Source organism: Canis lupus, chromosome 37, assembly GCF_011100685.1.
Source record: "Canis lupus familiaris isolate Mischka breed German Shepherd chromosome 37, alternate assembly UU_Cfam_GSD_1.0, whole genome shotgun sequence".
Taxonomy (NCBI): domain Eukaryota; kingdom Metazoa; phylum Chordata; class Mammalia; order Carnivora; family Canidae; genus Canis; species Canis lupus.
Genome location: NC_049258.1, coordinates 15,350,087 through 15,638,444, shown reverse-complemented (window position 1 = coordinate 15,638,444; position 288,358 = coordinate 15,350,087). Strand labels below are relative to the sequence as shown.

General features: G+C 41.5%; 1 protein-coding gene and 5 long non-coding RNA genes across 20 annotated transcripts; 2 read left to right on the top strand and 4 right to left on the bottom strand.

Moving 5' to 3' along the window:
- The first annotated feature begins 86,464 nt into the window (after positions 1 to 86,464).
- LOC102156884 lies at positions 86,465 to 148,422 on the top strand. Of its 4 annotated transcripts, none has more exons than XR_005385292.1 (7): positions 86,465 to 86,533; positions 87,264 to 87,503; positions 91,568 to 91,635; positions 96,125 to 96,273; positions 98,751 to 98,852; positions 102,307 to 102,409; positions 147,403 to 148,422. It is a non-coding gene; the product is annotated as an uncharacterized LOC102156884 (long non-coding RNA). The 4 variants fall into 4 exon arrangements; XR_005385291.1 differs by having other exon boundaries at positions 87,264 to 87,781; positions 147,403 to 148,419; XR_005385290.1 differs by lacking the exons at positions 91,568 to 91,635; positions 96,125 to 96,273 and having other exon boundaries at positions 87,264 to 87,781; positions 147,403 to 148,416.
- On the bottom strand, positions 86,912 to 91,786 carry LOC119867946. The gene is made up of 2 exons (XR_005385301.1): positions 89,109 to 91,786; positions 86,912 to 87,868 (listed from the first exon to the last, which is right to left on the bottom strand). It is a non-coding gene; the product is annotated as an uncharacterized LOC119867946 (long non-coding RNA).
- LOC111094350 lies at positions 105,557 to 122,246 on the bottom strand. Of its 7 annotated transcripts, none has more exons than XR_005385298.1 (4): positions 118,936 to 122,246; positions 117,991 to 118,077; positions 110,046 to 110,142; positions 105,557 to 109,592 (listed from the first exon to the last, which is right to left on the bottom strand). It is a non-coding gene; the product is annotated as an uncharacterized LOC111094350 (long non-coding RNA). The 7 variants fall into 7 exon arrangements; XR_005385300.1 differs by having other exon boundaries at positions 105,557 to 108,412; positions 108,958 to 110,142; positions 117,995 to 118,077; XR_005385297.1 differs by having other exon boundaries at positions 117,995 to 118,077.
- Positions 143,423 to 162,614, bottom strand: LOC111094352. Its single transcript, XR_005385302.1, has 4 exons — positions 162,518 to 162,614; positions 157,341 to 157,713; positions 144,323 to 144,530; positions 143,423 to 143,945 (listed from the first exon to the last, which is right to left on the bottom strand). It is a non-coding gene; the product is annotated as an uncharacterized LOC111094352 (long non-coding RNA).
- Positions 162,615 to 164,232: 1,618 nt separating this feature from the next.
- LOC119867945 lies at positions 164,233 to 168,451 on the bottom strand. The gene is made up of 2 exons (XR_005385289.1): positions 168,342 to 168,451; positions 164,233 to 167,233 (listed from the first exon to the last, which is right to left on the bottom strand). It is a non-coding gene; the product is annotated as an uncharacterized LOC119867945 (long non-coding RNA).
- On the top strand, positions 166,881 to 262,229 carry KLF7 (Kruppel like factor 7). Of its 6 annotated transcripts, none has more exons than XM_038585552.1 (5): positions 166,881 to 167,205; positions 168,846 to 169,085; positions 214,688 to 215,318; positions 248,826 to 248,949; positions 255,975 to 262,229. In XM_038585552.1, exons 2-5 carry the CDS (start codon positions 168,984 to 168,986, stop codon positions 256,024 to 256,026), a joined length of 909 nt encoding a protein of 302 aa, XP_038441480.1. In that variant the 5' UTR covers positions 166,881 to 167,205; positions 168,846 to 168,983; the 3' UTR covers positions 256,027 to 262,229. The 6 variants fall into 6 exon arrangements, 5 of the variants coding, with proteins under 5 accessions (XP_038441480.1, XP_038441479.1, XP_038441481.1 ...); XM_038585551.1 differs by lacking the exon at positions 166,881 to 167,205 and adding an exon at positions 168,507 to 168,632; XR_005385288.1 differs by lacking the exon at positions 166,881 to 167,205 and adding an exon at positions 254,337 to 254,418 and having other exon boundaries at positions 168,509 to 169,085.
- The last annotated feature ends 26,129 nt before the right edge of the window (positions 262,230 to 288,358 follow it).

The window sequence follows — 288,358 nt, the reverse complement described above, 5'->3', positions numbered from 1 at the left end:
TAGACTATGATGACAAAAATGCCACTGATACAAGTCACACCTTCTAATCAAGTAATCTGGGGAAGGACTCCACTTGTCTGCTAGGTGCTACTGCTCTGAGGGGTGGAGGACTTGGGGTTTCTCCCAGCATAATGTTGGTCACCAGGAGCCCGGTTCACCTGGCATTAGTGGTAACTTTTCCCCTCCCTCCAGCCCTGGAGGCTGACCTAGAGATTTTTTTTAAAGAGGTACAGCTAAACTTTGTTAGAAAAAGCATGGAGATAAAAATTCACAAAATTCACATGACAAGAGCCTTCCGCTGCTCCTTGTTTCTTCCTAGGTGCCAAGCTCCGGACCTGGTGCTTTATTCATTTTCATGATCTCTCACCCTTGCAAGTCAGGTAACACAAACATCTTTAGCCTAACTTCCAATCTGTGGAGGGAGAAAGATTCTTTCCTGTGTATACTTCAGGTTAATCCTTCTCCCTACCCAAGGCCTTTCCTTGCTTTAGGGAACCACTGGTGATGGAGCTGACAGTGGGTAGGAAGGTAGGGGAGTAGGGACGCTAGCTCAGTCAGAGCCTACATATTAGGGTCCTAGGAGGCAGCGCTGAGGTCACACAACTAACTCCCCAAACAATGCGAGCCAGCTGTACAGAGTTCTGTGAGTTTCTGGCTTACATTGGAGCTCTCTGTCTGAGAAACAAATGGAGACTATAAAAGCTATACTGGTTTTGTCATGTGATGTGACTAGTGCAAGAGGGTCCTCATGTACTCTCCTCCTGGGCCACTTCTAGCCACTGGTAAGTAGAACTTCGAGGTGGTGCCTGGAAATGATCATGCGGGTAGGGTCTGCAGTCACCTGGATTTGAACTACAGCTTGACCCTTATCAAACTTGGGTGGATCATCTAACTTTTTTGAATCTCAGGAATTCCTCTGCAAATGAGGATTGAATGAGATGCATATATATACAAAGTACTTAATGTAGTGCCTGGTACTTGCTAAACATTTAGGAAAAGTTACTCATAATTATTATTCTGATCATCCGTCTGAGAGCCTGTATATAGCCTGTGCTACGTGAACTACATGCTTCTGATTATTAGCTTTGTTAATGTTGTAAATATGTGATGGTGCTGATATTTTCCTTTTATAGATATGCATTTGCAATGGTCTCATGCTTCACTTATATTTTCATTCTTATACTTTTTAATGCTTTCTTAAGATATGAATTATTAGGCAATTTCATATAAAAATAAAAATACTAAATTAAATATACATATACAATGACAATATAATACATAAGATAAATATATAAGTAAATATATGTACATGCCTAGATATACTTGCATTAGAATATGAGATTTTATCAAACTTGTCTATTATTTTTGTTGACTTCATCAAATATAATTGTTTACAGAAATTGTTAGTTTATTATAATCCTTCTTTGTGCACAGGGATGCCTGGGTGGCTCAGTTGGTTAAGTGGTCGACTGGATTTCTGCTCAGGTCATGATCTCAGGGTCGTGATATTGAGCCCTGCATGGGCCTCCACTCTCAGCAGGGAGTCTGCTTGAGATTCTCTCTCCCTTGCCTTCTGCCCCTTCCCTCGCTTGTATGTGTGCTCTCTCTCTCTCTCTCAAATAAATCTTGAAAAAAAAAATCTCTTTTGGGCACAAAAAATGGTAAACAATGTGGCAAATAAAGCTCATAATCCTTATTTATATTTATCCATGTGCTGTGCTACATATAAGTGTGTGCAAGTGTGTGTATATGTATGTAGGTGTATATATGTAAACATGTATGATGGCCACCTTAAATCAAGAAATTTAAAATATTAATTTAGTCTTAAATTTCTTGGACAAAAATAAACCAATTATACATTTTTTTATGTCATTCACATTGCAGAAAACCTATTCACTAGTAATGTAGTTAATAAAATTATTTCTGAAATTTTTCTGTATCTAGAGAAGTGGTTTCCTCCCCAAAATTTGCCATTTTGTCATCTTATTTGATTTGGTTAATTTCCAGAGCTCTCTGTCTATTGATGAGGTAACTTAAATAGGATTTGTTATCGTAGAAAGAAGACCTTTCCCTAAATTCCCTTCATGAGAAAGTTGGTGAACTATTTTCTTTGAGAACATGAATTATTTTCCTTTGGGGGACTGTTTTCTGACAAAGGGGAATTTAGCTTTTCATGCAGAACCTCCAAATTTGTTAAAAACTAGTTTAATAATCTTTGCTTCCTGTGTCAGTGTGAAAAAAGTTTTTGAGTACCATAGTTAATCCATGGTCCACTAAATGCAATGGATTGACCACTGTATCAATAAGAGGTGCACCTGGTATTTTTTGAAAAAATGTTGAGCCTACAGAAAAGTTGAAACAGTAATATAATTTGATAATCTTTACCAGATGCAATGATTTTTTTAAAAAACATTTTGCCACTTTCGTGCACACACACACACACAAACATTTATGTTCCTTGACTTGGATTTGTCTAAAGTGTTTCCTCGTGATAAGATTCAGGCTAAACACTTTTGGCAAGACTGCAGCACAGCAGACATTGCAAACCTTGTAGGTGAGATAAGAAGGTGACAATTGTCCCCTTTTATAAAAGTAATGAAGAGGGGCAGAGGTCATCCCTCAGGTCAGGTGACAGGGGGTGACTGTTGCATGTTTGGGGAAGGGCCTAGGGAGTTAGTCACTTAGGGATTTAGTGGATGAAAAGGCCAAGATAGGTCTAAGGCCATACCACTCTGAACACACCAGATCTCACCCAATCCCGGAAGCTAAGCAGGGTTAACCTGGTTGGTACTTGGATGGGAGAAAGCTGACACAGAAAGAGAGTGGCTCCTGCCAACCGGTGCATTTAAATATTCCAATATTCTTGAGTCTAATACGCATGCATCATTAGTTCATGAAACTGTCCCCCTCCTGTCTCCAAGGCAAAATCTATGATGCTGTCCCTAACATACCATTCACATCTCCTAGATTGACCTTCCGAAGGCTTGTTTTTTTCCCTTGAAGTGTATCTTTGATAGTTATTTACATCATGCATGACTTAAATAAAAAGATTTGTGGATTGGGGTAAGGGTAGGGGAGGGAATCACACTATGATTGCTCCAAGCCTTGTACTTAACTAACGTCAGCTCGAAACTTTTTTTTTTCTTATTTTAAAATCGCAGTTTTCTAGGGGCTGGAAGTGGGGGATTACTTAGGAGGAGAGTTGAGAAGAGCATCGAAGAAACCACGACTGAAATCCTTCAAGAGGAGACGAAATCAAGATGAGACTGGGGCCAAATGCCTGAAGTCGTAGGGTTTCCAGGAAATATTCTACACAATAGATTGTTCTCCTTAAAGTAAAAATTAAACAGTAAATGACAGAAAAATAAATGATCAACTTCAGACAACTTTCCAGAATTATCTAGTGATTTTTCTTATTCTAAGCTTTTGTGCCCTAGGGAATATCACCTCTGCGGCCAAGATCTTAGAAAATTGATTGCAAAAAAATAGTGACTCAACTCTGAAAAGTAATGGCAAACGGCTCTCCCATAAATACAGGGAGGGCGGAAGGCCCTGTGACTTGCTCTCACACTGTGTCTGAGTCTCCGAGCCAGATCAGAGGACACAATGGGAGCTACTAGGATTTTTTTTCCTCCAGGTGATTCCTCCGTAGGCCATGGGCACATCCATGTGACAACAATCTGGCCACCTCTGGCGGTGCTCCGGGACCCAGAATCTCCTCTCTAACAGCAGAAACATCAGAGGAGGGGGGAGACACATTAGCGAATTCACTGAAAAGATTGAGTTGCTACTTTCTGCTGTTGTCAATGGCTTCTTGAAGGTCACGGCTGAGTTCATGGGAAAAGCGGCACAATGGCTGTGAATTTATTACTGATATAATTTCCATCCCTGTCTTCCTGTAGCCCCACTGGCAGGTGGCTTCTGCAGAAGTCCTAAAGAAGTTCAGCCTCAGGATGCCCTGGTGGGGTTGGCATGATGTGAATTGAGCTACGCACCCCCCAACACCGTCCTTATCAGTAGCTGCGATAGAGCAGCATCTGCCCCCACAAAAAGTCAAGGGCAAAGGTCATCTGGCATTCCAAGGGAACTCTTCGCTGCAGGGAGCCTCCTAATTGGCTGGTATTGATCGGCAAATTGTGTCCCTGCTGTGATTAATTCTAGCCCCCCCCAAACTCCCTCAGCATGAGCGTGATAGGTCAGGGTTTGGGGCCTCTAAGCATCCTTTACAAATGGAGCTGAGGCCCGTAAAGGTGCCAGTGAAAGATTGCAGCTTGTTAACTCTCTCCCGGCCGCTAGTGCTGAGCCAGGAAGCCAGCTCCATTCAGCTTGCTTTCCCTAATAGCGGCTTAATGGGATGCTAATGTGAGGAACAGAAGTTATCAGATGGCTTGTACGATTTATGATGGATTTATTACCACTCTGAGTTCCCTCGATGTTCAGTGCATCCTTTGCCCATCCATCCCTGTTATTGGCCTTAGCAAATGGTTTCATAATTAATTAATTTTTTTCCTGAAGGGGGTTAAATTATTTTTGCCCTGCTGCTTTTCCTCCCTATGTAATTCCCTGTGGATGATCCTTCTCTGTGTGCCCATCAAAGGTGGAGTGTTCTAACTCAGGGCTGTTCTCTCTAGCCTCCTCTCTTTCCTACCTTTCCTGCCAGCCAAGGCTTATACTCTTCTTTCTAGAATAGGGGTTCTCAAACTTGATCCTTCACTGGAATCACCTGGGAGAGCTTTTGCCTCGATCCTGTTCCCGGAGAGTCTGATTTACTTGGCCTGGGGGTACTGCCTGGGGTCTTCGGAGTTTGAGAAGCTCCACAGCAGATTCTAATGTGCAAAGATGGGAACCATTGAAGGAGTATATAAATTCCTCTTAACTGCTACCTCCCCCATGATGCCTTTTTGGTGTCTATCGATGGACATGATCTCTCGCCCTTGGAATCCGTATATGTCCATACACTCTGTATATGTCCTTGGAATCTATACAGTACTTGGAAATTTCCAGTGACGGCATCCTTACGGTTTACCTGTCTGTGAACTTGTCTAATAGCCACTGTTAGACCGTGAGCTTCCTTGGGCAGGTCAGTGCCTGAATCTTCTTCCTGGTGTGATGCCTTGTACTGAGCCGGAACTCAGTAAACAGTTGCCCACCGAGTCTTACCAGTGACAGCACTCTGTGGGAAATGTGCCCCCAGGCCCCAGTCTCACACACATCTTGGCCGATATGAGGGGATTCTTCTATGAATTTGAAGATAGATTTTCCCCGCCAGTGTGTCCCTGCTGCCTTCTACCGTTCCTTCTCACTAGGGTGGCTACATGTCCTGGTTTGTGGGGACAGTCACTGTTACGCCTTCTCTCCCAGCATCATTGTGAATAGCACCTCTTTTTACTTTTTAAGGTGTTCCAGTTTGGATGACAAATTATATGGTTCCTCTACTTCTCACCCTCCTCCTGCCCTCTTTCTTCAAGTCAGCCTAGAAAAGACAAACTTCTCCGGGGCTTAGACCTTCTTTACATGGTAAGCTTAAGTAACCTTCAGAAAGGTCTGTACTGATACCGTATAATTCCATGTGTAAGAAATGATAAAACAAGCAAAACTAATCTCTAGCATTAGGAGTCAGGACAGTGGTTTTCTTTGGGGTCTTCCAGTGCTTGGAATGGGACACATAAGGGGCACTTTCCAGATGCTGGAAATATTCTGTTTCTTTAGCTGAGTGTTGGTTACACAGGTGTGCTTGTGAAAATTCATTACATGGCAACACTTATCCCATTTTCTGTATGCATGTTATACTTCCATAAGTTTTTTTTAAAGGGAAGGCTAAATTATAATTAGTGCAGAACTGCAAAAAATCAATACCTATCCTTATTAATAAATACAATCGCCTTGATTGAAGATTTCTTGTCAAGCACCAGCCAAGTGCTAAAATAGACAGAGCAGCCAAGAAACCAGGCGTCTCTCTTCTCGGAGGCATATGCTGTTCTTGTTTTATTAAGAAAATGTATGTTGCCAATCACTGACTACAATGCGGTCTTGTTTATTATATAATTCCTCCAATGACTCTATGACCTAGGTGGGTGTTTTCTCATATTACAGATGAGAAAGCTGTCACAGAGCCGATGAAAAGTGGGCTGAGTTTACATACGGGCTGAACTTACTCATAGTAAATTGAAAAATCAGCAGGATTTTCAGCTGTCTTGATGACAGAAGCAGATTAAATGTATGGCCTATCTTATTGATTGGGCAGAAATCAAGTAAGAGAGCTTAAAACAAGACAAAATTAAACTACAACTAGAACATAAACAATTTTGTGGCTTTAAGTAGAAAAGACCACAGACTCAGTAGCTAAACTGAGATTAAGATTGATAGCTTTTGTGTTTCCAGAAGGCATTATAAAATTCCAGGTACCATGAGGATCTCGGTCTAGATTAGGAGAATTTGCTGAGGGTTCAACACGAGCCCTGCCTGTGTTTGAACCCTGTTCTCCTAGCCCAGAGCAGAGGTGTGCCAGCATGGACCCTTCCCAGAGAATCCTTAATGACTGTCCCCATCTCCTTTCCATTCTACTCCCACTAAGCAAGACCAGGAGAGAAATGTCTTGCCTTTTTGGATGTCACTGATGTAGGCAAATGAAGTGAATCAATTTTCATTATTATAGGTAATATAATAGGTGAAATAAATAATATATGGAATACTGGACTAAAAATGTGGCTCAAAACACACAAAGCTGGGTAAAAACAGAAACTAGCAAAAATAGAGCATGTCAGAGAGTTATCTATTCAAACAAAAATAAAGCAGCAAAATCCTGGGGCCTCTTGTACTGTACTGAAGTGAGTTTTAGCTACTCATGCTGTGTTAACTGTTGATGAAATGTCATTGAGCTTAAAATAAAATAAGTCTGTAGTCCCAGATACCACTCTACAAGATCAAATAATGTCAGGCCACTATACCCGGTTATATGAAGAAATAACTCATAGCAATGTACCAATATGTCAAGATTTTTCATAGGAAGCAATATGAAAACTAGCTGGATGGTGTCAGGCTTGTTTAAAAGCTCATTTGCTCCCCTTCATCACTGTCCTTTCACCTTTATATGTCATATATCCTGGTCTCTTGTCGATGTGGTTGTCAAAGTACCAGCTTAATAGTGCTACTCCCTCCACAGAGATGTGTTAAATGTAAAGATGGCAAAGTTCCCTGCCGAAAGGGAAATGCAGAGAGCTAGAGCCAGCTGAAGTCATGAGATATCTGGTGACAATGAGACTGTGTCATTTTATGACACGTATCCCTGAGGTACCAATGAACTTTACACAGTTTTTTTTTTTCTCTGTTTTATTATTCTGACATCCTGAAAAAAAAAAAAAAGAGGACGAGGAAAGACATTTCCATTCTACACAAAGGGAGTTTGGGGCCCAAAGAAGTGAAGTGAATTGCTCTGGATTGCTTCAATTTTGGGGATTTCCTGGTTTCCGTAAACAACCACCAATCTGCCTGCACCTCTCCCACATGCAAGCACACACCTCTCTCCACAATCCCACCCCACTCTGTGCTCAGAGGAGCAGAGTTCACGTCTGGGATGGGAGCAGGGCTGTAGGAGGTCAATGAGAACGCCCACAGCTTCCTGCCACCTGAATTGCCTCAACCATGCAGATCATTCACAGGATCCCCACCCTGTTGCCGCCGGACGACGAGTGTTTGTTTCATTAAACTCAACCTGTCAGGCTCCTGGTGCATGGAGCCTGCTTCTCCCTCTGCCTGTGTCTCTGCCTCTCTCTCTCTCTCTCTCTATGTGACTATCATAAATAAATAAAATTTAAAAAAAAAAAAAAAAAAAAAAAAAAAAAAAAGGGGATCCCTGGGTGGCGCAGCGGTTTGGCGCCTGCCTTTGGCCCAGGGCGCGATCCTGGAGACCCGGGATCGAATCCCACATCAGGCTCCTGGTGCATGGAGCCTGCTTCTCCCTCTGCCTGTGTCTCTGCCTCTCTCTCTCTCTCTCTCTATGTGACTATCATAAATAAATAAAATTTAAAAAAAAAAAAAAAAAAAAAAAAAACTCAACCTGTTTGGGGTTCTTTTCCACATCCTGAGATTTCACATCTACAAGATCCAATTAACATCCCAAAGTCATAGGAGGCTGTCCAATGAGACGACACACTTTCCAGCTTTTGAGTCATAAGACCTGAGTTCCACTTCTACTTCTGCCCACTTGACTAAAGAGGAGACCTGTGTCTGTCTTATTCTCTCAAATGGTCAAATTGAGTAATCCCTTATGGCTTCTGATTTCTTCTCTAAAGGAGATTTTGGATAACTATTTTTTTAAAGGGCTAATTTTAAAACAGTCTAACACAGGAGTTGTCAAAGTACAGTGTAGTGTGCCTGCTGCTGATTTATGGGAATAAAGTTTTACTAGAACACAATCGTGCCCATTCATTTAAGGTTATTATTTATTTATTGCTTATGGTTGCCTTTTTGCCATGTCAGAGTTGAATAGTTGCTACACATAATAGGATGCACTATATATTAGTAGCTTAATCCTTTTTTGTTGTTGTTGTTGTTTTTTTGGTTGGTTCTTACTCCTAAATAGGTGCTACCAATTGGTCATTCTCTGATCATCCTATCCTCCCCCAGAAAGGGATTGGCTGGGATCCCTGGGTGGCGCAGCGGTTTAGCGCCTGCCTTTGGCTCAGGGCGCTATCCTGGAGACCCGGGAACGAATCCCACGTCGGGCTCCCAGTGCATGGAGCCTATCCCTCTGCCTGTGTTTCTGCCTCTCTCTCTCTCTCTCTCTCTGTGACTATCATAAATAAATAAAAAAAAAAAAAAAAAAAGAAAGGGATTGGCTACACTTTTAATAGTTGTTTCTTAGAGAGTTTGACTTCACTTTGGGAGCTTCTACATCTTCATGGTAACAGGAAATTCATCTGGAGTGGATGGAGTTTGTGTGGAGTGGGGAACAGGAGGGAGTGGGAAGCACTGTATTCCCTGCTTCTTGAGTGGGTTCAGTGGGGGGACATCACAGACATCATGCCAGCCTCGTATCTCTATGTATTTTGCTGGTCAAGGTTTCCATAATTTGATTTTTACTATTGAAATCTTAAACAGAATCAGGTTTGTTTGTTTGTTTTTTTAAAAGAAGAGTATGTGGTGTCAGGATCAGTCTAAATTTTCTCGCCAAATTTCAACATTGCTTAAAAAAAAGAAAAGGGGCCCCTGGGTGGCTCAGTCAGTTAAGCATCTGACTTTTGATTTTGACTCAGGTCATAATCTCAGGGTTGTGAGATCAACCCCCATGTTGGGCTCCAACCTGAGTAGGGAGTCTACTTGAGATTCTTTCTCACCCTCTCCCTCCCACATCTAGTCATATTCTTTCTCTTTGGGGGAAAAAAAAGAAAAGGAAAAAAGGCCATTTTTGGGGGATTACTTTGTGGGAAGGATACAGTAAAAAGAGGCCTGCTTTGGGAGGTCAGAAAATCTGGGTCCAAGTCTAACTTCATTTTGTTTTTTTTAAGAATTTATTTATTTATTTATTCATGAGACACACACACACACACACAGACACAGGCAGAGGGAGAAGCAGACTCCATGCAGGGAGCCCGACGTGAGACTCGATCCCTGGTCTCCAGGATCACACATCCTGGACTGAAGGCGGCGCTAAACCGCTGAGCCACCCAGGCTGCCCCTCATCTTGGTTTCATTCTGTTGGGCAAGTCACTTAATTTCTGAGTATCAGCTGCTTCATAAAAAAAAAATTAGGGATAATAATAACATACTTGTTTCACTGCATGGGTTTGGAGCATAAAAGATAATGCAGGTAGAAAGCTTTGTAAAATGTAAAGCCATCTATAAATGTGACCCATATATATAACAAGATCTGTTCCAGGGTATCTGATTATTTTCCTTTGGTTTATGTTTTTCTATTTATATCAGATTCACAGTTTTAATTATGTTTACATAAGGTTCTGGTATTTGACAGGATTGATCCCTAAGAAAGTGTTTTGCTAGTTTTTCTTGTTTAGAGTATCAAGACCCCGTTTTAAGGTAGTGCATCAAGCTTGAGATTTAGTGTCAATTCTAATGACTTCCCCAGAAAAGTCCTATTTCGGTTTTGGAGGGAATTATTTTAATAATAAGGTTAAGAGGTCTTGGCATCTTTACATTGAATTTTTCCATCTAGTAAAAATGTAGCTCTTCCTATTAATTATTAAAACCTCTCGATGAAGTTTTTAAAAGTTTTAATCCATTTCTCACTGAATTTGTAGGTATTTATATTTGTTGCCATTGGAATAGCTTCTTTTTCCGTTATATCATCTCTCTGGTTACTGCGAGTGCATAGGAATACTATTACTTTTCAGGTATTTCTTTTATTCCAATCCACTTTATGGCTCTTTATTAATTAAGAACACTTTTAACTAACTTACTTGGTTTTCCTAGTTATAGCCTTATGTGATTTTTGAGCATGTCAGTATTTTAATTCACCAAACCTAATCCTTTCGTTTCACAACTTACTGCCCTAGCCAGAGAATCTAAAGTGATGATACTAGAGGACAGTCTTTGTGTTTGTTTGTTCCTGATTTTGGATATTTTCAGCGTTTGCCTGTTTTTTTTTTAAAGACTTTATTTATCTACTCAAGAGAGACACAGAGAGAGGCAGAGACGTACGCAGAGGGAGAAGCAGGCTCCCCTGGGGAGCCTGGTGCCAGGGCCCTGGGATCAGGCCCTGAGCCAAAGGCAGATGCTCAACCACTGAGCCACCCAGGTGTCCTGTGTTTGCCTACTAAATATAATCTTTATTTTAAGCTGGGAGTACCTTTATCATATTCAAGCGTCCTCCTCCCAGTATATTTAATTGTTGATCATTAGGAGAAGGTGTTAGTTTTATCAAATGCAGTATCTATGAAATTATCACATGGGTCAGTTATTATTGAATCAGTGAATACTTGGTGAATTATTCTTTGGTTGGAAATCAATCTCTGTGGGCAGCAGGCTGGCTCAGCGAACAGTGGCAAATGTGTCAGCTGTGCCACTGTGAGCTTGAATACCTCGGTGCAGAGCACAGAGCACGATGCTCAAGAAAGAGGCCGACCTTGAAGCAGAGGTCGTGGGAGGGAGTCCCCCTGACTTTCTCTCCTTGGGCACATTCTCCAAAGTAGATAGCTTTGAACAATTCTTTCAGGCAGTGACAGCTGACGTCACAGTGGCTCACACTAGGGAAGAAAAGACATTAGAGGAGGCGGTGTGGAAAATGTAGAAAGAGTTCAGGACATGTCACCCCAAAATATGCGACTTTGCCATGTTGATAACTTCCAGCTGAAAACAGCAGGTGCAAGAAGAGCAACCTGACGTTACTGTTTTCTTCCTAAAAGCAGGAGGTAACATTCCCATGTGAAAGTTGCCCTCCTGTGTCAGGAGAAAGAACCACTTATGGTCAGAGATGGGGAGTCCAGGCTAAGAGAAATTCCTACAAACACACTCACCCTCCTCTATTCTCCTGCTATGTTATTATTTTTTAAAGATTTTGTTTATTTATTCATGAGAGACACTGAAAGAGCGACAGAGACATAGGCAGAGGGAGAAGCAGGCTTTCTCTGGGGAGCCTGATGCGGGACTTGATCTCAAGACCCCAGGATCATGACCTGAGCCAAAGGCTGATGCTCAACCCCTGAGCCACCCAGGCACCTGTCTCCTGCTGTATCATAGCTACTTTTGCTACTCTCCGCTCAACCTAGTGCATACGCCCGTAGGCCTAGTCACTTGGGTCTACGTCTTTCCTGTGGGGGCTCCCTTTAACAACATGTAAATAAAATATATCTACTTTTCTCCCAATAATCTCCTGTTCTCTCTTCCCAGCTGGAGACAGTAGGAGGGTGGAGGTGATTTTACTTCCCCAAGCACGGGAAGGAAACTCGGGGTGGGGGTGGGGTGGGGGGGGGTGGGACTGCTCAGGAAATATGAAGTCAGAAAGTTGTCAAAAGTGGGGCCCAGTGCACCTCTCCCTCCAAGTGAAGTTGCAGGCTGTGCTCCCCCGGCCAGGCCCGACAGCCTCTCGTCTCCCTGGTGGAGTCTGCTGGTGCCTCTGGGTTTCGGACGAAGAGTGGAATTTCCGTGCCATGGCTCTTGCATTTTAAATGCCAAGCCCCAAAATAGCCTCTAAAATGTAGACAAATGAACTGCTAACATCAGTGTCTACACCAGGTTCTTGCTGACACTCCGGCCACTTGTATGACCTTTCAACAAGGCATTTAAAAAAAAAAAAAAAAAAAAAAAGAGCAGTGTTTTCCTCTTCTCCTGGCAGCTCAGAATAGCTGTTTCCTTTCTTATAAACAAGTCATATCTCTGGGAATTTCTAAAACCTAATGTTGTCTGCTCAGAAGCCATGACTCACGCTGTTTCCTGGCAATCCTCACAAATTCACGAACACCTCTTGAGGAAAGAATCCCAGACAACGAGAGTGGTCGCAGAAAGCCTCTGATTCCTTCTTTTCAAACACAGGAAGCGGAGAGACAAAGGAAAATACCACCAAGAGTCCCTGGCCAGGGCACCCCCCACCCCCCCATTTGGCTGAGCTCACATTTGTGGCTGTCAGAGCAGGAAGGGGAAGCCCGCCTGGCCTGGAAACTTGTCCCAGCCTGTCTTCAGGTCACCTCCCACCCGGCCCCCCTGCTCAGGAATCCACCCCCTCAGCTTCCCCTTGAATCCCGGGGTAAAGCTTCTCCGAGGGGGGACTCCCCAGGGAAGTTACCAGGAGGGCACACATGGGGAATGGGGGGCTTCCTAGCTGCTTTTAGCAGGAACCCTCTGGCAAAAATATCTCCTTTCTGCACATTCTCTTCGCAGGGCTCGTCTTCCTCCACCCCCCCCCCCCCCCCCCCCCCCCCCCCGTCTCTCCAATTGTTTAGTCCCTCTGGGGCGCCCCATCATTTTCCTCACACTTCCTAAATTGTCCAGAAACAAAGCCAGACACATTTTATGTGGCCTCTGTCAATCTCAGCAGTATAAAAACCTGTGTGAGTGTGTATGAGTGTGCATGAGTGTGGTGCATATGTAAATAATAAATGCAAGGGCCTTGGCTGAAGAGACAGGGGCAGAAAGACTGAAAATGCTCTAGGTCAACAGGATGTTGCTTCAGTTCCACTCATTTCTTGACTTTATGCTGATGAAAGGACCAAGGATTGATCTGTTTATGGCCCCGGCAAATGCAGGAAGTGTCCATCACTGCGTGATCTGTGAGATAATCATGCTTAACATATAGAAAGTGTGATGGATGTGTCAGACATTTTCTCAATTGTCATGACCTAATAGTTTGGTATTTTGCAAGTAAGGAAGCAGTACTGGAGAAGTTTAGTTATTTGTTCAAGATTTTTTAAAACGTCATAGCAAAGCTGGAACTCAGATCTACCTGGAAATTAGAGTCTGGTTCTAAGCCAGTAAAATAGGATGGGAAGGGAGAGAGAGAGAAAGAGAGAGAAAAAGAGAGCGAGAGGGCAAGCATGTATGTGAGTGTGATATTGCAATTGATAATGACAAATATATATTTGGTCTTCATCCCCATTTCTGGCATAGAACTCTTCTTTTTTTGAAGTTTTTTTTTTTTTTTTAAGATTTTTGAAATTTATTTATTGAGAGACATAGAGACACAGGCAGAGGGAGAAGCAAGCTCCATGGAGGGAGCTCGGTGACTGGCTCGATCTCAGGACCCCAGGATCACACCCTGTGCTGAAAGCAGATGCTTAACCCCTGAGCCTCCCAGCTGCCCCTGGTATAGAGCTCTGAAAACCCTTAGAATTCCCTAAATGATGAGAATGAGTGGATCCAGCCTTGTGATTGTAGAGCTTGAACTTTTACTCCTCTCCCACACCTCCAGGGAGGAGAAAGGAGCTGGAGATTGAGTTCCATCTCCAATAGCCAACGATTTAATCAATCCTACCTCTGTAATGAAACCTCCATAAAAATCCAAAGGGGTGGGAGGGGGAGTTGGAGAGTTTCTGAGTTGTTGAATATATGGAGATTTAGGGAGAGTGGTGGGTTGGAGAGAGCATGGGCACTCCATGCCATCTCCCTTGTACCTTGCCATATGCATCTCTTCCATCTGGCCATTTCTGAGTTATATCCTTTTATAAGGAACCAGTAATCTAGTCAATAAAATGTTCCTCTGAGTTCTGTGATCCGCTCTAGCAAATTAATCGAACCCAATGGGTTGTTGGAACCTCCAACCTATAGCTGGTGGGTCAGAAGCACAGGTGACAATCTAGCCTCATGGTTAGCATCTAAAGTGGGGGTGCAACTTGTAGAACTGAGCCCTCATCCTGGAAGATGTGATGCTGTATCTCCGGGTACGTAGTATCAGGTTGAACTGAATTGTAGGACACCCAGCTGAGATTGGAGAGTTACTTGGTGATGTGAGAAACATCTCCACACATTGAAATTGGTGACCAGAATTAAAATGAGTATCACACTAACATAATTCACTAATTTAATTTCTTCCCCTTCTTTAGGGTAATCAAGTTATCCAAGTTTGCCTGGGACCTTTCCAGTTTTAACACTGAAAGTCTCACATCCCTAGAATTCCCTCAGGCAAACCTGGACAGTTGGTTGTTCCACTGATTGCCATCTGGAAAATTTCTGCTACCGATCACATGGATCATTAGAAGACAAAGACAATCCATTTATGACCTGAAAGAACATGGGTTATTGGGGGATACAATTGAAATCCACGTGTACTATGCAGAACCTGTCTCTAAACCTCTTACAGAGATGGTATAATTTGGGACATATAAAAGGCGTGGCATAGTTGACTAGATATATAAAGATCATAGTAGTTCATGTATCAACATTTGTGGGATGAGCACAATTGCAAATAATATAATTTTAGGTAAAACCAAATCTACGAACAGTGAAGTTTTTTATACAAAGTCCCTGTTTTCTATATAAATGTGCAATTTCTTTGAACCACACTAAATTACATATCTTGACTATTTTTTTTTTATGCCTGAACTTAGGAGTATTCACTTTTTATAAAAACTGTGTTTCTAAAAGGTACTGTGAAAAAGTAGAGTTTTGTGAATCATATTTTTCAGTGCGTTAGGGACGTCATTTTATAGAGTCCATATAGCCTGGTTGGTTTTGCAAATGTTGGTTTTAGACACACAGTTGCTATGTTAAGTGAAAGTGGAAAATACCTGTGCCAAAACACTTTGGGAACAATAAACTTCCAGGGTAACATGAAGTTGGTGGATCTGGTTCTGCCCTGATAGATCGGTTTAAATCCTCAGCAAAAAATAATTTCCCGTTTTCTCTGGAAATAGAAAGAAGCGACTTCCTTTTCTCTTATGGCTGTCTCTCTCACCCCAGTCTAAAACCTCCCTTAGTCAGACACCTGCTTCCTCTTAACTTACAAAGTTCTCTCAGCGCCTCATCTTTCTGATGTGATGTGTCTGGGCTCTGTTTTGTTTTACAGTACAGCTTTCAAAGAACATCAGGAAGTGGTTTGAGCCAGGTAGGTTCTTGATACGGTGAGGAGGTTTCTCCTGGAGTAATGGTCTGGGGGTGACCAAAGTGGCATCGGTAACAAGCAAACCCTGAAATATGATTAACCTATAGCTCAGTTCAGCTCAGCTTTCTCCAGTTACTTGATACGACCTTCGTTCTTCCATCTGGAAAGAGTAACTAAGACCTTAGATACCCTCCACAGTCGAAGAAACTTGGTTTCCAGTGGCAACAATCAAAAGGAAAAATCTGGGACAACCCCCCTTCTCATACTGCTTTCTTAAAACAGAATAGAGATCTTGGGAAATTCATGTGCACTGTAGTCACTGCCTGGTGAGAGTATCTGCTGATTTCTCTCAAGGGTCCTTCCTTGGCTCTCCTCTTCCAAACATTCTTATCATTGCTTTAAAGTTCTAGATTTGGCTTGACCCAAGCTGGGGAAGGTCATCTTTCTCTTTCACCTTTCCTTCAGGTGAAAAACAAGACTGATATTTATGGAGTTCTGTTGCTTCTTTAATGAATGACTCCTTGGGATTATTGGTTCACTGACTGGCCTCCTTCAAAAAGAGCAAGGAGAGACTGAAGAAACAGGCTGACTTCTCCAGACTCACAGGTGGCAGGATTAACATCAAGGGGATTTATGGAGGAGGCTTGAGTAGATCTCCATACCCCGCCTTAATCTTAGAAGTTTGTATAGAGGCCCTACTTGGGTTTCGTCACGTAGACCATCCAGATGGTCTCAACAACACTTTGTGCTTCAAGGCTCCATCCTTGGAATGGTTCCCACTGTGGGAGCAGGGGGCAAAATAACCATTCCAAGGACGGGGAGGTGGTAAGGAGGCTCCAATTGCCCGGGTCCGGCTCCAGGGTCAACCAGTGGTCATGTCTTCCTGATTACCTCCCCTAAAAGGAATGCAATTCCAGGAAAGAGACATTTGGAAGAATAATGTCTCAGAAGGTGGTGACTGGGCTGAATTAGCTATTGTGGTGAGAGATACTCCACATTAGGCATTTCCAGGAGGCTGGAGGTGGTGAGAAATGCTCCTATTGATTCTGTCCACAGAAGTGTGTATGTGTTGGTAAAATGCCTTTCATGGACATTCATAGGACTTAAGGATAGAGAGAAATGCTCTTCCTCTCCATTGTCAATGCTGGTTTATCGCCTCAAATGGACGTTTCAAAGTAGTGCTGAAACAAGCCAGAGAACTTGTACTTCCTTGACAATCTGAAACACTCATTGAAGAACAATTCCCTCTACTTCTTCCAATGACGCCTTTTATTTCTCTTGAGGGAACAGGAAATAATGACTATGAGTATTTCAAAGGGTGTTGGAAGAGGAAGGAGTCTTTCTGATGAGACTGTATAATGCCCTCATCTTTAGAGATGAGGAAAGTAGGCCCAGAGAAGTAAAGGAAATCAACCAAATCTCACAGTGAGTTTGCATGTGTGACTCAGGCCAAAGCTCAGTTTCCCTTTCTGATACCCTATAATTAATTACCTGGGAAAAATCTCAAGATGACGTGTTCCAAATCCTGGAACCAAATGCATCAGCCCCTCCTTTTTCCTTTTGTTCGCAGCTTACCTGTGCTTTGTTTGGTAACAGCCCTGACAGAGCTGGTTTGCCAGGCGTTCCATGGGGTCCTCAGGGAGCATTAGTCATGGGCTCTTATCTCAAGGGCCCTGATTCATTTCTAGCCATGATTGCATCAGTGTGCATGGGTGTCTCTGTGTGAGAGATGTGGGTATTTCTCCAGTCAATGTGTGTGAGTTTTCCTGAACTACAACCACCCCCATGCCCTACCTCCTCATCATACCCCATCAGCTATGGCTAAAGAATAAAGCAAAGAAAGCACACCCACTTGGGACTTCTTAGAGACTAGAGATTCAGTCCTCTTAAAGATTATAAATGCTGCCGTAGGAAACATTAAGAATTAAAATCATGATTATGTTGGGCGTTTGCTTTGCGATCCTTACTAGCATTTTGAATCAGGAGATAAAGTGAGGTTGGCATTTTAATTGGCCCCTTGCAAAAGTGGTTGGGCAGGGTACTCATGCTTGTTGGAAAAGTGCATGGAGATCTTGAGATAAAAGGTTTTATATGAGGGAAAGGTTATTGCTATTATTTTGAACTTTCAGAGTGGTTTCCTTTTTGCATATTTATGATATTAATATAATCTCAATAGAAGGCTTAATGTGCAAGTTGCTAAGCACATTGCCCAATGGAAAAAAATAAATTATACAACTACTGCAATGATAAGGCAGTTTTCAACTACGTTTAATTATCTCTTTCTTAAGTGGAAAAACTTGATGAAATCTTAAAGTATGCTGGAAAGGTTTCAAGAATGAAAGGGTTGAATTTTAAGATTTACGTTTTAGGTAAAAACCAAATAATATTCTCTCTACTGAAAAAAATAAAGGTGAGATTGAAAAGTTTCATGATTGTGTGATATATGTCATCAAAGAAATTGGGTGAAGAAATGGACAAAGCTGAAAACAGAAGTAGATACATTCTTTAAGACAGTGGGAAAGAGGCAGAGGATTTGGGGGTCTTTGGTGAAATCAATCTGATGTTGACCTAAAACCTATCTTAGCACTAGGCTTTGGGGTAGGCTATGCATCACTTAAATGGAAAAGTTGGGCACCATTTTCCCTTAAATGGTCAGAGTTGTGGCTTTGGCCTTGGAGATCATGTTTTATCAATTCTTAAGAAATGGAGATGAGGTCCACAGTGTCCCTGAGTGGAAATTTTATTGTACAAGCCATTTATTTCCCCGTAAGTCTGTTTCAGACAACCGTGTGATCTCCAGGTTTTGCTGGGTCCTCATCACCACTCATGATTCTATGCTACATTTTCCCAAGAGAAGATTCAAAATTGTCACTGTTCTCACTCTGAACAATCTCACACTTGGCTTATGATATTATCTCCTAATTCACAGAAAATGTATAATCTGTCCAGCAAGAATTCTCAATTTCTTGTTCCTCTCACTTAGAAACAGTGACAGCTACACTTTTCCCCTCCTTCCCTTCAAACTCCTCCTCTGTTCACACTCAGGCCCTTTGCGCGTGTTCTGGGCTGCAGTCAGGCCCACTCTCGTGTCTTCAGGGGGCTCACTCAATCACTCCCTTTCTAGTAGCTATTTTCAATAAATCTTAAAAAAAATTTTTTTTTGTCCTAAGCACATACACACATTCAATTCTTTCCCATCTTAAAAAAGCATTTACAACTTTCCCTTGACCCAGGATTTCCTGGGTACCAGAGTCTCCTTTCCATACACAGTCACAAGAGTAGATTATACTAATTACCTTTCCTTCCTTAGGCTTCATTTGTTACTTAGCTCAACCTTACCTTCATCTCCACCCCTCCTCAGGAAATTCTCTCACCAAGATCACCTGGCATCCTCTGAAGTCCAAATCCAACAGCCTTTTGGTTAGGCTTTGTATTCCCTGACATTCTGCGGTAGTTTCTTGGGGTCAACTCTGTGTCATTATGACTCCTCTCTTCCTCTCACATCCTACAACCTGTCTGACAGCACATTCTGTCAGCAATACTTTCAAAATCTATCTAGAATTCCACTGCTTCTCACCATCCCACTGCCACCTGGTCCAAGTTACTATCACTTCTTGCTGGGTTATTGCAATGGTTTCTTAACCGGGCTTCCAGCTCTGCCCTCACCCTCCTACAACCTGTTACCAACTGCAGCCAAAGAGTTTATTGCTTAAGTTAGATCATGCTGTTTCTCTCCTCAACACCCTCCAACGACTTCCCATCTCACACTGAGTGAAAGTCAAAATTCTTTGTAGAACACACAAGGCCCCACGTGGTCCTCCCTGGGGTACCCGTCTGCCCTCATCTTGTGCAACCTCTTCTGTCTCCCCAGAGCCAGGACTAGCATGAGGCAAGAGGGGTGCCTGGGGTGCGAAATTGAAGAAGGCTCTCACTTTCAGGATCATGTGACACCACTGACAACTTCTTAAAATCCCTCTCCTTAAAGCTCTCTTTTCCTTGGCTTGTTTTCTTTCAACTTCTAAACACTTTGCCCTTAATTCCAATACCACCTCCATCTAAACGGCATGGTATAGTTGGGGCATGGTCAGATTTTTACCGTGCAAAATCCGTGGTATGGGATTGCTCGAGTTTCTGCTTCTAGAACAGTGTGGTCATAAACAAGTTATTTAAACTTTCTAAGCCTCAATGTCTCCACCTGCCAAATTTAAATAATAATGCCTTCCCCATTTTATTGTTGTGAGAGTCAAGCAAGTCATGTAAGCATTTAGCACAATGCCTGGCATACCGCATGTGCTCAAAAAGTATTAGTTATTATAAAATTAATAATTATAATTACCTTTGGGTGCATCCTCTTAAAGCCTACTGTCCTCTCTGGTGAAAACTGAGTTTTTACAGAATAAGTGCAAAATAATTCTTGATACAAAAGCAAGTAATTTGGTCTCTAAAGGTAGAGAAGAGAATGACATATTTCACATTCCTTTCCTGTAGGAAAAATGTTGCAGGTCATGCTTTTGCCAAGAACAAAGTTAATTAAAATAATATTCCTAGAAAGAAAGAGGCCAGGCCATTAGCAAAATTTCCTCATCACATCATATGTTGAAGTCACATAATATCAACAACATATAAGGTGGAAGAGAAATTGTAATCTCTCTGTCCTCAGAGATTTATACTTGGCACATCAATGGGCTGAATCTTGGCATACATGTGGTATATATAAAGCATATAAAGGTAAGTGCTTGATGACTTAAAATTATATTTTTCTAAAACTCTACACCACTAGGAGAGAGAATTGTGTGTGTTAACAATGATTTTGTGAGTCATCCTGTGAGATGCAGCTTTAGGAAGTATACTGAGGTAACACTAGCTAAGGGCTCAGCAGGGAACCAGGCTGTCCTGTCTGGAGTCCTCTGTCCTCAGATTCCAGCAGGGCCACTCAGGGCCAGCTCCTTGATCACCCAGAGTCAGAACACCCCACTGTCATTCTTCCTCTCACTACCTTGTTTTATTATTTTTTTCCACGGCTCTATTGTCCTGAAATTATTTTGTTTACTTTTTATTTCATCTTTTAACATCTGCCCTCTTTGTAAGTTCTATGAGAACGTGGATCTTGCTGTTTCTAGAAACTGTGACAGTGCCTGACCCGTGAAGACATACTGCTTGCTGGATAAAAAAGGTTACACCTGGCTGCCAAACCACAGGTAACTTGATTCCCAGAGAAAAATTGGTGACCAACAATATGCTGTCTTCACTTATTGTGTGTTGAAGGAAATAGTAAAAATTAGTGAATCTGATAAAATCATGGTCATGTTGTGATTTCAGGATGCTGTGGAAAGAATGTAAGACTAGTTTTCCTATGAAAACTGACTCAGGCCCTCATGGCTCATTGCCTGGAATACTGCAGTTCCTATCTAGTCTCCCTATCTCCAATCTGGTCCGTTTCAGTCACCCGTACTACTTCCAGAAGGACATTAAAAAAATGCAAACCTCATTTGCCGACATTGCTGAAAATCCATCCGTGGTTCCCTATTTTTTTTTCCAAGTAAAGTAAAGGCATTTTTTTTTTTTAAACCAGGTCCTGAACAATCTCCTTCTTGCCTATCACATTTCCTAACATTTTTTTGGCTAGTTAAGAATTTAGGATGCATGTGAAATGTCCTGTAATCCCTTGAACCCATCATGGGTTTGTAGTTACCTTGCCTTTGCATACGCTCTTCCACCTGGAACATGATCTGTCCTTCAAGGTTCTGTGTGGATATCATCTTCTTGGGGCTCCCTCTCTGATTATGTCAATCATCACACATTCACTCTGTGTGCTGGACCAGGAGAGCTCCTAGAGAGTGGGACTGGAATTGCATTAGTGTCTGCTTTCTTCAGAGCCTAGGTCCAAAAACCTAGGGTGTGAACCTCCCGGAGGTCACACAGCTACAGAGGGACAGCCAGCAGTCAAAGAAGCGGTGTAGCCCTCTTTCTGCTTCCCTTCTAGTCTTACTGTCTCACATTGCTGACCTTGCTTGCCGACCCCTCATGTGTTAAAGCTCAAGGCAGGACTTAGTAAATGTTTAATGATTTCTCTTCTTCGGGATGCATCCATGGCTTCTTTGGAGACATTGCTGGTGCTCTCTTACCTGGAGTTTCTTTAACATAACTGAATGAATTTCTATTGTGACACTGCATGGGAACCTCAACCTGACCCCACTGCCCTCCTACAATTAAAAAAACCTGGGCTAGCCTCCTTTTCTTGCTCTTTCAACCCATTTTTCAAATAAGCTTGGGAAGTCTGCCCTGCTACCCTCAGAAATCTCATTATTTAAGTAATAAACTTCTTGATACTCCTCTGATCTAGTGTGGTGTCATTGGTCTTGACATGAGAACCAAATTTTGGATGGGAGTCCATCCTATGAGGGGCCAGCAATAATTTGTGCAGCAAGCAGGGTGATCACATTGTTTATATCATCTGATATTTAGTAGAGCCATCTAGCTCTCCGGGTCACTGTTGTCATCATAGATTTTTTTTCCCTCTCCTTTTATTTTCAATTTCTGTATATCTTTCAATTTAACGTATGTCTCCCATAAATGGCATATAGTTGGATCTTGGTTTTTTTTTTTGTTTTTTGTTTTTTTAACCCAATCTGATGATTCCTTTATTTTGACTGAATTATTTCATTAACATTTAAAGTTAATATAGATATGATTGGTTTTACAGCTGATATTTTGATTTCTTGTTCTCAGTGTTTATCTTTTACCATTTTCTACTCTATTATTTCTTTTTTTAAAAAAATCAATTTTACTTTTAAAACACTTTTAGAGTTATAGAAGGACTCAGAAGAGAATGGAGTTCCTGGGCCCATATCCCACTGCTAATTTCCCCTATTATTAATTCCTTCCACTAGTATGGTGTATTCATCACAGATAAAGAATCAGTATCAACATAGTAATTAAATGCCATAGTCCATTGAGATTTCCTAGTTTTTAAAAGATTGTGATAAGATATATGTATCATAAAAGTTACCATTTAGCCATTAAAAAAATGTAGTTAGTGCCTTCACTTTGCTGGGCCACCCTCACTACCACCCATCTCTAGAACTCCATCTTCCCAGGGCGAAACTCTGTACCCACTGAACACCAACTCTTCAACTCCCAACAACTCTGACAACTGCCCTTTTATTTTCTGTCTCTGCAGCTTTGTCTAACTAGCTACTTCATGTAAATGGAATCATACAATATTTGTCTTTTTGTGTCTGGCTTATTTTACTTACCATCATGTCTTCAAAGTTCATCCATGTTGTAGCATATGTCAGAATTTCCTTCCTTTATAAAGTGGAATAAGATTCCATTGTATGTTCATACTACATTTTGTTAATTCAACCATTGCTGGAGAGTTGGGTTGTTTCTACTTTTGGCTATTATTGTGAATAATGCTGCTGAGAATACAGGTATACAAATACCTGAGTCTCTGTTTTGACTCTTTGTGTATATAACCCAAATTTCCTTAGTTTGTACTTTTTAAAAAAATATTTTATTTATTTATTCATGATAGACACACACACACACAGAGGCAGAGACACAGGCAGAGGGAGAAGCAGGCTCCATGCAAGGAACCTGATGTGGGACTCGATCCCGGGTCTCCAGGATCACACCCTGAGCTGCAGGCAGCACTAAACTGCTGCGCCACCCGGGCTGCCCACCTTAGTTTGTACTTAACACTTTTTTTCTTCCAGGATCCCACCCATGATACATTGCATTTAGTTTTCATATCTCTTTAGGTTCCTCTTGACTGTGACAGTTTCTCAGACTTGCTTTATTTTTGATGATCTTGACAGTTTTGAAGAATACTGGTCAAGTATTTTGTAGGATGCCCCTCTATTGGGATTTGTCTAATGTTTTTCTCATGATTAGACCACTGTTAACGGATTTCTGGGAGGAGAACCACAGAGGTCAAGTGCCATTTTTATTACACCATATCAAGGGTATATATTATCAGCATGACTTATCATTGTTGATATTGACCTTGAACACTTGGCTGAGATAATGTTTTCCCACCATAAAGTTATCCACCTCCCCCTCCCTGCCCCAATTCCACACTGACTCTGAAAGTATGTCACTATGAGCAGTCTGCACTTAAGAAATGAAGAATTATGGTTCCCTTATTAATGGTGAAATAGATATCTACATAAAGTATTTGAAAGTCTCCTGCCAGGACATTTGTCTTTTCTTCCCATTTATTTATTCAATTGTTTTTATATTAATAAGGACTCATGGGTATCTATTTTATACTGTGGGTTACGATCCAATACTATTTTATTTATTTTTGCCAAAATTATTCCAACTTTGGCCATTGGGAACTCTTCCATTTGTCTCCTGTATCCCTTTGGCATATCCCTATCAGAATGGGTTTTAATATTTTTAGTAGTTTATTTTCTGTCTTTATAAGATGTTCCATGCTCATTTTGTGTATTTCCCGTCCCTGCCCTTGAATCAGTCATTTCTCCAAGGAAACCATTTCTTTTACTGGAAAATGGTATTAGAAACCAAGATCTGTGAGCTAAGTGTGCTCGTTACTGTTGCTTTTCATGTCTTGCAATTTGATAATATGTCATAGCAACTCTACATGCTTATTCCTTCCCATCCTCCCCAACTCTGCCAGAGATTGGCTTTGTCAATTGTTTACTTATTAGGTGACTTGACTGAACTAATCCTGTGACATCTTTCTCCCACGGTGTGCAGCCTCTAATATCCATACTTATATTGTTTGCCCCTCACTTTTGCCTTTTAGCCTGGTTACCTAAGGGTCATCTCTGGGTCTGGGTTGGCATAAGCTACTTATTGGTCACTGGTTTTACTTAGCCCTTTTAGCCAGTTAGATTTTTGCTCTTTACCTTTTGATGTGTGTGTGGCTTAGAGGCTGAATCACAGTTCAGGGAATTTGTGTTTATAGCCCCACATTCAGCCAAGGACTAGTACCTTGGAACTTCTCTGATTCCTCCCGAGAGGGCTCAGCCTTGGGTATGCCCATAATCTTCCAATTTGTCAGGGGTGAGTGTGATTTTATTTTTAAACCTGGCTTCCTAGGAGTCGTCCTTGGGTCAGAACTCCTTATTGTTCACTGTCTGGTCAGAAATCATGTTTAAGCCCCTTTTGCCAGCAAGACTTGCACCCTGGGTTGACTGTGATCACAGGAGGACTTTTTCTGGCTGCTCTTTCACAGTTCTATTGAACTTCGGGATGCTCTGCAGTCTTTCTTGTATCCCAGAGCTTTCTGATTCTTCTTAATTACTCGCTACCAAGTTCTCCAATGTTTTCAACAACATCCTTAGGCACAGTAGAGTTCTCTACTCTGTTCTAAATACACAGTCAGCCTCCTCAGGCAGAGGAGCATTTCATCCTTAGGGGTCTGCCTCGCTCCCTGCATAGGATCTCTGTGTCACTGCATCAGAGCCAGGAGCTCTATGAGTAGACACTGGTTGTGGATGGGGAGTAGTGCCAGTCCCTGGTCCTCTCAGTTTGCCCTTTCCAATGTGGCCTCTCCTACACTGCAGCCAGGGCAATTGTGATCAGGGCCCTGATATTCTCAGTGGACTGCAACTGGTGTAAAGGGAGCCACATCCTTTAGGCCATGCCTGCTAGGAAGAGAGCTTTTGCAACAGTAGGTGGGAGTGGGGGTGGGCAGATGAGGAACGCTACTGTGAACCTCCTGAGGTGAAATCATAGCTCCAGACTGTGCACTTTGGAGAGAAGAGACCCCTATCTTAGCTGTGTGCACCAGGATACAGTTTCTGTATCATGAGCCTGGGAGTGGGGACCAGGAGCAAGTCAAGGCTAAAATACCATGGGCACTTGCTGTTTGTACAAAATTTAGTAGGTTATCTTCAATAATATTTCTCCTTTTGCTCTATATTCCTAGGACAATTTCTGGAGAATTTGAAAGACACTGTTTTTATTTTTATAATTGTCACCAGGTAAGTTGTTATTTTCCTGAGAAGAGTCCAACAGAAGTCCTACCCCCACCCTATTTTAATAGCCTTTTACACCAACAATATGTTCCCTACCATGAATATGAGAGATAGCTTTTCAGTGTTGTGTGGCTGATGCTTTGGATTGCCTGGTGGGGAGTTGGGGCTTGAGAATCAATGAGAATGGAAGAGCCTAGGGGAGGACCCAGGAAAGAGCTGGCAGAGCCATTGGTGAGGAACGGGTGCTGCAGACACCCAGGTTTTACTCTCATCAGTGGCCTCTGACTGTAATTCAGGTTGATGATTATCACCCTGGTCTTACTACATTTATTCCAGCCTTCCGGGGATCCCGATATAGCCATCTGATGTTTCCTCAGGCATCTGAACTAATATCAGCATCAAGTAGCATCTGTTCACTGTGAGGAGAGAAAATGCACTTTAATTGCAGCAGGAGGAATTTGGGCTAAATGTGAGGAGATAGCCCCTGATCAAAAGTGTCAGCCTGAGAGGTCTTTTTCAAGTGTAAATCAGATCACGCCACTCTCCTGCTTCAAGCTCTCCAATGGCTGCCCAGTGCAATTAGAATAAAGTCCAATCTCCTAACCAAGACCTACATTTCATTTCACTATCTGTCATTCACCATGCTCCAATCACTCGAGCTTTCTTTCTGTCCTTCAAATCCATCAGGCCTGTTCCTGCCCCAGGACCCTTGCATTAGCTAGTGTGGGGGATGCCCTTGTTCAGATTTCTATATGGCTAACTGTTAGCAACAGTCTCAATTCCAAGGTTACCTCCTTAAGGGGGCCTTTCTGGGCCACAGTATCTAAGGTAGGTCTCCTTACTCCCAGTCTTCATTGTTCTCATTATTATTCATTATTTGTTATTAACCTGCCTTCACTATCCCTGTCTCCCCCAGAGTGTAACTTCTAAGAGGCAAGGATTGTGATTTTCTTATGTTGTTTGTCTGCTCTCTTCTAAGTACCTAGAAAATAGTGCTTGTCATCCAGTGGGGATTTAATCAATCCAAAGGAAAAATGAAAAATAAAAACATAACATGGAATGAATGTCCACAGTCATCTTTTTAGGTCTTAAAGAAGAGAATAAGATACTCTTTTGGTGAGGTGTCTCAGCAGCAGAGGCATCGATGAGATTATATGTTGAGGTCTGGCAATTTGGGGATTCATTTTACTAGTAGAAGAGTGCTTTACAGAAAGTGGCAGACACTGTCCAGGGGAATGAATCTTCCAAATAAGAACAAATCAAAATATATTCAGTTGTCTAGATCCTGATTTGACCCCTGCTTGAATAATTTCATGTACACCTGTGCCCAATTTTGGTTACAACACCCAGAGACAGGCACGGCAAGAATGACAGCACCACTGGGGAGCTCATATACTTGTAACTGCAGTAATAGCTTTGAAGGTGATGACTCGTAAAAGACACTGAAACCCCCTAAAATGCTGGCTTTGCCGATTTAAACAAATCCTGGCTCTTCTCTATTTCATCAATCAAATGAATGTCCTCTCCTCCACCACAATGATTAAACCATGTATTTGGTTCCAAGATGTATTTTCTATATCAATTATTGTGCCGAGAAATTCTTTCATCTTAGATTTAGAAACTAATCTTCTTATGAGAAATACAGGAAAATAACCTCAGTTTTAACAGGTCTAGGACTCTGAAATCTGCATTATAGAAGGGTACGGAAACATGGTATTTGATCAAGGGAAGTGAGGGAGAATTACATAGGCTCTGTCTAATAAATAATGAACCAGATACATTCCATACATGAAATATTGTGTCCCTGATCTGTTTGCTCACCAAACTCTTAGCAAAGATTACATGGAAAGAATAGTGATCACACATTTCCTTTGAAGTGATGACTAAGAGTACAGAAAAACAAACAAACAAACAAAAAAAACCCCATGGTGCTCTGAATAGGGCACAGAAGCCAGATTTTCAGATATGCCCTCCCACTCCCCACTGACCCCCAAATCCTGAACTGAAAAACACGAGTTCTCCGGAGCCCATGCTGCTAATAGTGTCAGAAGTTGATGCAGGAAAAATCTGCATTTCAAAAGTTCTTTTATCTTGACAATTTTCAAACATACAAAATAGTTGAAAGGATGGTACAGTTGTTTACCCATATACCTGACCATCTAGATTCAAAAATTGCTAATATTTTACTGATCATTTGAATGTAATATTTCATATTTAAGTATTTCAGGACGCATCTCCTAAAAAATACTCTTCAGTATAATCACATTTAGGACCATCAGCAGTATTCTGTAATGCTGTCTAATACATAAATGCAGGTTTCCCCAATAATCCTTAAAATATCTTTTATAGCTGTTATTTTTCAAACCAGGACTTGTTCAAGGGGGTGTATTGCCTTTGGGGTTTCTAGTCTTTTTAAATCTTCAACAGCTTCGTCCCCGGTTTTTTTTTTTTTTTGTTTCTTTGTTTAATGATATCATACTTTTTTTTTTTTTTTTTTAATTTTTATTTATTTATGATAGTCACACAGAGAGAGAGAGAGAGGCAGAGACATAGGCAGAGGGAGAAGCAGGCTCCATGCACCGGGAGCCCGACGTGGGATTCGATCCTGGGTCTCCAGGATCGTGCCCTGGGCCAAAGGCAGGCGCTAAACCGCTGCGCCACCCAGGGATCCCAATGATATCATACTTTTTTAAGAGACTAAGCCAGTTATTTTGTAGAACTTCCCACAATCAGGAACCCGGATTTTTCTTACCGTGTATTGTGGCATTACCAGACTTTCCTTCTATTTTCAGTATTTCTTATAAATTGTAAATTAAGTCAAAGGCTTGGTTCAACTTGGGTTAAATATTTTTGTCAAGAATTCTTCAAAAGTGATGCTCCATGCTCCATGCTCCATAGTGCATCCTATCAGGAGGTGTGTGAGGCTAGAATGTTCTACTATCAGTGATGCTAATTTTTAGAGTCTTTTAACTACATTGTTTCCATTAGAAAATAGCTTCTATTTTGGACAGTAGAGAGCTATTTTGTACTAAAATTAAGATGATTTGCAGCCTGCAATATAGTTGCAGGCAACAGTTTACAGGAATAGTCTAAAATGGTGACTCATTATTCGTTATTCTATCACTGAGGTGGGGAGCTACAACTGGATGCCAAAGGGACTTGAGAAATAGTTGGAGTCAGGCTACCTCTCCCCAGGAGGATGAACAAACCCCCATGTGGCCCAGATCTTGGTGGTAACTTTAGGGAAGTAGATTTTGGGGTCTAGGTGACATCAGGCAAAGGGCTTAGGATGTTGATGGTAGAATTTAGCCACCATCTCTCACTGCTTTTCCCCTACATTTATTTTAGGCAGGAATTAAATAGCCCACGTGGAAATTCTGGCCCTGGCGCTTGTGCTGCTGTTATTTCAAGTGCAACGACTTTACATTTATCTATTTGATTTAAAAAATTGGTCCCTGCTTTAAAAAGCCTCAGGGCACAAGAACAGTAAAATTGTCCAATAAAATACTTAAATCAATCGACAGCACCATGCTTAAAAACACAGTGTATCACAAAGCGACATAAATGCCATACCCAGTATGAGATTCCCTTTGGCTACACAAATTTTTAATGGCACGTTTTACACTGGATTTGAAACATGTATAAACCTGGGTTTAGTTGAACCAATAAAGGCATGATAGAAAAGCATGTCTTTCCCCTGATTTAGATGGGCCGGGTGGTGAGCTAGAAACACACTCAGACTGGTCATTAGGGCTAACTTTCATCTCCTGTTTGCTGTGCGCCAGGCACTGGGCTAAGAGACTTTCATTCCATGCAATGTTTCATGATGATAACAAAACTGTAAAGTAGCTAGGACTGTTATCCCCATTTTACAGGTCAGAAAGCCAAGGCACAACCAAGTTAGGCAATCCTTCCAATGTCACACTAGCTGTTTTATGATAAAATTGGTATTTGAACTTCGACACTTTGGTTCTGAAGCCTGTGTTTTTAATTTTTAAATTTCTACCCTAAAATGACTACATCCACTCATTCACTCACTTATTTAATGAATTGTGTGTGTGTGTGTGTGTGTATTCTACTGAAATGTACAGGCATTTCATTTTGTTGGACTCTGGAATACAGTCAAAATCTAAACACATGAGGCTCCTCAATTTAGCTGACTCCCACCTGGACTGATCTAAAATATTAAGGGTCTTGGATTTGTAGATAAAACCTGTTGAGGAGGCCACATGTCACCAGGTTATATAATTGTTGGTGGAGGCATTTCAGGCTAGGAAATCTATTCATTCTGACCATTAGATGGACGCTGGGATATTGACATTAACTGGCATGTTGGAGATGTATTAAAATCAATCACTGTGTAGACAGTATACCAGTATAAGAATGGGCTCAAAAGCCGATGCTGTAGAAAAGGAGTGAGAGGGAGGCTCAAGAGGCAAAGGATTTTACTTGAAAGGTATCTCCCATAAGAATTGCTCATATTTGTTGCGTTTTTTTCTCAATAACACAAACTAAACATAGTAAGAAAACACTCCACTTTAACTGAACCCATTGATGTTCCTATTTTGGATAGAAGGATTTTTATGAAGAGATGAAGTGGTTTATTTCAGAGAGGTGCTGTTTCAACAATAACAGTGGAAACAGGAGAAACTGCCTTTCATTTGTGCAGTCTAGTTGAAAGCTTATCAAATTTATAAAAGGACAAAGGTCATGAGGTGGAAACACACTTGAATTAAAAAAAAAAACGCCAAAAAAAAAAAAAAAACAAAAAAAACGCCAATGAAACATCACTTTTCATTGGGGCTTTACGGCTTTTAAATCATCTTCAGATATTTTATCAAAAATGCCTGATGTAAAAACAAATGCCTGATGTGCATCTCCTCATCCTCATTGGATTCTCTCATCCTCACTCTTTCCCAGTTGCATATTATGAAGGAGCTGCCCCCCTGAAACAGAGGGATTTTACGTGGGGCTTCAGAGTTTTACCAATTGTCGTCAACCTGCCACACGCCTGGAGACTCTGGCTCTTTGAACCATTTCCAGACCTGGATGAAATACTGTGCTAAAGGGCATAGGAAAAAAAAAAAGGGCATAGGAGTAGACTTTCTGAGTGCTTTCAAAGGGTGAGGGTGGTCAGATGAGACAGTCTGGAAGTGTGGGGCAGTGAGTTCTGTAGTGGGTAAATATTGGCCAGTGTTCCATCCTTCCTTGAAGAGTTGCTTCAAGGTACTGTTTCTCCATGTAAGACGGTTTGTGTGTGTGTTCCTGTGGGTGTTCCTGCCAAGTGATTTGTGGTGCCCCTTTGTGGGTTCACATGAAGCAGTGGTCAATGGGGCAATTCATTAACTTTTCATTTTTTTTTCCCCATTCTTTTTGTCTCTTTTCCCTTTGCCCTCACTTTCAATGCCCTGGAATTGTACCTTCCAAATAAAGCACCAGTACTTAATCCCTGCCTCAGGCTCTATATTTAAGGAAACTGGGTCTCAAATGTATATTTTATTTCAGTCTCTTCACTACTTTGAAGCAAGGAAGAATGTTATTGTTAGTCATACTTTAAAGATAAGAAAACTGAGGCTCAAAGATGTGAAGTGATTAAACTGAAATTGCATTTATTCATTTGTTCATGAATTCATTATTCATTTAGTAGACACTTCTCTCAGATACCTTCTATGTGCCTTCATGGAACTTAAAATTTGAATTAGGAGGGACAGATGGTCTTCAAGTAGCATAAATATCTGCTAAAGTAATGAATTAATGAACAATTGAGATTCCTATTTTCCCCATTATAACTAGTTGGGTTAAAAAATATATCAAATTTAAAATTTTTCCCTCCCCACAACCTTTTTTCGTGGGGTGCCATTGTTTTATTGTTGTTCTATACAAAGTATGCTTAAGCTACCCATTGATATGGTAGCTTAATCATTTGTGGGAGGCCAAATGATTAGTGGACTCCAGGCACTTTTAGGAACAGAGGGAACAACAGATACAAAGACAATGAGGTATAAATAAGCCTAGGTGACTTCAAGAACTAGGGTAAGGAGTAGAGTGTGAGAGGGACAGAGGTGGGAGATGGAGGTCAGAGGGATGGGCAAATGTCCGATAATGCAGAAGCTTGAATATCATGGTAATGATTTTATTATAAGGGCAATGGGGAGCCACAGAAGGATTTTAAGCGATATAATTAACATAATTAACATGATTGCTACATTGTGATCCTAAGCTAAGGTCAGGTCTTTTGATACCTGGACCTAAATATTCTATACAAAGCAGGTGTCAGAGTTGGGGCTAGTACCTAAGCTCTGAGGCGCCCACTCCTGTGATGGAGTGAACTCAGCTTGGTAATGGTGGCTCATAATATCAGGCTCTCAGATGATATAACAACATGGAATCACATCCACTTAAGCTGGCCTTTGTTGTTTCATCTCTAGATTGGGGATGACGTAACCTCTCGTCCGGTGAGCAGGGGCAGGGGCAAGGGCAGAGACTCATGGGCCTCCAGGACCAGGGATCATGTAGCCTGGGATTGCTGAGAATCGCCAGTGGTTTCCGTCAGTAGGAGTACTCCAGCTGTCAGCTAGACAGTGTCTGTCTATTCATTTAATAAGTGAAAATTGTGATATTGCCTTGTCTAGTGCAAGAGGATGGGGTGGTTATGTGCAGTGACAAGGGAAAGGTCAGCAGGGGTTTTACCTTGTTTTCAGCATCATCCAGAAAAGTGACAGGGCAAGAAGGCTTCATACAACCTGATTAGTAGTTTTGTTTTGTTTTTGTTTGTTGTGTTTGCATGAAGAGGATGATGGATTTTCCCACACAGGAGGTCTTTGTAAAGGGTTCTAGGACCTTAATAAAGGGCAATAAGGGCAAATATGGGGGTCACTGTTGTGAAGAGAGCTCAGGACTGGCTCACAAGCTCAAAGCTTTGCTCCCCCCCCCCCCACCTAGTTTCCAATCTTGTAAAAGAGAACTGCAGTCTGGGGACATGGCTCCTCTTTGCCCTGGGGTGCCTCCCACCAGGGCATGTGGACCAGGCAGTCCTCAAGGTCTTCCAAAGTTCACGTACCTTGTGTCTTTGCACCCGGATGCATGAACCCTCAGCACAGACAGCTCCTCCATCCCTGGCCTGTCCTTTCTTTGAGCCCTGCAGATCCCAGTTCCATAAGTTGCCTTAAGGACATCAGAGACTGTCCCTCTCCTGCTGACCACTAAATGAGATTTTGATGTTAGTAATGTGTAATCATGTGCTCCCTTCCTTCTCCCAAAAGGAGTGGGGGAGGGAAAAGTTACAGAACAGGGATGGGGTGGGGTTGACCTGTGATCAAGTGGGCGGGGGAAGGGAGAGAGGAGTTTTACTCCGTGGAGCCTGATGAAGCCAGGGAAATGGAGAAGACTCAACAGGAAGCAGGTAAACAACAGTGTTTGTGCATCACAGAATCGCACCTTCTCGGAGTCCACTATTTCACCAGCCTGCTCCCTCCGCCCCCCCCCCCCAAGCCTGGCGCCTCTTAGCAATTCCCCAGCTGTCAGCTCCCTACCTGCCTGGCTCTGGCTGCTCGGCTCAGAGCTGCTCCCCTGGGCCTCTGGCTGGCTTGTCAGTGGGCTGCGTCAGCATCACACCACACTGTCTCCCGTTGGCCCGGTGATCAACGCCTGACGGCCGGCCCTCTCTCTCCTCTCAGCTGGGGCCAATGGGAGTCAGGGGAAGGTTTTGGTTACAAATGAAAATAAAATAAATAAGTCATACTCCTGCACTCAGGAGTCTGGGAGAAACATCTTCATGGCCTCGTAAATCTTTCCTTTTAAATTTGTCCTTCTCCTTCTAGATGCCCCTCCCAACCTCCTGCCTGTACTTGGCTGCCCCTCACAGTGCAGGGAATACAAATTGAGAGGCTTGGACTTAGGCTCCATGTCGGGAACTAACCCCATCCCAAAGGCATTTGTGGTGTGTGTGTGTGTGTGTGTGTGTGTGTGTGTGTGTGAAGGGAGGAGCCAGCTACGTAGAACAAGTGACAGCTTGTACCCACTCCTACTCTTTGACCTTTGTGACAAGTCACCTAGCCCCCTCCCCTGGCTAACTACCTCCAAAGTTCTTGGCTTCTTTATTTCTTCCCACTGTGTGTGTGTGTGTGTGTGGGGGGGGGGGGGGGTTCGGATGATTAAATACAATGCCCTATTTTAAGAAGCCTGGAAGTTTTTCTTAAATGTGTATTAGACTAAAATTTATTAAAGCTCATCAACTACACATTTTTTGTGTAAGACCTTGACCTCTGTTTAAAGACACATGCTTAAGGCAGGGGGTGCTATTAATCACATATACCTGAATGTGAAAAACAGTTCCCGAAAGTTTGACCTTGGAATGTCAGGGGAGAGAGCCAGAACTCCTAAGGGCACCAGGGAGGATGAGATGGGCAAGTGGCTGAGGGGTGGAAGCTGGAGAAAGTCTTAGGTTACTTTGCTAGTTTGCCTCGGGTTGTCCAGGGCCTTCTATAAAGAGGATTTGCTCTGTTCGCTAGCAGGGCTGTCCTCTGGGTGGATGGGGTGGTAGCTGGAGGGAAGCATGGGCAGAGGGGCCATGAAATTAGAAAGGTTTTCTTCACCTTCTTGTGAGAGAGCAACTGCTTGGCAAATCAATACTCCACTGAGGGATCCCCTTTGTCTTAAAACATCTTTTCATTTTAGGCTAGTGTGAGCAATCCTCTTTGGCCACTGCTACCCCATACTCTTCTTCCTACCTCACTCCCATCCATAATGCATGAAGTGAATGGAGATCATCTATCCACTAACTGTGGCCAGAGGAGGTCACCTTGTCAGTATCCTGGGCTGTCAGTTCTGGGTTGAGGAGGAATTCGTACCTGATGTGTTACCTTATGGGGTTATGAAGGAGGAAGACACTTTGGAAGGGTTAAATTTAGGGACAAGTTGCTCAACTTTCCCCTGATGGGAACAGTAGAGGCCCCGCATAGCAATGGGGCTGCCCCTCTGAGGGATATCAAGATGGAGCCATGGTGGTTCAAGAGGACAGGCAGCCAGGATGTCTGCTGCCACTTAAATTATAACCAGGAAGATTTCACTGTGTTCAGAGGCCCATATATCTCCATCTCTCTGAGCTTTTCTTTCTGCTTCCCCTGCATAGTTGCCATGCTCAGGTGACAGTGAGGTTTTCATAGACTATACTTTTGATGAGTGGAGTGATTTCCAGATTGGGTTGGGGGCCAGATGGAATAGCTGTCATTACAGAGACTCTGGACACCTTGTAGAGGTGGATTTGCTACAAAGCTAGTGAAGTTTAAGCTTTAGGGTCTCTCATTTGCATGGACTCTGCCTATGGCTCTGAGGTTGGCCAATGAATGTTAACACTGGGAGCATTGTCTTCCCTTGGAAGGAAATGGAAGAGGCTTAAGTAGGTCCCATATATTTGGAACATGTTCAAGAAGTGGGAGACATGGGCTTTCAGCCTACGTTTATCCTTGACCCCACAGACTCTTTGTTCTGTGTAGAGGGACGGAAGCAAAGGGACGAGGGGCAGAATGTAGCCCTGTTAAGTGCAGATTCCATCTTGACTGGGCTAAAAGTGATTCCAATAGTATTCCAATAAGATGCCTAAGATTGGAAGTACATGTGTGTACAAGGAGTAAAAACATTCCAAATGTGCCCAGCCAGAAGCAAGTTTGTGGAAAACTCTTCCAAATCCTTTATCTCATATGTATGATAGAAACCTGATAAAGTTTCCCCCAATTTGGCAACCAGCCTAATAGTTTACATGATAATATTGAGAATGAGGTCTGGAGCTGAAAATTTTTTCTACACTCTGAATAATAAAAGGCAAATTTTAATTTGCCACTTTAGAGGGAAAATGGAATTATCCTTCTGTTTTCTCTATAGGAAAAATATGACAAAATCACTGTCATGTGAAGAAGCCCTCAAAGAACAAGTAGCCCAAAATGTAGAGGAAAAGTGTTATAGGAACAATTCAGAAAGTTAAATAATGAAAATATTACTGGGGCCCCTGGGTAGTGCAGCGGGTTGAGCATCCAGCTCTTGGTTTTGGCTCAGGTCATGATCTCAGGGTCATGAGTTTGAGCCCTGGATCAGCCTCTGTGCTCAACAAAGCATCTGCTTGAGCCTTCTCATCTTTTTCCTATGCCCCTCCCCTTCAAATAATAAATAAATAAATCTGAAAAAATACTACTGTGGGGGGGGGGGTACTTGTTATATATGTGGTGTTTGTCCTGTCTTTAAAATGAGCTTTTATAATTTCCTCATTCTAAATTTATATTCTTTTCTATTTGTAAAGAATAGCAATTTTATATTTGTGCTTTAGCATTTTTTTTTTTCTCAAAGGGTCTTCCAAGTTTTATAAACTTCAGGCACCACAAAACCTGTACCAATCTCTGAAGTCTTAATTTTTTTGGGGTAATGGTATTCAATGTCCCTCAGGGCAGAAGGGAAAGAGGGAACTACTGTAACCACTTCATGTCCTCAGTGGCTTGGGCTCTGTAGGCTGAGCTCAATTTTAAAAATGCTTATGAGATTTGAGATGTTTACCCATCTTGCAAAGTCATATGATCTTGAATAATCCACTGAACATCTCGGGCTTTGGATTCTGCATCTATAAAGTGAGAGGGTCAGACAAAATGCTTTCTAGTTTGGTCCCCAGCACCAGTGTCTTGTGCTTTTCCCCCTGAAAACTGGACTCACTATTAACGACCAGAGGTGGCGGGACACTCCAATATAAGCTGAGACTGTTGGTAGCAATAACTAGACCCCAGATAATATCTCCCCTAAACAGCATCCAATCCAACAACTTCTTCAGATAGCTCTACCTCAATAAAGGGGCAACATGCAATTTACACAACATACATGCTTTTGCAAAGTCATATTTTTCTGATTCGGAGCGCATAGTGGATATACTCAAGAGTTAGCTTAAGAGAGAGAATCTATCATGAAATCTCATTAGTAAATGTAAGAAAATGTGACTTTATAAAAGGATTCTTCAAGTGGATTCCATCTACGCAAAGAAATTCACACCTCATATATAATTTCTTAAAATTCATATATTCAGATTTATGTTATGTGAAACCACATTAGCAACAGGCAAAAGTGACAAGTAGGAGAGCCAGCTCTGATCTTAGAATGGGGACAATGGGATAAGATGGGGAGATCTGAGGTCTGGAAGTTGAATGTATGGGTCGAATAGGGCCCTGGTAGGGCCCAAATGTCTGGGTGATACCAAACTGAATGATAGCTCTTGGAATGTGTCTCAGGTGCCACACTTATGCCTATTTTGGCTACACCACCCTCTAGCATGGGAAATAGTGCCAAGACAACTCCATGCGTTACTATAAATGGGCCTGTTCATGCATATTGTGTATAATATGTTCAGAACCTACAGCATTCACATATGTGCCTAACTAGAAGATCCACCCAGTAATGCAGCCAAAAGGCCTCTGCCCAAAGGACTTATGATCTCTCAGCTCTAACAAACAAATAAAACTCCCCGACTCCTTGCAATTGTTCATTTCCCCCGCTTCTTTTGCTATCATTTGGAAATGATACGCACTACCCCTCCACCCCCACCGCCACGCCCCCAGCTCACGTTAAAATACACACTAGCTGGGTGCACACATTATTCCGAGGCAATAATGGATCTGAGTATACATTTATTCATTCTGCTGTGTCATTGTCTCCCTGGATCAATATCTGGTGTGGGAAGTGCTAACTTGGAGCTGAAGCTCCTTCCTCCTTCGTCTTGCAGAAGAGCAGGGTCTCTGGACTGGGGCAAACACCTGCGCATTCACCATTTCTCATTTCCTCCTGTTTCCATCTTCCTTCATCAGCTGAGGCTGTTTTTAAGGATAGATTTAAGAATGGAGGACTTAGATCTTAATTTTTCTTCTTTCTTCCTTGTACAAAATTTCATTTTAAAATAAGGAAATAAGGGGCACCTGGGTGGCTCCATGGTTGAGCATCTGCCTCCGGCTCAGGGCGTGATCCTGGGGTCTGGGATCAAGTCCCACATCGGCTCCTCGCAGGGAGCCTGCTTCTCCCTCTGCCTGTGTCTCTGCCTCTCTCTGTGTGTCTCTCATGAATAAATAAAATCTTTTTAAAAAATGAGGAAATAGAGACTCTTGGGTGCTTAACCAGTTAAGTGTCCGCCTTCCGCTCAGGTAAGGATCCCAGGGTCAGGGGTCCAGCCCCTCGTGGTGGGGCTCCCTGCTCAGAGGACAGTCTGCTTCTCCCTCCCCTTCTGCCCCTCCTTCCCACTCATATACTCTCTCTCTCTCTCATAAATAAATAAATAAATAAATAAATAAATAAATAAATAAATAAATAAAATGAGGAAATAATCTTATTTGAACTCTCATCCCTTAGCCCAGGCACTGTCCTATAGGGTTAAAGTACATGGATCTGGGGAAAGATTGTGTTCCAGCAGTTCCAGTCTGTGTGTCCTTGGGCAAGTCGACCAAACTTTTTAGACCATAGTTTCACAATTTGGAAAATAGGGATTAAAAATGTACTTCTCTGAGGAATTGTGGGATTAGATGACATAATGCATGTCAAGGTCTTAGCATGGCCCTGACAGATAAGCAGTTAATTCTCAAGGAGTGTTAGTCTGGATTACTGTGCTCATGCCTCCTTTACATTCTGTACAATCCTGGATGGGCTTTCTCTTTCTTTTCTTTTCTTTTTTTCTCTTTCTTTCTTTCTTTCTTTCTTTCTTTCTTTCTTTCTTTCTTTCTTTCTTTCTTTCTTTTTCTTTCTTTCTCTTCTTTTTTTTCTTTTTTGTTGGTTAAGGCTTCCGCAGAAGGGGCAAGAGACTGGCTTAGATTTCTAATATTAGCTCTTTGGCATTGTATTGTGTATTTTTCATTTTCTTTCTTTCCTTTTGAGTTCTCTCTTCTGGACCATCATCTTCACCTCCTTACCTTCCATACTTTGATTGTGAGTTCTCAGTAGTTGATAGTGCATTTATGTCTTATCCCCAGCTCCTGACTTTGGGATATGTCTAATAAATGTCTTTTAAGTAATTTCCTTTCTATATTCTGATCTGATTCTTGTCTTGCTATATCTTTTTTTTTTTATTAGAGTCCTACATCCTGAACATTTGCTTGTTTTGGCAATAGAGTCTATGTTTATTAGATATTCTATTAAGACTTTGTCCTAAAACATTTCCCAAAATACATATGACTTGCAGGACACTAGCTGAGTGGGAGATACCGGGTGAAAAGATGTTTGTGGTTGCCTATATCCCCTTTGGTACTTTGTGAGAAGTGGACATTTATAAAGAATTGTCTGGTGAGGGGGGAAATGATGATTTGAGAGTTGGAGGGGACCCTCAACAGAGGGTCTTGTGTGATCTTTTGTATCTATGTACCTTTGTACCTGCAGAGATGATTTCTAGGGAATCTGTTTCTGACCCAACTTCCCTGCCTGGCCCCCTCCATCTGTCAGCCACGGCCTCCCTTTTTTCAAGCCACTCTTCTCTAACCTCCTAAATATTTGTAGGCAAGGCTCAACTTTGGTCACCAAGATTAGGTGCCAATTTCAACCACACTTTTTTTCTACTTCTTCCCTTCCTTCTAATGTCCAACAATGTGGTGCCCCTCCCCTAACCTTTTCCCATTAGTATTTGCCCCCTAAAAACGTAATTTTTCACTAGCCTCTCCACGAAGGTGGGTCATGGTAAATTCAGCCATTTTAAGCTAACCTCTAGAATTAAGAGTGATTGGGAAGCACTGATCTACAGTAGTGATTCCTTTTTCCTCCAAATTTAAATTAATGTTTATTTAAAAATATTTTTCATTTACAAAAAGTTTTAGTGTAGAGTTTCTATATACTCTTCATCCAGTTTCACTGTTGACATTGTATAGTACGCATGCTGGCTCAAAATGAAGGACCAGCACTGGTATATTACACTGCTATTAGTTAAATTGCATACTTTGTGTAAATGTGCTCAGTTTTCCTCCAATTGTGTCATTTCTGTTTCAGAATCCCATCCAGGATACCATATTACATTATTCATCATATCTCCTTAGTGTCTCCTGTTTTTTGACAGTTTCTCTTGTATTTAATGACCTTGGCAGTTTTGAGGAGTACTGGTCAAATATTTTGTAGAATGTTACTCAACTAAAAAAAATAACAATTTCATTGAAAGACAGATCACTACCACAGAGTTCACCCAGTAAAGTATACATTTTTTAGTATAGTTACAGATGTTCACAACTATTACCACAGTCAGTTTTAGAATATTTTCATCATCTCAAAAAGAAACCTTTCCTATCACCTGTCCATATCCCCATCCTCCCTCATCCTAAGCAACCACTAATCTACTTTTTATCACTAAGGATTTGCCTATTCTGGACATTTCATATAAATGGAATCATATAATGTATGGTCTTCTGCAATTGGCTTCTTCCATTTAGCATAATGTTTTCCAGGTTCACCCATGTTATAGACTCTGTCAATACTTCACTTTTTCATGGTCAAATAATATGCCTTTGTTTGACTATACCGTACTTTATTTATTCATTCATTGGTTGAAGGACATTTGGGATGTTTTTACCTTTTGGCTATTATGAATCATGCTACTATAAAAGTTCATGAACAAATTTTTTGTGGACATATATTTCATTTCTCTTAGGTATATACCTAAGAGTAGAATTGCTGGGTCATATGGTTACTCTATATTTAATCATTTGAGAAAGTGCCAGACTGTTTTCTAAAGTGGCGTTTTAAATTCCTACTGGCAGAGTATGAGGGTTCCAATTTATCCATATCCTCACTAACATTTGTTATAAGCTAGCTTTTTGATTGTGGCCACCCTAGTGGGTGTGAAATGGTGTCTTCTTGTGGTTTTGTTTTATATTTCTCTGAGGATTAATGGTGTTGAGTATCTTTTCATGTGCTTATTGAACATTTGAACATCCTCTTTGGAGAAATATCTATTCAAACTCTTTGCCTCTGATTTTAAAATTGGGTTGTCTTTTTCTTAATGAATTATAAGAGTTCTTTATATATTCAGGATACAATTTCCTTATCAGATACATGGTTTGCAAATATTTTCTTCCATTCTGTGGGTTGTCTTTTCACCATCTTGATTATGTTCTTTGAGGCACAGCTATTCTAAATTTGAAGTCTAATTTACCTATTTGTTTCTTTTCTTGCTCATGCTTTTATTATCTATCTTGGAATCCATGACCAAATCCCAAGTCATGCAGATTTGCTCCTATATTTTCTTCTAAAATATTATTATTTTCATTTTTACATTTAGGCCTTTGTCCCATTTTGTGTTAATTTTTTGTATATGATATAAGGTAAGGATACTATGGTATTTTTCTGCATGTGACTATTCATTTGTTGAGAAGACTACTCTTTTCCCATTAAATGGTCTTGGCACCCTTTTCAAAAGTCAGTTGGTCAGAGACACGGGGGTTTATTTCTGGACTCTTACTTTTATTTTTTAATTTTTAAATAATTAGGTTTTTTTTTCTTTTTTCTTTTTTTTTTCTTTTGAGAGGGAGAGAGAGAGAGAAGGGGGGTAGTAGGAAAGGGAGAGGGAGAGAAAGAATCCAAATTATTCTCTATGTCCAGTGTAGATCTCCAGGTGGGACTTGATCTAATGATGCCAAGATCATGACCCAAGCTGAAATCAAGAATTGGATGGTTTAACTGACTGAGCCACCAAGGCACCCCTGAACTCTCACTTGCATCTCATTGATCTCTATGTCTATCTATATGCCAGTATCACACTGTTTTGATTACTGTTGCTTTGTAATAAGTCTTGAAATTGGAGAGTGTGGGTCCTCCAAATTTTTTATTTTTTGAGGTAGATTTGACTACTCTGATCCCTTCCAATTCTCTGTGAATCTTAGGATCAGTCTGTTAATTTCTATGAGAAGGATATATGGGAGTTTGTTGGTATATAAGTTACATTGAAAATATAGATCAATTTGGGGTATATTTCTATCTTAACCATATTAAGTCTCCCTATTCATGAATATGGAATGGTTTCCCACTTATTGAGATCTTCACTATCTTATAATAATGTTGTGTAGTTTTCAGGTTATAAGTTTTTCACTTCTTTTGTTATTTTTATTCTTAAATATTTTTTTTTCGAGAGAAGAGAAGAAAGGGCAAGATATTTGTATAGCCTTTGTTATATTAAGCTTGGTTTTTAAAATTCCTGATTCTTTGCGTTTGTTCTTTTGAATCTTTTGAAGAATTACCATCTGAAACTTTCCTTAGCCCCAAATAGTTTTGTTCCCACCCACCTCCTTTGTGCTGTTACTGGCAAATATATTACTTTTCTATATGTTGTAGGCTTGCCAGTGTACTACATGAATATTATTTTATGCAATTGAGTTTAAAATCAGTTGAGAGAAGAAAGGATAAAGAAATATGCATATACGGTATTTTTTAAAAAGATTTTATTTATTCATCCATGAATGACACAGAGAGAAAGGCAGAGACATAGGCAGAGGGAGAAGCAGGCTCCATGCAGGGAGCCCGACATGGGATTTGATCCCAGGACCCTAGGATCATGCCCCCAGCTGAAGGCAGATGCCCAACTGCTGAGCCACCTAGGTGTACCTGTATGGTATCTTTTAGAATTACATAATAATTTTTACCAGCCCTCTTTATTTTCTAGCATGGATTTGAATGACTGTTTTGGGCCCTTTGCTTTCAGCCTAAAAAATGTCCTTCGGGGGATACCTGGGTGGCTCAGTGGTTGAGTATCTGCCTTTGGCTCAGAGCATGATCCTGGAATCCCAGGATAGAGTCCCATATCGGGCTCCCTGCATGGAGCCTGCTTCTCTCCCTGCCTGTGTCTCTGCCTCTCTCTCTCTGTGTCTCTCATGAATGGATAAATAAAATCTTTAAAAAAAATGTCCTTTAGTATTTTTTGTAAGACAAGTTTGCTAGCAACAGTATCTTTGTTTTTGTTTATCTAGGTCTTTATTTTGCCTTTGTTTTTGAAGGGGTGTTTTGCTGGGTATAGGGTTTTTGTTTGAAAGGTTTTTATTTGAATACTCTGAATATGTTAGCCTACTGCCTTCTGACCTCTCAGAAACGTTTTGAGAACTCAACTCTTCATCTTTTTGGAGTTTCCTTATATATTATGTGTCATTTTTCTTTTTCTAATTTCAAGATTTGTCTTTAGCTTTTAGCATTTTTACTATTTGTGGATCTCTTTGTGTTTATCCTAGGAGTTAATTGTGGTTTCTGGATGTGTATAGATTACATATTTTTTCTGCTCCTTTTCTCTACTCCGCTTCTGGGACTCCTATTATGCTTATGTTGTTGCAGTTAATGGTATCCCACATTTCTCTGACATTCTGTTCATTTTTTTCTTTGTTTTTTTTAAAATTTTCTTCAGATTGCATAAACTCTATCCATCCATCCTTAAGTTAGCTCATTCTTCTGCCAGTTCAAATCTGCTATTGAGCCCCTCTAGTGAATTCTTTATTTCAGTTATTATGCTTATCAACTCAAGAATTTTCATTTGTTTCTTTTTAAAAAAATAATTTCTATCTTTTATTGATATTCTCTATTTGATGCAATATTATCAGTCTACTTTTACCTATTTAACCACAGTTTTCTTGTTTTTTGAGCATATTTATAATAGCTACTTTGAAATCTTTTTATATCCAACACCTGGTTACTCTCAGTCCATTTCTGTGCCTGTTTTGTATGAAGCACTTAAGGATATACTTTATTGTTTATTTGCATATATTATAATTTTTTGTTAGAAAGCGGGTGTTTTAGATAATGTATTGTACAATTCTAAGTGCTAGTCTCTCCAGGCATTGTTATTTTTATTTGTTTGTTAACTTGTTTGGTGATTGGCTGAATTATTTTAGTGAGATCTCTTCCCCCCCACCATCTGACCCCTCCTACAGTGTCAATGCTGCTCTTTTAGGGGTGCAGTGCTTACCGTCATTCTGGGATGACTGGTTTTGGTGGGGCTCTCCTTGACTCTTTTCCTGACTACACTTAGCTATTAAATTCAATTAATTGCTGGCTGATTGCTCTGTTGTTTTCAACAATGCCCTGAGGCATAAATCGCTTCACAGACTAATCCAATCAAATTCAGGTTCCTTTGAAGGGAAAATTCTGAGGTCAGGTGTTTGCAATTTGTTCTTACCCCAGAGGGTAAGATGTCTCTTTCACTTGGTTCTCTACAGTAAACTAGCTGTCCTGCAGTTTACTCTATGTCTCCAATGACTCTATCAATCTTCTCCCAACTACCTTTCTCCATAACTTCCACTATTTTGAGAGCAGCCTTAGGTTTAAATTTCTTCACACTCTATTGCAAATGTCTGCTTCTTTGGGGAAAGATTTGGAGCTCTATGTTCTATGGTCTTCTACATCTCCCAGGCAAAATCTGTGAGCCACAGTTCTGGTGGTCGAGGCAGGGACCATGGTGTGCTCCTTTCTGAGGGATAACCCTGCTTTATATGCTGAATACTTGATGGAAGGGAAGGGCAGCAGCCCCAAATCTCCTCAGCTTGCCTCTCTTGGTATGGAACCGAGCCAGAGAAACATGACTGGGGACACATGATTCTGAGCAGCACTGTGACCAAGGTAGAGCCCCTATGCCATGAGTTGGGGCTGGGTAGAAGAAGGATACCCATAACTCTTGGCCATATTCACCTGGTATTTAGCTTTATCAACAGTGGCTGAGGGAAGGTGAGAAATGCCACAGTCCTGCCTGTCTCAGGGAAACAGTCTCTGACTGATAGCTGGAAGGAGGAGGAGTCCTGTGTTCTTGACCATAGCAGTCTGGAGTGGAGTCTACCTTACTGGGCTGGGATATGGGAGGAATGATGTGGGTCTTGGTTCAAATACTCTTATCTCTTATAGTTCTTACAGAGTATTATTGTATCTTTATGAATGAATTTTTCTTCCTTTGCTATATACCAATAGAAACATTTCCCCAAACTTTAAATCATGTTCTTAAAAATAACTTTAACCAGTTTTGCCGGAGGAGTAGGTCTATAGAGCTCTTCACACTGTCATGCCTAAAGTGGAATTCCTTAACTTTAGGGAGTGATTATCAGTAGGAGAGCATATCAGAATGCCCTGTTCAGCAACAGGGAGAGTAACTTGTGCATGAACCATGAGTATCAGTGTGACATTTCCCATGGCTGTGTTGGGATGGAAAGAAGGCTAAATATGACTGAGGTTCTTTCCTGCAATCAGGAAGGTGCTTGCAGAGAGAAACAGATATGCTGCCTATGCAGTAAATGCCCTTTGATCCCAAGTAGATGAAGAATATAGTTTTTTTTTTTTTTTTTTTTTTTTTTTAGTTAAGGTTATGTATTAAGAGTGCAGCTTCTATGATCAGACTGCCTGGATTTTTCTTCTTGGCTTTATCTCTTCTTTGCTGTCTGACTTTAGGTAAGATACTTAACCTTCTGTACTTCTGTAAAATGGGATAATATAATAGTTTCCACTTTAATAAATGTCAGCCATCATGCAGGTCATACACCTTGTGGGCTTTTGAGTTTTGCTAGATAAATGGAATTGTCTAATGATAAACATGGAATATCAGTTTTCAAAGAAATAATTAATAATGTATTCAATTATGATCAGTATAGTTAAGTGTTTCTGGGGGTGATTCAGAAAGCACTTAGGCATTTTACAGGAACCCAACATCATGCCTCTGAAAGGAAGAGGTGAGGGAGATGGATGGAATCCAATGTGGCCCAGTGACATCCCCCAGAAGTTAATTTTGTAATGATCCCTTAAAATCTACTTAGCTTACTTACTCTTTCTCTTTTCTAAAACAAGATGACAAGTGTATGAAGGAAAAAAAAAACCTCTATTGTTTGGATGCTTTGTATATGGCATTTTGCTGTGTTATAAACACAACAACAGGTGTCGGAGCATTTCCTGAGCAGTTAGATTAGATGAACTATAAGGTGTCCTCCCATCCTGAGAGCATGTGATGCTTTGTATCAGCATCACCAATACTTCTCCCTCCCAAGTCTCATCACTGTGCTGCCAAGAAGCAGCCCCACAGAGCCACTTTAGTGAAATAAAGCTTACTCTTACTCCTTCTGTGATCATTATAAATTCATCATTTCCAGCTGCTCCTGAACTCATTTCTACCTTTCTTTTTTGTGCTTTACAAATTGTGTAGCTTGGGGGTGGAAAGGGGATAACTTTAGTAAGGAAGCTATTGCCAAAAACATAAAATGAAAGAACCACTTTTCTTTGTTTCAAATCCACCATCTCAGAGGATTTCTTTCTTTCTTTTAAATTACATTTCCTAATTAGGTCATGCCACTGGAGGTGACCTACATTTCAGAAGCCAACAAGCAACAACAGAGAAGCAGGGAAATGGGTGGGAGACAAAAAAGCATGGCTTCAAAATGGCTTCAAGTGCAGATTTTTCTTATGCGATTTACTTGTGATGGAAGTTTCCATAAATTTGATCTTTAAGTGAGAGATATGGAATATGAGCTATTGTTGGCTCAATGCAAAATTCTGAAAGCTTATCTATTAGGGTACATAGTATTGAGATAAAATTGTTGGACATGGTAAAGGGTGCAGAGAAACATAAGAAATGATACCTGCCCTTGAAAAGTTTGCAACCGGGTTGAGAAGTAAAGATTTTCCCAAGAAGAGTTAAGAAATATGTGCTAGTATATGATAACGAGTTGTATTATTTATCTAATGCTGCTGAAAAAATTGCCCCATCACCTAGTGGCCTAAAATAATAGGTATTTATTATCTCACATAGTTTCCATGGCTTTGGAATTCAGAAGTAGATTAGGTAGGTGGTTCTGGTTCAAGGACTCTTACAAGGTTACAGTCAAGATCTCAGCCAGGGCTACAGTCATCTGAAGGTTTGACTAGGGTTAGAGGATATGGTTCCAAGTTGGCTCACTTTCATAAATGGGGAGTTGGTGATGACTGTTACCATGTGTACTTCTCCCTACGGTTTCCTGAACGTTCTAATGACATGGCACTTGGCTTCTCCAAAGACTGAATGGTCCAAGAGAGCAAGGCAGATGCTGCAGTCTTTTATGACCCAGCCTGAGAACTCACACATCATTTCCATCATATGCTATTGGAATGATTAGCCCTCTCAGTATGGGAGGGAGCTACACATACATATACCACGAGGTGGGCAGCACTATGGGGAGGCTGGCTACCACAGGCCAAATGATTTGCTTAGAATTTAGGAGCTATGGAAGTTGAGAAGAGAGGGTGACCATGAATAGGAGTGGTGGAATAGTTTGTTAGGGTTGCCATAATAGATTACTATAAATTGGGTGATTTAAAACAGTTGAAGTTTATTCTCTCATAGTTCTGGAGACTAGATGTCTAAAGTCAAGGTGTTGCGATGTTCACTCTGAAAGCTCTAGGGGAGAAACCTTGTTTGCCTCTTTCCTGGATTCTGATGAATGCATCTCTGTGTTCATCTTCACATGGCAGTCCACTCTTGGTGTGTCTCTATGTCTTCACATGACATTCTTTTAAGGATATCAGGCATCGGATTTAGTGCCCATCCCATTAATATCATTTTATCCTAACTAGTTACATCTGCGAAGACCTTATTTCCAAATAAGGTCATTCACAGGTACCAAGGGCTAGAACTTTGACATATATTTTTGGAGAACACAATTCAACCCACAAAAAGTGATCAGGAAAAGGAGTCATGAGGAAACCGGATGGGACTGTCATGTGTAGTTAAGATTTGGATGGAAAAAAAATAACATTCTAGGTGAATGAGATGTAATTGCAAAAGAAGATGAAAGAAGAGAAGGGGAAGAGAAAGATAAGAAACCATGAATTTTATTCAATAAAATCAAACACAAGTAGGTCAGTCTGACTAGCAAGGAGTAGTTTGTTTGTTTCGTTTTGTTTTAGATAGGCTTCCAATGCAGCGCTTCAACTCATGACCCTGAGATGGAGATCTGAGGCCAGATCAAAAGTCGGATGCTTAACTGACTGAGCCACCCAGGCACTCCTAGAAAGGAGTTTTTACCTGAGGAAAGTGGTGGGACTTTAGTTTGAAAAATTAGGCTATGAATATATTGTGGAAGGTCTTACAAGATATGCTAAGAAATTTGAACTTTACCTTGCAGGCAATGATGATTTAAGGTTTTTCTTTTTTTCTCTCCCTTTCCTCCATTTTCTTTCTTTCTTTCTGTCTCTTTCTTCTTTTTCTTTCTTTCTTTCTTTCTTTCTTTCTTTCTTCTTTCTTTCTTTCTTTCTTTCTTTCTTTCTTTCTTTCTTTCTTTCTTTTTCCGTTCTTTCTTTTTTCTTCCTTCCTTCCTTCTTTTCTTTTTTCTTCCTTCTCTTTCAGAAAACTGTAACTGCACTTATTTATTTTTATTATATTTATTGAGAAAAAGACCTACACATATAGAAGTGCATAAATTACAATAAATGTTTTTTAATGCACACATATGCACACATACACATTCATGTAAATATTTCCATGATTAAACTATAGAACAATTATGGCATTCCAGAAAGTGCCCTTTGTGATTCTACCTAAGTTACTATTATGTCCACCACTGTAGTCTGTTATTAAATTTCATATAAATGGAATCATCCTGTATAGACACTTTTATGTCTAGTTTCTTTTGCTCATTGTTGCCTGTGAGGATTATCCACATTGTTGTGTATAGCAGTAGTTGGCTCTTTCTATTGTTGTATAGTAACCCATTGTATGAACACATCACATTTTATTTATATTTTCTACTACTGATGAACACATTTAAGACTTTTTTTTCACTTAAGACTATTTAAAGTGTGGAATGGGGGCACCTGGGTGGCTCATTGGTTGAGTGTCTGCCTTGGGCTCAGATAGTGATCTTGAAGTCCTAGGATGGAGTTCTGCACTGGGCTTCCCGCAGGGAGCCTCCTTCTCCCTCTGCTGATATCTCTGCCTCTGTGTATCTCTCATGAATAAATAAATGGGAAAAAAAAAGTATGGAATAGCTCAATGAAAAGCTTTTTGTGGCTCATATTGTTGGATAAATGAATACACTGCAGGTCAGCTGAATTGATAGAAGAGAGTCTCTAAAACTTTAGGGTACACAGGTATCACATGGGGATATTGAAAATTCAGATCCCTGAGAGCCAACGCCAGATATTTTAAGATACAAGTCTGGGGTCTGGGAATTCTGCATTTTTAATAAACTCACTTGGTGATTTTCTCAGAGGTGATCTTCAGGCTACCCTTTGAGAAATACTGAGGGAGAATTTGGGATATAAGAGACAGGAATTGCACAAATTATTAATTTTTTAACTGATATGTCTCAGTGATCACCTGAACTAGGATGCTGGACTTGGGAATGGAAAGGAAGGGAGGGCTATGAGATGGAAAAGACAGAAGGAAGACTCAACAGGCATTGTTGACAGACTGCCAGTGAGGAACGCGGGAAACAGATGAGTCTAAAATGACTCTGAAGTGTCATGCCAGGATGACTGAAAAAGAGGTGACATCATTTACAGAAATAGGAAAGTCAAGTTAAAGAACTTATTTTGTGGAGCTGATCGGTTCAGGGCAGCTCTGTTGTTTGAGTACATGATGTAGACCTGTGATGACATTTGGATGGTCGTTGAAGGTCACTCTTATTTTCTGATTAGACTGCTACCCTCTTGTTGAGCTTCATGGTAGTCAAGACTCTGAAACTATAGTTTTTAGTGGTACTCCTCCAAGTTCTTTTGGTCTTCTCTCTGCTGCTAACCAAACCAATCCAGAAAAGAAACCAGATATAATTTTGCTCCAAAGTTTATAGGCAGACTCAAGCATTCTTTTGGTATTTGTTAGAAAACGTTCTGAGTATCCCTGTAACTTAAAAATTCAAAGATTTAAAATTTTTGTTAAAATGTAAATTAGGTATATCTAGTTGTTCTTTCATGATCTTGCTTTTATTTCCAGTTATCCCATGGAACCCCTGGTTGCACATATTCCTTCACATACAGGGTTGAGAGCCCCCCTCTCCTACCAATCTTCTCTTCTTCTTGAGGATATATGAAGCCAATTCCATTAGTCTTTCTGTGTGGGTCCAATTTCCCAAACCTTTAATCATTTTTTGTTCCTCTCATCTGGAAATATGTGATTACATGCTTGACTAAGAGAAGCATTTGTTTTCGCAATACTGCATTGGCATTACTAGAAGTGCTAGAGGAATGTAATCTACAGGGGTAGCTCACTTTCACCATGGATATGTTCCCTAAAACGTGTGGATGTAAAATCACCTTTTTGGGGTGAAATTGAATGGTACTTTCACCTTTGCTCAAATTACAGTCTCAGCAATACTTTTATTTATTTATTTCTTATTGACCTTCTCTGAGCTCTAACTTCCAACACTTTAATTGTGAAGTATGTTCCTCTTTTTAAATTGTTAATGGTCATAACTATCCTTCTGCTCCTACAAAAACATGATAAAAATATGTATTAAAATTGCTTTTTTACATGATGTAGCAATTATCACTTCTTCAAAACTTGGATTTATCTAATTGGGAATTTGTAAAGTCACTTTAAGTCAAAGAAAGGGAAAATACCAGAGGGTCAAAACTCTGGCAAGTCTGGGTAGCAGCTAGAGGTCATACTAAGAATGACCCAACTTTTTCATAACTCAGGAGATTTGTATGCCCTACCCCATCTCTTATGGAAGGCAGGACTCAATCCTCCTGGTGGAGTTGGGCAGGGCTTATACAAGGAGATGGGAAGGAGGGCACAGCAATCAAGGCTGGCCTTCATGTTCACAGAATCACTTAAGTTTGTGAATGGTCAAAGCAATGTACAGGCATCTTTATCCTGCTCCTCTGAGTGTTTGAAGAAAGATAAGGGCAATTTCACTTGGCACAGTATTTGTAGCCCAGAGAGTTTAAATTAGTAGTGAAGATGACATTACAAATAAGTAATAGGGTTAGAAGAAGAACTAAAGATTACAGATCTAGTGTGTTCTTGCCAGAAACCAGAGGGTCACAATCATGGTAATGTCAGGCTTGATAAAGATATTTCTCATCAGCACAGCATGGATGCATGCCAGAGTCTTGTCTTTCCCCGAAACCATCAGCATTTCTTGCCTCCACTTAGAGAAAGCATTACATACCCATTTTTCAGGAAAGTAAGATAATTTATAGAGGATACAGAGACAACAGAGCCAGAATTGGGAATGACATTCAGTTCTCCTGCCTATTCCTGCTGGATGACAGGGTATTTATCTATCGCCTCTTCTGGTTGTCCATTTTTATACCAGCGTTTGCCCCCAAATCCCAATTTCAGCATTGGCTTTGTTTGCCCATTTGTGAATTCCCCTGTCTTGCTCACCAGAGATTCTCGGTTCCATGTAGAGCAACAGTCTGGGTGAAGACGGCAGAGCTCCATGTTCCCCAAGTGGAATTGGACCATAATACATCAGCTTTGGTACATTTCTTGAAGAAAGTTTATGCCAAGTAAAAAGGCTGAACTTCTTAATTCTGGCAGCAGAATGAGAATTTTGCTTTTATAACATGCTCTCAAATCCGAGTCATGCTCAGAGGTAGTTGCAGAGTGTGTTTTTTCCCAACCAGGTCGTTTTGCCAAAAGCCAGCAAAGGCTCTTCTAGAGAGTGAGGCTGTCTACACTTTTGGCAAACAGTTCATCTAACTAGAACCATGGACATCCCCTCCCAGGAATCCCTGGCTGTGTGTGACTCGGTGATGGCTAAGCTGAATAAACACACACTAGAGGACTTTTGGCTCAGAGACACCATGGGCTTTCCCTTTCTTTGAGTGGCAATCTTTTGTTTACCACACAGCATGAGAAGATGAGGGCTCTGCTCGTGATTGTGAATGCCTATTTCCTTGAATCTCCCCAAAATACAGAGGGCTCTGCTCTCTTGCTCCCCTACTTGAATCCTATGCAGCACCTTGCGTCAGCTTTTTTGGGAGAGAGCTATCATAGTTGTATTTTTATTATTACTTTTTAAGTAATATTTTTTATTGAAGTCTAACTTACAGAAAAGTGCAGAAATTCTGAGTGTATAGCTGGATGAATTTTCACAAAGTGAAACCAGATTATATAAGCAGCCCACAGATGAAGAAATAAAATATATCAGGCTCTCAAGAAGACTCCTCATTACCCACCTACCCACCTCTTTCCCCCATGGGTAACTGCTATCCTGACCTCCAACACCATAGATTATTTTTGCTTCTTTTAAAACCTTACAGAAATGATTTAAATCCTGTTCCTCACATGTGTGGCTTCTTTTGCCCAATATAGGAGTGACATTCATTCATGTTGTGAGGCTAATAATAGTTCATGCACTGTAATTTCTACTTAGTATTCCATTGTCTGTATACAGCACAATTTATTTACCTAGTTCACTGTGCATGGGTATTTTGGTGATTTTAGCTTAGGATTTTAGCTCTCTCTTTAATATGCCTCTGTCTGTGCACACAGGGTGTCCACAGCTGTCACATAAATGTGTGGGCATAAAAAAAAATAAAAAAAATAAAAAAAAAATAAATGTGTGGGCATAATGTGTGACCTCATTCTTTGTAGAAATATAGCAGCCAGAGAGCATTGACTTATCAGAGCTTATACCTGATATCAAATATTCTGCTTTCAGATATACTCACTGTCCCATAAGTATACTTGAACTCATCAAATCAGTCATGCCAAGTTTCGGTTTGGAGAAAATGGTTTCTGAAGATATAAGACATATAAATATACTCATTACAAAAACCTGCTCTTGTACATGGATATTTTGGTGCTTTGTGATTTTCAGCTGTGCATTAAGTATGTATATTTAGAAAAAGGTTGAATTGCATATAATCCAAGTTACTCATATAGAATTTTAACACAGCATACTTTTGGATGGCTGACATAGGAAACATTTTTACCTAAACTATGCTTTTTACCGATCTTAGTTGGGGTCATCTTGCTAAAGCATATTCTCTTTATTACACATTACTTATTTTATAAGATTAAGCGTTTGCTTACAAAAGTGAAGAGAAGCTTTTTTTTTTTTTTGGAAAGAGCACAACTAGATATAATGTATGTGACTAGTTGTATGTTTATCTAACAAGAGATTTTTACCTTTCATATTTTCAGCCATTAGGAATGAAAAGAATAGTTCATCTTCTTCTCAGTATATGTAAAAATAAAAATATTAAAGTTTTAAACTAGATTAATAACTACTTTTTCCTGACCCAGCTTAACTCCTAAAGAGTCTTCAATTATGTTAGCCAGTATCATGTAAGTAGCTGTGATAAATTATCCTATATGCCAACTGGAAGATGAACGTAATTCTTCCCAGGACAAAATGAGGCAAGCAGTGAAATTACCAAGAATACGTTTCTCCCTAAAATTACAAGCACTTTAATGGATTCAAATATGTGAACAAACATTTGGAGAATAGTTGTGTGTATTTGTTTTGAGTAAAAGCGTGTTTACAAGAGTCACCAATGAACTACTAATGTAGTAATTAATTTACTATGCAGCTCTAGTTGGGAAAATGGTTTGAAATTGTAAAAATGTCTTATAAAGAATGATTTAATTTAACGATTTAACATCGAGTATTATCCTCTTTAAACTCAAATTTATGGAAAATCCTTCTGTGTTGTCAACACGTGCCTAGCATGGTAATTTAGCAAGGAAAGGAACAACTTCAAGGGAGAGCCAGACCCCTCCACTTGGGAGGGAAAGGTAGAAGGACACCACTCTTTGTCACTGTGTCCCCCTTTGCTTTCGTAAGCATTGTCCTCACCCATCTATCCCCACCTCTTACAAGAAACTGAAAAGGTGGCTGGAGGAATGCAGGCGTATGTGCACATAACTGTCTTCCACCTGGGCCCCAGGGGAATTATGGGAAAGGGCATTTATTTATTTTATTTTTTTATTTTCAATTTTTTTGGAAAGGGCCATTTATGAGTGTGTTTTCATTTGTGTCAATGACCAGCTCTTATGCTGAACATTCTAGTGGAAAAATCCTGATATACTTCCATTTTCTTGGATTAGTCAAATAATTGGCCATGTGCAGCATGAGTTCCCTCCACCACTGACCATGACCTTGGACAAGTCATTTAGTTGGCTTGATTCTAGAAATGGAGATAACCACTCCTCCCTTCATTGCCTTGTGAAGCTCAAACAAAATAATATCACTGGAAAGCTCTTTATAAGAGTAAATCATTATAATTTTTATTATACTTGAGTGAAAAGTAGACTTTTTTCCCCTAGCTTGAATTGTGCTAACTCTTCTGGCTCATTTGTCTCAGGTCCTTCATTCAGTTTGTGGAGTGTCAATTTAGCCTATTTGTATTATGATATTTTGCCTGTTTTTGGAATGGTAAAGATTGTGTTTTCTATGGATTATACACGGTTCTTATCCAGGCACTGTGGAAGAGCTTCATGTATTTTTAAATAAACAATAACAAAAAAATTACTATTTTAATGAGCCAACACATGGTCTTTATGTGCCTACTATGGATTCAGCTTTGTAACTTTTTTTTTTTTTCTTTTTTAGAAACAACAACAAAATAAGAGAAAGGCTTCACAGTTTTGCTTCTATAAAGTATAATAGGAATTTCACCTGGCTTCCAGCCAAAGGATGTAGTTAGGTGAAAATTAAGAGTAAAATAGCTAGTCTGTGTTTGATGCCATTCAGGTTCTCTTCTGTGGCTCCAAAAAGGTGTATGTGGGAGCAAGGAGAAGGACTTTGTTGGACTTGTCAATGTTTTCTCCCTGAGGTTTCCATGTGTCTCATGTGATTCCCATATGATTCCAGCTGATTATTCTAGGAGAACCTGCCCAGCTATGTTTAGAGGCCTGGCTTGGAAGGATCTATATTAGCTGGAAGCTCATGCTTTCAGCTTGGGTAGCAACAATTGCTGTTGGGATGTGACTGTGGTTTGCTGTTCCCCCTCACATCCGGCAAGAGTAGAGTCTTGCACCACTTACAAGGCTTCTCAGGACAGGAGCACAGGTCAACTGCTAACCTATTTAAAAAAGTCATTAATATCATCCACCTGGTTGTTCTGAGGATTCAGTGAGATAACACTTATCAAGCAATTTGTGCACTGTCTAGCTAAGGTTAGCTTAAGTTATTGCTCCTGGCCTCTCGTCTTTGCCTGTTAAGTCCAAGTTCCAGCACCCTCCTCAAGTAGCACCAGCCTTTCTTCTGAAGCTGCGGAGGACTGGTCCCACTGGGGTGTCACAGGAGAGGGATAAGGCACCGCCTCATCCCCACCAACTTTGCACGATCCCCATATTTTGTCTTATTTCTGCTCATCCAGACTCATCTTCTATCTCTATCAACGGATTCATTTTTGTGAGCAGATGGTAGTTTCCAAGAGGCATGAGCATAATCTCCTATAGAAACCAGCAGCCCCATTCTTTGAAGGGATGGCTGAGAGCATAGTATAAAAATAAACAACAACAATTACAGTCATTATAGCAATAAATATTGGTCAGCCTGGGTTGGTTTTCTTTCTTGTACATATGGCAAGGGGAAGTGAGTGAAAGAAAGAAGACAAAGCTTTGCTTGGACCTCTCCTATGTGGGTAACCAGGGGATCCTTTCTCAATTGAAAGGAGCAATGCTACTTGATCCTGGGTGAGACCCAATGTGACAGTAACATGCCCCCAAATTCATAAATGTTGGAGAAAGTTGACAGCTGGTATTTTAAGGGAAGCTGATTTAGTGGCTAATTTTATTTATCTTGCTTCCTTTGCCAAGATCAGCTGCTTCTTTGCCCTGTGCCATTAAGTCCCAGGGGGTCCATAGGCAGCGATTTACAAATCTTCCCTTCCCGTGGCTAGGGTTCTCTCTACCACCATGGATTTTTCATAGACAAAATAGAGAATCTAGAAGCCATACAACCAGAGCCATCTTTAATGTTTCATCAAAAGCTGTCCTACATGAGTATTTATTTATATTTAGCCCTGAGTGAAAGGTCCCAGGAGGCTGCAGCCTGAGCAGATTTGGTTCAATATCTGTAAAGGAGTTTAAATAGGCTTACCAAAGAAGAAATCTTCCTACATGAAGACAAAAAGTGAAGCTTGTTTCTGGTTGACCTTGGGACAAAGACAGGCTAGAAACCACTCAACAGTCAATAACAAAGCCGAGCAGCATGTATGCATGTCTTTGTGAGTGTGGCCATGTGTAAACTGAGTGAGAGGTAGAGTTAAGGAAGCAATATCCTCAGGCAGTCTCCATGATTATATTAGATTGATAGGAGGAAGTACTGTTTCATTTTAAGAGTGGATTTTAAAAATCAACATTTCAGGGATACCTGGAGGGTTCAGTTGGTTAAGCGACCAACTATTGGTTTTGGCTCAGGTCATGATCTCACAGTCATGAGAGAGCCCTGAGTTGGGCTCCATACTCAGTACAGAGTCTGCTGGTCCCTCCCCCCACCCCTGTTTGCAGACGCTCTCTCAAATAAATAAATTAATAAAATATATTTTTTAAAATTAACATTTCAACAATTTTTGACAATCTGGTTCAAATGAAATAATAATAGATAAATATGAAAATGATATTGTTAGAGACTAGCCGTTGCATAATGGATATCCTGCTCTACAGTATTTATGAATAATGCACCATTATCTATTATCTTTAAATCTATCCAGGATTAACAGCTTTGCAGATTATTTAGCACCTAAGATTTAAGGGATAAAATATATATATATATATATATATAGTGATAATCAATGATAACCAATTCATTAAAAACAAACATGTAGCCAACGTTAGTTAAATACTTAGAGAGTGTCCTTATTCTCCGATGGTGCTGGTTTATTTCTGAAACTGGTGCTGCCACGCTGGCATTTTAGGATGATGCCTTCATAATCTATGTCAATGTTGGGGGAAAAGAAAAAGAAAGAAGGAAAAAAGAAAAAAAAAAAAAAAACCTCCAGATCTAAGCAGGGGAAAAAATGAAAAACCTTCTCCAGGAGTTTCAATCTAAAGGAACAGAGCTTTCTATTGTCCTTGGGGTTTTGCTGCTGCATCTCCTGGTGCTGTGGGCTGGACAGTGATTGGTTTCCTTTGATAAAAAGTGCTACAGAAAAAGAACAGCTGAGTCAGAGAAGGCTACCAGGCTGTGTGACCCAGCAGTGCCGGCTTGGGGGCAGCGCTGGAGAAGTACAAAGGAAGAGAAGCCGCTGCCTCTGGTTCCTGCTGTACTGAGGGAAAGCAGCTGGCCTGCAAAAGGTGGCTTTCTGCTGCTCTCACGTTTGGAATGATGGCTACTTCTCTCCATTGCAAGATGCAGGGCAGGGTAGAAAAGGGTCTAGCTTAGCTTGGTGACAGGGTGGGAGTCAGGAGAGATCCCCCATCCCCAAATCCTGTCCTAGGCCTCTTTGTCCTTGTGTGCTTCTTCTCAAGGGGACACTACACCCTAATTTCAATGGTCGTTCTGTCTTCCTCCCCTTCCACCTTTCCCTCCCTCTCTCTTTCTCTGTAATGCTGTGCTTTTGGCAAATATAACAAATACACAATCCGTTTGCAGCCAGAACGCACAGTTTATGTGCATGTTGATTGTTTCTGAGGAGAGGATTGAAACCTCAGCCTCTCAGTGCCCTTGAGCAAGAAGCTGAGCAAGTGGTGTGTTTCCACATTACATATTGTCGCAATAGCTAATTTCTGAGTTGCAGGATATTGTCATAATACTGGATTCTGGGGCTACAGTTTAATTCACTCTCCTTCATAAGCATCGCACACACTGTTCTGACCGAGTCGCAGCTTTTTGTTTAGACCGATAGCTGGTTTCATAGGGGTTAGAAGCTTGTGTTTGAGAAATGTGTTTTGCATTGATTAAAATTTCTTAAAGGACATGCTGCAATTGAATGACAGGCTATTTTTAAATTATTTACAAGCTCGACATTTTACTCAAAGCAAATTGTCAACTAAATCTAGTTATCATTTTATCTGCTGGACCCATTCCCCTTGAGCATACCAACCACGAAAAAGATTATCTCCTCAATTTATTGCTTTAGCAATTCAGTGACATCTTCTTGGCACCCCCTCCTAGTACTAAATGGTGATAGAGAGGCATTGATGAGTTTGGGGGACATTTGTTTCCAGAAGTCCCCCAAACCAATTTTTTCAATTGCATTATTGAAGAAGGTCATGATACAAGAGCTTTTTTCTGGATTTAAATTTTAGCATATTTCACACTACTATAGAAAAATTAGAGATTGCTTTTCCACTTACTTACCTTTCCCCTGTGTTGTTAAGACTAAAAGTTGACAGTCTTTCCTTTGTACTTTTTTATTGGGTTCATATTGCTTTTATTGTATCATGAATACAGTTCCAAGCTCTTCATCTCACTGCTTTTGCACTTTCATTCCCTCTGCTGAGGACTTTGTTCCCACTGATTTTTGCTTGGCTCTGTCTTTATTTAGTTCAAGTGTCAGCTCCTCTGGGGATCTTCCTAGACCACCCTATCTAAAGTCCCCATGCCTTTTCAGTGGCTACCATTACCACATTACCTACTTTGTGTCATTCATCACTATCGAAAATACTCCTATTTATTAATTTACATGATTGGTTTATTTCTCTCAGCAGAAAGTAAGCTCCATGAGAGCAAGGATCTCATTTTCTCTTTTATTACTATTTCCTAATACCTATAACAGCTCCTAGGATATATGAGGTACTCAATAAATACTTGTCACACAAATAAAGGATAAGTGTATGATTGTAACCAGGAGACCAAGCTACATTTTTGTCTGTACTTATGGTTTTCTGCACGACTCTGGACCAATCACTTTCCCTTTGGACCAACTGATTTTCTGCAAGCCTGTAAAACTCTAGATGTCAGGACCAAACATATCTTAAAGTTAATGCAGTCATTCTGTTGATGAGGAAGTGGAAGCCCAGAGAGGTCGAATCACTCAGCTACTAAGTGGCAAACATGGGGTTTCCTTAGAGAAATGGTTCTCAACTAGGGTGGTTTAGTCCTCCAAGGGCTTCTGGCAATGTCTGTGGACATTTTGGATGTTGTAATTCAGGAAGAAGGGAATGGTGTGTTACTAGTAATTAGTGGGTAGAGGCCAGAGATGCTGTTAACCATCTTTGAAGACATATGACAATCTTTCCCAACAAGAGTTATCCAGCCCTAATGTCAACAGTACTGACATTGAGAAACTCTGATATATGCAGCAGTAATGCAACTTCTCCTTTCTAATTGAGGATGAATGAAAGTCCATACAGAATTGGGTTTTTCAGGATTTCCTAATTTAGGGTTGTCAGTTGGCATTTTTTTTTTGCACCTAAATTTTTGAAAAATTAAAAACAAAAATAGCTTTACTATTTTTTGATTATAGAAATAGTACATGCTTATTGTAAAAGAATTCAGGCAAAACACAAAGGTATTAAAAAGAAAGAGAAAATCGTCTATAATTCTAACACTTGGAGATAGACATAGGAACATATTGGTGTATACTTTTCAAGACTTCTTTTCTATGCATACATACATGCAGTTACACACACTTTTGAAAGAAGTGGAATAAAATATTTAATATCTGTATTTTGTAATTTGCTTTATCCACTTAACAATATTTTGTGGGCGTCTTATAAATATATAACTATGAAGCTACACTGTAATTCCTAAAGATTTCATAATGCTTTGCTCTATGCATGATCCAGTCTCCTATTGATGAGTTTTTGCTGTTTTAATGTTATAAACAAACTTCCAGTGAATATCCTGTTCATTCATTCTTTGTTCATACTCAATTATTTCCTTAAGATAAATTAGTAGAGAGAGATTGCTGGGGCAAAGGAAGTGGGATACATGTTGCCAAGTTGCTTGCCTGAAGGTTTGCCCAATCACCAAGGGGAAGCAAATAATTAGAAATCTCCGTATGCTAGAATTCTCCATGTCACTTCACTTTCAGATGAGAGATGCGATTCACAGGCAAAAAAATATTAGGCTTTTAATTTTTTTGTTTTACACCCTAGTATCAGAAAAATGTATTTCTGTCTCCTACACTCATTTAAATTTGACTCCAGAAAAAGATGTTTCAGAGAAAGGAAAGGAGCATTCACTGAGTTCTTCTATATGCCGTGCCCTATAAACTAGGAATTCTCATTCTTCCAACAACCTGAGTGCTTGCAGATGGGAACACTGAGAGTCATATACTCTCCCTCAAGATCACAAACCTTATACCTGACAGAATCAGAATTTGAATGTAGTCCTTGCCTTTAAAAAATTTATAGTCTACTGTAAGGCAAAATGTTCCAGGGACACTTTATTTCATCAGTGTCATGTTTGATAAGATTCATATTCAAATTTTGATCTTAAGGATCCTAAGATTTTTTACCTATAAAGAAATAATCAGCTATATTCAGGATATTGTATTTACCAAAGCAAGAAAGTAGATTAATATGTATATCTGAAAAATACTTTCAATAAATAATGTTGAAAATGAGAGATGTCTGATCTCTCTTTAGTAACCAAAAAATTAATCAGTTAATTGAAGTTGGTACTTGATAAATCTCTTGTTTGAAAAGACCTCAGGATGCTTGCCTACCATCAACATGCAAGACATACTGCTCAAGTCAATAACTATGACATAAATATAATTTCTTTTAGAAAGCTGAGAAGCCAAGAAGAAAATCTTTGAGAGAGTATTAGAGAGTTTTCTGGTCTAAACGTTTTCTTATGTCCTTTTATTCCCCCTCATCAGAATTCTTAAGTCTTCTCCTTAAGCCTATGTACTCTGGTTAAGCTATGCTAGGGTCTTCACAAAAAGGAAAATTGGTAAGGCTCAGGCAAAGAAAGTGCAGACAATTAGTTTCAGAATGAGATTTGCAAGATGGGAGAAAACCCATCTGAGGAAAAAAAAAATCTTTCCAAGGCATTTGTGGTTCAAAACTCTCTGCTTTATCCCATGAATGCCCTTCCGGGTAATTTATTAGGAAATACTCAAAGCTGTAGAAGCGTATATTCATTCATTACCACACTGCTTTAGATAGTAAGCAGAAATAGTAAATGGTCATCACTAGAGGTTAGACATAAACCATGATGTACAATACAATGGAATAATATGCAGCAATTAAAAGAATCTACTCTGGATATGAGTCTTTTGTTAAATGTATTACTGTAAATATCTTCTGTGGTTTTCTTTTTCACTCTCTTAATGGTGCTTTTTGATAAACAGAAATTTTATATACTATATAACTTGTATCATAATTTGTAACTTGTTTTACTTTATACTTAATGCTTTTTGTATTTTGTTTATGAAATTGTTTTCCTCCTCATGGTCATTATGCTATTATTCTTTATTTTCTTAAAACAAATTTTTAAAAGATTTTATTTATTTATTCATGAGAGAGAGAGAGACAGAGAGAGAGAGGCAGAGATACAGGCAGAGAGAGAAGCAGGCTCCATGCAGGGAGCCCCACGTGGGACTCGATCCAGGGTCTCCAGGATCATGCCCTGGGCCAAATGCAGCGTTAAACTGCTAAGCCACCTGGGCTGCCCTTCTTACAATTTTTTAAATTGTTTTACTTTTCACATTGATATGGTGTGAGATAGGGATTAAATGTATTTTTTTCCCATATGAATATCCTTTTGGCCCAGCATGGTTTACTGTAAAGACATTTTCTTCTCACTGTTCATCACTTTTGACTTTATCACAAATCAAGTGATTGTATATGTGTGGAATTTCTATACCTTTACATTGGTCTGTCTATTCTTATGCTATTAATACATTGTCTTAATTTACTGAAGTTTTAAAATTGGCAGAACACTTGAACAGTCTTCATAAAAGAGGATACCAATGTTAGATAGATTTACTAAAAAGTGCTCAACTTAATTAATAGTTAGGGAAAATATATATTACAACCATAATGAGATACTTCTGCTTATCTACTGGAATGGTTAGAATAAAAACCAAGACTGACAAACAATACCAGGTGCTGATGAGGATGTGGAACAACTGGAACTCTCATATACTTCTGAATATACATTGGTGCACTCTTTTTAGGAAGGTGTTTGGCAGTATCTTCCAAGCTGACTGTATATGTGTCTTATCACTTAGCAATTCCAGGCCTAGACCTATACTCAATAGAAATGCTTACATGCATATACTAAAAGATATATATAAGAGTGTGCATAGCAATTGTATTAATCATAGCACCCCCCCCAACCAAACATCCATCAGTAATAATGTTATATATCCCATCAATGAAAATTACAAACTGTTACTATGTACAAATCATATATGAATCTTATAAGGAAAATGTTAAAAGGAAGTGGACACCAAAGAGCACACACTCCATAATTCCATTGGCATAAAGTAGGCAAATAGGCAAAACTAATGCATGATATAGAAGTTAGGTCAGTGGCCAGGGGCTAGAAACAGGGAGAAAACATGAGCGGGGATTCTTTGGTGCTAGTAATGTTCTATTTCTTGATTTTGGTGCTCGTTACTGGGAGAATGTTCACCTTGTAAAAAGTCTTTGAGTTTAATACTTATAATTTGTGCTCTTCTCTTAATGTATATTACATCTTTAATGTATATTAAATTCAATAAATATTTATTTTAAAATAAATCAGTTATTTATATATTGTTGAGTACAAATAATGAAAGGCTTTATTTAGTGCCCCCCAAATAATACCACATATTCTTCATGAACATATGCATAAATGTATATATATTTTTGGGGAGGATATTAGGGGTTCAATATATGCTGGCTCTCTAGAACCAAAGCAATTTTACTCGATATCACAATTTTTCTGGCATCAGTGTTGTAATCAAATTGGAGATGAGATCACTGAGTCTATCCAAGTTTCCTAAAAGAGGGACTCTTAACAACAGGGGTTATCAGGAAGGTACTGTTTTTGTAGCACTAAATTGAGTTGAAATAATAAGTTGACCAAGAACTGAAGCATCCTTGAATACCAGTTGACTGTGAATAATCTCAAATATTGTTTACAATACTTTAACACTAGCTGTCAACTTTAACAACAAAACAAAACCACCCACATTTAAAGCCAAATATTCAAAAGGGCCTCTACAGAGAGAACCTACAAAATTCTAAAAAATGCTTTTTTTATATAGGTAACTAGGGAAAATACAATCATATTAATTTTCAGGTACTTTGGGGGGCTAGACACTAAACATGGGGCCAGCATATACTTAAGAACTCCCTAAATCTTGGCTATTTCTTCTATTGATAAGATACAGACAATGAAAATTTCCTATAAAAAATGTGGCAGGCAGGACAATCAATTGAGAAGGGGTCTTTTTGTGTCTTTCTGTAGCTTTAGAAGGTAGGAGGAAAGCTATGCCGTGTAACTCTTTAGATAGGCTTTGGAGAACAACAAAGCCAGACATCCTAGTGAATGAAGTCTGCTGTGGAAGTCCAGGTAAGGCCACAGTTGAGCACCTTCCCACATTTAGATGGCTTCTTTTCTTAGAGGAATTTTGGGGCCAATCTGGGAGATCTGGCAGCAGAGGAGAAATGGAATCCAAGAGCAATAAGAGAAGCCCTTTAATACCCGGCAGAGAGAGGTCAAAGGGGCCTTTAGCTCATCTGTAATTTCTTTTGTTTGATTTGTGGAGGAGAATATAGCCAATGCTGTCACTGGAGTAATTAATAAATAAATCCCTCTGTTAGTGTAAGGGTTTGGAGTTGGTTCTTTAGTCTAGGATGGTGGAGGCTTTGGCCTAAATGTCCATATTGGAGAAAGGGCCGTCTTGTGTAATGGAACCAGAGACCTGCAGAGGGTAGAGTGTCTTAGAGCTCATGAGTTCTCACCCCAAGCCCTCTGTTAGAGTCACCTGAAGGACTTTTACAATGTTGAAACTGAATCTCCGGGACGAGGGCTGGACATTAGCATTTTTCAAATGCCCTCAAGCATTCTGATACCTCATCTGTTCAGTCCATTGACCTTCATTTCTCTGGGACTCTGTGGCATTCCAACTGTGATGCTTCACTATTTGCTTTATGGTTTTGCAAAGATCTTGTTTGAAGGCAGGGTTCCATTTCTAAAGGCTCAAATATTAAGGACTACTATTGCAGTCTCATCGGCTTCCAGACATTCCTCTCGCTTTACCTGAATTTGTCAGGTTGATCATTTGGTTGCAATCTGGTGAAGAGGTGGAAGTATGTAACAGCTGTCCCAGGACTCTCTAGAAGCAGATGCTGAGCTAGACTTTCTGGAACAACATGCTCATTGGATCTAGTACCTGTGAAGGGTAGGAACTGGAAGGAGGACCTGGCAGAGGAAGAAGCCAAGCCATGATGCACGTCCTGAAAGGCCTTGGCCAGTGTGGCCAGAAGAGCTGCTGTGAATGCTGCCCATTGGAGCCATGCCCAGTGGGCACCTCCTTCAACAAAGGCTGTGGGCCATCGGGAAAGAGTGTGATCTTGGGTAAGGAGGGTCTCTGTAGCTAAGACAGACCCTGAATAGCTGGAGGAGGACTATGGCAGTCATTCCTCCCCTCAGAACCTCCCTTGAAGGGGAAGCTGGGCGGCAGGGCCATGGGTCTAGGAGATGGGTATGTAAATTCAGGAGTGGACTGATTTCTCTCTGATTCAGGAAGAGGGACAGTGCCAGTATCCCAAGGCAGGTTCATGGCACTGGGACCTGGGAAAGGCTCCTGAAGCAGCAGGGAAAAGTGACCCAAGTTAGAGAAGAAACAGCATACCTGTCTTCTTCTTGGGACAATTCAGGCAGTAGATGTCCTTCTCACAGATTCTTCTTGATGATAGAGTGAGAATTTTATGCCTGAGGTAGGGTTAGATAACATTCCAGAGAATACCCTTGACGTCTTGACCTTTGTCTGTTACCTCTGTCTCTAGAAACAGACTGACTGCCTTCAGAATAAAGGAATTTCAATTATTGTGAATCAGATTTCGCTGCGTGTACTGATGACCTCACACATACCACCTTCTAATCTGGGTATTTTTGTGTACGGTCCCACGTGCCTGTGTTCTCGTCTTCATCAGTTCATTATGAAAATTACCCTTTGAGTGACTTTCTTTTCATTATTCAACGTACCCACTTGTTTATTTAAAAACTAGATGGAGAGGACATCTTTTTCTGAACTAAAAGTGATGGAATTCCTAGAATTTTGTTACTAACGTGGCAAATCATGTTCTCATTGTGTTTAAAAGATACACAGTTATTAATGCTTTAATTATACTTGTAAAATAAATCTGTATGAGCAAGACTGCCTTTAGCTATGTTCTTAATTTTAAGAGATACAGCACAGCCCCTCTATAGTGGTTAAGTAGATTAGATCTAAAGCGGTGAACTAATACTGAGGTAATTGGTGGTTTCTATCAAGCTCCTATGACAAACATAGATTAGAAGGAGTAAACACACATTGTCTTCTACTATGAACCACAAAGTTCAACAACACATTTCTTTTTTTTTTTTAACAACACATTTCTACAACAAACTTTAATTTGTGTGGTTTCCCATAATGAACATTTATAGTTTTAAGGCTACAGGATAATAGTTCTGAGAACTATCGAAACACATGTTTGAATATCATAAGAAATCTCTTTGCAGTGAAAAACAGGCCTAGAAACCGGTTTAAGATAAAGGATAGACACTGCATTGATGCAGCTTAAGTAGGGTAACTGGTATGTAAATATTCCATAGTAATTTTCCCAACCATTTATCAAGATGTAATTTCTAACTGAAAGATTTGTCTATTCAAACACCTGTGTTGATTGTCTCCCAAACGTTCAAGGTTTCTCATTAATCTGCTCACTGAAGCTTGTAACTTCTGGCTTCAGTTGTAATTTCTATCCAGAGGTATGTTAAAGGAAAACAGAATATGAAGACTATGATGCCTATTAATTTTTACTGCCACACTAACAAGACATTGAGTTTTGAATAAGTTATCTGTTATGCATATTTTTATTTTGGCACAAGCATCAGGGCCTGTGGCAGTGGCCTCAAGGAGGACTGGATGCTAAGAAAGCTGTGTGGGTGGATGGGCATCCCCCAAACTGACAGATACCCTTAAAACTGACAGGCACCCTCAAAGCCAACCATCATCCAAATTTCTGATCAGCCAGTGTAAAGGGTGGGCCAAGAGCAGAGGTAGACAGGTGGTGGCATAAAATGATGGAGGGAAGGACTTTCTTAGAGCTATTTAAGGTGTCACTGGGCTGCCCTACTCCTCTGGCCTCCCAATTACATACAGTGAGCAGTATGAAAGGCCTGAGCATTAGGAATTCCATCCCTGCCATGTGGGAACAAGATAGGGAGGCATGTGGATGCACACAATGGGCCACAATATGACTTTTTCAGACCCTGCACCTGTTGTCAGCATGTGGAGATGCTGCCCAGATGTGGTTTCAGAATTTTGAGGTGAACATTCGGTTCTACAAATTCAACATCACAGGAGCCGTGCCAACTACTCTGGTCGACCATGAATCTGACCACTTCAGCCTCAGTGGGGAAAAGCCTCTGAAGAGACATGGGTGTAGAGTAGTGTCTGGTGGAAAAGCCCATCGTTGTAGTAGCTATTTTTAAGGATATCTGAGATGAAGGCAAAGGTGGTAGGTTCTAGGGAGGTAGCACTCTGGACAACCCGCTGCTGGACAACTGGTAGACTTCAGAGGGAGCTGCATCAAGGGAAGGGGCTGGACAGCTGAAACTGGTGCTTACTCACCATGTCACCTCACTACCCAAACTTCTTGAGGGTAAGGCCTTCAAGTCCCCTGCTTCCTATTCACATCCTTTTGTTGAAATAGTTTCCTTGTGAGGCTGGCCCTTTAACATCTTTTTCGACACTAACGCTGAGTAAACAAAACAGGGCATGAGAAGCCTCCTTTGGACCTTGAGGAATCTATTTAATTTGTGATAGTTGGCATTTTTGTTTGTGGGAGGAATAAAAACACAACAAGTCCTAGAAAATAACTACTTCATCACATCTTATAATTTATTCCACCAGGAGATTGGAAGCATGCCTCCAAATTTCCCTAGCACAATCTTGGAGGATTTAGTGGTTTATAGTAGTAAAACTGAAGCCAGTGGAAAATTTCAACATGCAAGAATTATAGTATTGGGTCCTTTAAAATGATGACATGTGCACGCATAGCCCCCAGCATTCCTGAATGCCTGGAAATCCTGATCAGGAATCTGAAAAGCAGGAAGTCAGGATCTACTGCATCGATTGTGTTCCAAGGTATTTATGCAGTGTGTGCTTTACTACCAGAAGATGGTTTGCTTAGACAGCGTGCTCAGTCTTTTCATTCCCTGAAAGAATTTCCTCTTAACTGTTGCTTCAGAGAAGTCCAGCCCTAAATCATAAAATAACATATAGGAGGTTGATGGCTTGGGTTCTTTTCAAAAATTAGGTAGATTGTGTAGAATGTGATAATAACGCATTGCTGCTTTTGTAAAATAGCTAAAGGGAAAGAACCCGTCTTTTTTGTTGTTGTTCCTTCTTCCTCTCTCCTTTCTTCCTTTCTTCCTTTCTTTGTTGTCTAAACAATCATAACTAAGACTAACACTTTAGAAGAGCCTCTATCTTTAGATATCCTTTTTCTTTTTTTTAAGATATCTATTCTTGATCTCAGATGTCAACCAGATACATCTTATTTGGACATCTTATTTTTAAGTGTCTTGAAATCTGGAAACAGGTGTTGGATAGGAAGCTAGGAAGGTGCTAATTTTCAATGCCTGGACTTGCTGTTCTGATCATCTCCATGCTACAATATGTGGCCTAATGCTTTCCCTTCATCCATATCCTGGCTTGGAATCACTCTCCCCCATGGAACCCATTTTCATTTAGGATCCATTCCCTTTTCTTCCTTTAAAACCCATAGTTCCCATTCCTGTGGGGATCTAAGTGCAGGTGGGGAGAGGTAGAAACAAGAGGGTTTATAGGATGGACACTAGGTTGGACTTGAGGAAAAGGCTGAGGAGTCAGTAGAAGGTAGAAGGGTGGAATGACCATTAATCCAAATCACATTTATTTGGGGGAGGGGAGCAGAAACTGGTGGTGCTAGAAGGATCCCAAATCAAACTGAGCTAGCAATCAGTTAATTGAAGTCCCTCAGCAGAAGATGGCATTCTGGTATTGGTACCAGGGGTGCTTGGCAATGGGTATCTCCTTATTCAAACTCTATACCCAGACCATCAGCAAATACTATAGGTTCTACCTCTCAAAGCTATTTAAAAATCTGATATTCTCTCCACCTCTGCCACTAACACCTGGTTGGAGCTATCAGCCTCTCTCACTTGGATTATTAAAATACCTAACTAGTTTCCTTGCTTTTGCCTTTGCCACTCTGACTTCTCAGTCTCAATCTCGCAGCCAGATTCATCCGGTTAAAACTTACATCAGCTTTTATCACCCCTCAATGGCTCAAAGTAAAAGACAAAATCCTTACCAGGGCTGACAGGACCCTATACTGCTCCCTTCCTCTCGTCTCTCTTACATCATATCCTCCTTTTCTCTCCCGCCCACCTTCTGTCCTGATGCAATCATCTGTCTATTGTTTTCCTTTTCATTCCAGTCATCCTCCCACCTCAGAACTTCACTCTTTTCTTTGGTTGGGGCACCTTTCCCCTAGAGAGCGGCCTGGACCATTCCTCCAACTCCTTCAGATATTTGCTTCTCAGGTTACTTTCCTGGGGAGTCTTCCCTGACCACAGCTTTAAACATGGCAGCCCTGACTCTGGCTTGCTCTGTCCCTCTTCCCTGATGTACTTTTCTCCATAGCACTTACCATTGTCCTATGTACTATATATTTTATTTTTTTTGTTTATTTTCTGTTTTATTTTTTTCCAGCAGAGTATAAGCATGTTTGCCTTCTAGTCTATCCCCAGAACTTAGAACAGTGCATAGCATATAGCGAGCACTTCATATATACGTTGAATGAATGAATGAGTTTATTATATAGGCTGCCAGGAAATGATAAGGGGATCAGGACCACTCAGACAATGTTAGCAAGAGTCAATGGGATTGACAGGTTCCCAGTTCAGGGCGTCAAAAATAGGTTTTTGGGAAAAGAAATGCAAATAAGATAGTCCATGTCTCTCACGTGATGATAATGGAGGAGGCATGAATAGGGTGTTATTATTGGTCAGAGAATCATCAATGCCTGTGGTTAAATAGGTTGAACATAGCCAGCTGCTGGCATTTCAGGACTTTAGTCCTTCTGGAGTCTCTGTAACACTTATTGTTTTATCCATCCATCCATCCATCCATCCATCCATCCAACCCTCTATCCATCCAGTCTTAAGACAGTTATTCATCCAGTGTCTTTCCAAATCCACCTTTGCACTGCTCAGATTTTCTGGGCATCTCTCCTGTAGAACTCTCTCCTGTATCTCTTTGTGAGCAGGAACCCCACATCGACAAATCTTAAATCCTCCCATTTCTAATGTAATGCCTCGAATGAGTGAACCTTGGATTAGAGATAGTTTCTTGTTCTTTTTCTTTGTAACTCAAGCAAAAGAATAATGAGAATGGATAAATTAATAAATCAACGATTTCAGAATTTTTAAAGTTGGAATTCAAATCTTTCTAATTGGTACTGAATACTCTCCTGGTGCTGCCCATCGGCCTTGGGTAATTCAATGTGTGTGCTCTAAGTGAGATGTCTGAGCTCCCCTGATCAAGTCCTTTTGTTTGGGACCTTGGTAAACCCGAAGCTGGTCCTGACACTGGAAAAGAGGCTTTGTTCCTAGTTATTTTATTTTTTTAAAAAGATTTTCTTTATTTATTCATGAAAGACACACAGAGAGAAAGGCAGAGATGTAGGCAGAGGGAGAAGCAGGCTCCAGGCAGGGAGCCTGATGTGGGACTCGATCCTGAGACTGCGGATCACGCCCTGAGCCAGGGGGAGATGCTCCACCGCTGAGCCACCCAGGCATCCCTGTTCCTAGTTCTTTATTCCAGTAACTGCTAGGGTGTTTTTGTCCATCCTATTGACTACTTTTCTCTTTCTTCCATATTCTACTTGCTATTAAGTAACTCAAGGCTTTTCACATAATAAGGCTCTTAAAATGGGTGTGTTAATGCTCCTCTAAACAGATTTTCATTCCCTATTATCTGTCTGAGTCTCCTTAGGCTGCAATAACAATGCGCCACACAGACTGGGTGGGTTAACAACAAAAATTTGTCTCAGTTCCGAGGGCTGGAAATCTGAGATCAGGGTACCAACAAGGTCAGGTTCCAGTGAGAGCTGGCTTGTGGCTGGCCTGCCACCTTCTTGCTATGTCCTCACATGGAGGTACATGCAGGTGGGGTGAAGGAGCCCTCTCTCTCCCACTTCTTATAAGGCCACTGGTCCCATTGGATTAGGATTTCACCCTTATGACTTTATTTAACCTTAATAACCTCCCTAAGGGTCCTACCTCCAAACACAGTCACAGCGGTGTTAGGGCTTCAACACAGGAATTTGAGGAGGGAAACAATTCAGTTCATAGCATTGCCCTAATTCAAGATACACAGTACCAGGTATCGATGGAGACAATTTTGTTGTAACTTTAATTTGATCATAACTCCAAGCTGTGTTTATGCCCAGTCTTTATATTTTCTTCCTCACTTGCATGCACTTCAGTTCACCACTTAAATCAACTTCAGGGAATGTGATTTATAGATTAGTTTTGCTTTGCCCCAATTGTGAAGTTTTTACTTTACTCTAAATCTGGTTTCTTTTGTTGTTGTTAAAAAACAGGTCAGTATGGAATCCTCTGTCCCCATTAAACATTTTGTACATGCTGTCCCATCTGGGCCTCATTTCCTCTGTCTTATCTGTAGGTACACAGACATACTACCCTCTCTCTCTGAACATGGCTGCTTTCTTCTAGTCATTCAGGTTTCTGTTTAAGAGATTCAGGGGTGCCTGGGTATCTCGGTCAGTTGAGCATCCGACTCTTGATTTTTGACTCAGGTCATGATCTCAGGGTTGTGAGATCCTCCGTGCACAGCGCGGAGTCTGCTTGAGATTTTCTCTCCCTCTCCCTCCCCCTTCCCCTTCCCCACACTCTCTTATTCTTTCTCTCTAAATAAATAAATAAAATCTAAAAAAAAAAAAAAAAGGTTCAGAGTGGTCTGTGCCAGCCACCATGCCCACAGAAGTCAATAATGTCACATCACCTATTTCATTTCCTTTCTAACTTCTAAGATATCCACTGTTTTTTCAGATGTACAAACTGAGGCTGGAGAATTCAAGGGATTTTCCATGTTGTTCAGTTTCTGAGCAGAAGACTGCAGGCCCCAGAGGCCAAGGGTGGGGCTCAAATGTGTCTGAAGGTTAACTTAACCTATTTCGAAATGCGTCTCACTGAGGTCCTGGTCCCTCCTTCAGGAACAGAAGGACAACAGTCATTCGTCTTTTATTGCTTCAGAGTCTTTACAAAGTGTCCTCCTTTCCCTTCTTTTCTCTGTCTTTATTGCCTTGATAAAACCTTTCTGGCAGAGTGAGGGAATGCACTGGGGAGGGGTGAGGGAGCATTCTACCAGGTGTGAGGTAGCTGGACATAGCAAATAAAATACAGAAGCACAGCTAGTTTTGAATTTTAGATAAACAAATATTTAAGGGTATGTTCCATGCAATGTTTGTGACGTATATATGCTAACGTATTACTTATGTTTTATTTGAAGTTCAAATTTAACTGGACATCCTGCATTTTATCTGGCAGCCCTAGCCAGATGGCTATGCTACAACTACATGTATCCTGTGAATAATGGTTATAAGCCTCTTGTGAGTATGCTTAGAAAAGGAAACAAACAATAAAATCACTTTGAACTCGGTTGTTATATTGACTTTAGTGACATTTTGATGTTCTTTGACAATAAAAACAACAACACAAATATTCCCAAACGAATATGTATTTTGCTTTGGAAACCTTGACTTATGCTTGTCCATATCAGCTCAGTTCCTTTGATTTTCTGTGAATTCCTAATTTTCTGTGAATTAATAATATCAAGCACCAAAGAACTGGCAAATTATATGGGCTCCTCATGCTAAACTCATGTCTGGGTGAATATGGACACCCTATTTAGCCTCTCTCTCTCTCTCTTTTTTAAAAGATTTATTTATTTGAGAGAGAGAGAGAGCATACGTGTGCATGTGCGCAGTGGGGGTGGGGAGAGGGAGAGAGAGAATCTTAAGCAGATTCCACGTGGAAGTTGGAGCCTGATGCAGGGCTTCATCACATGACCCTGAGACCACGACCTGAGCCAAAACCAAGAGTTGGAGGCCCAACTGACTGCACCATGCAGTGCCCCAGCCTCTTTTCTGCCTCAGTTTCTCCATCTGCAAAATGGAGATAATAGTAGCACCTATCTTATAAGGAGTGAGGAAAAGTATGTGAAAGTTGCTAGATCAGTCCTTGCCCTGTAGTAGACACTCCGTTTTTCTTGCCCACCACTGCATTAGTATTAGCTCCCCTTTTGTTGGCCACCACTCCATTCCCAAGGATGGACAGCATCACTCCCCAGACCACTGCAAATACTAGGCTACAGAAACAGCAACTGTGTCTCGAAAAATTTTTGATTTTTACTCCTTCCTAGGCGCCAGCAGAGCCATACTCCCTGTTGCAACCCCTACTGGTAATTAATCGATTGATTGATCTGTTTATTCAAGCATTCATTTAACAGGCTTTTACTGAGGACCTAATATGCCAGGCACAGGGCTCTGGGAGCTGGGGATGCCTGGCAAAGAGATCAAGGTTGCTGTTTTCCCACGAGAATGGCTCATATGTCATGGTGGGGTCGGGGAGTTAATGATTAGATAAGCAAGAAAACATATTATTATATTATATTATATTATATTATATTATATTATATTATATTATATTATTAATATCTTACATGGAGCAACCCATTAGGGAAAATGTTGTGAAACTGAGCATTGGATTTGGTTACCTTGGAGATCATTGGTAACCTTGATAACAACTCTTAATCCCTGGAGAGTTGTTCAACAGAATGGGAGGAGGAGGAAGCTGAGAAAGGAACTTTGCTAAAAAAGCAAGCAGGAAAAAATAGGCAGCAAGTAAAAGGGGTAATGGAATTCAGAGGCTTTTTGCCTTTTAGCAGGAGCGCTTCAGCATGTTTGTAAGCTGAAGGAAGTACCAAGTAACTGATGATGCAGAGGGCAGAGGATGAGGCTGGCAGCGAGGGTGTGACGGGGGCAAGTGGGTGTGACGGGGGCAAGCGACGGCAGTGGGCGGAGGATTGGGTCTCCTGCGACACCCAGGATGTGGCCTCACTGCAGGAAAGCTGGGGGGCTGGGGCCTGGGTCTATGCAGCCAGGGGAGCGGTGGTGCAGGGAGCTTAGTTAATTTGCCAGACGGAGAACGTAGTATTCTTTTCTGCTTTCTCAGTGAAATAAGACACAAAATAGTGTCTTTCATTTCTCCTATCAATAATTATTGATTACTGATAAATTAAAAATAGTAGATGAGAAATGACTGCTTCCTCACTGCTAACAGGCTGGTGGCAAGCACCCCCAATCAGCTTGGGTACGGGCTGTTGTCTGCCCCCCTCCCTGTGCTCGGGGGATTGAGACTCTGACTTATTTTAATTGCTTCACAGACAGCCCTTTCAGCTCCCTGTGCCGCTCCCAGGACGAAGTGCCAGTATTTGATGTTTTTCACCCACCACGTGTTTCTCTCCATTGAGATAAACTTCTTCCAGGAGAAGCTGCCCATCTTGACAAGTCTGTCTCGCGTCTGTGCTCCACTGCACAGCCAGGCCCGAGAGTGACGGCAACTGACAAAATCTCTGAACTTGTCCCATTGGATTTGTCTAATGGGCCTTCCCCTGACATAGATGAAAAAGTCATTGACAGAAACAGACCATTTACCATGAACCTGGGCAGAGGTATAAGCAGCGACAGATGAAATAGGGCTCAAAATAAAGCCGGGAAATTCAGGACGCAGATGATGGGCCCAGGGAGATCTCTGCTTTCAAATGCCAAGACGAAATGAATGATAGTGAGTTTTGTAGCCCCAGGTCTGGCTGGTTGGTGAGAAAGCCAGGCCCCAACCCCTCCCTCTCCCCCCTCTGCACCAGAGAGAGGCTGCTAAGTGCTAACTTGAGGGTCAGGCCTGGCACTCCAGGCCCGAGGGGCTGAGTTCTCTTTGCCAGCGTAGCAAGACGAAGAAAAAAGTACCACATAAAATCTTGCAGCCATTTAGAAATTCTAGTCTGTTGGCAAAAGTCGTGTTGAAGAAAGTGTTCCATGCGGAAGAGTCACATCTTAGGAGCGATATTTTTAGGTTCTATAATCAACACGTAACGTGAACATCATATAAACTCCGTAGTAGCCTTGGAAAGGCCTTGTATCACCCATAAAACATACAACCCTGTATTCAAATTTCTATCCACACTGAAATTTGAAAATCACTGCACTAGATTAAAGGTAAAAACTGAAGGGAAATCTGTGTGCAGATGTCTGGCCTTCAGACCTTTCTGCCTCTAAGGCGACTATCAAATCTCTAGCTTTGAACGAGCTCTGGGTGGAGAATGTCAAGTGTCCTTGTTGGGCCATGGGCTGTAGGTTATGCGCTTTAATATTTAGCCTTGACAACCTTTATAGATGGTAAAAGATGTGTTTGTTATTGTGAGGGTTATGGAATGGTGGCAATGCATCAAATCCAGGTTAGGGCTGAAGTCAGAGGGCTGATTAATGCTGAAATAATACCACCCCACTCTGTTTTCTTTAAGAAGGATCTTTGGATAATCCTGTGGCTATGGAAAGGCAAGGGCCTGGTCTCTAAATGATGAATGTTGGTTCCCTGAAGAGTTAAAATTGCTTTATTTTTTTTTTAATGTTTTTAATTGAAGTAGAGTTGGCACACAATGGTATCTTAATTTCAGGTGTACAACACAGTGATTTGATGCGTCTGTATGTTGTGCTGTGCTCCCCACAAGTGTCGCTCCCATCTGTCACCATACACTGCTGTTACAATACTGTTAACTGTGTTCCCTATGCTTAAAATTGCTTTATTAAGGCAATTTCTTTTTTTTTTTTTAAGATTTAATTTATTTATTCATGAGAGACACAGAGGGAGGGGCAGAGACACAGGCAGAGGAAGAAGCAGATTCCCTGTGGGGAGCCTGATTTGGAACTCGATCCCAGGACCCCAGGATCACAACCTGAGTGGAAGGCAGACACTCAACCACTGAGCCACCCAGGTGCTCCTATTAGGGCAATTTCTTAAATTAAAAACTTAAAAAAAAAAAAAAAACCAACACAACCCAGGGTAAGAAGGTCCTATGCGTCCTATGCCAAAAGATAGTGAATTGGTTTTCAAAAGGGAACAGAAGGACATCTTGGTAGCAGCCCAACTTCGGAGCCTGGAGGAGAGAAGAATGGCAGGATCGAGGAGGGCTGAAGAGTCACCTCAGCAACATGTTGGGCCACAGACCGGGAGGGAGAGGCCTCACAGGGCTGATGTACTCGGCCATAGAGATATCAGGCCTGTGCTTCCATTTTCCTTTTCTGGCTTTTGAAACTCCCTTGATCTTCTCAACACCTCCACAGTATCTACCACCTGGTACAGCCCAAATGTGGCAGGAAAATTCTGCCACAGGCCAGAACCCAAGTTGGGGTGGCCAAAGGGGAGGGCTGCTTCACCTTCCCCAAAGCACCCTTCTCCCAAGGCTGGAAGCAACGTGGCATTAAGGATAGATGGTTGTTGCAGGCCCAAGGAGGTGATCGATAACCAAACCGTCAGAGAAGTCCAAGGTGGAACGGAGGTGAGAAGTTAGGAGCCAGGCAGTAGAGAGGACCCAGTTGCAGGACCCAGGGCGAGGGTGGACGGAGACAAAGCCCTTTCTCTCAAACATGCTAAAGCTGGGGTTGTAGGCTCAAAGGCCTTGGGTGCCGGCCTGTAGCATAAAGGATCGAAGGACCTAGTGTAAACTTTGGGTTGAACTCCGTCTACTGCCATTAAACCTCACACCTGCCAAGTGGCCTTGGCCTTTAAAAGACTGTGGGGATGAGTCAAAAAGAAACAAACTACTTTCTTGGGCGTCTGCCTACCCCAGGCTTCTGGGCTGCGACCCCCTGGGGCGGGGGTGGGGGTAACCCTCCACAGGGGAAGGGCTGCTTTACCCTGACGCCAGTGGGCTCCTGCCTGTTGTGTTTCCACGAGCAGTCCTGGGAACTGGCACAGCCGGTTCCCTCCCTCAAGAGGGGCTTCAGGGCCCCGGACCTGTGACTCGCATCCCAAGTGTCCAGAGTAGCATCTCTGCCTGCCCCACGGACACAGCGCACAGGGGAGCAGAAGTCGAGCCTGTGTCTAGCGTGTCGGGGCTTACAACAGGCCTTGCACTCCTGCCTCTGCGAGGAGCTCCCCTCTACCTCGGTCGGGGTCCTCTGAAAGCAGAATTTCAGCCAATGCCTGGGTGTACATCGTGATTTGGGGTCCGATCCCAGGAGACCGGAGTGAGGAGTGGGGAGACCCAGGCAGGGAAGGGGGGAGAACCGGCACGCGGGTGCCTGACCCAGGTCTGGGCTGCAGGTGTGCAGAAAGGGGCGGGGGCATCGCGCCATTGGCTCTGGTGTCTTGGTAGTTGAGGCTGGGGCAAGGGAGCAGGAGCCCTCTGCTGCTCTGGGTTGCCCTGTGTGAGGCTCCCCCAGCTTCAGGGAAGGCCCCGAGGCAGGGAAGCCTTGTGTTGGGGAGGAGGGAGCTTGAGGTGGGCCTCTCTCAGAGTGGGTCTGAATTGAGGGGTGGGGGTGCGGGGCAGGGCATCCAGACCACCTGCCACCATCTCTAATGCCCAAGACCAGGACCCATCATTCTTGGGGTGCACGAAGATCTGGGCTCCACTGACCTGACCTGCACTCAGACCTCTTCTGCGAGGTCTCTGGCGCTACGTCACAGAAGCCAGGGATGTCTGTCCTGGGCTGGGGCTTCTTCCTTGGCTTCCTTGCCCTTACTCTCGGTTTTCCACGCTTGGTGTATGGGAAGAGCCAGTGTGTAGCAGCAACTCAAGAAATTAGTCCCTTTTTCTGTTTCCTCCTTCACCTCTATTGACCTTTTCCTCATAAAACATGGTGGTGTCTGTCAGGTCTGAGTCCTTCAGATGCCTCTCTTCTTTCTCTCCACTCCCCTGGTTTCAGCTCTTGCCTCCCTGTCTGACCTCCATCAGAACACCTCAGGGGGCGTCTCTGCTTCCAGCTCTGGCCCTCCACTCTGCACCCACCTCTGATTCATCCAGCTATTGTTACGTTCAAGTTCGGGAGCCTCACCTCTTCTGGTGTGGAATCTTCAACAGAACATTCCTCTCTGGTTGTCTCCCCTTGCCTCAGTTCCACCTACCTGTGAGGGACTTTGCCTTCTACCTGCCCCTCGTGTCCCCCTCCCTCTGCCCGGTAGCTCCCTGCCCCCACAGAGAAAGAAAACACTGACGCTCTATTTCTGTTCATGCTGCTGTCAATTGATGTCTACATGTGTTCCAGCCCCTGGAACCATGTGTGATTCCTCAGCCCCTCTAGAAAGGGCAGTCCACCTGGTGTTCATAGGTCGCAGTGGGGGTCCCACGTAGGTAGTGGCGTGACTGCCTGAAAGGGCAGAACCAGAAGTGAATGGTTAGGTTTGCTAGGGCTTCACAGTGGGGCCTATGGAGTCAGGTCGCCAGATCTAGAAGGGTCGGTAGAGATTGGCTTGTAAGACCAGTCAGGTTACTAGTGAACAAAACAAAGCCTAGAGAGACAGAGAGCATTGACAAAGGTCACTGGCCAGTGCATGCGAAAGTGAGACCTCAAGGGACGGTGCTAGCACTGCCTTCCTTCCCAGAGCCCTTCCCACAATGACACGATTACATGGAGAGCCTGTGCCAGGGGCTTTTTAAGTTCAAGGAACAAACTACAGAAGTCAGACAAGAAAGGAAAGTTATTTCATATAAATGAAAAGTTTAGAGGTGTCTGGCTTCAGGGGACATTTGAACCAGGAGCTTAACTATGTCAACAAAGAAAGGTGGATGCGATGCCCTTATGAGCTTAGCCTAGATCGCGTAACCCCTGGAATCCTATGAGAGATACAGAGAGAAATAAGGGCTATTGGAAGGGGAAGAGAAGATGCTGGATGCTTAACAGGGCCAACACGAAAATCACTGGAGAACCCAACAGGGGCAGAGAAGTATGTGATCTGAAGTCTAAATGATCCAAGGTCATAGCCAGACTATGTCCATTTCAGTAAAATGAGGGTGGAGATCTGGTCTCGGGGTTGAAGCTGAAGGGATTACGAAGGCCAAGAGGGAGCCCTGGGACTTTTGTTTGAAATCTGGCCTTGCGTCATTAATACTTGGGCCCTGAACATTCTTCCTGTCTGTTCAGAGAGGGCAGGGCTGCATTCTTGGGTTTGACCTGGGATTCCCACTGAGGAAGCTGGTGTGTGGGTGATTCTGCTGTTTTCTGGGTGTGTTTCTAAGGCGAGGAGGAAGAACGCTGCTGAGCGAGGAATAGACCATCCCTCTGGACAGCTGTCTTCCCAAGAGAGGTGGCCAGGGCTCAGGACCCCGGTCCCGGCCCCTGTCCCTCCCAGCCAGTAAGATTCAACATTCTGCTTGTTCTTCATTCACGGGGCCGGAGCATCTTCCTCTCCCTCTTCTCACCACTGCCAACCAACCCCTGGCTCAGGTGGGAGTTGCTGGTGCCTGGGCCACCGTCGGAGTCTGCACGCTGGTCTCTCAGCTTTGCTTCTCACCTGCCCCAGCACAACCTGTGTCGAACTCACCTCTGACACTAGTTTTATTATAATGTCATTCCCCTGCTGCTTTTAGGACCAGATCTAAGCCCCCTAATCTGGCTCCCATAGCACCTCCTCTGAGACCCTTTTGCTGTGGCCATCATCAGTCCCACCTCCAAACCCCAGAGCACTGAGCGTCTGTCCCACGTGGTTGGAACTGACCAGCTTTTCCTGCCTTCTATCATCAATTATGGTTTATGTGTCTGTGTTTCCTCACTCTGATTCCGCAATCCTGGAGGACAGAGATTTGCATGTCTGACTCTTGCCCAGGGGACAGCTCTGTGCCCTGTTCATAGGGGGTAAACAAATAGCATTAGTTCACTGGGGTTAGACTTTTTGGTATGAAATCTTGGTCGGTTAAGGCTTTCTTGCCATAATATTTTAAAATCTCTAGAAATGTAGGTTTGAATTATGAGCTAAGAAGAGGATAAATGGGAGATATTTTCCTACTCCTTTCTTACAATTACTTTTCCTTGTCTGCTTGAGTCTGTACCAGCATCAGTATCTACCTCTGACTTAACTCACCAGGAGATGCTCTTAAACCTAGCAAGGTACATTTGCAGAATTCAAATGGGCATATGAATTCAGAGACCAAATGTCTCATACCTCCAGCATGCAGGCTCAGAGGAGGATGTCAAGAACACAGTAATAGCACCACACACACGCACTCACACAGCAAGCATTTAGGATGCCAACCATTTAAAATGGGAGTTTTGAAACACTAACAAATGACATAGGAATATTCTTTGTGGACTCTTATCCATCTTATCCATTTCACTCTTCTATAGTGATGAGGCCAAAAGTCACTGCCCGAGAGGTCTCAGCATCCCTGTCCTGGAAATGGGTGGATGTTGACTTCTCTAGCGGGGATAAGTTTCAAATGGTGCGGGCACATGCTTTGGGAACTGGGAAAAGAGCCTCCTTAAAGTGACTTTTGGTTGGGGCAATGGCAGAAAGGCTGCTGATGGGATCTGGGAGGACCTGGGGGGAAAACAGGACTCAATGGAGCCACGTATAAACCTGACACTTGGAGTCTTCCTGCAACTTGTGTTGGTCAAAGGCTGAATCCCCACTTATGTTCCAAACAAATGGAATCTCATTCTATGACCAAAGGAGACTGCTCAGATATGGTGTTGATACAGAGGCAGCCACGTCGAAGCCACCTTCGTGCCAAGGGATGAGCCACCAACGGGAGGGAATCTGCTGGTGGGAACCAAGAGATAAAGGGCAAGGGGTTGAGCCCCCCGAATATTATTCCTGCTGCCCTCCTTCCTTCACCAGCAAAACAACTGACTGAAAAATTAGTTCTTAAAAAACACCTTCTTTCCTGTTACTACTCCCTGAAGTGCCGTGGAATTATTTGGTCTCACCTCGGTGGGTGGGTGGAGTGGTGGTGCCTGCGGTGAGCAGACAGCAGGGGCGGGGGCAGGTCCTGAGTCTTCCTGTATCAGGGGCAGGGACTGTGTTTACCAAAGTGTTTATGCAGGTAGAGACGAACATCCTTGGTCCTGAGCCACAAAAATCATAATGGTCAATATGGATCGAATTGTGTGCTCTCCAAATTCTTTATGTTGCAGTCCTAGCCCCTAGGACCTCAAAATGTTACTACATTTGGAAATAGGGCCCTTGCAAGGGTAATTAAGGTAAAATGAGGTCGTATGGGTGGGCCCTAACCCACTGGGACTCGTCTTTGTATAAGAAGAGGAGATAGGAACCAGACCCCCACAGAGGGAAGACAGGAGAAGGCAGCCAGCTACAAGCCCGGGAGGAGCCTCAGGAGAAACCACCTCTGCTGACACCTCGATCTTGGACTTCTGGCTTCCAAAACTGTGAGAAAATACATTTCTGTTGTTTAGGCCACGTGGTCTGTGGTGACAGCCTGAGCAGGTTAACATAATTGTTGGAGGAGCAGAGGGAGACTTAAAATGGGGATTTTAATGGAATGCCCAAGTTCTGGGCAGCCCTGAGTTTTACGATGAATGAACACAGGAAGGAGCGCATTCATTCGTTGAGCACATACCTTCACTTCGTACGTACCCTGAGAGGACGGCATATCACAGCAGGAAGAAGCCCTTCCTTCCACTGTCCCCAGTGGAGAAAACAAAGCATCCCATGGAGGCTTAATAACCTCTGGCCACCAGCCGCTGGCGCCCTGTCTCTGGGAGGCAAGGATAAATCTGGTGACCCACTGATGACTCAACTCGGAGCAGCGATCACTGGAATTAAATAACTATTGTCTTTCCATATTTCCCCCAGACCTAAGCTTGCAGAACCAATGTCATCCCGGAGCTTTACGTTCTCAGCCTCTACAGAAGCCCTCGTTCAAACGGTGACTGTTCCAAATAGATAAAATATTTAGTGTCTTCTTCTGGCCCCTCTCAGCAATGTGTAAGGCCCTGGTCGGCCTCACGCATGGAGTATGGACAGGCCACTCGCCCACTTAGCAGCTCTTGGAGTCGGCTTGCAAAGGGCTCTGGCAGGTGGTGCGGTGCAGGGGTGGGCCTGCAGTCTGTCCCCGGAGACCCAGCGAGTGTCTCCGGCTAAAGTGCCATCTCGCAGCCTTGAGAAGCCCAAGCTCCCCGAACACCCCCCCTTCTTCAGCTTATTTCTCCCTCCTGACTCATGTCTGCTGCCTCATTTGAGTTACTGTGCAAACGTTTAGCCAAGGAGCCACACCAGGCCCTGCGTTTATTTATGACCGCCCCAGGAGTTTACAGCCCAGCACTGAGGCAGCCTTCTGCACAGAGCCTTCTGGTCAAATGAGGACAAAGTGAACCACGCCTTCCACTCTTGGCAGTGAAGCTAGTCCGTTAGAATGCTGCGTGCTGGACACCGGAGCCTCCCCTCCACTGGGCCATTCTTCTTTGGCCCCCAGTGACCCCAAAGGCGTGGAGCCATGAATTAGAAGAAAGAAGCGCAGAATAGTGCATAGGGACTAGGGTGCCGGAGGACGGGAGGGCTTCTATTTGTTCCCTTGTCTGGGCTTCCTGCAGGATGTTGCTGGTGCATTCTCCTAGTTCTAAGGCAAAAGTGCTTTGCCATTATGCAGGGAGTCTTCTAGAAAACACTCTCAAAGAGAGGCAAACAACGATGCGGTTGGTCCAAGACACACATGTCTGTGTGCATACACATGCATGCACACCTGGGAAAGAACCAAAGGATGGAGCTAGAGCTGCCATCGTAGAGGAATGACCATGATGAAATCTGCCTCACTGGGGTGATCTGAACACTAATGTGGCGGTTGCAAGTGTTGTCACTTGAAAAGACTCAAGGTGTACTTACAGCCAGCCAGAAAATCTGCATTTGCTCTATGTAAGCTCCCCTATTTAGCCTCACGGGGGACACAGAAACTCCCCACAGGAGGAGTTTATAATCTAAGGCGGGGAGGTTACAATTCAACACTAAACAACTCTGATTATTCCAGACCGAAGAATGGTATGAACAGTCAGTGCTGTGGGGAGGCTTTGGTGACCAGGTGAGTGAGACCCTTCTGGAAGTTCTGCTGCTTTGCTGTTACTCTGTTTGCTTAATAAAACCTATGCCTAGTGTTGATGCAGTTAGACCTACTGTGTGCAAAGCCGCAGAGAGGGGTCTGGCGAGACAGCAGCCGCTGTGACAGGACCATCCACCGGCCTGTGCGCAGAGGCCCGCCTGGCTGTAGAAGGGCCAGACGCTACCAGCTGTGCACTTCCGGGGTGGTCAGAAGGAGAAAGCAAACAAAATAATGGGCGTGATGGGGCTTGGAGCACTCCAAGTGCTTTGCGGCCATTTGAACACAAGAGGGTCAACAACCTTCCATTTCCTTCCTATACGTTAGTGCTCAGCAAATATTTGGATGTCGATGGGGAGGGTTTTCAAGGAATCCCTCTGGGGTGGGGATGGAGAAAGCTTCTTTAGAAGATAAATATTTATAGCTAAAATAAAAGAGCGAGAGGAAAAGGAAATAGACTCTAGACTTCCCATAGATATTTTCTTTGCTCTTGGCCATTTCCTTTTGGGGACATTTCTTCCTGTCCCATCCTCTTGGGCTCCGGCCCTCCACCTGCTCCTCTTGTCTTGTCTCTCAGGAAACTGCCGCCCCTGCCCTCCATTCGCAGCTGTCCTCGGGAGCTTGGGGGCCTCGCTCCCCCTGCTTCAGTGAGGCCCAAGGGCCTCTTCTCCATCCCGTCCTCAGCTTCCCGCCCAGCGCTGTCTGTGGGGTTTCCAAGAGCCTTCCTGACACTTATGCTTCCACAGCGTGGATGACAAGGGCTTCCTGGCTCCCCCTGCTTCCCACCCCTCCTCCTGGGCCTCACCGGCCTCCCCTGCCGCTCCTGCTCTGCGGCCTGCGGCCTGCGGCCTTTGGGACGCCTGGCCATCGGGGCAGTCGGTTGGGAGGCCACACGACGTGCATGGAACACAGGCCCCTGGGCCGCTGCCGTGTGAACTGCCTGCGTGTACATCAGGGATCCTCCATTTGTGAAGGATCCTTTTTTGGGGAAGGAGCGGGGGGAAGGGGAGGAGACAAAGGATGACAAAGGGAGAAAGGTGGACAGCTCAGAGCTGCACCTCTTTATTGTTCGTTTCCAAGCGGGATGGCAAAGGCCTGTCAAGTCCACAGGGGCTATGTCTGGCATGAGTCAGCAACCAGTGCAATTTACTGCCAGTTGATTAAATTAGCATTTGTTATAAGCCAGGGGGTGGGGGTGGGGGTGCCGTGTGCAGGGATAGATGGAGAAGGAAGAAAATCTTCTTCATGCCTTTTGAATTATTTATGGCCTGGAACTTTACATGCTAAAACCTAACCAGACTTGATAGAGAGCCTGAGAAGGATTCTCTCTCCCCTTAAAGCCACAGAGCACTTGCTTTTGGTCTCCTTGGAGGACGAGGGGGGCGCTAACAATGACAGACTCTGGTGGAGCAAGCGGGACTCTGCATTTTGCTGTGACCTTGAAAGCAGCGCTGCTGCGGGAAAGCCCCCTCCCAGGCACAGGGAGCCCCGGCTTTCTCGGCCACCTTTCGAGCAATGGACACGGATGTGTGATGCATTGCACCCTGACTTGGCCGAGTGGGGGCTTGGGGTGACTGTCAGATGGGTGGACAAAGGATAAGTCTCTTCAATTCACCTCTGGCTTCCAGCCAGATGGGAGAGCAACAAAGACTGGGGGCCCCTGCCCCCCACCCCCTCCTCCCTCCCAGTCTCACCCCCTTTACCGCCTCACAGCCCATTATTTGGATAGAGTCTGCTGACTTGCTCTCGCATTTGGGGAAATCATGTGTAATTGTTTAGGGTGTAAAAACGAAGTGATTCAATCTCAGAAAGGGGCCCTCCTTCTGGGAGATGTGTGCCCACGGAAGAGCGCAGACTCTGGGCTGGGTGTGTGTGCAAGGGGCTGGGCAGGGGGGGTGTGTATGTAAGACACCTGGATGGGCTGGGGGTCAGGGTGGCCTGGCGAGCGTCCTTTGTCCTTGGCTCTTCTGACTGCGGGAAGCAGCGCCCCCCCCCCCCCCCCCCCCCCCCCCCGCCCCCGCCAGCCCAGAGGAGCCGCCTCTGCTCCTAGTCGAGATCTGAAGCTTTTGTCTGCAAGCCCCAGCAACAAGGCAAACTCTTGGGGTGCCCCAGCCTCATCATCTGCCTCCAAGACCTGCTGCAGGATAGGGCTCCTCTTCGCCTGAACTGCTGCCTCTGGACCACACTGTAATCCAAGCTTTGCCCCCAGAGGCATCTCTCTCTCTCTCTCTCTCTCTCTCTCCCTCTCTCTCTCTCTCTCTCTCTCTCTCTTTCACACAAGAAGAAAGGATCAAGGGGAGAGTGGCTGAGTGAGGCAGGACAAAAGCAGCGAGGCAGAGAAGACGGACGGAAGTCAGACAAAGAGTGGGGACATGTGCTTTGGCAAAAAAGCAAGCAACGCAATCCTTTCCTTGGCTCATCACTGCTAGCTCAGTTTACCCATTAAATAAATAAATAAATAAATAAATAAATAAATAAATAAATAAATAAATATTTATAAAATAAACCGAGTCCAAGGCTGACCTTTTAGTAAGAACTGGAGTCATTCCTTCCAGTTGCCAGAATAAGTCTTACATTTCTACCTGTGTATAAGTGAAACAAAGCAGGTGGTGTCTTTTGCAGTCCTGGGACACGCAAAATGAGCTACAAATTTCTAATGGAGAACAGAAAGGATTTGAGTGTCAACCTCCAGCATGGGGGTCCCCTCTGCCCCATCCCGGTACCAGAAGAGGTCCACGTACCTCAGGCCATGGGGGAAGGGCATGATTCCTACAGCCCAGATACCACCATGCGATACCCACTTGTCCCCTAGCTACACCAAGAAGCAAATTGAGGTCATTTTCATAATTTAGGCAAAACCTCCCTTTCCACAAGAATTACTGAGATATTTCAGGCAAATGCAGATTTCAGAAAAAAAAAAATTTAAAAGGCAGAATTTGAGTTTGGGAGCTCATTAAAAAGCAGTGAGACTTCCTGTATTGCACCAATTATAAACAATTTGGAGGAAAGAGAGGTTGCTTTCTCTCTTTTAAAGAAATTATCTGGAAAATTACCCAGGTCTTTGCTTCCTCTTTTCAGATGATATCTGGACAGGCTATGTTAAATATAATAACCTCATTAGGACAGGTTTAGATGATAAAACCAGGAGAGGAAACTGAGAAGCCCAAACTCTGTCCTCAGGCTTGCCTCCAGCTAGCCTTGCCTCTGATAAACCGGTGCATTTCCCCAGGCACTAGCATCTTTTCTTTTTTCCCCACTGAATTGGAGCCAACCCCCTTTGCCACTTGTCTACTTTATAGGAATGCTCTAAAAATTAATATTCGCTGTGAAACCAGGAGAACCTCAAAGGAATGATCCTATCTCAACACGAAACATTATCTGTTTTGTTTTGCCTGTCACTCTGAGTTGGCATTGATATATTGTTCAGAATCTTTCTAAAAATCTCCTTTCTTTTTCTGACCCTCGTGACCAGTAATGATGGGAAACAGTGTACTGGAATAAATCCAAGAAAGAAATATTTTTGCCTGTCCATCAACTCAGCCAATTGGGTTTAAAGTGACTATGATCATTTTAAGTGGTTCAATGAATGTGTAAGCTAGGTACTATCGGAGGAGCGTCAGTGGCTGCCAATCTTATCCTTTTCTTGCCCAGTTTTTTTAAGCGTTAAAACTGTTTGGAGAGGAGGATGGAGATTTGTGTCTTTGGGATTTGGGGGGAGGGAGGTGAGTCATGCTGAGGAGCTATGTGATTTTACTTAGTCAATGTTTCTAGCATCTGTCCTCACCCTTTCCATCCCTAATACCCTACTCTGATTCAAGCTCTGATTATTTCTTACCTCAGCGTGTGAAGCAGCCTTGGAACTGGCCCTCTCTTGATTACAGTGTGATCTGCTAAGCAATTCTCCACACTGCTACGAAGGGGTCCTTCCAGAAAAGTAAGCTTTGCCATGTTGGTGGCTCCATTGCCCAGACTACAATCCAGGGTCCCCCAGGGGAGGGACTTCCATGGTCTGTGGACACTTTAGTTACCTGTGTCTCCAGTTTCAGCCCCTGCCATCCCCTGCCTTGCACATTCTTGTTCAAAAAGCTAACTGCATATGCTTTCCGACAGGGATGGTGCTATTGTTTACCTTTGGGCCTCTGCTCTTGCCATCCTCTCTGCTAGGAGTATCTCAGAGCAAGCAGACAAAAACAAACAACAAACAAACAAGGAGCACACTTAGCTCCTTATTCATCCTTCAGGACTCGGATCGTGTGGCACGTACCCTGCCCGCCTTTCTCCCCTGCCCTGTGTTCTCCTCCAGGGTACGCCTGTCTTCTGAATACCCCCCAACCCCCGACCCTGGGCCAGGCTGTAGCATCAGGCTGGAGCGTAAGGTTGCATGGTCTAGATTATAGATGCATGTCTACCCACTGAACAGTGAGCACTCTGAGGAGAGGAACCTTGTCTTTTTCATCTCTGTATCTTGAGCCATACCTGGCTCAAGAAGAGATCTGGTAAATAGCTAAATACACCCTTGTTAAGTGGCTTCTATGCATAAGGCACTGTGTTAAGTGTTGGGAGATAGTTTCCAATGCTAGGCTGTTCAAAGAGAAAGACTGGTAACTATATCAATGCATATTTTAGTGAATTCTTCATTTTCCTTTGAATGAATGATCCGGAGTTATGCAAATAATTAGCAGTTGGGGGGAACCCTGTGTCAACAGCGGGCCATCTGGCAGTGTGAAGTCATAGCAGGTTGCTTCTCTTTGCTGCCACCACTCTGGGGCCTGGGGCTTTCTTGTGGCTGTGGCCTTGGGTATAGAGACCTCCCCCTTCTCTGGAGTTCTCTGCCTTGTATTCTGTTGCCATGGCAACAACCCACTTTCATTCTGGACTTCCTGCATGGGAGAGGGGAACCATTTACTACCATGGCATAAATGAGGAGGGGTTATTTAAGAAAGAAGTCGACAAGGTTAATCATCAACACATTATACTAGTGCCATAAAGTCTGATTTAGTGGTAGGATAGCTTGTTAGGTATTTGTGGGCAGTACTGAAAAATAGATTAGCTATCCAGATATGAGATTTGGGGTTCCCTTTGTTTAAATATCTGCCTATGTGCCTGTTGTGGTTCTATTTTTAATGAGAAAAATATTTTTGTTCTCTAAGTATATGGAAGATCTGTTTTCAGTAATTCAGTGTATTAAAGAAGAGAGCAAAATTTCTAGAAGGAAGGCTGAGTGCTCTTGCAGGGTGTGGAGTGCTGGGATAAAGCAAGATACTAACACCTGTCCAGCACTGTCATAAGTCTATTCAAATCTGTTAAGGGATTATGTGGAAACATAGTAATATATCATTTAAATACTTTATTTGGAATAGAGCCACCTTTGAAAAAAAGAAATTGTTAGATGACTTGCTTTCTAAACACCGTTATGTATTCAGGCCTGCAAATGCAGGTATTTATTGCAGAGCCTGGTTCACTGTTTGGTGACTACATAAGTCTGATACAGAGACTTCATGTGCTCTGAGCAAGATGTCTTAGCCTGGCACAGTGAGCCCAGTCTTGCTGTATCTCAGCATTTCTCTCCTTTTCTCCTGGGAAAAATTGAGATTCTCTTTCTAGTTCAAGTGCAAGCTTACCCCTGGCCTAGGCTGAGTTCCTTTTGACTTTTACCAAAGCAGCTTCTCTTTTCTGGTTTCCAGCTTTTACTCCAAACACAGATGGAGACCTCTGGTTTACTAAAGGGGCAGGTCTCTGCTGAGCTTCGCAGAACTATGTAGTTCTCTGTCTCTTGCCTCCTTCTGATGCCTGGATGTTTGGGTTCCATTTCGATCAGATATGCCCTGCAACTCCGGCCCATTTGTCTTCTCTTGGAGGAGCCAGACAAGATTCTCATTTATTCACTTGCAATCAGCTACTGCCATCACACAGAGACACACAGCGTGCGTGAGCATTATTACACCAGGGGCATCATATGCTCAGGCATGGGCCAGGGAGGGGTGGAGTCTTGGCTGGCAGGCTTATCTGTGACAGAAGTGATCAGTAGACAGTTTTTCTGTCAAAAACAAAGGTGATACTTCGCCTACTAGGCATCATTCTCTGTGGCTGCCCTGAGTGGGTTGCCATATTTAGTTCCTTACAACTCAATAGGTAGCCACAGCCAACTAGATTGGGGGGCACCTAATGGACAGATCCAGTTGGATTTTCTGAAGAATCCCAGGTGAGGTAGTGACCAATGTGAGGTTGCAGTAGTCAAAGTGGGCCGTGTCGATGTAACGGAGTAGGAGGAACTAGGATTAAGTAGAAGCTGTTGGGTACAAATGGGCAACACAGAGCACACAGAAAGAATAAAATGGTTAGTGGCTGAAGAAGATGAGTAGACACAATAGAGGGGAAAGAGAAATACTAAGAGAGTCAAAGAGATATGGAAAGAGAAGAGTGGAAGGAAAAAGGTAGAGGGAGAGAAGGAGAGGGAGAAGGAAGTGAGGAGAAAGGCAGAGGAAGGAGGGAGAGAGGGAGAATCCTTAATCTGGGTTCCATTCCATTTGGGTTTTCATAGACCAGTACTTGGAGGAACATTCCTTGGACCCTGCCCATGTTGGTTCAAATAATGGCTCCTTACTTGCTAGCTTTGTAACCTTGGGCAAGGCATGTAATCTTTTTTTCCTCCTCTGTACAATGGGCACGAGTATAGTATCCACCTCAAAGGGATGTTGTGAGGAAGAAATAAATTAACATGTGTAAAGCACTTACCAGGGTGCCTGGCCCACTACTTAAGTGTGATCTATTTATTACAAACGCTCTTGGTTTCAACTGAAAATTTCTTTTTACCAGCTCATATGGCTCCTGACAGCAGTCACCCCTCGCCCCCAACCTGAGTTGAACATATTTGTGGATGTCTGCTCCTTATAATCGAAAACAGCTTAACTGTAGTACCTTAGGGTACTTTTCAAGTTTTGAATGTTCAAAAAGTCATATTTTCTTTTGACTTCTAGAAATTTAGGATAAAAGGAGAGAGTGTGTGCCTTGTGGGACCAGAAATAGGCAGAGTGAAAGTGAAGGCTTTCAAAGTGTGTCCATTGTCAAGACAAGACATCTCTAATTTGGGCAGACAGAGTGGAGGGGTTACACCTTCCCTTCCTCTGAGGTTACTTCTTGAGGCCAAATGCCACATGGACAATTTGTCTACTTCTGTATTGAGTAACCATGCTGTTTTTGCTTCCCTCCATCCTATTGTCTCATTTGGACCCTAAAGCTTGTAGCCTTCACACTACTCACCTTGTGTGATATTGTTCCAAGTGTCTTTACAGATGCTGGCAATGAAGTACCATTTTCAAACACTGAGAACAAAGCCCACGGAGGTTTCCCCTCAGTGGCTAACACTATTCCAGAAATCTAGTTTGTCCTTTGGACCTGAGGAGAGGAGACCCCCAATCTGAGAGAGTACTGAGAGCCTTTGCTTGCCTTTCTGGCATGCCAGTGGTATCAGTTTGCTAAGGCTGCTTGTTTAAAGTACCGTAGACTGGGGGGTGGGAGTGGGGGCTTACCAGAAATTTATTGTCTCAGAATTCTGAGTAGAAGTCTACAATCAAGATGTCACTTCCTTGGTCCATGAGGCTGTGACGGAGTCTGTGCTTGCCTGGCTCCCAGCTTCCGGTGGTTTGCCGACGATCTTCAGTGTTCCTTGGCTTCCGTTCCATCACCCTGTTCTCTGCCTTCATTTTCACATGGTGATCTCCCTGGGTGTGTGTGTCTCTGTGTCCTCTTTTTATAAGACACTAGTCATATTGAATTAAGGCCCACCCTGATGGCCTCATTTAACTCAATTACCTCTGTAAAGACCCTATCTCTAAATTAGGTTGCATTCTGAGGTACCGGGGTTAGGACTCCAACATAACTTATTTTGTTGACACAATGCAACCCATAACACTGATAAATCTGAGGAGTGGGTGCTGAAATGGTTCGTGAGGTTGACAGGTTGGTGATTGGGCGTAATACTGGTTTGCTGATAATGGGGTACTTGTGAAGCCCGCCCGGTGACTCTAGCAATTGTAAATCATACCCTCGTTGCTTAACACTCTCTTGGCATTTTAATTTCATACTCTCTTGGTTTTTCTATACTGGCTTTCTTCCTTAGAATCCTCACCTGGACTCCTATGTATTGTTTGGCCCCAAGTCCTGAACTTTGACCCTTTTTCTCCGTCAACATCCTTGGGAATCTCATCCAGTTCTGTGGCTTTAAATACTATCATTAGGGTAATTTCTTTCAACTTCATACTTTTATTTCTTAAGCCCTGGTCCATCTTCTGAAATCCTCACTCATATATTTAGTTATATATATATATTATCTTGTAGTCATATTCCCTTAGATGTTTAAGAGGTATCTCAAACTTTTAATGTCCAGCACTGAAATCTTGATATTCTCCCATAAATATATTCCTTCCTTTGTGTTCTCAATCTTGGTAAATGGCACCTCTGTCTAATCAAGTCCTAGGGATACATCTCAGCCCCTTGCTTTCCCCCTCCTTTTGATCCAGTCGCAAATCTGTAGATTGTTACTTTGACATCTCTCCAGCACCTGTTTATCTTTCATTCCTATGGCCTCCATGGTGCTCCAGGTCTCCACATCTCTCACCTGCGTGACTGCAGTAGCCTCCAAAATGATTCCCCTCCCTTTTCTCTTGTTAGCCTACTCTTCCAGGTGGTTCAGACTCACATAGTTTAGATCCTGTTCCTTCTTTGGTTTAAATTCTCCACAGGCTCCTCATTGCACTGAGAAGAAAATATAAGCTCTTTACTCTGACCAAGCAGCCCACAATGGTTGGGCCTTTGCCCACCAGTGTCCCACCCCTTGGATAAAATCCTCCAAGTCCATTCCTTCCTGAGGGCTCTCACTAGCTGTGCCCCCTTTCTAGAGAGCTCTTCTTCCAGATATTCAGTTGACTTTACTCATTTACAAGTCATTTATGTCTCAGCTCAACTTCACCTTCCCAGAAAGGGCCTCTCTGATCACTCAGCATAAAGCAGACACTGTCCCCCTTCGCCACTTATTTCCTGCTTAATTTTAATTCTAGAATTTATCACTGGCTGCTATCTTTTTATTCATTCACTGCCTGTCTCCTCCCATTAGAATAGAAGCTGCATAACACTAGGTACATTGTCCTACTTACCCATTTTACATCCTTAGGGCCTGAAGCAGTGCCTTGCACAATTTAAGCATCAGTGTGAATTTGATGAATGAATGAACAGTGATTCTGGGCAAGAAAGGTGAAAAGAACCTACAGTTAAGTGTGTACTGTGTGTCAGGCATGGCTTAAGCCTTTACTGCCAGGATTGATTTTGATCCTCATGAAATCCTTTAAATTAGGTGTTCTTTCCATTTGACAGATGAGGAAAATGAGGCTTTGAGAGACTAAATAAGGAGACTGATCCAACAGCTCATAAATTATAGAGCTGAAGTTCTAACTGGTTTCCATATACTTTCTACTATGACATAAGCTGGAGGTGATAGGTACATAATATAACCAATGTTTTAGAAATAAAAGTGTAAGCAGGTGATTGAAAAGTATTAAGAACAATGTTTGGTTCTGGGTCAACTAAAGAAGATACTTTTTTGACCTAATCTCTCTATTACTAGAAACTTTAATTGAAGGATTAAAGATTTCCACAGTAGAAGGTGTGCTTAGGGCAGATAATCTGAAATAGAAGTTTTGAATTTTAATGAAAGGGAACTTACTAAAAGGGGGGAAAAAAGCTAGTGGGATATTTTTGTTATTATACTGTTTTGGGATTCAGGACCAAGAGGCATATTGTAAGTCATGATTGGTGGTGGTGGTAGGGGTGGGGTGGAGGGAACTTGAACAGTTTTCCCAGATGCTCTGTGCCTAATACAGTGCTACCTAGGCACAGCGCTGTGGTGGGTGCTCAAGAATATTTGTTGAGTGAATAAATGGGGAGAATGAAGATACTTTTTCCCTCCTCTCATGTGCTCATCACAATGGCAAAGGTGGAGATGGGGAAACTTCATGTGGCTAAGTGACTGAAAACAAGTTAAGAGACTTCACCAGGGTGTAGGTACGTCTCTGTGTTCAAAGTGTGTGAATGTTCTCCTCCTCCTTCCTAGTGTCCATTCCCTACTACCTGCACGTTCATTTATTCCTCTTATGCCTGTGAGGGAGTAAATACATGGTGTGTTACTTTCTAAAGATTACCAACTCTCTCCTATTATACTCTAATGACCCAGCATCCATCTTTTGTTGATTGTGGTTATGTTTTGGGAAAGCATGATTTAATCCATGATGCAGTGCATTCTTGGTGATAATGAGCTATGAAGAATGGGGTCCTAGTGTAATTTATTTCAGTAAATTTCAAATTACTGTATAGAAATACCAGGAATAATCTCATGAATAAAAGAAATAAAGGAAGAATTTATGGGATCTTTACATTCTCTAAGGAAATAATTCAAGTACCAGAAGAAGAAACTAAATTTAGGTAATCAAAAACCAAGGTGTTTAAAGAAGAGCTGTTGTTTGCAAGATCTGAAGTAAGCACGTGGAATGCAGTACAAAATGGGAAAGGTGCCAGCTTACAGGGAGCCAGTAGCATGAAGAAACAACTGTTTGCAGATAAAATTATCCAGGTCAAAACAAAGTAGGTGATTCAATTTACAAAGGACATAAAAAACAGTAGGAAAAGATCCTTTATATACCTAGCAGAAAAGCACCAGGGGAAGCTCTACCTCTTGACTAGATGTGGAGATGTCAGGGTAGATGACACCAAAGAGGTGTTTTAATGGAAAGTTGTGCTAACATTGGGATTGTAGGCCACGTTCCCCAGCAGCAGACTCTGCAGTGGATATTTACATGCAGGTGATTTGGGGGGAGTGCTGTGGGAATAGCCCCTGCTGTGGAGGGGGTAGGATTGAGCTGTGATGCATCTGTAACAGAGGCCTCAGTGGGTCCCACCTGGAGCTCTGGAGCTGGAATGGGCCTTCAGAGATGTTCCAAATTGAGGCATGGGGCTTGGGGCCTTTGTACTCCTATATTGTCCAATTAATTAGATATGTGTTGTCCCCGGAGGAGGCATATCCTAAAGCAAGGCAGCTCCCTTCTGTAATTCCTGGAGAGGGACTCAGCTGTGAGCTACCAACAGCTAACCCTTTTGGCATCTGGAGGAAGGGACGGCTAAGTCTTGAAGGAGTAGGGCCTCCACAGCACCATAGATGTCTTACATATGATGAAATCCCAATCCTTTGGCATACCCTTTAAGTTGGATGACCATATAATTTATTGTGTGACCCAGGACACTTTTGAGAGTGAAAGGGGGCCCTATCAATAATTACTCAGGGACAAGGGTCAAACCAGGATGGTTCTTGGCAAACTAGAATGGATGTTCATCTTACCTGTAAGGCTCCTGATAACAGGATTGCCTCTTACCTTCACTCTTTCTAAAGTCCACTCCACTTTGCCTTCCATTAGGTGCTAGACCAAATGAAGCCATGTCTCAGGCGAGGGCTCTTGCATTCATCACTTCCTTCCACCTATTTTTTAAGGCTGTCCCTCCCTCTTATACTCTTCATAGCTCAACTTAAAATTTTCCCATTCAGAGAGGCCTTCTCATTTGTTTTCCATCATCGTACCTGTTTATTTTATTCACAATCCTAACTACAATCTGAAATTATAGTCACTAGATCTTAAGCTCCATAAGGATGTGATTATGCTATCTTGTATACCAAAGTACCCACAGTGATTAGCCCAATGCTGGTTCATACATGTTTGGTACTCAATAAATACAAAGAAGTAAATGAAGGAAGAGCCTGGGACATTGTTCTGAAACAAAACTTGTGTGTGTGTGTGTGTGTGTGTGTGTGTTCAATAAAATGCCCGAAGATCAGCAAAGGACAAACACATCACCTACACTGGGAATTGTAGATGTGACTGCTGACCCTGAAAATGTGGACATAGAGGGATGCAAAACATTAAACAATCAATTTGCAAACACCTAGAGGATCACAGGCTGCTGGATAATAACCAGCAGTTTAGCGATGAGGAGATATTGTCAGAACAATCTAATTTCCTTTTAAGACAGAGGGACTTTCATCAAAAGCATTTATTAAGTGTCTGCACACAGCTAGGAGAAGCCTGTCGGAGGTGGAGGGGCTTGTATTCATCTGTGAAGCAACAGATTTAATATGTGTCTTGACTTCAGCTAAAATCTGATTTTACTTCTGTGATAATTTCCTTTCATAGGCCAAGCAAATATGAGTTACTTATGGTAGGAAGTGTAGCAGAAAGTTACAGGGTTAAGCCCAGAATAATTACTAAAGCCTTTCAAAGTTGAAAAAAACCTTAATGATTATAGGTGAAGTCATTTTAAAGGTGAGAAAGGGTAGCCTTTGGCTCAGGTCCCCTGAGGTTGACTTTTCAGTGCTCTACCTCTTAACACCTGTCTGTCCCAGAAAACAGAATTGCACTCAGATTAGCAGGTGATTTGTTCTAGGTGCATTTGGAATAGTTACCAAATGCCCTCCTCTGAGAAAGGGTCCACATGACTTACTGGAAGCACAAACTTTAATATTGATTCACACACAAGCACCATGGTCAGGATTGCAGGGTAAAAGTAATACCCTTATAGGGATCAAAAGTCACAAGGATGCTCCCAGATACCAGTGTTAGGTGTTATAACCTTGACTTTTAGATACAGACAACATTTTGGGCCAAGCTGACACAGACTCATCCTAGTATCCAGCCATATAGACCTTGCATATGTGTGAATCAAATACAGAGCAGCTGAAAAATTCCACAACAAGAAACACATACAAAATATTAAATGTAAGGTCCTGGGAGATGGGACCCTTAAACATAGTTTAGGAGTATCATGTCCCATCTATTAGAATGGGAAGGCTACCAGGAAGGTCTTGTCAGCCAATGGGAAGTCCACATCAGAGAAGTCACTAGCAGTACCACGAAACTGGCCTTTGAGCAGCACGCTACCCTAGAAAGACTGAAGAGCAGGAAGGATCCTTACCCTGAGAAACCTCATTTTGGAGAATGTTGAAAAAAAATGCCTCACATCCGTCCACAGGGGAATAAGGTGGTGGCAGCCTGGTGAACTGAAGAACCCATGTAGAGTACCAATGATAGGAGGTCAAATGGGATTTAACATTCCTTCATGTACTCAACATTTGTAAGAATTTATTTGTGGGTGGGCACTGTAGTGGGTGCTGGGATACAGTGTATGCAAGATGGAGGCCATCTTTATTTTCATGGAACTTAGAGTTTCTGGAGAGTCTATACAGACTCACCTGAGGGGTCATTATATTTTGGGGCCTGTGGAGAATTATGGAATTTGAAGAATAACTGAACCAATTAGAACAGGGATTAAGAAGGATGGGGGCAGCTGGTATTAAGTCATCCAACTATCCAGTGACATAAGGCTGCTTACATAGAAAGCTTAGAAAATAATTTCATAATCTATTTTATGTTTCATAAATATATGGGTGTATTGCTGTCCCAAAGAGGGCACAGGGCATTTGAATGTTTGCCAAATTCAATGGTTGCAGTAAGGTTCTTGTCCTCTGTATCAGTCTGGAGCATTCAACACCATAGACTAGAAGCTCCTTCCTGTCTATTCTGTCCTCTGGATTTTGCTGACACCATATGTCCTTCCTCATTTGCCCCTTCCTTTACTGGCTGTTCATTCTCAATCTGTTCTGCTTCTCATCTTCTCAGCTGAAATGTGGGTGTGTCCCAGGGCTCTATCCTCGGGCACACATTTTTCTAATCACTGTTCTCATGTGACCTTGTCTAGTCCAAGGTTTCTGGCATCTGCATGCCAGTGACCACCAACTGACTCCTCCGGTGCTGACCCCTCCCCCAAAACTCCCCTCCCTAGGATTTCAGGCCTATGTGGTGTTTCACGCGTGCGGTGTCTCCCTGCCCTAATGGACAGACATCCTAGAATCAAGCGGCCCAGCCCTGTCCCTCCCCCAATGTCTTTCATCTTGGTTCATCCAGTGACTGAACAAAGATCTGGACCTCACCTTAGATTCCTCTCTGTCCTTTAACTCCTGCATACAACTCATCTCAAGTCCTGTTACTTCTTCCCCTTAACCATAATTCTCTTCATCTCCATTAAGATAACCCTGGCCAAGTTAAATTATTGCAGGAGTCCCTTAACTGTTTCTCTTCTTCCACTTTTGGCCCTTGATGACAATTCTAAGTCTGTCAGCCAGAGGGGTTCATATAAACACTGATCAGATTTTGTTACTCTCTTGTTTTAAAAAAGTGATGATAGCTTGCTTAGTGGATTTGACATAAAATCCAAATTATTTTCCTGGCTTAAAAGCCCTATGTGTTCTATATCCCTTCCCCTCCATGCTAAATGCTTCTTCAATAAGGAAGGCTTCCCTGGCCATGAAGCTAAAGTAACACCCAGTTACTCTTTATCATATGCCCTTTTAGATGGTCTCTATATTACCTACTACTAGTTGATGTTTTTATTATTTATTTTCTCACATATTTATTTGTGGTTTGTCTTCACCCATTGGAATGCAAACTCTAAGAGAGCAGAGACATTGCCTCCCCAGGACCTGGAACAATACCTGTTATACGGCAGAAGTTCAATCAATATCTGCAGAATAAATAAATGAATATGAATGCCTGAAGGGTACTATTATGCCATCCTGTCATGCTGTGCCTCTGCCTGAATTGAGTAAGTGTATCAGTTGGCTCTTGCTGTGTTACAAGTCTTCCCAAAAGTTAACAACTTACCATAACAAGCATTTACTACTGCTCTCAAGTCTGTGGGTCAGCTGGACAGTGCTACTAACTTGGGCCAGGTTCGGTTGATCTTGATTAGGCTTACGTGGATCTGTAGTTGGCCAAGGGCAGGTTGGCCAAGGACAGGTTGGCCAAGGGCTTCTTGGTCTAGGAAGGACTCACTCAGAAGCCTGGTAGTTCTTTGGCTGTCAGTGAGGGTAGCAGGAAGACTGGGCCATACGTCTCTTTCATCCAGCAGTGCAGCTTGCTCACATGATAATCATGGGTCCAGGAGGAAGAGCCAAAGTGCTCAATGCCTCTGGAGCCCGAGGCTGAGAACTGGCACACCATCACTTCCATCAGAATCCGTTGGTCACAGTGAGTCACAAGGGCAGCCCAGATTTAAAGGGTGGGGAGATTAACTCCGTTTATTGAAGGAAGGAAATGCAAAATCACACGCAAAGGCGTGGCTTCAGGGGGAGGATAAAGAATTGGGGGCATTTTTGCAATCAATCTACGATATTAAGGAGGACATCAAGAGTGGCCGTTGCATAGAGCCGTATTCACCTTTCCACACATGTGCATAAAGTGCATGTATAAGGCCCAGAAATGCCTTTCCATCAGTCCATAGGCAGAGGGTTGGTCACAAGATCCAGCCTGTCCTTGGTCACATAGCTGTGGTGACAAGAATGGCAGGAATGGGCCCCTGGGCATGCTGCTGAACACACAAATGTGCAGACTCATCTGTGGCCGAGGGGAGCTGCAGAACTCTGGTCCTTCCTGATTCTCCTTTACTGTCACTGAGCCAGCCCCTAATTCCATACTGCATTCGGAGCAGGGCCTAGGAAGGTGCTGATGCAGGAGGCAGCAAGCAACTGGGCTACGTGCAGTGCCAGATGGCTCTCAACTTGCACACATCTGATGGAAAACAGTGTTAAATCAAAAAGTGCTTCTTCTTTTTTTTTTTTTTTTGGATAAAACTCAAATGACTCAGAATGAAAAGGCCTTGACACAGCCACCTTGAGGGAACTCCTTAAAAAGTGAGGAAACCAGTACACTCAGCGTTGTCCACGCCTTCCCAGCATGGCAGCATATGTGCATCCTGAGAAATTCAAGGCTAAAGCAAGAAGAGAAAATGTTTGTTCCAACAGATACGTTCTTTCTCAAAAAAACGCATACGTTGTCCTGAGTATAGAAGTTATTCACAACACCTAGATGCTCTGGAACTTGCCAACAAATCACAGAATTCAGAATCTAACTCCGAGTATTAACAACTTGCTCTGGGTCCCTTACTCAGTGGAAAAGAGCTCTCCTGTCCTGGCTCCCTATCTTCTCTCACCTTCCCCACTTGCCAGCTCAGGTTTAAGTTCTTTTTCCCCACTTAGATGCAGACGATTGTGTTTGATTTGAACATATTGATTCTGAGCAGGTGAGAGTGGACATAGCAATTCAGCTGGACAAATATTTAGATCAGTGAAATGTCCTTTGGAATCACTAGAGCCAAATGTTTCCTTTTCCCAACCATTTCACTCAGCTACTTACCTCCCCAGCATAAAAGATTCAAATTCTTTCTAAATTTCATCTATTAAGAAAATACTTCTAGGCTATAGCTACATGATATCTCCACTGGGAGCCTTGTTCTTCTCCATACTCTGAGCAAATCGAATCTGAAACAGATTAAAATGACTCAGCAGCAGGACTTGGGTCTCTGCGTCTAGTTACTTGTTCAGTTCACTAATCTTCAGGGCCCTCTTGCAACACAACACAGAAAGAAAGAAGGAAAGAAAGAGAAAAAAGAAAGAAAGAAAGAAAAGAAAGAAAGAAAGAAAGGAAAGAAAGAAAGAAAGAAAGAAAGAAAGAAAAAGAAAGAAGAAAGAAAGAAAGAAAGAGCCAATGAGTCCATTCTACTGTATTTGAAACTCTTCTTGCTTCCCACAGACACATTCCTAAAGGCACCCGTCATGGATGAAGAGCTCCACTGGGGTCAGAGTTGGATCCCACTAGACCGTTTGGGGCATGTGGGTGAAGCAGCAGAAACGCAGTGTTCTTATAGCCTCTCCTTCATGATTCATGGCTCTCCACCCTGAGCCTTGGGACATGCCCAAATTTACCACAGAAAGAAACAGACTGTGGGCCTGGAGGGGCAGGGAGGAAACCAGAGGCATGTCTGGGATGATTAGGCACATGAAAAGAACACTATGGGAAGCTTTGCTTGTCCTCCTCTCTGGCTAGGGATGCATAAGTGCAATAGACAATATTGGAATGTGGTGGATGGCAAGGCTCACATTGGATTCTTGTGTTATAGTAAAGGCTTCCTGCCATCTTCGCTGGAGCAAGGGAAGGCTTTGGGTAGCAGGGGTGGCTTTCATGATAGAATGAAGGGGCCAGTGTGGGCATAGTGGTTATGAACCTCTTCCTTTTTCTCTGCAGGCGGAGAGCCCACTTCTCTGAAACAATGGAAGCTCATGTGCTTGATGGTCCCCAAGTAACTGACCTCTGATCACAAGGACAGAACCAGCAGGATTCGTTCTGGTAGATTAGATATCTCCTGACATTCTTAAAAAGGAACTAGTGTATTTGGTACACTGGCATAGTGAAAAGATCCCCAAGCTTTACCAGCCCTCGAGCAAGAATATGTTCCCATTATGTTTGGTGCTCACATCTCCACCAACTCCATAAAAGTTTGCAAAGCCCTTCTCCATCCTCTGCACACTTTCACCGAAGTGTATTCCTGAGAGTGCCTAAGGAGTATTCTCAGGGGCCCACACATCTTCCTGAGCCTCTGACCTGCGGTGTTGAGCGGAGCCACCGCTCTCTCAGCCTTGGTGACCCGGATGGCCTCTGGCCCAGCACCCACCACTCTTCAACCGCAAAGGCCTTGACAACTTGGCAGCTTTTGGCAACAAAGAGGAGAGCCCTTCTTCCTCTGTGATATGTTCCCAACAGGGGATCCTACGGCAGGGTTGCTTATGCCCTAGTCTATGATAGGGTTTGATAAGAGAGTCCTTTATTTTACACATTTACTCCTTTCTCCATGGCATGTGCACGTGGAACAGCTGGGATGGGAGCACTCACATACCTGGCCACCAGCTTGAGTCAGAACCATGTCTTCCCTCTGATTTTTAGGACCTGTTGCCAAGTCCGGTTTATATTCTAAGGCTCTTCACGGCGTGGCCTTTCTTAGGTGCCCTGCCTTCCCTCCATGCCAGCTGCCTCTGGAGTCCTTCCCCTCCCCCTCCTTCCCACTCCGTCTACTATGGCCATGTGTTTGGATCCCGATGATACACAGAAATCACATGATCCATTGAGGTCCCCTTAGGCCCCAGGTAAATCAGTTGAAGTTAATACAGCAGGGATGAGGATTTTTGCCTGGCTTCCTGGGCCAGCCACATGCAGACCTTGGTCCAGTGCAGTGGACACTTTTGTAATTGCTCCCATTTCTGTCTGCTGCTTTGTCAGTGGCTTCCTGGTAAATGAGTCTCTGCACTCACAGGGCTACCACAGTTGGCTCCATCAGGGTATCAGCCACATGGCATGTCCCATGGGGCAAGAATTGTGTTGTCCATGGGATGCAGCACAGGGTTTGGAAAGCCAGAGGGGCAGCTGAGGGTCAAGCACCAGTGAGATCTTGTTTAAACAGGAGTTAAAGAGAATGGCCTAAAAAGGGCTATGGATCCAGGGGTCTAGAAATGGTGCTGTGATCAAGCAAATTGTGTTTGAGGATGATTGTCCTAAGTACCTACAGTTGTCTACTACTCACCTGTGCAGGCCAGACTATGCTCGCTCTGCCGATGGGCCAGGCTGACTTTGAGGACCAGGCAGGCATCACATGCTCCAGATAGGAATTAACCAATGGCTAGAGCCCCTCCTTGGGCTTGAGGGATTATTTATAAGCATAAAGAGAGCCAAAGACTACAATTCCTTTATAGTATTGGGCTTAATAGTGCAACTAACAGTATTCTAACTGGATTGGAAATTGAGAATTTTCCTTTTTTTTTTTTTTAAAGATTTATTTACTTATTCATGAGAGACACACAGAGAGAGGCAGAGACACAGGCAGAGCAAGAAGCAGGCTCCCTTCAGGAAGCATGATGTGGGACTTGATCCCAGGACCCCAGGATCACGCCCTGAGTCAAAAGCAGATGCTCAACCACTTAGCCACTCAGGTGTCCTAGGAAATTGAGAATTTTCTATGCAGTTTAGGTTCTTTTGAATTCCAGCTGCATACACAGTAGACCCCCCAACCACCATAAGTGGGAGTATATGACAGCCTGGGTATTCTGTTATTGAAGCAAAGGTAATCATATCTTAGTTTACTCCAGTCCCCTTTTCACAGAGATGATTGCTTTGTATTGTTTTCTTTTTCCACTGTTGTCCAAGAGGGTCTCTGATACCTCCTTAGTGTCACCCTCAGCTTTTCTCACACTGTGTGTGACACACAGTCACTTAGGGGAATGTGATGGGGGCAGTTCTTGTGTTTCAGGAGATGAGGAGTGACTTGGGTGGCCTGTGAATAATAAGCTGAAGGTCATTATCTGTGTTGCTAGCTCCTAGCTGAGCAGCAGTATCACAACTAACCTATCAATCAATCATTTAGTCATTTAATTAGAACCTACTGTGTGCCCATCATTTTCCTTGGCCTTGTGGACCATTAGACATGGTGCCTATCCTTGGATTGCTTACATACTAGTTGAAGACACAAAAGTTACACCCGTGAAACAATTAGCAATCCCCTAAGTGCTCAACAGCTCAACAACCCTGAACAGAGAAGAGGGAGAGCTCAGGGTAGTTAGGAATGAGAGAGTATTTTCAGAAAGGGATGGAATGAGAGATAGAAATAACCTGATTCTCAACATTTCTTGTGCCTCTCCATCCAAAAGGGAGAAGCTGAGATGCTATTGCACTTATGACAGGCCAGCATTGGGTACCAGCGGTACTGATACGGTCACTAAGGGGTCCCGGGTGCCAACCCTGGGTTCAGGAAGGGAAATCAAGGTGTCTGGGTACTTGCATGACTTTGAGAGTGAGCACCTCCTTATAGGGGTACTCTAGGTGCCCCTAACTCCACCTGGTCCTAGCATTCGACTTGTCCTATCATTCTGATGCGTATGCTCTCACTCTGTTTCATTCCCTAGCCCCATGTTCTCTGTATTTCTCCTTTTATTCATGTTATTTTTCTCTCTCCTGGTTGTTTCTCTCCATTCTGCCTCTTCTGTTCTTTTCCTTCCCCTTTCTGCCGGTCTGTCTCTAGTAGCTTCCCAGTGCCCCTCAGTGATGGGCTCCAAACGTTTCTAGATTCTAAAGTAGGCTGGTGTTCAGAGGTCATGGGGCAGGTGCAAGCAATGGCTGTGACCTGTGTCAGCATTGTTATTTTAAATACTGTGATAACAATAATACTGTTACATATCAGAACCTGTAAGTCTTTGGATCTGGTTTCTAAGAAGGCCTAAGTTCTTTCTCTGTAAGAACTCCTATGTAAAGGAGTAAGATGACTTAAGTTTCATTGAAAAATTAACTTTAATGAAAGAGATTAATAAATTTTATATTCTTGGCCAACTAATGCTTCCAAATATCTTCCCTTTGGAACATAAGCTCCTTGTTTATCTACCTGGTTCTCGACTGACCCCTCTCACTTTATCTCCAGCACCTAGAACAGGTGGTACACAGTAAGTGCATAATACATATTTGTCAAATAAATGAATGTGGAGTTTTAGGATTTGAAGGGGTGTTTTAAAATGAGGGGGAGATGGAGGTATGATTAGTCCCAGGAACGAGGCAAAATTATTTTAAATATTGGAGATGAAGTTTGAAATGGAAGTTATGCTATAGCTTAATATCCTCCACTTCTGAAATAATAATTGGTGTATAAACTTGGTCTCCTCATGTAACCACTATAGGCCTTAGTGCCTTCTTGATTTTGATTTTGAATCTATTGTCTTTCTCCCATTTCCATCTCCACTTGGTGCCTGGACGACTCTTTGAGCAGAGCCTCGGAGAACCAAACAGTGTATGGACAGCATCAGTCAAGCAAAGACTTGCTTATGAATTTTGGGAATAGAAGTTAATTTTCTCCTGCAAGTTTTCACAGTGTAAGCTTGTGTTTTCTCAGTTTTATTCTGTATTACTATTGGTTACAAACATTGACTACACAGGTCATTCCTTTGGTTCCTGCACTTCTGCTTTTGTAGGCATGATGCCTTGTTAAATAATGTTAATCAGCTGAGGAGGTATAGATTAGGTGGCCTGAGAATCAAAGTCTGTGAGGCCTACAACGAAGAAGGTAGCCTCAGCCCCACCCCACATTCTCTGGGCCCCTCTGGGTAAAGTGCCAGGCACTTGCTTGACATAGTTTGGGTATTCAATAGAAGTATTCGGGTATTCAAGAAGGAGGAAGCTGATTTTGTATAAAGCGCTAGGATATCACATCTTAACAATCTTGGAAGTTTTTACTCTGCCCCTCATGTTTTGCTCACTGTTATTCAACATTTTTCTTTTTCCACTTGGTCAATTCCTTCCCTTCCATTTTGGCAGTTGCACTGACTTACTTTTCTGAGCCAGAAATGGTGAGAGGGATGGTGGCAGCGAAGACACAGAGAGGGGGATGTGGGAGGCTATTCTCTGACATGAAATAAAACGTAAATGTAGCTGTGAGACTGCTTCAACTGTGAGTGTGAGCGGTGGTAGCACCAGGTGATCGCTTGAGACATTTTAGAAGATCCCCATCTTTTAGAATGGGTATTGCAAATTGGCAGCCCGAGGGCCAAATTCAGCCACAAACATAATGGTTTAGCTAGCAGAGCATTTGGAAATGTTTTTGCTAGGTACAGCCTAGGAGATGACCCACTCCCTGTTGTCTTGTCCTGGGCAAGTAACATGCTTATGCAAACTGCCTGTCCCCTCTCTAGGGTTTGCTTTAACAATTTACACTCAGATGTCAGTTGAAGCTCCTTTATGGTGATTCTCCCACCGAAAGAAGACGTACAGCAACTCATAACCAGCTCCCTTGTCCTTACTGCCCAGAGCAGTTTAGGCCGTCATCACAAAGCTTGATGACCATGTCTGTAGACCGTCACCGCAAAAATCAGCCTTCTGATTGACTACTAGAAATTGCCTGACTCCATGTTTCAGAACCTCTCCTACTTTTTCCTGCCATGCTAGATATGTGACAAGCCAACCTCTTTCTGTGTCAGTCTTTGCCGTGTCGAGCTCTGTTGGAAGCCTCTGGGAGTTCAGTGTGCAAAGGAGATAAGCCAGGGGCATGATGCTTGCTTAACAGTTCTCTCTGTAGTGTCCTTGTATTCTTAGCTCCTTTTTTCTTGCCCATTTCCTTGGTCTTTTATCATAAATTCCCTGTGTTGTTTCTATACCACTCTTGGCAGGATAGCCCACTGTATTCCTTTATTAGCTCAACTTTGAAAGGAAAAGGATGCCAGGGTATCATTTGATGGTTTTTCTCTGCTAGCTTTTGGGCACTCAGATTTACTGGATCATCACATTTTAATACCTTTGCATCCCATCCGTTTGCCCCTCCCAGAAGCTCTTCGCCTTTTCCAGTCCTTACTTCATCACATTACAATGTTCCATATCTACTCTGGTGTCAGAAATGGGCCTCCCCTCCCCTATGTCACACCACTTCCTTTCAACTCCTCTGTGAGAATGTGGAACCCCAACCACTGGGAAGTTTCCATGGAGGGCCATTTGATTCTCTCTTAAGGATATCACAGAAGGGATTTCTACAGTCACTGAGGGTAGGTTTTAAGACCACCTCAGTCTGTTCCAGCTCTTAAAAAAATTATTTTAATGCAATAAGTTTATTGGGGGAGTATTCTAGGGATCAACATTGTCAAGGAAATAATAGAACAGGATTGAGTAGAGAGGGATGTTGAACTCCATTGCTGTTACAGCATTTTTCTGCCATTTTTTAAATAGGGCACTCTGAGGCTGGAACATATTTTCAGAGCTGTCTCAAATCAGGTAAGGGAGCCAGGTCTTTATCCCCCACATGGACCAGTAAATTGATGTAGGATGCCCTCAGGAAGGGGGCATGACTGTGGCCCTATTCTAGCCTTTAGATTCTGAAAATGTGTTCCAGGATGTGTTTGGCTACTTGTACAAAGGGGTCTGCATATATTCCCAAAGTGCACACCCAAAGCCCTTAGGATCTGGTGCCTCACTAAAGTTTTCTGTGATTATTGCCTTGAAAATATTGTCTGTTGATGACACTGGTAAGCACATTTATTAGTGATGGGGTATTTGTCTCAGCTAGAAGCAGGGGCTGGGGGTGGTGGTGGTGGTGGTGGCAGGAGACAAAGGGAAACAACACGCCAGCAGGTAAGACTGGACTCCAGAGGGGATGACAGGGACTGGGGGTGGAGTATGAAGAAGGAGGCCTCACCTTACAATACACCTCTCAGAATGGAACCTGCTCAATTTTTAATTTTCTGCCTTAGGCATGAAACATGCTTTGTTTTATCTTTAGCTTCTGCTAGAGGGGGTCTGAGTATTTTCTCAGCTTACCTTTTCCAGTGTCTCAGGCTCTTCACTCTGGGGGGCCTTGCTTGTGGTTTTAACCTTTTATCTTTCTTTGTGATGGTTGTTTTGAGTTTACAACTAATCAAATATTCCATGGGCACCCTGGGGTTTGACCGGTCAGTAAGGAGCCAGAGACAATTCAAAGCCTATTTCCCACTTTCCAGACTCACTGAGCGATTTGAGGAAAGGAGGGAGCTCCTAACACATGGAGTGTGAATTGTGTGCATAAGCAACTTGAAACCCAGGCAACCTTCCGCTCAGGATTTCCCGTTAATCAGCTGGGTTTTCTGGCATAGCAATGAGCAAATGGCATTAATGAGGTAGGCACAGATGATGGCACAGGGGCTTGGACACTTAGTAGGAACTGGGCTTAGCAAGGTAGAGAAACAATATGTGAAGGGGGTTATTTTATCCTCTGTCTCTCTCTCTCTTTTTTGTTTTACAGTAGCAACTTTTTGGCTGATTAAAGTACTTTTCCTGGTTCCAAGAGGGAAGTGTCTTTTGTACTACACACTAGAATGTCAGTTCTCATTACTAAGCCCTAGCTGTTCAAATGCTGTCTGAATCTCCCCAAGGCCTCCTTGGGGAGGCTGTAGGCAGAAATTTCAAGGAGCTTATGCCAATTATTTTCTTTCTATCTACATATTGATGGCTGACCCACAGTAATCATGTGAGTCAGGTGTTATGAATACAGTTTCCTTTATTTCATTCATGGCTTTTAAGACAGACAGATAAGATTTTTTTTTTTTTTAAAGACTCTTTTTCCCTCAGGTTCTTGCAACTGCCATTTTGTTTTCTACTTGAGAATGACACGGCAGATCAGAGAGAGAGTGACCCGTTTTATTTTGTTTTGTTTTTTTCAATTATTTGGGCCTTTTCCACACTGATTACCAGAGTTAGTAGAGGATGCATAAGATAAACATATTCTGAGGCCTCAGTAGTGGGAGCAGGTGTAGAGCTCTGGGGTTCATTGTTTAAAAAGTCTATAATTTAGGATCCTTTTATTAAGTAGTAGATATTAACCTGGCAACTCATAGGGGAGAAAACAATTAATTGAAGGATATGTAGTAGTCATTTATTAAGAGCCAAAGCTGAAGACCAAGTATCAGAAAGTATGGGCACCTGAGAATTTAAGTAGCAGAAAGTGAGTACACTGTTCTTCTCATCTTAGGAGTCGTTATGTGCAGCATCTAAATCATTGTTTCCTTGTTAAGAAAACCAAATGTGGGCTTTGATTTTTTTTTCATACTGTCATTAGACTGTATATCATAAAATATTTTGAATTAAAAAAATATTGTCACTTTCTCTTTAGGGAAGTGACAATATTTTGGGTCATCTTGAGTTTACGTCCTTGTTCTGTTCACGATTAAAATTTCCAGAACAATCTGAGTTGACTCAATTTGGGCCCATGCCAACCACTAGATAAGCGTGAAGAACCTTAACTGATAGTCTTTCTGAAATCACTCTCACAACAAGGGGAACATGCATGCTTGGACAGGCTAAGTCAGCAGATGCCCATCATAAGCTGAGAGGTCCCAGATTGCTCTAGCAAGGAATGTCCAATGCCCCAATCTTACACTGACTCTTGTCATTATTACAAAGTGACAGGAGAGTGTGCTATGATCTGAATGTTTGTGTCTACCTGCAAATTCATATGCTGAAACCCTAATCCCCAAGGTGATGGGGTAAGTTGTTGGGGAAATAATTAGGGGTAGATGAGGTCATGAGGGTAGGGGCCTCGTGATGAGATTAATGCCCTTATAAAATGAGGGTCAGAAATGTACGTGCTCTCTTTCTCTTTCTTTCTCCCCCTCTCTCTCCCTTCACTGTGTACACATCAAGGAAAGGCTAAGGGGAAACATAATGAGAAGGTGGCCATCTGAAAAACAGGAAGGGGGCTCTCAACAAACACTGAATCTGCTAATGCCTTCATCTTGGATTCCCCAACCTTCTTGGAAGAGTCCTCAGACTCTCCTAGAACTGTAAGAAAAAGATATTTGTTGTTTAAGCCACCCGTCTATGGTATTTTGTTATAGCAGGCCGAACTACGATAGAACCTTTTTCTCCTTTTCTCAAAGAAGCCAGATGGACTTCACGTTGCCTCTTTTGGAAGGAAGAGGAACCACAGTCATCCATCTCCACAGGTTCCATCCTAGCAGAGAGGAGAAGCTAGGGTACATGGTTGGCTCAGACTCTATCTTCCTAGGCTCTGAAGATTTTTCTTGAGTGGTTGGAAATGCTGGAAGGGTGGGTGATGACTCTCCCAAATTCCTGCCTCCCAGTCATCCTCTTCAGCTGATCAGACAGGCTTCTATCAAGTCTTAGCAGGCCTCATGTGTATTATTTATTTGATTAAAAAAAATTGTGTCATTTGCTTTTAAGGAGCCTCTGGGAATGAGCATAATTAAGCATAGATTAAAATGTCTGAAAGATTGAAAACCACCATAATGATATAGTGAAAAGAATGCAAGAAGCTTAAAAACATCCCCACATTGTCATTCCATCAAAGCATCCCAATTTACAATGATACCCTAGAAACCAAGCCTCACTGGAAAAGATCAAACTGGGATTTCAGCTGTTGAACACGGACAGAGATTCTAATAATTTGGGAAGATTAATTCGGAAAAGAAATCATCAGTACCATCGATGGAAGCTAAAGGGCATCAGTTGGCTTCAAAGGAGAAGAAGGAAGAGAAGAAAGAAGAAAAAGGGAAGAGAAGGAGAAGGAGGAAAAGGAGAAGGAGGAGGAGGAAGAAGAGAAGGTCCCATTGAGACACCATAACAAACACCGCAGGGGATAAGCAGGGGATTGTGCACCTTGTCTGAACACTTGCTTTGAGCCAGGCGATGTTCTAGGTGAGTAAGGGGGGCACACTGTGGAGTGCAGGAAGATATGAAACAATTTAGATATTTACACATCCTGAGATGCTCTCTGAAGGAAACACAGAGTGTGTAAGACACAAAACTCAAGGTGGGTGGTAGGGCTTCTCTTCGCCATGGTGATTTTGAGTTGGGTGAAGAAAAGAAAGTAGCCCTGTGAAGATTGGGGAGGGGTTTTCCCTGCAGAGGGAGTAGAGATCACAAAGGCCAGGAGGAATCCAGGCAGGATGACGGCTAGGTTATCCTTCCTGGAGCCTCTCGGGGAGGGGAGCAGGAATGTGTATGTCAGGGTGGGGCACACAGTGACCGACATGGAGAACAGTCACCCAGCACCCTCTCCGGAGGGCTACTTTTAGCTACCTCTACTAGTCAGCTGCTTCAGGCTGGAAGTAATAGGAAGCCTAACTAGGGGTAGATTAATTATAGAAATCTAAAAGTTTTTTTTTTTTTTTAATCAAACAATCTGAAAATTGGCAACTCCGTCAGCACAGCAACTCAATGATATCATCAAGTTCCTGGGACTTTTCTTTTCATGTTTTTTCCTTACGATGTCATTCTCTCCTGGCTGCAGGGTAGATGGTAAGCTCCGTGTCCTCGCAGAGCAGCAGACCAAGCAGGAAAGAGATTGCATCCTCTGAAGGCTGCTGAAACAGGGCTGACTAGATGTCAGCATCCCTAGACTAAGAAGGACCAGAGGGTGTGAGCTCAGGCATGGCCCTATCTGCGCCCAACACAGAAGCTGTGCCCCAGGTTAGCCCAGATCGTCTTAGGAGAGAAAACTCATGGAATAACTGAAGGGGGAGTGGGGGGTGTCCCAGGGGAGCCTGTTGTCGCAAGCCCACGTGGAGGAACAGGACTGTGATCTCGGCTGAGCTTTGAGGGGGCAGGAGGAGAGGGCTGCGGAGTGCTAGAGGGGACACAGCAGTGCCTCTACCTTGGAGTGAAAGATGGAGAGCGGGCAGTGCAAGCAGAAGACACTAGTGTGCACAGGATAGAGGTGCACAGTGCAAGCTGGAGGGAGCAGGGGCAGGCTCTGGGCTGACTCCTAGCCTTTGCCCCGTACCCCATCATCTAGGAAATGGGGGTGATAGTGGTAACGTCCGCCCGTAGGGGCTTAGGATGAGTAGCCACTTAGTTCCTTTGAAAGCACACCGAGCAATCTCGGCACACAGCAATCGGTAAGCAAAGGATGGCTCTGGATTTACTGTTATTCTCTGCCACTCACCTCTTCTGGGGTCAGATCATCCTGCATTTATTTGTAGAGCGGACATCTGCTTTACAGACCACAAGGCATCTTCACTTGTGCTCCCTCATGGGCTCCTCTTTACAGCACCTTGGGGCCCTAAGCCTGGAAAACCTTGAGGCGGTGGCAGGGCTGTAGCACTCAAGAGCCTTGAGAGGGGCTGCCCTCTGCTCCTTTCAGGAGCCGCTCCCCCCAGGGGGGCATGTGGAGGAGAGCACTCGGTATGCCTGGGCTCGAGCTGCTCAATGCAGCAGCAGCATTTTTTTTTTTTTCTGTTCATGAGGTCAGGAGCGTTCTTGGCATCGCCTTAGCTGCTCCTCAGTGTGCCCGGGAGGCTGGGGTGGGGCGTAGGGGGTGGAGGGGAGAGAGGTGTGAATGGAGAAGCACGACCTTTTCATTTCTTTCCTCACCAGCGGCAGCATTCACTGCCTCCAGAATCTGGGCATCTGTGGGAGAGCTGAACTCTGTTTTATGAGACGATCTTTTTTTCTTTTTCCCCCTTCTTCTTCTTCTTTTTTTTCTTTTTTTTTCTTTTCCCATCAACACTTGTCAGGGATTCAAGGCAAAAAGCCTGGCAAAGGCCTGTGCTTCTGCACCAGCTCAGGCAAAAGATGGGTCTAAACAGGGAACAGAGAGAGGCATTGTTCCAAACACTGCAGAGTGGGAAAAGTAGGTCAGGGAAGAAAATGCAGGTTTGACAGAGCTGGGAATTGAACTTGTCACCTCAGAGCTCATTGGTGTAGAAAGTGAACAGCCAGCAAGGGACCGGGGAGTAACTGCAGTCTGCTGCCAGGCTAGGGGCAGACACACGCTGTGAACAGCCGCCTGCGTGATGGTCATTGCCTCCTTCCAGGGCCAAACGCTGCCATCCTCCCTCCTGCCCCACACTCAAAACCCCTACCCTGGGAAACTCAACCAAGTGATGATTCTAGACGGGAAGAGCAGCTGAGACTGTCTCTGGAGAGAGTGCCAGGCGGCAGCTTCCCAGCCACCAGCTGCATTTGCAGGACTGGGAATTGAGACAACCCCCCTCCACCCCCAGACGAGGCTCTAATTACAATCAACATCACCTTCTAGGAAACTTCTGGGTGGATGGCTACCAGCAGAGAAAAGCTTTCTCCTCACTACCCTCCGGTTGGTACTGGAGCCAGGGGTTCTGGCTGTAGCCTGGGAAGAGGAAAAAATACCTCAATCAACATGCCCAAACCTTGGTAATCCTCCTACTTTCTCCCAGAGTCAAGGTATTGAGCTATTTTGGATGAAGGGTGCTTTCTCCTTGACTCTTATATCACTGCATTTGGAAATATCTCCAATTTCTTGCTCTGGACATGCTTTTTTTTTTTTTTTTTTTTTTAGAGGGAGAGAGAGCACGAGTGGGGTGAGGGAGGGGCAGAGGCAGAGGGAGAAGCAGGCTCCCCAGTGAGCAGGGAGCCCAGTGAGGGGCTCAATCCCAGGACCCTAAGATCATGACCAGAGCTGAAAGCAGACACTCAACCGATTAAGCCAGCCAGGCGCCTCTGGACACAGCTTTTGCCTCATAAACGCCCCCTCCTCCTTGTGGGTCTCAGACACCTTTCTGTAGCAATAAGAGTGGCTTAGGATCGGTCTCAGACCGCCTGCTACACATTGGCACCAAGAAATGCAAGTTCACTGGATATTCCAACGGACACTTGGATCTGAAAGAAACGTGTAGCTACAGACCACAAACCTCTGTGGCCACCACTCATTCCCAGACTTTTTGTTGTAATTAATGACTTGTTTTCCCTCTCTGTGAAGTGGGGATAGCAGTGGGAATAACACCACTTATTTAAAATGGGAAGACTGTTAGACAGGATCTAAACACTCAGATTCCATTTCTGCCAGCTATTCATCTAGTGACTTTAGGCTATTTGTTGAAATTTATCACCTCAGGTTTCTCAGCTATAAAATGGGAATGATATAATTTATAACAGAGTTGTAAGGTTTCAACCAAACATAAATGAATTTCACATGTGAAAGCACCTTTCCCAGCCTTGGTGCCTAGAGGATGCTTAATCCAATGTTTGCTTCCTTCTTTCCCCATTGTTGATAATACTGAATTTCTGGAGGATGTGTTTGAAGTTAGATATACTGAAGACTAGTTTTTAAAAAAGGGAACAGGGGTGCCTGGGGGGCTCAGTCAGTTAAGCATCTGCCTTTGGCTCAGGTCATGATCCTGGGGTCCTGGGATCAGCCCCGCATCAGGCTCCTTGCTCAGTGGGGAACCTGCTTCTCCCTCTCCCTCTGCTCTTCCCCTTGCTTGTGCTCTCCGGTACTCTCTCTCTGTTGAATAAATAAATAAAATCTTAAAAAAGTAAATTAAAAAATGGAACAGAGAACAGGATATGTCTTGACATCCAGACCTGTGGTGTTCAATAGCATAGCCACTTGCTGCACGTGACCATTTAAATTTAAAATAATTAAAATGAAAATGAAAAACCACAGGTCCTCAGTCACACTAGCCACAGTTCAAGTGTTCAATGGCTACATGTGGCTAGTGGCTGCCATATTGGACAATGCAAATGAAGAACATTTCCATCATTGCAGAAAGTTCTGTTGGACAATGTTGAAAGAATTCTTATAGAAATTACTTTGGCAGCCCGGGTGGCTCAGCGGTTTAGTGCCGCCTCCGGCCCAGGGTGTGATCCTAGAGACCTGAGATGGAGTCCCACGTCGGGCTCCCTGCATGGAGCCTGCTTCTCCCTCTGTCTCTGCCTCAACCTCTCTGTGTCTCTCATGAATAAATAATTTTTAAAAATCTTAAAAAAAAAGAAATTACTTGATCATAATGTTCTTTACCAAAAGAACAAGTTTCTTAAGGCAAAACCTAGATGTATTTTTGCCTTGGAGTATATAATCTTCTTTCAGTGGCATATCCTTTAAGACCCACAGTATTTCTTTCTTTAAAAAATTTTTTTTCATCATGATAAGGGTATTCTTTAATCCCTACCCCCTCTCCCCCACTCCCCTACCCACCTCCCCTCTGATAACCATCAGTCTGTTCTCTATGGTAAAGAGTCTGTTTCTTGCTGTTCCTCTTTCTTTTTTCCTTTGCTTATTTGTTTTGTTTCTTAAATTCCACACCGGAGTGAAATCATGTGGTATTTGTCTTTCTCTGGCTTATTTTGCTTGGTAGCTTCATCAATGTTGTTGCAAATGACAAGATTTCATTCTTTTTTAGGACTGAATAATTTTCCATTGTGGATATATAGATAGATAGATATAGATATAGATATATAATTCTATATCTATATATATCACCTCTTCTTTATCCATTCATCAATCTGTAGACCCTTGGGCTGAGTTTGGTTATTGTAAATAATGCTGCAGTAAATGTAGGGGTGCTTGTATCCCTTTGAATTAGTGGTTTTGTATTTTTGGGTAAATACCAGGTAGTGTGATTACTGGATCATAGAGAGGTTCTAGTTTTAACTTTAGGTTCTAATTTTAACTTCCTCAGTTTTAACTGAGGAACCCCCATGCTGTTTCCCACAGTGGCTGCACCAGTTTGCACTCCCACCAACAGTCACAAGTGTTCCTTTCTCTCCACATCCTCACCAACACCTGTTGCTTCTTGTATTTTTGATTTTAGCCCTTCAGAACAGGTGTGAGGTGATACTTCACTGTGGTTTTGATTTGCATATCCCTGTGATGAGTGACATGGAGCATCTTTTCAGTTGTCTGTTGGCCATCTCCTCCCGCCAAGCTCATCAGACAGAAAGATGTAGAAGAAGGAAAATGGAGCTTTCATAATGTGCTTCCCTATATGGCTTTGTGCCTGGGAAGTGAGGGAGAAATGCCACCACACTCTAATTGTACTGTGGGGCAGAAGAGGTGACTTTAAAGCAGATAAGAATCCTAATTCTTCGGCCTTCCAAGAGCTGACTCAGAAAGGAGGATTTTGGGGCCCAGGGTGAAAGAGGTTGTTGTTGCCGATGTGATAATGTGAATAAGGAAGTTGGAAAAAAAGAATAAAACAAAATTAGTGTGAAACTAGGAAGAGGGATATTTTGTAAACTCTAAGCTGCTTTGGCCTCTGGCTATCCGTATTAGTATAAAAACTTTTTGGTGGTCATTTTCCACCCCAAGGACCCAAGTGCCCCAAGGACCTGTGACTTCAAGTTTCCATATGACACCCCTTCCCTTGAGGCGGTGAGCATGAGTTATCCAACTGCTCTCACTTTCTGTGATCCAAATAGAGCAGAAGAAGTTTCCTGGAGGGATTAAAATGCACACCTGAATGACTCTAGCCAGCTCCAGCCTGGAGAGAAGCAGGAGTCAGGGTGATGGGGGTGGGGAAGCATGAAATAAGTCAAGGTTAATTCAGCATGTGAGGGAAGTTTGAATTATTCATTTTCTGACCCTGTACCAGGGACTTCTTCCTGCAGTCTGTTACAGTCTCTTTTGGGGCACTCTAGTCACACAGATTTCTCAGCCACCTTTAACAACCATGCCTTGTCTTCTAGTGTTCAGCAAAGGGATGGCCAACCCAGGGCTCTGGTGCCCCTAGCAGTCTGGAAGCTGCCTTTTAGGGGCCCGAGGATGTGGCCTGGCTGGAGGGAGGCAGGGGCAGCCACTTAGCACTTGGTTCCCATTTGGGCTGAGCGGTCAGCAAGGGTAAGAAGGGAGATTAAAAGCAAGAAGTGAGAAAAGCATCTGAGTGTTCGGAGGAGGGTGGGAAGGAGGAGGAGGTTTCATGGAAGATGTGTGATTTGGTTTCCTTACGTCACCGGAGCTCTTTTGTCTTTCCATGACATTTCCAGTGGGAAGTTCAGCCAAAGGAGAGACAAAATCCAGCCGAAGCTTTACTGACTGAAGCAAGCAGGGACCATCAGGGACAGTGGCGATGGCCCCTCAGAGCCGTGGGCCTTGGCTAGCCAGTTCTTGCCCCCAGGGGCTCTTTCTCACGTCTTGCTGTTCCTCAAAGTATGCGTCACAAAATATGCCAAGTGGTTCCAGGATCTCCGAGGTGCTTTGGCTGGCATTTTATTTAACTTGTGACATTTTTGCCTGTTCCTCTTCGAGTGGGCGTCACTACCACCCAAGCCTGCAGTTGTCGCTGAATATAAAATCCTGTCCAGTTATCCCTTGGTTCTGATCGTGCCCCCGGGGCCCCCGCTCCCAACCTGGCTGCGAGAGCTCAGTGTGGATGAGGCACCCATGCAAGGCTCCAGACCGGCCTTTCAGGAGCAGAAACTGAGGAAGGTCCACGAGCAGACTGCACTCGGGAGCTCCAGATTGGAACCTCTTCTCTCTGGTTGAGCCTAACTCCAAAGCCATTTAAAATAGAGATCACAGGCTCAAATGCCTCCAGGGTCCAGGCAGAAGGAAGTGGGTCAAGGAAATGAGTGAAGCGGGGTTGAGAGGACAGCGGTAGGGAGTGGTGAGGACTGCGGTAACTTGCAGAGCATAAGGTGGGTGGACGTAGGAGGAAACCGGCGGGCTGGTCATACAGGAAGGCCAGGCCAACATTTTCCGACTTGCCAGTGTTTTGTGAAGTCTTCAGATTTTAAAATGCTGGCCCAAAGTCAGGCCAAGCAAAAATCATCCTTGGGCCAGATTCAGCCAGTGGGACGCCAGTGTGCAAACCACGATTTGGACTCATGTGTGACAAGGCTGCTTCAAGTACACCGATTTGCACAAATTATTTGTTTCATGGCTCCTGAAAGCTCCCCTAAAGGGCACTGGTATCAGATAAGGCCAAGGAGTGAGCACCATATTCCTCTTCATGTGAAGCTGTTTTGCTAAGTGGCTTTTCCCAGCCCTCAGCTGTAGAGCTCCCTACCCTGTTCCAAGCATGGCCTGGTCCTTCTTGGGGACTGGAAATTGTGCTCTCGCTCCTCTTCCAGCTAATTGCTTTAATGCATCCTGAATGTATCTACGCTGCCGCCCCTAGCCACTGGGTCATCACTTATTCACAGGCCTAAAGTCCCTTAAGCAGCCTCCCGCTGGCCCTCACGCGGCAGGGGATTAATGTAGTCTGGTTGGTGAGTCAAAAAGAAAGATGACATCATTTTCATGTCAGGAATGAGGATGTGTGTTTGTGTATGTAAGGGTTATGGAGCGCGAAGAGAGGAAAACCAAGGCTACTTCTCTTATAAACTGGCACGGAGCTCCCTCCACCCCCTTCTTTTGCTTTCAATCCAATCTGGCTTCTCCCAAGTGAGTTATTAATATGGGACACAGCCTGGCTTCCTCCCTTCTGTCTCCTCATATAAATCCAACTAATTAATTTAGTTTAACAAGAGGAATCTTTCTCTATCTCTTCCAATCTTCGTCGTTCAGCTTAGATTCTCTTAACTCAAACACACAACACACAACTTTAATAACCACACCTAGACCCTTATCTGTATCATCATGAGATCCACTGTCACAAACTGGGGGGATAGGAATCTTACAATAAAGGGACTTTAGAATGAGAAGATGGGTCAGCTATCAGGTAAAGGCTGGAATTCACATTCTGTCTGGTCCAATGAATGAAAGGAAAATGGAAAGAATCGTGCATGTGCTGGAAATCCAACAATCTGAAGAGATGTACAAATGGGTTTTGGAAAGCTCCACTACATTGAGTTTATTCAATACCGTAGAACAGCGGCATAGGAAGGCCTCCTCCCAAACAATTAGTTAAATCGTGTGTCTCTTTCTGTGTATGAATGGAAAACCCTACCCAAATATGCTATTTATTGCCAGTCTAGAAAATTACCCCCTCCCTCTGCCCACCCCTCCAAAACCTGAAACAATCAGGGCTGTGTTGGTTTCAGCATTGCTCTGTTTTATGTAATGGAGGCAGCACCCACAAGCTGAATAAGGTAAGGGACATTCAGGTCAGAGGGCAGAGGTGAGGGCAAAGCAAGAGTAAATGGGAGCTCTCCTGTTCTCATCCAAGGCAGAAAGGTGTGGGACGGATTTCCCATGTGAATGAGGACTGGTGGAACTTCCCAGATCATTCCTTAGAGCTCCTTTAATTCTTTCCTTGGTGCTGCTAGGGATTTTCTTTCTTTGTGGAAAGTGTCAATGCTTGTCTTTCAAAAGCCAAAAAAAAAAGTAAAAAAAAAAAAAATAGAGGATTTGCAAAAACAAGCGCCATGCTGCCCATTTGCACGCTGGTGCAGAGAGAGGAGTCAGGAACTGCTAATGAATGTACCAGCTGTGTGTGGAAAATCAGCCAAGCTTGGGCTTTGGGCTTTCATTTCTCTGCGGAGATCCTTATTCTAGACTGCCCGTGAGAAACATGAGCATGGCTTCAAGCACAACCCGAATAAAGAGCAAAGGTAATGAAGGTGAGGCTATCCTGGAATATTAGCTGAAAATGAACCCTTGTCTTGAGGAAAAGCAGCTCTAATTCTGTTACTCCTTTCGGATTTGGTAACAATTTAAATACAGGCAAAATCTTTCTCTTTTTAGGACCCGAGACTTTTTAATTCCACTTTCTTAGATTTGAGGACTGGAAAACTTGGTTACTTTTTTTAGGTATGTTTCTCTGTCTCTCTCTTCTCTGTCTCTCTGTCTCTGTCTCTTTTCCTCCCTCTCTTCCTCATTCCCCATCCTCCTTCCCTATATCTTCCCTGTCTTCTTATCCCTCCATTTCTTTTTTTTCTCTTCCTCCTCTTTTTTTTCTCTAGACTTATTGAGGTGTAATTGACAAGATTATAATATATTGAAGGTGTGCAACATGATGATTTGCTATACATATACATTGTGAAGCAATTCCCACCATTGAGTTAATTGACACATCCATCACCTTACATATTTACCTTTCTTTTAGAAAGCACTCTTAAATTCTACTCTCTTAGCAAATTTCAATTACACAATACAGTCTTATCAACTGTAATCATCATGTTATACATTAGATCTTCAGACCTATTCCTTTTAGAACTGAAGGTTTGTGCCCTTTCACCAGCCTCTCCCTAGGTCATTCCTCACATGGTACTAGCCCACCCCAGGCCTTGGCAACCACAATTCTACTCTCTCTGTTTCTACGAGTTCAATTTTTTAAAATTTTTCATTCTTTTTATGTTCTACAACTGAATGATACCATGTAGTATTTGTTTTTCTCTGTCTGGCTTATTACACTTAGCATAATGCCCTCCAGTTTCATCCATGGCACAAATGACAAAATTTCCTTTTTTTTAAACCGCTGAATAATATTCAATTGTATATATATGTTTCATACTCTTTTTCCATTCATAGGTCGACTGACACTTGGGCTGTTTCTACACCTTGGCTATTGTGAATAGTGCTGCAGCTGACATGGGAGCAGAGATCTCTTTGAGATAGTGATTCTGTTTCCTTTTGAGATATACCCAGACATGGAATTGCTGAATCATATGGTAGTTTTATTTTGAATTTCTTGAGGAACTCCATACTGCTTTCCATAGTGGCTGCACCAGTTTGCATTCCTACCAGCAGTGTGCCAGCATCTCCTTTCTCTATGTCTTTGATTTGCTTTTCCCTGATGATCATAGTGAAGTTAAACACCTTTTAATGTACCTGTTGGCTATTTTCATGTCTTTTTTGGAAAAATGTCTTCTCAGATCCTTTGCCTTTTTTTTAATGGGTTGTTGGTGGTTTTGTTTTATTTTGTTTAGTTTTGCCATTGAATTGTATGAGTTTCTTACATATTCTGGATATATATATTTTTGGATATATATATTTTGGATATTACCCCTTATCTATTGGATATGTGGTTTGCAAATATTCCCTCCCATTCCATAGGTTATCTTTCCCTTTGCTGACAGTTTCTTTTGCTGCACGGAAACTTTTCAGTTTGATAGAGTACCACATATTTATTTTTGCTTTGGTTGCCTTTGCTTTGGTTTCAAATCCAAACAAATATTGGCCAAGATCAATGTCATGGAGTTTACCAATTGTTTTATTCTAAGAGTTTTATGGTTTAAGGTCTTACATTCAAGTCCATTTCGAGTTGATTTTTGTGTATGGTGGAAGATGGGGGTTTAGTTTCATTTATTCTTCCTTTTTAATTTGCAAATGGCATACCTACTTTTTGATTGGAGTGGATCAAAATCCTACTGTGTATGAACTTAGGGTTGACGCAATCTTGAGTATGTCCATAGTCGTATGCATCTGTGGAATGAAAAATATAATTCATCCCTTGTGGAGATCTCCTGCACATTCATTTCTATAATAATGCTAGCCACTGTTTATTGAGCACTTAGTATGCGCAAGGCACTGTACTAAGAGCTTTGCATATACTTTTTCATTTAGTGCAATTACTAAAACTAGGAAGAAGTGGAACATCTCCTTTCTGCATTCCAGTAATCTTTTTTATAAAAAAGATTTTATTTATTTATTTATTCATGAGAGAGGCACAGACATAAGCAGGGGGAGAAGCAGGTCCCTCGAAAGGAGCCTGGTGCAGGACTTGATCCTGGGATTCCGGGATCACGCCCTGAGCTGAAGGCAGATGCTCAACAGCTGAGCCACCCAGGCATCCTTCTGCATTCCAGTAATTCTTTATTAATGGCTTTCTTCATAGACAGGATTTATGCCACAGTGCCCAGCCTAAACCTGCATGGTGACTGTTGCTGAGGACAAAATTGTTTTAGCGTGTAAATATTATTCTTATTCTAGAGAAGAGGTGGAAAGAATATTTTTCAAAGCAGTGAGCCCATGTCCATTTTGGGAAGTTTGCTCACAAGGGACTTGGATGCCTCAAAGTGGATTAACTTATTTACTCCCAAAATTTAGTCTTTGGCAAGGTACTCGATCCATTGTGCTCTAATTTCCTCATTTGTACAATGAGATTGAACTGGTATAGATAAGGGGCTTAGCACAGTGCATGGCAGACTGTAAACATCCAATGAGTGTTAGCTATTATCCTCATTGTCATTATTAAATAATCACAGCAACATGCTTATGATGGTATTTTTAGACCCATTTTACAGATGGGGAAACTAAGGCAAAAAGGACTTAAAAACTCACCCAAGGTGATACAGCCAGTCAGTTATTGGAGGCAATAATTCTCATCCCACGTCACTCTCATTACAGCTAAAATTCGATGTTGCCACTCATTATAGGAATACAATTTCTTCCTCCTATAGGAAATGTGAGCTGTGAAACAAGCACAGAATGTCCTGAAGAGTGGACACACGTCACATGAGAAGCATTTTCGATCCCTCTGGTAGAGAGGGAGTGCTTAATTACCATGTGCCACTGCTGTTAACCTCTGCAAATAAGTCTAATTATCGCAGATTAATGAACAGAGCTTAGGCACATCTAAAGGGGCTTTGCTGAGGGGTTTTCATTTCTGCATTTCATTATCTCCATAAACGCTGTTGTTCCCCATGCACACGGTTATGGAACTTTTATTATTTTTTTAGCTGCGCTCTGTGGAATACCAACAACAGTGCCTGCGAAATAGCTCAGGGCAGGGATGGCTTTCCAGGAAATCTTCAGGAAGCCTGCAAGTTGGGTGGCTGCTGCTTCGCTGTTTACTGACGCATCATGCCACATTGGTTCATAGGGAATAAAGCTTAGACGGTTGCCAAGGAAACAGGCTGAGATTTTTGAAATATCTGAAACCATGGTGAAATTTCCAGGAAAAATCAATGTCTTAGTCAAGAGTCAGGTTAAGCCTTCTCTGCATCAGGGTGAGTAGCGACAATGCAAATACAGCTTGAAAGATTCATTCCTGTGTGCACCATGACTTAAAACCGCACGTTCCATGTTGTGATTCTCAGAGAATGTTTTCTACGAATAGAAGTAACCATGTTGGCAGGCCTCATATTGGGAAGTGGCCATCATGCTGGTCCTTAGAGCAGGGCTGAGCCTGGCAGCCGCCTCTGAATGTGCCTGTGAGCACAGACAGGCCCTGGTGAGGACCTTGGGAATCCCAATGTCATATCGTGGCAAGAAAGCAAGCTGGCAGTTAGCCAAGGGCCTCAGCCATGCAGAGGCTGGGACCTAAGGAAGGTCTTGGGCACAATCCACCAGACATGTATCATTAATAAATGATTAGATTTGCAAATCTTGTCAGTAGAGATTGCTATCACAGAATTAATGAAATAAATAATGAAACATTTCCAGTGTTTCTGGCTGGCTTTCAGAGCAGAGTAGATCTCTGCCTTTGTTGCAATTTATGGCTGTCTCTTTGATCAACTCCTGGGGAGTTCAAGGAACGATTTTCCTGCTTCCAACACCCGCCTTCGGCTTTTAGGTTTGCCTTTTTTTTTTTTTTAAACTTGACTTTTCATATCATTTTGTACTTCAAACACAAAGGTTCCCCAGGATAATTTCAGATAAAGAAACCCAACAGGGTGAATAATCTGCAGTGAAGAAAATCTGAATCGCACTTGAAGAAACAACCCATTTGACACTGGGTTAGGAATGGGGTAGGGGAGGGATTTTGCTTACAAACGAACACAAAAAAGTTCACAATTTTATTTGAATGTCTCCATTTTGCACTGTCTAAAGCCGAGAGCATTTCCTGATCCAGAAGCAAGCTAAGATGCCACCCAGTGTGGATTACCCAGCAGGCAGACAAAGCATATGTTCAGGACATTAGCCGTGCCAGGGTAGCTCACATTTCTTTTGTTAAAAAAGAAAAAAAACAGATATTTCATATCCCCAAAAAAGTATCAAAATAGCCATGAAGAAATCAGATCCTTGTTGGGTTTCTTTATACTTGTTTTCTGACTCAGTGCCATTTTGATGTGAATTCCCGTTCCGGATTAGGAGGGGATGGAGCCCCAACACTCATTCACTGTATGGGACCTTTAAAGGGCTTCCTGGGATGGAATTTCATCCTTGACTCATAGAGGTCATAAGGCGATACAGCCATTATCCCTACCTTTGACACTTTGGGTAATCTTTTAGAGATGCATACTATATTACCCTAATATTGATACTATAAATAGATTTTCAGTTTTCTCCCTCTGCAAACCCACCCAGCACATTAATGGGCACATACACTCACTGTTTCTTGGAAATCATAGTGAGTCCAAAGGTTGGGGTTCTGATGGATTGCTTGCTCCTGGACTTAACTTCTTGAGAGCTGCCATTGTGTTCTTTTTTAGTTTTTGCTATTGGGAAAGTTACAATGGAACAAAGTTCAGATCTATCCAATTTTTAACGATTCAATTTAAGATATACCTATGAGTATCTTTATCTTTTCTAGTGTCATCCTGTAGCATGGTAATTCCATTGGCAAAACCCACTGGATGTTTCCTGTCTACATGGTTTAGATAATTTCTTTTGTAATCAGATACCTTCCCTGTAGAGAAAACTTTGAAAAATTAGTGGGTTGTTCAGCTAAGGAAATAAAATTAATACTAAAATTACAAGGATCAGAACAAAGCAAGCAAGAAAAACTCCCCTTTGGGCTCATAAAGGGGGTGTAAGGGCCTGCCTATAGGGGGATAAGTATTTTTATGCTATAGTTTTATGATACCTCTTTTGACATATCTCCCACAGTTGGCCAGTTGTTTAATGGGAGTATAGATACAGTTGGTTCCACTCTGCAAGATGAAAATGAGATTTTATTGTTATCAAAATATTTCTGCATTTCTTTGATTCTAAGATGCAGCATTTTTTCATAATTTCATATGATTTCTGACATCAGGAGGCGTATCAAAATCATCATCAGCCTGGCCACAATTGTGATGTGGCTGTCAATACTATGTACATGGCCATTAATATTTTCAGAATGGGTGCCAGCTATTGCAAAGGAAGTCCTGGAGGCAATAAGAAGCATTGCATCACTGACATGGTGTTGGGTGGAAAAACGTGGACATTGATGACACTGGGTCAGAAATAAAACCACAGCTTGCAAAACTGTGATTGGCAAAGCAGACAAATTATACAAACCATGATATGCACAGCAAACCAAGCTTAAAGTATTTTAACACCAGCTTGTTCTGACCCATTCACACCAAGATAAGATCACTGGCTTCCAGCACCTCATCTTATTGCAAAAATTCTGACCTATTCCCTCTCACTTACTACCTTCTGCCCCAACTACCCTATGATTACTGTGGACTTCCCTGACTCCCCTTTTGAAAGCACTGCTAAGACTCTATCAAGATGGTACTTTCTCTTGCTCAGCAAGTTTAATAAACCCAGTTTTGTGTGATCAGCAATGTTCCATGGTGGTCTTGGTACAGAGCTCTGATAATTCAAAAAGAGATTCAGTAGAATCAGGCTCTAATGCTGCAAAGTTTTAGTACTACATTAAAGTATTTATTTAACTTACATTTCCCCTTTAACATATGTACAATAGTGATATATGATAAAATACATATCTAATAAGTTTAAAAGAACTTTGAAATGGTATAAAATGAAAAACTGCAAAAAAGTGTTGTATTATAATTTATTGGCACCAATTTTTCTTTTTTAGTGGCACATAAAATAATGGTGTACTGTACAATGGATGACACTTTGCATTTGATGATATATGGTAATAAAAGCTGGCTAACTTTTACTGGACATTTCTCATGAGCCATGCACTGTGCTAAGTGCTCTACCTGCATGGACTCATTTAATTCTCAGAGCATTGCTAGGAAGTAGGTCATATGATTATCCTCATTTTCTAGATATATAAACTGAGGTATGGAGATGGTCCATGGCTACCTTGAAATAGCTAGCTAATAGCTGGAGGAGTTAGGGCTCAGGTCCAGATAATGTGCTTTTGCTGGACTAGGATACATGGGGAGAAATGGGGCACACAGCACTATTTTCTTAAAACTGGCAGAAAGCATTAATTAAGATGATAGTACTTGCACAAGGCATGTACTAAATTTTAGGATTTGGGCTTTTAAGGGTAATACATTAACCAGTTCTATAGTGCTCCTGGAAGTGAAATTGTTTCCCTTGGGTATTTCAGAAAAGGCGCATTCAGAACCTAAAATATTTGCCAGTTTATTTCTTCCAAAAAAGAGAGTTCCTTGGTGTTCAAAGCCATATATCAGGGTTAAAAAACAAGCAACCAAATAAAAACAAACCTAGCACTAGGGTCATCCATTTAAGTCACTGCTTGACAGCTGTTCTGGGAATGGCTGTTGCCACGGGTTACTGCAGAGCACTCAGCATCTCAGCCTTACCCATCACTTCTAGCCTGGGCTCTTGTGTCTCTGGAGAGATGACCCTTCCCTCCTTTCCCCACCCCCACCTTGGTGGTTTATATTAAAGATTGTTTTTTTCCTTTGAAAGAGAAATGAAATAATAATATGCTGAAAATTCCCTAGATGTTGCCTAGGGTATTCTCTGTCTTTGATGCTTTTGTTGCCCTGTTTTTCCTTGTAGATCACAGCATCAGCACTGCTTTTTCTATAAACCTCAACACAGGGTTCCAACCTGCTGCCTTCTGCAGGTGGAGCTACAATCAGGCATTGTGTATCAATGAATGTACCATCCTATATGTCACTCAATTAATATGTTCTTAATTGGATTCTTCAAATAGTTGGCCATGACAGTGTGTTTTCAGGACTTTTGTTGTCTTTGTTCTTGTTTTCCTTTTTTTCCCCTTTCAAATCCACCCCTCTTATCCTGTCAATGCATTCACATATCCTTTGGACCAAGAGATTTGACCAAGACGCACTGAATTCCCTCCTACCTCCTACTTCCTATTCTTTACACACCGAAGGTTTCAGAAATCCATTAAAATGCCATTTCATACTTACTTTTCTGCTTTAGGAAAGGGGGGAATTAAGGCAGGACATCTTATTTAGGTAGTGCTATTTACTGGAAATATGTATGCAAAATACCAGCATTACATAGCACCTACTAGTCTAATTATATTCAATGTTAATGGCCACGAAAAGCCTTCAAAATCTTGAAACATATTTGTCCTCTATTAACATACAAAAAAGATAATTTGTGGGAAGTACTTCAAGATTCTTGCAAGAAATTTAGGATACTAACATTCCTTTGTTTCAGGTATTGGATGATGTTTAAGAACCATAGCTTCCACCGATGCTTTGGGTCAAATCAAGCCTCGTTAAATATGCCGTAGGCTTCTCTGACATTTTATAAAAAGGAATTTGCTACCCATTACACTTTTTTTCCTTTGCCTTTTCTTCCCATCACCTGCTCCCCCACCATTACTTTCTAGTCAACACATGCCCCTTTTCTATGGTTTGCTTATAGATTATTAAGAAAAAAGATGTAAACTCACAGGGAGGATTAAGGTAGACACAGCTGGTGTCAACGAAAACAGAGAGAGATGAAAGAGTATTGAGTCCGTCTGAATGGACAGCCCATGGGGTTTTCTTGTGACTCATCCTTGACCTTTACCCTCCCAAATCATGCCTGAGGCAAGTAAACAGCTTTTCAAAGCAGACTACCTTCTGGGACACTTCGTACATTTTCATTTTAATCTCTTTGCAAAGTGGTCAAAAATAAATGTCCCTATGAAGAGAAGTACTACTGACAAAAGTTGAATTTGAAATGACACGGAATCACTCTGCTACCTATCACACAGAGAGTCCTAAACTGCTTAGCGGTTTATTCCAAATGAAAAGGAAAGGAAATAGTCTTCAATGAGTGTTTTAAACATCTCCATATGATTCAAAATAGTTACATGGGCCTTTGAAAATATTGCCTGGAGGCATTATGGGTGATTTAAGTTTTTCTTTGTATTTTGCAGATTATCTATAATGAGTAGGCATTACTTCTTATAATCCACAAAAAGACTTTCAACAGAAATGGAATTACAGTACAGATTTTTAAAATATGAAAATACCACCCAATGAGTTATTTTTTTATAAATGACGGGAATCAAGAAAACCATTTAATAATGTAGATAAAGTGTCATATGCTGAATATGTATTTTCTGGTATACAAGGGGAGCTAAAGGTGGACTGAAATATTTCTAAGTAACCAGGTAAATATTATCTTCCAGATCAAACAGCTACTCTGCCTTTGTGTATCAGCCCAAATAGAAAAGAAGAAATGTTTCTATCTATCATTGTCATTAGATGCACTTAGCTGTATGAAAGGAAACATAACACCCTCAAATTATTTAACTTATAAGATCTCACTGATGCTGCTTGATAAAAAATGGGGCTTCTGCCCACCAGAGAGATGTGTGGACAGAGGTCTACAATCATCCCTTCATCTCACTTCCAGTGATTCTTTTTTTTTTTTTTTTTTCTTTTTTGTGTGTCTGACAGTACCACTTGATTTGGGTCCCAATGTGTTAAATATTGAAAATGTGCGTAAGGTGGTTAGCTAGCTCTCAGGGTCAATTCAGAGAGACAAGGAAATGGTCCTGTTCTTATGTTGTGGGAAAATGACTTCAAACAATCATGTATCCAGTGAAGTACATATTGGAAATGGAAAACATACTCAAAGAAAACAATAAAAACTTAACTTGAGGTAAAGCAAACTGTTGAGAAATCTAATAGAGAAATGTGTTCCAAGTGCTAGTTACACTAAATCCTAAACATCTAGATTTTTACAGACTCGCAAATCAAATTGCTTTATGGTTAGAGGAGCATTTAATACAGTGTGACCAGTTTAAAGTTAACATTTTGTATTCAGGATGATTAATGACACCATATTGTATTTCAATTACTACAAGATACTTCTCTGTAATAAACGATGGCAATAATATTCACATTAAGTCAATAAAAAGCATCTTCAAAGTGTGATGTATAAGTGCCATTATTATAGTATAAGTTGATCACTTCATACAATGAATTATCAACAGTGTAACAGGAAATCTCTATACCAAAGCATATATTTTCATCTCAGTGCACAGGGATTTTGGCAGAGCACTCTCATTAGTATTAATAGTAGTCAAATGAAAGTATTCGCACACAATAACAAGGGGACTATTCCTTCTTTCCCCTAGCTTTCCTATACTCTATTCTCTATGAACTGCATTTTTGTAGGTTCAAGGATGAGAAACCAACTTCTCAAAGCATTTCCAAGTCCAAAGGGAAATAGATGAGACAAGTGGCTTCATGATTTATGCTCCAGAAAACCAATAGTTGGGGAAAACAAATCCCAAATAACAGGTGTTTCTTTTCCTAGAGGTCTGTCCACTTTAGGGAGAAAGTTTGAGCACCAGGAAACTTGGAGACTCTTCTGATGGATAAATCCCTTGGGGGTCATGGCTTTTTAAGTTGTTTTGAATGGTGCCTGGTTACAGAAGTGACAGATGAGATGGCCTAGGGAGCTCAGGAAAGCAAGCACAAGGGAGAGGGTAGGAAGGTGGGTGCTTTCTTACCACCTCTTCCTGCCCTCTTGTCCCTCCCCACATGGTTTCAGCCAGGTTGGTCATCAGGAAAGAATGACTGAGGGGAGGAATCCTTAGGGTGGTGCAGGGATGGGTCCAAGGCCACTGATCTGACTTCACAGCACTTCTAATTTGGAGCTGTGCCCTGTCTAGAGTGACGGCTGCAGAAAGGAGTGAAAATCAGATGAAGGAACAAGGCACCAATGTGCGGAGATAGTGGTATTTGTCGGTAAAGCTGTCTCCTGCATGCTTGGATAGACATGTAATTGTCTGGTTGCACTTCCATAATAGTCATGCACAAATATGATCTGCATACTAAAGAGAGGACAGCATGATTTCCTTGTCTGCTTAGGTTATTTTTAAAAATTAGTTTTTTAAACAAAATTCTCTCTTGCAGACCTCATGATACCATAGGTCCAGGTAATTGCTAGTGATATAGTGGAATCAAACAATTTTTAAAAAATAACTTTAGATATAATTCCTAACTTAGTCATTAGGAAAAAACTGAGTAACTCGCATGAATGAACAGCATCAGAATAAGAAGCCCTGTTTACTCAAATATAACCTGAAGTCATCAAAGAAGAATTCCAAAGTAGACACCATTGAGAGCAATGAAAATGCCCATAAAGCAGCGATATGAGATGAATAGACTCCAGAATATAGTTAAATTAGATCTATATCAAATCAAAATTTTCTTAGAAACCTGGGTTTGCTGCACACCAATGGCTTGCCATATGACTTCTTTTACAGTCAGAAAGAGCAGGATTCCTATATTCAAATCCTGTATCTACCTATAGCCGTGGTTTGCAAGTTGTAAGTAAGTTACAAGATAACAATGAAAATATCATTAACTTTTTGGGACCTCAGATTCCTCATTTTGCCATAGAGTTGGTGCCCATTGCCCAAGATTCAGTCTTCCAGCTATGTGGAGGTCCTCAAATACTTTCTAACTTCATACTTCCTGAGTGTTCTCTTTTGTAATTCTGAATTGTCCCCCAAAATTCGAAAAAAAATGTTGTTTTGTTTGTTTATAAAATGGTGTCAAAATTCATATGATGGAAAAGCCAGATCTGAACTGACATGAGATTATTTACTGGCTCTATTTAATCCTCTATTTAGTGTGATCTGCTGTAGAAATATTAATGCACTACAATTAATATAATTGGCATATCTAAAATAGAAAATTCTGAATTCTGGAATGCATCTCTGGCTAAAGGGTTCAGATAGGGGACTCTAGGTTTATATAATGATGGTGAAGATGATAGTTCTAACAGTTTTGCTTCTCATTAGCTAGCTTCTTTCTCCTGGTTATGCTAATTGGTTCGGGGCATCTTTATCTCCCAGAGACTTCCCTATATTGTTCCTTTGCTGCCACTGTGACACAGTTTCTGAGAAGAACCTACGAACACTTACTCCTGGTTCCTGGTACTGCTCCTAGTTTTGATTTTGCCCACCCTTTGGTGCTCTGAGCCAACTGTCAGTGCCTTCTGGGAATGAGAAATTTGGCTTTATACTTGTCAAATGGATCAGGACAAAGATTTTGTTGTTCAATTTGGCTGGGAAAAACAGATGGCTTGCTTAGTAAGGATGGAAGGACATGGAGGGTTAGGACAATTCATCTCCTTATAAAATAGAATCCATTCACATACTGGTACCTTATTTATTTCTTATCTGTTATGATTCATTGTATACAAAAAAGGTTCCATTCAAACAATATGCTTTGTGGTATGAATTCCATGATCAAAAACAGGAGTACTATGGGAGGCCCATCGATGTTGTTTAGGATGGGGTTCTCTCTTTCTGGTCCCTCAACATGTGCAGTGGACTATGGTTTGTTCCTTGGTCTCTGCTCCATTAGAAGATTCTACATTTACCCACTGACATATGGCCATAGTCCAAGAAACCTTTTCCCTGTCTCCAGGGAGCTGCCTTGAGCATCTGGTGGAAAAGCCTTCCTCTGTCTTGAAGAAGGGCTTCTTCCTGAAATATTTAAGGTTGGCTGCACCTCAGTTACTACCAAGCAAGCATCAAAGATACTGAAATATTCTCAGTCCTTTCTGGGTCCAAGGTTAAATGTTTAAAGGCATTTTCTTTCAAACTTTATCACCCTATCTCCCATGTAAGATATATATATTTCGGATTGCTTCCAAAAGAAATTAACGACTGAAAAGTCAAAAGGCATTGTTCTAAGGCAATTTCACATGTAAGGTGGTCCCTTAGCTTGGAACTGAAAGTCATTCTCATTTAATTACACAAATAGGACAAAAATACATGAAAGAAGAAGTTCAAGTTGCCAATATGTATTTTACAACATAAATGACATGGGAAATAGGTGTCAACTACAAGGTTTGATGGAGAAAGGACACTCCTTTGGGTTGAATTATCAAGAAGATGTTTATGAAGGATACCGGAGTTAAAGCAGACCTTAACATTTGTGTATATTAGAAGGATGGAGATGGGATGGAGATGAAGGGGAAAAGAATGATAAGGCCTCTGAACGGTAATGGAAGGCAGCTATGCTCACCACTATACCACCAACGCTTCTGAACGGTAATGAAATGTATGGGAAGGTAACTCAGGGTCTGATAGTAAAAGGCCCTGAATGAGAGAGTATTTGTCTTATATGCTGGGAATCTCGCTTCAGTTTGGGAACAGAAGATGCCCTTGCTGTTGTTGCCTTTTTAAGTAAGAGCAATTTGAAATAGGTGTATTGAGTGAAATAAAGAGGGAAGAAATTGGTTATGCAAAACAGTTAAAAAAATAACATAAGCACTTTGCACAAATTATCTTGATCATTATAGCAACCCTGGAGGTAGTTACTTATTGTTATCACTGATTTTCAGAGGAGGCTTGGAAATGTTAAGTAACTTGTCCAAGGTCACACAGCTAGCAAGTGGCTGGTCCAGAATTTGAACTTAGATTTGTTTGCCTTCAGAGTTGAATTCTTATCTACTTTCCAATAAACCAATGAGTGTGATAATTCAGTTGTTAAGTTACAATGACCTTTATTGAAATGATAGCAGTGAGGATGGAAATGAAAGTTGGAGGTGAGAGATAATGTAAAGGAAGTATCCACAGACCTAGTGACTACGTGAGTGGCAAAGTGAGGATAGGCAGATTTGGTTTCGATGCTTTAAGCCTGGATGTTTAGGAGAATTATGGTAATATCGGTGGAAAAAGGAAGTTAGGAGGAAGCCTTGGCTGAGAGAGACAGATGATGAATTATTAACAAAGCTGCATTCAACACTGGCCTGCAGTTCTTTCTTTTCCTATCTTACTCCTCTATCTTATCCCTACAATCTCTCCTTTTTATTACCAGCATCAGTGGAAGGCAATAGGATGCTTGCTTTAGTCTTGTGCAGAGTCCTATAAGATAAGGCTTATATAACATGTGAGGGTGGGGTGAGGGCAAGGGGGGGGGAATTAGTATTTAATGAGGCTCCTCAACAGAATTTATTCTCAGTCCTCAGGATTTATTGTAAGTAGATTTCACTGTAAAAATACTATTATACTTACTTTGCACTATTCTCTCAGTAATGGCACTGGGCCCACAGTGCAGTTATAGGACCAAATCACAGTAGGCATTTAAAATTCATGATCTTGCTGCTGTATGGCAGAACAATATAAATTGAAAGGCACAGCCTGGATACCATCTTGTGGTCTTTATAAGGGGAAAATTAGTGGCACTTTGATTCACGAAAGGCTTATGACAGGCCTGGGCCTGTGGTGGCACTAATATAGCCATCACTGGAATGCCAAGAGGTGGCCTGCTGTGTTAACAGCTGTCATTTTGTGCCAAACTCACATAACTAAAAGGTTATGGGCCAATAAAAAAAAAAAAAAAAAAAAAAAAAAAAAAAGATGCTGCTCTTATCCTTTGGTTATGAGATGCAAGAGCAAGCACTTTGGAAGGCAAGCTACCTTGTTTCCTGCTAAAATATGCCTGTCACCGTGGCCAGTTTCTATGGTGAAAGACATTTTGTAAACATGTCCATGTCGGCATTTCTTTGTCTATTTGGTGAGCCTTGCTGAAGTTTGGACCTCAGAGCTGAGTCCTGGGTCCTGGGGGAAACTGACTTAAGATGGAGATACTTTACCATTTCAGTTAGGATGGTGGCCTGTATGGGGGCCCAGGTGACTCTGAGAGTCAGAATAGCACAAAACCTCTGATATCCAGTGTCAGAAAGACCTGGTTCTGCCACTTGGCAGTATTTCATTTGGTGCAAGTCACATAGCTAGTCTGAACCTGGCTAGATAGATGCAACTAGATAGTTGCCATATCTATATAATGGAATTAAATTCTATTTTTGTTGTGTTGTTTGAAAGATCAGAAATTACATATACTAGATGCTTTAAAATAATAACAAACTTGAGTTCTTAGTCTGCCAGGCTCCATGCTAGACAGTTCAATATGCATTATAGCATTTGATTCTCCTAATTGCCCAAGGAGGTAAATCGTAGTTTTATTTCCTATTTGACAGTTAACGAAACTGAGTCTTATGGAAATGATTTCTTGAAGTGATTTCCCCAGCTAGTAATTGGAAAAATAAGGATTTAAATTCTAATCTGTTGACCCAAGTTTCTGTATTACTAAAGACTAAGTTGTGTTAGTCAAATGGCAGTCATGTTTATGATTTAGATGCTGCCTCACAGAACATAGTATATATTATACTAAATTATACATATATATATATACATATATATACACAATTCTATAGGGTCCAGTATATATTTATATATTATATATGTATAATATAGTATAAAGTATATTATATAGTATCATTCTACTATGAAGAATTATAGATAAGTATATGTCATCTGTTACCTGTTTCCACGTAGGCTTAATTGAATTTTTGTCATACTCCAAAATTGTAGCTCCAGAGCCTGAATATTTATTTATTTAAATAGTCATAGTTATTGGGAAGAGAAAGTGGTTTAGTATTTAGAGAAGTGGGAGTGGGTATTGTGATTCCTCTTTCTTTTTGCTTTCCACTGACACAAACTTATGTGTTTTATCTCAACCATAGAAGTTCTACATTGGGATTAGTCATCAGAAAAAAGCAAATAATGGCCTCCTAGAAAATGTTTCAAGGAATCAATTAAAGTACAAAATAGTCTTGTTAATCTCCCTTTTGAGGCTATGCTGGTGCCAACACAATGATCCTTGGTGTTGAAGATCATTATACAACCAGTGGTACACAAAACACAAGGCATCTTTAATATCCAATATGCCATCACCAGAGAGAAAACTTAATTTCCCTTCAATATAAACAGTTGTAGGATGTTTTTGTACTTTTTCCACCCTTGTTTCTAGTGATTATAGTGTTTATAGAATGTTTGGGTAACCTCTAAGAATTTACTCTTCCATGAAAATGCACTTCATGTTTTAATGCTTATAGTTCTGAATCAACACAATTTAGACCTTGATGCTTCTTTGAAATAGGTGATCAGATGGCTGAAGTCAAGATGGGGTTCTGTATCTATGAGTACTCTCCAACATTCAAGTTCTAAGGGTATTTTCTTAAAGGAATTTGGGTACTTATTCTGACTCCTATTGTAGCATTCAGTTTTGTACTATGCCTTATGACAGCCCTGTGGGACAGACACTGTATTTTCCCATGTTATAGATGAGGAAACTGAATTTCAGAGAAATTGAGGTCACCAATTTGACAGGCATGTGCCAAAACTGGACTTCAAATGTAGTCTTGGAATTCCAAAGCACAAGTCATTGAATCCTATAGCATCTTTTGAAGGTTTTCATTTCAGGCTTGATTAAGTATTGGCTCTACTCACAGGCAGTGGGATGCTTCTGGGGAACAAGGTGTGATAATTATTGAGCAAAGTACTGAGGTTGAGAAGGGGCTCTGGCTACTTTGACTTAAGGTTTGATTTTGTTGTACAGCGATGTAAACTTCTGCTGTATAGCTATTTACTTTCATTGTGTCTTATTCTTATAAAGAAATACCTCATAGGATTGGTGTAAAGATTAAATAAGTTAATAGTTAAATAATATTTAAGGACAAAAGACATACTTTTTAGAAGGTAATGATCATTATTCTACCAAATGGTAAGATCACTGTGCTGTTCCTTGCTATAACTATAGCATCTAGAGAGTCATCTGGCACATAGTAGATACTCAAGATATTTTAATTATTATAGATGATTAAATTAATGAATGCATATGGGAACTATAAGATATTATATCCAGTCCTGGGAGCCAAGAATGGTTTAGATTTTGTTAGCTCAGTCCTCTAATCAGCATCATTTGGCAACAAAAATACAAAGAATAAGAGTACTACGGTATTTAGGAGCTGAAGTGACCAAGTTAGATCATCTACTCTACTTCACTGGAAATGAGGAACCTGAGGTTCCCAGAAGTAAGGTGACATTGTGTGAGGTTATTCAGTGAACTAACAGAGTTGGTATGAGAACCTAGGTTATTTAACTTTCCAAGGGCTTCACAAACCTGGGGGAAATATACCAGAAATGATTTGAACTGTTTTTTAAAAACAAAAAATCTTTTTTTAAAAAAATTACCTTTTCATAGTTTTCCTCAGAAGGAGGGAAAGACAGTGGAAAAAAGAAGAACCATCTCCTTTTTGAAGCTATCAGTTAATATGGAAGGGAATCTCCATAATGTTTGTGATATAAATCTGCATTTCAATTCTGGCTCCTAGCTTTGGATTTGGACATGGGTTGGGATCTCAACTTTGTAATTTGTAATCTCTGTGACCTTGGACAAATCACTTAACTTCTATGAGCGTGAGCATATCTCACCTATGGGGTTATCATGCAGACTTAAAAAGTTGTCATGAGGAAGGTTAAATGAGATGATGAGACTAGAGCACTTAGTACAGGGCATAGCACAGAGTAAGTTCTAAATAAGCGGTAGCCATTATTGTAGATCATGTTGATTTTTTTCTACGAATGTCTCACTTAACTATTTCTTGTGAGGTTACCACCCTAGTATAGTTCCTGGATCTATTGGTCCGATACTTTTTTGTTTGTTTCCTCTTCACACCCTACTAAATAGTCTCCTAGCTTTGTTAATATTACTCTCCAAAATTGTCCTTTGGTCTTGATGTTTTATTTCTACATAAAATTTAGTCCTTCTGATTTGTTTTTAAAAATCCTCGTCATAAAGCCTCCCTTTGTCTCTCTTACCCCTCCTTACTGCTCCTTTCAAAGTGTTACTTTCCCATTGGACCATCTCTGCTCTGTCCGTGGTCCTGACTTCTCAGGTTCACATTCTTGGCTTCCCCCTTCCTTTAGGCTATCCAAATCCTCCTTATGTTTCAAGGAACAGCTGCAGTGCCAGCTTTTCCAAGAAACCCTCTCTGATTATTCCAGTCCTCATTGTGTTACTATTTTGAGTTCTGACAGTGCTTTTGAAACCTGTTAGGATAGTGCTTGATTTTCACTGCAATGGGTGTCCATTAACTGTGACTGGAAGTAAATTAATGTAAAGTTGTAAGTGCAATATTACATTTGATGGTTGTATGTGATCAAGAACTACACCAAATATATTATTTTAATACCAATCTATCATATTGATGTAACAATATCTTAATTATACAAAGCAACAGTATATATCTGTGTGAATTTCTGTGAAATAGGTACAGATGAAGGCCTGATGTTAATTTCCTAAAAGGAGACCAAGCTATTTAAAAGAGTATAATTTTCTTATTAAAATATGCGTGTAAGGGAGCAAAAATGCACTAAGATGTCTTTGGTAGCATTGTTTAAGATATCAAAACATTGAAAACACTCTAAATATATGTTAATAAAGCTTGAAGTTATGATACATGTATACACAGAATACCATGCACTTACTGAAAAGAACAAAACAGATATATTGACAAGGAATGATATCCTTGGGACATTAATTATAAACAGCAAGCTGTAGACTGGTACATATGACTAAATTTTGGTAAAACAAACACATATTTCAAATATATTTTATCTTCCTTTATGGATAAAAAAAACCTAGATACACAATAAACTATTAATGGTGCTTATCTTTGAGAAGTTACATATTGAAACTGGATTGGGGAACTTGAAGAATAGTTACTATGTTTTTAAAGTATCCATACAACAGATAAAAATCTAAGGTTTCTATGTCATGAGTTTAGACCAAAGCACAAGCCAATTATAACAGGTATTTAAAATTTCATATAAAACTTTGCATTTGTTTTCTAATAATATTAAGGGCATTTAAGATATATATAAGATACATAAGATATATTAATATCTTATATAATATATATTATTATATTATATATAATATATATTATATATTAAGATATATATATAAAGTAGATGACTAGAATAATTGATTTTTCTCAATATAAATTTTCTCCTAGAAATAAGTGTTATTCATATCACCTTCTTTTAACCTTAGAACTGCCTTCAAAGTTGACATTACTCTTCTCAAAAACCAATATTCAGTGAACTCAAATTTCAGGAACCCATTAAAGTAGTCGGGGAAGATGATATTTAAAAAATATATCACATCCTCAATGATTTTTGAGCTGACCAGTTAGGATGGATGCTGACTGGTATGCCAGACTGGCTGAACACCATCCCTGGCCATAGCTTTGTGAATTGGCAGAAGGTAATCTCTTGAATTAGTTTTTTTACTTTTGTCTTCTTGTGTTTGATCTCTCCTTTTTCCCACCCAATCCAGAATCAGGGGTCATTTTGAAGAAGAGTATTCACAGGTAAGGTGGAAATTACAGTGGTTACAGGTAAGGTGGAAATTACAGCGGTTACAGGTATGGTTTAGTCAAGATGATACAAGGCATGATCAGGACAATGACAGAGTAGAAAGAGTGTGAGGTTTGGAGCAGACAGATCTGAGTTTGAATCCTGGTTCACTCATTTTGTGGTTGTGTGGACTAGGGCAAGACAGGTAATCTCTCTGAATTGCTATTTTTTATGTGTAAAATGAGGATGTTGATTTGTACTTTATAGAGGCCTTGTTAAGGAAAAGTGTGACAACCTGTGATGTGTCTGGGGGCATACTTAGTATTCATAAATGTTAGTAATTCCTTATCTCTTCTCTTCTCCCCAGTCCTCCCTCACATATGGCCTTAATTTACTCTAAGAATGTAAGGTTCGGGTTATTTGAGCATCTGCCGATAAATCTACTTTTTCTCCTGCTGTGTACTACTTATCTGAGTTATTGCTCAGAGTCAGTTGTAGTGATGAGTGAGGTACAGGTGTTTATTAGTACAGGTGTTTGGATGCATAATTATCAAACAATCCAGAGTACAGACTACACCAACACAGCAATGTAGCCATAAATACACAGGGGTTCACATGGGTCAGTTTCACCTCTTCTAACTCAATCAGAAACTCCTTGAGGGCATAAGTCAATTATTATCCTACAGCTACAAAAATGCCTTGCACAACTAGCACATTTACCAATTATTTGTTGAGTGGCTGACTGGCGCAGGGGTAACAGGGTCTCTTTAGGTGTGGACAAAGCAGTTTTCAAACTGGTGAACAGGGCTTGAGAAGAAATAAGGCTCAAATCTGACTGTTGGAGCTTAATTATACTTTATAAGCAAACACATCTACACCTACATCATTGTAAATTGGAGAAAATCTTCCATCTGTAGCTATTCTTCATTTTTTCATTGGCTTTGCAGCAGCTCATTAGTGTAATGGAGATGCCTTAAGGCAAGCTTCGATAGTCTTAGAGCACAGACAGACATCCCTGAGCTCAGAAAAGTACCTGGACAGGCCCTGAAAGCATGAGGGAAAGCTTTGGAGAAGGCAATTGAGAAACCTCCCGGCGAGACATTGTCTGCAGATCACTGGCCCGATATCACATAAAGGCCCCATCTGAGCCATTACAGCCTATTGTGTCAATGTGTTTTCTGGGAGGCTGTCATCCATAGATCACAGTCGGCACCGAAGGTAATGCCTCCACAGGAACTGTTACTATTTCCCATTGGTGAATTCTATTAGAGGTCCGTGGGTTACTGCCACTGGAGTTCATATTAACTCGGTCAAAGGGATGGTGATTGATTCTGTGGAATTTTGTGAATACACACAAAATACATTTCATACTGTCATCTGGGTTTTGTATTGCACTTCCATGATCCCTGCTACATGGTAAATCCAATATCATCTACTCCAATTGCTACAGAGAAAAAAACAAATTTCCCATGCCATTTTAAAGCTAAAATACCTGCCCATTTCTTTTCTTCTCCAGTCAGAAAAGATTTAGACCTGACTATAAACCACTGACTTCTCTCCTGACTTAACAACTTGATCTGATGGAGAGGGCATTTATAGAATGTCCATAGTGTGCCAAGAAATAGCAGTGGGTACTACAGGATGATGTCAGAAAATTAATACAGCAGGTTTGTGCCCCCAGGGAATTTATGGGATAGTTAGATGGAAGACACTTATAAAATGATTGAAGAATATATGAAACAAATAACAGGAAGTACCAGATGAATACATATTGTATCACAAACAGGGCAATAAACATATTCTTGAGAAGATGAGTAGGTACTGGATCTTGTGAAGCACTGAAACAAAAAAATAGCTATTGATAGGGGTCCCTATGGTAAATAGTAATTTTTATAGTCTAAATTATTGATATTAAAATTTATAAGGTTTGTGAAACTCTCTGTTCCTTGAAGTAGTTTACATACTTTGGACTCCGGGCCAGGAAAAATACCAAGTTTAGGAGTAATCTTAGAAAGTTCCCTAGGTAAATTGAATTTTAGATGAGAAGCTGAATGTGAAGGACATGAATTGGTAGCGATTTGAGAGAGGACCCACCTTCCCACATGCTCAAAGCAGAAAACAAGATAGCAGGTCTCCCTTTTCTTCCTGAATGGATATTGCTCAATGCAGGGAGAGCTAGTACTAAAATGCTCATGTTATATGTGATGGCATTTTGTCACTGATGTGTGAGTCCTTTCTTCCACAAGCCTTCCTGATCTGCATTCTGACACATTCTTTCTTTTTAAAAAATATTTTATTTATTTATTTTATTTGAGAGAGAGTATGTGCATGAGCGGAGGAGGGTAGAGGAAGAGGGAGAGAAGCTCAATCAGACCCTGCACGGAGTGCAGAACCAGATAAGGGGCTTGATGTCACCACCCTGAGATCATGAGCTGAGCTGAAACTGAGAGAGAGCTAGATGCTTAACTGATTGAGCCACCCGATGCCCTGCATTCCGACATATTTTATGTTCAGTGCCTTGACAGCCTGAAACCTTGTGTGTACATATAGATCCTTGGTGGTCCTCTGAGCCCACATCTGGACTCCTAGAGGAGAAATAGGTACTCGCAGGGAATTCTGGGTTACTGTGAACAGTGGCCCATAGTATGAATAGAAGGGCCCAAGGATCTCATTTATTATGGAAATTCTATTGGTTGTGTGACACTCTCCCAACCCCCGCAAAGGATCTTCAAAAACAGCAATAATGATGGAAACTTCATTAGATTGAGATCTCCATTTGGAACATGGAGTGATGACCTGGATGGATAAACACCTACAATGTCCCTTGAGTTTGTGCCTCCCTCTAGTTCTCAAACTCTTCTGGTTGCTTGAGTTCTCTTTGCCAGAGAAAGAGACACACACAGAAAGAAAGAGGATAGGTAGACGGTAAGTAGGTGATAGGTAGGTGATAAGTGAATGGTAAACAGGTAGATAGGTAGATAGATAGCAACAGCTTTTAGGTTTGTCTAATTTTCATCTCTCCTTTGTCTAACCCATTTTATTTTATTTTATTTTATTATTTTTATAAAGACTTATTTATGTATTCATGAGAGACACACACACACACAGAGAAAGAGAGAGAGAGAGAGAGAGAGAGAGAAAGGGAGAGGCAGAGACATGGGCAGAGGGAGAAGCAGGCTCCTCACAGGGAGCCTGATGCAGGACCTGATCCTGGATTCCAGGATCATGATGTGAGTCGAAGGCAGGAGCCCAACCACTGAGCCTCCCAGGTGTCCCCGTCTAACCCATTTTAAAGTCAGCTGGAATGCAGCTGTCCTCAAGTTCAAAACCACCGCATTATCCCTCCAGTCAAGAATTCTCTATGGTTTACATTAATGGGCCCAAGTTCTTCTAACTCCAAGGTCCCCAACAAACTCCCTCTCAGTGCAACTAAACCCCTCTCTCTATCCCTTTCTTTAATCACCAACATTTTCCCTTCCTTTGTGCTCTGTGCTGCCTCCTAAGGAAAGTTGCTTCCTTTCTCTTCTGTTGTTTTCTGTGAGGTATCTCACTGCTCAAAAACCCATCCACTTCTTCCTTCCAAGCCACATCCTTTGAGGTACAGGTTTTTTAGCTTATAAATTGGGTGTGGTTTAAAGAACTACCTTGGCTCCACGGTGTGATGGTTGTGCAGTCCAGTGAGGCAGGCTCATGGAGGACTGAGGAATACTTGTGCAGGAGTCCCAGACTTGGCAAGCATAGAGTCCAATATGCAAACACCCCCTGTGCAGGGAGCTAGCATTAACTGAATGCAGACATTAGTTCTACAGCGCTGACAAGGAGTAGAGCATTCCTGCCTCAGGCAAGATGAAAAGCTGAGAACCATGAGTGGAGGAACAATTTAGGCTTGAAAATTACAGAGAAATCTGAGGTTCAAGCCCCAGGCAGAAAAAAAAATTCCCAACAAGCAGTTCTGAGGTCACAGGGTAAGGGGTCACATAGTTGAGAGTTCAGAGGCAGGAGGAAGTTAGCCAGAGTCCCTGAGAGCTTATGGCATCCTTCAGTGGTGGTGGTGGGGCCGGGGAGTGGGGTGTGGCAGGTATGTGGTGTGAGAGGACCCACTTCCTCCCTCCCTAAGGCAGTGGCAAAGAACACAATAATGGGAGGCTCTTTCTCACTTACTTGGCCTCTGGGGACTGGAGTGCTCCCTTGACAAAGACAACATTTTTGTCCAGGGCAGGTAAGCATTTATAATAGGCAGTATTACATCTACCTGTATATCCCTCAGGGAGCTTAGCTGTACGAGAGTAAGGGCAGGTTTTGTTCACCAAGTCCACATAGCCTAGCTAGCTGCTGGCCCCATTTCTAGGTAGTGTATAGCTGCTGAGCGTGTAAGGTTGTTGAGAAATTAAATGAAATAATACATGGAAAGATGCAATTGGCTCATTGTTTGTATCCCCTCAAAATTTATACATTGGAACCCAACCTCCCTACCCCCACCCACACACACAGTGTGTTGGTATTTGGAGATGGGACCTATGGGAGGTAATTAGGTTTGGAAGAGGTCATAGGGCTAGAGCTCCCACAAGGGGATTAGTGCCCTTATAAAGGGAAGGAGAGACCAGATCTCCCCTTAGTCATGTCTTTCTCCCTCCCTCCCTCCCTCCCTCCCTCCCTCCCTCTCTCTTTTTCTTTCCCTCTCTCTCTCTCTCTCTCCCTCTCCCTCTCCCTCTCCCTCTCCTTCTCCCTCCTTCTCTCCCTGGCTATGTGAGGATACAGTAAAAAGGCAGCTGTCTACAAACCAGGGAGCAAGCTCTCACCAGATACCAGATCTGCTATCACTGTTATAGCAGTGTGAACTAAGTCCAGAGGGCTTAGCCAAAAGTGAATCATATATTGAAAGGCTGGTTTAATGATACTAATTAATTGATGAACAGATCTAACTTGAAATGCTGCATCCATATCTCAACAAGGGGTAACACTCCTGCTATAACATGATATATGTATTCCTGAAAAAACAAAAAAACCCTTGTGTTCTGCAATCCCACACCAAAAATAGCAGCACTTCTGGGAAAAATAATATTGAGGACCAATTAACACTGAGAAAACATTGTGAGCAGAGTACTGATAAAAAAAAATTGTTTCAATTAAATTCTGGTATTTTTAGAAATCAAAGCCATGCCGATTTCTAAATAAGTATATATACTATGGTATTATATATAAGACTTGAAAACACAGGTAGCTTGATAAAAGGGATGTTAAAGGATGGAGACAAGGGCAAAATACAAAAAGATGGGGGGAAACTGTAAATAATCACCTCTCAGACAGAACGGGGTGAACGGAACAATGCTGTATTCCTCTGTGACTTGCCGCGTTGAGCTAGGCTAATGTGCTTTACATCCAGCTGCCATTGCTGTAGGACACAAAGCATGAATGTGCTGGCAGAAAAATCTGTGTGAACCGATGTGTCATTTATGTTAACACAGTTCCCTTATTTTCCAATCATAGATTAGCTCTTTTACATTCTGGGAACATGTTTAGAAGTAAAACAGACTAGATTTTGTATTCTGAATAAAGACGATCTGGAGAATTATTCCTCTTGAATTTCCTGAGTTTTCCATTCAGGAAGGTTTATGATGACTTATAGAAGTCTTCAGTGTGGCTTACACAGTATTCTTCAGGATTTTGAATTGGTGTGTTCAACATTCAAATATTCGGAGGTTTTTAATAAAAATGTGGATGTGCTGCTCCTTATTCCCATGTGGCAATAATTTGGTGGCCACTTATGTTACCAGCATGATCCTATCTATAGGCATTGGGGTTGGCAAGACTGGTTATACTTTTCATTTGCCAGGGCTCTGCTCTTATGTATGTGTATTCATAAGTTGGATATTTGTAGTTTAGGGAATGCCTGCATTTTATTTATATCCACAGTCCTTTTGTGGACTTATTACCCTAAAATGCATACTCTTCAATTTAAAAGTGACCCAGATCCATACTAAACAGGTCACAGGTAAGTGAGATAAATGAATCCCAGAAATAGAATAAGAAATAATGAGTTTTATGGGCAAATCAAACATTACCCTCCTAATTATCACAGCTAGATACTTAAGGAAGATCTGTTGATCACTTTTGAATAGTGAGTATTTTAGTGCATTCTTCTAAATTTAATTTGATTTGATTGCTGTGGTTCTTGTGGAAAGACAAGTGTATATAATGTCAATGTAATTTTATTAGCTGCCTCCCACATAATTGCTTTAAAATAAGATAATTTTTCATTGCTACACCTTGAGGTTCTATTATTATTATAACAAACATAAACAGAACATAAAACCTTTAATTTCTGTGTGACAACTATCTATTATTTTCACTGTCGATCTTATTATTGAGATGAAATCAATATATATTTACATATTAAGTCTTTATTTTTTCAAATAAGATGATGAATACTTCTTTATGTTGATCTAGAAAATAAAACTGGTACCAGGCTACTCCTCAATATAATTCTTATGTTTAGAATGTTTTACTTTGGAATTTGGCATTTCCTTACATCTAATTCCCATGGTATGTAATCACTTCCCCACGTACACTCCAATGAAGTGAATAATTAAGAGCTTTGTTCCTGTGTTTGACCATGGAAGGTTTGTATTATGTATAAGCTTTATTTAAAACAACTCCTATTCCTTGACTTGCATTTAATGAATGTGTGTTCACTGCCTCAAATTCACCCTGTCCTGTTCCAACAATGATTGACAGACAGCCTTGATATAAGACCAGCAAGTTCAAGGCAGATTGTTCAAAAAACGGCCACCATTCCCTATCAGGATGTGAATGGTCTACAGACGATATATAAGCACAGTCTTAGTTAAAGCTTTTCAAACAAAGAGGGGGAATAGAGAGATTATAGGTTCTCTTCTCCTTATGAATTTACTTGGTTAAAAGATTATTGACAACAAACATGAGCAATCATCTAGCATGAGATAATTAAGAAAACTAACTGAATTTTTACAAGTCATTGTTAATTTTATATCCTACTAGACCTAGAAGCTCAATTTATTGTTCTTTTTGGTGTTATTGCTAATAATTATGTTTTCAGGGTCAGAAATAGTCAATGCATTTTTTTCCCTGTCCTTCTACCACTTAAGTGTTATACAGATAAAGCTTTCTTGGATTTTAGTTGTTGATTTTCTAGTCAAAGACCTTGTGATTTTCTACCTCCCTGTTTTTCTGGTATCATGGTATATTTTCATGGAAAGTAAAGTGATGTCAGAAACAGAAGATCAGGGGTATGTCCTAGAGAAGAATCTCTCTTACCTCCTATGCGTCACCTACTGTATCTACTGCTGTTTCTGTCTCAGACCATCTTTACAAATGCTTCTTTTTTAGCTTTTATTTCCAAGTTCTTAAGTCATACAAAACTACACAAATTCCACTTCCTCCAAATAGGTGCTTATTTTTCATTTTGGAAAGCTCCAAATTGTCATGGTTCTGAACCAGAATTTCTATTCTCACCTTTGGTAATTTTATTCATGATTATTAAATAAGTTACTGAATAGATACATTAATTGCTTCTATTTTTACCTGCAAAGACATTTTAAAAACTCATTTTCAAGAAATTTCCAGTTAGGAAGAAAGCTTGTAAGAGTGCACAGCATGCTGCCCTACTACTGCCAGTCTTCATGGCCCTGGGGATGCGGCAGATATTGTCAATGACCGTGAAGTAACAGTGAGCTCCAGGCTTCTGACACGCTACCTTCTTTGGAAAGAGCACTTGGATTGGGGGTTACAAGAGCTGTCCTGACCTTTATAGTATAAATATTTAGTCCTCCATCTCTTACTACAAATGGTTTGAGACTACTTACAATGATATTGCAACAATAATAAAGCCATAAATGGAAGTAATAAGCCAGGATAAACGAAAGGAGAACCAGAAATGTGCCAAGCCTAGAGTCACCAGAACTGCTGCTGTTGAGCCTGTAGCTAGGACAGGGTTATAGTCCAGAGTCTGCTTCTAGCACACTGGTGACCTTGAGCAAGATGCTGCATCTCTCTAGGCTGTGACTTCTTCAATTAGAAAGCACAGGGATTACATTATTAGATGATTTCTGAAATATCATCCATCTTTAAAATTCCAGGTTTCTACGATATGGGGCTTTCATGAATCATTCAGCTGAATATAAAGAAAAAATATGATTTTAGGGCTGAGGGAGTATCTAAGTCTAGCCAGTTGTCTTGGAGATGGGGCTACTGTTGATCATGATATAACAGTGCAAGAGAATGCAGAAAAGACCAGCCTATTTCCACTGAGGGGGAGGGGGCAGGGCTTCATGTTTTTATTTCCGTAGGGATAGTATATGCAGTTAAGTACAATATCTGGTCCCAAAGTACAGTATCTCCTGCTATAGTCTTCTCCGCCAAGTCTTCTTTCAACTTTGGACACAACCAATTTTTCAGATTTATTCATTCATTCACTTAGATATGAATCTTATTTATTTTTTAAGGAAAATTACTTTATAGTTTTTATACAATATATATTTTTATAGCACAAAGATATTTTAAGTAATACAGAAGAGTAGAGGCAGAAAGTTAAAACAAACAAAACAGCAAAGGAAAACCAAACCAAATCCTACAACTCAGAAATCATAATCACTGATAGTTCAGGTAAAGCTACCTTGAGAGAATGGGTAAATAGAAATATTTTTATAATACTGGGTCATATTATACTTACTATTTTAAACACTTGCAATTGATTCTAATTTAATTCAAATTTAATACAAATAAATATAAACTGAAGTGAAACAAAAGGAATTATTGAGTTTTAAATAAATGCTTGCTCCCTACCTGTTTTGAGAGGATGAATTTTACCCATTTGTCCCACGCATTTCTGTTCACTTACAAGGAGGTACAGAGACCAAAACATTTAATGCTAAGCTCAGTCTCATAACTTTATCATTTATCATTTTCTTCACTTGTGATGGTTGAGTACAACATATGTCTATACCTTAGAGCATAATTCCAGTTGAACTTGAGTATTTGGACCAATGGTTCCATGGAGATAGGCATTGCCTAGCTGAAAGAAAAGAAAAAAGTCCGTATGTTTGCATTTAATGGCTAATCTGCAGGGAATTTCTAGAGAGATGATGCTGTGGCCCTGAGCATAAGTAGTACATGGCATGCACTTCTTCACACACACTAAAGTACTTATTATTTTTTTTTAACTGAAGAGGGGCAGGATGGCCAAATAGATGTGTGGAAGGGAGCCTAAGGATCTGGACCCCCATTCCTACACTACAGACAAAAATTCAGTGGTTTCCAAAGCATAGAGAAGGCAGGCTAATCCACAAAAAGAGAACACATGTTAAACTCGTCCTTTCCAAATCTCTATTTTTGGTGTATGCTTTCAATGTACCTAATATATGACTATAGTCGTACAAATACATCACTTACAAAGAAATGAATAAAAAGATGTACTTTGGGGGTGCATGCTTAAAATTTTCTTAGAAATAGGAGTGCCAGTCATGACGTTGAGACCCTGCATTAGATGGACGTGGAGTCAGCCTCTGTATCTCCATTCGTATACTGCAGCTCCTCTCCCACCTCTTTCTGCCACCTCCCTTCCAGAGAAGTTGGGAGGTCTAGAGAGAACTCTGTTGCCCTAAAGAGGAAAAATTCCACAAACATTCTGCATTAACTGGGGTAATTTAATTCAGATTAAAAATTGTTTTATAGCACTGATTTTAGCTTGTATGTTAACGGTCTCCACTTCCTATGTTTAATTCATGTTTGTGGGCATTCTCCCAAATATATATTCTGAATTAAATTAAAAACCAAAAAAAGAAAAATGTCTGGAAGAAGCTTTTGACTGTACCTGATAGATTCATGTTAAATCCCTGTGTCTTAATATATGACTGAAGGGGAATAATATAAGTGGAATTGGAATTTCTCCCATGTAGCTCATTTATAAGAGTACCTCGGCTGCTAAGAATCTGCCTCTTGTTGGCCATTAGAACACTTACTGGAATATTTATTAGTTATTAACACAGAAAGTGTGTTTGCATGTGTGTGTGCACATGTTGAAAGAAACGTAGCTCTCTAGCTGCTTATTGTTTGGGCTAGTTTAGATTGTAATATGTTATAAGTGATTTATAGATAACTAGATCCAAGAGGGAACAGAGCTGAGACTCAGGAGTAGAGGGTGATGGGCTGAAGGGTGCAGAAGCACTGCCTAATGGAGATTGTATTTCTGGGATTCAGAGATCAATCTCCTATAAATCCAGGCTGCAGAGCCATTTATGCCTAACACTGTGGCTGGACCAGTCTGCCAGGACTGCCATACAAAGCACCACAGACTGGGTGGCTTAGACATCAGAAATTTATTTTCTCACAATTGTGGAAGCTGGAGGCCTGAGATCAAGGTGTCAGTAGGGTTGCTTTCTTCTGAGGCCTCTCTCCTAAGCTTGTAGATGGCCACCTTCTTCCTATGTCTGCACATAGCCTTTACTCTGTGGGTACCTGTGTCCTAATCTCCTCTTTTTATAAGGACATATATAAGGATACCGGTCATATAGGAGTAGAGTTCACCCTAGTGACTTTGTTTTATCTCTCATTTTACCTTTTTAAAGGCCATATCTCTAAATATGGTCATTCTGAAACATTGGGAGTTAAGATCTCAACATATGTACTTTAGGGAGCCATGATTCAACCCACAAATAGTGGCATTCCCCACGGTGATGGCTGGACAGTCATTTCAATAGCATTCCAGGTAAGTTACAGGCAAATGCACACTGCATGGTAGCTGTCTTTGCCCTGGACTATCTTTACTCACTATTGTGGAATGCTTTATTGTGTAGCTATTAAATAGTTTGTTGCTTTCCATGCCAGAAGTGGCTGTATTCCAGATATGAATGAAATGTTTCCTGTGCTTTTTCTGTAATGAGAGATGGTGAGAAAAGAAATTGGGGACATTAGCACTGTCAATTACTTTTATAAGGTCTTCAGGAGTGCAAGTTTTAATCTTATTTGTAGGTTTCATTTTCATGGGAAGAATGTGATTTATAAATCAACATAAATTTGGTTTATTTTCTCCTGATTCAATTCCACTTGAAGGGACCTGAACTTGAATTCTTCAGAAAATAGAGAAGAGGATCAAAATGCAATTGGTTTGCGAAGCTGCCACACAAGATTCTCTTGTTAGCATTTGCAGTATTTTCCTTGGCTGACCAAGCACTTTTCTCCCTGGAAAGTAAACAGCAAACAGCTATTTATGAAATGGGTCAGAGTGAATATATTTGGTCAGGTGGAGGATAAATAGATCATAGATTGACTAAAATAGTTCTAAACTAAACAGAACAAAACAAATCTCTGAGCCACACAAATCCAACCTGAAGGATTTCAAAGGCAAAATAAACAAAACATCTAATATATTCATGATTATATGATTCTTATTTCTATTAAAGGTACATTTCCTAAAGCTTTATTCTGATAATGATAGATGACCAGAGCGCCAACCAACCAACCAAAACCCATAAGCCTGACAGAATTTTTTGCAAACTATGATATCTCATGATATCATAGGCCAGAGAAGTGGTCTAGAGATTCTGAAGCCCTCAAAATCATAGAGAATAGAATGATTCCTGCCTTAAGAGATAGGAAAATATAAGAGATTATAACCAAGTCTGATATTCCAGATAATGATGAGTATTCTTTTAATAACCAGGAAAGAATATGAGGAACTATATGGACAGAATACAAAGACTAGTAAAATACTCAACTTGTAAAGCAAAATGAACAAAAGTTATCACCTTCACCAAAAATGAAACAAAATAAATCAGACAGTAAGAAAATTAACTAATTTGTTAGATATTGACTTCCAAAGACTTTTGGATTTTTTCCCATTTTATTTCAAGTAAATTAGTCCCTCATCAAAACCCAATAGCATTATAACTGTCAATGGGGATCATAGAATTCTAGATTTCAGTGGGAAGTCAGAGATATTCCTTCCTTGAAACTCCCTTGGTTTTGATGATATTATTCTAACTTGGCTTTTCTTCCACCTTTCTGGTTCATTTTTCTTAGTCTTTTATGCAAACTCTTCATTCTCTGACCATCCTCAGATACTGGTGGTTTTGTCCTTTGTGTTTTTCTCACTATGTCTGGGTGATCTTACTCACTCCTGTGTCTCCAGCTGCCATCTTTGTGCCGATGACTCCCAGGGTACATCTCTCTTTTGCATCCCAATTCACAAATTCAGGTTCTGCTGTCCCTCTCCACCCACCTTGATATTACAAATACTTTATGTTCAAACCTAAACATCCCGGAATGAAGCCTTCACTGTCTCCAGTTATGATAGCCAGCTGACAGGATGATCCCAACCTTTTGGTTTTTATGCCCTGTTGTATACCTTCCCTCATTAGATAGGGCTGACCCATGTAACCAAAACAACATTGTAGAAATGATGATGTGTGCCTTTCAAAGCTTAGTCATAAAATTGTGACTTCTTTATTGTTCTCTCAAATCATTTGCTCTAGGGAAAGCCTGTCGCTATGTCATGAGGACACTCAACCCTATGGAATGGACCGTGCAGCATGGAAGATGCCTTCTACCAACAACCAGCACAAACTCATTGGGCATCTGACTGAGCAAAACTGGAAGCAAATCTCCGGCCCCAGTCAAGCCTTCAGATAACTGCAGCCCCAGCCAACATCTTGGCAGACACCTCACAAGAGACCCTGAATCAGAACCATCTAGCTAAGCCACTCCTGAACATTGTACTATAGAAACAGTGTAAAATAATAAATGTTTACTGTTGTTTGGACCACTAGGTTTGGCAGTCATGCAGCAGATGTATAACCAATATTCCAACAAAATCTAAAACTCTGGTGTTTCCTTCCTCAGACATGTCCATCACAGTCTAATTTCAACAAATCATGCAGGGAATAATGAGGATCTGTTTCAAGATAGTGGTAATAGATGTGGCAAGAGATGAATGGACTAAATAGACATTAAGGAAGCATTTGACAGACCTGGTGACAGGAGTGGGGAGTAAGAGAGTGACAGAAGTTTAGGATAAGAGGCTTGTTTACTTGGTTTTATGTTTTGCTGAGCTCAGTTCCAAAAGGAATGAAACAAAAATTCAGCCAAATAACCTTTAATGAGTTAGGACTTCTTTCATCAATCAGTGTGTACAATTTCTTCACAGAATCAGATTTTAAATATTGTGATTGAAAAGAGAAAATGGTAAGAGGAGGTTACTTTTATGGTAGATCAACAATAGTCTTTTTTGCTTTCATATTTCTGTTTATACTCTTGAAATTTCCTTTATATGCATTAGCTCATTTGCTGTTTACAACAATATTATGTATTAGCTCAGCCAGTGTTTATGCAAATATAAGCAGTGAGAAAAAAGTGAGATAATGTGCCAGTTAGTGCATTTTTTATTGAAATTGTGACAGAAGACTCAACTCAAATGGGCTTAAGCTAAAAAGAGATTTTATTGCTGAATTTGTAGGAATAGGTACAGCTTCAGATCAGTGAGATTCAGTCCTCAATGAAGCCAGCCACTAGCATCTATTTTTTTTTTTTTTTTTGGCTCTGTTTTATTACTTCCTCTGGACTGGCTCCTTCTTAGGCTCTATATGGTGTGGTTCAGTGGTTTAGGCTCCCAACACTCAGATTGGTAGAGCTAGAACAAATCTCTTCTGTTCACTTCTGTTAAAGCCCTGAAGGTCACTGTGATTAGCTGTTTACCCCTGAATCATCCACACAATCCAGGGAAATATGAAATGCTGATGGGCCAGGCTTAGTGCACATGCTTCATTCCTAGGGACAAGAAGGGATTGACCCTATCCTGAAGCTCAGAGGAAAACCAGAGTAGGGTTACCAAAGCAGGCAACTCAGGATGCTAGACCAGAAACCAGTAACTTCCAATAGTAATATTGTATGTAAAAGCAGGGAACATGTACCCAATGCACAGTCATTACCAGGAAAAAAGTTGTTAGGTCTAAGCATGAAAATTGAAGTGAAGAATGTACCTAAATAAAGCTAGAACCCAAAGAGCCTGAGTGTTAGATTGATTTGTGCCACTTTTACCCAGCCACTGCTAAGGTGAGTGGTTAGCTGTCTCCCACATTGCACATAGTGGATGTCTGCCCTCGAGTCTCCAGCCCCCTCCACCTTCTCATTTCATGGCTGGGCTGAGTCATCCCATATTCTAAATGCTGACGGTGGAGGTCATGGCCATGCCCATATATTATCTCTGAGCCTCCTATGACTGCAAAGATCCCTGAGACTTGCAGAACAGAACCAAACTTGGAGGTGAGGAGGGAGTTGGCTCCAGTGAATCAAGCAGCAAACTGGAGAGAAGGGACACCTTGACCCAAGGCAGTAAATTGGAATGGATGGCTGAGCAACGGACAGATCCTGTGTCCTTCATAGTGTGGAGACCACTTTCAGCTTGGAGTCCTGCGGAAGGGAAACTTTGCCTCTAACCCCACAGCAGGGAGCACAGTGTCAAGTGGGGACATTGCAGCAGAGTTGCGGCAAAAATTCTGAAGTACTGTGGGAAAATATGTTTCTAAGGAGGGGCCAAAGTGATTCGCCTAAACAAAGTGCTGGGAAAATGTGAGTAAGAGGTAGATGAGGCAGTCAAGGCATGATCACTTAGTCATAGCATCATAAGAATTCTACTCAGAGTCCTTAAAAGGTTGTCCGGTAAATTCTCTGACTCAGGTGGGTCAGCTTTGAAACCATACTGAATACCCAGGCTTGTATACTTGGATGCCTGTTTAAAGGCATTTGGAAAGAAAGATCTCTAGTTTGGAAATGTATTCTTACACTGAAGTACACTTTCAACGGAAAATTGTTTCTTACATATTACTATACTCCATTTTCTGTCTTTGAAGAGACTTAAGTAATTTGAATCTAGGAAGTGAGTTGAAGGACCAATTTCTCATGACTATTTGACCTCGCATTTTGTCATCTTGCTTTTCAGTGCCATAATTTTTACATCTATAAATCAGAAATGATAAGTAACCTCCCTTATAGGAACATAATGAAGATGAGAAGATATAATATTAAAAATATATTGAGCCAGAAATAAAAAGCTTTATTTAAGCAAGCCTATTATTATAATAATCTGAATTACTACTAACAATGATAGTTGTAATATGTCTATTTGCAGAAAAAAAGTGAAAAGAGTAATTTCTGGTTTGGGTAAAGATATGTACTTGAATTAAGAAAAGAAAAGACGGGGGATCCCTGGGTGGCGCAGCGATTTGGCGCCTGCCTTCGGCCCAGGGCGCGATCCTGGAGACCCGGGATCGAATCCCACGTCGGGCCCCCGGTGCATGGAGCCTGCTTCTCCCTCTGCCTGTGTCTCTGCTCCTCTCTCTCTCTCTGTGGCTATCATAAATAAATAAAAATTAAAAAATATATATATAAGAAAAGAAAAGATGAGTAGTGACATTTGGCTATCACTTGATTTTCCATTTGTTACAGAAAACAATTGAGAATTTCTATCTTTGTGAGAGAGTGAATTGTACAAAAAATAAGTACTATTTTGTATTTGAGGCCAAAACTGGAAATCAGTACGACTTCAAGTTTTTTTCATTAATTTTCATACCTTTCTACAATAGCCCCCAGATATGTTAAAATCAATCTTTTACTTTCTAATTTGGGGGCATTTTTTGGTGTGGATGGTCATCAATCTCGAAGGGAATACTACCCATTTTTTAAATAAGAATTAATAGTGATTTCTAGGTGGGAGCATGCAATCATATATCATATCCATGAGCTTTAAGGTTTTCCCAGCAGGGATGCTCAATAGAAGTCTGGCAGCTTTTGTAGTCGCCAGCAATTCCATGGTTACTGTCCGAAGCAGAAAGGGCACATCATCAAATTCTTCCTTCAAATGCGATCTTGTCTTCCTGGAATTTGTAATATTTTTCTAATACGAATAGGGAATATTTTTTGAGAGTGCACAGTCATGTTAAAGTCAATACTCTGGAGAAATACTTTCAATTAAAATTCAGAAGGTTTAAGAATCCAGGCTAGAAAGGATTTCCCTGACCTACAAAACCTAATAAGATTTTTCCTTTCCATTTTCTCCCTCCTCGTCCCCTCTAAGTGTGTGGAGCCGTCCTGCTTTCTTACCTGGTGGCCCCATTTAGCGCTGCCCTCTAGACATTTAAGTCAGAAAATGGCTTTAAAGAATGTTTTGAGAAAACTTGACATACTGATCTACTCTCAAACTCAATGAAATTTTTTTTTAAGCTGGAAAAGAGAAAGAAACCACAAAAACAAAGCAATAATGATATCTTTTAGTTAAGTAAGAGAAATCTGACTAGGAGACAAAGAGGTAGAATTTGTGGTGATTGAGGGAATTAAAATAAGAAATACTGAGAAAGCAGGGATTTTTAAGCCTGAAGGGAGGGCAGGTTGCAGGTGTAGGAGTGGAACAGGGTGGATCCTTGTTAGAGTGGCCCTGTCTTCTGTGGGGCCAGGGGCCAACCTTTAATCTCTCTTGGTCTTAGCTACAAAGTGGGATCTGAATGGTAGCTTACCGCAGAATTTCTTAGTAGTGTTGCAGATAGTATGTATGTATACAGTACTTTAGGGTTTCAGTACATAAGTATTCACTCATTTGAGTTATTACTATAAAAAATTAAATTCCTGAATGTGAGGGAGAAAAATATTTTTTTTTTTCTGTGAATGTGTTCTTCTTAGGAGTATAGCTATTCCACTGAAAATAATAAAACATGAGTGTCCATTGGAGATCATTCTTACTCAAAGTCAAGGTGAAGGTGGGAGAAATGCCCAGGGCAAACATGAAGAGGCGCTGGCCGTGTTCTGCATAGTGCTGAGAGGGAGCGCCTCCTTAAATTTCGCTTGTGAGGTGCCTCTCCTGCCTCACCTGAGCCCCTGTCTTGTTCAGAGAATGTCCTGCCTTGGGACGCCTGGGTGGTTCAGTGGTTGAGCAGTTGAATATCTGCTTTCGGCTCAGCCTAATCCCAGGATCCAGAATCAAGCCCCACATCAGGCTCCCTGCGAGGAGCCTGCTTCTCCCTCTGCCTGTGTCTCTGCCTCTCTCTCTCTCCTTCTCTCTCTCTGTCTCTCTGTCTCTCATGAATAAATTAAAAAAATAAAAAAAAAGAGGACATCCTGCCTGGCTCATTGGCAACTACCTTGTTTCTCCCTAGCAGTTGCCTTCCTACTTAAAATATCTGGAGTCATGACTGCCACTTGTTGTCAGACTTCTTTAGCTCCCCAAAGAATCCCAAAAGAGATCATTACAGGGCGCAGCATGTGAAAGGGAAGAGAAGTGCATTTAAGACTGTAAATTGTAACTGCAGAGATGATCTCATGTGTAGTCGTCAAAGAAGTACACTGAGGGACTTACTAAAATTTCCACTGTTGAGGGTAACAAGTCATGACCTCATTCTCTCACACCAGGACCTTGGTATAAACACTAAGAATAGCAAGTAGGATCTTTTTTATTGGCTTGTCAAGAACAACATTGAAGGATGGAAGACACCAGTCACCTTTGAGAACTAGAAACAAGGGGCGGGGTGGGGGGGTTGAAGGCCATTGGTGGACAGCCTCCAGTGTACTTATTTTTCTTAGGCATTATTTTCAAAATGTCTGTAAAGGTATGATACGTTCACTCTCCAATCCCTTCAACCACTTTCTCAATCTAAATCATTTGTGAACATAACCTGATAATAACTAGTTCTTTTACTCTGGATTGCTGTCTAATTTGGTAAAATCATATAACGCCAGCTATTTGAGAATGGTAAAATATATTAGGAATGTGTTTGTCTAAGCCAAGGAAAACCTCACTGCAAGGACTTTTAGCAAAGGTGATGCTCTTCCTCATGTAACAGATATGAAGAGTCAGGCAGTTCCTAATGTTGGTTCAACTTCTTAGCTCTCTTGGTCTTTCTCTCTTAATCCCAATAAGGCTGAGCAGCTCCAGCTATGGAAGCAAAATATAAAGCAGAAAGGAAGGGCAGTGGAAGGACAGCACATTGTGGCTGTCCTCTCTTGTGAGGAAAGCAAAAACACCCCCAAACCAATACTCCTCCCATGTTATGAATTGAATTGTGTCACCCCACCCCTCCAAGAATATATTGGGATATTAACTCCCAGTATCCTAGAATGTGATCTTATTTGGAAATAGGATTTGTAGAGGTAATCAAGTTCAAATGGAGTCACTGGTGCAGGTAGTAACCCACTATGACTGGTATCTTTATGAAAAGGGGAAATTTGGATGCAGAAATACGCAGACAGGGGAACATCATGTGAATGGGATGCGGTCACCTACATGTCAAGGGGAGATGCCGGGAGCAGATCCTCCCTTCATAGCCCTCGGAAGGAATTGATCTTACACATACCTTGATTTCAGACTTCTAGCCTCCAGAGCTGTGAGACAACACACTTCTGTTATTTAAATCATCCCTTGTGGCACTTTGTTAAGGCAGCCCTAGCAAACTCATACAGCCCATGAAACTTCCATTTACACCTCTCTTGCCAGAACTGTGCCTTTGGCCACCCCTAACTACAAGGAGCAATTATGCAGGTGGCTGAACATATTCTAATGGAAGCATTAGGTCTCTGGCAAATTTAAAAAGGAGTTCTCTGGATAACCAAGTGCATTTTTCACAGGGGAGAGGGTGTTTGTACTTGGTAAGTGGTGCTAGGATGGGTAGCTCTCCCTCTAACACTGCTCAGAGATTTAGAGCAAAACTTTGGAGATTGAGTTGTGCAGTGGAAAGAAAGCAAGAGGTCTGGATACTAGCAGTGATGTTGTCACTACTTGCTATATGGTTTCACAAAAGTTGCTTTAACCTCTAAGCCTCGACTTTCTTATCTGACAAATGGGAATAATAAGCTAGGCTCTGAACATTTTAAGACTAACTACATCATAGAACCGCTGTGAGGACCAAGTAGAATCGCTGAGATGAAAATATATTTGAATGTATGATTGTCTATTCAGATATGAAAAGATGATTAAAGAGGAGATAGTTCAGATTCCGAGTCTTGGAAATGAAGGAAAGTTGGAGTAAAATAGGCTTCCCTTAGAAGTTCAGGGAAGTAAAAGGCGAATGGGAGTTCCAAGTCTAAATCTTATCAACAAGAAGGCACAAACTGGTAAAGTGGAAGTGCCATCACAGGAGATAAGCCCATGATCTCAGAGTAAACAGGAGGCAGGTGGGTGGATGTGGCCAGAGGGAAATGGGTGTAGGCTTAAAAAGTCATTTATAATAAGTTCGGAAAAAGAGAGGACATGAGCTCTTGGCCTATAACAATGCTTCTCAGGCTTTGTGTGTATACAGATCACATGGGCATTTTGTTAACATACATATTGCAATTCAGTAGGTCTGGGGTGTGGTTTGCCAATGTGCAGTCCTAACAAGCCTCAACTATGTCAGTGTTACTGGGCCACAAGGATCAAGCCTTTATTTTATTATATTTTTGAAAGATTATGTTTATTTACTGATTTGAGAGAGAGAGAGAGAGGGAGCGAGCAGGGGGAGGAGCAGAGGGAAAAGCTGAGCACAGAGACCAACTGGTGGCTCAAACTCAGGACCCTGAGATCATGATCTGAGCTGAAATCAATAATCAGATGCTTAACTGACTGAGCCACCCAAGCCCAGGACCACACTTTTAGTAGCAAGGTCTATGTCACTGAAAGGGAAGCTGAACCCAAGAGGAGTAGGACACTTTCAAAATTGAAACTCTGACAATATATTGATGAATGACTCTACTGAGGAAAATACATAAAAAATCTAAAGATTTTGCTCTGTCAATAAGCTAAGCTTCTAAAAGAATGTGTAAAAGTTGGAAGGAGAGACATATAACTGGGGACAATTACAAATAGTGTAGACTTCTTTAGAAGGCATTAGAACAGAGTGAGCTATGTTATTGAATTTATAAAGCAATGTTAGGGGTACCCAAGAGGTAGATCTATGGCCAAGAATAATTTTTTTCTTAGTTACATGGGTATTCTTATTACGATCTAATTGGGGACCCACCAAAATCCTCTCCTGGGTCAGATTATATTTTGATTCTTTTTTCTAAAAAGATTTATTTATTTATTTTAGAGGTTTGGGGGGCTGAGGGGGGAGAGAGTCTCAAGCAGCCTCTGTACTTAGCATGGAGCCCAACTCAGAGTTCGATCTCACAACCAGAGCCAAAACCAAGAGTTGGATGCCCAATTGCACCACCCAGGCACCCCAGATTATATTTTAATTCTTGACCTCATTTCTTAGCAAAATTCTAGAATTAATTATTAAACTAATGATTTCCATGGTCCCCAGAAGGGAAGCCACTATCCCCAGAAACCAGCATCTGTGCCCCACAATGGAGATAGGCCAAAACAATACAATATCCCTGTTTGAGGGATAACTTAGCCAGAGGCAAAGGGGTTGTGGACATGGCATATCTAAACAAAGCAGCCAGTGACAGTATCCTCATAGATAAGATGACAAGGTATAGAATGTGTGATAAATAGTCCATTGACTTTTTTTTTTTTAAGATTTTATCATTTGAGAGAGAGCATGCATTAGCAGGGGAGAGGGGCAGAGGGAGACAGAGAAGCAGATCCCCACTGAGCAGGGAGCCCAATGCAGGACTTGATCCCAGGACGCTGGGATCATTCATTACCTGAGCCAAAGGCAGATTCTTAACCAACCGAGCCACCCAGGCACCTGTCCATTGGCCTTATAGTTCCCCCTAATGTAGGCTCAACTTGGAGGATAATATTTAAATGAGTTCAGCATTTTACTATTGTCTGTATAAATTGCCTCAGAGCTTTGAGGGGGCAAAGCATACAGTAGTGACTAAGCATGTAGGCTTTGGATTCAGATGATGCCTAGAAGCTGTGTGGTCCACAGCTTAACCAGTCTGTGTCTCAGTTTTTAAATATGTATAACAGGTATATGATTAGTGTCTAACTCAGAGGGTTGTTGTGAGCATGATAGAACACATGCAAACACGCAGAACAGTGCCTGATACCTAGGAGTCTTTATATACGTTAGCTGTTATTATTAGGCCTTTTCAATTTGTAGGTGATGTGTAAATGTAGGTACTATACTACAAAATCAGGTGCCTAAAAAAATTTTTGACACAAAGGAAATTGAGCTGAAAGTAGCAAAATTTCCCAGTGAATAACCATCTACCATTAGCATTTTACTATGTTTGCTTACATATCTGTCTACAAATCATCTTAAGTAGTTCAAAAGGTATTACAATTTTTTTCTGTTATATTGTATTTAACTCATAGGCTATTTAGTAGTATGTTTCTTAATTGTCAAATACATGGGGACTCTACAGTTATCTTTTGTTGTTCATTTCTGGCTTAAATCCCACTGTGGTGAGATAGTCTATTCTGTATAGTTTTCACTCTTTGGAATTTGCTGAGACTTGTATATGGCACAAAACATGGTCTGTTTTGGTATATTTTCTGCATGCAGTTGAAAATATGTTTTCTATAAGCATTAAGTGCCAGGTTCTATATTTGCTAATTAAGTAGACATCTTTGTGCTCACATCTTTGTGCTCACATCTTTGTGCTTACTGATTTTTGTTTGTTCTATCAGTTACCAGAAAAAAATTAAAACTCTATCAGTATGATTGTAGATTTTTTTTTTTACTTCTCCTCTACTTCTTCCAGTTTACTTTATCATTTTGAGTCTGTATTAATAGATCTAGAAGAGTTATATCTTTTAGTGGACTATTGTATTATAAAATATCTTTCTATGTCTGCTTTATTTACTAACCTAAAATCTGATTTGTTGAATATTCTTAGAGCTAATACAACCTTGTTTTAATTAAATTTTCATGATTTATCTTTTTCTTCCTTTCATTCTCAACCATTCCCCCCATGTTTAATAAGCATCTTTTATAAATAGCATCCATTTCTGACAAAAGAACTTAAAACTGTCAATATTAGGTCATTTTCAAACTACAAAAATGGAAAATTCATTATACTTGAGGATTTTTTCCATTATACTTGAATTTTGTTTTAGTTAGACACTGTCTTTTAATTGGATATTTTAGTCTATTTGTAATAATTGAAATTACTGAAAATTTGGGGTTTAAATACCATCTGATTATTCATTTTCTATTTTTACTACTTATCTTATTTCTCTTTGTCTCCTTTCCTAGATTAGTCATTTTATTTCGTCTCTTTCATTAGCATGTTACTTAAAATTCTTAAATTATTTTTTTTAGATTACCTTAGAAATTATAACATTTCTCTTTGGTTTGTAAAGTCTAAAATACATTAGAACTTTTTCTATATTCTGGGACAATACAAGGGTATTAGACTATTTTAACTCCATTTACTTCCCTATTTTCATGCTTTTTAAATTTCACGTAATTTAAAACCTCATAGACTTTATTATTGTTTTATATAATCATTTACATTCCTCCCTCCCCCCATCCATCATCATAACTTCATCTGATACCTTATCTTTCCTTGTAATGAAGAGTTGTCCTTATTATTACTTCAGAGTAGATCTGACCCCAACAATTTTTTGGAGGAAATTTCCATTGAGTATAGAAATCTAAATTGGCAGTTATTTTCTTGAAGCACTTTGAATACGTCATTCCATTGCCTTTTCCTTTCAATGCTTCTGTTGAGAGCGAAGAATGGAGTCTTATCTTTGTACTCCTGAAAGAAAAGCGCTCCTACCTAAATACTTTTCAGATTTTGTCTTTGGTAGTCAGCAGTTTTTCTGTGAATCAGTTAGTGATAGTTTAGTTGTATTTATCCATCTTGAGGAGGGTAAACTGGTTACTGAGTCCACCAATTCAAATGCTGATCTCATCCTGAAATACCTTCACAGACACATTCAGAAAAAGCGATTAGCCAAATATCTGGGCACAATGTGATCCAGTCAAGTTGAAATATAAAATTAGCCATCACAAACCCTTCCATTAAATTTTTATTTGCAATCATTGTGATTTTTAGTTCCAGAATTTCGCTTTTTGTTATAGTCTCCAATTCTAGGCTGCAATTCTCACTCTTGTCATTTAATTTCTTGATTATGTTAATGACAGTTGTTTCAAAGTACATGTCTAATAATGACAATATCTAGATTTCTTATGGGCCTGTTTTTTTTTTATGGGTCTGTTCTTATTAAATTTTTAAAATCTTGATTTTGAGGAATTTTAATCTTTTTATGTTTTTAAATGAGTGATGGACATTGAGGAAAAAAAAATATAGAGTGAGGGACGCCTGGGTGGCTCAGTTGCTGAGCATCTGCCTTCGGCCCAGGGTGTGATCCTGGAGTCTCAGGATTGAGTCCTGCATTGGGCTCCCTGCATGAGGCCTGCTTCTCTCTCTGCCTATATCTCTGCCTCTCTGTGTGTGTCTCTCGTGAATAATAAGTAAAGTCTTAAAAAAATTATAGAGTTCAAGTTCTGGATTATCCTTTACAGAGAGGATTTATTTTTCTCTTCTGAAGGCAACTTGATAAGGGATAGATCACTCCAATCAGGTATTATTATAGCTCAAAGTCAGACTTTAGTCCTGGTAAGGAATAGTCTTTTTCTGTCCCTTACATTTCCCTTCAACCTTTTGGCCAACTGTAAACCCTAATATTTATACCTCCAATCTTTTGGATTTACCAAAGCCTTTGCTCACCTTCCTTTTCATTACATTTTCTGATCAGCTTCATAGCTCAACTTTTTGTTAGGTAATTACTGCAGTGGGATAAAACCATGCTGATTTAGGGGCTTATCTCTTTGGTTTCCTTTCTTTTCAGGACCTAGGCTTGGGGAGTCCTTGCTCCATTGTTATTTCTCCAATACCTTCATCATGTAATTTTTATATTTTGTCTAGATTTCCTAGTTGTTCTTGGATGAAGGGGGGCCACTCATCCAATACCAGCTAGTATACCCTTGCTGGAAGCCACATCACTCAATGGTATTTTTAAAGCTCTTCCTAATAGACAGCCAGGGCTGGGAATATTGAGTTTAAGAGTGCTCTGTGCCAGAAGTGATGTTGAGTCTCACTTTCATTTAGATTTTAATTTTAGCCCAATGATTCCTTATTTTCTTGTCAGCTCATTAATGCTTATGTCCTAGAATTTTGGTTATTTTTACATAGAGAAAGTCTGTCCCAATAATCTAGTCTGCCATATTACACATATTATTTTTATTTATATCTCTATTCATTTAACATGTCAGCTTTAGATATGATAAGAATCATATCCTGTCCATTCTTTTTTTTTTTTTTTTTTTTATATCTTGTCCATTCTTATCCTCCGAGACCCCAGCCTAGTGTTTGACAAAACAAGTGCTCAATAATCGTTGAGTAAATGAAATTGCAGGGCTTTAAATAAGACTACGTGGGCATCTTAATGGAGCCACCAGAATTTAAAAATATGAAGCTCAGTTTTGCCACTTTATAAACCAAATAATTAACTTCATAGAGGTAAGACTCTGTGCTAGGGGTATGGGTTCACATGAGGCAAATTTACAAGGAAATAATTTATAAGTAACAACATAGCTTGATCAGTGTTTAATAGGAGACACAGCTGGAATGATAATGGATCCCTATGATGTTTCTACTTCTCTCATCCTTTAGTACTTGACTTCTGTCTTTAGTTAGTGCTAATAGTTTTCTGTATTATCATTCTCATGTTTTATTGTCTTTATTCATACTTCCTTTTTGATAATAGAAGGAATAATAAAGTATTAAATAAATAAAAATAGATCTACATGGTTATAAAAGGCAATCTCATATAAATAAGTCCACTCAGAAGACCAAATTACAGGTCAGAAGTTGCTATGGTAAAGACAAAAGAGAAGGAGGAAATTCAGGGTTGCCAAATACTTTCAAATTGCTTAGCATAGATCTCTTTCTGTTCTAAGTGATCTTTAAAGGCCATTTAGCATCAGGGCATTCTTTATTCCAGGTCAGAGTGAAAGAAACTTAAATTTAACAAATTCTTGTTCTTTAGCTTTCCTTTTGCTAAAGTTGTTGCTAGTTCCCAGAAAAGTCTGTTATTACGACACTTTGTGAACTATTACAATACTCAAAATTAGTCTCTCTTAAAATGTAACAAATGTAATAGCTGCTGTTTCCTGATAGATTGGGAAGTACTTTATTTTAAAAAATATATTTTCTCTGGGGCACCTGGAAGGCTCATTGGTTGAGCATCCAACTCTTAGTTTTGGCTCAGGTCATGGTCTCAGGGTCCCACGTGGGACTGAGCCCTGAGTCAGACTCCGCACTCAGCATGGAGCCTGCTTGTCCCTCTCCCTCTGCTCCTTCCCACTGCTTGTGTGTGCTCTCTCTCTCTCTCTCTCTCTCTCTCTATCTCAAGTAAATAAATTATATATATATATATATATATAAAGATTTTATTTATCTCCAAATCACTCTGTGAAGTGGGTTCTTTGACAATATGTCTCATGTACTTTATATAGATTTTGGTAATTTTAATTACAGACATCTATGCTAAGGGCCTTAGATCTTCTATTTTCTTTTAACCACATTTGACTTCATTTGAAGTGATGCTATTTCCTTCTATTTAGGTTAACCTAATAGAAGCTAACACAAACAATACAGCATCTAAACAATATTGGAGAAAGAGGAATATTATTTTTAAATTTTACTAAAAATATTTCATGTGAACTCTTTAAAGTTGGGTTTTAAAAAGTTTATGTGTGCTTTAACAGATATTAGATTCTATACCAGGTGATCAGACAAATGTTCTCTAGAAATTTATCATCTCAAAAGGGCACTGATGCACATGAACATGTGGAAAGGACAAGAACACTTGGGATCAGTTTAACACAGACAAACCTCAAAACTCAAGAATCAGTATTGCAGAAAAAGAAAGGACAGATTAATGTGTGGCATGAAGAGAGCTGGGTGGAATTTCACATTGGGACACGTTGGGTGGAGGGAGTGAACCTCTTGGACTTAGGATACGTTTTGGCCTTCATCAGTGGGATTGCCCTTCCTTCCCAAGTCATGACCAACACTGAAGCAAAGCAGAAGAGCATGTTGTATATCGGACCCAGCTACGAAGAGGCCAAGAGGAAATGACTGTAAAACATGACCACGTTTGCTTAGAACGGTCTGGTCTGTGAGTATTGCAGAACAGTAGGAGAGCTGAGAGCTGGCAAAGGGTCATGAAGCTGTGGTGGACACTGAAGCATGCACCTCTCCCCCACCCCTATATTTAGATTGCATTAAGTGGAAGGCCAGGACATTCGCCTTGCTCACTCTTGAGAAGAGCAGTAACCAGTATTAAAAACTGTGACTCAGCGAACTCTTCTAACCATTCAAATGAACATCCTTCTGGTAAAGAAAATTCAGTGAAATTCAAATGAGCAACCAGTCAGCAAAAAACTGCTGCTGACACTATTAATCTTCTCAACTACCCAGATCTATCATACACATAAAAACTCATCATTGGGCACTTGTGGAATAGGTATCTCTCACTTATAGGAATGGTCACTGTCAGCAAAGTTTGTGGCACAGAGACTTTCTATCAAATCAATCCTATTCTCCCATTGATTTCCATTATAGAATCTGAGATGAATTCTGCTGTTAAATCCCATTAAGCATGTTCTGAACCTTTTGGAAATGGCATGTTTAAAAGAAAATGACAATATCCTGATAAAACATTTACAGTGATATTTAATATATTAATATTCAACATGTCACAACAACAAAATAGGACGAAATATAACACAATTCTACAAATTGTACCTTACATGCTACAAAGGGTAATAATCCCTAAAAACACTAGCAACTTAATTTCTCACTAGCTTCATAACTGTCTTGGCATTTCTATCATTACATAGCCAAAGGTATTCTTTTTAATATTTAAAAATCTTCTCTCCTCTTCTGCTAGCCTATTTCCCAAAATCTTTGTCCAGAACCCCCTGAGAGCTTGTGAGGCTATTCTTAGACAGGGAAAATGAGCCTGGTAGGCTCAGTCACAGTGATTTATCCCAGTGCCTGCTGGGATTTCCCCATCTTTGGAGCAACTGGGCATCTCTTGGAAGGAATGTTGCAGAAGGAAGCAGTGGGTTCTGTGAGGGTGGGACAAGATACTCCTAATGCTTTTTCAAACTTTTGAGATATACTACGACTAACATTAGTAATGTGTCTTTGTTTACACTTCTGTTCTCAACATATACATTGTGCAAAATGTTAAATGATCAAATGTTTTTGCATCATGTATGATGAATGAATGTTTTGCATAATATATGTTGAATAACGGATTGAATTTAGATGATTTTGTTCTTCATTAGAAGATACTGACACTTTCTTTTTAAAGATTTAATTTATTTATTCATGAGAGACAGAGAGAGGCAGAGACATAGGCAGAGGGAGAAGAGAAGCAGGCTTCCTGCATGGAGCCTGATGTGGGACTCGATCCCAGGACCCCAGGATCACAACCCGAGCCAAAGACAGATGCTCAACCACTGAGCCAACCAGGTATCCCAAAACTGACACCTCTAAGTGCTGGTAGCTCAAGCTGGGAAAGTGGCTAGAGATGTCAATCTCCATCGGAGTTACGTGCTGTAGGTCATAATAACATTCAATGTCCAACTTGAAGGTCTGGGCAGGACATTCCTGACAGTAAACTTTTAAAGAAATTTTTGATTTCCTTACCTTTATCATTATGGTAAATCAATTTTTGTTAAGCAATAGATTATGTCAGAGCACCATGCCCATCATCTGCAATGAAACTTAGGTCCCCTCTTCATCCTGTTTGTATGACCCAATACAATGAAGAGTTCAACATTCAGGGTTGACTTTAAAACATTTCATTAAAAAAAAAAATTGTTCTTATTAAACTAAAACATACCCAAAGAATTCTGAAAAGCCAACAGCAAGATTGGCATGTTTTCTGGAGATCAGCAAACTACCTGCCAAGAGTTTTTGGTTAATTCATGAAGACCAAGATTTATTTATTTCCTTCCTTTTTCCCCTCCCTCCTTCCCTGTTCCTCTCCCTCCTTTCCTCCCTCCCTATCTTTCTTTCCTTTTATTTTTTTTCTTTCTTTCTCTCTTTTTCTTTCTTTCATCCATCATGCCCAGAAACCTCAACATGTCAGAGTCTCAATATCAAACACACCCAGGGAGCCAGACCCTTGCTAACTATACTCACAAAAAATACAATTATAACTAAAATGTCTTTGTATTGACAAAACAACCAAAACTGTCACAATGAGCACCAGGCTCCTGTGGTTGTAGCCAGTACATTCTTTCCCTGCAGGCAGAACAAGTGGGAAACCAAATTATGAGTAGAAAGTGAGTACAGAATGAAAACAACTATCCTTGAGGAATATTTTATCCAGGACATGAGAGTTCTGATGAAGGTGCCATTTTTTTTTCAAAAATGAAACAACTCTCTGGTTATATGTACATATGTACATCATTCATCGTATGACACCTATGGCTCTACATACTTTTTCTTCCATATTCAAACCGTGTCTCTCAGTCTTCTTTACTAACCTCCACTCTCTCTGACATGTTTGTTTTCTGTGGTATCATCAAAGCATGTTCCCTAAGTTCAGTTTCTTTCACCGTAGTGAGATTGTGAAGGGAAGCAAAAGTCAGAGGTAGATAAAAATATTTGTTAATGATATGGCCACCTATAAATTAGTATCCCGTTCAAGTATCTTTTTTTATTTTTAAATAGGTTCTGTTTTATAAAATATTTTATTTGTTTACTCATGAGACACACACACACACACACACACACACACACACACACACAGAGAGAGAGGCAGAGACACAGGTGGAGGGAAAAGCAGGCTCCATGCAGGGAGCCTGATGTGGGTCTCCAGGGTCTCCAGGATCACACCCTGGACCCAAGGCAGGCGCCAAACTGCTGAGCCACCCAGGGACCCCCTCAAGCATCTTTTAAACACTAGATTCCCCTTCTCCACTCTCCGTGGTGGTAAACATTTATAATCCAATGCAAATAAATTCAGTTCTATTGCAAACTGAAATTGCAATCTTGCAAAAGGTGTAAGGTTTCATGATATCAATGAAAGTGAACTTGGTAAAGAAACTGACAAATGAGGGTCTATGGAGTTAAACAAGCAGTGCAGGTAAAATCAACAGAGACGATGACTATATTGATGCTTCAGAAGAAGAGAAGAGAATACTTTGAATATCAAAAAATTAAATGAGACTCCATGGAAAACTGATGACGTTCTCAAACATTTTTACAAAATGACTCTCTTTTTGATTATGGCATAAAAGTCAAATATGAAATAAAGCATGTTGTTAGGTGCTTCACATTTGGTAAAAACAAACAAACAAAAAACACCCAACCCCCCCCCCAAAAAAATTCCAATTAAGCCAACAATAATCTTCTTGATTTATTGTTTATTCATTCCATAATTACACATAATTGTACTTACAACATAAATCTTGTTCCATAAAAGATAGACTAAATGCATTTTAACGACATTGACTTTTATTTTCAAGTAAAGCCCAGTTTTCACCAATTGCTCTGAAATTTGGTCTCTGCTTTAAGTAGATTTATTTTAAGGAGGTTTTACCAGTGCTAATCACACAGTGCTAATAAGGACTTCCTGTACTAATGAATCAGACTTTTCTAGTAGAAACACTCTGATGTCTTGGTTGTGTCTATTTACATATTACATTTTCATAAAATGCTGTTCATAAAATAGTTTCATTTCTTAGTTTTGGTGGCATGGGGAGGGGGCGGTTAACATGATTTACTCTTTGGTGTTTCCTGGTTAACATTATTTACTCTTTGGTGTTTCCTATAGGATAACTTCTAAAGGGTGATATTATTAAAAATAGTATAAGTGTCTCATAAGATAATATATGCGGAGGACACAGACTTTGGAGTCATCTTGGATTCAGACCTATATTTGAATCTGCTTCTGCCACTTAACAGACATATGATAATGGGTAAATTGTGTTCTCTCTCTGAACTTTGATACCTTCATCTGTGAAAATGGAGTCATGATAGCTCTGTCACAAGACTGTGGTGAAGACCAGATGAGAACATCTATAAAATGCCAGGTATAGAGAAGGCATTCAATATATGGTGCTTAGAGCCGTGCTGTTTATTTTTGGTTTGTGTGACTGCCGAAGTTTCCGGTGATCTTAATTTGTTGATTATTTTGTACATTCAGGTTCTTTGTGTGTGTTTTGCAATGTGAACAAACGTAGGGTCTCTAGGCTATAAAAAGTAGCTAAGTATGACTGATATTGATAATGGGCCTTTAGAAGTGCCTCACTGCATAAATTTCTTAGCATGAATTCTAAAATATTCTACAAAACTTTGAAAAAAGTCATAATGAGATCTTCAGGATTTATATTGTAAGATTTTGGTTAAGTTCTTCTGGAAGTTGGATGACTGATATTACATGGACAAAAACCTCAAAGGAAGCCCCCCCTTCTCTACACCCAAGCATTTTTGTAAACAAATCTTGACTTAAAACAAGAAACTTGGGCAGCCTAGGTGGCTCAGCGGTTTAGCACTGCCTTTAGGCCAGGGCCTGATCCCGGAGACCCAGGATAGAGTCCCCCGTCCAGCTCCCTGCATGGAGCCTGCTTCTCCCTCTGCCTGTGTCTCTGCCTCTGTGTGTGTGTGTCTCTTATGAATAAATAAATATATATATAAAAACAAAAACAAAACCCAAGAAACTTAAAAGTTTTTCACTACACCGAGACCCCCATGCAAAGCAGTCTTGAAAGTCAGACGTTCCTACATTTGAGCCCCTCCTCAGCTGCTTCCTAGTTGTAGGACCTTGACCAACCCAATATTTCTAAGCTTGCATACCGTCATCCATAAAGTTGGATATAACAAAAGTCCCTGCCTCACGTTGTTGTGAGGATGAAATGAGACACTGTATATAATAAAAGCCCACTGTATGGGCTTATGTGCCCACACAGCCTGGTACACTCAAAGTGTTTAACTAGTTCACTATTATCTGTAAAATCTTCAAACCCAAGTTAACAAAAATGTCATATTTCGCTCAAAAATAGCAATGGTGTAACACAAAAAAACAGAAATCAAGTTCACTTGAGTTCACACATCAAATTATATGCTTTGGCTTTGCCTAGTGTTTTGCCTCTTGAGTTCCCTATGTCTCAGTTCCTTTACTTCCTCTGTTCACTCAAGAACTTGCAGAACATGAAGACTCCTAACTCTGGGAAACGAACTAGGGGTGGTGGAAGGGGAGGAGGGTGGGGGGTGGGGGTGAATGGGTGACGGGCACTGAGGGGGGCACTTGACGGGATGAGCACTGGGTGTTATTTTGTATGTTGGCAATTTGAACACCAATAAAGAATAAATTTATTATTTAAAAAAAAAAAAAAGAACTTGCGCTTTCCCAAGGCCTCTTCCGTATCCCCCCACACGCGAGAAACACATTTGTAATACTTATTACAAATTGGCAAGAGGCTTCTCTCTCTCTCCTCTTTCTCCAAGAATCTGGTATGTCCCCCCATGGGTCTGATTAGTTCAGATATATTATTTAGTTGACTCAGTTATCACCGGGAGATGATAATGGCTCAACATTTAGTATCCACCTAATAGCCCCATATGCTATGGCAGGTGAGTTACAGACGTTACTTGCAGTCCTCATAACCACCCCGCAAGGCAGAGCCCACTCTCTCTGTTTCTGAGGCGGTAATTAGAAGGTCTGGGCCCCTGAGCTCAAAGCCACACCAGTAAGCGACCAGTAAGCAGCAGCACCAGCGACCCTAAGGATCAAGTTAAGGCATTAGTTGGGATGTGATGGCCCTAAGCGGTTTCCTACTTCTGGGAAAGGCCCACCTGGCCTTTCAAAGAGAGGCCTCCTCATCCTGGTGCAAACACACGCGTGTGGTAGCCGGATGTCCCCTGATTCAGGTACGACGTTTAACTTTGTCATGTCATTCATCCCCTAGCACCACAGATGTGTCTACATAACACTAAACATCTCCGCACGTCCCGTGCACATAAACGCCAGCCAACGTGCCAGCTGCACTCCCACAGTGGACGCTGTAGGTCTGACCCACAGAATTCCAGACGTCGCCAAGTAGAGAAACTGGGCTCTCCCCAGACCCAGTAATTCCTGTTTAATTTCCCCGGGCGAAGTACTGAATTTCGAATCGTGCTCCTTCTAGAAAGCAGAATTTCGCAAATATCACGAGGCGGAGTCCCACAGAGTCAGGAGCGGGAAGCCGAGGAGGGCGATTAGGGTGGATGTCGCTGCTCTCGCGACGACGGGCACAGGGAAGTCTCTCATCGGACTCTGCAGTCCTTCCAGCAATGGAAGCTCAGCGCACGGCGCATTTGGGGGAACCCTGAACGACACTAACCGCGTAAGGTCAAGCAAACAACGGGCGGGCCCTTAAAAAAAAAAAAAAAGTGCGTTGTGGAGGGTTTTCATCTGAGGTAAAAAAAAATTAGGTGCGTTGTGGAGGGTTTTCATCTGAGGTAAGAGCGGGTCTACTCCGACGTGCGGGCTCCGGAGTCCGGGTCCGCCTCTCGCCTCCCCACGGCTCGGCGGACACCTCTCTCCGGAGGCCACTTGGGGGGCCTCGGGCTGGCGCCCCCCTCAGCCGCGCGCCCCGCCCCCCCAGGCGCCTTCCTTCCCTCAGAGCCGCACTCGGGCGGACGCCCCCCTCGGAGCGCCTCCAACGGGCGAGCGGCCCCCGCAGGGCGGGGGGGGCGGGGCGGGGGCGGCGCGCACCGGGCGCGGGGGGCGGGGCGGGGAGGGGCGGGGAGCGCGCCGCGCGGGGGCGGGGGCGGGGGCGGGCGCAGGTCGCTCTCCGGGCGCCGCTCCCCTTTGTTCGGCTCCATTGTGTGCCCCTTCCTCCTCAGGCGCCTCTTCCGGCGCCCCGTGCGCAATTTGTGAAGGGGCTTTGGGTGCGTTTTTCTTTTCCTTTTTCTTTTTTGTCTCTCCCCCCCACCCCGCTCATCTCTTGGTCCGCGAGGCCTCCCGGGCACGCCTCTCCTCGCGGCGCCCCGCCGCGGCCCCCGAGCGCGGCCGAGGGAAGCGGGAGCGCCCCTCCCCCGACGGCGGCCCCGCCGCGCTCGCGCCCCGCGCCTCCTCCAGGAGGCAGCCTAACCCCGCTTCCCGACCCTCGACCCTCCCGCCGGGCCGCGCCCCCGCCCCTCCGAGGGGCGCAGCCTCCGGGGCTCCGGGCGCCGGAGCGAGGCCCGGAGGCCGGCGCGCCGCCCCAGCCCGGCCGCCTCGGCGTCCCGGGAGCCGGCGCGAGCGTCGCCGCGGCCCTCCCCGTCCCTCGCGCTCGCGCTCCCGCTCCCCGGCCGCCGCGCGGCCGCCTCAGCCCCCTTATATAGCCCTCTAAAAATAGCTCGCCTCGCACCGCCTTGTAAGGCAGCAGGGAGATCCGCGGCCGGCCAATCGGCGCTCGCCGCCAGGGCCAAGCCCCGCCCCGGGCCCCGCTCCGCGCTCCCCATTGGTCCTCAGTGACTTCATGAGCCCCCTGTTTACCTTACATGGTCACACGCGGCCTAATGGACGCCCTCCTCCGAGATCCCACGGCTGCGCGGAGAGCCGGGCGGAGCGGGGGGAGTTTGGGGAGGGGGAAGAGCAGGAGGAGGAGAAAAGGAGGGGGGGAGAGACTACAAACTAGCAAGGATGGGGTGGGGGGTGGGGAGGGAAGGGAAGGGGGGGGAGAGAGAAGCGATCGCGAGAAAAAAAAAATGCAACCTCCCAAAATAAAGAGCAAAGATTGCATTAGGAGCGAACAGCGCTGCAGAAATAGATGGCAGCTTCGTGTCAGTGAGTTTGCATCCCCCTTCCTGATCCACGAGCTGGAGTGATTAGAGCCCTGGAAGGGAATTGTTACTCCCGTGGAGAAGTCCCCTTTTCCTGGCAGCCGTCTGCACTTGTACACGCTGGATGCCTCTCTCCATCCACCCCACTCACTCTCTCCTCTCTCACCTCCTCTCTTCCTCTCTCCTGCATTGATTTTTTTTTTTTTTTCCTTTTTAGTTGACTGAAACAAAACAAAACAAAAGGGCCACTGGATGTCTGCCTTCTTGGGGGGTGAGCCAGACAGACTGACAAACAAACAGACCCAACTGTGTTCGGGGGAGGGTTTCTCCTCCCGTTTTGCCCGGCAGCAGCAGCATGGACGTGTTGGCTAGTTATAGTATATTCCAGGAGCTACAACTTGTCCACGACACCGGCTACTTCTCAGCTTTGCCATCCCTGGAGGAGACCTGGCAGCAGGTGAATGATTTAAATTACTTGTGTAAATCGTGTGGTGGCGGCGGAGACGCAGGGGCTGCGTTGGTGTGGGCTCGGGGGTTGAAAAAAATTTTTGTTTTGTTTTTTGTTTTGTTTGTTTGTTTTATTATTCTTTTCTCTCTCTCTTCCCCCCCCCCCCCCGCTTTTTTTTTTTTTTTTTTTTTTTTTGGCTGTTTGTTGTTTAAAATGTTTTCGGAAACAGTCATCTGCGCTTACCTCTCCACCCACCCTCTAACCCCTTAGTGTGCTGAGCTGAGCAGCCGGTGTGAGCTGCCTGCGTTTCAGTCACCAACACACATCCTTGCGCACACGTTGTCGGGCTCACTGTCCCCAGCACAGACCTGCGTAACTTCTGGGGTTCGGAGGACCCGGGTGGGAAGGTGGTCTGGGGCTTTATGAGCCACTGATGACAGGGTACTGCGTCCCTACAGGCTCCAGTTCTACCTACTGGTACCTTAAATCAGCTCCAGTTCTTTTCAACTGGTGCTTGGCGACCGTCAGATGGGGGGTCAGGAGGTAGGAGCCTAGCAGAGTGTTTCCCCAGTAATCAGCGAGTGTCAATAAAAGATAGAAACTTGATTTTTGAGACGACAAGGTGGGCAGAAGGGAGAGGAGCCCCGTGACAAAAGATACTCAAGGATGTCTAGGAGGAGGACGGGAAGATGCATCTGTCTCGGGGCTGACCATGCATTGTGGATTTCCCCCAGTGCAATGCCTCTCTGTATGTGTCCTTGTTTTTCTTTTCTTTTTTTTTCTGTTTGGGGTCCCTCCCTGGTTAGAAGGCACTGCCTCTGACAAAGGGTGGTGTGCGCTTCCACGCCTCTGACTTTGTCTTAGAGGACTAGTTAAGAAACTCCTATGATGCTGAAGGGCACTGATGCCAAGTTGGCTAGGCGTCCCACTGAGGGCAAAGTGGGTCTGGTGACAAGTTCACTGGGCTTTGTGAAGTGGAATAAAGAAAGTGCTGGTCAGTGGAAAGTGCTAGATCTGCTGCGGAAACCAGTCGTTTTCTCAGCGAGGATTAGGAGCTGCCGAAGGGACACCCTGCAGGAAAGATGGTGGGTGGGGGGCGGGGGGGGGGTATGGGTATTCTTTAAAAATGCTCCAGTGTGCAGCATGGAACGTCCAAGAAGACAGTCTGGATTTGCACATCGGAAGTGTGAACTCGCACAGTCCATCTTGAAGAAACCAGCCTGCCCTTGGGGAGGACTGCGAGAGGCTTGGTGTGTGGCTGCTCATGTAACTTCGTTCAGTGACAGCAGCTTGTTAAGGCTAATGAACGGCTGAATTTCTTCTGCCGGGATCCAAAGCGGGATTTGCCAGCTTGAGGCTGGGATGTAACAGTTGCTGCTCTAGCGAGTGAGGTTTGGCGTTGGGCAGAGGGAGCAGAGTGGCAAAGCTGAGCCTCTGACTGTACCTTTGTTACTAGTTGCTGTTCTGCCCTGATCAGAGGCGGCGAGCTGTCCTCCAGGTGCTGTGGCCTCTGCTGTCTGTGTGTCCACCATCGGCTGCTGCCCAGGGATGCTGGCACAGACCCTCCACTTTGTCTCTGAGTGCACACATAGTTCACGCGGTTTTAGCGGAAGGCATTTCTTCCTTCGGTGCATCCTTTCCCCCATCCCTGATGAGACTGTCTCGTGAAGGGTCTCCCTAGATCTTTTCCTCCTTTTATTTCACACGTGCTAATGGAGTCAAAATGTGGCCAGCATTTCATTCTCCGAAATAGCTTTCATTTCACATTGTCAGCCCATTGGTGTCAAACCGGTTGCGTATTAACAACTGTCTAGACAGGTTAGGGTAGGGAATCTGTTGATTTAGTCAGCCTGCCCAAGGCAGCCCTTGTTTGTGACTAACTGTTAAGCAGTGTTGGAGGGAAGAAAGTTGGCTTTATTTGTTGCAGCGTTCCCTCCTGATGAATCACACAACTTTGTTTTGGTTCAAGTTTTCACAGTAGTAAAGCCTGCTTTTAGGGAAGGCCTCTCCAGAGGAAACCTGCTTTTCTAGATCTGGTTAGACCATCCAGGAGAGAGTCTGGATCTGTAAAGAAACATCACTGGTTTGGTAATTAGGGGATGTATTAGATCTATTGTTTCCTCCGAAGTGAAGCCTTCTGTGCTTTTCCTTCCCCCTCCTCTCCTTCCCCCTCTCTACTTGCCTCCCTCAAGGAACCTCTATCTTAGTTTCTATCTGCAGGCCAAGGAATCTAACCCCCTCTCCCCCCACACACACCTCCCTCCTTACTTCTTGCCTTAACCCTCTCCAACTGGCAACTACTCTTACCTTAAAACCCTTTGCCAAGTTATTTGAGAGGTGTGCTCACAGTCCATACCGAAACATAACTTGTGGGGAAGCACTCCTAAATAAGATATCACTCCAAGGAGCTTTCTGCTCCGGGCTCCGTAGTCACAACTGCTCGCAAAAGGTGACTGTGACTCTTAAGTTCATGCTGATGACAAAACCTCCAACCTCCATCTCTTCCTTCCTCCCGCTCCTGACCCTCCCCGGCCCCCCCACCCCCCATTGCTGCTTCTGAGTGTAAGGAGGGGGGATGGTTATAGACAACTGTTGGGGCCAGATCAACCATCAGATGGTGAAATTTTGAGACTCCTTTGCTCAAAATGGCTTAAGAAGATTGCCACAAAGAACCCCAGGCAGGAGGAAGTTTCCTGATGCTCTGGGGTAATCAGATTTTAGAGGTCAGATGAGGAGCAATTATTAGATGTTCTCTGAAAGTGAACAGTGTACCTGGCCTTGAGGAGCAAAATACAGAGATTCCAATAATCTGATTTGGTTTGTAGAGAAAGGATAGCTTGGATGATAAACCCAAGAACATCTGTGCATTTGAAAATTAAGGATGGACTCTTTGGGGATTTTATTTTAAACTGTAGTCTGGGGTAACTGTCCTCCTTAATAGTCAGTGATCTTGGGAGGGTCCTCCTGTCACGGGGGGGAGGGGTGCCATTTTGACATTGGGCAATGATGTCTTTAGCAACATACAGCTCCAACTCTGAAAAGCATTGCCGATGTAATTTTAAAATCCAGATGGACATCCTACATTAACAGCTCTCCATTCCTGGGCTCTGACTGCATACTTAAGCACTTGGCCAAAGTAACATCATCTCGGCCTGTCATGTAACTGTAAATTACACTGTGCTTATGTGGTCTATTATTTTATGGAATTCAGCTGACGCACAACTCTTAAGGCTACCAGCCTTAAGTTCTTTGGAAACTTGCAGGAAATTTTCCAAGAGCTGTCTGAGCATAAGTAGAAAAAAGTCAAAGGTAGGACAGAAGCCGGAGTAGCTTATAGGGTACCACTTGATGACGGATAAAGGGAAACACATTCATGAGTTTTGTTGCCAGTTCTAGAAATCATGATTTTTCTGGGCCCCTTCCTGACTTGGAAAATAAAAAGGGTTTGATATGATACTCTTGGTTATTTTTCTCCAAGAAGCTACAAAGAATTTGGATAGATTTTGTATACCTAGCCTGCTGTTTCACGGGTGGAGGTCAAGTAATGAAGTTCTAAGTCTTATTTGCATTTAGCTTTGCTTCATGCCATTGAGGAGCATGGTATGTTTACTTGAAAACTCTTATGGAATTATGCTTGTTGTTAATGCTGATTCATAATTGGCAGATGGGGTCAGTTTCAGGCCTCCTTTTTGCTCAGAGAAAATTTTCCACTGCTACTGGAAACAAATAAATAAATCATAGAACATTCCTCCCTCCTCCCCCACTCCCCCATTGTTTTAAACTAATGGCATACTTGGCTACTGTACCAACTAAAGTGTCCCCATAACACTGCAATTTCATCTTTGTTTCAGGCACCCTGGAACGCTTTTTACAAGGGCCTTTGATATGAGGCATCTCTAGGGGACAACCTACAAAAATGGTTGCCTTCCAAGAACAGCCTCATGATACAAGGGATGGGATTTGTTCTGTGAGCTACACTGCTTCTTCCTCTTTATGGTGATCTTGCCTTTGCACTGCCTTCTACAGGCCTGAGCAGCCAGGTGCTGTCTCAGCCAGAAAGACAAAGCAAACTATAGGGTCCCTGCATCTGCAGGTTTGCCTCTGTCCCCAATTTGCAGAAAACCTTGTCATGAATTAGAATTTCTTGGCAACAGCACCACCCAGGGAAATTTGGAGACACAAAGGAGCCTTGCTAACCACACTGAGAGGATAAAATAGCTGGCTTTTTTTTTTTTTTTTGTATGTTATTTGTGTGCTCTTCAGTTACCAGAATTTTTTTTTTTATTTGAAACAGTGACTTGGTAGATGAAAAAAAAAATGAAAACTGTCCCGTTATTCAGATTTTCTATGTAAGGATGCAATCACTAAATACATGTAGCTTTACAAATGAAAGCACATGTGAATGCAATCAATCACACACTTAGCCTTTCTTTAATAGACTCGTTTCCATGTTCTTTTTAATAGCTACATCTTTGTGTAGATTTAGGGGCTCACAAACATGATCATTCGGTCTACCTGTTTGCAGTTTGGTATTTTAAAGTGAGTGGCTGTTACACTGCAGATGTTTTTACTACATCTGTCTCTCGTGGGGGGATAAAAGAAGTGGTGACTTCTTTGTTCTCTGTGAAACTCCCACCCCCCACTCCCTACCCTGAGGAGAATAGGATGTTGGGGTCCAATCCAGTTAAAGGGCAGGGCAGAAGATGCACTGTGACAGCCTCACCCTGAAATGATTTATGTATGGGTATGTCAGAGACCTTCCGTGTTCAGATGTGGGCTCTTCCTCCCTTCCAGCCCATTCTAAATATAAATGCCAGTGGGGGCTATTTGCCTCTCCACTTAAATGGTAAGAGTTTAGAGAGGGTCCTAATGGGCCTTTTAGTAGCCACTCTTATAAATCTTTAGATTCTTTTCCCTTTAGAGAATTCTTGTTTTTAACTTTTTGAGTACAAGAAGGCATTGCAGTATTCTTTAATCACTCTGTGCCCATTGCGTAAAGGATACAGTTTACTCTGGCCAGCCCCAACTGGAATTGCTGATGCCCCGTCTCTGCAGTTTGTAGTAGTGTGCAAGGGTTGCTTTTGTGTGTGTGTGTGTGTGTCTGTGTGTTTTCTCCTCACCTATTCTGGACCCTGTGACTGGCCAACGCAGAGAACGTCTCTGTGATTCTGGTTGCACTCAGTATATCAGTTAGCATGTATGTTGGAATTGGGATTTGCTGAAAGTTTAGGACAGCTCCCCAGTTTAACCTGAGTGGTGCCAGAAGAGTGAGGGGTGGAGAGTTAGTCTCTCTACAAATAAACCCCTTTGTTTTCCTGAATCATCTGAATGCTTACTTAGCATAAACAAGTAGAAATGTTTTAACCCAAACTGCTGAATCTTAACAAGTACAGTGATTAGGAAGCTCTACAACTGCTAATGGTTTAAAGTCGGTGGAACAATTTTCAGTATCTAATCATTAATGTTACATGTAACATGGGCAAGTGAAGAAACACTCCTGCATCCTGTTCTGTTTTGTGCTTACCCAGGAACATCCACCTGAGAAACCCTCCTTTTTCAATTTAGTTTAAGAGTTCCCAAAATAAATGAAGTATCGCCATTACCAGGACATGCGTTTACCTAAAAATGATCATGATCTTGTTTGCCTTTATCCGCAAGCTGCTGATTTGGAGAATTATTTCTACTGCCTTGAGTCCTTTTTGTTTTCCTCACTTGGTATTTTGGCGTGATGGAGAATTTGCTAAGTGTCTTGCTAAGTGTGTTGTGTCCATTTCTCCCTCCATTAGAGCAGCTTCCAGCAGCCCTCTCCACCACGTGTGGTATCTTGATATTAGAGCCAAGGGTCAGCAGCAGCCGTGGAATATGGGTCTAGTGGCAGCCTGTTTGAGCTGCAAGTGACTTCTGATTTCATAGCGATACCATTCCTGATTGAGCTGGTAGATGCGGTCGGTCACACCTTGTGAGATTTCCTTTGTTTATATTAAAATGTGGAAAATACTTCACAGTAAATACTTCATTCCTTAATTCTGGTTATGTGCAAAAATACTCTTTGGGTGATGCAGATACGGATTTTGCCCTTGACTCCAGTAGGGGAGAGTAATAAGCATGTTCAAAATTAAGTGATACAGAATCAGAGTGTAATTGCCAAAAAAAAAGAAAAAAAATGTAAGTCCTGTGATTTTTGAACACTGATCTGTGCCTGCCTGGACTTACCCACTTTGCCACAACCTTGTTTATAAAACATGCTTGAGATTTACTAAGTCTCTTTGCTCTTTTAGCCAATGGCATGTTGGGGCTGGTGGCCCTTTTGGGGCAGATGAATATACAGTGTGAATACACATGTCCATAATGGCCAGGAAGCAGCATCCATGTCTGTGTCATTCGGAAATGATTAGAGATAATTAAAATAATTAATGTAGAGCCACATGTGATATCTATTTCTGAATATGGGTTTATTGACATTTCCTGAGGGTCATATTGAAAGTCAGGCCTCAGGCCTTGTACTAAACTTAGGAACATAGAATCTTGGAATTTCAAATCCTGAAAAGGGTCTTGGTTTCTTCAGTTCTAAAACGCTGGTGTTTGACCAAGCGGTTGTTAAAGCAGATGAAACACTGAAACCTCCAAGGTCATATAGCTGTTGTTAACACTGATGGTTTTTCCAGGGCTCAGGACTCTTTTGGATGCCCACATCAGTTTACTTGCTTTTTGTTACACTGAGTATACTTTTTCATTTCTCATTCTTACCTCCTCTCTCTTTCCCTCCTTCCCCTTAAAGGGAACAAGAACCCTCCCCCCCCCCTTTTTTTTTACTTAAAACACTCCTAGTACATGGGATTTTGGAATTGTCCAAGACTTAAACCAAGCTATTGAATATCTTGGTGAAGGTTTATGAGTATGATTTAATCCCTTTTCAACTTGTATAATAATTTGTGGTAACCTGGAAAATGTACACTATCCTGAAAAAAACAAAAGCCCCCAATTACAACTCTAGTTTTATTTCGATAAGGTCTGTCACTTAAATAATAACAAGTGGAGTGGGAGTAAGGAGGGTGCATGACATATACAGTAGGGGGTTGAGATGGATCATAGAACTGGGGTTCTATGTTAGAAAGCATTAAATGTGAAATGGCTTTGTCTCTGACACCTTGCCAACCAAGGGACTGCATCAAAGTGTAACAGCAATCATGTGCCAATTCAGGAAAAAAATATTTTGAAATTTAAAAAAATTTCTGGAGCAGGTTGTATGGGCAGTAAGGTTGTAATATTTTACAAATTTAAATTAAAAAAAAGCTACATATTGAGATAAGCAGTTGGGAAGAAAGTTAACTTCTGTGAGCTTTTCAAAATGTCCTTTTGGTGCTGGTGGATGAAGTGGGCCTAAGTCCAGTGTGCCTCTGAGAAGGGAAATGTAGGGTGCTCTTCACCCCTTTGCCTGGTGATTTTTGTCCTTCTTTACCCAATCTTGGGGAGTTATCATGGAGAGAATTCTCTGTGGGAACTCATTTCACTGTCTGTTTCACCTCTATGATCTTAGAAGTTGCAGTTTCCTCTCCAAATGGAGATGTCTTTATATCCTCAAAGGTGTATCCTGCATCTCCAAATCCAGATGTTTGCCAGAATTTCAGGCCCCATTTTGTATTAAAAATGTGGGACTGACAATAAAGGCTTTGGGGTTGTCCCATGGTCACCTTGGCTAAATATGTCCCAAAGCTTGAACTCAACAACTTCTTTCCTCTTTTCTGGCTGCCCAGTTTCTTTTATCGAGATGACCTTTCTTCTTGTGATCTAGGTTTGAAGCTCTAGTCGTCTTTGGCTCCTCTTTTCTCTTGCACCCAGTCAGGTAGAAAATCCCACTGATTTGGCCCATGCAGTACTTCACCATGGCCTTCAACTTCTGGCTCCCTCTGCCATTCCCCAGGGCAGCCCCTGACACCTCCCCTGGACTGACCTTCTACCTCCATCACTGTGTTTTCAAGCTGTTGATGTCTCCCTGTTGCACATAGAATGAGACCAAAGTTCTAAGAGTCAGGACGTTCTAAGATGTTCCAACACTCCGCCTGGGTAATAGTCACAGTTCCCTCTTTTATGTGCAGTAAATGCCATCTAAATTGGATCACTGTGCTTTTCCTGCTTCTGTCTTTATTTCTGTCATTTTCTTCAGCCTTTCCTTCTTCTTCCCTCTTCTCCTCTGATCCTGTTTGTCCAAATTCTACCCATCTTTTAACTTTCAGATGGTTGCCACATCTTCCAGGAAATGCCTTTCCCTTCTCTTGGCTGATAGTAATTGCTACTATTTCCACACTCTTGTGTAGACTTTTTAATTTTTCATGATGCTTTTTAGTTTTGTCTTATAGTACAGCTTTCCTTTCTTCCTTTCTTTCTTTTTCTTTTCTGTTGACTTGTTTTTCCAGTTAGGTTATTTGGTTTAGAGCAAAATCAATGCCTTGGTTATAATTTTGATAATCAACTTTAAATATGTAACCTTTCAGTCTCATAGAGAGCCTTGTACACAGTAGGCATTCAATAGATAGGTAGGGATTATGATATGATGGTGAGTTTTGACTATGTCTGCAGCAATGATTCCCATGGCTGTACCCTAGACCAATCAAATAAGTATCCCTTTAGGTGGAATCCAGGCATCAGTGTTTTTTAAAGCTTCTAGGTGATTTCAATATTCAGCCAAGGCTTTGAGCCATTAAGCTATGGAGAGTTAATATCAGATATATCAGAGTTGCAAGTGCCTGCTGCTTATATGGAAATATCTGCTTTCCAGTGTAAGTTGGAGTCTAAGTGTAACAGAGATTTAGAATAAAGCAGGACGGTGCTGGTGGATGCACTTCGTCCAGCTCATTGGTTAATAGCGACAGCCCAAGCGTTGTTTCATCCTTCTTGTTTTGCTTTCCCTCGCCTTAAAGTGTCAAATGCAGTCCCATTTGGCCCACATTCCTGTGACCCACTAGAGGTTTGCTTAACCTGGTCAAATTCCATTTCTGGTACCTTTGTGGTGTTGGGCATTCAACTGCAGCCATGCCGTGCTTCAAATGATTCATTCTCGGCAGGCCCTCGACCATGAGTTTCCACTTACCTCAGCCTGCTCTGTGGTTTTAAAGGGATGGATGCATGCATGAACATCTGTTGGATGATGCCAGATAGGCATTAAGTAGCAGCTCTCCATATTTCTTACTGACCTCACTGTTTGGAAGTAGACTCTGTTTATAAAGGGTTTCAAAGGACCCATGTTTCTAGTAAGCGAAGTGAAAATAAACTGTGGAAGAATTGCCACTGAGGACATTCAGGCAAGGAGGCTGCCTCCTTGTCCGTAGAAGGCTTAGCTCTTGTGGTAATGACCGTGGCATGTGGTGATCTTCACAAAGAAGCCTTAGAAATGCCTCTATATCACACTGTGATGTTTGCAAAAATGTATGTACTGTAGCTACATCCTTTTATCTATAAACTGTCTTTGATGGGGGTATGGTTGGCAAGAAAGAACATCATGAGAGGAGCTCAGAGCTTAGGGTTGAAGGATGCCTTTTGGAAAGCTCAACCCAGCTGTGAAAACGGCAATTAGCTGTGGAGCAATTGCTGTGCAAGGGAGTGCCTGTGTGCTCCTGACCCTGCTCGCAGGCTCACCTTCCGGAGCTCAGTTAGCAGGAATTCAATGGAGTGGTCCTAGTGCTGGCTCTTATTTTTGGAGAGGCGGCAAATTTGTCAGCGTACAAAGGAGTGGAAATAGATTCCCCCCACCACATACCTTTTGTGCTTTTGGTGTTTGTTCAGATGGCCACTGTAGACCCTGTTAATGGAGCACAGTTCCTGCCTATGGTGGGAGAAGGTGTCTGCTGTGAGGAGGCCCTAGGTAGAGCTGACTCTCCTGTGAGCCACCCGATATGGCGCTAAATGGCAAAGTGAGTCGCTGGCTTCGCTTCTATGTTCTAAGATTGTTCAGCCCTTACCTGTGCATTTGCCTCTCTACTTGAGGGTTCTTGCTTTTTTTTTAGTTTGGACCAAGAGATCATTTCCTCCGTGATGGGAATTTTCCTATTTGCTTGGGAGAGTCTAACAAGCATCTCTATTAAGCATTTGTTCAGAAGGGCTCAGGGTGTTTTGCTCATGGTCTCTTGTCATTAGCACATTCTTTCTGTAACTAAGGACCAGGCAGCTATTACAGAATTTCCCATTCGGAGGTGAGAAAATTGAAGCAGGGGAAGATTAAGCAAGTTGTCTTCTCATAGCTGCAAAGCAAATGAGTTGCAAAACTAGTGGTGGAACACACTTTCCTCTTCCCTCTTTCCACTTGGTGACTCTTCCTGTCTTTGTAATAAGCATTATAATAATATCTAACATATATCAAATACTCCCTGAAGATGATCTCATTTGAACACCTCATATGCAGCATTTCATTTAATCCTCCCAACCCTGTGAGATACAGATTCCACATATCTCAATTTTACAGATGGAGACATTGAGGTTGGAGAAGTATTAAATGGCTTGAAAGTCACACAGCTTGAAAGTGATTGAGCCAGGATCCAAACCCAGGCAGTCTGTTCAACACTCTGAATTTTTAATATTTTTACTGATGGTTGGTGAGATAGGAGACACAAGGGCAGAAGCTAAAGGTCATCGCCTGGCAACTATGGACCTGTATAGATTTGAACAATCCTCTGGTCTGTCTTCTTCCTAGGGCTTGGTTCTCTCATCTGTGAAAAGACTGGACTATGCTGTATCTCCTTCAGGTCACAGTGTTTGGTGGTAGTCAAATTACATGGAGGTTTTGGAATAAGGGAGAGCTAAAACCTTGAGACAGTCAGTGTCTCTAGCCTCATTTTATCATTTGTGGAATTGAGTTAATAATGCCGACATAAGGGCAGGCATGTTAGATCTCTGGCCCAACGTTTGGCATTTAGCATCCACTTAACAAATGCTTGTTCCTTCTCCATTTTCAGCTATCTTGCCTTTCTTCAATAGCAGTGCAAAGCGGCACAATGCTCTTTTTATAAATGGTATTACTGATCTGTGACACCAGGGATCCTGGAGTGTCTAAGAAGATGACTGATGGAAGACAGGGCAAGAGAGAGGTCTGGGCATTGGGCATGGTATCCTTTATTCATCCTAAAGAGGAAGCTCTTATGAAGTCACTTGTACTTAGAACTGGGGAAAGCCTAGCAATACCCATTGTCCTCTGAAACTGGGCCTATGTGACATGTTGGAATTTGGCTGGCCTGCTCATACACATTTCCAACCCATTCCCCTTTCCTTCTTTCCAGTCTTATGACTTACTTCTCTTAAGTTTTTCCAGCATGTGGTTATTTTTTTTTAAGAGCCAGAATTAGGCATATATAACATAATACAGTGCTGGTTACTACACCTGCCATTTCTGCCTTACCTGATGACTGAGCTTACAGCAGCTTATGAGAGTGAATCAGGTTTTATGAGATCTATAAATATCTCAGATAGGATTTTTATTTCATTTTCCTCCTTCAAATAAGACATAATGGAAGCACTCACATATACAAGGAATATTCTTTCTGTGATAAAGTAGGGCGTTTTTGAATTGGCCTCTGAAAAGCAATAATTTGATGTGGTTGTTCGTGTTGGGTGTTTTATGGGGGAGGGGGAGAATCATGCATATGCCGCTATAAAACTCCAAGATCATTTCCTCATATTGAGGGTTTAGCCCAGCACCTATGGAGAGATTTATTTCAGAAATGCCAGCCCTGTGAGCAGACTCCTTCTGAGGAGTGTGTATATTTGTGTTTTCTTAGATGCGTAGAAACCAGGGACGAAGGGTCCCCGTGGCTGGCAGGAGGGGGCTCCCTGAATGAACATTTCCAGTTCTTGTCTAGCCTGCTTCAAGCTATCCCGAGGGAAAGTGTCTTCATCCTTCTCCCCACTTCATAGATTTCCTGGGAAGACTTCACTTAACATATCAATGAGATCTTTTTCCTGGAATTTCACTTTAAAAAAAATCCTAAACTTAACACTATTAAAAAACAAAAACAAAAACAAAAACATACATTAACCAGTATCAGGAATGGAAAGGATTTTTCTTCTATTGCTCTTGAGAAGTATCTAGAAGGAAACTTGAACATGTAACTTTAAAAAAATTGTATTTAAAAACCAAGCTGTCAGGGCTCTAAGTACCCCCCCGCTTTTTCTGCCTGGAAAATGGAAGACAGGAACTCCATCTGCCAAATCTAATCCAGGGCCATTGTGACAAATTTAACTACAGGTGTAACTATCTGACTCTGACTACTTAACTTTTTTTTCTGTTTTGTTTTGATTTTACAACCTTTCTCTACATACATCTTCCCCAGTTCTCTTTGTGTTTAACTAGATGGTAATTTGTTCTCCATGTGAACTTAGTATACCTGAACCAAAGACATGCAGAGGACTTTTGCTTTAATATCATTTATTTTTTTCTGTTTAGTATCGTCTCAGTGTATAATGTAATCCTACCATTTTGGTGCTCATCATCAAATGATGTGACTCTTTCCTTATGGGTAGAGCTTACCTTAGGGTAGAACTAGGAAAAGTTAGATTATCAGAGACACAGGAAGCTCCTCGGCTGAACTGGCTTGAAGAGGTGTTTTATTTGGCCAGCATACATAATTCAATTTTCTTTTTAATTTGAATGTTTTTAGATAGATTATGCAGTTGTCAGTTAACCTTGTCCCATTATTTCTACCTAACTTCATTTTTGATCTCTAACCTGGTGAGCATGCATTTGAATTTATGACCCCTTGACTGGCAGCTCTCTAACACACTTGCCCCTTGAAAATGCTATGATTTGGGAACAACCTTTATTTCTCCACCCATTCTCAAACTGGATTGCTTTCTACTCTAACCCAGAATTCATTTTTATTGAATCTTAAATTTCTCTGCCTTGTTGAATGTCTTTGTTTGGAATTCTGTTTTATAGAGGAGCTTCCAAATTGCATCTGAATTTCTCCTAGTCATCCAGGTTCTGTTGTAGATCTTCAAAATCTGGGATGGAAAAGACCATCTGGTTTACCCCTCTTCCTGCCTGGGCTGAGCAGTTGCTCCAGAGCATGTTCATTCCTTATTGGTATTTGCAACATTTTCCAATTTGGAAACTGAGTTTCCTGTGCATGCAGCCTCTTTTTGGTCTAAGTGAGAGCAAAATGGGACAATACCAAACAAAAAATATTTTCTGGTCAGATAGACCTTATTACCAAATGGCTGCTATTGTCAGGGTTTCTTTTGTAATTCTTAACTGGTCAGTGGTGGGAAAAACTCCTTTTTGGGGAAGAAAAACACATAAATTGTGAAGTTTCTTAGTCTGACATAGAGGCATGTTGTACAGAATCCCATTAACAGCTTTAATTGCTAATTTTTGTTGAGGTGGATTTTATATGATTTGTTTCACTGACGAAGTGATGCTTTCTGTGTGAAGAACTCCAGGGCATTATAATAAAGTACTTTCCTGAGATTCAAGTAATTTGCTTTTTTCCTACTCTTGGCATGCAAATACTGCCAGCAAGCACTTGGCCTCCATTTTCTAATGCTTTCAGAATGCTGTTCCACATTAGAGGTATTTAAAAAAATTTATTATTTTATATTGGCTCCCTTATATTACTAGGGATATCACTTAGGTTGGCCAGATGGTGAATTTCAGAGTCATTCTTTTCTATTTCAAAAACCCATTCCTTTGAAATACTTGATGTTGGGGGTTCCTCCTTCTCTTCTCCAATCTCCAATTCCTTTTCCTTTATTTTCTTTTTAAAAGCTTCTGAATGCTAAGTAAAGGTCCAGGGTCATCATCTTGTTAACATACATATTAATTACTTTTAAACTTATAACTACTTATTTTACTTTGTGAATTAGCTACCATTAAAATATTTCTGAAAACATATTTCAAGGAAGGAAAGAAGGCAAGGAAGGAAGGAAAAAAGGAAGGAAGGAATAAAAGAAGGAAGGAAGGAAAGAAGGAAGGAAAGTAGGAAGGAAGGAAGGGCAAGGCAGACATTATGTGGACTTAAAATGTCCTTACACAGTATTCTTATTGAAAGAGAAGCAGAATGCAAAAAAATCTTTGTCTCCCTACCCAAGTTGTGTCTGACTACTTTTTCTTCTTGCTTTTGCATCTTGCGTCTCTTCTTTATGCTCCCTATTCATAGAGACTAGAATTTTACAAATATTAGAGTTTGAAGACCATTGAATGCCTTGCTGCAATCCCTCTTCCTCCTCCTCAATTTGCAGATAAACTGCTGAAGCCTTAGAGATCATTATTTAAGTCCAAGCCAGTATTGGACCTTCAAGAATTGTGATCTCCTTTTCAATAGTTTAAATGCATTCTCATGTTAACACAATGCATGGTGCAGCATGGCTCAAGGTAATGCCTCTTAAAGAGTGGGCTGCAATTCTCAAGCTTTAAGAGTATGGTGTTAAATAATAACAAACGACCATGGGAGGCAGTATTTTCCCCTTTTCTTCTTTTTTAATCCTTGTGATTAAATCAAGGAGAAAGACTCAGCTTTGTGTTAATATGTCTCCAACACCTTTTCTTCCTTCCTTCTCCATCTTCTCTTTTTACTTTTTTGCTTTCTCATTTTCTCTCTTCCCTTCTCCTCCTTTTCCTCCTCCTCCTCCCCCGCCTCCTCTTCCTCTTCTTCTCATAAAGAGAGATCTCAGACCCAGAGCTTTTGGTAGGCAAACATCCAGCTAAAAGTTAGTATCAGGTTGGTTTTGTTGTTTTTAATTTTATGGTTATCTTTTATGGATGGACATTTATAGGAAAAGTATTTTAAAATGTATGCATCCTTAATACATAATGCCTAAGGCAATTAAAAAAGAAAATGATAGGGAAACGATTGTACAAATGGAATGCTGATTTGGTAAAAATACATAAAGGTGGAATGAAAATGAAGTTTGGGAAATACTAGTGTGATAGAATGTTTAAGGGATTTGGAGTGAGAAAACCTGGAATTTTATCCTGACTTTGTAAATATAAACTACGACAAATTGTTAAACTGCATTTTCCCATCTGCAATGTGGGGATTATAACAGGATTGTCATAATCAAATGATATATGGATGTGAAACTGACTTATAAACTCTCACATGCTATACATACAATGTTAATGTTTTCTATTCTGTGGTAGGAAAGGCTTTTGTTTAAAGCCTTAAACTAGCACTTCTTGTTGACTTTCTTCCTCATGATTTCTGTTCAGTTTTCTGAGCAGAAATATAGTAGCTTATTTGTTCAAATAGGGCTTTTATGTGTGCCTTACTCATAGTACTTGGAAAAACTTTTCCTACTGGTTGTCTAAAAGTAGGGACATAAAACTCTGATTTCTTTGTGTGTGTGTTAGCCTTTACAAAAAATTTTGAAAAAATAAACTTATTTTATAGTTATAGCATGTCAAAATTTCTGGATAGAAAACATATTTGGCTTAATTTTTTTAGATACATTTAAAAAATTAAAGTATCTTACCATGTATGAAATAGTTGTGTGTGTATCTGTGTTAGTACCCAGGGATGAAGGAAGTTTGGGGTTTGTGTAGAAGTGAGAATTCTGGAGACAGTTTGCTTCTGAAAGTGGAAATCTGTGTGGTTAAAATGACTCATTAACAATGTACTGTCACATGTTGTTAGATGTAAGAAAATGGGGACTTACCTGGATAGGAAGTCCTAGACTTACCATACATAGCCTCTTAGCTTGACTTCCAGGGAAACCCAGTTTACGTCACATAAGGATTGGAGCGACAGAGCACCATGTGTGCTGTCTGGGACATGAACTCTTATCTCAACCTAGGGCAACCCTAGTAGGACGTAATCGTAGATAAGAAGGGAGGTTGATCTCTCTGACAGGACCACACTGACTCAGGTCAGGATACTCAGGTCTCCATGCCACTTAAGACAGACACCATATTTGATGAGGACTTAGGAGGCTAGGGTATCAGGTCCAAAGGTCTACTCTCATACTGCCTTACCTGGAACACTGGTGAAAATGAAGGCACTTCTGGATCTCTGTGAGGGGCTACCAGAGTTTAGTTCATCTCTCTTTTGGGGTTGAGTGACTCTGTCTTTCTATATTCATTAGAAGCGGAAGTTTGCACCTGGGATGGCCCTGGGGGAACAGCTAGTGTGGTGGCTTGGCATGGATCTCTCTTGCTCTGTCTGCTGGGTCAGACACAGCTCTCCCCTCACTGTAGGTAGAGTGGAATGAGGTCCCTGAAGCTCACAGCTTCCAGTTTGCTCTGGCTCCAGATTCTCAAGGAAAAGTGGAGATGAAGAGGGACAGGAGTGTCAGCCTCTCAACCCACTTCTGTAGGGATTTATCAGGACATCCCTTTTTGTCTCAACCTCTAATGTGAGAAATTTGATTCTGGGGTCAGGAATGTGACAAAACACTTGAGTATGCAGTTGGGTTTTTGCCATCAGTGTGATTTGCAGGGAAGTATGGCCATAAAATGCCTGAGATCATGAAGTGGATGGACTCCCCATCTGGAGAGCCATACCTTTCTCTGCAAAATTAAATATTTATGTATTTTTAAGATTTAGTTTTGATTTTTAAAAAGAGGATAGAAACATACTCGACTCCTAAAAGAAAAATAACACAAAATGCTTTGAATCTAGTGGTAGCATTCCCAAGTTCACAACAAATAGTTTGATTGGAAAACGTTGTTTTATCCCTTAAAGAAAATCAAACCAGTCCTAAAACATTTCAAGAGCCAGCTGATCTGCAGCACTGGCCAGTGGACACCATGCAAACAGCAGAGGCCAGGGACTGATGTTGGCCTTCAGCACATTATGTTTCCAGGAACTTGGTTATTGTTGCTTCTTCCTTCTCTACCTGCTTTAGGGTTCCTCTGCTGTGGCTTTTCCCATCAAGCACTAACTTATTTTCTGTCTTTAAAAATACTTTTTATTTTGAAATAATTATAGACTCAGCAGTAAGTTACAAAAATGCTAGAGTCCCTTCACCTTCCACCCAGCTTACCTCAATGGCAACGTCTTATACAGTTATCCAGTGATGGCTTGGTTTCTTTTGAGACACTTCCTCTGAGGAAATGGGGTGGGTATGGGGGGAGGAAATGCCTAGTAAAGTAGGGGGTGGAAGGAGCTATGGTTGAGGGTAGGGAGGCAAGCTAGAAGGAATTTAGTCCTCCCCCACCTCAGTCTCTTTGCAATTGGGGTCTCATGGCTTTTAAAATGAAAAGCCAATTATCTTCTGTGTAAATGAGAAAAAAGAGAATGAAAATGTCTATTATACTCACTGATATACTTAGCATTTCAAATAAAAGGATATATATAAGTACTTGTTGACAGTTTGGGGGAAGGAAGAGAAGGTGTTGGGGAGTGAGGAAAGGGAAATTTTTACTTTTTATACCCTTTCTGTTCCATTTAAATGTTTTTGCTTTCACGTATGTTCATTACTTTTTGGTTTTTTAAAGAGCAATCCAGGTGATGGAATAATGGGCCACTTATGTTTTCCTCGTTATATGTTACTCTTTTAAAAGTCTTACATGTTACTTTAAAAATTACCAAGCTTCTTGGGAGAATCAATAATTTGGACTGTTAACAACTGTCTATAATTCTAGCACAATTGCTGTTCTTTTAGTGCAGCCAGTAAATGAAGACCACTTCTCCCCTCCCTAACGTTAACGTATTTGAGAAAATAGATACAAGAACCAGAGAGATAGAGGTTATATATCAGGTTTATCATTGATAAAGGTGGATTTAGACCCAGTTAGTTGGGAAGGGCCATTTCATTCCGGCTTCCTAGTCTTGCCTCCACCTCTTGCTAGTTTAGGGGCCGACCCATCCAGGAAAGTGTATGATCCACAAAATAGCAGGATTCCCCAGGTCTACTTGTCCCCAAGGTGCTTTCCCCATGGCAGGGGATAGAGTCAAGTCCTCCAGGGAGGGGTCAGGGTGAAGAGAGATGAGTGAGCACTGTCCTATTTCTCTTCTTGGTTTAGGAGTGAATGCAGAGACAATCTTCCTTTCCTTGAGGATGTGTTAGATGCGGAAAGCCAGTGGGATAGGATGAACTCAGTCTCGGCCTTCAAGAATAGATCCTCTGAAGAGAAGAAGAATTCCCATTAAAGGCAGGAGCGCACGAGACGGAGCGGGGTTACGGAGGAGGGAGCCAGGAATTAGATGTAGAGGACGGTTCCAAGATGATCTCTTATCACTTCTGTTGTCTCATCTCTTTCCATGACTTCCTCTCTTCCCTCCTTCCCTTCCCTTCCCTTCCCATCCCATCCCATTCCTTCCACCTCTTTTTCCACCCATTATCACGAAATACTTACTTTCCTGAGCAAGAGTGAATAAAGGAAGTAAAAGGAAGTTTGGAAGTTTTGCTTCCAGGATATTCTGGGAGATATTTATTTCTGGGAGAGAAGGGCCCTCAGGGAAACAAAATTCAAGGGAAAGCCTTCGCCCTACTCAGAAAGAAGTCTGAGGGGGAAGGAGCACGGGCCTCCAGAGGAGGGGAGGAAAAGAGCCTCACAAAGCAAGGGGGAGGACTCAGGGTGCAGGAAAGAAGACAAGGTGAAGCAGTGATGGTGTTACATTGGTCTGTCTGACTTGAGGGAAGGGATCAAGGGTCCCCTGTCCTTGGCCCTGGTACTTAAGGAACACCTGCCAGAGAGAGACTGGGAGTAGTCAGGGAAGAGAAGTAACCCAAGGTCTGTTTGCTTCTAGTGGGTTTGAATTTCACCAACCTCACCAAATTGTTAAACTGCATTTTCCCATCTGCAATGTGGGGATTATAACCGGATTGTCATAATCAAATGATATATGGATGTTGAAACCTGACTTTATAAACTCTCCACATGCTATAACATACAAATGTTATGTTTTCTATTATGTGGTAGGAAAGGCTTTTTGTTTAAAGCCTTTAAACTAGCACTTCTTGTTGACCCCTTTCTTCCTCAGGATATTCTGTTCAGTTTTCTGAGCCGAAATATAGTAGCTTATTTGTTCAAATAGGGCTTTTATGTGTGCCTTACTCATAGTACTGGAAAAACTTTTCCTACTGGTTGTCTAAAAGTAGGGACATAAAACTCTGATTTCTTTGTGTGTGTGTTAGCCTTTACAAAAAATTTTGAAAAAATAAACTTATTTTATAGTTATAGCATGTCAAAATTTCTGGATAGAAAACATATTTGGCTTAATTTTTTTAGATACATTTAAAAAATTAAAGTATCTTACCATGTATGAAATAGTTGTGTGTGTATCTGTGTTAGTACCCAGGGATGAAGGAAGTTTGGGTGGTTTGTGTAGAAGTGAGAATTCTGGAGACAGTTTGCTTCTGAAAGTGGAAATCTGTGTGGTTAAAATGACTCATTAACAATGTACTGTCACATGTTGTTAGATGTAAGAAAATGGGGACTTACCTGGATAGGAAGTCCTAGACTTACCATACATAGCCTCTTAGCTTGACTTCCAGGGAAACCCAGTTTACGTCACATAAGGATTGGAGCGACAGAGCACCATGTGTGCTGTCTGGGACATGAACTCTTATCTCAACCTAGGGCAACCCTAGTAGGACGTAATCGTAGATAAGAAGGGAGGTTGATCTCTCTGACAGGACCACACTGACTCAGGTCAGGATACTCAGGTCTCCATGCCACTTAAGACAGACACCATATTTGATGAGGACTTAGGAGGCTAGGGTATCAGGTCCAAAGGTCTACTCTCATACTGCCTTACCTGGAACACTGGTTGAAAATGAAGGCACTTCTGGATCTCTGTGAGGGGCTACCAGAGTTTAGTTCATCTCTCTTTTGGGGTTGAGTGACTCTGTCTTTCTATATTCATTAGAAGCGGAAGTTTGCACCTGGGATGGCCCTGGGGGAACAGCTAGTGTGGTGGCTTGGCATGGATCTCTCTTGCTCTGTCTGCTGGGTCAGACACAGCTCTCCCCTCACTGTAGGTAGAGTGGAATGAGGTCCCTGAAGCTCACAGCTTCCAGTTTGCTCTGGCTCCAGATTCTCAAGGAAAAGTGGAGATGAAGAGGGACAGGAGTGTCAGCCTCTCAACCCACTTCTGTAGGGATTTATCAGGACATCCCTTTTTGTCTCAACCTCTAATGTGAGAAATTTGATTCTGGGGTCAGGAATGTGACAAAACACTTGAGTATGCAGTTGGGTTTTTGCCATCAGTGTGATTTGCAGGGAAGTATGGCCATAAAATGCCTGAGATCATGAAGTGGATGGACTCCCCATCTGGAGAGCCATACCTTTCTCTGCAAAATTAAATATTTATGTATTTTTAAGATTTAGTTTTGATTTTTAAAAAGAGGATAGAAACATACTCGACTCCTAAAAGAAAAATAACACAAAATGCTTTGAATCTAGTGGTAGCATTCCCAAGTTCACAACAAATAGTTTGATTGGAAAACGTTGTTTTATCCCTTAAAGAAAATCAAACCAGTCCTAAAACATTTCAAGAGCCAGCTGATCTGCAGCACTGGCCAGTGGACACCATGCAAACAGCAGAGGCCAGGGACTGATGTTGGCCTTCAGCACATTATGTTTCCAGGAACTTGGTTATTGTTGCTTCTTCCTTCTCTACCTGCTTTAGGGTTCCTCTGCTGTGGCTTTTCCCCATCAAGCACTAACTTATTTTCTGTCTTTAAAAATACTTTTTATTTTGAAATAATTATAGACTCAGCAGTAAGTTACAAAAATGCTAGAGTCCCTTCACCTTCCACCCAGCTTACCTCAATGGCAACGTCTTATACAGTTATCCAGTGATGGCTTGGTTTCTTTGAGACACTTCCTCTGAGGAAATGGGGGTGGGTATGGGGGGAGGAAATGCCTAGTAAAGTAGGGGGTGGAAGGAGCTATGGTTGAGGGTAGGGAGGCAAGCTAGAAGGAATTTAGTCCTCCCCCACCTCAGTCTCTTTGCAATTGGGGTCTCATGGCTTTTTAAAATGAAAAGCCAATTATCTTCTGTGTAAATGAGAAAAAGAGAATGAAAATGTCTATTATACTCACTGATATACTTAGCATTTCAAATAAAAGGATATATATAAGTACTTGTTGACAGTTTGGGGGAAGGAAGAGAAGGTGTTGGGGAGTGAGGAAAGGGAAATTTTTACTTTTTATACCCTTTCTGTTCCATTTAAATGTTTTTGCTTTCACGTATGTTCATTACTTTTTGGTTTTTTAAAGAGCAATCCAGGTGATGGAATAATGGGCCACTTATGTTTTCCTCGTTATATGTTACTCTTTTAAAAGTCTTACATGTTACTTTAAAAATTACCAAGCTTCTTGGGAGAATCAATAATTTGGACTGTTAACAACTGTCTATAATTCTAGCACAATTGCTGTTCTTTTAGTGCAGCCAGTAAATGAAGACCACTTCTCCCCTCCCTAACGTTAACGTATTTGAGAAAATAGATACAAGAACCAGAGGAGATAGAGGTTAATATCAGGTTATCATTGATAAAGGTGGATTTAGACCCAGTTAGTTGGGAAGGGCCATTTCATTCCGGCTTCCTAGTCTTGCCTCCACCTCTGCTAGTTTAGGGGCCGACCCATCCAGGAAAGTGTATGATCCACAAAATAGCAGGATTCCCAGGTCTACTTGTCCCCAAGGTGTTTCCCAGGCAGGGGATAGAGTCAAGTCCTCCAGGGAGGGGTCAGGGTGAAGAGAGATGGTGAGAAATGGCCTATTGTCTAGAGGGCGCGGAGAGGAGAGGGAGGAGGAGAGAGAGGGAGGAGAGGAGAGGAGGGAGGGAGAGGGAGGAGAGGAGCGGGAAGAGAAAGAAGGGCGGCAGGAAGAGAACGGGAGGAGAGAGAAGAGGAGAAGAGAAAGGAAGAAGGACGAGAAAAGAGAGAATAGGGGAGAGTACGAGGGAGGAAGGAGGGGCTGATAGCTGACGGATAGGCGGGAGAGGAGCGGGAGATTATAGAGGGTATGAGTAGAGCCGCTACGTATCTCCTGCTCGTTCGTCTATCTTTTGTTCTCCTTACCGCTTCCCTTCCCCTTGCCCTCCCCTTCCCTTCCCTTCCCTTCCCATCCCATCCCATTCCTTCCACCTCTTTTTCCACCCATTATCACGAAATACTTACTTTCCTGAGCAAGAGTGAATAAAGGAAGTAAAAGGAAGTTTGGAAGTTTTGCTTCCAGGATATTCTGGGAGATATTTATTTCTGGGAGAGAAGGGCCCTCAGGGAAACAAAATTCAAGGGAAAGCCTTCGCCCTACTCAGAAAGAAGTCTGAGGGGGAAGGAGCACCGGGCCTCCAGAGGAGGGGAGAAAAGAGCCTCACAAAGCAAGGGGGAGGACTCAGGGTGCAGGAAAGAAGACAAGGTGAAGCAGTGATGGTGTTACATTGGTCTGTCTGACTTGAGGGAAGGGATCAAGGGTCCCCTGTCCTTGGCCCTGGTACTTAAGGAACACCTGCCAGAGAGAGACTGGGAGTAGTCAGGGAAGAGAAGTAACCCAAGGTCTGTTTGCTTCTAGTGGGTTTTGAATTTCACCAACCTCACCTGTAAGTAAAAATGGAAAGAGTTTGAGGACTATAGACCAGCAGCCTTAATGGAAGAGTGATGTAGGTGGAGAGAATAGAACAGAAGACTCTCATGTCTCTAAAACATTCTGGTTATGGGGACTCCTTTGTCCTTTATATGTCCACCTGTCCACCTACCTCTTCTTGGCTACTTCACATCAGAATAGAACTCACTCCTAGTTCCCGAAGTCAACTGGCCCTTGCTGATCAGAGTATGTCATTCATCAACAAGAGATGAAGACATTAAGATAATCATACTGATACATAATAAACTATTGAGATTATTAAGAAGGAAGTAGAGTGCTTAATTTTGTAGCTATGATTCATTGCTCTGTGATTTATTTTTTTTTTTTTTTGTGGGGGGAATTCTGTTTCTTTAGGAGTTTCTCAGTGGTGCCTTGTTTATGAATAGTTGTTAGTTGCTCATCTTATGAGAGGGAGTGAAGTCAAGTATGACCTTTGTTGCCATCTTGATGACATCACTTTCCTGGTGCTCTTTAATTAATTCATTCAATTTCTCCCTCTCTCCTTCCCTTCCTATTTTTTGAGGGCTTTCTATATGCTAAGCACTGAGCTAGGTGCTGAGGATGCAGTAGTGACTCAGGTAGACACTGTCCCTGCTCTTGTGGAGTTTAGAGTCTAGCAGTGGACCCAGAAGATAAATGCATGTAGAAGTATGCATTGCCATGGGGATATAAGGAAAAAGACAGAATGCCAAGAGAGAATATTTCTTTTGTGATTTTCCCAGTCACATCTGAAATAGTTAAGGAATTTTCTTGTTCATGTCACAGTTCTTTTATATACTTCCCCAAAATGTTCTCAAAATGTTTTCCTGGAAGTTTACAGTTACCACTCAAAAGGAATTTAAAATGGAACAGACATTTGGGGTTGACAAAACTTAGAACCTTTAGAAGTTTTATTTCATTTATTACTAATCTCTTGGGTTTGTAACCTCCCTGCTGTGTTTGTGCCTGGAGTTTTTAGTCTTGCAAAGTAAAGGAGTCATCACATTCCATATTCTATTGATATTGTTGGCATTGTATTACTGTATTTTGTTTGCAACCTTAACTTCTTTTGTAATAGATTTATGTTATTCCTTACATTGAAAAGAAAATGAGGGAAGTAAAGTAAAGGAAAAGTTAAAAGTCTTCTCCATGTCACAGCAAATCGCAGCAGACAAGACATTTTGACTATGCATGTCAGTGAAGGCCTTTATGATACCTTACTGCACATCCTTTGTAACAAAGTCTGAATACGTAAACCCAGGAGGTGGTTTATGGTCATCAGTTGGTGCTAGTTTTAAAAAATATAGATATGACGAGCATTTCTGCCCCAGGCAAGTTGCCATTGTCCCCTGTTGAGTGATGTGAATAGTATCAATAGATGCATCAAGCTGTATTTGTCTGATTCTGACGTGATATGTAGTTAAAGGGAAAAAACCTTTCTGACAAGTGTGATACTACTTTAACAGCAAATAGATTGAATTGATGTAGGTATGATTTGCACAGGGGATGTTTAACCTACTATCTAGAATTGGAGAAGCTGAAGGCAATAATGACTTTACAAAGATAAGACGTTTGCTTGATCTGCATGATTGAAGGAAGGATTTGGGGATGAAGATGTGTCTGAAAATTTAGTTTACCTTTAATGTCTGCCAATTTGTAGCCTTGTAATGCCAGTTACTGTCACTGTTGAGGGATGATGGCAGGATAAAGGAGAGACTAAGACACTAAGACGTATATCATATGAAGGGAAAGATGAAATGAACTCCTCTCTGGTCAATGGGTGTGCACAAGATTTGTTGGTGGCACTGACTTGGTTCTAGAGGTAGTGGGATTGAGTCATTTGACTGTGAGTGGGAAGTGGTGACCCAGCTGGGTAAGAGTCCTAGACAAATCAGAGGGGACACAAGGATAGAGTTGGTGGTTTCATTTCCATTCAGGTATAACAATAGCTTTGTATTTTCTTTTAATGGAAATACTTAAAATGTTTATTTTGGTACTTGTAGGTAACCCAGGAAGACTGAGTGAAAAATTAGCAACAATGGGATGCTTTAAAATTGGAGACTGCAGATGAAAGACTGTCACATCTGAATGTTGTATTTAAAATTTTGTGTTAGGTTAGCCCCCTGGCATACCTTTTGGAAATCTATAGCATACAGAAACTCTGCCTTGCAGACCTTGCTCTGTCCAGCTGTACTTTCTTTCACTATAACTCCTCCACCAAGGGCAAGATTTCTATGGGAGGCTGTCAACACCAGGTTCATCTGTTGAGCTTACATGGCAGCTGCCTCCCCAGAGTTAAGACTTTAATGAAGCATCCTTTCCCTCGGAGCCAGCCTGCTTCTCCCTGCCTTCTTTCTCCACCCAGGCAGAGAGCAAAGCCTTCTCTTATGATATTGCAAAGTTAATAATGCTGCTCTATTGATTTTGTGAGCCTCTCAGTCACTGGGGAATGTGTGGGGGATGGGGCCAGCACTCACAGCGCGCTTCCTCCAACTCTTTTTCCAGCCCTGGAGCTTTTGTTTTGAATCTGGAAGCTTCCAACCAGGGCTGGATTTCCAAAGGTCAAATGTGCCTGCACATTTTGTCCTTAATGAGTTAGCTCTGCCCTGAAGCCCTCACTGAACTCGCCAGTGTTCAACCTGAGCAGTAGGAGCAGTAGCTTCATAACCAGATCCAATTGCTGACACTCCACCCTTGAGAAGTGCCTCAAGGAGCCACAGAGGGTTATTGGCCAGGAGAATGTGGTCATAAATGCATGTCTACAGGAATGGGTGAGGTTTCCTCTTTGCTTAGAAAGCCAGAAAAACATCAACAGAGAGAGACTACAAAGGAGAAAAACATCCAGGCACTGAACCTTTGGTCCTTTCACCACCAAAACATTTGATGATTTTTAATGAGGGAATTTTACCTTTTTTTTTTTTTAAAGATTTTATTTATTTCTTCATGAGAGACAGACACAGGGAGAGAGAGAGAGAGGCAGAGGGAGAAGCAGACTCCATGCAGGGAGCCTGACATGGGACTCGATCCTGGGATTCCAGGATCATGCTCTGGGCCAAAGGCAGATGCTCAACCGCTGAGCCACCCAGGTGTCCCCACCTTTTTTTTTTTTTTTTAAAGAGGGGGGGTATATTTTTAAATCATCTCCTTTCCTCTTTTGGTCTTTCTTCTCTTCCACGTTTTCTTGTCCTCTTCTCCTGTTGCTTTAAACCTGGTGTGCACCGATTAACTGATTTGTAAGGAACTTATGTTTTTTTCATATGATGAGAATTTCTTAACTTTTTGCCTTGGCTACCAGGAGACTCAAGGCTGACTTTAATTTAATTTAATTCTGGGCTTGATTCAGCAGCTTTTTTTTTTTTTTAATCTAAGATTTTTTGGGGGGCGAGTAGTAATAGTTATTTCTGTCTTCTTTTGTTCTTATTTTAAAGAGTATTACATGTGTCCTTTAAATTAGGAGTATAAATCTGAAAAGGAAAATGCCTCAGGTGATTGTTTAAAGCATTTAGGTTCAGGAATATTACGTGGCAACATTAATATGACCACTGGGCCTCACTACTGTCTTTTGAGCTCTAATCTTTCCCTGAACTACCACTGAACATCTAGAGAAACAGCCACTGCTGTTCATAAGTATAAAGGCTGAGGTCAGAGCAAATGGAGGTGTGGGTGGGAGGCTCTGAGGCCAGAGCATTATCAGCCAAAAATAGTTGGCATTTTCTAGGCCCTGGAGATTCGTTTCTTGCTGCCCTATAACATGTACCCCATGCATCAGAACCTCTAGGCTTCTCATCCTTTTCCAAATACATAGGGGTGCTTTCATGTGTCTGCACTATTGCTCGTGTCATATGCTCTTTCTAGAATGCCATTGCTCCCTTTCTCCACTTGACAAAAGCTCACTCATTTTGCAGTCTCCTCAACTGTGATTTCTTTACATGGCCTTCCCTGACTTCTCCAAGAGAATGAATTCTTCCTTCTTTATGTTGCCATAATGCTTTGCTTACTCTTTTTATTAGTCACACATTTGTACCTTGTTATCTTTAATCATATGCATTTCTGTCCCTCTTTCCCTACTATAACGTGGGCACATTGTAGGCAGATATTGAACCATAGGGTTCCCTGAAGTCTCTAGCAAAGTATCTGGTATAAAGTAGAAGCTCAGTAAATAATTGTTAAATTAATGTAAAGGAAATACAAGATATAGTACATCCCCCTGAAAGGCCAGCAAAGTTCAAATGGTTGTAACCTGCTTATCCTAGCAGAGTTCTTTTTCTCTGGTCATTATCCTTTTGGGTAAATCTATCAGTCTGATCCAGTCACTCCAGAGAAGAGTATGTAGAGATAATAGTGCCTCTTAATTAAGATTTTAAAAAATCATTTAAGAAGTATTCATTGAGCAGCTGATTATGCCAAACACTGTGCTTTAGCCCAAGGGAAGTTTAAAACTTGGTGCCAGACCTCCAGGCTCTTGTAGATTTGTCATAATTCTTACTGTCTTCTGCGTGACATTTCATGGTGCCGCCTCTGCAGATTTCCATTCTTGTGACAAGATTCTTGTTAAGAGCAGGGATCTAGGCTGAGTGGTGCTGGGCAAGAGTAGCTGAGCAGAAGACTACTGGGTTTCTCCTTAAATAAAGATTTTCAGGAAAACGATGGCAAGTGTTTACACAGTCCCCACAGTCCTATTCCTTGACTATTTTGCTAATGGATGTGATCCCCTGGGTCGCCGTAGGTGTTTGAGTTTGTGAATCCTGACCTAGATTTATCAGGAAGGGCATTGTTAACTTCTGGAGTAAAGCATCTGTAGAAATGCCACTTGTCTACCTCAGCACCTCAAGGACAACCATGTGGCCTTGTATCACAGGAGACTGGCAGAAACTGCAGTCCAGAGTCTAAAATTGAGGTACTTAGAGTCCTGGTACTCCTAAAGGCCAAGGGATCAGAATAGAAAATCCCACCTTCCTCATGCCTTGCTTCCCTTAGGCAGGCAAGATTTGATCATGAGAAGCCAAAGACCAAAGGGAAGCTGACTTGAGAAGGCCAAAGCTGATTATAGAGGAGGAGCTGGTAAAAGTCCTCCCGACTTTGATCTATATTCTCTCCATGACACTGCATTGCCTTTAACGTTATATATCCATAAAAAGTCCCAAAGTTGAAGGATTATGATATCCTAGATTGATTAGGCAAGGAATCCTATACAACACTAATTAACTTGATTTTTAAACAAAGATGGTCTTCTACCACCATATGTTTCTGAATCACAGTAATGTTCTTCACCCACTGGCCCTCTACTTTTCTAGTTTGTTACTATCAGATGATTATAAACAAAACCACTTTAAAAGTAATGTTTAGGTTTCATGTAGGGAATAGGGCCAAGAGTCAGTTTTGCCCTTGAGCTGATCTGCTGCCCAAAGTTTGATGGATTCTCTTGGTTAGAGGTATGTAACCTGATAAGAGGCATTGGCATCCAGGATTTTTATACAGGAATGAGATGCTTGCTGTTCATCTATTTTCCATTGCTGCTATTTTTTCCCCTCTTCTTGCAGCGTCTATTCCTTCCATGTCCTTTTTAAAGCTGCATTTTCTATTTGACTATTTAACAAAAGAGAAGAGTGATTGATAATACATACTGGTGGTGTTTAAAATGGGCCAGGAAGCACAATTCCAAAGGGCACTGGTGGGACAAATGTTGAATCTGATTTACTCAAATTTGTATTTTTATATTTATTACAATTAGGACTTTTTTTTTTAGTGTTGGATAGTAGGTTCAAATTCCTCTTTAAAGAATGTATTACCTCTAGTTTTCATATATTTGACATTATCCAATAAACAAGTAAAATTAGATCCTCAGTAAACAGTTATGATAAGTTTTCTCAGTTTGGATCTTAAAAAAATGATACCAGTTTCATTTCTTTCTATCTCAACAGTGACACTCGATATGGACAAGTTGGAATGATTGAAATCCTATTTACTTTAAAAAAAACTTTTGTTAGATTTTGTTTAATTATTCATGAGAGACACAGAGAGGCAGAGACATAGAGGGAGAAGCAGGCTTCTCACAGGGAGCCTGACATGGGACTTGATCCCAGGACCTAGTATTATGCCCTGAGCCAAAGGCAGACACTCAACCTCCAAGCCACCCAAGTGTCCCAAAATCCTATTTACTTTTAACAATCCAAGCAAGATATGGAGCAGTTAGAAAAACCTCAGGAATCTTTTAATAAAAGTTGGCATCAAAACCAAGACTCCTCTTGCAGTCTCATTGGGAGAAATTACACAGAGATATGTAGTTGGAAAGCTTGTGATAAAAGTGTTGTGTTTCCAGGTTGGAAAGATCCTGAACTTTTGTAAGGAATCCTATTCCTTCAAGGTGTTACTGAGGGATGTTAGTTTGTCAAATTTCTAGAATGTTTTGAGACCCTGGTAGAAGGTTTAGAATTTGACCAGAAGAAGCCAGAAAGTAGCCAAGAAACTTGGTTCTGTTTCTGGTCTTATTGATAGTATGGCTATAGAACTGTGGAAAACTGCTTTTGTTTCCTAGGTTGGGCTCGCCATAAATAGGATGGGGATTTTAATCCATGCTGCCTAGATGGTCTCACAGGGGGACTCCGAGGTTCCCTGATCAATATTGATAAGCATTTTCAGAAGCTGTTCACAAAGGAATTCTCCGTAAAAAGTATGTATCATTTCATGTGGATTGGGTTGGAAAAATCGCCGTTTCATCTGGCTGCCGTAGTTATGACTCTGTTCCCAATTCTGTCAGCCTGTTTTCTAGAGAAAATGGAAGGTTTCTATAGATTTCTGATTCAGTGGATCGTGGGTTGAGAGCTCAGACTGTGCTTTTAAGAATAGCACAGATAAAGCACCCCTACCTTAGCGAAAGTGATCCTTTCATTCACATAGTTGTTTGTACATCCTGATAGTGTGGATGTCATTTTCATTTTCATTTTCCAAAAAGCACATTCAAGAACTCAAGTTATTGACGATCCAGCCAAATACGACCAAATTTTATGGCAATCCCAGATAGAGATGCAACATCAAAATATCTTCTTAATTAAGGCAGTGGCTCTGCTGGGGCCCAGATTCTAGGATTCTCAGTAGAGAAAACATGTTTTCTTTATAGGGGAGTTTTATTAGCAGCAATGTTCCGGTATGTGGTTCAGGTTAATTAATGATGTAGTCACACTGGTGTCTTGCCATGAGTTTTATTCCAGCAAGTAGGGCACTAGGAAATTGTATTGGCATAGCCTGTCATGCCAAAAAGGAATCCTTAATTTGGACCAACTCAGTGTTTAGAATGTGTCTGGGTGAGTTCTGTCAACAAGGTAGTTTAAGAATTTTTAATATAGATATTGCTTCAGCTGAGAATTCATTCACCATAATCTATTAAGTAACAAGTCCATTGGTTTCAATGAATATACGCTGTTCTAAAATATTTTGTTGACTGAGATGATTGAGACCTCAAAGGCACAGACCACCCATAAGCTCTGGGTAGAGTTGACCCTTATTGTGTGAGGAGATTTGTACCAAGAACCACCTTTTCCTCATGAGAGTTTTTATTAATTTTGAATTATGGTGGTGTTTTAAAACTTAATTTATGTTTTGCATATGTAGGAACCTTCCTTAGAGGTTGAAACAACAAAGCAACTGGATTGGAAATTAGATTTTCCCCCTTATGCTGCTAATGTAGTTCTTGTTCCTTTGGGATTTCCCCTTTGCATGGGCTGATGATTTCTTTGAAACTGTATGGAAATTGGTTCAGACAGGAACAAAGGGGAGAGGGGATGGCAGTGATGATTCAAATTAGTGTCTCTTCTTCAATGAGGGTCTGGTGTGTCTGAAAGTGTGTGTCATCCGATATCAGCTGAGCCACCTGAGGTTAAGCAAAAGCAAGGGGCTCGAGTCACTGGAATCCAAACTGCAGGGCCCAGCACTTAATTTTTCCCTGTCAAGATGGGTTGAATTGTTAATTTGAAATCTACAACATTGTAGTGTGGCTCAGAAATGGGCCAAGCACAGTTTTACTTTTCTTTCCATGATGGAAAACCTTCTCTTCGTTTCTCCCTCATCTTTGTCCAGCCAGCATGTGAAAGATTCCTATTGCCTAACATAATGAACAAGAAACGGAATAGCTTTGTGGCTCTGGGAACAACGATAGGTTTAGAGAAAGGCATTCGGAAATACATGAAAAAGAATCTACATTTCATTGTCAGTGACACACGCGTGCGTGCACACACACAAACCCTGTACAGCTATATTCAACATTTTCACCCTTAGCTCTTGCCTAGTTCAAACACCATACCCTCTTAATTGGATTTTGGCTCACTTCCAGGTTCAGTGTATGAGGGCTCTGTATCTGTGAAATAATGATCCTGAAATAAATAGCACCTCTCAGTAGAGATATCTTTTTATGTAAAATTCTTAAAGGGAATGGAGAGGAATGAAATCTTTCTGCGTTTAGGAATTTATGGGAAAGTCACCAGAATGGGCCCAAACAAGAATTTCTGGCGACCTCATCTATGTAAGTGGCGTGTGGCACTATTTAGGGTGACAGAAAACACAAGTTCTTGATGACTGTTAGATTTGAATGAACTTCTTCATTTAAGGACTGATGATAGTAAGGATGCCAACATTGGAGACCAAACTGATGTGACCCTCACATGCTTTGGAGACCAGGGGCCAGAGTTACCTTTCTCAGGGAGGTCCTTTTAGGTGATGGAAATGGGAATACATGATATAAAGTGGACTAAGCCTCTACCTTTAATCTATTCTATCAAAGCACCAGTTAATAAGCACCTGGTGTGGAGGCCAGGCAAGGGGTGGGTTTTGTTCATCCGAGCAAGAGTGAAATTCAGAACACACGATGCAACATGGACTGCTAGGAAGAAATATTCTTTTGGCATCTGTTTGAAATGGGCAGATTTAAGGACCCAAGACTGATCTCTTTGTCTTGAAGAGAGGCTCCATTTTACTCCCATTTGATGAATGTGTATCAGTGAGTACCTTCTCAGTGCTAAAAGCTGAACTGAGGAGTAGAAGTGATGATGAAGCCCTAGACCTAATAAAGTAGACATTTTAAGATAGATTTGGGATAGACCATCTAATCTTCCCTAGAATTCCAACACTGGATTAATGGCTTTGTTGGTCACTTGTTTATTCATTCAACTAGTAAGTTTTGGGTGTCTTTTCCAGGTACTGTACTCTAGGTGCTAGAGCTTCATTGACACATGAGACTAAGTCTCTACTCTCTTGGAACTTCCATCCCAGTGGAGAAGGGTAGACCATAAACATGCAAACAGATAATTTACATCTTTTGAGAACTTGGAAAATACTGAAAAGCAAATAAAAAAAGGTAGTATGTTGGAGAACAAATGTGGCATTTGGGCTACTTTATGTAGGCAGATCAAAGAAGGACACTGAGAAAGGTGTGAACCTGGTATGTTTGTGTGAACAGGAGAAGGGTAAGAGATGAGGAAAACAAGGCCAGATCCTATAGGAGCCAATGTGCCATGGCAAGGAAGTACCCATGATGGCAGGCCATATAAGGATTGTCAGCAAGTAGTTCGAGCTGGAAGGGGGCCTGTGAGTGTGTGGTTCACTCATTTTGTGGAGAAGGAAGTGAATGCCCTGTTCGGGTTCAGTAGTTTAGTTAGTGGGGAGAGTAGAGACAGTGTGGGGAAAGTGGGGATCGAACCTGATTTCTAGGTCAGGTTCTTTTCATCAATAAAGAATGAGAGTTGAAAATTGCATCTTACCCACTTGCCTTTATTGCTTTCTCTTTCTGGTGGTTTCTGGAGGTCAGAGGAGAAAAAAGGAAGTGCCAGAAGAGAGAAAGACACTCTCTTAGGTGAGGAAATGGTTTTTACTTGCTACCCAGGTACATATTCCCAGGGCTGCCCTATAGCCTTTTATGAACCTAAGTGTATCACTCGGTTGAGAATACTAGATGTATTCCAGACAGTAAACATTTAAAGATTTATCTTCTCAAGTGAAAAACACTGAGGAGACAAGTATCACCTATAGTTAAAATCTTAAAATACTGATGAATCCTACAAGAAATGTTGGTAGCCTTTTATGAACCTAAATGTATCTCTCGGTTGAGAATGCTAGATGTATCCCAGACAGTAAACATTTAAAGATTTATCTTCTCAAATGAAAAACATTGAGGAGACAAGTATCACCTATAGTTAAAATCTTAAAATACTGATGAATCCTACAAGAAATGTTGGTAGTAAATGCATACCCATTGTTTCCGATGTTCTTTGTTCTAAGAAGGAAGGATTTTAGGCTTTCATCAAACCCTTGTACTCCTCCCTGCCCAGGATTGTGATCACTGTTGACTTTTGACTGACTTGTTTGGGAGTTGCTTCCTTCCTTCCTTCCTTCCTTCCTTCCTTCCTTCCTTCCTTCCTTCCTTCATTCATTCATTCATTCATTCATTTGACAAATGCTTGAGACAAGGCCACAATTCAGGGACTGTTCCAGGTGTCCTAGGAGCTTCCCTTCTAGTGAAGTCTACATTTAGATGCTGGTGAGGTTGATATCCATGGGGAACCAGATAATTAATTCCTCAGCATCCTGTCCAAGGCCCACTTTCTTCCAGGGTCTCCAACCTTCTTCCTCTCACCACCTGACTGGGCAGCAGAGCCATGTGCCCATTGCTTTGAGCCTCTTCTGAGTGAGCTATTCTCATGTTTGGTCTCTACCCTGCCACTATGATTTCACAGCATCATAGAACTCCAGTCTTGTGGGTTCCTTAGAAGTTCAGTCCTTTCACGTGGGAGAAGAGAAAACTGAGCCCTCAGTGAGGCATGTCACCCAGCCAGAGTCCTCTGCTTACTTAACCTGTTATATGCAACAGGTTTATCTTACTTTGATAATCATTTGGTATTTTTTTCCCTTTCTATGTCATTGTTACATTTGATTATATTTACTATCTTCTTGGAAGTGCAATGAAATAACACTAGTTAGGTAACAGCTACAACAGATGTAGTGTGGGTTTCAGGTGCTGTTATAAGCACTTGACGTATGTCAAGTGATTGGACTCTCATCCACTCCTGTGTGTCAGGTGAGGAAACTGAAGCACAGAGGGGTTAAGTGACTTGCCCCACAGGGATGTAAGCTAGTAAGTAGTGTAACCTAATTTTGCACCCAGGCAGTCTGGCTATAGGGCCAGTACTCTGAACTCCCCATCTTCTACCTTTTCATATGCACAGGACACTCAATTTCCTTACCCGGGTTGAGAAAAGCACAGGGGCACATACACTGTCACCTTAAATATTTTGGGAAGTTACTTCTTAGGATCTCAAATTAAGTAAATGTTCAACCATCCATGGCAGGAAAAGCAGTTTAGGGTTGGTTTCATTATATTTTGGACTGCCATTTTACATAATCTGAGGAGTAGAGTAAACATCCCTCCTAGTGCTTGCTCCCACGTTGTCTTTACCATTCCACAATGGAAGTTCCTGAAAACTCTCTTGGAATTGAAAATATCCTCCATGACACCAGCCACTAAATTGTATCCATCATGAGGGCCCCCATGGGATTTGAACCTGTTGTTCTTGGGAAAGTCAAGCTTCAAGTGTGTGTGTGTGTGTGTGTGTGTGTGTGAAAGAGAATATGTGTGAGAGTGTGTTTGTATGTGAGAGAGTACACATGCACACATGCATTATCTGTACTTTGTACACATGTGCAACTGTGCTCTGGTATAAAAGAAGCAGTCATATATGTATTCTTATGGGGGGTTAGGGGAAAAGTATATTTAATTAATCCAACTGAGAAGGATATAGCATTGTTCCAGAAGGGAGTCAATGAAATGAGTTTTGATTTAAAAAAAACCTCCCAGTAGCCTGAGTCAGCCTGTGCGAGTGATTTGGGAGAGGCAGGGGAGATGATGTAATGGGTTCGGCATGTTCCCATCTTGGCCACCAGTGCAAAGGGGCCCAGGGAGTTTGGGGAGGGTGTGTGCATGTGTGTGCAAAGTTAACAGGAGCGGGCGGGGTTGAGTAAGAGTGGGTTGTAAAACAGGATTAATAACCCCTTGTCAGACCTTTCCCTGTTACTGTGTTTTTCAGTAATTTTGGTTTGAATGAAGGCTCTCTAGCCAATTAATGTTTATTTGTTTCCTTTGGCAAGACCCGTTGGGGGAAGGGGTGAGATTGGTGAGTTTAAAATTTTTGTTTTGTTTTTGTGTTTTGGAAGAAGAGGCAAGTAATGTGAGTTTGGGTTTTCAATGAAGGCTCCCCTACCCCCCCACCCCACCCCCTTAAGAGGCAGGAGGCAAGACATGACCAGCTGGTGCCTTGAACTGACACAGGTGCAGAGGCTGTGGGGGGTGGGGAGCCAAGAATAATTACAGGTTTCTGAAGCATCAGGCCCTGCCTGACACAAGCGCTCATCGAGAAAACTGCTCTTTATGGAAAATTAATGGTGAAGCTGAAAAACTGTCAGGGCCATTGTTGTTCTTAGGAAGCCATCACTTCTCAGAGGGGAGGCCTTCTCCCAAGGCCTTGAGCTCTCAGGAGTTGTGGGATTAGCAGGCCTCCCTTCCTGAGCAAGGACTGCTTGGCACTCTCATATACGATGATAGGTTTTTCCTTTAGGAGTGCCTCTTCTGTATTTTTTTCTTTCTGAAACTGATTGGCAGCTCCAGTCTAGGTCTTTGCTCCAGTGTAGGACGATTTTTTCATTGACTATTAAGTTACTAATTTCATTTTGTCCATGAAAGGGTAATGGCTTTTCAGGGACATCTCATGAAACATTTTCAAGCTGTAAAGTAACAAAGTGAGGTTTCCTCCATTGTGTGTCGAGCTAAGTAGAGGCTTGATTTGATAGCAGGTGGACCAGACACTGCTCCTGTACAGCTGGATCACTTAATTTTGAGGATCACAGATATTCTAAAGGGGGAAATGCTTTTCCAAGTTGTTGGACATGCGGGGGACCCCGGTGACTTCCTTCAAGGAGCGTGAGACCTGGGCCCCAGCTCTGCGTGGGTTCTGTGAATATAGAACTCACCTTAACATTTAATTTGGAATGGGGTTGTTTTGGGGATTTCTTTTATGTGCTGCAAGTAAGGAACCCTTGGAAGATGAAAGGGGTATTCGAGGCCACTTGTTTCAAAGACAGCACCCACTCCCAGGCCTTTCATCTTCTCTCCTTCCTACCTCCACACTCGGCTCCCCAAGGAAAAATATACAAACAAATATTTTCTTTGTATGTTGAAAATAGTTCAGAGAGGAGAGATGCTGAATAGGTTTTGGTAGAAGTTTCCCAACTTTCTTGTTTGTTTAGAATTCAATTAATTTTCACAGCATTGTCTCAAAATTTACAGACTACAAGAGGGAAATATTTAATTTGGTTTCATCTCCAGCAACCAGTTGATGTGAGAAACAGAGGGAAAGAATGTGATCTGACGTTGGTTACAGTCCCACAGTTATTTTGTGGAGTTCAGCAGTTCTGGCAGTAATGTGTAATGCTCTTGCACCTCTGGGGTGTGCTATTGATGTGGGTTTGGGTGTTCTGTTTTTTTTTTTAGCTTAATAGCTAAAACATGCGGGAAGAGATTTTCACTTATACTGTGTAATTACTTACCTGTATTTTCTAAACAAAATCATTTTCTCCTAACCTTTTACCCTAATCTTTCCTGGCAATGGAAGTAAAAAAAAAAAAAAAAAAAAAAAAGAGTATTCGTTTAAAACCAATCATTTTTTGAGTCATATGTGGTTGATTCTTGTTACTGGCTCTGCGCAGTCTCTGCCATGGGTTAGACTTTATATTATATTCTCTTCCTCAAACCCACTTTGAAATGGGGAAACCCAGGAAGATGGGCAATAAGGCTCAACTACTTGGTGTCTGAGGTTCTCCCATGGGCTTAACTGAACTTACTAATCATAACCATGATGCTTCTTACCTCTCCTCTCACTCCTGAGAAGAATGGTACCAGAACTCTCTGACCATGCTGTTTGCTTCCTTTCCCATCTTTCAACTCTGACCTAATTTTAAAAGACGAGAAATGTGTCAGAGCCATTACGTGTCATCTTTAAAGGGAAAAAAAAAATCACAAAATTCCCATAAATATCAATCTTTGCAATCCTACAGAGTTGGTTTCAGGAGTCAGAGGAATAAAGATTTTGCTAAAAAGTGTGCATTATACACATATCTAATTAGGAATTAGAAAAAAATGAGTATTTTGGAAGATCATTTTTAAAAGGAAGCTCAGGTTACCCTATTATCAGTAACTGTTTTGTGTCACTTTGTATTTCCATTCTGGGATGTGTGTGAAGATTTCAAAGTATAAAAAAGTAATTAAGCTTTGGGCCAATCCCAGGGGAAAAGTAAGGGATTCATCTCCCTGTTTCTGTACTTCATGCTCTTTGGGGACAGTGGCACCATGGTTAATGGCACGTGATAAAACCACACATAATAAATGTCAGGAAGTAGCTCCCATGGGCAGCCAAGTGCAATCACCTGCGTGTGCAATTACCTGCGTGAGCATTGTTTCTGGGAACTAGAGTTCACCCCTTCTTTGCTATAAGCATCATCACCATCATATCATCATCACCATCATCATCATCAGGTCCAGGTCTAATCTCAGAAGAACATGATTTTGCAAGTTTCTATAACATGGAAAACTGTATTTCCTCTTGTTTTTGCATTTATATCCTTCCCCAATTTGCTTTATCTCTTTGCTGTTTTAACTCTTGGATCTTTTAAGTGAATGAAATAGGTAGAATGATTGGGATTAAGGGTACCTGACTAAAGGGATCACAAATGACTGATAATTGACTATAAACATGGGCAGTAGTAGGTGGCATTTCATTTCATTGACTCTATATTATTCTAGAAAAAAAATCATTCACAAAATGAAATATCTTTTTTTTTTCTTTATTGTTTTTGGTTCACCATCTTGAGTACCAAAGACCCAAAGATTCCAAATAATTAATCATAAGACACAGTAATGAGTGATGGCAAAAATATTGGACCAATGGCTTTGTCTTATGTTCAAATCAAAAGACACAGAAATGAAAAATTATTTATGTTCTAAATAAAAAGGGATGGTTTATAAAGGGATGGCACTGAGGAGACTGGACTCGAATGTGTCCAACTGAACATGAATATAGCTATGGTGGTGGTTTTGGATGGGAGTTGTGAGGTGATTTTAGCTCATTCTTTCAGAAAGTTCTAACTCTTACAACTTCACACCACTTTAAACACTTCGGTATCTTTGCCATCTGAGATAATAGAGGTAGAAGTTTTGTTCTAAAATATTATTTTTATTGTTTGAGTACCCATGTTGTATAAGGAATATATCATTGCTTTTAAGAAGATTGTCATTATTTTTAAGAATTAATGTATTAAGTTTTTTCTTCTTATTGAGAAATAATTGGCATACATCACTATGTAAGTTTAAGGCATCCAGCATGATGTTTTGACTACGTATATTGTGAAATGATGACCACAATAGGTTCACCCAACATCCGTCTTCTCATATAGATACAAAAAAAAAAAAAGAAAGAAAGAAAGAAAGAAGTTTGTCCTATGATGAGAACCCTTGAGATTTACTCTCTTAACAACTTTTCTTTTATCACACAGCAGTGTTAGCTGTAGTCATCATGTTGTACATTACATCCTTAGTGCTTATGTATTTTATAACTGGAAGTTTGTACCTTTTGACCACCTTTTCCAATATCCTCTCCCCCTACCCTTGCCCCTGCCTCTGGTAACCACAAGTTTGATTTTTTTTTTTAATATTCCACATATAAGTATAAGGTCATACAGCATATTTCTTTCTCTGACTTATTTTGCTAAGCATAATTCTTTCAATGTCCACCCATGTTGTCACAAATGGTAGGATTTCCTTGTTTTTTTAATGGCTGAATAATATTCCATTGTATATATATTCTTCAACTTCTCTATCCATTCATCCAGTATTGGACACTTAAGTTGTTTCTGTATCTCGGCTATTGTAAATAATGCTGCTAAGAACATGGGGGTGCTGATATCTTTTTGACTTAGTGTTTTCGTTTCCTTTGGATATATTCCCAGAAATGGAATTGCTGGATCATATGGTAGTTCTATTTTTAATTTTTTGAGGCTCCTCCATACTGTTTTTTTATAGTGGCTGCACCAGTTTACAATCCAACAGTGCACAAGGGTTCCCTTTTCTCTGCATCCATGCCAGCATTTGTTATCTCTTGTCTTTTTGATGATGGCCATTCTAGAAAGAAACATAGGAGTAAAGCTCCTTGACAGGGGACTTGGTAATGATTTTTTTTTGATATGATACCTAGAGCAGAAACAAAAAAATAAAAAATAAACAAGTGGGACTATATCAAACTAAAAGGCTTCTGCACAGCAAAAGAAATAAACAATATTGTAAGAAGAAAATTTGCAGAATGGGGAAAAATATTTGCTAACCATGTATTTAATAAGGAGCTAATCTCCTAGACACATAAAGAACTCCTACAACTCAAAAGCAAGAAAACATAACCCAGTTGAAAAATGAGCAAAGGACCTGAATAGCTGAACAGGTACATGAAAAGATGCTCAACCTCACTAGTCATTAGGAAAATGCAAACTAAAACCATAGATTATAATCTTAATAAATCAGGCATACCACCAATCTATGGACTCATAGATTCATTTTGGAGATACTGTTTAATTGTCCAGGATGGAGGAGGTGTGTCTTTCAACACTTGGCAGTCATCATATTTTCTTAACTGCATTTTTTTTTCTAGACCAAACTCCTGAAGTAGATAGACTGTATGTTGAACTTTGAATGAAACAATGATTAGTGGGAGGGAAGATGAAAGATTGTGTGAAGCATATGAACACAAGAGAAAGTAAAGAGCGGAAAGAATGGGTAAAGGAAACCTTTAGGGGAGGGCTGTAGGGGAAATGGCAAAAATGACTGGAGATGTTTGTAGTCTTAAATGGCAAATTTCATGTAATTTATTATGAGAGAAGGACAGGTTTAATGAAAACCATTTGTAACCTTGGCATCATCATGCCCATATATGGCCAAATTTCTTATGTATTTCTTGAACACATGAAAGCAACAACCTCTTGCCAACATTGGGGAGATTTTGGTGATCTTAATTTGTGCTACAAGACTTTGGTTATCCTGTTCTCTGTCAATTTCTGCCTCTGGAATCTGTCACAGAAGAGTAGGTATGGCAGTAGTAGGTTTGATTTTTTTTCTTTTTTAACTAGGTCTTGGATTATCACTTTTAATAAGCATGCTTCAACAAGTAATAAGAACAGCATGGAGAGAGTATTGAAAAAGATTCTAGGATGATCATTTCAACAACAATTTCAGGTGATATTTCTTAGGAAACTAGGAAAAGAAGCCACATGTTTTAAAATTGAAATGTTGGAGAGTCTTCACAAAGCTCATCTGTACCTCATAATGAGTAAGAAAATCACTTTGCACTTGGGCATTTTCCTTCTCATTGCTGACTGTAATGGATTTTTGAAGGGGTGGTGGTTGGTCCAATGACTCAAGTCTTAAGTTGTGTTGATAGGTCAGGTTGAGGGAAGCCTCATATCACCAAAGGTGAAATTTTGGCAAGGCACAATTTATGTAATTAAATTGACATCTGCTGACTCCGCGTTGGAGTTTGCTGGCTAGTGTCATTGGGACAGAGCAAATCTTTGGTTCTAGTAGATAAACAAATATTTGAACTCTATACTCAAATCTCCAATATGGAGACACTCCTAGTGTCTAATGGCTAATGGCTGTTTTTTTCCCTCTCTCTTTCTCAAAATTATTTGGACTTATAGAAAAGTTGCAAAAATTGTACATAGAGTTCGTGTCTATACATAGCCAGGTTTCTTCTAATGTTACATGATCATAGTACAATAATCAGAACCAGAAAATTGATACTGATACAGAGCCATTAACTAATCTGTACACTTTATTTGAATTAAATGATTTTCCCCGTCAGTGTCTTTTTTTTCCTCTTCAAAACCCATTGTATTCAGTTATCATATCTCAGACTCTTCCAATCTGGGACAGCTTCTGAATCTTCTCTTTTTCTTCATGATCTTGATATATACTTTTTAAAGATTTATTTATTTTTAAAGAGAGAGAAGGTACACAAGTGGGATGGGCAGAGGGAGAAGGAGAGAGAATCTCAAGCAGACTCCACACTGAGCACAGAGCCCAATGCCAGGCTTGATATCATGACCATGAGATCACGACCTGAGCCAAAACCAAGAGTTGGATGCTTAACCAACTACACCACCCTGATGTCCCCACGATCTTGGTATTTTTAAAGAATACTAGCCAGTTATTTTATAAAATAACCCTCCATTTGGATTGTTCTGATGTTTTCTCATGATTACATTGAGGTTATGTATTTTGGGCAGAAATAGTGTAGAATAATTTTGTGCCCTTTTCAGCCTGTCATACCAGGGTACATGATATCAATATGTCTTATTACTGGTGTTGCTAATTTTGATCATATATTAAAAGTGGTGCATACCAGGCTTCCCCACTATAAAATTATTGTTTTTGTCTTTGCAGTTAACTAGTATCTTGTTGGAGGATACTTTGAGACTAGGTAAATATCTTGTTTCTCATTATACTTTCATGTCTAATTTTAGCATCCATTGTGATTCTGGCCTATAGTCATTATTACTTTTTTGTTTGCCTAATTGCAATTTTCTATTTTATTTTTTTTTAATTTTTATTTATTTACGATAGTCACACACAGAGAGAGAGAGAGAGGGAGAGGCAGAGACACAGGCAGAGGGAGAAGCAGGCTCCATGCACCGGGAGCCCGACGTGGGATTCGATCCCGGGTCTCCAGGATTGGCCCTGAGCCAAAGGCAGACGCCAAACCACTGTGCCACCCAGGGATCCCCTAATTGCAATTTTCTATTTCCATCATCCCTTCTATTTTTATTAATTATAATTTTACTATAAAGAGAAGCTAATCCTCTCCATTTGTTTATTGATTCAACTATTTATATCACTTTGGATTCATAGATATTAATTTTATTCCATGTATTAAAATCCATTATCACTATTCACTCTGTTGCTCATATTGTCCAGAGTTGGTCATTAAGGGCTCCTTCAAATTGGCTCCTGAATCTTTTTGACATATCTCTGTTACTTTATAAACACTTCCTAACCTTCTAGTACCATGAGATAGTCTAGACTCATCTTTTATTTTCTTTGCCTCAGACTTTGAATCACCTATTTCTCCAAGGTGCTCTGGTTTCCCTTTATTGGATAATGATATTTAGAAACCAAGATCTGTATATTAGGTGTGCTCACTGCTACCACAGTGTCTTTCTTTTGTAGACTCTTCCTAAAGACAGAGCTAGGACATGTATGTATATATACTCATAGACATGCATACATATTTATTTCTATATATACCTCTCTGTGTGTATGTATTAATATCTAGAGTAAATACCTCAAATTCCAGTTAAACATTATAGGCATTTCTTAAGGGAGTCCTTGTAATCATTAAAGAAAAACATTGGAGATAAACCTTCTCTTTGGCTTAGAAATAATCTAACATTAAAATTCTCTTCATTCGTGCCCAGTGGTTTAGCACTGCCTTAACCCCGGGATGTGATCCTGGAGACCCAGGATCGAGTCCCACGTTGGGCTCCCTGCATGGAGCCTGCTTCTCCCTCTGCCTGTGTCTCTACCTCTCTCTCTCTCTCACTGTATCTCTCATGAATAAATAAATAAAATCTTAAAAAAAATTCTCTTCATTCTTGACATTTTAATTTCTAGCACTTCTGATGAGTTTCTAATTAACAAAATTTTCTCCTCTATCTAAGCAGAATTTACAAGAAGTAAATTTTGTCTTTTTCTCAAGACAAAAACCATTCCAAAATGATTTCTAATTCTCAGATGGAATAAGAATGCCCCGTATTAGGGTTGCAAGTGATAGCTGGTCTTAAGTGGTCCAGCATTTTCCACATTTTAGTAGATATGTCTCTATCTTTAGATCATTAGTGTGACCTGTGTACTCCTGGGATTTAAACTAGGGCATACTGGGTAGGTTATTTTTTAACCTTCCCAGAAAAGTATGTAAATGTGTTTAGAATCTCTCTGTTTCCCAGAACTCTGAATATGAAGAGATCTGAGCTTCTTAACGATCACAACAATTTCTCAGTAGCTTTCAAATCTTTGAGCTAGAAAGTATGTAAGAAGACATGACACACAAAAAACTCGATCAAAAGACTGCGGTGGCTTGGTTGTGAAATAGTCCTTGCGTGTGAGGTAGGGAACTGCCTCAAGGACAACTAATAACCTATGATTCAGCTGACTTTTACCTGAAACATATCTGGTCTCGATGATCTGGTTCTGCCCTTTGGGCAAAGCTAAAGAAGCATTATAGTTGTGTTCCAGAAAACGTGTATTAGTGGTCATTTCTAAGATTTCTAGCCTCAGCATCACCCAGGTAGGGCCTCAGGAGATGACTTTTGTGGAATGGAGGAGTTAGAATAATCAAAGTACTAGTATAAAGTTGATTTTTGTCTTTGTTTGATAGACATCATGTACCTATTGAGTGCCAGGTACTGTGCCTGGTAGGTGAGGGTGTTGAAAGGGAAGAGGACCTTTAAGGGAGGTTTTAGGAATAAGATGTCAAAATTTAGAAGTGAATTGACTTTAGCTAAAAATGAGGGCTTCAATATTGGAAATAAGTAAATGATACTTTCTAGAAATGAGATGGAAAAAGGAAAAGGAACATTTTTGAGACATGGAATTTAGAAAGAGGTACCTGAGGATAATGTAAACTTCTAAACCTGAGATGGTGATAGTGTTGGTTTCAGATATAGAGTGGTGGGAAGCTACTCAGCCAGAGCTATTATTTAATCAATACGTAAAATACTTGATGATTGCCTTATATTATAGAGAGTAGACTTCATTGTCCCCTAAGAACTTATCAACACACTTTATATTATATTATTTGGTATCACTTTGCTTTGTAAATTCATGTCACTTTTAGCTTGTAATTATTTATTCTGCACCTTCATCACATGGATCTATTAATATCTTCTTCCAACACACAGAACACTTGCACCTTGCTGTGAACACAGTGGTTGAACAAAAAAGTGTGACATGAGTGTTGAATGAAGATTAGAATCATTCATTAGTTTATACTATTAAAAGTCAAGTGAAACCCAAAGTTGATTCATATTTAAAACTCATTAATTCATTAATAGAGTTTTACCATAAGGCTGATTAAAAACCGATTTTTTGGACTTAACTGTGATGATCATTTCATTTAATAATGTATACAAATATGGAATCATTATGTTGTTTGAAACTAATAAAGTGTTATATGTCAGTTATGCCTCAATAAAAACAGTACTAACAACAACAACAAAAAATAAGCAGAAGACACAAGACTACTGTATAACCAGTGGGAGAATATAAATAATTTAAAGATTTTGAAGGTTAAAGTACATAAGTTGGTATTGGATACTTCAGCAAATAGAAAAGAAAACTTTGGAGGTAGAATTTGAGTTACTCAGAGAGTAGGAATGGAATGAGACAAGCAGGGTAGGAGGAGTTGGGCCCTAGGTGTCTTAAGGATACAGATGATGTTTGGCAGCCATGAAGGACAGGCTGACAGAGAATCCCAAAGGCAGTGACCATCAATGGATTAAATACTAACCCTAGGTAGGCAGCTAGAACCTTGTCAAAATAGTGAGCATGGCATAGCTATTTCATGCAGTCTAAGAAAAACAGGTAAAATGCTGACATATGCACATATTAGAGAAGCACAATCTACCTAAAATCTAGACAAAGAGCTCATGGTTCTATGATTCTATATCTGGGAAAATGTAAACCCTACCAATAGTGCATCTCTATTAGAAATTTATGGGAGAATGAATAGGATAGGAAAGAAAAACAAAAACAAAAACAATATTTTGAAGTGTCACCAAAATAAAATCCTTAATAGATACAACACAACTAGGTGTATCATTAAAATATATTCTTAACAGAATAAAAGCCTAAGATCCAAACATTGGTGAAAATCAAAGATGCCTCTACAGAGGCAATAAATTAGGACCTCGTCTCACTTAAAATTTGCCAGTAATGTTTCTTTGCCATTAGTGTTTCTTTGTTAAAGTCTCGAAGCCAGAGCAAATAGAGCTGAGGGTGCCAGTTAGCACCATGGTTTTTATACAAGATTCTGGAAAAGTAGAATTTTTAAGTGAGGAGAGCTTTTCGAGTACAAACTTAAATATTCACTTTTGCCATAAGAGCGCTTCCACCATCTTATGAAGAGCACCATGGAAGAAGATTTGTTGTGACTCCAGAACTTTTCAGTTTTCTTTACTTCTTTACCAGGTGAAAGCTTTATGTTGAAATATATTGGGTCCTATCTCTAGCAAGTCAAATAGCTGTGTTTGAACTTATTTTTATCACATAGTTAGAGATGCTAAACCATTGTATTCAGACTTAGGCTCCTTGCCACAAAATAGGTAGCAATTGTATTTTGAATAACTTACTGTAAACAATGGGAGTTTTGTCTTGTAAGCAAAGGTTTTGTGAGAGGCATTCTTTAGAACAGTACCCATTCCTGCTGGTTAGCAAATGCAAGGCCAGGCTTGCTGTTGGTTGATTGCAACTGAGGTCACCTCTCAGTTTGGACGGGTATGATCTGATCTTCGGAGCAAGTTGGAAAATTGACTTATTTTTGCAAGTTGCCCAAGTCTGTTTGAAAAATGGAGTTCGACTATGGGAAGTCTTGTTTCAGTGTGAAAACTTTGTCTGATTCTATTTGCTTCTTGCTTACATGAGAACTCCTAAGGGTGCTTGGAGACTTTTACCTGCTGACTTGGGTTGTGGGGCAGAGATCATTTTAACATTGAACATTATCTCCGGGATCTTGATGGTGCGAGATAGTCCTTCTGGGCCTCTAGTTCCCCTTCATTATACTTGCATGATTTGACCCTTATGAACCCTTCAGAAATTACTCGGGGAGTAAATAACAAGGTCAGACCTTCCACCAAGAAAAGTTCAGATTCCAGCCACAAAACCGTTCTGTGTGTCTTCCTGCTCAGCCTGTCAACATGTGGCCTCATGGTGTTCTTCGCCTCTGATGGCTGTTTCTCTCCCTCCCTCCTTCCCCTCTGCAGACATGCCTTGAATTGGAACGCTACCTACAGACGGAGCCTAGGAGGATCTCGGAGACCTTCGGGGAGGACTTGGACTGTTTCCTCCATGCTTCTCCTCCCCCGTGCATTGAGGAAAGCTTCCGGCGCTTGGACCCGCTGCTGCTCCCGGTGGAAGCCACCATCTGCGAGAAGAGCTCGGCAGTGGACATTCTGCTCTCTCGGGACAAGTTGCTATCTGAGACCTGCCTCAGCCTCCAGCCAACCAGCTCTTCTCTAGACAGCTACACAGCCGTCAACCAGGCCCAGCTCAACGCAGTGACCTCATTAACGCCCCCGTCGTCCCCTGAGCTCAGCCGCCATCTGGTCAAAACCTCACAGACTCTCTCAGCCGTGGATGGCACGGTGACGTTGAAACTGGTGGCCAAGAAGGCTGCGCTCGGCTCAGTCAAGGTGGGAGGGGTGGCAACGGCAGCAGCGGCCGTGGCGGCAGCTGGGACAGTTAAGAGCGGACAGAGCGACAGTGAGCAAGGAGGGGTGGGGGCCGAGGCGTGCCCCGAAAACAAGAAGAGGGTTCACCGCTGTCAGTTTAACGGGTGCCGGAAAGTTTATACAAAAAGCTCCCACCTAAAGGCCCACCAGAGGACTCACACAGGTAGTGGTACAAGTTGGCCGCACGTGGTTTCTTCTGCTTCTCCTCCTCTTCCTCTTCTTCCTCCTCTTCCTCCTCTTCCTTCTCCTCCTCCTTCTCCTCCTCCCTCTCCTTCTCCTCCTCTAGCCTCTCAGTGGGAAGGGCTCCCGTGTCCCAAGGAGGGGCGTCGTGCTCACCTGGAGTGGTAGCCAGGCGGGAGGGCCGGGCCAGGGCGGCGGAGTGTCGCTCGCTGGCCGCGCCATCCTTTCGGGCCCAAGGAGCACCCCAGGGCAGAATCACACAGTTCCGAGGACGCCTGAATGGGCTCCGGCGGCGTGACTCACCGCCATACACCCTGCACGTGCTTGTCACCTCCCTGACACGTTTCATCGTTTTAGGAGCGTAGCTCTGCAGTTTTGAGCAACACTGGAGTCTGAGGAGGCACATTTGAAAGACTCCACGGCTAAACAAGGTAGTCGGGGTGTCCCTATTCACTCTTTTCCCAGCATCCCTGATTTTTCATCAAAGTCACCAACAGCAGGAGGGTTTCAGAGTTCATTAGATGTGATCATTCTATAATTAATTGGCATCTCCTCTTTTGCATTGTTCTCTGGCGCGTGCTTTATGGAGAGATGGCGGAATTGCTTTTTAATGAGCCTGTTACTGGGAAGTTGCTAAAGTGATTACATTGCTATGTGTGTGGTAGAGGGGAGTGGGCACCGACAGGGGCTGTATGTTTTACTCAGGACTTCTGCAGTGATTCCCAGGCACCATATTGATCTTTGGAGCAGTGGGATGATTTGGAAGAGCGGGGCTTACAGAGCAAAGAGTGAGATTGGCATTTTCCTTGAAACTGGTCTTCGTTCTGTGCTCTGAGGTGCAAGCTTAGGGCTGGTGTTTCTTCCTCGTGTTAGCATCCTAGGAGCCATTACTGTCATTGGCGGGTTTTAAATGAGTCCCTACTGTCTCGCCTGTGTGGTTTTGCATACCGCTTGCACAGGACCGCTGAAGAGGGAAAAGCTCCAAAAGTATAGCAGAGTGAGAGTGCAACTGGAGAGAAATGGGTGATTGGATTTGAGCCAGGAGATGTGGCTGCTGAGAGTCCTTTTTGGTCTCACAGCTTGTCTTCCTGGTGCTTTGTGGGGAGTTTCGGTCTGTGCCACCAAGGAAATGTGCAGAGCAGATTTCATTGGCTGGAAAATCAGAAAGACCCGGGTTCTAGTTCTCACTGTGCCACTAACTAGCTCTGTGACCTTGAGAGTGTCCCTTTCCCTCATTGGGCCTCATTGTCCATATCTCTCCAACCGACTGGCTTTCCCATCCAGTGCTCTGCAGTGTCAGGGGCATGAAATATCTGTGTGCAGTACAGAAGCACTTTCCTGAAGTAAGATGTGTACTGTGTGTCTAAAAGAAATCACCATTTTGAACCTCAAAGTCAGTCCCAAGGGAGGATGAGAACATACTGCTTCTTTGCTACACAGGACTTCGTCATGTACTCCTCCAGTTCCACATTTAACTTCCTATGTAACTCTTGGCTCATGGGAAGGTCTGCTAACATGACTTGTGAACCTGGTGGCTCAGGTTGCAGAGTCCCGTGTAGGGTTTCCCAAGAGTTTGAGTCTGAGTGCTCTACTCCACAGACAATGCTTCCTGCTCGAGTCAGCTTCTTTTCCTTTATGATATTGTCCTGCAGGTCATTTTTTATTTATATATCTTTCTTTCTCAAGTCACTGAGGAAAGTCATGACAAGACATTGCAGTGCTCCCAGGCTTTGATGGTGACTCACTTCCTATTCTCCCCAGGAAACCAGAGAAAGCGGAATGAAGCAAGAATGCTTTGTTGAGGGCGTGGAAGTCGTGATTATGGACACGTTTCTGAATTATTGACATGAAGACAGGCCACATCCTGTCTTGTATGAAGACTGGACAGCTCTGGGGAAGCGAGATTCTATGTTTTCAATGGGAAGTCCAGAGCATTTTTCTTCTTTTCTTATCCCCTTTTCCCAACAGATGTGTCAGAAGGAAACCCCTTTAGGAGTGGTGCTTATTCAGTGCTTTGTTTTTTGGGCATTGTCTACTCAGAGTGATTATCAAGGTGGAGCTCATTATGTTCCCCAGCACCTGCAACCACTTGCCGTACGGTGGACTGATGTGTTAAGACTCCTCCCCATGGGTAATTTACTCAAGGAGGCACCCTACATTATTGAAAGGCAGTGTTGCAGAGTGGTTAAGAGGGAGGGAGGGCTTTGTAGTAGGTGGACAAGGATCTGAGTTCTGGGTCTACTGCTTCTTAGATTTGTGATCTGGTTAGGTGACTTATCTTCCCTGAGTCTCAGCTTAGTCATTTATAAAATATGGGGATAATTTTATCTTCAACCTAGATTGTTTTGAAAATTAAATGTGTAGATATATGTAAAATACTTGGCAGATCGTAAGAGCTCATTGAAGACCGTAGTGGAGTTGGTTGTACTTACTACGATTGCTGCTGATATTGATTAATGATGACTGCGTGAAAAAAACAGCTCTATAGAAAGTAGAAATAAGGCAGTAACCAAAATTAAATACCATCGAAAGCAAAAAGCTTTTTCCTCACTCTGTGTGGGGGTTATGATACTCATGGACACCAGTTATAGAAAGTGCATCTGGATGTGCAGGCATTGGCTCATTGAAGGTGGCAGCACTGTGGATTTTGGCTTTACTAAGACAATACAGAAAGCGATCTCCTTGCATCCTCCAGAAGTATTTTGCCTGTGAAACCCTCCTCAGAGATGATAAGCATGGAAGGAAAAGTAGGTGCTATAAGAAAGAGAAACAGGAGGGGACCTAGAGGTGAGGATGGAGGATGGGGAGAGGGAATATGAATTAATTTGGATTAAATGGATGAGAATCAGAAGTATTTATTTGGAATTGGTGTGAATGGGGCACATGGGGAACTGAAAACAAAGGTGATAATTTATGTGGTGTGGATGAACTAAGAATAATGAAAAAAAGCATGAAGGATAGAATCAAATTAAGTGCAAACATATAAAAGCAATGGACTAGTAAAAGCTTGAGGGCAAAGGTATATGGCGATGGGAATTCTGGTTGGGGGTGTGGCTGATATAAGTGAGTGAGGGGCAGAGATGCCAACTAAATGTTGAAATGGAGTTTAAAAAAATGGGCTCTGGTTGGATCCGGGCAAGCTATTTTTAACACAGAGCTCCCTTTAATTTAGTGGAAATATTTCTTTATTTTTGAGTTGGGGGAGTGTTTGAGGAGAGAGAAAAAAAAAAAAGAAGAAGATGAGAAAACCATTGGGTAAAAAGAGGGAAAATATTGGCATTCTTTTCTCTAGAGTCATATATGCTATATCTTTTCTATATGGTAATATGTTGAAAAGGAGACACAGTTGCAAAAATGAAATAAAATAAAATGTGTGGGTCTCCCTCTATGCATAAGAAAGACAATACATTCTTGGTAACATGGATTTGCTTGCACTGAAGAATTTTTAAAATGTTATTCATTTAATCTTTATATAGATAGAATTTACTGAGCTGGAAAAGATATGCCTTTTTTTCCCCCCTTCTGTGGCTGTTCTTTTGAGGATGCTGAATCCTTCAAACTTTTTGCCCTGGAGGATGTTAGGCAATGAGGTGATTTTTTTTTTTTAAGGTAGCAGATGTTCAAGTTGGTAGCTAGGGCACAAATACTGTTTGCCCAAGGAGGTGAAGTTAGGGATGGGGGAACCGAGGGAGGGGCAAGACAAGGCAGGGACTGGGACAAAGGGAATATTGTGAAGTCGCAGGATCTTAGTGAAAGGAAGCATATAAAAATGGACATATGGTTTATTCATTGCGAAGAGCACTTAGTGCTGGCATGTGTGTAAAAATGTCCTTTAGCAGCCAAACCATTACAGACCTTTCTCTCTCACTCTGTTTTCTGGTCTTTGTGTAGCATAGTTTTCTTGTTCAATAATTCAGTCATTACGGTCACAGATTTATTTATCTTCTTGGAGTCAGCTAAATAATTCTTATATTTTGATACAAAGGAAATTTTCACTTTCAATTTTTAAAAAAATCACTTTACTATGCTCATGTTCAGCAAAAGTGAATTTATTGAAATGTTAGTAGTTTCTACACAAAAAGAGAAAGAAGTGTTTTCCACATTTCTTCTTGATCATTTCTAAGAAGGAAAAAAAGCCTATGATTGAAGTGGTGCTTTGTGTTAATTGAGCAAACTTTTCTAATACAGAAATTCATATAAAACGTGTCCACATTTATACTTTTGAGAGTGAGTCATGTTGGTAGAGTCAGGACAAAGGCCAGAAATGAAATCTTTGGTCGTTTATCACAGAGGGGGAAAAGAGGCCATCTTCTCGCATGTTCCACTTGGAGGACTCTTTCAATGGACGGGTGTTGCTTTCACGTAATCCATGGGTCTATCTGATAAGCACATTCTGGATTTTGCACCAACGAATGTAAATGGGTGCTTTTTAGGTGGAAAAATCACACAATTGGGCAATTTACTTAACAATTTATGTCTGCTGTGGGGCAGGTCTTGAGGTGGCACCATTTTTCAGTCTAACTTGGATTTAGGGAAATTGTTTTCAGATAAAAAGGAAGCTAAAAATAACAGAAACAAAGATGAGTGTCATATTTAAAAGGCAAACAAAAGTGTTTATTTTATACGTATAATGAAAGTTCTCTAAAATTTGAAATATCATCTATTTATTCAACAAAGAAAGCAGTTGCTGTGTGCCAGGCATTGTTCTAAGTCTTTTACAAATATTAACCTTTTTAATCCTTGTGTTAATCTAATGACGTAGGTACTATTCTTATTTTATAGGTGAAGGAATGAGGCCCAGAGAGGTCAAGTGACTTGCCCAATGTCACACAGCTCCGAGGAGGCTGGGCCAGGATTCAAACCAAATAGTATTGCTCAAGTCCAAGCTCTTAACTTCTGTGCTGATGAACAATGAGAAAAGAAATCAAGTAGATATTTTTCTTAATAACTCATTATTAAGAGGAAATGAGAAACATAGTTTAAATACAAATTGACAATGAAAACTACTCTGAGTGTCTTCTAAATAGAATAAAGTTGGGAAGGTCCTTAAACATACTGCCTCATCAAGTGACTAAGAACCAGAACAAGGAAATTACAAAGGAATGGTCTTCCGTTCCTAGGCCCATTATTGTTACCATTATAGTTACTGTTATTATGGTCATTACTATTAAACCATTTTTTTAACCTTAGGATTAAAGCGAGACTTTCTTGTAACAGTCCCCAATTCTCTCATTAAAATGACAAACGCTAATGCTCCATTTCTATGAAATTAGGGCAAGCATGATAACGTATGGGGGAAACTGAGAATCAGCAGTGTAGAAATGCTTTAGCCCAGGTTGTATGACCTGCTGTTGGCAGAATTAAAATTTGACCCAGGCCTCCTGTCCCTTGGGTTTGCATCCTATTCAATAGATCATCATCTTCTTCATTTTGTTTGTTCTGTTAGTCACTTCCTGAATGGGTCATCAGTGCCCCTAGATGTCAGGCGCTGCACCACTGAGTAAGCAGGACCTGGGAAAGGCATAGTCCTTCCAAGAAAGAGTGCAGAGGGAGACAGAGCACTGAATGAGAGTCGGAGCACCTAGCAGAAGTCAAAAGCAGTGAGGACAATTCAAAAAAAGTTGCCTTTCTCTTTTTGGACAGAGTGTTTATTCGTGCTATTCATCGTTTCAAATGATGCCCATGTGATAATACACTAATTTATCTAAATAGAAGCCCTAATTCAAGGTCAGGCATATCAGCAGGATAAAATTAAATACCTCAGTCTGGAACTGTAGGGGGCCCATCGACCACTTTCAACCTCCTCAGCCCCATAGATAAGAATTCTTTGAATTTATACAATAGCAACTGAAATAGGGCAATTTTAAGGCATTAAAGGGCCTTTAATATGCTGAGACACATGGCTGCTAATGAAGTTTATCCATGTGTTGAGGCAGAAACTCATTAAAGCCCTATTATGGGATGGAAACTAGAATAAGGGTTAACTGTTCAGTTCACAAGGTGGAGAGAGTTTAATAGAAGGGTGTAATAGTTTGGTTTAGCATATTCAAGAGCTTAAGAGAAAGAGTTTGAAAAGAACGGGTGTGAATGAGATGATGGAAAACAATTGATGGGAGAATTTTATGATTCAAGAAATTCTTAGAGCTTCACCACATGATAATTTAGCAATATGTTAGCTCTTAACGTTTATGAAGATAAATTTCAGTAAACATATATTGGATGGAATGGCATAAACTCAGCATATACACAGCAAGCACATTTATTTTATTATTAGAATATGGTAATAAATGTAGGCTTCATGGGATGCCTATTCCAGATGTCCTTTTAATGGATAATTGGTAGTCATGAAGTAAATAAGCATGTTAAAATAAGAATGGAAGGAGAAGAAAAAAAAGAATGAAATTAATAAGCATTTCATCATAAACATATTTCTTGAACACCCATCATACTACACACTTTTCTTCCCCCTATCTCGGAGGGCCCTGCTTTTTGATGCAAAAACCTGAAAATGGTTTTATGAAGTTGCTATATTTGGAACCTGATCTCAAAAGAGAAAAGAACATGGATTGGGGGTGAGAGGTTGGAATGAGGGAAGAGAAAAGAGGAATCTCATTTCAGAAAAGTCTGTGGAAGTAATAGAATTTTATAAATTCTAAGATTTAAAGGTTAGGCCAGCTCTGTTTGATGGAGAAGAGAAAAAGAAGGTCATGAGTCGTTTGCGCAAATGAAGGAGAGACATTGGAAAGGCCAAGTGTGAACTTAAGAAAAAAACTGTTCTCTCTAATAAATAGATAATGTACAGAAGCTGTTTCTATTATAATAAGCATGTTAAGACTGTGATGATCATGGTTATCCTGTACACTTTATGCTGGGAAGTTTGGGGCAATTAAGTGGAGCTTTGAAAAGAGTACAGGCTAAGTGATATTATAGGAATTAGCTGGGAGTAGACAATACTTACATCATATGTCTCCTGAAGTTAAAACAATAATGGAGTGATTCTGTTTGAGTCAGACAAAAAAGGAGTTTAAGAAAGTTGTGTTTAATAAAAACAAAACAAAGCAAAACTTTTTTAAAAAAAACTTTGGAATCATCCTTTTTAAAAGGTTAGTTAAAATATTAGGAGAGATGGAAATATATTTGTAATATGATTTTCTTTGAAAAATATCCAGCTTGAGTTTAGTAGAAATTATAGTTGAAACCTCAAAAATGAATCAAGAAAGCACAAGCATTTCATGTAAGGAAGCCAGTTCCAATAAGCAAATAGGACTCTTTGGGAACCCAGCCTACTGTGGGCATCTATGGTGTGGGACTCAAAGCTCTGCTAGGTGACTCAGGTATTAAAAGATGAGAGCCTTGCTCTTTCCAACCAGGCAATGTCTATTTGTCCCCACCCTGAGGAAGGTGAACTGGATGGCCCTGAGCAACCTGTTTCCCAAAATCTCAGTTCCTTCTTCATGCCCCACCTAAGAACCTTACACCTGATGCTCGCCTACACTGGGTCACTTCCTGCCTTTGAAGCCTTCCTTTATTATCTTTTTTTGCATCAGAATGAAATTTCTTATTGTTATTATTTTTTATATTGAATTATGGGTGGCTGTTAGTGGAATTTTAGGCATATTCAAGCAAGTAGGGAGGCAAGATGGGGGTATGTTGGAAGCTGGGGCAGCATTTCCCACCTTCACTCCCTCCCCTCTCCTGTTCTGCTACTGGATTTTCTATACATTTTTCTAAGAGGAACTTCTTTTCAACCACTTTCAAAAGTTGTACATTAGTTCTTAAGCTAAATATTAGTAGAATGAAGGCTGTTCAAAGTAATAAAAAATTAGTGACTTTTTATTGTCCTGGTTATTTGGCGAACCAATGGCAGAGTTATTCCCCCTTCCTGCAGTATCTCCATGTGTAGTTGCCAATGTTAGAATCTGACTAGCTTATATAATGGAGGTCAGCCCACTTAAATTATTTAAGAGCGTCTGCAGTGAGAATAAGCTTTTCATGGTTTGTCCCATATTTCTGTTCACCTTTCCTTCTCCTTCACCATCTGTGCTGATTGAGGTAGGAGAGTCAGGGACTGTCCCAGGACTGGACATCCCTAAGCTTTTAGGGATGGAAGACCAGGGCACCCCATTACTAGTTCCTTACAGAGCCTAGGTCTAGCCTTGTCCTAAACTAGTCCTAGTTGGCTCATTCCCCTCTGGTCCCTGCTTTTTATTTTGGACCCTGTATCTTTTCCTGACTTCCCTTCAGAAGTTACCTGCATTCAGGTTAGACCCCTTTTATTTTGTTTGCAAAATAAAATGCATTTATAATTTAAAACTCATTTGATATTGTAAACCACTCACCCAGTTTCATAAAATATACAGGCAGGCTTCTTTTGTTGTTTCTGCCGTCAGAATGCACCTTTTCGTTACTATAATTGACATTGAATGTATGGAATTCAGTAATGTAAAACAGTGGTACACATATTGTTTTCGGGCAAAGTACAACTTTTTAGAATTCCAACTTTGTTGGGATAGAATAGCTTTCAACTGTTTCGCTTAGGTTAGCTGAAGTTGGTAGAAGCCATCAATCCTTTTGTTTTGGGGAAGGAAGCCAGAAACCATCTTCATCTGAGAAAGTCTTCTCCCTTCATGGTAGATTGTTACCCAGCTAAGTGTGTTATGGTATATGATGTCTTCCTGTGGAGCCCTTGCTATTTTCATATCAGGGAAATTCTGTGAGAAGGACTATAAATTGTTCCCCAGTTGAAGGCACTGTTTAGTGAGAGAACTTCTAGGAGTTTAATGGATGCCCTAAAAAATGTAGAATTATATAATCTCTGCCCTGATGAACAGAACCCACAAAAAGGCTTGAAGGGTACATATTCTAGTATCCGAGAGGAGCAAGATGCAGGAGGAATATCTGAGAATAGCTGTGCAGGAGTCATTTTTAAAAGTTTTCTGTCTTCATTGGGTGTGTTTATGTGGTTTAATGTCATCTCACTGGAATTCATTCCTGGGATTATGAACTTACTGTGTTTGAATCCCCTTACTGTGGGGCACATGCACTCTTTCCTTATACTCAGGTTCTGCCGTAGAAAGGAAATAATGATCATACTGAATTCTCAATTGGTCACGAGCTTGTTGAAGCCAGTATTGGTATTTTAAAAAGAACAACAAAAGATACATCTCCCTTCTCTGATATAGGTAATAAGACATTTTATGTTCCTAGCATTCAGGAGAGAGTGTCAGAAAATCAATATGAATAAATTCAAGTACACAGAGGATTCATCCTCTTCTGAAATGTAGCATATGGTGAAATGACTGTATGCATTATTAAATATTTTTTGCTTCACCCACATGTAAATATTAGCATATAGAAAAGGTACCACAGGCTACTTACAAATTTAGGCAGAAGGCGATTTGCTGGCTTTTTTGTTTTTTTCATTCTTTGTTGTTGTTGTTGTTTAGTGTCTCAAGGCTTACAGCTAATCTAAATTTGAAACTAAATACTGTCATTATGGAAGATTTTTTTCTGAGTTCTTCCAATTTCTCTGGGGACAAAATAATGGCCGCTCGAAGCAGTGGAGAAACAGTAATTAGGGCAAATAGTAATACTGTGCATGATTGAGGAAAATGTGAGGAAGGGAGGGAGAAAACGCAACAGACAGACTTGTACAGCCTGTTACTAGGAAACCACATCAGCATTAAATACAGTGTGCTAATTGGCTATCCTGTTTCTGCCTGGGTACCAGCCTGGGCCTGCTACACAGCTGTTTCTGCTCTTTCTGGTTGCTAGGTAACTGCATCAATTTTTTTCCCCCTTCTTTGTATTCTGGAGGCTAATTGGCTACTTCTGCTCCTGGTGTTGCTGCTGGGTACCAGTCTGGGCCTGCTGCTCTGCTGTTTTCCAAAGGGATTTAAAGGGGGGAGGGGAGGAAAAAGGAAAAGGAAGATATGCTGGCAATTAATGGAGCATAAGTGCAAATTCTACACAATGTCTGGCACCTGCGTCCCCTCATCCTGCTTTCTCAACTAAATCCTTTAGCTATGAAAACACATTCGAATCTTGGAGTCTTTCTTTTCTCTGCATACCTTTTGAATATAACTTAAAAGAAACAAGACATTTGAAGACTACTTAAATGATGGATTTAGTCTTCTTAAGAAAGAACTGGCAAATTGCTACACATTTATGTTTGATAGGGGCGCTAATAGTATTTTCACAAACATTGAAATTACTAACTTAATAACAAAGCGGCATCTTTAGCATCTTAAAGGTAGTGCCACTTTATCTCTTAAATGGACCAAATTCTTTTGTAGCCATTCTTCTTGAAATCATACAGAGTTTAAAGTAAGAAATAAAATGGACTAAAAGCAATTATTGGGTTTTCCCAACTGTTTTATTCATTAAAGAAGGAGTAAACGGAGACTTCTAGTCCCGTGACTTTTCATTATGGATTTCATTTCTCTGATATGCCCAGCACATGTCTCAAATGCTTTTTGGTGGCACATTGCTTTACACAGAAGAGATGGATGTTTTGCACACCTTATATAGCAAATGATCAAATGTGGTGCAAGATAAACCTAAAATCAGTTTTGCGATTTTAAAAAAATGTAATTACTTTCTATCTGTTGTGTCTCCTATTGAAGTAGACGTTTTCCATTTCTCACTGGAAGTGTGGGGAGGAAGATTCTTCAGAAGTGAAGTGATGCTTCATGGAGGTTTCACTTTAAATGGTTGAGAAGGGGTATGCAAATTGAGGCCCCTTGAAGAGGCAACTTCATTGCCCTGCAGAGGAACTATTTTATTCAGAAAACCCGGAGCACGTTGTATGACTGTGCTCAGAAATAGTTAGCAAAGGCAACTCTTACTTGACACTGATGGCCCGTACTGGTTCTCCATACTAATGAGATCTACAACCCCCTTTCGAAAATGAAGCAGGAAGAGTTCTATTCAGAGCAACAAGCCCTGCCACTATCAGATGGGATCAGGCTCTGTGGAATCATTTCTGCTTAGAGCATCCTTAAAATAGGTGTAGAAGACCTCAAAGTAGGCTAGGATGATGGAGAGAATTTTGTAATGTTCCATAGACCTTCCACCAGCTAACCAGTGATAGCATTCATATTGCAAAAGAAAATCTGATCCTCAGAGGATGACAACAGAGCAGACAAAATACTATTTCTGCTACCAGTTATTAATCACTCAGAAGTATTTTCCCATTAAAGGACTCAGCCATTTGATTATGGGAGCCATCAGATGTCAGACATTCCTCCATTGCTTGACAAGTTTTATACTCTGACCTCGGGGGGGAGTGGTTTTGGTTGTTTGAGTGTTTAGTCTTTGTTGATGACAGATTGTTAGAGTAACAACTTTCCATGTATGTTATGGATCATTCCTAGCCAACTGAAGCAGGATCTGAAGTGAAAAGGCCAAGGAGTCCTGGTGTTTGTCTTTTCCACCACTCTTCACCCATCCATTGGGTGTGGTTACGTATCTACACTGTGGCTCTGGTAAGACCCAAGAAACACGGGTTTTCAAAGGCCGAAGTAGTTAGTCATGGGTAGCCCCAGCCTTGAATGAACACCAGTTCTCACTTCTGAGCTTCCTCTCTTCGTGCTCTTCTGGGTGGGTGATCTTTGTTCTTTGGATGAAAGCAGTCTTGGGACAGCAGGCATGCTTTGGGGGTTGAGAAAAGGAAGTATTCCCCCTAGCTGCTTCAACCTCTCGATTCTCCTCAGTCACCTGCTTTGCTAATTCTCATCTCCACATAGCACTGCTACCTCTTCTATAAGGTAAATCAGTTGATAAGCCTAGAAAAGAGGAATCTGATGGCCACTGTCTGCCCAGCAGGGCTGCTGCTAACCCATATCATGCCTTTGTGTGAATCAGGAGCAGGTGTCCCTTCTATGGGGCAGATGCTACCCTGTGCTGGAGGAGTGGTGCTGGAGTCCGTCCTCAGCCCTCCAGCTGGACACCCTGTGCCCACAACCTCACATGGCTCCCTGCTCACCACGGGAGCTGATCCACTCCAGCGGGCCTTCCCTGACCCTTGAAGAACTTGTGAGGCTAATGAGGTTCCAGGAGGAACATGAAAGTCGCATGACTGTTTGGGGGGGGAGGGGGTCCTGAGGCCTCCTCTCCACGGCTAAAGAGGCCATTATATGTGAGAGCAAACCTTTTAGCCCAGCCATTCTCCCCAATGTGAGATCATTAGTTGCCTAATGCAGTGATTCTCAACTTGGGCTGATTTTGCCCCTCAGGGGATGTTTGGCAATGTCTGGAGACAGTTTTGGTTGTCCATCTTGGAGGGGGTATTGCTACTGGCATCTGGTAAATGGAGGTCAGTGATGCTGCTGAATATCCTGCAGTGCACGGGACAGACCCTGCCACAAAGAATCCTTGCACCCTGAATGTCAGTGGTGCCAAGGTTGAGAAACCTAGCTTCGCACAACCTTAGCTGGCCTTTGCTTCTTCTCTTTGTGTTACTCTGCAGCACTTGCAAAATATTTCCTCATCCTTTTGAGACCGCCCACCAGGTCTTGGTTCCCTTTTATGGTCTTTTAGATGTTGACTAAGTATAAATATTGTATAATTTATTATTTTGTCAGGACTTAGATGTGCTGGTTTCCCCTCTTATGACCATGAGGGAAATCTCTCCACCTCTGTCAGGTGCTTAGCTTTCTAGATGTCACATTTGTGATTGGAACTCTTTGCAAGCGACATCCCCCTCATCCCCACCCCACCCTCCTTGCTGAAGGCTCCTGACCTGTAATAATTTGAGATTTTGCTGAGGCAGGGATTTGAATCACATGAGCTGCCAGCCTGGTGTGTGGGAGGGAGGCTTTCGCCAAGTGGGCTCAGCCGACTGGGCACTAACGATCATCCTCTACCTATCCTCTGCCATACAGCAACCTGACTGAATTACAACGGTTTTTGCCTTGTGGTCAAAAAGAAGGTTGATTGTTAGAGCAGAAGTAAGTGTTTTTATTCAGAAAAGAGAACTTTTATTAGGAAAACTGTGCTGCTGCATTTGTATGTGCCACTGCAGTGCCTTTGCTATCATTCACGATTCCGGTTCCCACCAACACCATGTGGAAAGTACTGTAAAGCATTTTGAGTTCTCAGGGAGAAAGGTGTCATCGAAAGTGAAGAGATTTAAATGGCATTATCTAATGGACACATACTTTATGCTTACATTTTGTCAGGAGATGTGAATTATGCATTGGCCCTCTCAGCTACATTCACATGCATAGAAAATAACATTGTCAGACGTGTCATCCCCAGATACAATGGACAATATGCTATTATAATTGTATGGCATTGTCCTTGCTGTTTGGAGATAATACTGCTGACATGATTCCTCTCACACATGTGAATGTGGCTGTAGGGAGTACGTGACATCTGTGTCTTTCACACAGATTAGTTTATCCCTTGCCTCTTGGAGGGATTGCGATTAGTGAGCTGCCCTCCTGGGGTCATGGTAAGTGCCATGTTTTGGATCACAGTTGTTATCAGACCTTAGTTTTAGGCCCAATAGGGAATTAGGAATATTTAGCTTGATGACCTGAAGAGGCAGTGGTTATTTAGACCACTCCCCAGAGCAGATGGGCTAAAGAAGGGGTAGGCTGAGGCATTCCTACTCAGATTGGCTTTGGAAATGAGAAGGCAATTGGGTACCAAACCTGGGAATGGCTACCTCCATATTACTGCTTTGTCCAAGTAAATAGGCGCAATACTATCACTTGTATTAATCTTTACAGTTTACCAAGTGCTTTCACATACCTTGTGTCATTTCACCGTCACTCACCTGTGGGATAAATATTCTCATTGCTCCCATTTTATAGATGAGGAAGTAGACTCAGAGGATAATCTTTTACAGGTTTCTGTGCTGAGCTGTGGAGCCTACCTTATGTTGTTTATCCTTTAGATGCCTGTGTGTGTGTGTGTGTGTGTGTGTGTGTGTGTGTGTGTGTCTGTGTGCTTGCCTGCCTAAATTACAGCAGGATATAAATGAATTGAGGTGTATTATTATAGTTCAGCAAAATAAATGGCCTAATATTTGCCATTCTACTTATTTCACACATATGCTAAGTAACACATGTGTTATTATCTTACTTGTCCAATGTGACACAAATTTAGAAGAGCTAAGAAAACAGAACGATATAATGTATAGGAATATCATATCTTCCTATATCCTGTCTATTTTGATTAGACTTAAAAATCCTGATCTTAGTTGCTTTTTCCATTTTAAAAAAGAAAGCTGGTTTTGAAGATGCATATATATATTGGTGTATTGGTTCTGAAAGTGATATCTCAGTACCAGTGAGTTTGCATATTGTAGAAAATTTGTGGAGAGAAATCGTAGACAGAAATTCCCCTGAACCCTTAAAAGAATGCATCTTAGCCATCCTCATTTATTCCTAAACTGGAAAATCCAAATGGTGGTGCCTTCGGGAAGTTGGAACAAGCTATGAATGGATGGATCATGGTGTACAAGTTGCCCACTGCGGTCTTCGGTATACCAGAACTCTGGTAGGGGAGTGTGAACAAACAATTCGTGCTTTTATTTTAGTTTGTATGATAAATATGGAGTTAAAGATAATCTTGCTTTATCCCTTTTTCACCCCACTTTTTGGAGGATATTAATGGATGTATCAGATGTGTTATGGAGCAGAATACTTGGTCTATACAGGAATTATAAATTCCCTAAGGGGCAAAGACCCCAAACTCACTCAGGTTTAGATTCTGCTCCATGTGCAGCAGTCTGTCCTCTATATTTACAACAGCTCAGTAAGGAAGAATAGCTGGTTCTACCATAAGGATCTACAGGAAACTCCAAGCAACGGGTACTTGCATTGTCTTCCAGAGATCTGCAGAAAGAAAAGGTTTTAACATCGAGACACAAATCCCTGGAAGGTAGAAGGAACATTTAACCCCTGTGGGCTCCATTTTTCAAAGATTGTTTACCTATAGATATTTATTTTTTTGGTCTGATCCTGTGTTCCTGTATATCTTTGTGCTTTTGAATTTACTTCCTTCTTTTATTTATTTACCTGCCAAAGGAATAACCTTTATAAATTGTTATGGTTGGCAGGGCCCCCGATCCCCATTTGATATTTGCCCTTTGCTTGCCTGGTTTGCTGCTGGGCGTGTAGAAGGCGTGCTAACCCACCTGCGTGACTTCCTGTCACCGTGCTCAGGTCTCCACATTTTTCTGTGGTCTTCTTTGGTGTCCATCTTCTCCACAAAGAATGTTTAATAAGCAGAGGCAGGGACTGGAAAGAATCTTTTCAGCTAAGGAAACCTTTCATACTTCCTTCCCACTATTGTCATTGCTCGAGCTGGAAAGACCCTAGGCACAAAGCTTATGGGATCAATTACCACCAGCTCACTGTTAACCATTTTTTTTTTTACTCTGTTGTGGGAAGAATAAAGCAATAATTAAAATTAACTGAACAGCTTTTGCTCTATTGAGGCGTTAAATCTTTGTGTAAACACAATCACATTGTGCAAACATAGGTCTTTTCAGCTGGCTGATTTAGACAGTGAAGCCACTGAAGTTTTGAGGTCTCTGGGTCAAGGGCCCCATTTTGACACGGTTTGAAAGGTCACCTGCTCATTTGTGTCTCTGCTGCACCGCACAGAGTGCCCTGAGCGGGTGTGATCTCCTGCCCGCCGCCGCAGCACAAAGAGGAGCGGCTGGCATTTGGCAGATCGTGCAGAAAACTACGCAAAGTGCGACTCTGGTGCCCAGGGCGGGTGGCGAGAGCTTGCGAGCCCCTGGAGCCCAGGCACTGAGACAGCTCGAATGTGGAGAAAACAGCAGTTATAAAATATAAATGTGTTTATTATTACACTGGGCCCATGCTATATAATTTTACACACACTCATATCTGTGATTTACGGCCCCAGCTCCATACGGAAAAGTGTGCTAATTTACCCAAATTGATAGAGAGGCCTCTGAAGATGATCAAATTAGAAGCAACAGTTTAACCGAGAAAGAAGGGCCTCCTAAAACAACAACAACAACAACAGAGTGGCTGCTGTGTCAGAGGCATCTTTGATAAGCAGAGCTTCACTTTAATTATTCATGATAATGATTGCCCTGGAAGGAGGGCGCCTCCCAAGTCCCCACAGCACCGTGAACACCAGACTACCCTGCCCGGCTCTCAGCGAGCTTTGTCGCGCTTTCTCCTGAGGGAGGTGAGCGGGCTAAGGGTTGGGAGGTTCTTACACACCTGTGGCCCTTTTCTAGGGAGCAGGTGTCAAGGGTGCTGCCCCAGAAAAGGAGGGAGGCCCAGTGGTCCCAGCCCTGGTTTGGGGCACTCCCTGTACTTATCAGGCAGCTTGCCCGTGCTGTACCCGTGGAAGGGTGCTGCCCCAGCAAAGGAGGGAGGCCCAGTGGTCCCAGCCCTGGTTTGGGGCACTTCCTGTACTTATCAGGCAGCTTGCCTGTGCTGTACCCGTGGCCGTGTCCTGAATCCTCCCAAGGAGGGAGGAGAAGCTGTAAACCTGGAAGAGCCCAGGGGTACCCAGCTATAGGTGCTGACCTGACTTCTGAGTCTGGTCTGCCTGCAAAGCCAGGTCCCCTGCAGTATTCTGGAATTTCCTAGGAAAGAAGCCAGGAAGAGGCCCCGGGAGCACAGACCCCACCCTGCTTCCACTGCCGCCCATCCCATTTGTTGTGCTTTCAGCTCATTTCCTGGTCCTTACAGCAATTACCCTCAGCATTTCCGACAGCTTTCCAAAGTGTTTTAGTCTTGGCAGAATCTTGAGTTACTTGTTCTGGGGGCTCCTCAGAAGGAATGCACTATGGAACAGTATGTGTTAGTTCCCGGGTACGCTGGAGCATCCATGACTCGTGCCCTTGCAGGGAAACTTCATGCAGACAGCCTACTGCCAGTCCAGGAGAACTGGATGGGCCATTTTTACCAGATGGGCACTTGCCAGCCTATGGAAGCCGAATGACCACCCAGTCTTCATAGCAGAACCCCGGGACACATCCCTGACACATACCCTTTCCTTCCCCTCTTATTCAGTCAATACCCATATCTTATTGGCACTACTTTCAAAGTATGGTTTGTATTTGTCCACTTTTCTGCGTCTCTGCTGCGAGGGACAATGCCATCCGTGTTTCAGCCACTGTCTTCTGTCTGCCAGTCTGTGTAGAGCCTTCTCAAGGGTCCTCCCACATCCGCTCATTTCCCTCTGCAGCCCATTCCCCTTTTTGTACCTAGAGTGATATTTTGAGAATTCACATCTGATCGTGTTATGCCTCTGCTTAAAAGTTCACAACAGCCACCATTGTTCTTAGGATAGAGTCCAAATTCTTAAATGTGGCCTATAAGATCAGTGTCCAATAGAAATAGATAATGCAAGCCATGTGTATACTTACATATACGTTTTCTGAGTTTTATTTTCATTAGTTTATTCATTAATTTACTTATTAATTGGTGTACTGATGAATTAATACTAGACTTTAACTCAGTATATCCAAACTTATCATTTCAACATGAAATCAATATAAACAATCGTTAATGAGCAATTTTACATCCTACTTTCCAGACTAAGTCTTTGAAGTTCAGTGTTTATTTTACATTTAAAGCACATGTCAATTCAGATTGTTCACATTTCAAGTGCTCAGGAGGTACATGCAGCTGGTAGCCACCACATTGGACCATGCACATCTTTTTTTTTTTTAAGAGAAAGAAAGAGAGTGAGCATGCATGTATAAGCAGCATGGAGGTGGGGTAGAGGGAGAGAGAGAGAGAGAGAGAATCCCATGCAGGCTCCACTCCCAGCACAGGGCCCAATGTGGGGCTCAGTTTCATGACCCTGAGATCATGACCTAAGCTGAAATTAAGAGTTGGATGCTTAACTGAGCCACCTAGGCACTCCTGGAACACATATTTAAGCCCTTGTGGTGTGGTCCTGTTTGATTCTCCAGCCACGATGTGACTTCTGTCCCATCTGGGCTTGGTGTGGGAGAGGATATGGAAGAGGGGTTGAGAAACTCACCCCTGCTAAAGAGTTGGAGGAAATAGCCCAACAGTGGGCTGACTTCATTTTACATGTCTGTTCTGCAGGGATCTCAGGCAGTCAGAGGTATGGGTTAAGAATGAAGCCCTTGCTTTGCTATTGCCCTTGGGGGGTTTCCATTTTTGGTTTATCTAGGGCTAAGTCAGGCTGAACAGATGTTTTTTGAGAAAGTAAAGGGATTTAAATGGAGAAAACACTGGTAAAGCTGCTATGTTATATTCTCTTCTGAGGGAAAATAGCCTGCCTATCCCACATAGAGGTCCTGTAGTGAGCAGCACTGCTCTGTGAGCTGAAGATGGGCCTGGGGGAGTGGGTGTGAGTTGTAGTTCACACCCCTGGCTTTCGTCTCAATAGATTACTTATTCACTTTTAAAAAGTTAAAACTGTAAAAGGCGAAAGATTTAATAGTGAAAGGGAATATAAGGGAAGGGAGAAAAAATGTGTGGGAAATATCAGAAAGGGAGACAGAACATAAAGACTCCTAACTCTGGGAAACGAACTAGGGGTGGTGGAAGGGGAGGAGGGCGGGGGGGTGGGGGTGAATGGGTGACGGGCACTGAGGGGGCACTTGACGGGATGAGCACTGGGTGTTATTCTGTATGTTGGTAAATTGAACACCAATAAAAAATAAATTTATTTTAAAAAAAGTTAAAACAGCTATTATATGGGTGCATCTAAATATTTCTGACATTCTTTCCAGTTGAAAGATTTGCTTTATCAGAAAATATTTCCAAAGGGAATGTAAACATTTATTCTATTTTAATTGCTGGCATTTCAGTAAGAGTCAGAGTGAGGTAGTGGTTAAGCCTGTGGACTGAAGATAAGCTGCCTGAGTTTAAATCTTGACTGTACCACTTACAAGGTGGAGAACTTGGTGAGTGGCTTTATTTCCCTGACCTCAGTTTTCTCATCTGTAGTGTGGGGAGAATGTGTCTCACAGGGCTGTTGAGAGGATTAAAGAAAAGAATATATATAAAAGCCTTTAGTTTCCTGTAGTGCCTGGAACATATGGAGAGCTCGCTATATATTGCCCCAAGATTTGTAAAACACTATCATTAATTGTAGATAGCTGAATGGGGCCACGCTCTTGGCTCAGGATGTCCATTCAAGGTACTTTCTCTTAAAAGATACATTTATTGTCTAGTTTTGTGTATAACATTTTGTGTCTTTCTCTCACACTTAGTTATCTACTCTACATATACCTCTGTAAGGAAGGACACTATAGACATCTCATTACAGTTTGATTCTGCTGTCTATATCTCCAGTAGGAAAAGCCCAGCATATTTTAGTGCATGATGTGTATACCATATTTTATTGGTACACAGTATCTGGGCTTCCTTTCTATATGTGGCATTGGGTTTGTACTGTTTGGTCTAAACCCTTTGGCTTTCTAATCAATGACCTGTTGCTGGTTGAAGCATTGGGGCTTGGGGTATTGAATTAAATGAAAGACCAGCCCCAGGAAGTGGTCTGCTCCTAAGACCGTAACACTGATCTCTAATCATTTTAGTAAAAAACAGTGACTGTTGGCCCTTTATTCACTAGGAAAGTATGTCCAGGCACTAGGTGTTGATATGAGCCACCTTGCATAAAGGGGGATTTTTGTTTGGAATATTTTAATAACCACCTTGCCTGTAAGTGCTTACACAGATAATCATCTCTCTTCAGACTTCACAATAGTCCTAAGAGGCCAACATCAAAGAAGGGGTTAGCTCCACTTTGCAGAGGAGGAAAGTGAGACTCAGAGAGTATGTAACTCTCCTAAAATCACATAGTAAGTAGGAAGAACTAGGACTAGAACCAGCTCTCTTGACTGTGAGTCGTGTGTGTGTGTGTGTGTGTTCTCTACTAAAGTGTATGTGCACACAGGCGACACCGTTTACAGGAGCTCTGAGTAAAAGAACTATGACTGAGATGTGAAATAATGTTTATACTGTAAGTTGGGGCCATTTAGGCATGCATTGTTTTCATTCATCAGTTTCTGTTACCTTTGAATTATTAAGAACATTAGAGGAAGCTATCTATAACAGGGATGCAAGCTAGCAGAGGCTTTAAAAAGATATGATGTTTTTTCTACTCCACATAAAAATCCAGAATCTCAAACAGCTGTGCCCTGAGAAGATGTCAGAATCCCAGACTCCTTCTATCCTGTTTTCCCCTCATCCTTAGGGTTTCTGTTCTTCAGGAATTGCCTGTGTTCACACAATTCAAGATGGCTGCCACTAGGCCTGCTTTCCAGGAACCTACTTTTCATGCAGCTATTTTGAAAGGGGGAAGGGGAGAGGATGTCCCAACCTTTTAAAGTACAGCTTGAAATTGCACTTGTCACTTCCACTCACATCTCATCAGCCAGAACTTAGTCATATGTCAACACACTACTGCAAAGGAGCTGGGAAACAGTCTTAATTTGGGGTGGCAATGAGCCCAACTAAAATTTGGGGGTTCTCTTACAGAAAAAGGGAGAATGCATACAGAAAGTCATCTGGCAGTTGCACTATGCTCTTAGTCTGAAGAATAGTTTCCTTTTAGCCTGTAATGTAGACATTTGAACATGAAACACTTGACTTCTGAAATTCTAAATGTATAACATGGTAAAGGAGAAATTTTAGTATATTCTACTTTGTGGCACATTGCAAAATCAAAATAACTGCACGAAAACTAGGTTCCTGTGGAATGCCAGAAGTTCTGAATGGAAACTTAATTTACATTTTGCATTTCATGAGAACAGTGCATTACTGGAACAATATGAAGTGAATGGGAAGTTAATAACAAGAGATCAAGCTTATAGGATCAAAATAACCATGTCTTAAAATTTCTTGGACTTTTTTCCCCCTCGAAGTATAAAGTCACATTGCCTTGACACTTTTGTCCCAGGATGAAAATTAAGTAGAAGAATAAAGAGAATGTATTTTGTAGCTGTGGGTTTAGCACAGACAAAATTAAGGCTGTTTAAGGTTAGAGGTATACAGGCTGACAGATTGTGTGGGGGTGTTTCTATATATGTGGGTGTCAATATGTTTGTGCTGAATTGTTTGCAGATTTGGGGGGGATGTCATGTGTGTGTATGTTAATGTAGATTCCATGGGTGGCTTCAATCATTGTGTTTTCTTCCTAATTATTCATATTATGAAGCAGCAGAAAGAGGATGTAGGAGGATCTAGATTACTGTGTTTAAAGAAGGTTTGAAGAAGGACTCATAACATATGTATGTGTTCGTTCAGTCAAGTGCATCAGGGGTCTTTGACATGTTTTCGGCATTCTGAGTCTTGGAAATACTACTGTGAATAAATCTGATCTCTGCCCCTGAAAGAAGCATTTGGTTTTGTGAGGCGATAACAGGAAAAAATGACTGAAGCAGTATAAGACTCTTCTATAGGAAGTTATAGGAATAGAGAGGAAGGAACACTCAACTACCAGAGTTGATCTAGAATCACTTCTCAGAGGATATGCTTTTTAAAGTACTAGTGCCACATATTGGGCCAGGCTCTGAGGATACAAATATGCAGAGGCATGGGCTCTGACCTCAAGGCAGTCTCCTGGAGGGAATACCTGGTCTTCGAGGCCCCACAGGGTCTGGCTCTTACCACCTCTCCAGTCGTTCTTGAAATTCCTCCTTATATACTCATCCTTTACCTCAACTATGATAAACCACTGTCACTCATCTCTGAGTCTTTGCACATGCTGTGGCTTCATGCATACAAACAGGTGGGACTTCTTCACCTGGGAACTCCTCTAATGCAGAGATCCTTTGCTATTAGCTTTCATCTCCAGCATTGTCACTGCTCAGTACATATTAGACTAATAATTAATGTAGATTAACTCCAACTTGTCACCTTAAAGAGGCTGTATTTTCACCATTAGTGAATGAGACCAGAAGTCTAGACATTTGACTTTGCCTGCTCACCCAATGGACAGAGATGAAGTATTTCAGAGTTAATGCATGTTAGGGCTTTTGAATCTGGAAGGCAAGGTGGTAACAAAGCTTTCTGTACTGTTAATTTTTGATTGATCACCCGTCTGTTAATTAGCAAGCATCATATGGAGTACATACAATGTGCCTGAGCCTGTGCTAGACATTGTGGGTGATGACAAAGAAGCAACTGAGAATCATCTAGCCCTGTGCTTGGACACACATTGTTTTAATTACATTTATTGAACTGGTGGTATTAGGTGTCCCAGTGTTAAAAGCACTTTCTATGTCATATGGGTGGGGAAAGCAGGGCAAGGGATCAAGGCATAGGAAATTAAATATCTCACAGGACATAGTAAATAAGTAGCCAAAGAGTGCAAACTCTGACAAGACTGTAGATTTCTAAACAGGAGGAACACTTTAGGATGGGATGACATGTGGAAGATAGATACATTCTAGTAGAGGACATTCTAGTAAGTGGGACAGGCTGTGGAGGGCAGCTTCAGGATGCTGGAGAGAGAGGGGCTTAGGTAAGGAGGAGTGGGTAGGTTAGGGTAGAAAAATAAGTGAGGTAGTTTTGTGAACATTTCTTTTAAGTATATAGGCAGTGGTATGTGAAGAGCATCTGTCTTAGGTTATTATTTGTCAAAATAAGACACTTAAATTTTTCCTTTGAGTTACCCTTTTCTTACACTTCATAGTTGGGTATGGTACATATTTAGGTTGCTTTAGCTAATGAGTAAATTCAGTCTCTAAAAAACAGTGTTTGATCATCTTGGAAGAGAGTTATGCAGACAAATTGATGTTTTAAAGCTTGGCTGATTTAATATTTGCCTCTAAAAATCTCTAGAGAATTAGATCTATTCAACTTGAATAGTAGCTGGTCCAGGGGAGGGCCCATCTCTTTATCATTTCTATGTAAATTATCCGATTTGGTTTTCTTGAAGATTGATAAAGTTACCTTTTTTTTTTTTTTTAAAGGGTACAGGGCAAATTGCCTATAAAATAATCATATGCGTGGGTCACTTTCTCTCCGCCATCTGCATTTATATAATCAAGGAATAACCAAATTAGCTGTAGCTTAATAAGAACAAATTCAGGATGCTGAAGCCAATCATGTGATAGCTTCCAAAATTATATCTGAGATGGTTTTTGGATTATCCACTCCTGTGGGTTTTCTATACCATCGATGCATCTCTTTTCATATTTATCAAACATGTAGCAGAAAGTTAACTTTCATCCTAATAGTAAATGATTTGCATTTATATTTTCTAGTTTTTAGTTAGTGAAAAGTTCAGTATGCTTAGGACAATAGATTAGGCATCATCAACTACTGTGATATGTGCCAATCAATGACAACCATGGGTCCAGGGTCTGGTGAGGTTTGTTTCAGCCTCTCTTACTCACCCACCTATACTATATTTCCATGCACCCCCTGTTTCCATGACTAATCTCACACTGCCCTCAGATTTACTAATCTCACACTGCCCTCAGGCCCCCTCCAGTCCTCTCCAAGAGGTATCAGGTAATGCTACCTTCCCTCAAAGCTGTTTACTCTGCATTTGTTCTTTTCCTTACTACTACCCCTCTCCCCATGCAGAACAGTTTCTTGTGATACACACTTGAAGCCATACACCTGAGTTGCTAAATTCAGCAATGAATTGGATCTTTGAGGGAAGGGTTCTTGTTCTGTGTTGGTTTACTTCTGAAGGGTGCCCATCTGCATTAGAGATGTCACTTTCTGAGTGGCTTTTTGATAACTTCCGATATTAACTAAGCTTGGAACATCTATGGAGCTAAGGTAACATTTCTTTCTCTTCATTCTTAAAATTAAATTTTTAAAAGTATTTCAAAAATTAGTAGTTTGGTCATTGTGGTAGTCATAGGCTGTGCCTGCATACATCCTCTGCAATATGGCTATCTTTACATTTGAATGCAAAAAAGTAAAAATTGGCTATGAATTTAAAATTAATATTTTGAAATAATCAAGTTTCTATCTAAATACAGTAAATTGAATTGTGGGAAAGTGGCTTACAGAATAATAACTTGAGTATTCAGTAGAAGAAGTGTCCTATAAATGGATTTTCAACCATTTCACATGGTGTTGTCATTGTCATCTTAACAGGAAAAAAGATGAATGTTTTAACAACTATTTTCTTCATATTTAGCTTATTTCTAGCTTTTAACTTTATCCTAACTTTGGTAATTACCAAAATATACTTAAGTTTCCAAATTGACATTAAATTTTCTTTGGCTTTATCTCTGAAAAAGCTGATAAAATAATTTTTAAAAGTTAATCTTGAGGGGTGCCTGGATGGCTCAATTGGTTGAGCATCTGACTCTTGGTTTCTGTTCAGGTCATGATCTCAGGGTCATGGGTCTAAGCCCCACACTGGGCTCTGTGCTGCGTGAAGAGGCTGCTTGAGGTTCTCTCTCTCCCTCTCCCTGTGTTCTTCTCCCAGTTTGCATGCACATGCACATGGTCTCTAAATAAGTAAATAAGCAAAATCTTTTTTAAAAATTAAAAAAGTATTAATCTTGAATAGCAACAACAAAGACAAGGATAAAACCAAAATAAGAAAAAAAAAAAGAAAGAATTAACCTCCATGCCAGAAAAGCATGTAGTTTCCCTACATGATCATGCTTATCTATTTCACAACTTGAGAACATATAACTTTAGGTATGAGTGTTGGAGTCTAAATTTATAAGTGAGTTTACAGTCTTTTGAGAATTCCAATAATACCTATCCTACGATTTGTGGGATGTTGTTTTGGAGGGAGAGTATGAGTTATACCTCACTTAGCCCCCTAAAAATATTAGAACAATGTATGCATTTTTAATTAAATAAATATTCAGTTTGACTTTGAGAATATTATGAGACCCCTTGGCATAGGAGAAACATGCTGTGGTTTCTGAAACACATGCATTGGGATCACAGGCTGCATGTTGAAAAAACTCCAGTTGCCAACAGCTATACTTAATCCAACATCTGAAGTAGTTGCCAGTTTTCATGACCAATCCAGTCTTTCTCCGACATTTCAAATAAATTTACCAAAAACTTAACACCTCACTTCCAAAGAAACTTCTTGGAAGAAGTTAATAATCATTAAAAATGGAAGCTGGCCCCCAAAGATTTGCTTAATCTTGTGTATTTCCTGGCTGTGCTTCACAAGGTAAGGTAGATCTGAGAAGTGATGCTTGGGGTCTATAAATCTTGTGGAGAAACCTTTCCATCCTTGCCCTGCAAACAGACCTGACACAGCCTCTGTGCCCATAACCTTCTCTGGCCTTCGAATGCCTGCACACTGTCTTCCAATATCACCATCATCATGATAACACCTTTCATGCATTTGGAACTTTGTAATTGACCAATCACTTCATTATGCTAGATTCCATTGAATCTTCATAACTAAAAGGGAAGTAGGACAGATTTTTTTCTATTCCTTCCCCACACAGTTAAAAACAATAAATCTGAAAGAAGTTTACTGACTCTTCAAAACCACATTGCTATTAGGCAGCAAAGGTGAAACAGGAAGAATCTGACTTTTGATGGCTAGTCCTTTTTTTTTTTTTTTTTTTTTTTGATAATGAGCCCATTTTTCTCCAAGAGAGCAATGATTCAGATTCATTGAGGCATCTAGGGATGGCTGCCCTAGTGTTCCTACAGAGTTTTAGGGAATCCCTCCTCTACATGTCATGCACATGCCTTTATCAAACATGTGGGCCTTGTGTAGTTTATATACATACATGGGGCTTCACCGCGGGGGAACTCCTCTACTACAGAGACCTTTGCTTTTAGCTTTATCTCCAGCAGTGTCATTGCTTGGTACAGATTTGAGCCGACAATTAATGTAGATTGAATCCAACTTGTCAGGCTGAGAAGGCTGTATTTTCATTCTCAGTGGATGAGACCAGAAGTCTAGGTATTTGACTTTGCCTGCTCAGCCGTGGACGGAGATGAGATGTTTTGGAGTTAATGCATGTTAGGGTTCATGGATCTGAAAGGCAAGGTGGTAACAAGCTTTTTGGGCTGGGCATGGGGAAAAGTTTACACTTGAGGTGATGATGGGATTTCCCCGGAGAAAATATATTTTAAAACAGTGCTGTTTAAAATAGAAAGCAAGTTGTATATGTAATTTAGAATTCTCTAGTAGCCACATTTTTTAAAAAGTGAAAAGGAATAGGTAAAATTAATTTTAATAATATTTTACCTAAATTAATATATCCAAATTATAATCATTTCAATGTCAGGTCAAGGTGAAAAAATTAATGAGATAAGCTTACATTCTTTTTTTAAACAAAGTCTGAAACCCAGTGTGTATTATGTACTTATGGTATATTTAAATCCATATGCTGAATTTTCAGTGGTTAAATTTAAATGTAGTCCTACCAAAACAAGAGTATAAAATATCCTTTATAATGTTTCAGTTTTTATTTTAATTAAAAATAAATTAGAAGTTCAGTTCTTTAGTCACTTTGGCCACATTTCAAATGCTCATAGCCACATGTGGCTAGTGGCTACTATCCTAGACACCACAGATGTCAGTAGTTTTGGGATTATGTCAAAATTCTTTCCCACCCCTCTCCATATTCTGAAGTAGGAGCTATTTCTTATTGAGGGTATAGTTTAACTTTTATTTATTTATTTATTTATTTTTTAATTTTTTATTTATTTATGATAGTCACACAGAGACAGAGAGAGAGAGGCAGAGACACAGGCAGAAGGAGAAGCAGGCTCCATGCACCGGGAGCCCGACGTGGGATTCGATCCCGGGTCTCCAGGATCACGCCCTGGGGCAAAGGCAGGCGCCAAACCGCTGCGCCACCCAGGGATCCCCTAGTTTAACTTTTAGAATATACATTTTAAGCAGCCATTTTAGGTGGTGATCCAGGCTGTAAAGTTTTAACCTGACGTAGGCCAGTTATTTTATTAGTTGTTTTATGAATAAAAGAAAAGAGGAGAAGTGTGTGCTCTGTGCAATGACTGCTGCTTTATGCAAATTCAGCCACTCAGGTGTCCCAGTACCTTGAAGGTTTGGGGTAAGCAAGTAATGGATGAATGAAAAAAAAAATCAATGTGTAACATAAATAAATGTGTATTTTGTTTTATGTAGTTGTTGTAAAAGCTCCTGAAGTTCTGGAAAAGAAAGCCTTTGTCTTGTTTTCCAACAATCACCTATCTCAAATGCCTTGAAAAAAGAAAATATTGAAGGTTCAGCTGGAATCCAAGAGAGCTCTGAGCCAGTTTTCCAAAGCAGTTAATAACTTGGGGTGTTTTTTACTTGCAATTCATATACCCTGAGAAGGGATGGCCAAGCTGTGGAGTGCTGTTTACTGCTTACTCTTTTTCCAGTGTTAAGAAAGCTTAGCGACATTTTCTCTCTCTCAGTGTCTTTATTCCCCAGGTGGCTTATATTCTCTAGTGCTACTGAGTGTGATGTGAAAGCAATTGCTGGGTTTCCTCTAGATGTACTCAGTGGCAATACAAACCCATTATGAAGCGTTCTTCCTCCTATCCTTTTTACTTTTTCATTTCCTGATCTGCAAAATTTCAGGTTCCTAATCCAAGTCCTAAGGAGACCAGGACTTTGACAAGCCCAAATAATAAAAATCCAGTAACATTTTTTTAAACGTAAGAAGCAATAGACAAAATTAGTTTTAACTGAAATCTGGGCATGTCAAGGTCCTAGTCTCTCTAGGAATTGGATTAGGAACTTGAAAATTTGCAGATCAGGAAACAAAAGCAGAAAATTTGCATTAACGATGTATATTTTCAAGACACTTTTAAACCTGGAATGCACAATTCTGACACCTTCATATTTTATTCTACGACCTATATCTTAAAGGCAAATTTATGGTGCGGTACATTTGACGTATCACTCATGCTCTTCCAAACACATATTCAGTGAGAACCTTTATAAATGAGTTCCATAAAATGACGCACTTGGTTTCCCAGAGGGGACGTTGCTCAGGAGACTGTGGTCCCAAGTGTGAGCTGAATATTACAGGAAGATTTTGAGGCAATGCCTTTCTTTAGGCTGCGGAAGATCACGAAGAAGTGGAAGTGATCTTTGATGGTGAAGGTATATTTAATCCATCGTAGTTCCATACTTCATTCCCTGGAGTAGAGGATTGGCCAGCAAATGAACATTTTCTACTCTTAAGCCAGTTCAATTCATAGAAAGCCAGGGGCCGAAATCACACAAGCTGCCCTACCCTCTGTGTCACTTGATTCTCTGTTACGAACCAGGATGCTTTATTCATTCACTGCATTGAGCCAGGCCCTGCTTTAGTGCCTTCAGTATTATAGCAAACAAAACCGATGCCTGCACAAAACTTACATTCTGGTAGGGGAAGCAAACAATAATACAAAAACAATATGTAGTCTAATTTCAAAGTGATTAAGTGTTATGGAGAAGGGGATAGAATCTGCTGTCTTATGGAGGATGGTTGAGGGTAGGGCTCTCTGAGGAGGAGACATTCTTGAGTAGGGACCTGAATAAGGTGAGAGAGCAAGGGTTAGTATGTGCAAAGGCCCCGAGAATGGGGGTAGGAGATGAGATCAGAAGACTCTACACTACGGGGCTGCTGAGGCTTTTGACTTGGATTCTGAGAATGACAGGAAGCTACTGCAACATTCACACTGTGATTTCTTCCTAACCTTGTTTGGGTCATGAACTTCTTTGGCAGTCTGGTGAGGTCTGTAGAATGCTTCATAGAATGTTTTCCAATGCACAAAATCAAATCTAGAGGATGTCAGAGAAACCAGTTATATGGAAATATATCCCCTATGAAGGACCCACCCACACTGATTTATATTTTCAAAGGACTGCTGTAAGGAGAACGGACTATAGGGCCCAAGTCTGGAAGCACTGAGACCAGGGAGCTTGGAGTCAAGCTGTTTCCACTTACCCTATGGGGCAGTGGCCTCTAAAGTAAAGTGTACAATGCAGTCTTTTTGAGTGCAGGAAGAAAAATGTAAGGCTTCGTTTGTATTTAATTTACTCCCATTCTTTTTAATTTCTGTATTGAAAGCATATTTTATAATACCCTAATATGTTAGGACATCAGTACATTTGTACAAGTCATGACTAAATCTACTTGTATTGGAGGTGCATGTTCAAAAGTATTTATGTACATTTTGACCAATCAAATTTGATGATCGTGATGTGGAGAGAGTTACTCTGTAAGAAACTAAAAAAATGCCATACTGGTTTAGCCCACATTCCAATTCAGAGGCCATTCTGTGGGAGAGCATGAATTCTTGCCATGATTCAACCTTGCTAAATGTCAAGTCCTGTTTCTCAAGCATCCTTAGCTCTTCTTAAGAGCCCTCGTACGGCTATAAATGTATTTACACCTGATTAGACCTACTATCACCTCTGAGGGAAACACGTCTCCTGGGGTTAATTTCCAGAGAGGAAAAGTAGATCCTGATATTCCCCCTGCAATTCAGGGGGGTGGGTTCTGACAGTGTCTCCACTTCTGGCCCTGTGAACTGTGCAGGCATTGGCATGCTCTCTCATCCATCCGGTTTGTTATGTGCCCGCCTTCATCCACACACCCCTTCCAGACTTGAGCCCTAATCTAATGTTTTAAGCTTTTCTCCCATCTGCCTGTCTCATATAGACCTCTCGAGCATTTTTGATCATTATTATTGAGTTGCAGTGAGCTGAAAGGCAGGCATTATCCCAGGTGCCATACAGTATAGCATTGGGCAAGGGTATGCCACTTTCTGTCTTCTACCCAGAAATGGTGCCTGGAGTGGAGCAAGAAGAGAAGGAGGGTGAAAGAGAGGGCAGGATAAAGGAGATAAGCTGATTTTGCATGAAGTCTGCTCTAGTTACAACTGCCCACCCTTTTCTCTTTTTTCTTCCCTCCTTGCTTTCTTCCTCCTTCCCTCCCTCCATCTGTCCCCTTTCTCTTCCTTTCTTCCATTCTTTTAGAAAGAAAGCCATTCTTCTATAGAGAAAAAAAAAACTAAGCTTTTTATGAAATACACAGAAATCTTTAGGTAGGCTGTTCAGATGAAAACTAATGCATCGTGGATATAGGTGGCTCTGCCCCTGACATCAAGCAGTGGGTGCTGGTGTCTAGGGAGGTGTGATGTTGGCCATGCAAAGTACTGACAGGATTTTCACTGCTGCCTTTCAAGTAGACACTGGTTTACAGAAGCCAGAATGGAACCTAGAAATGAGGCCAGCCTAACCCCACCATTTCTGAGCCTTAAATATGAAGTCTTATTCCCAATTTTTAATATTTTTTCCTCCTCTGATTTCTGAACTTTGTCTGTATCAGGCACTGCCCCCTCATTTGGTCAAGTTCTTTCTTGGTTATTTTAAAGTTAATATTAGTGAGTAATTGCAGAAATGGCAACTTGTAGGTAAATGAATCAGACACTGGAAAAATAGCTTGATGAAGCACTGCGTCTTGGCTAAATATTAGGACCCACAGGAGCTGCTTCTGGCTGCAAGCAGGAAACAACATGAGGTGATACAATTCAAAGCCAAGTCAAACTATCTGTAGTTTCTGTCTATACACTGGCAAACAGGAATACTGAAATAGCCACTGGATAGGATAGTTGGTTTGTGCCAGAATTAATTGAGTCTACATTAGTTTCTGGGAAGTAACTAAATCCTTAATTATCAAAATAAAAAACAAAACTATTTTTTAAAAAATTCAGCAAGGGGAAAACCAAACAGTTTAAAATAACAATTTTTCAAAAATACCCAAAGACATCTACTTGAACCTCCCATTTTCTCGCTGTCCTTCCTGTGTCCTTCAAAATGTGGTTGCCAGTGATGGGTTAGTTCGATTGTGGGATTGATTTTGGGGACTAGATGTCTCTGCTTGTTGTTGTAGAATGTCATGGGATTTCCAGATGCCTTGTTGCATTTGGGGTGTGTTTGGTCCCCGAGATCTAGGAACCTCCAGTTTTACTTGCATTTGAAGGCCTTGTGGGGAGGAATGTGGAGGGCATTGTGAATTTCTAAAGTCTTTGACGTTGCCTCATTCTCCTTTTCTATTTGTTTGTGCCAGATTTCCTTGAAGTAATGGTGCCTGGTGGGCAATCAATCACATTAAGTAAATGATGCCAACACGCCTCTCAGGGAGGGCATACCTCTCCAACTGGGGTCTCTTTAATTCCCCTCAGCATCCCAGTCCTTCAGAGTAATCTAAAGAACACTCTTTTTCTGGCACATTTTTTATCAGTACACTGAGAAAATATTTAAAACTTAAAAACACTATTTTTCCAATATTTAGGTTGCCCAGAGTGACTCCAGACTCAGCTGTCTGGAACCTGAGCTCTGAAAGTTTTGGGTGACAACCTTTACACAGCTTCTGAGGACACAGGTGTACATGAGAGAAAAATAAATTGAAATTATTTACTGTGTGTCAGGCTCAAGATATGTGTCCTACACATGACGACATATTTAAATCTCACAACAAACATGGGAACTCAGTCCCATTTGACAAAGAAGGACACCGAGGCATGTTCTGTAATGAATTCCAATCCCAGGTGTGTTACTCCAAAGTTGATTTGACACCCCACCCCCTTCTGCTACTTTCTCTTCAGCAGGTACAATTTTCTAAAATTTTGGCTTTAAGGATCCAGAAGGTGAACTTTTAACACTGCTCAGTGATTCTTTTTTTTTTTTTTTTTTCTGATTTCCAAAAGTGAATGGGTTTCCTCCTGTGCTTCTAGCCCTCCTTCATGTCCTCTTGGTTCTCTTTAAAAGAAATGCCTGTGTTTCTCATTCCTCTCTCCTCTATGGGCCTTATAGAGCAGTGGCTCACTAGGGCATCGATTTAATGAAATAAAATTTTCAATCATGTTTGGTTCAATTCTAGGTGATACAAATAAAGAATTGTGAACACTTTGTAGTCAGGTTTAAAGGGAAGGAAAAAGGTGGAAAGAAGAAAGTGGGTCAAGTATAGTACCTGGGCAATGTCTCCTTATGTGCTGCCTAGTGAAGGTCTAGCTATTAAAAATAGAGCAATAATGGGGCAGCCATAGTACTACTTTGGCACCTGTGTATACTGAAATTTGAGGTTTGGCAATTTATAACATTTACCAGTGATGTGATGTGTGTGCCAGACAGTGTTCTAATTAATATATGTTAATATATATGTTAATATATAATACATATTATATATTAATATATGTATTATATATACAACATATATATATATATGTGTGTGTGTATATATAAGTTATGCTCTCCAAGCACTTTGAGTTACATACTACTATTATCTCTAGAAAAACAGAGACACAGATAGGTTTGTTAACTTAGCCCAGGGTTGGGCAGCCTGGGTGGCTCAGCGATTTAGCATAGCCTTCAGCCCAGGGCATGATCCTGGAGACCCAGGATCAAGTCCCACGTTGGGCTCCCTGCATGGAGCCTGCTTCTCCCTCTGCCTTTGTCTCTGCCTCTCTCTCTCTCTCTCTCTCTGTCTCTCATGAATGAATAAATAAAATCTTAAAAAAAAAAAAAAAAAAAAAACCTTAGCCCAGTTAGGGGCAGTGCTGAAAGCTGGGCCCTGGAAGGTCATCTTCAGAGCTCACCTGCCTCTCAGTTAGGAGGGCTCAGTAACTCTCAGGATTTCTTAAGATTATTTTTCTTCTTAATCAGAATCAGCCCACCATACAGTTGGAAGGGTAAATATTTGCCATGTTTGGTGACAGACGTTGATGGGTTAAAGAAAAGGTTTAAGGAAAAATCATGTACTTTCTCTTACATATTCCTCCATCTGTATTTACTGTGCAAAAAGGTCACTTGAGCACAAGAGCTCAAATTTCGTACTTATAAGCAGCTTCAGTGTGGCAAAAACCTTGCTCTACAAATTGGCTTTAAAAATATTTTGTGATACTCTGTATCTCTGTCTAATATGAATGCTCTAGAGTGATTAGGTTATGGGCTTCTCAAACAGGACTTTGTGACTGCATTCTACATAAACGCCAGGAATCATCAGGTGATCTTTGTTTTATTCTCGAATGGTAGTGCTTTCTCATGACTGTTCATCCACTCCCATTTACTGGAAGGAACAGTGGTTCTGGGAGACCTGAGCTGTTTGCCTTGTCCGTCAGCTCCCTGGCTCCAGTTTGTGGTAGGAGGGAGAAGGCTAAAAAGGCTGAAATGGTAAATTACTGTAGGTTCTGGAGAAAAATAGAATTAGAAGCATTTGTGGTTCAGATGAAAATAGCACATTTCCTTTCTACTTGGACAGTGGGGGTCGAAGTGCTCCAGGGAATAGAAAATAAATAAAAATTGATCCCTCACCAGTTGAAGGAAATATTCTGACTGGGAACTGAAGTGACAGCTCCAGATTAGAAGATCCTCTGAAACCATTCTTGAAGGTTAAAACAACGACAACAACGACAGCAACAACAAAATACCAGGAGTCTAAAGAAAATGTGACAAACTGTATTAGGAAATGTAGACTTTCAAGAATGATTTATAATATAACTCTTTTCCAAGACGACAGATAGGTAGGAGAAACTAATGAGGCCTGTGGCCATTTTGTTCCTGGTGTTGACCATGGTCATTCCATCTCTTCTTGCAGGTGAGAAGCCTTATAAGTGCTCATGGGAAGGGTGTGAATGGCGTTTTGCACGAAGCGATGAGCTCACGAGGCACTACAGGAAACACACAGGTGCAAAGCCCTTTAAATGCAACCACTGCGACAGGTAAAGAAACCTAGAAGCTGCTGGGACGGGGAGGGGAGAAGGTGAGGTGGGTCATGGGGTGGGCTGTCTGTGTGCTTCTGGGGTTATCCCAAGCCTCTGCCTCAGACACTCAGGCCTGTGAATGCCTTTTACTTCTCCACTGAGAAAACCAGTGGGATAAGGGTGCCTTCTTGTGTATAATCCAGAGATGAGATGAATTCTTGGTTCAGTCACACAAGTACTGAGCACCAGCTTTGGGCCGGGAATCATGGGAGCCATGCATGGCAAGGAGACACAGTTCCTACCCTCAGGGAGATGATGTGATAGATGATTTTACTATAATATGGAAAGTAATAGGATAGGGAATGGTCATCTATAGCTGTTCCTTCTGATCTTTTTATTAACATCAATACCGTTTTTCCTGATTCTTAATCATATGAAAATATAGAAAGCCTGCTTAGTGGAAAGAAGGTTACGCATAAGGCTTTCCTCTGAAGCGTTGTTACAAATGAATTTACTGGAGAGAGTCCCCATTCTTTGGGGGCCTGAATCATTCTTTCTCCTTTGAAAATAGGTACAAAGGTCTAAAAGATGGTGAAGCTTTGAGAACTGATCCTATATAATTCAATTTCCAACCTTCAGCATTTGATGGTGGAAGAAAGAGCACGTAGCAACAGATACTACACAAGTAATAGTATCTGACAGCCCTGGCATTATCAACCAATAAACCCCAAAATGGAGACTCTGCAGGCCAAGGTGAAGGCAGGATTAGGTTTAGACATAATCAAATAATGGGCTTGCATCTGAGCATGTTATCCTTCTAATCCTATTTCTGTGTTTAAAAGGAAGCTTAAGAAAATTAACCATCTTTTTAATGCAATACTAAAGGTCTCAGTTATGATGAGAAAAATGCTTCTAATACGATAAAAGCCCTGAAAGCCTCAGGGTTCCCCAGCTCGCAGGATGGCAGGAGGGGTGTGCAGGATGTCCGTAGAGGCCTGGCTCTCCGTGGGAGGAAATGCGATCGCTTTCACATCCTGCCTCCCAGTCCCTGTGCTGGCACCTCCCTGCACCAGGCCTTGCTCTGTAGTAGCATGTGTTTGTTTGGAGAGCAGAGCGGTAGTGGCCAAATCTCATGGGTGGCCAGTTAGCTTGGTGCTCCCTTAAGATGCTTATAAAGGAGCATTCATGTTTTTCCTCCTTTTTTTCTTCTTCCTGAAGAGGCTATTTTCCTCTTATCTTCATTCTTTAAGAACTAAATAAAGCCCCCATGCCTCCTGGAGTTCAGAGATAACCTCCCACCCCAGGGCTGAGGAAGTCCACTTTACAAAGCTATTGTCTCTCATTCCCTTGGAGTTCTCTCCTCTGCTACCCAAGAATGTAACCTGTTTTTTAATTTCTATCCCATTATCTCCAAGGCCCCCTGAATTTATGTGAATCAGTGGCTGTTTTGCTACAGGATTATACTTCAGTAATATTTCTTCTTATTTGACATCTTCCCTCAACTGCCATCTCAAGTTCATTTCTCTCTACTCCTGGCCACTAATAAAGAAGCTGCATAGAGGGTGCCTCTTTGCCCACAGTCCTTTGAGGAAGAGCATTATATCAACTGGGATGAAGATGAATCCCCTGTGAGTTGTCAACTATGGTAGTAGTAGGCATACACAAAAGTCGCCCATCCCTGAAGGGTGATAAGGCTATTACGTGGAGATTGTGCGTTATAGATTGCATTCATTCTTAGGAATGGACCAAGAATTCTTATTGGGAAATTGCCAGAGTTAGTATTCCTCTCTGCAGATCAACTGACTTACTGAAGAATTTACAACTGTCCAACAGTTGATATACTAGGATTAAATCTGACCATTTGTATGATTTATGTGGCGAAATATTTCAAGCCAACTGGATCAGGGAAGATGTCAGAGATGGGTAATTTGGTTAGTCTTTTTCTTTATTTTTCTTTACCAAAATATATGGTTCCTGGAGCTAGAAATTTGCTGAGCAGTTGGTACAAATTCTGTCATGGTATTTGGGGGAGAGTGTGATTTGGGGGAGATCTGGGTCAAAGTCCTGTGGCATTGGCCAAGAGTCAGTGCATTTTTGACAATGTCAGAAATATAGGGTTGGATTCTCATTAGTGTCTCACGACCAGCAGCACCTTACATTTCAATTGCAGTGATTGTGCTAAGAATAGAGCAGGTCCAGGAGGTGGCATGGGGAATTGGAGTGGTCCCAAAGCAGATGAAAGGAAAGCCTGGCGTGACTGGAAGCTGGCATTCCTTAGCAGACTTTTACCTTCAGAAAAGAGGGCATCTGTAGCCCTTAGCAGGACTCTGAATCCTGTTGGTAACACACTGTGTATAATAAGCGTTAAGAAACCTCTGTCTTGCTTTCTTATAATTTGAGAAATCAGACCACTCTAGAGGCTAAGCTAGGTTTGGGGCTTTCTGTCTTTAAAGCATATACCAAGTCTAATTTGTACTTTTATTTTGCTATTGGGTAGATTGAAAAAAATAAATGAGAGTTTGTTTATTTGCTTTACTTACTTTTAAAATTACTAGATGCCACAAAAATGTCTGCATCTCTGGCTTTGTCTGGAAAAACCAGGAGATCTGGTAACACTGGGCTCACATTCCCATGTGGCCATAATTTTCTGAACCTAAATAGTAATCACTACCCATTTGTGATGGCCATGTGATCACTAATTTCTCACTGTTCCCACCACTTCCTGCGGTCTCCCCAATATGAAGCCATACCATCAGTTGCCATCATCATTGCGCTTGCTCAGTTTTGTCCTCTTACAGAAGAGTGGTATTTCTTCATATCCGTGCCTTATCAAAAGTAGAACCAGATAGTCCTTAACCCATTGCACTCATTTCCTTTATCTGTGGGCCCCTGAAGACATTGGGTTTTGTGACCTCTGGCTTCAGGTCTGGGCTGGGGGGGAAAGCAGCGAGGCTCTCCCACTTCCTGGCCATCAGACTGAACCGTAAGCCATGGAGGGACCAGCTGCTCACCCTAGAGGAGTGAGCCCTGTTTCCCAGCCCATACAGCATGAGGCTGCTACTGATGGTAAACAGGGCTCTATTTCTACCAGTGGTTTACACAGGCTATCGTTCTGTCAGCTGAGCACAGTTATAACTCAGGGAGGCTGCTATCAGAGTAGTACCTTCAAGATCTTGGGCGGTCGGAAGGACACATTTTGATCTTTGAATCGATCTACTTATAGGCAGTAACAAATACCAACCCATATCTAGCCCCTTTGGTGCCCTGGAGGGTTGCTTTAATACCCACATGCCTTTACTGTGCCTTTTCCATAAACCCAAGGAAATGGCAATAAAGGTTTGACTAGTTCTCTATAATGAACAAATTTCAGTCATTAAGGACCTTCTTATTTAAGGTCATCCGAGGACTGTATAGTCATAAATACCCTCTGGGGGTATATTACTCTTAGAATTATTTGATCCCACATTTCTAGGTGGTGAGTTTATCTGTTACCTTTTACTATTCTTATATGGAGCTCCGTAAGTGTAAATTAATAAATATAAATTAATCCTGACTAAGTAGCTTGCTGGTATATTGAATTTAAGTAAAACCCCAATGGTGAGAGACCTAGTCTAAATTCTAGGCACCATCTACTTCCAAGAATCTGAACAAATAACAAGTTCTGGTTCAGTTTGGGAGGAGTACAGTTAGATTTCACACCACATTAAAAACTTGTTGTTTTCTTTTTTAACTTTTCTTTTTCCCTGCAAGATCTCGAAGCATAAAGATAGATGCTTGTACATATATTGCTAGATACCCAGCACACACTAGGCAAAGGGCAAAGGCAGAAGAAAAGTCTGGAATGCATACATCACTAAATGGTTTCTGCAAATGAAATTCTGTATCAAGAATGCTATTTTTCCCTTAGGTCTCCAGGAATTAGAAAGGAAAGGAAAGAAGTTTTGTCCCCAGGCCAAGAACCGTTCCTTCACCTCTACCATCTCCAATCCTTATGTTCCTCTCTCAGGCAGGATCCTGGTGCCTGTTTTGTTGCTTTCTCGCAGGTGTCACTGCTCAGGTCGGACTAGACTGACTTCTGGATTCATTTTCTAGTTGCTACCATTATCAATTGCCACAAATTTAGTATGATTTTTGTTTAACTTGACAAATGTTGTACCTTTTAGGTAACATCTTATAGGTAACCTGTGGGTTAGAAGGTCAGCTGGGTATAATCAAGGTATTGGCAGTGCTGTGTTTTTTTCTAGATGCTCTAGAGAGAATCCATTTCCTCATCTTTTCCAGCTTCTAGAGGTGGCCCACATTTCTTGCCTGCTTACCCCATCCCTCCATCATCCAAGCTGTTGAGTCCTTCTCATGCTGCTTCTGTGTTCTCTTTCAACTCCCTCTTCCATTTTCAAGGATATTCAAGATGACATTGGCCCTACCAGATAATCCAGAATAATCTTCCTATTTTAGAATCAGGTGGTTAGCAAATTAATTCCATCCACAGCCCTAATTCCCCTTTACCACATCATGTAACATATTTACAGTTTCCAGGGATTAGGTGTGGATATTTGGTTGAGGGGGAACCCATTATTCTACCTACTACAGACTCCTTAAACTGACAGTTTAGCTCTCCCTTCTACTCAGTTTAAAGAGCAGGTGTGGCTAGAACATGGGCTCCAGAGTCACACTACTGGGGTTCAGATTTTGGCTTCGCCTCTTTTTGATGACTATCTCAGCTGGTGGAAGGGATAAGAATGGCATCTTCTTTATAGAGTTCTTGTTAAGGATGTTAACTTTAAAAAGGAAATGCCTACAAAAAGAACTTCCCAACTTAGATCTTCTTTCTCTAGGCTGTTGAGATGAAGGAAGGAAGGAGGGAGGTAAGAAAGGAGACAGGGAGGGAGGGAGGGAAGAAAGAGAACAGGCAGCGAGAGCGTGCCCTCAGGATAAGACAGTCACGGGAGTTAACTGCCGAATTCCCTATAGGCTGTATTGCTATTCTGTATACTAGTGACATCAAGCACTTACTTTTAAAGAATATTTATCAGTGTTTTATGGTAAATTAAATCCCTTTCAGATGGCACTCTAAGCGATTATCCAAATATCTTATTGATATTAAATTAGGGCCTGAAATAAGTGGGTATAATTAGAATTATTATTACTCAATAAGTTATTGAGTTAGATTATTTTCTACAATACCTTACCATTCTTATGTATCTCCGATTTTGCCATGGTTCTTTTTTACTTCATTTCCTTGGGGTTCTAACCTGCATGTGTGTGCCTATTTAAAAAAAATCAACACAAACAGAGTGGGTGGAGAACGTTGGGGTCAGGAGATAGGGTAGATTTTTTTGTTTGTTTGTTTTAAGAATGAACAAACATGGGGAAATCCTGCATTGAACAGGAAATCTTGCTAACAGGGCAGCTTGTTAACATCATAACGAGAATGTTGGACTGCGAGCATGTCTTGGGCCTCTGGAGAGCCTGGGAATATCCTCACAGGTAAGAGATGGTCAGTTTCAAGAAAAGAATCCAGAGGGAGAGCACACACTCAGAGCTAGGAATGATTGCTATCTCATGTGCTGACTTTACTGGGATTCTAGCCAGAGCCTTAGATGGTAGGCTGTGGGGATATAGAAATGCCCACTCCATTAGTTATATGATACAGAAACCTGACTCAGACTGACATTATCTTTGAAGAGTATTTATTAGTTCAACTGACTAAGAAGACCAAAATTAGATTGGTCTTTAGGTTTGGCTGGATCCAGGGTCTCCAGATGTTGTCATCAGTCTTCTTTCTCTCTCTTTCTATCCTCTGGCCCATTTTTCTCTGTTGACTTTGTTCTCAACAGGCTCTTTCCCACATTGCCATATGGATACCAACAGCTCCACCTTCAGTGTTAGTAGCATAGCAGCCCCAGTGGGAAAAGAGCTTCTCCCTTTGAATAGTTCCAGGACTAGCTCTCCAGTGTTCCAGGACTAGCTCTCATGAACCTTGATGGGTCACTTGACTATAGCTTAAGCAGACCACTATGGTCATAGCTTTACCCTTAGAAGAAGGGTCAGCCCCATACAACTAGGAGTGCAGGAGCATGGCTACCCAAGAGAAGATCAAGTTGTGAGTGTCAAAGGAAAGGATAGTGAAGATGACCACTGCCTCCACTCTGAGGCTGAGGAAGAGACTCAGTGGTGGACCTCAGGCACCAAGAAAACTGGGCATTAGAAAGCGTGGGCATTCAAAAGAGTGGACTTGCGGGTCTGCCTGGGTTTGAATTCCAGGTCTACCACTCACTAGCTACAGGACCCTTGCCTCAGTTTCCTTACCACACACACACACACACACACACACACAAGAGGTGTGAATGCTTAGCATGGATAGTTGCCAAGAATGGTACTGGGTAATGTTGAAGAAATACCTAGTACATGCCTGCATGTTATCTCATTCTCAGTAAACGGGAACTCACTTCTCCATTCTTTTTCTTGACTGGTATAATAGAGACCTGTAGGTATCACAGGCAGCATTTCTGGGCCTTCATTATAAAGTTCAAGATTCAACTCTGGGTGTTGAAATGAGTTCCACCATTGGAAAATATGAGCTAATCATTTTCTGCCATACTTCTGGTATATGGGTATGTCCCGTGTTTCTGAAGTGCCTTCATAGTAGTTTCTTCTTTAATAATGATGACTATGATAATAGTTAACATTTGCTGACATCTTACTATGTGTGAGGCAATATTCTAAGCACTTTACATAGATCATCTTATTTAATCCCCATAAACCAGCCCATGCAGCGAGTGCTACAATTATCCCCATTTTACTGACAATGAATGAAGGCACAGAAAGGTTAACATGCTCAGAGTCACACAAGGATGGGAAGAACTGGGGGTTCGAACCCACGCAGTCTGACCCTGAGCTCACCTTTCCCACACACCACCTTGTTTCTTAGGACATATGTACTGCCTTGTTGAGGTAGGGTTAATCATTTTCTAAGGGGTGCTGGAAGTTGAGGTTGTTGCCTGGACCCCTCTTATATCCTTGTTGTTGTTTATATTTCCTAGGTGTTTTTCCAGGTCTGACCATCTTGCCCTCCACATGAAGAGACATATCTAAAACCCCTAAAGGCCAGAGTTGCCATGGCGTCGGCCGTTGTCTGAAGGAAATGCCGTGAGGCAGGGGGCTGGACTTCAGGCGGGGATCCATTGCCTCGCAGAAGAAAGTTCTCACTCATAAACCTCTGTGTACACGCACACACACACACACACACACAGACACACACACACACACATGCACTCACATAGACCCACACACACGCACTGTCATGCACTCAGCTATATTTAAAATATATACGTCTATTCTTTATGCCTTGCCCTTGCCAGATGGTAGAAGACGAAGAAGAAGGAAACCAGGTGAACTCAGCAAGGCAGACTGGCTGCTTACTTCAGCACTATTGGAATTATTTCCCGCTGTTGCCAATGGAAATCAAAGAAAACGGATGTGACGTCTCTGCAGGTGGACGGCAGTAAGAGGGGCTTATTTAACTTGCTTCTCAGTGCAACTTGATAGGAGAATACAACGTCGTAAAGTTGCATATGTGTAGCACTAATGTTTCTTTTTAAATAGTTGGGGGAAAATGACCTAGAAAACCAAATTGCAGTTTGGTAGCCAAAATTAACTCTTGGTTTATTTGTCCTTTGTGTGTGAAAAGTCCTCCTATTCCGTGCGTCCGACTTCCTCACAGAACTGTTGATCGGTTTTGGTTCTCCTTAGTACTATTGAGATCTTTCGAGTCGATACCAACGGCCTTAGCGGCGGCAGACTGGAATAACACCATACACCTTTCTGGCCTGCATTTCTCTAGACTTCACTCTCAAGGGAGGAGTTTTCTTTTCTTACTTTTTGACTCTTGCACACCATATGCACTAGGGATTCTGGAAACTTCTAGCATGACTGCAAAGTGGCCAAGAGAATAAAGTCCTTGATGATAAGTCACAGTATATCCCTTGAGCCTCACCTTATTGCCAGTGCTAGATTTTTTCTTTTTAATCTCTGTTTTTGCTAACGAAAACTTGAAAAGCTTATTTGGAAGCTTAAATGTTTTATCTTTTCTCCATGGACTAAACCTCTCCAGGACTTTCTCGGCACCTGGATGTCCAGCTCTCGAAGCAGCCAATCAGATGGGACATCACAGTTCTCTCATCCCCCTTGAGGCATCATGACCTCAGCGCATAGTGATCAACCCCGTGCTGGGTGTCATTGCTGCCCTATAACCAGTCTCAGCATAGATGTTGCTAGTCTCAAAAGGGCAGCTGCATATTTAACCTAACTCTGGGTTATGACCTGACAAAAAGCCAAAAAATATCACTCTTTCCAGGAGTGGGGAAAACTGAGGATGCCTCCTGAGTCTAGTGGCTTCCGAAAATATCATCCTATCTTCCTCTCTCATACCCACTGAGCTCATACTCCCCCACTTGTTAAAACACACAATTCAAAATGCCATTGTGGGAATGAAGGGTGGACATTTAAGGAAAGGGTTGAGAAGTTTCTCTCATGGTCTGTCTGAAAGGAGAGACATGTTTCTAATTCTTTTTGGCTAGACCCACCATGACTTTGTGACCTAGAGCACCCAGGATCAACAGAGGCCTCACATTTACTCTGCAAAAGCTGACTCCAAGGGGGTTCACATTCCTCACTTTTCATCCCACACACATCCAATATCGGTCTCTATCTACCCGCATTCTTAGCTAGCTGGCACTGGCCTCAACTCCAAAGACTGCCTTTAGGACCATTAAATGGCCTATGCAAGCAAGCGGGGTGGTTATTAGGACAGATTGTATATTTTGTATATTCTGGGACCATCCCTTCAAGACACGTCTAAAAAACAAAAATGGCATTTGGTCCGCACATGGTTGCTGCTCCTTCATACCAGCTGGCTCCCCTTCTGCCCTCCTTTGACTGTTTGACTCATTGACTGTTAAAATGCCGCCCCATACCTATTTGGGATGCAAAACTGAAGTCTTTAAAAGGAAATAATAATATAAGAAACACAAATACATGTATGACAGCAACCTTCAAGATCCTTGGCATTTGGTTTCTCAGCTTTCTACAACCTTTGACTTCCCCGAAATGTTGAAAGTGCCCGTCAAAGGGTAAAGGAGCCTCCTGATTACAAATGCGGTAGCTACCGATGGGACACCTGGGCATTCTGAGGTCTGGCCCTTAAAGTTTTCTTTCTCTTTTCCCCTTTTTCAATGTAGACCAAAAACCAAAACAACAGCAACAACAGCAACAACAACAAGAACAAAAACCAACAACAACAACAACAAAAAAAAAGAAAAACCACCCTAAAACACACACACATAAAATCTGCCCATTTGCCGGAGGCAATTCTGTATATGTTAGTTGGAGGGTATTTAAAAAAAAAAAAAAATCAGTTTTATTCCAAAGATTTAAAACTAGACATGACTTAGAAACATTTTCTGGAGCACTGCTTGCTGACAATCTCGTAGTTCTCTACTGCATTTGAGTGCATTTTGTGGCCAGTCCATCAGGGCGTATCATGGGATTATATTTGAATGTGTGGTGCATCCTTTCTGGATGAAGGATGTGTGAGGGACCTTAAACCTCAGCTGTATTAAACTGTAGCGCCTCCAGTCAGTGCACTAGATGAAACTTTAGACACCCCAGATTTTGTTGGTTCGTTGATTTCCCTTTCTGTAGCAGCCTCCAGCATGAATGCACGCACATACCAGTGATGGCATTAGCCGTGGCTGCCACGATTTACAAATGTCCTCTCCCCAGCTGGAGCTGCTCTTGCCTCTCGAAATGCTATTATTAAGGGTTTATAATACTGAATTTAATTTTTGAACTGACCAATGCAAGGCTCTATTAAAAAGAAAGTTTAAAAAAAAAAAGAATGCAAAAGAGTAATCATTGCTTGTTTGCTCCCTGTTGTCATCTGTGGTCTTGAAAAGTTCTCATTTGAATGTGGCAGAACAAAGACCCTTTGGTCCTCATCAGTGTCTGAAATGTTCAGTGATTCCTCTCTCTTTTGTATCAGTGAGGTCCTTTGTACTGTGCTCCTGACCTTTCTCAGAGCAGGGTGCACTGAACCATGATGGTGGGGCTTGCTTGCTTCAGAGTCATTTGTGGACTGTGAGAATTGGCCTGAAATTTGGTGGGTGCTAAGTGTATGGCTTGGAAACTGTTCTTCTCTAGCCCAATTGACACCTGTGAACGATAACCTATCCATAACAGCGAGGGTAGCGCCAATCATTTTCGAAACGGATTTGTGATAAAATGTCCATCATCTCTGAAATGGCAGAGGTGGTTGGTAAGAGCCTGCCAGAGAGAACAGGCTTTCCAAGAAATAACCATCTGAAAATACTTGGCTCCCAGGAGGACAGGTTATTTAAAATAGTGCTTTACTGGACATTTAAAACACATCAAACCGCTTTCTCATTTAAATTGTCACCTCCTGACATTTCCGGGGATCCCAAATTTGGAAGGAAAAACCTAGCATGGTGTTTCTTGTGGTTGTCCTCTCAAGCACATTTGATCCAGGGTTCAGAGTTCGATGTATAGAGAAAGAGTGTTTCTAAGCCATTGACAATTTTCTTTATTTCAAGTTGTGCTTCTTTCTCCTACCACATGGCTGTAAGTCAAAGATGTGGAAACATGAAATTATGATGCTTCTCCTAGCTACTGGCCTCCTGCCCCACTAATGGTTAATTGGCCCAGCTTAAAGCCTGGTGGTGATGAGTACTATGTCCAGAAAAAGAAATGTTCAGATTCCGTGACAAAGCTGCATTTTATAAAAATATCGGAGACCCCAAAATGAACTTCATGCTGACCATTTCCTTCTCCCTTCTATGTGCTTTCCCTTGCAAAGCCCTTCAAATCCCCTGTCTCCTCCCCTCCTGCACCTCTTGTGCCCTTTTTACATCTTAGATTGCCTGATTATAACAGGGTAAAAAGAAAGCCAACCTCACGCACGATTTGCAGAACTGATTCCTACTTTTAAAAAATCTTCTTTGAATCCAGAAGCCAGAGAAGATTTTTTTAGGGGCTTTAGTTTGGGATAAAGCTTCCAGATTAGCCATGTCTATTTGCATCAAAGGGGAAATAAATGGGACTTTCAGGGCAGCTCACCTAGTGCATTCAGAACATTCCGCCCATAGCCCCCATGCCTGAATTTGATGGCAAAGTCAAAAGAAATTAACTCAACCGGCAACAATGACAACATCTTAGTGATCAGTTTCATTGGTTCAAAGTGATTTCCTCGATGGAAGTCGCTTCATAAAATATAAAATACAGTGCACAGTGCTTTTGTCCTCTCTTTTGCATGAGTTTGGTTTTAGGAGAAGGAAGAAGGTAGGGAAAGTCAGAGAGATGCAACGTATTTAACTGCAAAAAGCAGGTTCATTCTTTCTTTCTTTTTAAAAGATCTGACGAGGGCCGGCATTTCTGGCCATAATTTTGCACCCGGATCTTTGCCAAAGTGAAAATTCGTTAAGTGGAACCTGTTTGAAATGTACTTGTGGAAGCTTTCCCTGGCATCTTCCAGAAGTGGCCACCTGCCAAGCGTGGGGTGGGGGCAGGAGGAGAGAATTCGAATTCTGAGTCTGGGTTACATTTCGGTAAACATGGTGATATCTCAGTTTGGAAAACTAGTGGGGCTGGCCTGAGCGTCCATCAATGCCTCTTTGATGGCCTACTTTCCTCAGTGAGGATCTTTGGGAATACTTGAGATAGAACAACAAAAATGTGTCCAAGGAAACAAAAACTGCTTGTAAATGTGAGATCCTGTGACTAATGGCCTGAGGCTTCAGGGTTTTCTCTTGCTTTTAACACTCTTACGTCCCCTCTGCTGGTTCCTAATAGATCCCGGAAGGAACAGGGGGAAAATCAAGCTGCAATTCACTTTCTTATGCGCGCCCTTCCAATAGAGTACTGTATTCTTCAGGTGTTTTGCATTTGCGTTTGTAAGTCCTCGGGAAACAGGTATCAGAAAATGGGAGAGCGAAATCCTGGGCCATCACTTCACTAATATCCCAAACCAGATACTCTTTTCAAACAGGGCTCCCTCTCAGCGGTCATGAGGGAAGGGTGATAACGTTCTTTGTTGGGGACTGTTTATACAATTTTTTTCAACTGTAAGCTTTGGAATCGTAAATTGCTTTGACTCCAGCTTCTGTCTACTGCCATAAAATGGACCCCACGTCAGAATAATGAGGGTGGTATGTGTGCACATGCCATGCACGTGTGCAGATGTACCTATTGTACCTTCGCAGAAGGAAAACAGGCTACTGATGTTTAAGAGGAGTAGCCACCAGTGCCTAATATCTTTTGGGGGGGATGGATGCTTATAATGCCAGTATATTGAAACCACACTGGGAGTTCCACATGGAGGGGAGGGGCGGAGGGTGGGGAGAGGGGACATTTTAATCCTAGGCCTTTGGACTGGAGGCAGAATGATTTCTGCAAATCTAGCTCCTGAAAGGCTTTGGGGCTCATTGGCTGGTTCTCAAACTTTTGATTTGATTTTAGTTTTTTCCAGCATGCATTTCCTATCTAAACCCAGACTTGGTTTAATTTCCTTATCTTTCACTTCTGCTTCATTCCAGGGAGGAAAAATACACCTATTATGGCCAAGATCTCCTTGCTAACACAGAGGCAAAAATAAATGTTTAATGTTTTTGCAGCCTCCCCTTCCTTTCCGTAAATACCCCCCAAACCCCCTTCTCTCTCATCACTCTGTCCCCATTCCCGCCACACAACTCCCCAGCCACCACCACTTTGCTTTCCAGTCTCTATTCTCCTCTTAACAGTTGCTTGAAGAAATTTGTTTTTGCACTATACATTTTCTTTTTGCCAGATGTGTCTAACAAGTGTGTTCGGAGAGACCTCCTCCCAGTCCCCTCCCCTCCCCCGCCTCCCCCGGTCACATTCTCTCAGGCCTTCTCTGGTATTTATAATATATCACAGAAGTACCCAGTCTTATAGCCCTCGGTTATGCCTTTTTTTGACATTTTATTTTTTTTAAGCTTTTTATATATATATATAAATATATTACTTTGTCAAGTTTTTTTGCTGTACAAAAGTCTTAAGATTTAAAACTATTATTTGTATTATATGATGGTGGTATGTTAATGTTACAAAATTATTAATGAAGAAAAAATTTATTTTTGTTACTGGTCTGTTTCATAATTCTTTTTTAAATTGGTATATTGTAAGATATCTATGCAAAAAATGTTATGTGACGCATTTTTATTTAAGAATGTAATATGTGTAATAAACAGTAGAATGTGTTTGGCCTTGGAATGCCTTACTGTATTTCTCCTTAGCTTATTTCATCAGGAAGAAGAAAATCCTCAGAGACACAAATGGGTCCTTATATACCTCACGAGAGTTTTCTTTCTCAGGGAGGGAAAGGGAAGGCAAGATTATATTAGGTCATTTTTCTTTGTTCGGGAGGTTGTTGGTCGTGTGTGTGTGTGTGTGTGTGTGTGTGTGTTTGTGTATGTGTGTTTTACGGTTTCACTGAGGTAGCTCTGTGCCCAAATAAGAAGGAACTCTGAAGACAGTTTGTTTCTTTGAGGGGAGGAGAGCAAATGGAGGTTATGAAAAGCAATATTTTAGAGCGAGGTGGATTATGGGATGTTTGTTTCGGGAGTTAGGAGAGGCTTATTGAAAGCAGTTTATTTGATAAGAGAAGGGGCAAGTTTGTTCTGGGACAGTGTTACATAGGAGCATATTTGGAAAGGATAACTGGAAATTGTTTGTGGAGGAGGGAAGAAGGGCCAAGGCTGGAGGGAATAAGTGAGGTGAGGGGATGGACAAGTCAGCACACAGGAGATGGTTGGGAACAAAGTAAAGCAGAGATGGCTGAGCAGAGGTGGAAGACTTCAGGTGGCCACATGCAGGGCAGGAAGGTAGATGCAAACATAAGCAACCACAAACACTGAAAAGAGGCAGATGAAAACTCTAGGGAAAACTCACAGAACCAAAAAGAACGCTCACTAAAATCTTCTCTTCCACGCACCACCTCCAGGAAAGAATATCCAGGTGAGGAGGAAGGTAGAGAACCTAACTGGTGTTATTATCCCAGCATCCCTTGCAGGGCGAGTCCCCAAGAGAAGTGGTATCATTCACTGGAAACAACAGGATACACCTTTCTCACTTACGAGGACACATCGCTCCTCGAGCTCTCTTTTCAAGCTTTGGATTTGGGAACGGATACAATGGTGAGTAATTTCAGCCCCTCATCAAATGAATCTGACAAGAAACTCTTCCATAAATTTTCACACAAAAAACTGTGGCTGCAGTGACTGAACTTCGTTTGTTGGCACAGACATGTCCCGTCCCAGTCTCTGAATAGGAAAGCAGGTGTAAGGATGGTTGTGGTGGGTCTGGAAGGGGACCTGAGTGGTTATGCCCTCACCCTAATAAAACTTCAGTTACAAGAAACAGTAGGCGATGCAGGGGCCAGGAAAATGTTTTAGAAAGTTGTAAATATCAGTTGCCACATCTCCCAAGAAGACAAGTGAGTTGGGCAACAGGGCAACCCCAAGGCCAACTGAGGAGAAACTTTGAGATCCAGGAAAAAGCACTGGCCCAGAATCCACAGACCAGTCTCCTGGTTCCTGATCATTCAGATGTTCCATAACTAGATGAGTAACTTAATTCTCCTAACCCAAGTCATTAGCCTAGAAATTTCTTTGCAGGAGGAAGAATAAGATAGCTTTGCAGTATTACTTAGAACAAGGGTTATGAGACACCTGGGTGGCTCAGTAGATTGAGTGGCAGGCTCTTGATTTCAGCTCAGGTCATGATGCCAAGTCCCTGAGATCAAGCCCCACGTTGGGCTCCTTGCTCAGTGGGGAGTCTTCTTGAGTTTTCTCTCTCTTCCTCTCCCTCTACCCCTCCCCCGACTTGTGCTCACTCTAAAATAAATCTTTTAAAAAAAAACAGGAGTTATTTATTCTGTAATAAAAATCTGATTTATAAGAGAATAGCAAATTGGATGTTTCAGGTGGAGGACAACCAGCACTGTGTTGAAATGAGGAAAGGGTAATAAGTCCTATCATTTCACATAAGGAAACGAGATGGTTTACATAAGGGGATATTCTAGACAACTGAAGTTTCCACATTTAGAGACTTAACTTTTGCTTAAAATATGTTTAAAAACACTCCCCACTTTACAACATTTTGAGCATCCATTTCTGCAATGCAATATAAATTCAGAGATGACTCCCAACTTTGGGATTATGGACCTCACATCAAATGACTCCACACTTTACACTCTGTGACTCTACTTTCTCTGCTGTGTCCTCCGTATTAGATGTGTGCTCTTTATATCAACTTCTACCAATATTTGCTTCCTTGTCAACTAGCAAATCAGAGAAGAAAGCTGGGTAACTTGGTAAAGGCAAAAAATAGCTATAATCCTAATTCAACAGGCTGTAGTCTGAAAGTGTAACCTGGCTATCCTAGGGGAATAAAGTACATAAACCTCATGACAGTTGTAATCTGGGATTGCATATCCAGTTGGGTACTGTGCCAATGGAGAGGAATCTCACACAAAGCAAAGCTCAGTGCAATTGATAAATAGTATATCTAGCCCATCTTCCACTCTGATTATAGGTTTAGAAGAGGAGATGGTTAAAACTTATAACCATAGCAGTATTTTGAGGTGACTGCTAGGTGAGGGTTTTCTGGGGTATCCATAATGAACCAATTCATGATTCCTTCTCCAACATTAAACATTTTATCTGAGCTATTAAAAATGATCAATATTGACCATCTTGAACTTAACCTGGGTGTGGAGCCTGACACGGTGCTTGAACTCACAAGCCTGAGATCAAGACCTGAGCTGAAATCAAGAGTTGGATGCTTAACTGACTGTGCCACCCAGGCATCGCTTAACCTTTTACTTTTTAAACAATTCTATCTGATTACAATAGAGTTATATGTACCACCACACTATTTTAAAATGATGAAATGATAAAACAGAAAAAGGTGGTAGAAGAAGTTTAAGTTTGTATAGAATTTCACTTTATATGCACTGAATTTGAGCTGTCCAACAAGACTGCATAGTAATGGAATAGGTATCATTCACCATCATGACCCTTTGCCCTCACAAATAAAGAACTCAAGGCTCAAAGAGGCCACATGACTTTGTGAAGGCCCAGGGGCAGAGTAAATGGCAGAGCTGGCTCCCAGTTCCCCTGACTCTCAATCCAGTGGACTTTCCTCTATACCTCCCTGCTTTTGGATAATCCAGGAGCTAACTTAATGCTGATGTGTGTCTAGCCATGACATCACCGTTGACGAGGCTGACTTTATTTCCCCATATCCTGCCCATAAGTTACAGAAGGTAACATTAAATATGGATAAATCATCACACACTAGAATTGGAAGGGAAGTTAGAGATCTCTTTTCAGGCTACCGTTGTACTTGAGTAAACTGTGGCTCAGAGAGGTTGCAACTTGCCAAAGGCTGTCTAGCATATCCTTTGCAGAACCAAGAGTCAACCCAGGATTGTTGATATGCAGTAATGCTCTACTAATATTGGCAGTGTTCCTCAAACTTCAGTCACTTGAGTATGACATTTTGGATTCTTACAATATCCTTGCACTGTTACTTCCTTAATATATAGTTTTTAAATCGGCCCACTGTTTGAAACCTTTGTTTCAAGGTATGAAACAAGTATGTAGTGTTTTAGCTTCTTCTAAGCAAAAATATACCTGAAACCACTGATTCAACTGTTTTTCCTTTCAATACAAATGAAAATAAGGGTATAACTCAAAATAAAAATATTGCTCATTGTGTCACATTAAAAGACAATTACTACTGAGGGTAGTGGAGAGACACTGTTCTGTGCCATAGTCTAAAATCTATTCTGTTCCATTTCTCTTTAGCTAATTATTTAGTCCATACGATGCTCCTTGGAGCACATTTCAAATTGAATCTAAAACTAAGTGCATGTGAAAATTTAATAAAGACTGATTTGATGACTGGGAAGTTACTTAAGGACCCAGAGGTCTCTTAGGAGGAAGCAGATAATGTGACCGTGAGTGAAGTGAGCATGCATTCTCTGCCATGTTTTCCCATCCTTGGAACACCCATCTTCCCTCAGGGAAAAGCACTCTCAGTGGATGGGCTTATGGCCAGGTCACACCGTTATCCTGAGAATGGAGCCCTAGACATTAGGCATTGACTGCATCAAGGAAATCATCTTTTCCTCCTGCCCCCAATCAATAGTCAATGCCTAGAAAAAAATGTATATGCTATAAAATATGACTTCAAAAAATGTGCTCACCTTCCTGGTATGTTTCTGGGAATCCCCAGGCCACATTCTGCTGCATTGTGTGTGTGCACACACAATGCAAAAAATATATATATACACAATGCAGCCCCCAAAATATTTTTCCAACCAGGTTCCAAGCACTTGATCATCTACTCCTAAATATTTATTTTTTGCCTAGTGGCTTTCCTGTTTTTAAACTACAAGTAGCCAGGGATCCCTGGGTGGCGCAGCGGTTTGGAGCCTGCCTTTGGCCCAGGGCGCGATCCTGGAGACCCGGGATCGATTCCCACGTCGGGCTCCCTGGATGGAGCCTGCTTCTCCCTCTGCCTGTGTCTCTGCCTCTCTCTCTCTCTGTGACTATCATGAATAAATAAATAAAATCTTTAAAAAAAAAAAAAACTACAAGTAGCCAGAAAGAGGCAACTCTATGCCTTATCCCTCGTTGTACATAAGGCACATGGGTTTATTCTATCCTTCACTAGAAAAGGCTTCGAGCGCAAGGTGGATGAGAGATAGGGGGATTATGAATAGGAAAAAAATGCAGAAGCACATGGCTAACTCTGGGACTCCGGTGGTGGAGAAGGGTAAGCAGCCAGGTGGGCAGCTCTTTTCCCATCACTACAGAACACACAGGAGAGTCAAATGACCTCATAAAGGGACTGAAGCAATATTTTGTTGCCGGCAAAGTCTTCTGCATGATCAAAATAAGAGTTTACAGGAAGCTGGTCTGCAGAGCTTATCACAGGAAACAGCTACCAGCAAATGGGTGGCCTCTGGTTAGATAATAATGACAACAACAGACCCCCAGTTGCTGGGCTGGGTTCTGTTCCTTGAAGCACCAACTTCCTGGGTGCTGGTCTTGTGAGCAGAAAGTCAAGTTCCCTTCATAAAAATGGGAATGTGCTTGAGTCTCTGGGTTGAATGTGTAAAGGATCATCACTGACGGACTGTAAATAATTTCAAAGCCAAAGCAAGCTGATGTATTTTCTGGAGCTCCACAACACACTGTCTTCTTGGGGTTAAGTATAAGGACTGTTCTAAGAAGCACATGACCTGGGATTATGGGATTGCCAGTCAAAGAATCCAGGCTGTAAGAAATAAACACCCTGATCTTACTTGCATGCTCTGGAGAACTCAGAAACAAAGACGCAGATTTGCCACTTAAAACCTAACGGGAATCACTCAGTGTCAAATCTGTACAAAATCATTTCCCATCCCTGCTTAGAAATAGCTGATCATACCCTAATGTATATAGTATATGAATGACAGTATTAATGACTGGTTATAATTTGATTCTTGTCTTTGGCTCTGGGAACTTTTAGCACCTTTCTGTTCCTAATCTTGATCCTTTTTTTTTTTTCTTTTAATTTTTGTTCCCATTTATTCTCTTTTCCTCTTTTCTTTCTCCTTCTTCTCTGCCTCCTGGTGTCTTCAGAAAATCACTGTGAGGAACTGACTCCAAAGCCTATATTGGGCCTCCCTCCTGGTGTTGTCCCAGTGGCCTGGCTTCATCTTCCCAGGTGCCCGTTCCTCCTCCTCCCTGCTTCCTCTCTATCTTTATAGCATCACTATGTCCCAATTGAAGGGTGTACATTTTTCAGCATAGCTTAAAATGGTGCTACTAAGAGGATGGGTTGTTCTCCTGGTTTCTCTAGGCACAGTTAGAAAACTACAAGATGACATGGAAGATTCCAACACATCTTCATTTGTTAAGCACTGTGATCTCCAGGCAGGGGGTCAGTTACTCAGGATATGTGTTGTACAAGATGTGTTGGCCACACACATACCTGTTTGAATGTTTCTTAACAAGACACATGAACAATCATAAAATAATAACAATATGAATCTTAGAGAGTCAGGATTGTAAAATACCAAATGTGAATTTTCTCTCTTAGCTCACAGCTCTGTCCATTACAACGTGGGGGGGGGGGTGTGATTTATGCAACATTGTTGTCCCCCAAGTAGAAATTGACTTCTGTTAAAATGGATATAGGAGCCAACTATATGTTGTGTTTTTCAGAGTATGAGCCAATGACCACCCCGATCAGAATCATCAAAGGTTCCTTTCAAAAATAATTTTCTGTGTCTCATCCCAAACCTGAATTGGGTTCTTTTGGGGGGGAGGGAGATGGGTAGGACCTAGACACCCACATTTTAACATGTTCTTTCAGGGTCCTTTTCAGAGAACCTCAAAGTTACACATAAGCCAAAGCAATATTTTATAATCTTATATAAGTGTTTTCTAGTTTTTATTTGGTAAAAATGTGAATTTTCATATGTACTAATGATTTGCTCAGAGTATGCTAAATCTGTTCATCTGAGATGATGTACTTATGACTTGCTTAGACTATGGTATGTCTGTTCATCTGACACGATGAGAATTGCCCTCCCACCAGTTACTACTACTGGGGGACCGCCAACACTGTAGCTGATCAGGTAAAGCTGATCGAGACCCTCTTCTGATAGTGTGCTGAAACAGACCTTCTCTGGGTCTTCCCTTAGAAAAGAGCTCTGGTGGGAACTCGGGATATTAAGGTTCCTCTTTGTTGGTTTTGATTCAGTCTTCTTATCTGGCCTTAGCAGCTCATGCCGTGCTGAGATGATCTTTGGGAGAGTCCTAACCTGGGCATAGCGACGCCAGCCTGTTACCAGGCCTGAATGACTCACCCGCTCTGGGCACAAGACCAAAGTCTGGGCCCTGTCCTTGGCTTCTGAGATGCAAATGACACCGTCTCTGTGTCAAGTCCTACTTGTTTTTTAAACCTTTGCTTCCTCATCCTTGCCCCTTGATGTAATTGAAGTTTATCTTTCAAGCAGAAATCACCTGAGACTAGAGCTTGAGGTAGCCCAGAGGAGTCTGCTGTCTTGTCAACAAAGCCCTTGAGCTGAGCCCGGTTTTACATTCAGGTTTTACCAACTACACCAGAGGAAGAAATCCATGTCACAGTTGGAGAATATGGGTTTTTCTATATTCTGAGAAAGTTATTCTAAAAATAGGCCTGTGAAAGACCTCACAGGGAAAACTAGGAAGAGGGGGGAATTTTCAAAATGATTGCAAAAACTCTTCTTGAAAATATGAATACAGCTTTCTACTTATCTCCTTCCTCTGACCCGTAGCACCCCAGCGATGAGGTGGTTGGCTCAGGGAACAGGAAGGGAATTGCCATAAATCTGAGCTAATTTGGAAAAGGAAGGATGAAGCAGATATTCAGCAATCAATAGAGCGTCGTCTTGTTTTGTGGTAAATGTTTACGGCTCTGTTGCTGGAATGTAATCCTGCTGCCTCAGAACATGGGCCATTAGAGGTGAAATGAGTTCACCTAATGCCCCCCTGTGTAATTGGTATGCATCACTCTTCAATGTACACCATCCAAAGTCCCTCGCTTCCAACTAGGGAAAAGATTTTAGACAATTCTCCGCTTCCTCTTTACCTTTTATTACTTCACGATTCCCAAGAAAGAGAGAAAAATGGCCCATTTCTCTTTCTCTTAGTTCCTCATGTTTGCAGGACGGGATGTACAAATACCACTTAACGCTTCCTTCCACTCCTGAAAGTGCTGTTGGGGGAGCAAGCAAGGAACCGAAACCACAAAAGAACAGGGACTAGATTGTTCCCTCTCTGAGTAAGCTCAAGGAGTGATGCATTGCTCAGCCGCCAAAGCATGTGTTTCCTTGTCATGGAAAGGAGAGGGTATAAAAAATGCTTTGACTGAAAAGCGAGTTCACTAATTGGTTGTTAATGACTATGCAGCCCTAAATGTCTGGAATTTGGTTTAGATTCAATGTAATTTGACATTTGCCAACCATTATTAAATCCCTTTGATGCTCTCCCTGCGCAGCGGCGATGAGCAGCTGATTGGCTCTTGGGGATGGAAAATGAGGCTGGCTGGGCACGGAGTCAATGGGGGGTCTGGAAGGCAGCCATTGTCACCCCACTCCCCTCAGCTTCTCCAGGCATTGGCCTTCCCTTGTCCCCTTCCCTGTTTCTGTAGGCTCTCTTCTCTTCTGCTTCTCCTCGCTCTCAAAGTGCTCTTCCCTTTCCAGCACCCCTTTACATGCCCCTTTGCTCTCAAGATTCTTCTAACTCAGTAGTCAACATCTCTTTGCAAAGAACAGGAATTTATGGGATCCCTGGGTGGCGCAGCGGTTTGGCGCCTGCCTTTGGCCCAGGGCGCGATCCTGGAGACCCGGGATCGAATCCCACGTCGGGCTCCCGGTGCATGGAGCCTGCTTCTCCCTCTGCCTGTGTCTCTGCCTCTCTCTCTCTCTCCCTCTGTGACTATCATAAATAAATAAAAATTAAAAAAAAAAGAACAGGAATTTACTACAATTTTATCAAGATGAAGAGATTCATAAAAAGCTTCAGGGAAATTTCATGACGACTCATGTGGGTCAGTTGTCCCTGAGGGAATTTGAGAGTCTTTGGGCCTCCCACTCACACTCCCATATTTTATTTGTTTTCTTTTGTCTGTTGCTTTGCCCTTCTTTCCATGAACAAGCTACTTTGCTTCCTCAACCATTGCATATGGTCCAGCATACCTTCCCCTCTTAGCTGCCCCCAAATAACTCCCTTTGTTACAGCCTCTATAGGACCTGTCACCTGGCTACCCACAGGAACAGACAGTCTCTGGGCCCCCATTCAAATTTCCCATGAGGAAAAATTTAATTGGCCGAGTTTGGGTATAGGACTCCTCACTGCCTGAGTCTGCTGTTACTGGGGGAAGTGGGGCACAGGGGCAAGACACATAGTATCTATCTTTCCAGAGCTGTGAGTAGCATAGCCAGGAAGGAAAAGACAGGCAGCTCTGGTGCACTTCCTCAGGGCACTGTACAAGGGTCTACGTCTTCATTTGTCAAGTGTCTCAGAATATCCAACACAGCCTTGCAAATAGTTCTATTTTTTATGTTCCTCATTTATAATGTACTCCCACATTTGCACTGACCTACTCACTTTACCAGAACCACCAATTCCTCCACGTTCACATTTCTGCTACATCTCCTTTCCAAAGATTGAGGAGGGGAAAGAAAAAAATCAGAGAACCAAGAGAAAAGCTGCAGCAATGAATGAGGAAAAACACATAGTTCTATTAAAGACAAAGATGAGTTTTCTTATTAATTCATGTGTGAGGCACTGCAGGCAGAAAGAACAGTGGATGCAGAGTCAGGAAACATTTTCCCAGCTCTAACTATGCCTCTGGCTGGGCTTTGTGACCTGTGGTAAATCATTTTGCCTTTCTGGGCCTTGTTTTCTTTTCCTAAAAAATAAAGAGAATAGATTAGATGAATCTGTAAGTCCTTTCTCATTCTCAAATTATGTCATAATTTCAAGATATATTTGATACAAAAATTATAGAATAGCAATATACAATGGTCCTGGAGAATGGTTCCTCTTTTCATTTGTTCTTTGCATTCCTTGAACAAAAAATTTATCGAGAAGGCTTTAATGCTAGCTCATTGCTGTGCAAGGCTCTCGATATGCAAATGGCAACAGATATGACCCCTACATTCACAAAAGGCACAATTTAGCACATTAAGTACAATCTTTATCATCTACATTGGATGTAGATTTTACTTGTTTTCTGAGGTAAACCTCCCTTTTATGTTTAGTGCTATTTTATGTGATACACCTCTGCGTACATTGATGATGCATGGCTTCTTTCTCTTTGCACAACAGAGAATGCAGCCTTCATTCTCTTGGTGAATCACTTGGAAGCCCTAACATTTAGGTGCTGCAGAAAAAACATGGACATGGCTGGATAGGGATATTGGCCTGCTTTTCCATCTCCTTGTGTGTCAGAGCTTCCTTTTTCTGTTTGGAATAAGTGCTAAAAACATCGGAAGCCTTTACCTCCAAAGATAAATGTAAAAGCATTGTGAAACACAATCAGACATCAATTATGAATTGTCTGAACCTCTGTTAGCAACTCAAAGATGGTTTTAAGAATTATGTGAGTTAATACGACAACATGATGAGACTGGCACATGTTACATGCTCAGCAAGTACTTATGTATTGCATGCTACGTGTTACCTATTAATACATGGAAATGATGGGACTGGCATATGCTACATGCTTAATAACTGCTTACTTGTTACATGGCACATGTTACATGCCCGGCACATATTACATGCTAAGTGCTGGCTGTCATCATCATTACTGATGGCAAGCTTAAGCATTTCAGGGGAGAGTTTTCTGGATCTGAATCTATTCATAGTCTTTGAGAAATTGGACATGCTGCTCACACTCACCCCAAGGCTTGGACTGGCAACTTCTGCTTTGTGCTCAAGGAAAAAAACACCATGAGAGGAGCTCCATTCACAGCATGTAGCCTCTCTCTCTGCCCTCCTCTCCCACAGCCACCCCAACTGCTAGGGTCCCCCCACTCCTCACCCTCACTCCTTAAAGTGTGAGGAAATCACCAGAAAGGCTATAGGTATGGCCAGGGGGCCGGGGGTTGAGTGTTTACCAAGTTTGGTCCTCTTTCTCCAGAGACTTCAGCCCCAAAAATCCAGTCCGTGTGTTCAGAAAACACTACCCCCGTGGAAATGTTTGCCATTTTCTCTGCTAAGTGTTATTTTTTCCATATTAGAGGTCCGATTTCCTGCAATTCTTGGAGAGTACCAGGAGGAAGAAGGGTCAGGAAACTCAGCACAGAGGGGAGCAGTGATTAAGTGCCCACTCATTTCCATCACGACGGCAGGAAAGGGTTTTGAGATGTTCCTGCATTGGTTATTTTTGGTTAGAAAGAACAGGGTCTTTGTTAATAGGCCCCAGATGATATGAGCAGAAGATTCAGCATTTTCCCTTTGGTTTTGTCACTCACCAGTAGTGGCTTTCCAAGAGCTTTGCCTCCTTGAACTAGTTTCTTCAGCCTCTAAAAGGAGACAATATGTACTTGATAAATGATTTGGATTTCCCTCAAAATAAGATGTCAGTCAAATCTAACTTACTATTATTGTTGTAAAAGGGTCCTGTCGTGGAAAGTAGCACTCTATGAGAGGTGAAAAAAAAAAAAGAGAGGAAACTCTCAAAAGGGAGAAGCACCAAAGAGAGTTACAGAAAAATAGGCTGGGATATTCTCCACACCCTCTACCTCTCTTTAAAAGGAACTTTATGGTGGTTTTTGCCAGCCAATCATGGGTTGCAATGCTCACAGTAGTAAAACTGTGATAATCTTGTAGGATCAATTGATTTGACTTGATTATTTAGATTTTTTTATTTTATTATTATTTTTTTAATTTATGATAGTCACAGAGAGAGAGAGGCAGAGACATAGGCAGAGGGAGAAACAGGCTCCATGCACCAGGAGCCTGACGTGGGACTCGATCCCGGGTCCCCAGGATCGCGCCCTGGTCCAAAGGCAGGCGCTAAACCACTGTGTCACCCAGGGATCCCCGATTATTTAGATTTTTAATAGCAGCTTTCCATAGGTACAAAATGAAGAAACACAACATATCCAAGTATTCACTAGTGACATTAGAGGATAATAACAGAAGCTATACCCCCTTCAGTTATTGTTTTAGTAGTTTGTCCATAGTTTTAACATACTATCTTATTTAATATTTATAATATACTTATGCAATCAAAAGGATAGATATTATGTAAGCCTAACTCCCTACCCCGTCTTTGTCTTTTGAGTGAGAAATCTGAAGCCCAGGGAAGTTGAGTGACTCGCCCAGAGTCACAATGTGCTAGAGTTGAGGTGATTACATCACTCTTCTCTTAATTATCTTTCCCATCTACCATGGGCCAATCAGCACTTCCTGAAGCCAATGTTACCCTACTGTGATACAATGCCCAGAGGTTTGGTTCATTTAATAGATATGTATGTTTATAATTGAGTCATTCTAGTGTTTTGGAAGTTGTTTCAAAACAATATTTTGGTATATTTTTATGAAAGTAGTCCATATTTAAAAGTTAAAGCCACAACTGCATTATTGTGTCTGGTCATTTATAACACTGGACATTTTTGTTTGATATTGTGAAAAGTATATGACACAGGAATTTAGATAAGGATTAATTAATTTACTATCTTATCTGATGACTACATTAAGCTGAAGACTGTGTTCTACATTGAGGATTCAAAGATGCCCAGGTGAATATATTAATTAGAATTGTATTTTTATGTTTACTTATTTGTCTTTGGTGGTGACAGAAATTCAACTTGAAGTGTGCACAAAGGGGAATTCATTATAAGGATAGGGGTATAATTCACGATAGGGATCTTAGAGTTTATTTGTAGAAACCCTGGAAGCAGGACATGACTTTTAGAACAATTAGAAATGAATGTTCCAAAGCTCAGGACCCTCTATCTCAGCGATATTCCTCTCAGCTCATTTATTTCATTCTTTTCTTTCTAAACACTTCCACTTCTTTTGCACTCATATCAGATGGCTGCCAATAACTCTGGAGTTTGTTGCTTTAAAGCCAGAGAAACTGGGCTTTTTCTCAATCCAATTTCCAAATTGGGCCAGGAGCTCACCCTAGGGCAAATGACTCTGCCCTTTGGGGTAGGATACTGCTCGGGTCAAATACTCGCTTCCAACCAGTCAATAGGGGTAAGGGGTGATATTACACTGCACCAGCATGGTGGGTCTTACGGTAACTATCTGGGTGAAGGTGGAAAAAAGCTAGAGGAGGGGTGTGGACCAGCATGGTGGGGCCTAGGGTAATTATGTGGAAATGAGCTAGAAGAGGGGTGTGGAGAAGACAATCCTGTGAAGGACAGTCCCAACTCTCATGAGACTCCCAGTGTCATGATTTGTTAGCAGATAATGACACTATAATTACATGAGCTCAATAAAAGAATAGATCATTCTAAAAACACAGAAGGAGCAATGATTCTGCCTAAGACGACATCAGGAACAGAGAAAGTAAGATTGCAGCTGAGTCTTTAAATATAAAAAAAAAATCATCAGTGAGGAAAGGGCATTCCAGACAGAGGAAACTACATGTCTGAAGGCTCAGCATCATGGAACCATGACATGGAGGAATGAAATATGAGGCTGGAAAAGGGAATAGCATTCTGTGTCCCTTTGTATCTATGACCCTTCCACCTTCACCACCCTCTAAGGAGCAGGGGAGGTCCTGAAATGATAAGAAGCACATTGTATAGCACTTTTGGCTTCTTAGACCTTTTAAAAAAAAAAAAGATTTATTTATTAATTTATTTATTTTAGAGAGAAAGAGAGAAAGAACATGAGGAAGGGGAGGGCAGAGAGAGAGAGTCTCAAGCAGACTCCACGCTTAGCTTGTAGCCCATCTTCGGGGCTCAATTTCACCACCCTAAGATCATGATCTGCACTGAAATCGAGAGCCAGCTGCTTAACTGTGCCACGCAGATGCCCCCTCTTAGAGCACATTTACATAAGCTTTTCACTGGATTTACACATTTTGACATGATAGAACATACATCCCCTTCTCGCCCCCACTTTATTGATAGAGAAATTTTTAGAGGACTAAGGTTAGTTCAGGGGAAGAACTGTGACTAGAACTCAGGTTTTCATTTCCCAACTCAATGTTCCTTCTGCCCTTCCTCAGGTTTTCCTTTAATGTCAATGTAAAGAAATCATATCTGTATCACTAATAATTCAGTCTATGATGACAAGCCACTTGGATGGTACCAAATAAGCTATGTATATTTTGCTTTGGTCAGTTATTAAAATATCTTGCAAAACCTTCATTCCAGAGAATTATCTGAAAGAAAAGATTCTTTTCACCTGGAAGGGGAGAGGAATGGGACAAAGAAATAACCTCTTAAGAACTGGCTTATTCCTATGATTCTTTTGTTACAATCAGAACATGCAGATTTAAGCAAATCAGATAAATACATAAAATAAGCCAGTGATCATTTTTCATCTCACAAAAGAATTGCCTGCTAGATTTTAAGCTACATGAAGACACACTTTTGAAGAATCAGAATTTTCTCAGAGTGGCCTGTTGGGCCTGGTACTTACTTTGTAAATGCTCAATGAATGTTTGATAAATGAATAAATCAACCAACCAACACAGGGAACTTTAAAAAACAAGGACACAACATAGATCTATGATTAAGAGCCTTAGTGTCAGATGTAGTTGGGATCAGTTTGGCACTGTACCACCCACTGAATGTGAACCAATCAGTGAATTATTATCTAAGCCTCTACCTCCTTAGTTGTAAAATGGAAATAATAATGGAACTTACTCCCAAGGTTGTTTACTTATTGAATAAAAATTTATTGAGGACCTATTAGGAGACAGGCACTACTCAAGATTAAGGAAGGTAGTTCAGAAAACAGGTGACAGGTTTCTAGGTAATCAACATGAAAATAAATAAGTAAATAAAATAATTAATGTGATGCAGGGCCACGAAGGAAGTAAAGCATAATGTGGACTCCATTGTGGCCATCCGGGTGACTTTAGATGGAGTGGTAAGAAGAGGCTTCTCTAGGAAGGTGAGATTTGAACTAAGACCTGTGGAGAGGAGGGTGAGCATCCACGTGTAGAACAAAGGAAGGGCTTTCTGGGCAGAGGAAGTGAGGGCCAAGTCGAGGGAGAAACTGGGTCGAAGAGCCGCAGGAGGAACAGAGTGGAGGCCCCAGGGGCCAGAGTGCAGGAAGCAAATGAGGTAGCAGCAGGAGAGAGGCTGGACATTGGCCAGGTCAAGAAGTGCTCTGTGGAGCAAGGTCAAGGACTGAGGCTTTGCTCTAAGAGCCCTGGGGATACAATGAGGAATTTAAACAGAGGGGTACCTTTACCTGATTTACATGTTTAAACAAGCACTTGGCCTCAGTGAAGAGCACTAACCTTCATCTCACTGCTCCTGTGAAAAATCTGAGTCATTGGCTTCTCAGTTTCCCTCTTTCTCTACATCAATGAATCTAAAATATACTGCAGGGCAGCCCGGGGTGCTCAGCGGTTTAGCGCCACCTCCAGCCCAGGGCGTGATCCTGGAGACCCTGGATCGAGTCCCAAGTCGGGCTCCCTGCATGAAGTCTGCTTCTCCTCTGCCTGTGTCTCTCTCTTTCTGTGTCTCTAATAAATAAATAAAATCTTAAAAAAAATAAAATAAAATATACTGCAAAGCATCTTGCTTTCTCTCCATCTCCACTAAAACCACCTTCAGCTCAGCCCCTCTCTCTCATCCAGGCAATTGCCATGCCACTTTCGACACTGTAAGTTTGGGAACTTAGCAGATTTTCAAGGGGAGAGGTCAAGTAGGCCATTGGACATTTAAGACTAAAGGTTAGGCTGGGGTTACATGAGATAATGCACATAAACACTTGGCGTAGCACCTGGCTTCTAGGATGTTCTTAATACACACGATCTTTTTGTTGTTGTTGTTCTTAAATAGTATCCATGCTCCTTGTGCTTTTTGACATGATGAAAAGATCAAGGGATTTGGAGCAGGAGACTTGGGTTTACATCCTAGTTTCAAAGAAGTGTGGCTTTGGACAAGTCTTTAATTCTCTGAACTGCTGTTTCCCCTTCTGGGAAATGAAGATGTAAACACCTGTCTTTTCTATCATACAGGACTGTTGTGAGCTCCAAATGTGATGATGGATGTGAAAATGCTTTGTAAGCTGAAAAGCATCTCTTCATGAGAGATCAACTACATGAAATTATATTTAATTCAGTCTCCCTTTGTACGTGACCTCTCAGGGTCCTATATCATAAGGAGGCATTACAAAATAAATTGTGTTATAGGGCACTGGGGTCTTCAGCTTAGAAGAAGACTGAGTCTCAGATTCTTAAACCTCGGCCATGTATAGTCCAAACCAGTGCTGTCAACAGACCTTTCTGCTGAAATGAAAATGTGTATCTAGGCTGTCCAATATGATGGCCAGTTGCCACTGTGGCTAACAAGCCCTTGAAATGTGGCTAATATGATAAAGGAATGCTACATTTCTTTTTTAAATTTTAATTTATTTAAATTTGAATAGCTATATGCAGCTAGTGGGTATCCAACAGTACAAATCCAAAAGCTCTTTCTCAGGGCCCTCACCTATAAAACGGGGTCTTTTTTAGTTCTATCTGTGCTTCTACATACACAATTCAGAAATAGATAAGCCAATTTGAATAAAATAAGGGCTGAATCTTGAGTCACTTTTCTCATTCTTGAGTCAAAGATAATAAGACACAGCTGGTTTATTTATCAACAAGAGGGAAGACTTCAAAACGGTGACAATATGATCTCAAGTAAAAAGGCAGTCCTAGAAGATGAACTACTTTAGAAACACGTTCTCCTGGGAGTTATATTTTGGTATCAAGTAGTCTACTTGTTCCAAAGTTAGCATTCCCCATTTCTCATTAAGAAAAATCACTCAGGGAAAAAATATTTGGAATTGAATAAATAAGTGGATGGCTTCATTGGGGGTTGTTTCTGTGCTGCTGATGGTTGTGAGGTCATCAGGGGTTTCCGTGTTTGAGCTGGCACTAGTTCTCTCTTTTTGTACAAGGGCTGTGTTTCCATTATTGGATATTTAGAATATAAGGTGAAATATGGAGAGAAATAGACAGGAAAGGAAGGTAACATAATTGAATTGTTTCTGGCAAAAATGAGAGCTCAGCAGAAAAACCCAAGACAACAGAAAAGGACGAGACATAGGGAATGGCAAAGAGTGAGAAAAGCTTTTGAAGCAGAGAAATGAATATGGAACTGAAATCAAGAAGACAGAGAGGGAACAGATGGGGGTAGGCGGGGTGAGGATCAGAGAAGAAATTCCAGATCCATTTGTGAACGACACCAGGAGCTGTCTGTGGGGGGAGAAAAATAAGGAGCAAAAACGAGGAAGACCAGAAAAAAAAAATTACTTTGGAAAGAAAGAGAGTGACAAGGTAGTGAGGACAAGGAGGGACAGCTGTCATCTCATTTAATTAAGAAATTATTAATGGAACAGACGGGACAGCCACAATGAGCTTTTACTGATGAGATGCTACTAAAATTCCAGATAATAGCAGCTGAAAGTTATTGAGAGCAGAAGTGGTGAGGATGCTAATTTCGTTGATAATAACATACTTAGCACAATGCTTAAGAATTTAAAAATCACACATCAAATAAATTTAAATGATTCTGGTTATCATCTAATTATGGTTGTTTAAATAATGTAATACAATTAAATGTTTAAAAAATGAAAAAGCCCTGATAATTTTAAGTGATCACTCTCGTGTTCTGAGTCCTCCTTCTAAGTAATTTCTGTCCAATCCTGCAGTCCTGGTGGAGATAATATTACTCGGATGGCCACACTTCTGCCAAATGTAGATAGTTGTTGGGTCAGAAGAAGACAAATGGCAAACAGGTTCTAAATGCCTTATTTCTTTCCTTCTCTGTCCCTTATTTTTCCATTATCAGGATAGGTAGCTTCTCTCCTCAAAAGACCACTTTTCTTTCTCCTTCCTCCCCCCACCAAGCAGGTTCCCTGAGAGTACCTCTCTTCCTTCATCATAAGAAAATACTGCAGTAGAGCTAGTGGGCTAAATGTAATATCAGCCAAATAGGAACTTGGCCACAGAAGTTCATTCCACAAGAAGCTATCTGGATGGCGTAATTGAGAGCCAAGAGCCATAGACACATGGTCATGACCATGTTGCTGACTGAGGCTGGAAAGAAAGGCTCCATTTGTTCACCTGACTCCCTTAAGGGAATGAGTCCTGATTAGAGTAATGGCCTCATAGTGGGTAGAAAGGAAAAAAACAAAGCAAGTGATTCATTTGAAAATATCTTTATTTTTTCCTAATAACACAGAAACGTTGTGAATTATTTCAAAAACAAAACAAAACAAAAACAAACAAAAAAGAGAAAGTTCAAGCCTACCTAGATAATTTTATAATCCTATCCAGATAATCCTATCAAGAATTTGATGCATATTTCCAGAAATCAACATATATATAACTTAATGGGATCTTCTCTATGCAGTATTCTGTGGGATCCCTTTCTAACTTCATGTACAATGGCCATATTTCCTTGTCCATATGCTATGCTTCCATGATGAAAGACACTTGTGATTATAAGGTTATGTACTATAAGAAAAAAAGTGCTGCAGATTATAATCGGCAGGCTCTGTAGACGATATGACATACCCTAATTTCAGAGATGTTAAAATATTAAAAAGGCATCTTATAAATGATGGAATAAAGTATTAAAAAATTACCTTAATCTTTTGATGGCTCTAGAATATTGCATTGTACAGCCATTTCATAAATTACTCAACAAATCCTTCATGAATGGACATTTGTGTTGTTACCAATATTTTCAAATTTTTATGAACTTCCTTAATGCATATATCACTAACAAACTTGCCCTATTTCTTCCCCAAGGTGAATTCCTAGAAGCAGGATTAGGGGATTAAATGAGAATGGTAATCCCCTTTACACCAGGTGATACTGATTTACACTCCTAGCAATTGTGTCTCAAAGGGCTCACTTCCTCAGTAATTGATATATCATCTACCGAAACCCAGCCTGGACCTCAAGTAAGAAAAATCCAAACCTCAATTGCCACATGCTATCACTCCTATCTTTCTCCTTGGTATTTCCAATATTTTAAAAACATCAGGAACTCGAAATGATAATGTCCATAGATAATTCACCAGTAATGGACAAAGGCGGGATCTACTGAGTTGTAGAGAGCCACCCTCAGCAACAGGGGTGTATTCAATGATCCGCTTGATGGCTTTTCATCTCTCTGCCAATTAGGGACAAGGCCTAAGGATCACATCTTTGTATGTGACTTTGTATTAATAGCACCAGTGACTAGGAATTATACTGGGGCTACTTTCCTGAATTCTTTTGTTCATTTGATCTGAAATCACTGAACCCACCCTGTGCCCTAGGCTGTGGAAACACAAAGATGAGCAGCTTACGGTTTCCTGCCCAAAGAACCTACAATCTAATGGGAGAGATGAGATACATTCATTTAAAGTTATAGAACAACAGAAGACAAGATCATCGATTTCATGAGATGGGATATGATTTAGTGTCAAATGTGCAGACATATAGTCCAGAATTTGAATGAAATCTGGAGACAGAATGCTCTGTCCCCCTGCGAGGCACCAAGACCAATGCTAATGTGCCGTGACCCTCTGGAAGCACAGAGATGACACATGGTCGATCCTTTTCTAGGCAGCATCTGTGTCCTGTACTGTCCCCCAGGAGTGTAAGGCACATCGACAAATGCTCAGTCTTTTCCTGGAGCACCAGAGGCCAGCTGTCCCAGGGTCCTGAATGGCCTGGAGGGGAGGAGCTGAACCATTTGACTTCAGCCCCTCTTCAGGAGGAGTGCCCCAAGGGTGAGACACAGAGTTCCAGGATCCTAAGAGCATAGGACTCAGGCTGCTATGCTAGGAAAGTGAAAATGCACTGATCACATTTCCATGCCCAGTGACATAGGGACTAAAGTCCCATTCATAAAGCAAGCTTCTTGGTTAATCAGTAATTCAAGTTTAGGGACATATGTCTCCCAAACCAAATTTCATGAGAGTAAAAGGGGGAGGGGAGCTCTTTTCTTTCATTGTTTCTGAAGCCAGATACACATGGCTTTTAAGAGACACCACATCTTGTCCTGCTCCAGGGCGCTGATTTAATAAGAATGGCAAGAAACAAACGACTCACTTGCTAATATTGAAAGAGGGCAAATGCACCTGCCCCAGGCCCTCCAGGTCAGGACATATGTTTATAAATGACATGCAGGCTGTGAACCCATGGGAGGAGCCCTGGATGGGGAGTCAAGAGAAACAACTGGGTCCTGTCAGTGGTTCTTAATCAGAACTGTAGGTCAGAATACCAGAGAGTGTTTCAGAATAGATGCAGGTCTAGACACATCCAGACCCACCTGAAGCAGAATCTTGGGGTGGGTGGGGCATTGTTTTTCAAGAATTACCACCGGTGACTCAGATGTGCTTCTCTGATTAAAAAATCACTAAGGTAGGTCATCTCTAGCCAGGAATTATCAGACTCATATCTGACTTTTAGGGGCTTCTATGTAATAGAAAAGTCAAATGAAGCTTAAAAATGTATTTAATTTGGCATGTTTTGAACCTGCAATTTGTGTTTACCTTTAACCTATTAACAATATAAGATTGCAATGCAATTTAATCTCATGAGATAATTAAAGATTTATGAAAACTAGTTATTTTTAGGGAACCATAGGCAGTCTGATCTAAAAATGGAACACGAGTTTAAGGTTCTATGATGAATAGCTTCTTTCAGTCCTGTCAGAGTAACTCTGTGACTGAAGGTACTGCCTCATTTGGTGAAATGATTAAAGTATAAATTTGACCCTCTCCATTAGTGGGAAGCCCAGGCCCACAGTTGTCCTGCCTCTACTTCATCCCTCCCCCACCAATGAAAGTCCTGCCATGAAAATCCTGGGCTTCGGCCGTAATGATCAACGACCTCTAGGTCTAATGTTGGTCATAACACTCAAGGCTGACTACTTTACCCCCCAAGGGAGAGTGGTTAATGATGATATTAATAAGAGCAGCTAACATCTGCTGAGCATTTACTATGTTTCAGGCTCTATGCTAGGGGCAGAAAACAGATTTCCCTTTCTATCCCAGGAATCCGGGTCCCTGAGAGTTTACAATTCAAGAGAAGCAGACTGTTTTCCAGAATAGGCTCCTTAATCGTATTACAATTACAAGCGTGAAATATGGTTCTTTTCTACACTTCCAGCCAGTGTATTGGCTTTCACATAATTATCATCTTTGTTTAGGATGCTCGAGTACCATCGAGGGTCCAAGTCCATGACAATGGACACAATCTTATGATTTAGTGATTAAGAAATATACGGAGCCGATGTGACAAGACTAGATACTCGAAGAGGAGCCTCCAAATGAAATAAGAGAGTGATGGCAGAGAGCTCACAGCTATGCAGCCTGAAGGATCAGTCTGATCCTCATGGGGTCAACTCCCTTTCCAACATCCTTTGAGACATCTTCAACTGAATACTTTTCTGAAACTTTAAATAAAATTTATCTGTGTTCTCTACACCAGACCCAAACCATCTGTTTCTCCTAACTTACCTATTTCTATTCATTTCTTAATGTAAGACTGTTTCCTGATGTAGCAGGAGCTCAAGGTGGAAACATCCCCCCACCCCCACCCCCAGATGGGCAGAGATAGAAGAGTCAGCTCTGCTCAGTCATTCAGGACTCAGGCAGATAGAGCTTCTACCACTTTCAATGCATGGCTTCCAAGGAAGTCTCAGGGGCTGACACCCAGATGGGCAAGAGGAGAAAGGCCATTGAAAAGATCTGTGTGGGGGCGCCTAGGTGGCCCAGTCAGCTAAGCATCTGCCTTGGGCTCAGGTCATGATCCCAGGCCCTGAGATGGAGCTCCACATTGGGCTCCCTGCTCAGTAGGGAGTCTGCTTCTCCCTTACCCCTCCCCCCTGCTTGTGCCCTCTCTCTCTCACTTGCTCTCTCTTTCTCAAGTAAATAAATTAAATTTAAAAAAAAAAAAAAAAAGAAAAGATCTGTGTGGGACACTTACACAGACCAACTCCTATGGTATGCATCACGTTGTTCACATTCCATTGACTAGAACTTGGTCATGTGGCTTAGTGACAAGGGAGGCTGGGTAATGTTATCCAGCCATGTGCCCAGAAGAAGATGGGTTTTAGCGAGTATTAGTTGTCTCCTAGTCTTTCTGCAACCTGAGTCTAAAGTCTTCAAGGAAGTAAATCCCTTATGTCTTCTTCTTCCGACTGCCTTCTCTTTTCCAGTTAGACCCCAGGTCCTGTTATTATTTCCTCTACAACTCTACTGAGTGTATCCAGTCTCTCTTTTTTTTTTTTTTTTTTTCAGTCTCTCTTTTTTATCCTCAGTACCATCATCCTACCTCAGGCCTTCATAAACTAACTGGGTGACACTAATGATCTAACTCAAGTCTTTCCCCTTCTAATCTTTAATGTATTCAACAAATATTTATTATGCACCATGTTAAGTAAGTAGGGGGAAATGAGGAAACGGATAGGCCTTGCCCCTATGTTTATAATCTCATAGGGAATACAGATGAATAAATGGCTCTTCCCACATTGGGTGGTTAATATTTGTGATGGGGAGGTGCAAGGTGCAAGGGAAACAGTTGGAGGGGCCCCAATTCCCCTGACCACTCCACTGAAGCAGGTCACAACTGTACCCTACTCGCTGACCCCCACCCCCTTGCTCTTATTGGTCTCTGGCCCACCATCCTGTTTTATTTCATCATAGTCTTAACACCATCTGAAATAATAATGTATATTTATGTGTTTATTTTTGGGTTTTGTGCCTTCTCCCACCAGAATGGGTGTTCCACCAGGAGCAGGGACTATGGAGAATTTGTCATCAGCATGGAGACAGGATCCAGAAAAGTGATGACATGTAGTGCATTTAGAAGGGACCTAGTTGGGGGAGGGGCTCAGATTAGGTTTCTGCAAGAAATTATCTTCAGGTTGAGGCCTGAAGAATGTGTTGGAGCTAACCAGGTTTCCTGGGAGTAGGGAGGAAGATGGAGTAGAAGTTACTGCTCTAAACTGAGAGGCAAGAGAACATGGCTAAAATTCAACGCTGGGAAAAGGGAGAGTTAGGGATGGAGGAATGAGTATGGCCTTGTCAAAGGTGTGTGTAGGTTTGGATTTTCTCCTAAAACCAATGAGGATCCATGAAGATTTTTCACTAGTGGAGCCACGTTAAGATCCAATTAGAATTTTAGATCCCTCTGCTACTCTTTGTAGAATAGACAGGAGGAGGGCGGCATGGAGGGCTGGATGACCCGTGAGAACCTGAGGGAGAGACTGTCGTCGCAGGAGCCAAAAGAATCCCAGTGCATTTCACATTAATTTTTCAAAGTTCTTACTTTAAGTCAATACCATTCTTTCAAAGTCTCCAAATGATGAACATTGCAGAAAAGTAGGATGATTACTACATTTTTCTACTTCTGTTTTATCTTCCCTTCCAACTTGAGTCCTACCTCCTCCCTGAAGCTTTCCGATTTACCCCTGCCCTGAATTGTGAAATTTCATGTTTATGTAATTCAGTTGCATGAATGGACAGTTCTATACTTTTTCTATCCTTTATATTCATCCCCAATCTTTCCCTCCAATAGATTTCTAGCATCTTTGAAAAGTGAGCTTTGTATGTTATTTCATAAAAAAATGCTTTTAGGAATGAAATTTGAACAAACTAATCCACAGTAGGGTGTTTGTTGCTAATGACAACTACCCCTATGATATTGAAATCCTAAAAGGGAAAAAAAGTTCTTTGAGGAAAGAGAAATGTCTAGTCTAGTCTTTCTGAAATCATATCTCCTTGGGATGTTCCAAATTGCAAATATGGCCCATTGGTTTACCCCAGTGCTACAAATCAATCTTCATGGAATCTCTGGCACTTCTGGGGAGATATGTTTAGCTGAAGCCACCGTCTAGAGAGGCTGAAGCCAGCACACCAGTATTTTCCTAGAGCTCCCTCTTGCCTCGGGAACATTCGCATGCTGACCACCAGACTCCCGAACAGGTCTGAAGTGGCTCAAGACAGCATGTAGCCCTTTGTCTATATCTTTTGTTGACAGGCTCACAGAGCACAGGAATCTGTTTTAATTTCAGCTGATGTTCGAGGTCCACCCGGTCCTGAAGAGGTGATTTTTGTCTTCAAGGTAGCCTTTCTTTTCCTATTTTTATCCTCCAAACTGTAGGTCAATCAAGGCCAGGCTTGCAATTCAAGAAAAAAGAGCACTGGAGGAGCCAGTAGGGTTTTTATGCCTTAAGTGCTTGGGCTGTGAGGGGTCGAAGCAAGTGGGGAAGTGTTTGGAGGAGGCAGAGAAATTGTCACTTGGGAAGCCAGTTATTCACAAACTCTATAAAGTAAAAATGAAAAAGCCCTTTTATATAACTCCTGTCTCCCCTTGTCAGGGCAGAGTATGCCAATGATAATTGCCGCTGAGGCGAACATCTCAATGTTAAAATATCATTTATTCCTCTTTCCTTTGTCTTTCAATCCACGCACATGTTCCTTCAGCTTTCTCCATCTGCTATTCTTCTGTTTCTTTTTAATAATAATTAAAATAGCAGACAGTTATCTTTTGTAGGGTGTATCTCTGGACTTGTTTTGCATTTTTCATTTTCCATCATCCTTGTATTTATATAAAAATATCCCCTTTTCATAAAAGCTGCATTTGCGATAGCTCTTATGACTGCAGTGTTAAATCATCATGGCAGTTGTTGGCTTTGGGTGTAAAAAGATGTTGTATGTATGCAGTCACTCAAGCACTAACACCCATGTACCGTTCACCAATTTGGGCAAGAAGGTAAATAAGAATATCTTTTTCCCCCCTTCACATAGTCAAATTAAAAAATCTGGTGCCTGTTAGAAATGAGATCTAAACTGGATTTTATGGAAGGGTTATCTCTATCTCTGATTTTTTGATATTCAAAAAATGTTTTGTGCATTCAAAGAAAGAAAAGAAGGAAGGAAGGAAGGAAGGAAGGAAGGAAGGAAGGAAGGAAGGAAGGAAGGAAGGAAGGAAGGAAGGAGACAGTTAAACAAACAATTCCAATGTTGCTTAGAAGCAAGCAGCAATACCTGACCAATCTGCTAGTGTTCTCAATTCTTTCCCATTGCCCACCTCTTCTCAGGAGTGTTGAAGGCAAGTAGCTAGTGGGAGAGAACAGGAAAATGAGATTTTCACCCACCACAAACTTGGTAAGCAGCCTCAAATAATAGAAAATTGACTGTTCTTATTTCTTGACACACTCTTGGGCTGAAGGACCAGAGACATTTTGTACACTCCACAGGAAGCTGCGGGCTTGCAGGTTCTCACTAATGCCTATTTCCCAGAGGCCAAGGTAACATGTTCATACTCTGCGTGACCATCTTGGACTTCAGACTTGGCAGCTAGTCATTGCTTTTGCTCAAAACCAGACCCTGAGAGGAACATGAACTTGATCCCTGCAATAAATCAAGTTCCAATACAGGGTGAGAGCCCTAACCCCTCTCCTCCCAGCTCCCCCTCCTGTGGCACTCCTCCACATGCTTCCAGTGCTATTGAAATGATTCAGAGAGCTGAAATGGAGCTGTTATTTTTATCACTCAGTCCCAAAGGTAAAATGTTTGGCTAATTTGGCTCGTATTCCTGACCCTCAACCCCCCATATTTAGACTTGGAAGGGGAAGGAATGCTTAGAGAAATCAATCTGGAAACAAAGCTTAGGGGGGAAAAAACGGAAGGAGAGAGGGAGAAAGAAAGCCAGTAGGAAGGATGTAACATGTGTCTGGACAACCCCCCTTTGTTTTCAAAGCCCCCTTTCTCATCGTAGGACTGTTTCTTCCTTCGCTCTTAATGATCTTTCTTTGCAGCTTATCTCTTAGCCCTTAGGTAAGGAAGGATCAGAGCCTGTGAGCTCTGGGCAGCTGAGCCTGCAGGGAGCTCAGAGAGCACATTCAACAGCTGAGACCAGCAGGCATCCAGCAGGCACCTGGGATGCTCTCCCTGAGAAGAAGACAGTCTTTTCATCCCCCACAAGCATGCTGAGGGACTTTAATAGCTGTCCTCAGTGATGGGCATTTGTTCTTTTCTCTATGTCCTTGACATGTAGAAAATATCCATTTTAATGCCTCTAAGCAGAAGGAATAACCCTACAAGGTTAAAGTAGGGAATGGACAGTGTTATTCAGAGAAATGCTGCTTGGAACCCCTTCCTGAGTACACTCTGAGTAGTACTGTGTTGCTGTGCTGTACTGGAGTTGCTGTGCCTTCGCAGTGTGGTGTTGGTCATCATCAAAATTAACACAGGGGCAAAAAACTAGGGGCTTGAAATGAACATTTTTTCAAATTGATGTTTGATGCTTATTGTTTCTGTGACCTTTATCAAGTTTCCTATGTTCTCTCACTCAGTCTTCTTATCTAGAGAATGGGGCTGATAATAATACTACTGGCCTCAGAATGCTTTGAGATAATTGGATGAGCTGATGTGAGTAACATGCCTGGTCTGGCACTGATTGCCTGCCTGTAAGGACACCACAGACTCTCGCTGAGTAGTGAGAGATGCTACTATTATTGTTGTGATTATATTAGTAATTTTAATTACTGACAAGATCATCTGAAATCTGAATGAGGATGTAATCTAAGCCTGTATCCAGTGAAGAGTCTCAGAACAGAATAGGAGGGGTTGTGATAGGCAGTCAA

Excerpts from the sequence above, each read along its gene's own strand:
- KLF7 (XM_038585552.1), top strand. The coding sequence starts at position 168,984 with ATGGACGTGTTGGCTAGTTATAGTATATTCCAGGAGCTACAACTTGTC. Across the intron at positions 215,319-248,825 it reads CCACCAGAGGACTCACACAG|GTGAGAAGCCTTATAAGTGC; the intron begins GTAGTGGTACAA and ends CTCTTCTTGCAG. Across the intron at positions 248,950-255,974 it reads AAATGCAACCACTGCGACAG|GTGTTTTTCCAGGTCTGACC; the intron begins GTAAAGAAACCT and ends TATATTTCCTAG.